This window comes from Apodemus sylvaticus, chromosome 18, assembly GCF_947179515.1.
Source record: "Apodemus sylvaticus chromosome 18, mApoSyl1.1, whole genome shotgun sequence".
Taxonomy (NCBI): Eukaryota; Metazoa; Chordata; class Mammalia; order Rodentia; family Muridae; genus Apodemus; species Apodemus sylvaticus.
In genome coordinates this window covers 62282700-62528348 of record NC_067489.1, presented here as the reverse complement: position 1 = coordinate 62528348, position 245649 = coordinate 62282700, and the positions used below count along the sequence as shown (strand labels likewise).

At 43.8% G+C, this 245649-nt stretch overlaps 2 protein-coding genes across 2 annotated transcripts; both read left to right on the top strand.

Moving 5' to 3' along the window:
• Nucleotides 1–84705: 84705 nt before the first annotated feature.
• Nucleotides 84706–201709, top strand: Klhl2 (kelch like family member 2). Its single transcript, XM_052162702.1, has 15 exons — nt 84706–85059; nt 99292–99417; nt 111730–111836; nt 124660–124781; nt 155733–155895; nt 175720–175829; nt 180353–180469; nt 181744–181893; nt 187328–187445; nt 189070–189267; nt 191849–191950; nt 194227–194355; nt 194866–195006; nt 198727–198870; nt 200590–201709. The coding sequence occupies exons 1-15, from the start codon at nt 85034–85036 to the stop codon at nt 200616–200618; spliced, it is 1782 nt and encodes a 593-aa protein (XP_052018662.1). The 5' UTR covers nt 84706–85033; the 3' UTR covers nt 200619–201709.
• Nucleotides 201710–206816: 5107 nt separating this feature from the next.
• Nucleotides 206817–221656, top strand: Msmo1 (methylsterol monooxygenase 1). The gene is made up of 6 exons (XM_052162477.1): nt 206817–206916; nt 212332–212616; nt 216420–216568; nt 217581–217707; nt 219388–219542; nt 220715–221656. Exons 2-6 carry the CDS (start codon nt 212362–212364, stop codon nt 220908–220910), a joined length of 882 nt encoding a protein of 293 aa, XP_052018437.1. The 5' UTR covers nt 206817–206916; nt 212332–212361; the 3' UTR covers nt 220911–221656.
• Nucleotides 221657–245649: the final 23993 nt, after the last annotated feature.

Here is a 245649-nt window from a genome sequence, read left to right as displayed (position 1 = left end):
AAAATTAATGCTTGAGAGTTCTACATTTCTCTATCCTTACAACCCCCTAGCCAGGAAAAACTAATATACTGACAGCTTTGATTGAAAATGAATGCTGCCGGCCTGATATACAGAGTGAATTTTAAGACAGCCAAGGCTACTCAGAGAAACCCTGGCTTGACCTCCCCTCTCCCTCCAAAAAAGACCAATCAAAATCGCAATATCCAGAGTCTTCTTTCAGTCTTGAAGAAAGCAAAAAGGCTACTCAGTCATAACTAGTAAAAGAAAAGAAGATTTGGTGTGGGTGTGAAGATGCACACCTTTTAATACCACATGACAGGTGATGAGTTCGAAGCCAACCTGGTCTGACTAAATAGAGACTCAGCCTGAAAACAAACAAAAGGATAAGGGTCTATTAGTTGTAGTCTTTGGATGAGCTGACTGGAAAACTGACTAGAGACTAGCACTCAGGATAGCAGAGGCTCTGTTACTGGCCGAGTCTCAGGTGTCCACTAGGGCTTTCCATCCTATCATTTAAATAATGGAGAGCTATCAGGAGCAGAAGCCAAATACCTTTATTATGCAAACATGAGCCGATGGCACTTGGAACAAAGCCCTCTTCTGCAAACAGCATCACTTCCAGGAGTCTAGTTTGTCAGTTTGCCTTAAGAAGGGATTTGAAAAGTTGTGCATGAGGGCCACAGACAGGACTCAGTGTGCAAAGTGTTTGCTGTACAAACATGCGGACCTAAGTTCTGATTTTCCAGCACCCGGCAAAACCTGGGCATGTGTCTGTAACCCCAGTGCTGGAAGACTCACAAGATAGGCAAATCCTAGGCGGTTGTTGGCCAGCTAGCCTAGCTGAGAACATCTTCAGTAAGTTCCCTGCTTAGTGATGGGGCAAGACTCCATCTCAAAAGTAAAGTAGAAGAAAGTAGTCGAAGAAGACATCTAACACCAACCTCTGGATTCCACACCCACAAGCACATGTGTACACAGACACATACACCAAACGCATGCTGTACTGGCTGGTTTCGTGTGTCAACTTGACACAAGCATAGACTTGACTGTCAAGCATAGACAAAGAAGCCTCAGTTGAGGAAATGCCTCCATGAGATCCAGCTATAAGGCACTACATTAGTTAGTGATCAGTAGGGGAAGGCTTCATGGTGGGTGGTGATAGCCTTGGGCTCGTGGTCCTGGTTTCTATAAGAAAGCAAGCTGACAGGCTCTAAGATCAAGAATTGATAAATGGGACCTCATGAAACTGGTTAACTTCTGTAAGGCAAAGGACATAGTCAATAGGACAAATCGGCAACCTACAGATTGGGAAAAAAATCTTCACTAACCCCACATCTGATAGAGGACTAATATCCAATATATATAAAGAACTCAAGAAGCTAACCTCCAAAAAACCAAACTACCCAATCAAAAAACGGGGTATAGAACTAAACAGAGAATTCACAACAGAGGAATATTGAATGGCAGAGAAACACTTGAAATGTTCAAACTCCTTAGTGATCAGGGAAATGCAAATCAACACGACCCTAAGATTCCACCTCACACCAATCAGAATGGTTAAGATCAAAACCTCAGGTGACCACACATGTTGGTGAGGATGTGGAGAAAGGAACACTCCTCCATTGCTGGTGGGATTACACACTGGTACGATCTCTCTGGAAATCAATCTGGGGGTTCCTCAGAAAATTGGAGATAGTTCTACCCAGCTATATCCAGCAATACCATTCTTGGGAATATACCCAAAAGATACCCCACCATTCCACCTGGGCCCTGTTCCATTATGTTCATAGTGGCCTTCTTTGTTATAGCTAGAAGCTGGAAACTACGCAGATGTCCCACGACGGAAGAATGGATACAGAAAATGTGGTTCATTTACACACTCTTTGTCCTTTGCTTTCTTCTCCCTCCCAAGTGTGATTGACGCATCCTTACTTGGGCCCTTTGACTTGTTAATCTTCTTGAGTTCTGTGGTTTGTGTCCTGGATATTCTGTACTCTTTTTTGGGAGGGGGGGCTAATATCCACTTATTAGTGAGTACATACCATGCATGTGCTTTGGGGTCTGAGATACCTTACTCAAGATGATATTTTCTAGTTCCATCCATTTGCCTGCAAAACTCAGGACGTCCTCATTCTTAATAGCTGAGTAGTATTGCGTTGCTTTTGTTACAGCGACAAGAAAATGAACACAGCTACGGAATGACTAGGTTCCCACCACTTGTCCACCCACATTGGTACAGTCTGCTAATAGGCTCCTCCCCCACTTCACGTCCACCCTCACATTTATCTATAATTTGACAAGAATTGACAGTTGTCGTTTCGCGTTTTGTTTTACTTTGCTTGGTTTTGTTGTTGTTGTGTCTGTCTGTTTCTTGAAACAGTAACCCAGGCTGGCCTCAATTTCCATATGTAGCAGAGGATGACCCTGAACCTGATGCTTCTGTCTCTTCCTCCCAAGTGATAGAACTTTTAGTATTTCATATTACATCTGGTGAAACGCAGTGTAAATTAGGGCCTGTCCATTTTCAGTGTGACAGTTGTGTTTGATATGTATCTGCACCACAGATTTAACAGTCCTGTAGCCAACACAAGTCCCCTCATTTACCTCCTCTCTACCTAGTTCTCTAAGCCTTTGTACATCACTTACCATCCCGTGTCTTCTGCTCCTCTACAAACCATCTACTGTCTTTCCCTTACACCACCATACAAATACTATCCGAGGAAATATCAAACACGTTCACTGTCTCTTCCTGGGCAATGGTGACCGATGTGTCTGTCAGCTGACAGATTTACGCCCAGCTCTGCCTTTTGCAATGGAACCTCATGACCCTCCTTCAGGATCTCAGCTCCGCCAGTCATAAACTAAGACCAATAGTAGCAGCTAGGATTGGATCAAGAACCACCTAGGATAATCGTGGGGCAGCATTTTATAAACTGCTAGGTTACAGCAGTAATATGAAAATTCAAACAGACAGATAAAGATCAAGAACAGCTGACTAGAATGTGATATTTATCTGAATTAGCGTGCATCAAACAAAATAGTTGTTGGTTTTTAAATAAATAAATAAATAAACAAACAAATACCAGACTGTAATAGAAACACCCGACTCGTTAATGCGCCACCCTATTAGTCTCAGGCTTTTCCCTGAGAATTCATTCTGTGCCCAGCATCTCCGTTCATCATGACAAGAAAATCCCAGCTCCTTAAAAGTTGGCAGGCAAAAATTCTTGTCTCTGGGGATATTTAAATCTTTCTTGGCTCATGATTGTCCCCTCTTGGGTGTTGAAATGAAACGATGCCTCCCAGCCTCTTGAAATAGAGCCGTAAGAAACACTCTCCGCGCTCAGGCTTTGACAAAACAATCTTCATAAATCACAGATGTAATGAGCTGTGCTCACAGGGCACAACTTCAAGGTCTCTCTAGTTTCCTACTTTGGCTTTAGGTTCTGGCTATTTTGATATTCTCTCTCTCTCTCTCTCTCTCTCTCTCTCTCTCTCTCTCTCTCTCTCTCCTACTTTTAATTAACTGGGGATATTGGCTTGGTATTTTTTTCCTGTGTTTTCCTCCTAATGCCTGTTTCCCTCCCCACTGTTCTGACAGGCCATCTGTCAGAATTTTTTTGGCTTCTTTGAAGCACCATGCTATTTTCCCCCTTATCCGTTATTAAAAAAATATATAGAAATGACACACAAATATGTTATCATTGCTAGTGGTTCACACGGTACTAAATTTATAAGGGATGATGATAATCTACCTCGTTCCCACTCCTAATTTCCCCCCAGAGTTAGCTACCACCGACAGTTTCAGCTATGTCCCTCATTTCGTTTTCTGAATACAGATATCTTAGGCACACACATCTGTTATACATGGCTTGGTGATGTATGCTCATTTTATTGCCTTTTTATTAGGTTAGCATGCACAGTAATGGCTTCATTATAGCATTGGCATACATATGTGTTCTCCTTCACCCCTCTTTCCCACTGTGTCTCCTGCCAAGATGCCTCCCTATCCATTTTTGTTTTTAATTGAGACAGTCTCATGTAGCCCAGGCTAGCCTTTTCACTCTGCAGCTGAAGATAGCCTTGCACTCCCTTTGCCCTGCCTCCGTCCCCTGGGTGCTGGGATTACAGACATGTGCCACCAAGCCCAACTTTTGATCTCAGACTTTGATTGACTCCTTAGCTCCCTATCAGTACCTTATAACTCCATGTTGGTAGTTGTTCTTCGAGATAGAAAATGGCGACAGGACTGTATCTGTGCCTGTGTGGGTTTCAGGAAGTATGGAAAGCTAAGTATGGTCGTTCACACTTATAATCCCAACACTTAAGCACTTGGAAAATGGGGGGCTGAGGGTTATCCTTAGTCAAACAGTAGGTTTAAAGCTAGCCTGTGTTTTATTTCACAACACCCTGTAAAAGAAACTCTGAATACCTAAGACACAACTCACATATCAAATGATTTCCAAGAAGAAGGAAGGAGAGGGCCCTGGTCCTGGAAAGGCTTGATGCAGCAATGTAGGGGATTGCCAGGACAAAGAAGTGGGGGGGGGGGATTGATTGGGGAACGGGCGAAGGGAAGAGGGCTTATGGGACTTATGGGGAGGGGGGAACCTGGAAAGGGGAAATCATTTGGAATGTAAACAAAGAATATAGAAAATAATAAAAAAAAAATTAAAAAAAATAAAATGGAAACAAAATTGAACAAACTCGATACATCACAGAATAACCCCTAGCCTAGAGCAGAAGTGCTAGGTTAAATGGATCTCCACCATATACATTTTTGTCTTTATTGTTGATTTTGAGACAGAGACTCACTGTTGAGCCCAGGCTACCCTCAAACCCATACCTCTCCTGTCTCAGCTAGTCCCAAATGTTAGTATTCTAGGTGTGTGTCCCTGTAGCTGGCTATAATATACAATTAACAAAGACAAATAAGTTGTGTAAAATGTCTTCCACTAGAATACCCAGGGCTTCAGTTAGGAACTGACATATCATCAGCATCCAAATGTCTTTGTTTAATTTGTTTAATTACTTAAAACTATATTAAAACTGTGGTTTTCCAGTGAGAAGGATTAGGCCTGAAGCTTTAGCTTATATTTATATATTATTTTTAAATAATAGATACAAAATTCAGAAAGAGAGTTAATAAGTGATAAAAATGGACTAATCTTAACTCCCAAGCAAGAACTGAGGAACCATTAATACCCTAGGAAGGCAGTCTGAGAAAGAGAACATGACAAAAAAGCATAGCTAAGGTCGTAGTCAACAAAACAGTAGAAATAGTCTTGGTAAAGTCAGGAACCAGAATGCATCTGTGTGCTCTCTAATATGTGATTCAACGGTTTCCTGGGTATTTTAGCTACGACAAGAAGAAGAGAGATAGACGATTAGACGTACTGGGAGAGGGTGGTGAGATGACCCTGCCACTGTTGGTAGGTTGGTAGGTGACAGGATGCTCTCTTTCTCTCTCTCTCTCTCTCTCTCTCTCTCGGATAGTCCAGGACCAATGAGAGAACCAAGGCTGGAGGAAACATCACCCAGTGAGAGGGCTTCCTGTGCAAGCACAAGGCCTGAGTCCTGATCCTAACCTGGCATAGCAGACTGGGTGTGGTCCCAGACATGTTTTCCATTCCATCAAAAGAAGGAGAGGAGAGAGGGAGATCTCTCGACTTGCTAGTCAAAAAAACAGGAGCTCTGGGTTCAGGGAGAGACCCTACCTCAAAGGAATAGGTAGAGAGTGATAGAGGTGGACATCTGATATCCTTTTCTAGTTTCAACAGTGTGTGTGTGTGTGTGTGTGTGTGTGTGTGTGTGTGTGTGTATGTGTGTACACTCCCACATGTGTACACGCGCACGCCTGCACACACACTCATGTTCTTAGATATAAGGCTATTAGATATAAGATACAAATAGAATCAACATTATTACTATAAAATAAAATAATATATTATATTTACCTATTTAGTGTGTGTCCAGGAGGGGTGTTAGCCTGGGCCATGGCACATGTGTGGAGGTCATAGAAGAGTTCTCTTCATCTACCACATGGGCCCTAGGACTGGAGCTCAGGTTAGTCAGATGGATGGCAATGCCTTATGTGCAGTGCCTCCTCTTCCTCTTCATGTAGTTTATTGAAGAAAAAGACTCCTGATCAGAAACGGATAGTCCCAGGGAGTGGAACTATTAGGAGGTGTGCCCTTATGGAATAGGTGTGCCTTCATTGGAATAGGTGTGGTCTTGCTGGAGGAAGTGTGTCACTGTGGGGTTGGACTTTGAGACCCTCCTTCTAACAACCTGGAGGCCAGTCTTCTGTGTGTCTTCAGAACAAGATGCAGAACTCTCAGCTCCTCCAGCACCATGCCTGCCTGGACGCTACCATGCTTCCCACTGTGATGATGATGGACTGAGCCTCAGAACCAGTAAGCCAGCCCCAATTAAATGTTGTCATGTAAGCGTTGCCTTGGCCATGGTGCCTCTTACAGCAGTGGAGACCATAACTAAGACAATGCATTAAGATGTAAGGATGAAGGAGATCCGAGACATCTCTAACGACCTTTTTCCTGCCTGAATTCTGGTAACCATTTCAAATGCTCATATCACAATGCCAGTGTTTAAAAAGGCAAAAGCCTAAGAATTTCATGAATTCATTGTTTCTAATGGATGAATAGTACTCCATTGTGTAGATATACCACATTTTTTGCATCCACTCTTCTGTTGAGGGATACCTGGGTTCTTTCCAGCATCTGGCAATTATAAATAGGGCTGCTATGAACATAGTAGAACATGTATCCTTATTACATGGTGGGGAATCCTCTGGATATATGCCCAGGAGTGGTATAGCAGGATCTTCTGGAAGTGAGGTGCCCAGTTTTCGGAGGAACCGCCAGACTGATTTCCAGAGTGGTTGTACCAATTTGCAACCCCACCAGCAGTGGAGGAGTGTTCCTCTTTCTCCACATCCTCTCCAACACCTGCTGTCTCCTGAATTTTTAATCTTAGCCATTCTGACTGGTGTAAGGTGAAATCTCAGGGTTGTTTTGATTTGCATTTCCCTAATGACTAATGAAGTTGAGCATTTTTTAAGATGCTTCTCCGCCATCCGAAGTTCTTCAGGTGAGAATTCCCTGTTTAACTCTGTACCCCATTTTTAATAGGGTTGTTTGGTTTTCTGGAGTCTAACTTCTTAAGTTCTTTATATATATTGGATATTAGCCCTCTATCTGATGTAGGATTGGTGAAGATCTTTTCCCAATTTGTTGGTTGCCGATTTGTCCTTTTGATGGTGTCCTTTGCCGTACAGAAACTTTGTAATTTTATGAGGTCCCATTTGTCAATTCTTGATCTTAGAGCATACGCTATTGGTATTCTGTTCAGAAATTTTCTCCCTGTACCAATGTCCTCAAGGGTCTTCCCCAGTTTCTTTTCTATTAGCTTCAGAGTGTCTGGCTTTATGTGGAGGTCCTTGATCCATTTGGATTTGAGCTTAGTACAAGGAGATAGAGATGGATCAATTCTCATTCTTCTGCATACTGACCTCCAGTTGAACCAGCACCATTTGTTGAAAAGGCTATCTTTTTTCCATTGGATGTTTTCAGCCCCTTTGTCGAGGATCAAGTGGCCATAGGTGTGTGGGTTCATTTCTGGATCTTCAATCCTGTTCCATTGATCTGCCTGCCTGTCACTGTACCAATACCATGCAGTTTTTAACACTATTGCTCTGTAGTATTGCTTGAGGTCAGGGATACTGATTCCCCCAGAATTTCTTTTGTTGCTGAGAATAGTTTTAGCTATCCTGGGTTTTTTGTTATTCCAGATGAATTTGTTAATTGCTTTTTCTAACTCTGTGAAGAATTGAGTTGGGATTTTGATGGGTATTGCATTGAATCTGTATATTGCTTTTGGCAAAATGGCCATTTTAACTATATTGATTCTGGCGATCCATGAGCATGGGAGGTTTTCCCATTTTTTGAGGTCTTCTTCCATGAATTCATGAAATTCTTAGGCAAATGGATGGAGCTAGAAAACATCATACTAAGTGAGGTAACCCAGACTCAAAAGGTGACTCATGGTATGCACTCACTAATAAGTGGATATTAACCTAGAAAACTGGAATACCCCAAACATAATCCATACATCAAATGAGGTACAAGAAGAAAGGAGGAGTGGCCCCTTGTTCTAGAAAGACTCAGTGAAGAAGTATAGGGCAAAACCAGAACGGGGAAGTGGGAAGGGGTGGGTGGGAGGACAGGGGGAGAAAAGGGGGCTTATGGGACTTTCGGGGAGTGGGGGGCTAGAAAAGGGGAAATCATTTGAAATGTAAATAAAAAATATATCGAATAAAAAAATAAAAATAAAAGGAAAATCTCAAAAAAAAAAAAAAAAAGGCAAAAGCCTTCAACTTTCTGAAATCTTGTTTTCCCAGCTACCCTTTCCTGTATTCTTACCTTAAATACCACCCATTATTGACCTCCAAGGCCATTTAATCTCTTTTTATGTGTTTATCTGTTTTTGAGACAGGGTCTCATTATATGACCCTGGCTAGCCTATACAGATGGATCTGGCCCTAAACTCAAAGATATCTGCCTGCCTCTCCCTCCTGAGTCCTGGGATTAAAGGTATTTTCCCCTCCACCCAGCCCATCCAGTCTCTTGAGATTGCTAATATCAAGCCCCCATTAATAAGCTGATATTCAAATCTACCACCCATTGCCTTCATTTCCCTGTATTCAAACAAGAATTGCAAACAAATTGATAAAGAGAATTTGCTCTTCCAGAGGTCCTGAGTTCAATTCCCAGCAACCACATGGTGGCTCACAATCATCTGTAGTGGGATCCAATGCCCTCTTCTGGTGTGGCTGAAGACAGCTACAGTGTACTCGCATAAATACATCTTAAAAAAAAAAAAACCAAAACAACAACAACAACAAAAAAAAAACAACTCATGATCTTAGTCTCTTGCAGACAAGTCTATTCTGTTCCTCATTATTTTCTGTCCCCCCCCCCCACACACACACACTCCACATCTTTCTTTCTCCTGGTACAGTGTTTGTGTAGCCTTGGCTAAGCTCATTTGGTAGAACAGGCTGGCCTCAAACTCAGATATCCGTCTGCCCCTGCCTCTTGAATGCTGGAATTAAAAGCATGTGCCACCACCACCTGGCTCTTTTTCTTTTTCTTTTTCTCTTTCTCTTTTTTCTTTTTCTTTTTCTTCTTCTTCTTCTTTTTCTTTTTCTTTTTCTTTTTCTTTTTCTTTTTCTTTTTCTTTTTCTTTTTCTGTCACAGGGTTTCATGTAGTCCAGGCTTTCCTCAAACTCATTCTATAGCCCAAGGCTGGCCTCTTGTCCCCAATTTCCCATTTTCTCTCTCCTAAGTGCTGAATGACAGGTGTGCACCACACCCAGATAACTCATTATTCGCTTTGTACTCTTATTCCTCGCATGAACCCCCACCTAACAATTTACCAAACTCTGAGACTTCAGCTTCCTCATCTCCCTGACACCATCTACACAGCTGCCTGGGTGGGTCTTCACCTTTGTTCTTTCTCACTAGTTACAAACAGGAAGCCTCTCTCTGTCATCTTTTTGGTTCATCTTTCTGGTACAGCAGTGCATGTCTGTAGCCCTAGCACTCAGGAGGCATAGACAGGTGGATCATAGAAAGTTCAAGGCTGATCTACAAAGCATGTTCCAGGCCATCTAAGACAGTATTATAAGACACTGCCTCAGCCGCCCCCCCCATCCTCCTCCAGCTCAAAAAAAAAAAAAAAGATGAGCATTTATGATTGAATGATGAAATAAAACCGAAGAAATTGATGCTTCTGAGTTGTAAGATATTCCCCATCTATGCTTTTCACTGAAATGAGACCCTTTGCTTTCTTCCTCATTCATTTTCTTACAAAAAGTTTTTAAGGGGCCAGTGAGATGGCTCAGCAGGTAAGAGTGCTTGCTGCCAAGACTAAGGACCCGAGTTCCATCCCTGGGACCTACATGGTAGAAGGAGAGTACTGATTCTGGCAAATTTCTACCTACGTGTGAGTGTGCGTGTGCGTGTGCGTGTGCGTGTGCGTGTGCGTGTGTGTGTGTGTGTGTGTGTGTGTGTGTGTGTATGTATGAGTGTATACGTATGCATTTGTGTATGAGTGTATGTATGCATGTGTGTGTGTGGTGTATGCATGTGTGTGGTTGGTGTGTGTGTGTGTATGTGTGTGTGCATGTGTGTGTGTGCATATGTGTATGAGTGTATGTATGCATGTGTGTATGAGTATGTATGTATGCATATGTGTATGAGTGTATGTATGCATGTGTGTGTGTGTATGTGTGTGTGTGTGTGTGTGTGGTGTATGCATGTGTGTGTTTGGTGTGTGTGTGTGTGTGTGTGTGCCCCCACATGCTTACAAGTAGTTAAAAAAGGGAGAAAAATGAAAAGATTTTCTTTCTCTCTTCTTTCCTGGTCCTGGGTATCGAACCCAGGGCCTTGGGCCACTTTGCCCCACCGCTGAGATACGTCTCCAGCCCTAAAATGTTTTGAGATTATGGACTGGGAATATGCAGCTCAGTGGGAGAGTGCTGCCCCCAGGCCAGGGGTTGGGAACCAGCAGGGCCAATATTGTGGTGCTCTTTCTTTAAAAACAATCTGAGCATGATTCTCCTAGAGCTGCCTATCTCTGAAAGTCGCTGCGTTAAAAACCAATCTTGCACAAGTCTTTGCAGATGGGCCAAGGTGCCTGGGAATTGCCTGCAATATTGTTAGGGGAATATCTAAAAGTAGCTTGAATCCAGAAACATGATGTAGCTCTGGTCTTATGAAATGGTTCTATGAAATAAAACAGAGACGGCAATAAAAATAGAGATGGTTCGCAATCAATTTTCTAAGGAAAGAACCCTCTCTTCTGCTTAATATAGTTTTCCAATCATTCTGGTTATAACTTAGACTCTTTTTTTTTTTTTTTTTTTTAGAAATAGAGTTTAGTTTTATTTTCTGTTACTTTTGTCTGCTTTAGGCACCAAGTTCTACAACAGTGAGACAGCTCTCTGTGTCTGAGGACTTCTGAAACTGGATCACAGTTCTCAGACAGCTCCAAACAAGTGATTATGCAAATACACAAGCATATTGGTTGTTCAGCACAAACATTAAAAAAAAAAACATAATGGAAAAATCAACTTAAGATAAGGTTTGTGTTGGGTCTGGTGGTGCCTGCCTGCAATCCCAACACTTGGGAGGCTGTGAAGGAAGACCGGGAACTCACAAACAGACATGCTTGGGAGACCAATGATCTGCCTTTAAATATTGGTATCTGCCTTTCATGTCTGTCTGAGAGGCGCACCTGAAGGGTGTTACCTTTCTGAGACACTTGTCTCTTCTGGGAGGGGAGAGAAAGGAACATGCAGTTGGGGTCCCTGAGTTTGGACATCTTAGGAGCAATTCCAGGATACTTGGGCTGAGGATGAAGGAGAAGAAGGGTCTAAATAGATGGTTCAGAGGTTAAGAGCTATTGCTGCTCTTCCAGAGGACCAGAGTTCAGTTCCCGACACCGGTGTTGGGTGGAGTTACTCCAGCTCCAGGGGATCTAATGGGCACTTCTGGCCTCTGCTGGTGTCTGCAAACATGACAAATAATAAATAAATAAATAAATAAATAAATAAATAAATAAAACAAGGAGCAAGTGAAGTCTCAGAGAAAATACACATCAGGAGACATGACTCAGTGTGGCAGTCTCATACTATACTTGTTATGACTAATGTAAAAATAAGATGGATCTGGTGTCACGGGGCCTCTAACCCCAGCTACTCTAGGAGGGTAAGAAAGATCACAGGTTTTAAGGACTGCCTTCACTGCAGAATGAGTTCAAGGCTAGCCTGGGGAACTTGATGAGAGCCTGTCTTAAAATAAAAATCACCAAAATCGCACTAAGGATAAGTCTTAGCATTACTGTGTCGCCTCTGAGCCTTTGGTTCAAAGGTCAGAGTTAAACAAACAAGCAAGCAACTGAGATAGGATGATCTTAACCAAACTAGAAAAATTAGTTTCCTTTTACACAGCAAGACCAAATAGAACCGAGAGACCGAATTTTAAAACCTGGATATGATTTCCCTGTTCCCTGCTCTCCGGTAACCGGAGGAGCGCTTTCTCTGACATCATCCTACCTCCCTGCTTTTGCGGAAAGCTATCTCCTACCTAGTGGCCAGCTTTGATTGCCCTATTCTTTCGTTAATATTGTTCTCAGTTAAAAACAACTAGGACTTTTCAAAATATCTGATCCTACATCTTGGGAAAGGAAAAATCAAGATAAACCCAGACCTTTTCTTTCTCCAGAAAGCAAAGATGCTTTCAAAGGTGCTCTGTATTAAATGGGTAAAGAGGTCAGCCTGAAGAGAAGGGACACTTACTGAAAACCTGAGGCACAAGAGAAGAAGCAACAGGGTGAGGGAGCGGCTCCGATCAGTGACCAGTGCCTGCCTCGTGGGCTCAAAGCCCCTGTCTGATCGCCGGCACCACAAAGTGCCCGGTACCTGTGATCCCAGCACTTCCGGTGTACTGACCGGGAGGACCTGAAGTTGCACGTTATTATTGGATTGCATAAGCAGTTCAAGGCCATCATAGAACACATGAGAATTTATCTGAAAACAAAACCAAAGTTGGAAATAGCAAATGCCATTAGCAACTCTATCTCTGTATCTCTGTAGGTTTCCTCCCTCCCTTCCTCCCTCCCTCCTCAGACAGACTGTCACATAGTCGTGGTCCACCTTGAACTTTCTATGTAGCTGAAATGACATCATATTCCTGATCCCCCTGCCTTCTACCTCCCAAGTGCTGGAATCATGGGCATTGTGTATCTTAAGTACCATGGTATCCTTTAAAACTCTGAATCTTTAGATTGTTATTAAATTAAATTAAATTAAATTGTTTTTTGATCTTCAGCACAGGCATTTTTGGAATTTCCTTCAACATATGCAGGTCCAGATGAACCTGTCTCAGCAGCCAAACTACAAATGTGACATGGACAGCCAGCAAAATAAGTGAGATGAACAGGAAAATATGTTAATATTTAACATAAGCAAATTATTTTTAGGCTGCTTTTTGTTAGTATATATTAATTTTACACATGGGTTTGCACGGCATTTACCTATCTCGATATAATATAATTTGACCATATCTACTTCCATTTCCACTGGGCATGCTCAACCTGGGCATAAAAATGGGGTGCAGGATCACCCCTAGATGTGTTCATTTGTATTCCTTCTAGTTGAAATTATGAGAAGACACTTTAAAGATATGTCAGTAAGGGAGTTGACCCTGAGATGGAGAGATGGCTCAGCAGTTAGGAGCACTGACTGCTCTTCCAGAGGTCCTGAGTTCAATTCCCAGCAACTACATGGTAGCTCACAGCCATCTGTAGTGGGGTCCAATGCACTCTTCTTGTGTGTCTGAAGACAGCTGTGGTGTACCCATATAAATAAAAATAAATAAATCTTTAAAAAAGGTAGGGGGAGCTTGACCCTAAAGGTGCCTGTTTCACTTAACGTCTAACAATTATATCCAGACCTGTCTCAAAAAACTTTTTTTAATGACTTTGACTGTCTGATCCTCCTGTTTGCACATAACTAATGAGAGCTGGAGTTACAGACGTGTGCCATGACGCTCAGCTTCTGAGGCACTGAGGATAAGCCCAGAGGACTGCTCATGTTAATAAGAACTGCAGTGCTTGGATACATCTTCAGCCCTTCAGTGACTCTTTTTATCTCCTGACAGGGTTTCTCTGCATAGCCCTGGCTGTCCTGGAACTCACTCTGAAGATCAGGATGCCCTGGAATCACAGATCTGCCTGCCTCTGCCTCCAAGTGCTGGGACTGAAGGTGTGCACCATCACTCAGCCCTTATATGACTAAAAATTCCATTTAACTTTGAATGGTTTCTATTTGCATGTTGGTACCTATTCAGGTTAGAGGGGGGTGTTGAGTCACTGGGAGATGAAGTCACAGATGGTTGTGAGCTGCCCTACCGAACTAAACTATGGTCCTTGGGAGGAACGCTAGGTGCCTTTTGTCACTGAGACATCTAGCTGACCACACTCATGTATCTTTTTATGTGATGTGGTGTGATTTGTGTATGTGCACATGAGCACCCTTCCAGATTCATGATTTATTATACAAATGAAATATTGCATAAGTTGACTTCAGCTGCTTCTGGCATGGGAGCTTAACAGATGGGGTCAAACCTGCTGGTATCCATTTCTGTTCCTTCTAAGTCTGGAGGATTTTAGACCTTTATACGAAATGGAAGAACACGGAAGTAATATTTCACTTGTGGCCAGTACACAATTCATTATAATTTTGAGGGTGTTTTTTTTATTGATATATTTTTATATACATTTCAAATGATTTCCCCTTTTCTGGGTCCCCACTCCCCACAAGTCCCATAAGCCCCCTTCCCTCCCCCTGTTCTTCCATCCACCCCTTTCCATTTCCCTGTTCTGGAATTCCCCTATACTCTTGCACTGAGTCTTTCCAGAACCAGGGGCCACTCCTCCATTCTTTTTGGACATCATTTAATTTGTGGATTATGTCCTGGGTATTCAAAGTTTCTAGGCTAATATCCACTTATCAGTGAGTGCATACCATGATTGATCTTTTGAGACTGGGTTACCTCACTTAGTATGATGTTCTCCAGCTCCATGAATTCATTGTTTCTAATGGCTGAATAGTACTCCATTGTGTAAATATACCACATTTTGAGGGTGGTTTTAATGCCAGTTCTAATAACTAGACCTGGGTATCAGTTTGTAAACCTGCTATGATGTCAATCTTATTGGAAGTCAGATTCTGACACTAGAGTCCTTCAAAGTACCCAGCACCTCACCTGGTCATATGTCCTCCACGTGTGTCCACAGAGATTCAGCCTTCTCTTCCATATTTTTTCTTAAGGATAGGTCTCCAGGCTGACCTCAAACTCCCCACGTAGTTGAGGATGGCCTCGGATGTCCTGATCCTCCCACTGGTACCCAATAATCCTACTGGGATTCCGGATGTGTACCTCTGGATTATGTGCTGCTGGGGAATCGAACCCAGGGCTTCACACATGTCAGGCAGAGCTCCACCAACTTGAGCTCTGCTGCGGCGCCAGCTTGGTCGCAGTTCTTGTTTTCATTTCTGCAGCTCAGTGTCACATATGCTTTCTCATGACTATTAATCACTTAAGAGAATCAGCTAGCATGGCTGGCCACAGGAGAGCCATCACAACTGTGTGGGGCGGGGGTGGGGAGTAGGAGAATCCAGTCCTGAAGGCCATTTTCCCTTACATACTGAGTTCAAAGTTAACCTGAGCCACAGGGGACCTTGTCCCAAAACATAAACCAAAATGAATCATTGAAGTGGCTCTGTTGGTAAAGGTAGCTGCTGACTGAGACCAGTGCTGTGGAAGGAGAGAACTGACTCCTAAATATTGTCCTCTGACCTGATTGTGGATGTACGCTTGTGCTCAACCCCAACAAAGGCAAGATACATAAATGTCTTTAAAATATGCTTTAAGAACTACAAGAAAAGTTGGGTGTGGTGGCGCACACCTGTAATCCCAGCACTTGGGAGGCAGAGGCAGGTGTATTTCTGAGTTCGAGGCCAGCCTGGTCAACAGAGTGAGTTCCAGGACAACCAGGGCCACACAGAGAAACTCTGTCAAAAAACCAAAAACCAAAACCAACCAAACAAACAAAAAACTATAAGAAACATCAACCAGTGTGAGTTAGAAACCATACTGTACTTTTGAAAGATGTACTTTGTCTTTCAGATTATTCTGGGGGCTTAGTTTACCAGAACAATACCCAATCATTCCATCTTGCCAGAGGAGACTTGAGGCGGACCACTGAAAGCACAAGTGTGGATAATAAATACAACAGGGGAAGGGTGGGCTTTCCTGCCATTAGCAGATCTGTTCTCATTAGAAAAAAGCAAGCCAAATGCAATTGCTTTGATTCTCTGGTAGCTGGCTTGATCTTGTCCATAAAAGACAGTAACCATTGGCAATTAAACAGATGGGCAGACTCTGTCAAAACCTCCTGCATCATCTCTGATGGAAAATAACTCCTAAAATGTCATCCTCATGATTGTGAGGTCTCATAGCTGCCCTGCCATCCAAAGGTGTTTGCAGATAGGGCTGTGAGGGAAAGCTGGCTTAATTTCATAACTACGCTTGAGCCATAGAGACAGAGTATTAATTCCAATAGCAATCTAGCAAATCAAAACGTGTTTTTTTAAATCCTCCCTCATCTTTTGTATTATTCTTTTTTTAAAAAAGGGATTATTTTTAATTATGTGTATTTGCATATTCGTCCATGCATGTGTGTGTGTGTATGTGTGTGTGTACATGCATGAACATGTGGGTATGAGAAAGTTAGTAAAGGGTCTGAGGAAGCCTGAGACATTGGATCCTCTGGAGCTGCAGGTCAAGGCGATTGTGAGCCATCTGGCACGCCATTGGGAATCCACCTCAGGTTCTCTGGAAGAGCAGAGTGACTGTAACCACTGAGCAGTCTCTCCAGCCCAGATTCTGTATAGTATGCAGGAAATTTTGCTGGTTTTTGTTTGTTTGATTGGTTGATCCATGCGTCAATATGTATATGGACACAAACATGTCACAGCACTATTGTGGAGGTTAGGGGACAACTTTTGAGAGCTGGTCCTACTTTTTGGAGACAGGGCCTTTCTTGTTTTTTTTCACACCCCAGGGTAGCTAGCTGTGACATTTGAGCTGAATCTCCTATCTCTACTTCTTATATGATATCCCAGCAACAGAAATAAGTACTACAAACCAGCTAGACTTTTTTAAGTTCTGTGGCTTTTCAAGAGTAAGCTTGGTGGCTGTATTAGTTATGTTCACTGTTTCCATGGCGATAAATACACGGCACAAAGCAGCTTAACAGAGGAAGGCCTTGCTTTAGCTGACAGTCCCAGGGGATATGGTTCCCATGCCTCGGAAGTTGTGGCAGCCAGAACCTAAGGCTTGGTCACATTGCGTCTGCAGTCAGGAAGCAAAGTGTGGTAATGCTTATGTCCAGGGCCCATTCCTCCTTTTATCCAGGCTAGGACAACCCCCACCCCACCTGTGGAATGGGGACACCACCTTTTCATTTCCCTGATCTGGAGGATCGCTCGATGCCACGCCCACAGCTTTGTCTCTGAGAAGAGTCCAGATCCAGTCAAGTTGACAGAGCATCTGAACCTCACACTGACTGCATCTCTCGCTTCCTGTATGCATCTGAAAAGGGAAGAGAGGAGCATGTCTCTATCTTCCAAGGACTCTTATAATGAAGGTTGGCAAACAGCTGTGTAATCTGCGCTGAGTTCCACTGCTGTGGTGTCTACTCTATTAGTTTAGTTTGTACCAAAATTAAAATAATTGGCGCAAAAATACGTGCATATTTTCCTACTACTGGTCTACTCTCTGTGGGCCTAATTTTTTAAATTCCTTGACAGTTTCCTGCATGTACATAATGGATTTTAGTCATTTTTCATGCCCCATTACCCTCTCTCGTCCTGGCTTCTATCTTCCCAGCAAGGCCCCCCACACTTTTATGCCTTCCTTTCTCACGTGTGACCCACAGAGTTTAATTAGAGTTGCTTGCATGCGTGTGGGTGGGAGGTTGCTTGCTGGAGCATGGGCACTCCTTTAACGGGAGTAACCATTGAATGTCAATAGTCCCTCAGGGAGAGACAGAAGCTCATGAGCCCCTGTTTGTACTTCTTTTTATAAAGTTGTTTTACTGAACTGGTACATATCATGAAGAGCTTAAAACATATCTGACTTACTTGGATTATTTGTAGAATAAGGTGTATGCTTCAATGTGATGGTCATGATGATGATCATGATAGCAGTGATGATGATGATGGTAGTGATGATGATGGTAGCAATGATGATGATGATGATGATGATGATGATGGTAGCGATTATGATGATAATGATGATGTAGTAAAGTGCAGTTTGATGGACACAGAGCTTATGCTGAAAAGTTGAGAATATCCTAGACATTGATAGTTTGGGATACAAAGTGATGAATGTACTCAATGTTAAGAACCTATGGCCCGTAAATGATTAATGTGGCTGGGTATGATGGTGGCTTGCTTGAGAGACCATCCAGATTAGATGAATCGAAAGGTAACAGCTCCATCCCATAGGCAGGGGTCCTAGACACACTCTGACCAAGTGGCTTAGGCTCTATCTGCTGTGGCTTCCCAGGCACAAGGGGCCACCCACCCCACTCCCCACCCCACCCCACCCCGCACACGACCATATCCCCTGGGACTGTCAGCCAAAGCAAGGCCTTCCCACCTTAAGCTGCTTTCTGCCACGCATTTATCACCATGGAAACAACGAAGCTTATATTTTAAAAGCAATAGAACGAGAAGAAGGCAACGAGGCAGCGCTCACTTCGGAGGAATACTTCTTTGAATTAGGAATGTTTTCAAAGCGCACTCATTGAAGAAGCCGGCGTCAGCTTGAAGGAATGACGTCAATAGATCATCCCGAGACATCTCATTTGCCAAATCGACGTGATTTCGTTATTTGTCTGAAGCTACTTTCATACTAATACTTAAAAAAAAAATTCTGTCTCCGTGCTCCTTCCTGGTCACCAGATTCTTTTACTTTAGGCACCCACGCGCCCGTTTTGTTATTTTGAACTCTAAAAGACTTCTAGTTTATATTCCACCCTAAGAGTGCATAGAGAATCATATCAAACTTAGGACAAGGGCGAGCTTTTCGTATTGTCTGTGTGTGGTGTTGAGGATTGAACCCACACTCTTGCATGTGCTAGCTAAGTACTCTGCCACTGAACCACGCCCCTGGCTGGCCTCCAGTCCCACTGAGCCTTTTTTTAAAATGATGCAGGTGCCTGTGACCCAGACTCAAGTTCGCACGCCTTCCTAGCGAGCACTCTCGCACCGACCCATCCTCTTAGCTCATGGGGCGACCTTTAGATTCTCTAGGTGACCTTTTGAACTGTAAACCTGTTAAAACTGTGACGTTTTTAGAGCTGTTTTCTAGGTGTGCTTAGCTTTTCTGAGGATGTCAAAATTAGATAAGCTGCTTTTGAGTCCTTGAGCATCACTCTAGCTCTTGCTCTGCAAGGTCATCAGCAACATCACACTTCCGGTTGCGACGTAAGCAGCCAGCTCATCCTCCTGCTGCCCCCATGACGGACTCCCCCCAGCAGCTGCGAGCCACAATAAACCTTAAGTTGCTTGCGTGGGGTACCCTGTCCCAGCATCATGGACAGTAACTAATACAATATGTTGTACAACATAAAAATTGGTGTTGTTGCTGACAGGGTTTCTTTTTCTATTAATCCTGCTTGATCTGGAACTCACAGGGTTCTTCCCGCCTGTCTCCCTAGTGCTGGGATTAAAGGTGCGCCATCACACTCGGCCACTTAACCGTTTACAGGACACAGGTCCTCAACATTGAGTACATTCACCACTTTGTATCCATAACAACCAAACGCTGAAGAGAACATCTCTCCGTCTCCTAGCAACCACTAACTGGTTAGAGATTCTCACAGGTGGGTAGGGACCAGCATCCTTAAGCCTCTCCCCTCCTGTGCAGACCCTGTTCAGGTAGTCACAGTTTCTCTGAGGAAACTCAGAGTGTAACAGCTGGCCAGTTCCCAGCACCCTCATCTGGTAGCTCACAAAAGCCTATTACTCCAGCTCTAGAGGATCTGATACTCTCTTCTGACCTCTACAGTACACAGACATACATGTATGTAGAAATAAAATTAAGTAGACCAAAAATTAAAGAGAACATATCAACTACCTCTTGCCCAGAAATCCGTGTTCCAAACATCCTAGAATTTTCTTTAGCATGCATGCTCTTTCCACGTTCTCTCCCCCGTGCCCTCTGTGCCTTGGAGGGGGTAAGATAGATGTCTCATCTGGGGCTGAGCCTTCAAAAGTGATTTATCTTAATCACCTTGACCAGTCATGAGTCTCTACGGTTATTGCTGATGACTGCAGAAAGAAGTTTCTCTGACAATGATGACCACAACACTAATCTGATTGCTGGAGTCCATTCTTATGTCTCCTGGCGTCCCTCCTTGGCTCCTAAAATCCTGTCTCATCGGGGAGAGCTCCTCTCTGTTCTAATTCCTATCTATATGAATTTGTTCACTCTGGGAACCTTGTGGAAAGAGAATTTTAAGGCATTTCTATTGTCTGCCTTACTTTACTTTGCATAATGTTTTTAAGGTTCAATCATGGATCAGAATTTCATTATTTTTCAGAGGAGCAATATTCCACTGCAAGTAGGACTCCATCACATCCTTTAAAAACACTAATTTTCAATCTGTCTCATGATCCAGCGGTACCACTCCTGGACATATGCCCAAAGGATGCTTCATCCTAATTCAGAGAACCTCCTCATCCATACCCATTGCTGCTTTATTCATAACAACCAGGAACTGTAAGCACCTGGATGTTCGTCAAAGGATGAATGGATTAAAAAAAAAAAGTAGTACATCTACACAGTGGGATACTGCTGCTCCACCATTAAAAAAATCATAAAATTTGCAGATAATAGTGTAACTAGACAATTCATCCTGTGCCAGCTATCCCAGAGCTAGAAAAAAATATGGTATGTGTTGGCTTGTATGTGTATGTCAGGTGTTAAGTCAAAGATAATCCAGTTACAATGCATAGAACCACAGAGGTTACTTATAGAGTAAGGGACTTGGGGTGCGTGGGGCGGTTCTCAGGAAAGGGAAATATAGAATAGATAATTATGAATGGATAGTGGGTGAAGGGGGCAGAGACTGGAATGAGAAGATCAGATGGAGGGGGGGGCAAGCCAGAAAGGACATCTAAAATTAAGAGATATCTGAGGTGTGGTATGAAAACACAACATAATAAAAGTTTCCTAAGACATATATATATATATGAAGTTGATCTAAACAAAATCACTGACCAATAGGAGAAACATTCCCATCTCTCATCACCACATGAAGCTTAAGTACAGGGAATAGGTTACATTTAATCGAGTTGTTGTTCACAATGGTCCCATGGGAGACCCCACACAACTCAGGGCAAAGGCAACAGGCTACTCTCTACAAAGTATTGCTTAAAAATAACACCTGCACAATTCATTGACCATGGAGAAGTGGAACTGGTGCCTACAGGACCTTCACCCCTACTAGCTAGTGTTCTAGGTACTGGAAGGTACTGCATGCTACTGAAGGAAAAAGGTAAACACTAACCCATATAAAAATCCTTCCATCTATAATGCTGTCTTGCCTGCAAGATACACAAATGTAATGGTGGCATAAAGCTTGTGGGAGTAGCCCACAAAGATCTAACACAGATCCATTCCAACAGATGGAAGTCAGGCCCAGCACTAGTTGGTGAACAAGAACGTGAGACTAGACAGCCACAGACCTAGGGGAAGGCCAACTACTACTGTTGTACTAAAGGTTTGCAGCAATAAAATGACTCAGAATGATCATCTACTGTATTCATAGACCAGTGTCTTGCTCAGCTTCCATCAGAGAAGCTTCCTCCTGTGGCAGATGGGAACAATTGCAGAGAGCCACAGCCAGACAATACGCAGAGAAAGAGACCTTGTAATATACTCAGCTCTAAATGGGATATCTCCATCAAATCCTTCCCCCTGAGGCTTATGAAACCTTTCAGAAGAAGAAGAAAGAGTGTAAGAGCCAGAGAGAATGGAGGACACCAAGAAAACAAGGCCTTATAAACAAACACTTAGATATGAGCTCACAGAGTTTGAGGCAGCATGCCCACGGCCTGCACAGGTCTGTACCAGACGGGGTTCTAGAGCTTCGAGGAGAAGTGAGGACATTCTCCCATCTGTAACCCAGAAGTGATCTTCAATTATAACCACCTGCAAATGAAGACTTAGTTTTCTCCAAGGGATTCTCACTGGGGAAGCAAACGACTCTTTAGGCTAGGCTACGTGCCCAGCAATAAATGACCAACAGAGAATGAACTCTGCAGCGTCTTTGGAGGTTCCTTGACACATGACGTCATGTCACGGACCAAATTTACAGGATATGGTCTAGCAAGTTCAACAATAGCTGTCTACAGAATCCAGTAGTTGTGAAGCTAAATATTTCAGCTGATCCTTGGGACACTCCAGAATTCTGAACAAGTAGATTCTAATGCCAGTGATGGAATGGACTTGCTATGATCTTAAAGGTGGAGCTTCTAAGCTCAAAGTTGTGGATTAAAAGTGGGTCTTCCCTGAGCTGTACCACTCCTAGGCACATACCTAAAAGATGCTCCACCATCCCACAAAGACACTTGCTCGACTATGTTCATAGCAGCTTTACTCATATTAGAAACAAGAAACAACCTAGATGTCCCTCAACTGAAAAATGGATAAAGAAAATGTGGTATATCTACACAATGGAATACTATTCAGCTATTAAAAACAAAGATATAAATTTTGCAGGCAAGTGGGTGGAACTTGAGAACATTATCTGGAGTGAGGTAGCTCAGACCCAAAAGGACATGCCTTGTATGTACTCACATGTAAGTGGATATTAGCTGTAAAATACAAGATACCCGTGCTACACTCCACAGACCCAAAGAAGCTAAACAAGAAGGAAGGCACAAGCACGAACATTGGAATCTCACTTAGAAGGGGGAATAAAATAGTCATAAGAGGCAGATGGAGGGAGGGATCTAGGAGGGGGGATGGGGAGAAGAATGAGAGGGGATTCAGAAACAGGTGTGGGGAAAGATAAGGAGAGATGGCCAGGTGGCCATGAGAATGAATGGGAATTGTATTAGTCATGGTTCTCTAGAGTCACAGAAGTTATGGGTAGTCTCTATATGGTAAGGGAGTTTGTTAGCCGAGCGGTGGTGGCGCACGCCTGTAATCCCAGCACTTGGGAGGCAGAGGCAGGTGGATTTCTGAGTTTGAGGCCAGCCTGGTCTACAGCGTGAGTTCCAGGACAGCTAGGGCTACACAGAGAAACCCTGTCTCAAAAAAACAAAAAAACAAAACAAAACAAAAAAAGGGAGTTTGTTATGATGGCATACAGTCTGTAGTCCAACTCCCAACAATGGTCTGCTGTGAATGGGAAGTTCAAGGATCTAGCGGTTGCTCAGTCCCACAAAGCTAGTAGATTCCAACAGATGTGCTGGCAAGTAAATGCAAGCAGGAGAAAAAGCGCAAATTTCCTTCTTTCAATGTAAATATGTAGGTCTCCAGCAGAATGTGTGGTCCAGATTAAAGGTATGTACCACCATGCCTGGATCTGGGACTTTTTTTGTTCCAGGCTGACCTTGAACTCAGAGATCTCGTTGCCTCAGTCTCCTGGGATTCATAGCCACTATGCCTCAAGATCTCCATGCCAAGATCCAAGTCAGAAACTTGTACCTCTCAGCCTCAAGATCTGGATCATAGGTGAGCCTTCCAATTCTGGATTGTAGTTCATTCTAGATATACTCAAGTTGGCATTCAGGAATAGCCACTACAGAAATCTACAACTGATGGGGGTGGGGAGGTGGGGAGACATCTCTAGGAGGGGTGAGAGAAAGATTTCAGATAAGGAAGGCACCCAAGAATCATTGGGGGTGACCTTAGCTGTGACTCACAGCGTTGGGCACACAGAACCTGAAGAAGCCACCTCCTGTAGCCAGGCAGGAACCCCAGTGGAGCCATAGGGACACCAACCCACTCAGTAAACTTTCATCCCAAAATTTATCCTGTCTAGAAGAAATACAGAGATAGAGCAGAGACTGAGGGAATGGCCAACCAATAACCGGCCCAATTTGAGATTCATCCCAAAGGTAAGCTCCATTCTCTGAACTATTATTGATACTCTGTTATGCTTGCAGACAGGAGCATGGTGTCCTCTGAGAAGCTTCACCCAGCAGCTGATTCAGGTAGACACAGACACCCACAGCCAAACAGTGGATGGAGCTTGGAGACTCTTATGGAAAAATAAGAGGAAGGATTGCAGGCCCGGAAAGGGATAGGAACTCCAAAAGAAGACCAACAGAGTCAACTGATGGCTCTCAGGGACTTAACCATCAGCCAAAGAACATACATGGGCTGGACCTTAGGCCTCCAGGAGTATATGTAGCAGATGTGCAGCTTGGTCTTCCTCTGAGTTCCGAACAACTGGAACAGGGGCCATCCCAAAAGCTGTTGCCTGTATGTGGAATACGTTCTTCTAGCTGGGTTGCCTTGTCTGACCTAAGTGGGAGAGGATTGTCTAGCCTTGCAGAGATGGGGGATACACGGTGGGGGGGTGGGGGGGTGGGGAGCCCACCTGCTCAGAGGAGAAGGGGTGAAGGCAAAGGATTGTGGGAGTGTATGACCAGGAAGGGGGCAGTGAGTGAGTGGGATCTAAAGTGAATAAGTTAAAAATAAATAAGTTAAATTTTTTAAAAAGTGGGTCTTCCACTTCAAATGATTTAATAAGAAAAAAAATCCCTCATAGGTGTGCCCAGCCATTTGAGTTTTACGTAATTACAGATGTAGTCAACTTGAAAACCAAGAATAGCCATCACAGGATGGGAAACTGTAATCAGAATTTATTGTATTAAAAACCTATTTTCAATTAAAACAAAATGAAAATTAGTGCTTTGCATATATAATAGATGTCCTATACATAGCTCCTTGGTTATTGGATAACTTTTTTAGTATATTAAAAAATCCCTACCAAACGTTGATGGGCCAGTCATCTTTGGTACTTAGCTTTTGTAATAATACTGATATTGGTGTTACTGTACAACTATTTATTTAAAATATCTGTTCCTAGGTTTATACCTAGAAGTAGACTTGCAGGGTCATGTGGGAATTCTATTTAACTTTTTCTGGACCTGATTATGCTGTCTCAATGCCATCAATTATCCACACCAGCAAAGCACATGGCTTCTAACTTCTGCATACACCAACAAACACTTATTGTGTAATTAAAAATTATAGCCATCAGTTGGTGGCACTGTTTGAGGGGAGAGTGTGGAACCCTGAGGAGGTGAAGCCCTTCTGGAGGAAGTAATCACCACGATCCTATTCTGAGAGTTCATAGCTTTGCTCAACTTCCAGTTTGCTGACTGTGCTTCGTGTTCCTGGTTGAGGATCCATCTCAGCTTCCTGTCACACCTGTCTGCAACTGCACCTCCCATGTTATTTAGTTAGGGTTCCCATTGCTGTGAACAGACACTGTGACCAAGGCAACTCTTATAAAAAAGAAAAACATTTAATGGGGCCTGGGTTACGACTTCAGAAGTTTAGTTCGTTATCATCATGACAGGAAGCATGGCAGTGTGCGGACAGACATGGTGCTGGAGGAGCTGAGAGTTCTACATCCTGATCGAAGGCAGCCAGAAGGAGACTGTCTTCTGCACAGGGTAGAGCTTGAGCACTGGGAGACCTCAATACCCGCCTAAACTGTGACGCACTTCCTCCAACAAGGCCACACCTATTACAAAAAGGCCACGCCTCCTAATAGTGTCGCTTCCTATAGGCCAAGCACATTCAAACCAGCACACATGCCCTTATGGATTCTTTCTTTGGTATATAAGCAAAATAAACTGTTTTTTTTTCTAAAGTCACTGTTGATCATGGTGTTCTATCAACAACAAAATGTGACTAATACAGAAATCCATTCTATTAAATGTGAAGTGGCCATTTTATCTTTTGTGAAATACAGGAGTCAAAAATCTACCAGAATCACTTGTTTTCAGGTTTTGTAATTGTAATCTTCAGGAGGCATGGAGGTCTTCACGTTCACAGATAAGCAACAGGGGAACCCAGAATGCTAGCCGCCTAGGATTGTTCCTTCAAGGGAAGGAATGTAATACTGTTCTCTACTGGGAAGGCTGGGAGCAGACTTTACTAGTTTGGTGACCTTTCTTAGCTTTATCTGTGTGGCTAGAGATTTTCCTGGCACTAGATCATCTGCCAGAGTCTCATCATAAACTTGTTTTTTTCAGTCAATCTATAGAACCCGTCTTTATGGGGTTTCCAAGGAGCTTTGATGTAGTCATGTCTAATCCATGTTTAGCTTACTTTGCTCCTCAAGGATATATATATAATGAGTGCTTTGTTGTACTCAAGAGTTTGGTTAATTATCACCAAAATAATTCTCACCAGTTGTGCTGTGGCTAAATATGTCTAAAATAAACCACTCAGGGTCAGACTCCAAAAGTATAAACCAACACGAGTTACTTAGTTGTGTTAAAATGACCTGCCTTTTTAACCTCCCTGAGATTGTCTCTCTGCAGGCTTGTAATCATTCTAGAGATACTGCTCCCCCCAACACAAACAATATAACTGGTGTAAAATGTATACATACAAAAAAATATTAGAACCCTTTTTCTCTTTTCTTTCCATCTCTTCCCCAGCCCTCTAGAGTCCTGCTATGCATCCTTGACTGACCTGGAATTTGTTATGCAGACTAGAATCAAACTCACAGAAATCTACCTGCCTCTGCCTCTGCCTCTGCCTCTGCCTCTGCCTCTGCCTCTGCCTCTGCCTCTGCCTCTGCCTCTGCCTCTGCCTCTGCCTCTGCCTCGTGAGTTCAGAGGTTAAATTCTTGCGCCCCCACACCAAGCTAGAAACATTTTTTCATCAACATATTGATAGATACAGAATTGCATAAACACAGGTATAAAAATTGTATAAAAAATCCAGCCTCTTGCCGTGCAAGATGATGTTGAGATGAAACTTGACTTTCCAAAGAAATAAACATTTACAAGTTGAGAAGTCATCGCACTTCTCTCCCCAGCTTGGCTTCGTTTTATACAGAGAAAAATCACTCTAGTGAATATGTTTCTATGAATATTCTAGTGAGCATTCTATGAGTAAGTTCCTAGTTAATATTTACATACATTAATGCCCATATGTTTGCTGTAGTCTTAGCAAGAACATGGACCATGAAGTGAAGATATGAATCTTTGTCCTTCTACTTAATACTCATTTCATCATGGGAAAAATTCTTTAACCTCTCTGTACCCCAGTTTTCTTGTCTGTAATGAGAGATTCACAACTGTGTCCTCTAAAAAAAAAAAAGGTTGTAAGATGATGTTTAATAAAAAAAAAAGACTCCTTGGAGAAAACATCTGTGAGGAAAGCAAGCTAGTGGGCTGCACTGGCTACTACAACACAGTCATCTGCCCTAGAATTTAGTGACTGCCATGATATGCACTTAACAATCCCAGATTTCTGTAGATCAGAAAGTTGGGGTTGGCTCAGTTGGCCTCCTCTTCTTCAGTCTCCCACAAGGCTCCATCGAGAGCCTCTTTGCAGATTCTATCAAAGAGCAACAAGCGCATGTCCGCCTTTAACTCTAGAATGATCCTCCCGAGGCGGGAGAGATGGCTTAGGAGTCTGGCTCCCAGCAGCCACACTGGACTGAGGGCTCACGAACCCTTGTAAGTCCCATTCCAGGGTATCTGATGCCCTCTACCAGTTGCTATGGGCACCGGAACTCGTGTGCATGCACGCACAGGTATACACATAACTAAAAACAAAATAAAATCTTAAAATAGAAGTTTCTCTTCTGTGGAAAGGTCTCTCTCTCCTTCCATGCTCAGCTTCAGAAGTGGTACAGGGAGTGGTGATGTAGGAAGGGGACACCTATCCAGTGATCAATGAGTCACGGTTGTTGGAGTTAGGTCAGCCTTATCTTCAAGTTCTCCAAGTCAGACAGAGCTGTGGTCTCTTTTTCTGATCATACTTGACTTGGGGAATACATCCAATTTCACTCATGATTTTCCTATCAGAAGGATAAATTGTAATAAACTGACTATATATCAATTAGAATGCCAGGTTGACCCATGACCCAGATGGCCACCCTATTAGGTTCCTGTGATGTTGATGGTTTCCTTGGGGGACACAAGTTCTGAGATAAGATTCATCTTCAGCTGCCATACCTGCCGAGTCCCCCACCCCCCCAGGAGGAAGAACTTGTGAGAGATGACTGCACTTTGTATTCATGTTCACAGTTCAGACTAGGCCCTGGCATTGGGCAAGACATTGAGGCAGTTAATCCCAGTGGTTAGCACATCACCATCCCTGGGGTGTCCTTTGTGGGTGTCCTTTTCTTCTTGGAGACCTGGGGGGGGGTCAATGCTAGGATTTAAGAGTCTCTGTTATAGTAAATTTAAACATATTAAATGCCCTATTCAGTGGATCTCTAATTGGTTTGAGTGCAGTACCTACCTAGTATATCTGAGTTAAACAATCTTTGTTCTAATTATCAGTTCTAAACTATACCTTGCAAACATAAAACAGGAATCTAAATAAGGCTTTAACTTATAATTAACTGCATCCGTTTTTAGCCTATCAATTCCTGTTTAGTTTGACCCTCCAGCTCCCACCCACCCACCCACTCAAATAGTGGAGCATTTGGGGGGAAATTTCTCTCCCCACTGATAGGTAAGTTGAAAGCGCTCTGTCTGTGTCTGTATTTGTGTCTGTTGTCAATCTGAAGGTCGAGAGAGAGAGAGAGAGAGAGAGAGACAGAGAGGATGTGTATTCTGTCATTCGGCCTGGACCAAAGCTTCCATCTAAGAGAACTTGCTCATCTGATTTCTGAATCAGCTGTGGGTCTGGGCCTTCTGTGAGCAGGGAGGAGGAGTGTCTGAAAACTGTCTTTGGTTTTTGCTTTCCCAGAAACTTCTTTCTGTGTCTGCATGTGTTTTGTGTGCTTACAGACTATTTGTTCTTCCCTCATACCTTGAGAGACACCATGGGCAGACAGCCATCTCTACTCTGCTGGTCCTAGTCCCTGATTACACCTCAAGGACGTCAGACACCAGGCAGAGAACCTAAGCTGAACTGTAGGGTCTGGGAAACAAACCATCTTTTGCAGGAAAGCATGGCCAACAGGTCTGTTGTCTTACAGATACCCGCTAACTACTTTTTCTAAAAAATGGATTTCAATACAATGGCAAATATTTATGTACATCTTTTTGTAAACTAGAGTTCACATAAGCTTCAGGGAATCAAAAGTCCTAACACTTGCATCTGCCTGCCTCAGATCAAATGGACTCCAGATAAGTATACTCACCTGTCCTTAAACTTAGGATGTTTCCCCTTGGTCTTGGCATTTCTTACCTTCCCCCAATTACTAGATAATTTTAACTTCTGTCCTCAGTCTATATTTGTCTCAGCAGATTCTCACCTGGTTCCAGATGACAGACTCCATCAGGGAACACCTGCAGATTGCCAGCCACTAAACTCTGACTTGCTGAAAGCTGATGTCAACCAGTCCAGTCGATATGGCAGTTCCTGTCTTTGAGCTGGATCAACCAATCAGATGCTTCTGATAAATGCCCATTGCACAGCCTTTAACTAGCATTTCAGCCTTCCTGAGCCCCACAGAAGACAATGTCCTAATGTCAGCGGGAAGCAGTTACAGAAGGAAAATATGACATCCATATTTCCCCACTTCACAGGCTGAGGTACTAAGTCAAAAAGGCCTGAATTTTGGCAATAACTTATGATTCTTGGATCTCAATTGATCCAAGGCCGATGACTCGGGCGTTGGGAAAAAGAACTGACAAATTAATATTTTGATTCAGTTACAAATCAGAGTGGGGATTGAGAAGACTGAGTTAGCTAGAGTCAGACTGACTCCACGACAGGCTGCAAACTGGCAGTTTGAGAGACTAGGCCTAAGTTTCTGTTTCCCAGAAGTGGGAACCCAGGTCCAGGAACCTGTGGTCAGCCAACCACAGCCTGAGGCAGACAACCCGGGGACACCTTGTTATCTGGCCTGAAGCAAGAATAGGTAGCTAGAATGAGTAAGTAACCCTCTAGGAAGTCTCTAGGGCCTAAGCAATTGTAGAATCAGTCAGACTCCCAGAGATAGAGCTAACCAATCAAGGTAAAAGGGCACCGCATACCCCTTCCTGGGATTCCCCTAAATGACAGTAAAAGCTGGGCCCTTCAGCCCACTAGGGGTCTCCATTCCCAAATGGGGAGACCCCTGCATGCAGGAAATGTTGCTGAATAAATATTATTGAGTATTTGAGTCTTGGGTATCAGTCTCTGACGATTCTTGGACCCTTACACTAGGGGTTGTTTCTAACATCAACCCACAGTTCCAACCTGTATGTTCCTCCCTGGAGATCATCTTATGATGCAAGAGCTGCATTTCCTCCCAGCAAAGGAGAAAAGATGTTCAAGTTTGGAGTCATGGGGAGGTTTTGTTGTTTGAGAGTTTGAGAGGTGAGAGTTTGTTTTAAACTCTCTGGAGTTTATAGAGGCTAGAACTATGGGTGAAGGATTTTCCACATTCATTGTACATGTAAAATCCTTCTCTAAAAGGGTTCTTTGTGTTTGCAATTGAGGCAGGGTCTCACTTATCCTAAGCTGGCATCAAACTCACTATGTAGCCAAGAATGACCTTCGACTTAGGTTTCTTGCCTCTGATTCCCAAATGCTAGAATCATGGGTATATATACCACCACACTTGATTTATGGATTCTGGAACTGAATCTAGAACTTCATACGTGCTAGGCAAACACTAAACCATTTCAACTATGACTTAGGGTTTCTATTGCTGTGACAAAAATACCATAACCCAAAAGCAAGTTGGGGAGGAAAGAGTTTATTGGCTTACACTTCCATGTCATAGTTCATTACTGGGGGAAGTCAGGACAAAAACTCAAGCAGGACTGGAATCTAGAGGCAGAAGCTGGCGCAGAGGTCTTGGCAGGTGCTGCTTACTGGTTTGCTTTCCATGGTTTGCTCAACCTGCTTTCTTTTTTCTCTTTTTCTCTTTTGCTGTTTCTTTCTTTCTTTCTTTCTTTCTTTCTTTCTTTTTTTTTTTTTTGGTTTTTTTGATTTGTTTTTTTTGAGACATGGTTTCTCTGTGTAGCCCTGGTTGTCCTGGAACTCACTCTGTAGACCAGGCTGGCCTCGAACTCAGAGATCCGCCTGCCTCTGCCTCCCAGAGTGCTGGGATTACAGGTGTGCGCCACCACTGCCGGCTCATTTTTTTAATAGATCCCTAATACCAGATATTTATTAAAGCTATTAAAATATATACATATTCTATGTATATGTATGTATGTACACACAACACTATGCAACTTTTTAAATGTTAACATTTCCAGTTACATTTCTTTTTTTTTTCTTCATTTTTTATTGAATATATTCTTTATTTACATTTCAAATGTTTTGCCCTTTCCCAGTTTCCCCCATCCAGAAAACCCCCAACCCATCCTTTCACCCCCTGTCTCCAAGACGATGCCCCTCCACCCAACCCACTCCCACCTACCTACCCCACTGGATTTCCCCAAGCTGGGGCAACTATTGAGCCTTCATAGGACCAAGGACCTCTCCTCCCACTGATGCCTGACAAGGCATTCCTCTGCCACATTTTTGGCTAGAACGATGTGTACCCCTTGGTTGATGGCTTGGTCCCTAGGAGCCCTGGGCCGTCTGGTTGGCCAACATAGTTGTTCTTCCTATGGGGCTGAAAACCCCTTCAGCTCCTCCAGTCCTCCCTCCGACTCCTCCATTGGGAACCCCACACTCAGTCCAATGGTTGGCTGCTAGCATCTGCCTCTGTATCTGTAAGGCTCTGGCAGGGCCCCTCTGGAGACAAACATAACAGGTTCCTTCGGCACGCACTTCTTGTCATCCATAATAGTGTCAAAGTTTGGTGACTGTTTATAGGATGAATGCCCAGATAGGACAGTTTCTGGGTGACCCAGGTCCAGCAGCCCGGGGATAGCAACACCCACAATGGGGAGGCCCTATCAATCACTAATTGAGAAAATGCCTCACAGCTGGATCTCGTGGCGGCATTTCCTCAACTGAAGCTTCTTCCTCTCTGATGTTCTAGCTTGTGTCAAGTTGACACAGTACCAACCAATACAAACTATAGCCCCAGTCCTTAAGTTGGTTTGTCTGCATGTAATTTGTCAGGTTCTGTTTTTGTAATGTACTCTCAGCAGTGACATCTCTCTTTGTTGGGTTCTATTAGCTGGAAGCCAGTCTCCAGGTCCAGTCAACTTCACAGAGGAGGAGTCATGCAAAGCTATGAGTACCAGATGGTGGCGATCAGTGGATGCCATCTCAGAGGCTGCCAGCTACAAGCTGGCAGATTTGGGAAGAGTTGTGTGTGATCTGGTTAGGTTTCTTCCTGCAAAGGGTGGAGGAAGGAAGAAGAGTTGAACAGACCGGTTTCAGACTACAGCAATTTATGTGTTCTTTATGCCTTGGTTGGGCTGTGCTAGATAAATACAATGCCCTGATGCCACAGCACAGTCTTCAGAATGTTTTAGCAAGGATAACACCGAGTCCTGAAGCCAGCATCACTGTCCTACAGGAAGAAACTTGCCTGCAGACATTGTCTTACTCATCCCTGGCTGAGAACAACAGATGATAACTATGGCTTCAGAGGTGTTCGTTCCAAGTACCACAGCCAGGCTCCATGCCAAGCAGCAGGTGTAAGTGGCACATTCTGCACCGAGTGGAGATAACGTGTTCCTCACACGACCAGAGAACTAAATGAAGGATTATACAAAGAGCACACTGTGCCCTATGTACAATGAGCTCCTCATTATCATCGCCTCAAAAGCACTGTAGCGCTTTGTAGTTATTGTTGACCCAAGACTTCTGTTTTCTTTTAATGAGACAGAACCTCATGTAGTCTCAGGGTGGCCTCAAACTTGCTGTGTCCACAAGCGCAGCCTCGAACTTTGGATCTTCCTGTCTCTAGCTCCCATGGGCTGTGATCTAATGCCTGGTTTGTGTGCTGCTGGGAAGATTGAATGCAGGACTTCATGCAGACTAGGTGTCTCAGTTAGGATTTCTCTTGCTGTGGAGAGACACCATGACCACAAAAACTCTTATAAAGAAAAACATTTAACTGGGGCTGGATTACAGTTTCAGAGGTTTAGTCCATTATCATCATGGTGGGAAGCACGGTGGCACACAGTGGCAAGAAGACATGGTGCTGGAGAAGGAGCTGAGAGTTCTACGTCTTGATTCACAGACAGCAGAAGAGATGCCGCACTAAACCTAACTTGAGAATCTGAGAACTCAAAGCTTGCCCCTACAGTGGCACACTTCCTCCAAGAAGGCCACACCTCCTAATAGTCCCATCCCTGTGGGCCTACAGGGGCCATTTTTATTCCAGCCATCACACTAAGCAAGCACTCTACCGAATGAACTACATTCACAACCTCTTTTTTGCTTGCAGTTTTTTTTCTTTTTTTAAAGCAGGGTCTCACTATGTAATCCAGGCTGTCCTTGAACCTGCCACACTCCTCTTTCCCAAGCTCTCTCATTGCTGGGGTCATCAGCATGCCGGCAGGCCTGGCTCCATTGTTAGTTTTCATTTGTTTATAGAAGTTATACATGTTCCTAATTATTTCCAAGTGCCTTATATATTTATTATAATTATAAATGATATCTTCATTTTTATAACATTTTCTAATGTAGAGAAACAATTTTGATTCATAAAAGTTAATGACACATGGAGCAAGCTAAATCAATTTCTATTTGTTTCTCCAATGATTTTGCTATTTTTTTTCTAAGTGGAAATACACACTATAATAATGACAGGTTTTGTCTCTTAGTTTTTTATTTTCACATTTTTTTTTTGTCTTTTTTCCCCCTTTTCCTTTTTTTAAGTCTCATGTACCCTTGGCTGGTCTTTGAACTCAGTATGTATCTTAGGATGGCCCTGAACTTCTAAGCCTCTGATTTTTACTTCATGAGTGTGGACTTAAGGTATGTGCCATCACACCTAGGTGTATGTGGTCCTGAAGGATCAGACCTAGGGCTGATGCACGCTAATCACGCTTTTCAAACCGACTGAGCCATGACAGCTTTTCTGTCTTATTCCCAGCAGCCTGACCAGGGCAAATAGACTGTGTTAAACACAAAGGAAAATGATTTTTTCCCCAGTGTTTTGATCTTTAAGCACCGCATCCATCAAACATCGCTGTAAGCTGATGTGTGACCTTTATGAGACCTGTCATTTATCCTCTTTACTAATTGCTCAAACGATGAGCGGCTGTTGAAAACCATCAAATGCTTTGTTCTGCATTGATTTCTGTAATTGTGCATTTTCCGTCTTCATTCTTCTTAAGGACACGTTACATGTTTTTCTGATGTTGAATCATTCCTGCTTTGAAAAGATGACTCCAGCCAGCCTGTAATGTAATACTGTTTAATAACCCTCTTGGACAGAAGATCAGTAATATTTAATTTAGGTTGATGAGTAAAGTGACCCATCCCTTTTCCTTTCAATCATGACTGTTTGGTTTTGGACTCAACACTGATGTTTCCCCATGTTTTGTCCTCTCTGCATCAGTTGCCTGTTTGTGATGTTAATCCCACTAGGTGAGATAAATACCCCCACCCAAATTGGTCATACTTATAGCAAGCCTTATTATATATGCACAGCATAGCTGGCCAGCAACTGCCTCTCCAGAAATGTGAGATTTGAGAGGTCATCCTGAATATAGAGGTGGGGTCCTTATAGCCCTAAAACTACAAGGCAAGGGGATTTCCAAAAGATCTTGGCAGGATATCTCAAAGTTATTTGGCAGAACATATCATCTTATGAGGTTGAAGGTTATGCTATAGGGTATGGAGCCTGTCAAATTCCAGAACTTATTTTGACTTTGTAACAAGTTGGCTTATGATCTTAAGATGGAGATAGACTGGTCTATCAGTGGTTAGCTTTATTGATGTTGTACTGAATGGTCTGCCAGGGTCAGGCTCCCAGATGGGACTTAGTATGTGTTGTGTGTGGTTGACGAGGGCTACTATTCAAAGCGGTATCAGAAACGGTGGAGAATCTTCTGGGGTCTCTCTTCCTGCTGCCCCTCCCTGTTCTTGTCTCAGCTGCCACAGATCACTGGTAGGAAGGAGACTCAGGCTCTGCACCTGCCTTTTCACGGTCCCTGTTGACTCAGATCAGAGGTTTTCCAATCATGGTGACACCTAATTCATAATTTTTTTTTTGTTGGCAAGAATTTTTTTATTGATATATTTTTTATTTAAATTTCAAATGATTTCCCCTTTTCTGGGTCCCCACTCCCCGCAAGTCCCATAAGCCCTCTTCCCTCCCCTTTCCCTTCCTCCATCTACCCCTTCCCACTTCCCTGTTCTGGAATTCCCCGATACTCTTGCACTGAGTCTTTCCAGAACCAGGGGCCACTCCTCCATTCTTTTTGGACACCATTTAATTTGTGGATTATGTCTTGGGTATTCAAAGTTTTTAGGCTAATATCCACTTATCAATTAGTGCATACCATGATTGATCTTTTGAGACTGGGTTACCTCACTTAGTATGATGTTCACCAGCTCCATCCATTTGTCTAAGAATTTCATGAATTCATTGTTTCTAATGGCTGAATAGTACTCCATTGTGTAAATATACCACATTATTTGTATCCATTCCTCCGTTGAAGGACACCTAGGTTCTTTCCAGCTTCTGGCTACTACAAATAGGGCTGCTATGAACATAGTGGAGCATGTGTCCTTATTGCATGCTGAAGAATCCTCTGGATATATGCCCAGGAGTGGTATAACAGGGTCCTCAGGAAGTGTCATGCCCAGTTTTCTGAGGAACCGCCAGACTGATTTCCAAAGTGGTTGTACCATCTTGCAATCCCACCAGCAGTGGAGGAGTGTTCCTCTTTCTCCACATCCTCACCAACACCTGCTGTCTCCTGAGTTTTTGACCTTAGCCATGCTGACTGGTGTAAGGTGAAATCTCAGGGTTGTTTTGATTTGCATTTCCCTAATGATTAATGATGTTGAACATTTCTTAAGGTGTTTCTCAGCTCTCCGAAGTTCTTCATGTGAAAATTCTTTGCTTAGCTCCGTACCCCACTTTTTAATGGTGTTATTTGGTTCTCTGGGTTCTACTTTCTTGAGTTCTTTGTATATATTAGATATTAGCCCTCTGTCAGATTTAGGGTTGGTGAAGATCCTTTCCCAATCTGTTGGTTGATGTTTTGTCCTTTTGACAGTGTCCTTTGCCTTACAGAAACTTTGTAGTTTTATGAGGTCCCACTTGTCAATTCTTGATCTTAGAGCATAAGCTATTGGTGTTCTATTCAGGAACTTTTCCCCTGTGCCCATGTCCTCCAGGGTCTTCCCCAGTTTCTTTTCAATTAGTTTCAGTGTGTCAGGTTTTATGTGGAGGTCCTTGATCCATTTGGAGTTGAGCTTAGTACAAGGAGATAAGAATGGATCGATTTGCATTCTTCTGCATGCTGACCTCCAATTGAACCAGCACCATTTGTTGAAAAGACTATCTTTTTTCCACTGGATGCTTTCAGTTCCTTTGTCGAAGATCAAGTTACCATAGGTGTGTTGGTTCATTTCTGGGTCTTCAATCCTATTCCATTGATCTGCTTGCCTGATATTGTGCCAATACCATGCAGTTTTTATCACTATTGCTCTGTAGTAAATTTTAAAGTCTGGGATACTGAATCCCCCTGAAGTTCTTTTACTTTTGAGAATAGTTTTAGCTATCCTAGATTTTTTTGTTATTCCAGATGAATTTGAGAATTGCTCTTTCTAGCTCTATGAAGAACTAACTGGGTTGGGATTTTTGTGGGGATAGCTTTGAAGCTGTAGATTGCCTTTGGCAAGATGGCCATTTTAACTATATTAATCCTGCCAATCCACGAGCATGGAAGGTTTTTCCATTTTCTGAGATCTTCTTTGATTTCCTTCTTCAGAGATCTGAAGTTCTTGTTATATAGGTCTTTCACTTGTTTGGTTAGAGTCACCCCAAGATACTTTATGCTGTTTGTAGCTATTGTGAAGGGAGTCATTTTCCTAATTTCTTTCTCAGTCTGCTTATCCTTTGAATATATAAAGGCTACTGATTTGCTTGCATTGATTTTGTAGCCAGCCACTTTGCTGAAGTTGTTTATCAGCTGTAGGAGTTCTCTAGTAGAGTTTTTAGGGTCACTTAAGTATATGATAATATCATCTGCAAATAGTGATAGTTTGACTTCTTCCTTTCCAATTTGTATCCCTTTGACTTCCTTATGCTGTCTAATTGCTCTAGCTAGGACTTCAAGAACTATATTGAAAAGATATACGGAGAGAGGGGGCAGCCTTGTCTAGTCCCTGATTTTAATGGGATTGCTTCAAGTTTCTCTCCATTTAGTATGATGTTGGCTACCAGTTTGCTGTATATTGCTTTTACTATGTTTAGATATGGGCCTTGAATTCCTGTCCTTTCCAAGACTTTCAGCATGAAAGAATGCTGAATTTTGTCAAATGCTTTTTCAGCATCTAGTGAAATGATCATGTGGTTTTTTTCTTTGAGTTTGTTTATGTAGTGGATAGCATTTATGGATTTCCTTATATTGAACCATCCCTGCATCCCTGGGATGAAGCCTACTTGATCATGGTGGATGATAGTTTTTATATGTTCTTGGATTCGGTGGGCAAGAATTTTATTTAGTATTTTTGCATCGATATTCATAAGGGAAATTGGCCTGAAATTCTCTTTCTTAGTTGGATCTTTGTGTGGTTTTGGTATCAGCGTAATAGTGGCTTCGAAGAAGGAGTTGGGTAGTGTTCCTTCTGTTTCTATTTGGTGGAAAAGTTTGAAGAGTATTGGTGTTAAGTCTTCTTGAAGGTCTGATAGAATTCTGCACTGAAAACCATCTGGTCCTGCGCTTTTTTTAGTCGGAAGCCTATCTATGACCCCTTCTATTTCTTTAGGGGTTATGGGTCTGTTTAGATGGTCTATTTGATCCTGGTTTAATTTTGGTAATTGGTATCTGTCTAAGAAAATGTCCATTTCCTCCAGATTCTCTAGTTGTGTTGAGTACAGGTTTTTGTAGTAGGATCTGATGGTTTTTTTTTTTTTAAATTTCCTCAGTTTCTGTTGTAATATCTCCGTTTTCATTTCTAATTTTGTTCATTTGGATACTTTCTCTGTGCCCTTTGGTCAGTCTGGCTAAGGGTTTATCTATCTTGTTGATTTTTTCCAAGAACCAGATTTTGGTTTTGTTGATTCTTTGTATGGTTCTCTTGGTTTCTACTTGATTGATTTCAGCCCTGAGTTTGATGATTTCCTGTCTTCTTCTCCTCCTGGGTGAATTAGCTTCTTCTTGTTCCAGGGCTTTCAGTTGTTCCGTTAATCTTCTAGTGTATGCTCTCTCGAATTTCTTTTTGGAGGCACTCAAAGCTATGAGTTTTCCTCTTGCACTCCTTTTATTGTGTCCCATAGATTTGTGTATGTTGTGCCTTCATTTTCATTAAATTCTAAGAAATCTTTGATTTCTTTCTTTATTTCTTCCTTGACCAAGGTATCATTGAGTAGAGTATTGTTCAGTTTCCATGTGTATGTGGGCTTTCTGTTGTTTTTACTGTTATTAAAGACCACTTTTACTCCATAGTGATCTGATAGGAGGCATGGGATTATTTAAATCTTCTTATATTTGTTGAGGTCTGTTTTGTGACCAACTATGTGATCTATTTTGGAGAAGGTACCATGAGGTCCTGAGAAAAGGGTATATTCTTTTGCTTTGGGATGAAAAGTTCTATGTATATCTGTTAACTCCAATTGGTTCAAAGCTTCAATTAGTTTCACTGTCTCTCTGTTTAGTTTCTGTTTTCCTGATTGGTCCATTGGTGAGAGTGGAGTGTTGAAGTCACCCACAATTATTGTGTTAGGTGCAATGTGTACTTTGAGATTTAGTAAAGTTTCTTTTATGAATGAGGGCGCCCTTGTATTTGGGGCATAGATGTTCAGGATTGAGAGTTCTTCTTGTTGGATTTTTCCTTTGACCAGCAAGTAGTCATTAGGTTGAAAGTCAATTTTATCTGAAATTAGAATGGCAACTCTGGCTTGTTTCCTGGGACCATTTGCTTGTAGAATTGTCTTCCAGCCTTTTACTCTAAGGCAGTTTTTGTCTTTGACCCTGAGGTGTGTTTCCTGTATGCAGCAAAATGTAGGGTCCTGTTTATGTAACCAGTCTGTTAGTCTATGTCTTTTTATTGGGGAATTGAGTCCATTGATGTTAAGAGATATCAAGGAGTAGTGGTTATTGCTTCCTATCCTTTTTGATTTTAATTTTATACTTGTATGGTTATCTTCTTTGGGTTTGATGAAAGAAGCTTAATATCCTGCTTTTTCCAGGGTATACTTTCCCTCGTTGTAATGGTGTTTTCCTCCTATTATCTTTTGTAGGGCTGGGTTTGTAGAAAGATATTGTGTAAATTTGGTTTTGTCATGGAATATCTTGGTTTCTCCATCTATAGTAATTGAGAGTTTCGCTGGGTATAGTAGTCTCAGCTGGCATTTGTGTTCTCTTAGAGTCTGTATGAGCTCTGCCCAGGATCTTCTAGCTTTCATGGTCTCTGGTGAGAAATCTGGTGTAATTCTGATAGGTCTTCCTTTATATGTTACTTGCCCTTTTTCTCTTACTGCCCTAAGTATTCTTTCTTTGTTTAGTACATTTGGGGTTTTGATTATTATGTGACAGGATGTATTTCTGTTCTGGTCCAGTCTGTTTGGAGTTCTGTAGGCTTCTTGTATATTCATGGGCATCTCTCTCTTTAGGTTAGGGAAGTTTTCTTCCATAATTTTGTTGAAGATATTTGCTGGCCCTTTAAGTTGTAAATCTTCACTCTCATCAATGCCTATAATCCTTAGATTTGGCTTTCTCATTGTGTCCTGGATTTCCTGGATGTTTTGGGTTACAAGCTTTTTGCATTTTGCATTTTCTTTAACTGTTGAGTCCGTGGTTTCTATGGTATCTTTGGCATCTGAGATTCTTTCTTCTATCTCTTGTATTCTGTTGTTGATATTTGCATCTATGGTCCCTGATTTCTTCCCAAGGTTTTCTATCTCCAAAGTTGTCTCCTTTTGTGCTTTCTTTGTTGTTTCTTCTTCTGTTTTTAGATCCTGGATGTTTTTGCTCAGTTCTGTTATTTGCTTGTTTGTGTTTTCCTCTAATTCTTTAAGAGATTTTTGTGTTTCCTCTTTCATGACTTCTGCCTGTTGATCAAAGTTCTCTTGTATTTCTTTAAGTGATTTTTGTGTTTCCTCCTTATTGGCTTTTGTATTCTCCTGAATTTCTTTCAATGATTTTTGTGTTTCCCTTGTAAGGGCTTCTAATTTTTGATCCATTTTCTCCTGAATTTCTTTAAGTATGTCCTTCATGTGTTCCTGTACCAGCATCATGACCAGTGATTTTAAATCCAAATCTTGTTTTTCTGGTGTGTTGGGGTATCCAGGACTTGCTATTGTTGGAGAATTGGGTTCAGATGCTGCTATAATGCCTTGGTTTCTGTTAGTAAGGTTCTTACATTTGCCTTTAGTCATCTAGTTCTCTCAGGTGTTAGATGGTCTTATTGTCACTGGCTGGTGCTTCGACCTACTGTGGATCTTTAAGCCTATCTCTGCAACACTGGATGACTGGGTTTCCTCTGCACAGATTACTGATGTGCTGCCTTCCTCTTTTGTGCCTTTGGAGCCTTTCTCAGTCTTGCCTCAAGCAATGTTATACTTAGGTTGTCAAGGTCAACCAGGTGTTCTCTATCTGCTCTATTATGGAGTGAAGACGTTGTGGTGGGGGTCACTCCCTCTGTTGATTCTCACATAGGACCCAGGTCCTACGATGGACTGGCTTGCAGATGAACCGCCTATGTGCTCAGTTCCTGAGTGCAGGCAGACCGCTGGCGGTTTGCACCACCAGAAATCTAAAGCTCAGGGTGATACAGTACCTAGTGACCCTTTTCTGTCCTGGCAGGCAGCGAGTATGGCCGCGGGGCTTCTCTCCTTCCGCAGTTCACTGGGCAGGACACAGGCCCAGTGCCCAGCGGGCTGGTAAACAAACCTGCCTAGGTGCTCAGTTCCTGAGTGCAGGCAGACCCCTGGCGGTTTGCACCACCAGAGATCTAAAGCTCAGGGTGATACAGTACCTAGTGATCCTTTTGTGTCCCGGCAGGCAGCAAAAATCCATAATGTTTTTAATTTATGGCTTATACTTTGTACTCTGAGAAATCTTTATCTAACCCAAGCTCACAAGTTATTTTCCTACGTTTTCTTCCAGAAATGATAGTCTTGAGATTAAGATTGGCGTGTGATGTGTATGACTGTGTTAGTTTTCAGTTCCTGTCTTAGTTTCTTTTCCTGTAGCTGAGATAATGATCCCACACACACACAGAAGCAACTTAAGACAGGAGGGCTTAGGTGCAGCTCACAGGTGAAGGCTTTAGAGTCCCTGAGAGCAGGAGAGTCAAGTCAGCAGGGATTAGTCAAATTACCTCCTCAACCAGGAAACAGAGGAGTGGATGGGATGATATTGCGCAACGCACTGTCTCCATTTTTAACAGTGTATTTTATTTATTTGTGTGTGCATATGTGCTCAAGATTCAAATAAAGAGGAAGAGGGTGGGGTCCCACTAATACCTCACGAGTATGACCCCAATGACTGGAAGATCTCCCGCAAGGCCCCTTGTAAAGCTCTGTCTTTACCCAATAGCCTCAGGCTGGGGGCTGAGCCTGGAGTCCTTTGGTATAAAAATATAGCAGTGGCTCATTTATTTTTTGTATGAAAGTCAAATCAGATTTTTTTAAACATAAATATATTTATTTATTTATTGCATCGTAGAGTTGAAACACAACTTGCTAGGCAGGTACCTCCTAGGCAGGCACCCAAACTCTGGACCATCTCACGAGTCCTCCTGCACACCATTTGAGAAAGAAAAGAATGAGTTTATCTCTTTTCAGTTCTATGATCTTTGTTGACAATCACTTGACCGTTTATGTGAGTATCAATTTACAAACTTTCTATCTGGTTCTGCCAGTTCTTATCTCTGTAATTGTCTCACAATTTTAACCATACACTCTTTGGTTTCTGGAGCATTATGTTAGGTCTTCAGGCCAGATAATAGATATTTCACTTCATCTTTGAAAGTATCAAGCTTTTACACACAAAACATGATTATTAGATAATTTGTTAAATAAGCTTCTACCTTTCTTGTGCATGTGTGCATGTGTGTATGTGTGAGTATGTGTGTGCATTCGCATGTGCAAGAGATCACATGTGCACATAGGCATGGATACTCCCTGCATGTCCCTGCAGAGCCCAGAGGTTGTGTTGGGTGTCTTCTATGGTACTCTACATTATTTTTTTGAGACAGGGTCTTTTGCTAAACCTGTACCTTGTTGTTTCAGTTAGACTGGCTAGTCAGCAGGCCCTCGGGCTCCTCTCCTGTGTGCACCCCCATCCACAGTACTGATGTTACAGGCATACACACACTACCACAGCCATCATTTTCATGGATTCTGTGGGTCTAAACACCAGTCTTCGTATTCGCACAGAAAACCCATTACTCACCAGGTCATCTCTTCGTACCTATCGTCCTCAAACCATCTCTGTTCACCTCTTACTAAGACTCACAGAGTTTGAGGTTAGGGAAAATTGAGAGAAGGGATGGTATTGTAGAAATTATTTGTTGATTGGCCCCATTGGAACCATAAATCTGACCTTCCCAGTCAATATTCTCAACTCAGCAGCATCTGTGTGACATCTAGGTGACACAGTTCTGGTCCATGAGTTATGACTTCTAGTTACAACACCTATCACACAAATCTTCATCTGGTAAAAAAAAAAAAATCTTGACAAGAAACAAATACAGGTCAGCAGGACTATGTCACCGTTACAGAAAAGAATCCTGAATGTTTAAGCCTCTTAATAATGAATGGGGCAGGTAGGGGTGTGTGGTCTCTTATGTTGTTAGTCCTAGCACTTGAGAGCCTGAGGCAGATAGATCTCCATGAGTTCAAGGCTATCCTGGTCTACATACCAAGTTTTAGGCCAGCCTGAGTTACACAGAGAGATCCTCTAATTCTCAAAAAAAAAAAAAAAGAAGAAGAAGAAGAGGAGAAGAGGGAGGAGGAAGAGGAGTAGGAGAAGAAGGAGGAGGAGAAGGAGGAGGAGGAGAAGAAGGAGAAGGAGAAGAAGGAGAAGGAGAAAGAGAAGGAGAAGGAGGAGAAGGAGAAGGAGAAGGAGAAGGAGAAGAAGAAGAAGAAGAAGAAGAAGAAGAAGAAGAAGAAGAAGAAGAAGAAGAAGAGATACAGGTAGAAGGAAGGAAAGAAGGAAGAGAAGAAGGAAGGAAGGAAGGAAGGAAGAAAGGAAGGAAAGGAGGAAGGAAGGAAGGAAGGAAGGAAGGAAGGAAGGAAGGAAGGAAGGAAGGAAGGACACTGAATAGGATACAGTCATGTAGTTGCCCACCTAAAAACCGGTGTGTGGAGGTAGAGGATCAGGAATTCTAAGTTATCTTCTGCTACATAGTGACCTTAAGGCTAGCCTGGGCTACAGGAGACCCTATTCCCAAACCAAATACAAACAAAAATAGCGAATGGGTAAAGAACAAGTGTCTATCCATGAAACCCAAAGCTTGCAATCAGCACTGGTAGGAAGGTGAATGGTTCCACGCTCAGCCTTAGAAGATGCGTTTCACAATACCTGCCCCTCTGGTGCCCACGGTAATAATAAACAACCCGGGAGCCTTCATTTGATGGCTAGGGATCCTCCTCCTTTAATGCACAGACTGTCAGGTCTGCGAGACACTACCCCGAGTGTGGCAGTAGAGCGGTGGTGGTATGGCACAGACCTGCATTTTTTATTTAACTAAATGAAATATTTTTATTTGTTGTTTCTCAAATCAGATGCAACAGAAAATCAACGCCCACTTTCCTGAAGCCACATGGCCGTGTTCACAGTGCTTGCAGGTGAGGGCAAACACAGAGGCAGATTCTTTTTTTCTATTCAAGAACTGAAATCAAAGCTACTGCACCCTCGGGCACTGTAAGTTCCACATTATCCCAGCTCATTAACATATCCCCCTGAATTGGGAATTTAATATTAAATGAAGATTTGATTACTTCTTCCTAAGAGGTCCCTGGACCAGACTCTGATTACTTGAAATAACTTGATCATAACAACAAAATGGTGAGTTGGGGGTCTTTTTCCCCCTGCTTTGCTTTTTAATTTCTTTTTGGGAGAACGTGTGTGTGGATGACAGAGAGAGGGAGAGAGAGAGAGAGAGGGGGGGGGGGAGAGGGAGAGAGAAAGAGGAGGGAGAGAGAGAGGAGGGAGAGAGATGGAGGAGGGAGAGAGAGAGAGAGAGAGAGAGAGAGAGAGAGAGAGAGAGAGAGAGAGTTAATGCCAAAGGTCAACCCTGAGTGTAGCTCCTCAGGAGCTACCCACATGGGCTTTGAATTTAACCTGTTAACAGTGTTTTGTCTGCCTGTCTGTCTGTGTACTGCACATATGCCTGGCGCTCCTGTAGTCAGAAGAGGACATTGGATCCTGGAACTGGAGTTAGAGGCATTTGTGAGTTTCAGTGAAGGTGCTGGGAACTGAACCTATGTCCTCTACAACAGCAAGAGCTTTTAATCACTGAGCCATCTCTCCAGCCCTTACTTGGCATTCTTTAATACATACATACATACATATGTGTGTGTGTACATGTATAATATAAATATATATCTTTGAGAATTTTATACATGTGTACAATGTATTTTGATTATGTCCTCTGGCTCCACATTCCTTCCCCAATTTCATATTCTCTCTCTCTCTCTCTCTCTCTCTCTCTCTCTCTCTCTCTCTCTGTATGTGTGTGTCTGTTTGTCTCTAACTGTCTCTGTTTCTGTCTGTCGATCTCTCTCTCTCTCTCTCTGTCTTTCTTTCTCTCTTCTCCCATCTGTCTATCCTTTCTCCCTTCTTCCTTCATTCCTCCTTCACCTCCTCCTCCTCCTCCAAAACTACACTCATTTGTTTGGTGCTGCTCATATTCCCATGAGAGCACAGCTGTTCACTGGAGCATGGGAAACTATGAGGGGCCACACTCCTGAAAGAAATGGACTCTCTCCCCAGCCCCCATCAGCTTCGGAGAACTAGCTGGGGGAGTCCTTTCTTCCACCTTGTCTCTAAACACATGGTCCCTCTTTGGTCTGGAGCCTCCTGGTTAGGCTCGGCTGGTTGGCCAGTGAGCGGAGGGATCTGCCTGTCTCATCTGTCCGTGCAGGGATTAGCAACGATGGTTCTCAGAACCAAACTCAGGCCTTCGTGCTTGAAAGGCGAGCTCTTTACTCAGTAAATATTTTTCCAACCCTCTTGTGTCTTTTTTGAGACACAGTCTTGCCATGAATCTCTGGGTAACTGCGTGTTTGCTGTGTAGACCAGGCTGGCCTCAAACTTATGCAATTATCCGGCCTCAGTCTCCCAAGTGCTAAGACTACAGGTATGCAAAACTGTGTCCAGCTGTGACTTGGGTTTCTACGTGAATTAATTTATTAATGTGTGCATTCACAAGGGCATGGTGTGGGGGTGGGGCAGGGACATTCATACGTGACTTGGGTGCAGAGATAAAAGAATAACTTTCTGAAGCTGGCTCTCTTTCCACCTTGATGTAGGTTAATCTCAGGCCCCCAAACTTGTGGGGCGAGGGCCTTTACCCATTGCGCCATCTTGTCTGGTGACTTGCATGAGTTGATATGGTCTTTTAGGAATTGCAGTGAGAACTGGAAATATAAGACTGAGTCTGTGGTCTGACCACAGGGTGGGGAACCCTCATAGGAAGGAGATAAGACCTGGAGAAAATTCACGAATTCGAGAACGTTCTCTGATAATGCACCTGTTGCACAGTCTCCTCTTTGACCTTTGTGGTTCTCCCACGCACTCCCCTAACCATTGGGAGCACTTTGCTCAATACCTCAATAGACAGAGCAAGAAGTCGCAGAGGCCCAACGGGCAGAGGCCATGTCAAAGCTCAGTCTTTTAAAACCTAAAGACCCGTGCTGATAAAACTTGGTAGACCAAGAAAATCATTACTCCTTCTCAAGTATCGATACATAGTTACTATCTGGTAAATCTGTAACTTTGTCAGGCTATATTAGTCAAGGGACATTTAGAATTTCCTTTGTTCTTGCAACATTTCCGCATTCAACAGAAGGCTTAAAAAAAAAAAAAATCCAGAGCTAGCCTTTGAAAACTAGAGCAAAAAAAAATTGCTTTCCACCTGTGACTTAATGCTTTTTCTCACATAATTTTTTTTCTGACATAATAGTTTTACTGCCATGCAGTTTATGCAGAATGCTTTTAACTTTCAAGTTGACCAGCTTGGTGATATTTAGTACATCTGCAGAGTTGTGCAACCAGCATGATTTCCTGATTTTGGAGCATTTTATGCCTCTAAATAGAAACCTGGTGACGTTGGGTAGGCTCTCTCCGCTCCCAGGCTACCGGTGAGCATTAATTTATTTCCTGCCTCTGTGGGCTTGGCTATCATGTATTCGTCATAGAAATGGACTCAGAATTGTATGAGGTCTTCCAGGCCAGAAAATGCAACAATGCTTTATAATAACACTTGATATGATGATGCCACATTTTGTTTGTTTAATCATCAGTGGATGGGCATTTTTTTTTCTAATTTGGGGATATTTTAAATAATGCAGTGAATCAGGGGATGCAGTTCAGTCGGTAGAGTACTTACATAGTGTGCACTGTCCTAGAGCTCACTTTTTAGACCAGGCTAGCCTCCAACTCACAGAGATCCATCTGCCTCTGCCTCCCGAGTGCTGGTGTGTGACATACCCCCACTCCCCCCACCCCGTAAGATATGTTGTTTATGATCAAAGTGCAAATTCAAAGTAATCTTAGGTTATTAAATAAACTTTAGAAGTACATTAAACAATGGATAGCTTTTTGTCCAGGTGGGATTTATTACAGGAACACAAATACATGGCTTTCACATATTAATAAGTCTGAGGAGAAATGGTATGGGCATCTTAACACAAGCCAAAAAAGCATTTTAAAATGTGCAACATCCATTTCCAATGAGAACACTAGGATACGTAGTATTAGATACTCTTAAAAAAAAGAAAAGAAAGAAAAGAAAAACATTAGTTTCTTTATTTAAAGACTTTTGTTTATTTCTTTATTTTTTATTTAGCTTTGTTTTGAGACAGCGTCTCTCTACATATCCCTGGTGGTCTTGGAATTCACTATGTAGACCAGGTTGACCTCAAATTTAAAGACCTGTCTCTGCCTCCTGAGAGCTCGGATTAAAAGCATGCACCATGATGCCCGGCCCTAGATTACTGTTTTGTAATTCATTCCAGTCAGATGTGAAACAGAAGTGCTCTTATATCTTAATCCAAGGAATCAAATAAGAGTCAGGAGGCTGAGATATAATCTTCTCCCCATGCCCCACACCAAGGAGGGAAAGTGGAGGGAAGGGGGAGAAGGGAGCAAGAAAATAGCGTGCTGGAGGTGAACTGAGAACTTCTACACGTTATGGAAATGCTTGACCACTGAAGGACGTTCCCGGGAATCTGATGTAAAAAGTCCTTTTGTTTTCATTGTTGCAAGTTCACACTAGGCAAGCAGTCAACCCCTGAGCTCCACCCTTAGACTTTTATCTTGAGATAAGATCTTATATACACCAAGCTGGATGTAGACTCTTGTCTCTGTAGTCTGCCCTCCCACTCACTGGGATAATAGGCAAACATTAGCCCACCAGCCCTAACTTCTTGAGACATAAAGTCCGTCGTCATGTTTGCTTTAGGTTGGTTATCTTCCAAGTACTACATGACTGAACAGTCAGGAGATGTAAACTCATGGCAGCCACTGTACAATGTGTTGACTACAGAGAGTGATGTGTTATATACTTGAAAATGTCTAGGACGGTGGTGGTGCACACCTTTCATCTGAGCACTTGGGAGGCAGAGGCAGGCAGATTTCTGAGTTCGAGGCCAACCTGGTCTACAGAGTGAGTTCCAGGACAGCCAGGGCTACACAGAGAAACCCTGTCTGGGGGGGGGGGGGAAGAGAGAGAGAGAGAATAGTTTAGAAAATGTCTAGTAGAATAGACTTAAAACATTGTGTCTGATGTGCATATGTAGGTATCTGTGACATGTGCATGTGTATTTGTGTGTGTGTGTGTACACGTGCGTGCATTTGCCACAGGCAAGGAGGTGAATAGACAACCTTGGGTCCTTGTCTTTTACATTCTAAGAGATAAATCTGTTCATTGTTCTCTGCTGCATACGCCAGGAGCCATGAGTGTTGGCCTGAGAGCACCCAGAGACTCTCTTGACTCCATTTCCCATCTCTCCGTAGGAGTGTCTGGATCACAGATGCGTGCTTCCGTGCCTTGTGGGTTCTGGGGATTTGAGCTCATGTGTTTAGGTTTGTGCAGCAAGCACTTCACCCCCTGAGCCTTATCCTCGATCATCAAGAGAGTAGATTTTAAAGTCTTACCACAAATAAAATATATGTGAGGTCATGTTTGTTAGTGAGCTTGATGTAGCCATTCCTAAATGTATACATCCTTCACAACTTCATGTAGCATACCATAAATATGTAATTTTTTTAAACTAAAAAAGACGTCAGGGACTAAGTATGTAGGTCAGTAATAGAACATTTGCTTAGCATGTGTATAGCTCAAGATTGAACCCCAGCATGGAAATACAAAATAAACTCAACTCTTACATATAAATGCATCCCGGATAGACACATCTCAGATGGGTAGATAAAAGTATGATAATTGAAATGTTGGAAGTGTTAGAAGAAAAAATATGAATACATTTCCCTTAGAAAGATGTCAAGCCCTTTAAAAATCCACGTCACCAAAATTTAGAAACTAGAAGAATAATAAAAGAAGATTGATAACTTTGACTTTTAAAACTTCTATGTTGGAAACAAACACAAAAGAAACATTTACAATTTGCACTACAAAAAGGGAGAAAGACAAATTTGGAACGTGTTTGGTAACATAAAATATAACAAGGAGCTAAGATTCTAAAATATTTTTCCCATATAGGGCAAAAATAAAAGCAAGATGATTATAAAATATGAATAGGAAGTTTATAACAGAAAGGTTTGCAAGGGCTGGAGAGACAGCTGGGCCATCAACAGCGCTACAGCAGACCCAAGCTTGGTTCACACCACCATCTCAGGAGCTAATCACCAGAATTCTAACTGTAGGCAATCTAGTGCCCTCTACTGACCTCTTCTGGTACTGCACACACACGCACCACACACACACACACACACACACACACACAATCTTAAGAAAATTAGGCTATCCATGGGTAATATTAATGGTGATGTTCAACCTTGTTAGACTAGAAAATGATAGAAAAGTATTACTGAGTCAAGCCTGGTGGCGCACCTGTAACCCCAGCTGTTCAGGAGGTTGAAGTGAGAGGAATCAAAGTTGAAGGGCAGAGGAGTGACTTAGTGAGACTATGTCTCAAAGTGAAAGTAAAAAGTCAGGAGATAAATGTATGTATCTCAGAGCCTTTGCCTGGCGACAAGCTCAATCCCCATTCCTGAAATAAAGTATATGCATACATAGAATTAAAATATCTTTTCTTGGGGCTGGTAAGATGGCTCAGCAGGTAAGAGTACTGACCACTCTTCCAAAGGCCCTGAGTTCAAATCCCACCAACCACATGGTGGCTCACAATCATCCCTAATAAGATCTGATGCCCTCTTCTGGTGTGTCTGAAGGCAGCTAGTGTACTTACATATAATAATAAATAAATCTTTTTTAAAAAATCTTTTCTTTGTCTAAGTTATATTAAAAAGTTTAATAACATTCAGAGTTGGAGATTTTTTTACGAGACAGATATGTTTATGTTTTATACTACATGTAACACATGTAATGGTGCACGCAACACATGTAATGTGTTGCAGTGGTGCACGCCTTCAAGTCTAGACATAATACCAGAGTCCAGGAGGCAGAAGCCTGCCTGGGAGACATACAAAGATCTGATGCAGAAAAACCAACAATAGGGAAGACAAAAGGTAGAAAAAGAGGAAGAGGAGGAAAAAGAGAAAACACTGCCCACCCACAGAGGCAAATTCCAAAGAAAGAACTAAGTAAGTGAGACCAGATCGGCCATGATGCTCTGCGTGGCTTCAAGGATCACTGGCAGTATTTCAGAAACTGTAGAGATGGTCCAAGCTGAAGGCAGGATTCCCAGCACCCACAGGGGAGCAACCCCAGTTCCCTGGGACCCAGTGCCCTCTTCTGGTCTTCACAGGTACTGCATCTACACAGTACACAGACACATAGGCAGAACACCCATATGCATAAAATAGAAATAAACAGACGTAAATGAATCATTACAAGAGAAAAGATGCAGGCTGCAGAAAGGTGTGATGTCATTAGTGTGCCCGTTGGTGAATGTGCACATTTTCAGGGTCAGCAGTGTCAGGAGAACGTCATTCCAGCGACTTCACCTTTTGTCATGGTGACATTATGCTCCATACGCTCTCTTTCGTCCTCAGCAAGCGTGCCTCGTGTTTTAAGCACAGGAAGCTGCAGGAGGCTGACCTATGTGTTACCCTTTTCATCCTGGCAGGGTACACGGCAGTGTCCTGGTACGGTGATCAAGGGCACACCTGGCCCTATAGCAAAATGTAAAGATGCCCAGTGAACAGAGAGAACACCAGGAAATACTTTGCACACTAGAAATAAGGAGTATCCAATCAGTTAGATTACATTCAACCCCAAACTGGCCCTGTAAACTTAATGCAATCCTTCTAAAACAGTCTACAATCAAACTATCACATTGGCATTGAAAAGCAGCAGTGCTCAAAAACACGACTCTCTGACTCCCTCTCCTTCTCTCTCTCTCACTCACTCTCTCCCCTATTTATCTATATTTATTCATCTATGTATCATATATGCATGTATATATGAATATATGACATTTCCCAAGTCTGGGGAAAGTGTCATTATAAAGCATGATCCACTCCCATGCAGGAAACTAACATCGACACTCAGAGGCCAAAAACATGTCTCATGCAGTGCCAAACACATTACACATCATTTTCAGAAACACATTTCTGGCAGGAAAACATGGGCTGGTAACTGAACTATCAAATGGATTTCAAGAGGTACTATGTTCCAGAGTGAATGGAACAGATTAGAAATAGCTTTGGTCTTCTCCTTTTGGCCTGAAGCATTTCTGCACACCAGTAACTATGAGGCCAGCCCCTCACAGCACTGCAAGCACTTCAGACAGTGGGGAAATCTTTGTATGTCCTTATTCAGGGAGGTGGTTTTTCTGTGTAATGATACAAAGGGGCACATTCTAAGAAACAGTATTTATTAAATGAATTTGAATGAAACCATATAGATACCAGCACATTTTAAAAAACATATATATGTGTGTGTGTATGTGTGTGTGTGAGACCTCCACATCAGGCACACACATAGTGTACCTATACCATGTGTATGTACATAAAATAGCATAAATCTAAAAGAACATATGTGTGTGCACATGTGCATACGTACAAACATTCATAGGTGAGAGGAAGCCAATGCCGCTGTCCTCCTCAGTGTCTTCCCACCTTATTTTTTGAGACTGGGTTTCCAGCTACAGCTCAATGAGACACAAGACTAGCTGGTCAGTGTTCCAGGAATCCTCCTGTCTCTGCTGCCCCAGTGTTAGGATCACAGGAGCAATACTAGGCTCTAACTTTTTATGGAGGTATTGTGATCAAGCTCAGGCTTGCACAGGTGGCACATTACTGACTGAGCTGTCCTCCAAATCCTAATCGCACTGTTAGATTCCTCTAAAATGTGACTAATTAGTCCAGAAGGAGCAATGAGAGTTAATAAGATAATATTGCTAATCTTTTTTTAGGAAAAAAAAACACAAGGAGAAGAAAAAGCTAAACATGTGGTACATCCGGTAATGCTGCAGGCAAAGACAAGCCGGCCTCTGTAAGGTCAAGTCCATCCTGGTGTAAGAGCAAGTTCCAGGCTAGCCAAGGCTACATAGTGAGACCCTGCTTAAAAGAAAAAAAAAATGCTATGGATATGTTTATCTTGCATTGATAACTAAAGGATGAAGTATAGCCCCACAAATAAAAAAGATTCGTAAACTTAAATATGTTCAGTGTTCCACATTCATAGATAGACCCAGCACCTGTTGAAGAAGGAAGAACAAACTATCAGAAAATCCCTTCAGATGTAGAACGCTCCAAACCTCAAGGCCAGAGCAATCCTGTGGCAAGCTTACCTCATTATGTCAATGTGTTCAGCCTCAACCGTTGTCCAATTAAAAGTTCAGAATATTACGTTTTAATAGGAATGCGCATAGGTCAATTTACAACATAAGCTGCAATGCAGATGCACATGTGGGGAGAGGGCTTCGAGAGAAGAATTAAGACTAGACAATGCTTAAATTCTCCTCCGTACAGTTGGCAACCCAGGGTTTCTCATGGACCACTAGATGTTAACTGTTGAAAAAACTACAGTCTTTACTGTAAGGTTCCAGGATCAATTGCGGAACGTGTGAGAAGCGCCAACCTTTCCCAGGGACTCAGGAAGTCCCTACCATAGCGGCAGACTCTAGTCCAAGTCAAGCACGAAAGCCGAAGCCGCATTGGCTGACTGACTCCTTTTCCAGTTAGGTTAGACCACTGAACATGCCATCCTGTCAGCCCAGTGATTCACAAGCAGGTCCCCAGGAAGCGCGGAAAGCCAAATCCTGCTCCTCTCTCCTCCCCAGACAGGGCAGGCGAACCTGCGCGTGCTTGAGAGCAAAACAATTCAATTATGACAATTTTATAATTTGGAGAAAACCTTTTTAATTTCTATGTTTTATTTTATTTTATTGTAATGAAGCCACGGTGGGCAAGGCTCTGAAAAAAAGAAAACTAAATGCATTGAAAGACCCCAAAAAACCACCCCAGAAGGTGACACCCAAATCACTCGTGAGAAACGCTCTTGATGCAATAACATGAGGGTTTCTTTATTCCAGAATTCTGGATTCCACAGCCGTACACTGCACAGGGCTAGAGAACTGTGGACCACAAGTGCCGAATTGCGACAGCTTTTATAAGCTTATGGCAAAGCCCGTGAATCACAAACCAATCATTTCTTAGCATGGAGAGCCCGCGAAATTTGAGCCAATTGATTTGTACCACTCCATAGTTTTTAGGCCAATCAGTTTAAATTATCTTTACAGAAGCAAGATAAGCTTAGCCCATTTCCAGTTACCCTATGGGGCAAGGATCACTTATTCAAGGCCTTTCTGCTAGGTCTAAACAAAGGAGGGGCTCTGGAATGTGACCTTTTACCTAGTTTCTAACAAAGTGAGATAGCACTTTAAACTTCTGACTTCTTGGGGTCCTTAGAGTTAGGCTGTATTATTTTCTATCCTTTCAGCATAACAAGGAAAAGGTAAAGAACAGTCTGGTGGGAAGGTCTGGGGAGATGGCTCATCATCTGCAAGATGCTGTGGTGCGAGCAAAGAACGCAAGCTTGGACTCTAGGGTCCATATTTAACACGGCCCTGTGACCGTGGCAGAGCGCATTCTGGCCTCAGATGGAGAGGATGCACCTAATCCTGTAGAGACTCGATGCCCCTGGGATGCTGGGGTGGGGCACTCTCTCAGAGGCAAAAGGGAAGGGGGGAGCTGGGAGGGGTGGCAACATCTGGAATATAAATAATTGAGAGAGAGACAGAGAGAGAGAGAGGAGCCACGTGCTGTGGTCTGAGATTCAGAGATTCACAGGAAGATTCCTGGGGCCCCCTGGCCAGCCAGCCTAGCCCCAGGACTCAATGAGAGACTCTCTCCAAAATCAAAGTGGGCGGCTCTTGAGGGGTGATGTTCAGGGCTGAGCTCTGGTCTCCACACACATGTATCAGAAGAGCCACCCACGAACCTCCGTTCTCACAGAAAGGACAAGAAGCATTAGTATAAGAATTACTGTAGAGGAAAAGGGGTCGGAAAGATCTGGTCGTTTAGCTGGGAGTGTAAGAAACTGTTCTGGTTAAGGAGGTGACTGGGGACGAGAAGGATCATCAGTACCCAGAGCGTTCTGTCCTGGCTTCCTCCCCCACCCCATACTTGTCTAGTTCAAGAGCTAGCTGCGAATCTGGACCGCTTCATCTGGGGCTTGATGAGCCTCATTAAAGGCCGAGCTGTGCCGAAATATTTGGCAGACACAGATAAACACCGGCCTTGCCAAGGGGCCGTTTCAAAAGTTTAGGAGTTTTCGTGGTTACACAGGTAACTGGGAGAGTGAAGAGGGGAACCGGTAATGAGAAATGAAAAGAGAGGAGGAAGTGGGGAGGGGGAGGAGAGGGGTAGAGAGGAGGAAGAGAGGGGAGGGGTAGAGGAGGAGGGGGGAGGGGTAGAGAGGAGGAAGAGGGGGAGGGGTAGAGAGGAGGAAGAGGGGGGAGGGGTAGAGAGAAGGGGGAGGGGGAGGGGTAGAGGAGGAGGGGGGGAGGGGTAGAGAGGAGGAAGAGGGGGGAGGGGTAGAGAGAAGGGGGAGGGGGAGGGAGGAGAAGGGGGAGGGGTAGAGGAGGAAGAGGGGGAAGGGTAGAGAGGAGGAAGAGGGGGAGGGGTAGAGAGGAGAAGGGGGGAGGGGTAGAGAGGAGGAAGAGGGGGAGGTAGTGAGAAGGAAACGGAGGAGGGTGGGAAGGAAGGAGGCTGAACAAATGAGAACTTGGGGAGACAGAAAATCAAGGAAAAGTTCCTTAATTTTTAAATTTGTAAAGAAACCCATGGGCTCAGTTGGTCGAGGGCTGGTCTAGCAGGCAGGAAGCCCTGACTCCATCCCCAGCACCGCACAGACTGGATAGCGTGCACACAGTGTGATCCCAGCACTGGGGAAACTGGAGATATCGGAGTAGCCAAAGCTTACTGGCCACTCTTGGATGCATACTGAACTCAAGGTCAGTCTGGGACCAACGAGATTGCGTCTCTGAATTAATTAGTTTAAAAGCAAAGAGTAGCCGCAGGTACAGCTTAGTTGTAGAGCATTTTCTAAAGATATCTATGATCCATCCCTTGGAGCATCACCAAAAAGAAAGGGGAGAGAAGGGGGAGAGGCAGAGACAGAGGGAGAGAGAGGCAGAGAGAGGGAGAGAGAGACAGAGACAGACAGAAGGGGAGGGAAGAAGGAAGGGGAAGGGAGGGGAGAGAAAAAGGGGAGGGGGAAGGGGAGGAGTGGAGAGGAAAGAAGGGAGGAGAAATAAGAATACATTTTAAAATAAAGAAGGTTGTTGAGTGGTTGTGGTCACGCCTTTAATCCAGCACTCTGGAGACAAAGGCAGGCAGATCTCAGAGTTCAAGGACAGCCTGGTGTCCAGAGTGAGTTCCAGAACAACCAAGCCTACACAGAGAAACCCTGTCTCTAAAAACCCACCATCACCACCACCACCAATAATAATAATAATAATAAATGATAAGGCAATAAGTTCTCTACAAAGCATAGAGATTTGACATTGCAAAGTAACAAGCTATTGCTATCAGAAGCTGCAAGTATACAATTGTAATTAAAAGCACCTATTGCTGAAGGCAAACTGAATTGCAAGCATATAATGTTCTTATATGCATGTGCATATAAAAATTAGGCTGAATTGGCTAGAGAACTACACTATGAGCAAGCAAAAATGTTCTATAGCCCACTAAGGAACTTGTGTGTGTGTGTGTGTGTGTGTGTATTTGTGCCTATGTGTGTGTATGTGAATATGTGAGTATGTGTGCGTGTGTGTGTGTGTGTGTGTGTGTGTGTGTATATATGTGTGTATGTGTGTGTGTTTGTGTGTATATGTGTATGTGTGTATATGTGTATGGGTATATGTGTGCATGTGTGTGTATGTGTGTATGTTTGTGTGTATATGTGTATGTGTGTGTATATGTGTATGGGTATATGTGTGCATGTGTGTGTATATGTATGTATGTATATATGTGTGTGTATGTGTGTGTTTGTGTGTGTATGTGTGTATATGTGTATGTGTGTATGTATGTGTTTGTGTATTTGTATATGTATGCATGCATATGTGTGTATGTGTGTGCATACATACATGTGTGTGCCTGAGATTGATATCAGTTATCCTCAGCTGCTCTCCCCCCTCTGTGTTGAGGGAGAGTCAAGTTGAGGCTAAAGCTCACTGTGGCTGTTCTGTCCACTTCCCTCGAGGGAGTCCTGCTTCCCTCCGAGAATTTGGGTCACAGCTGGGTCCCCACGCCTGCCTGGTACTTACATGGGTGTTCAAGATCCAAACTCAGGCCCACATGGCGAGGGTTTTACCCACTGAGTTATTTCCCCAGGCCTAGAAAACATATGTTAAGATATAAGCAGAGCAGTTCTAGAAAAATATCTGAGGATTCTGGAAAATATACATGAAAAATATCATATCTGAATTTCTTGTAACTCTTCTTTGTAGGCAGTATGATTGAATTGGGTCCTGTATTTTTGTGTGGCCTGACTTATCTGAGTTAGGTGATGAGGGGTAATTCTTCATTTGTTACCTTCCTAAAATACTTGGTTTAAAGTCATCAGTCAATGAGTAGAATCACTCAGCACTCTAAAAACTCTAATTCTGAATAATTACGCTGAATTGCTTGAAGAACTCAAACGAATTAAAGTTTGGCTTATAAAATTCCTTTGGAGATCTGTAAGTTTGTACTTTAAGGCACTTCTGGAATAAGACACAAATTCTCACAATTTCCAAGAAGGGTATTATTTGGACTGGTTTTGACAAATAGATAAAAAATCATTTTAATTAGCCTATCATTCATATGCAAATAAACGCTGTTGGAGACCACCAGGCATCCTGCAAGAGGCATCTACAGTCAAGTTCCTTGGTGTGTTTTTTTTCCCTTCACAAACAATGTCTGCAGTAAACACTCTCTTCAGAGAAAGCACAGGGGTTGCAACCTTGCAGAGGTAGAATCATCCAGCTCCCTAGGTATCATGATCATTTGATGGGACTTTCGGGAGTGGGGCAGTCTAGAAAAGGGGAAATCATTTGAAATGTAAATAAAAAATATATCGAATAAAAAAATTTAATAAAAAAAAAACCAAGAATAAAAAAAAAAAAGAGAGAAACAGGACACTGCAGTACTAATCATTTATTACTGCAGTGGTAACTGTGCCATGCATTAAAAACCTTCCGGGACAGAAAGCCCAGACGGCATTTCCTTCTGGTTTCATTTAGCTATTTCTACGACATTTATTTCAACACTAACCAGGATTCTTAAAAATATGGGTTGGGGATTGATTTGGTGCTGAATATTTATCTGCATCTTTGTCTTTATGAGCAATGGTGCTGGGAGATAGTGTAGACCATGTAAGAATCCCGCCCCCCAAAAAAGTTGGAAAATGATGAAAACTGACCACAGCCCACCGAGGTGAGGGGTTTAGGAGCAGGCCACCAGCAGCGTCCAGGCTGGATGCGTCAGGGGAGGGGATGAGCCGGGGCCCTCTGGGATCGTCATCGGATATCGGTCCACGATAGCAAAGGGAGCCGGGAAAACTGACAGGGTGCCCAGAAGCTCAGTGAGTACGAATGGTGAAGGAGGCTTACCAGGACTGCTGCAGGAGACTGATCACCTTTAGGTAGGGTGATCCAGGCTTATGTAATTTGGAGAACTCGGGGGGGGGGGGGGGAATCTCGGGGGCTAGCTGAACGGGTTCTAATCAGGAGAAAAGAAGCTGAAACCTGTAACCTAACTAAGGTTGTGTAACATTCCATAGGTAGAGGGTGCGTGTGGTGTGTGTGTGTGGGGGGGGGAGGGTTTGAATTCCCCAGACAGAGTCAGAGAAGGGAAAACCCTGCGATGACCAGAGTCCCCTTTCTGTGTTGAGCTAGGCCGGTATCTGGTTAATGGTAGACTTCAACCTTAGTTAGCAGAGTTTTCCCACAGCAAACCTTCCAGATAGATCCTGAAATGTACATTTTGTAGAGGAAGAGATGGACCTATAGATCACAGCATAGGAGAAAGAGGTTCCTATCTTCGCTCCATCGCCTCTGCCATGGGCATCTTCCATCCACTAAGGCTCTACTCAAAAGCCACTTCTTCTGTTACCTTCCCTACTTTTCCTAACTAAAAATAATCTCTCATTTAGGAATTTCTACAGTGTTCATAAACGTTTTTGTTAAATTTTGGTCACTGGTGTGTATGCTTTTTAAATTACATAGTCTTCAGCCTACTTAACAGAATACTGTATAAATATCAATAAAAATGTTTTGCTAGCCGGGGGGTGGTGGCGCACGCCTGTAATCCCAGCACTCTGGGAGGCAGAGGCAGGCGGATTTCTGAGTTCGAGGCCAGCCTGGTCTACAGAGTGAGTTCCAGGACAGCCAAGGCTATACAGAGAAACCCTGTCTGGAAAAAAAACAAATAAAAAAAACAAAACAAAAAAAACCAAACAAACAAAAATCTTTTGCTGATATGATTATCTTGAGTTGTGGTCTTGCTATGTAGTGTGTGTTGGCCTGGAACTCTTTGTGTATTCCGGGCTAGAATGGGACTCTAATCATCCTGTCTCAGCTTCCCGAGTGCTGGGATTACAGGCACATCAGTCCGTGGTTCTCAGGCGGCAGCTCAGTTGGAGGAATGCTTGTCTAGTGTGTGTGAAGTCCTAGGGTCAGTGGTTCCTGGCCCCACATGTGGTACACACCTGTTAACCCAGCACCAGGCAAGAGGGTCATCCTTGACTATCTAGAAAGTTAGTCTGGACAACCTGAGACCCGAGGGGGACGATAGGGGATATGAATGTTTAATAAATAATTCCCAGGACTTCTTTTTAATGGACAAATTTCCTAACCTTGTCCAGACTTAAAATAGAAACAGTTTTGTTTTGTTTTTCCTGATTTGCTATCTTTTTTTAGATCCAGGTGGCCCACTTGAGCTGTTAGAGAAACACTCTCTCTCTAGCAGGTGCTTCTGATCAGTTCCTTGCAGACTAGACAGGGTGATCTGTAGAGTGTATTCTTGCTGCAGGGGAAGCAAAATAAGAAAGGTATTCTTGCTTCATTACTTTTTTCTTTACTTTCAATAAATGCCATAGATAAACTCCACCTTTTTACCTCTTCTTTTTCTCATAAATATAGGTGGTAGATCATTTAAAGTGCCCATCCAGAGTATTCTGTTAACTCTGTGCTGTGACTCAAATCAGACAGTTGTCATTGTCCACGTCTCTTTTCTCCTTTGAATGAAACTCAACTACGTAGTTTTACACCCAATCCAACATTAATTAGCTTTATGTTGCTAGTTGTCAGAGGGCTAAACAGTTCACTTGATATAAAGTAGCTAAATGGCCAACTCAAAGTAAAAGTTTAAAATGTTTGCAACTGTTATTAGGCTCAAGGAAAACATTAAAAGATGATGTTAAAAGTGAGAAGGTGCTTTACACCTGATGAAAAATTCATAGATCAAAGAAAGATGCTTTCTGCTGTCCATGAGCTCTTGAGAATTTACACTCTAAGGGGAGAGTGACAGATAACATTCCAGTAGATAAAACAGTGTTAATCTGTCATTTCTTCTCCTGGGAAATACACGAGAGACTAGATGATGATGAGGAGGAGGAGGAGGGGGATGGTGATGATGAGGATGGTGATGACGAGAATGGTGATAGTGATGATGAAGAAAGACCACCACCCATCAAGTATAGTGATGACACACTGAATGAGAGAATGGATGAATTAATGAAGAGGAAATAATTGCTCTAATTCAAAGAAGTAGGAATATGTGTTCGAGAGCCTCCTGGAAGGTTGAGGTGAGGGTTGGTCTTCCCTTCCCCAAAGCCCCTGATCCATTCTGGACATCTTGCTGCCATTAGCTCCGAGGCACCCCACACTGAAGCAGGCGCCCTGTATTGTCTCAGCTGGGAGTCTTTGAGACCCTGCCAGTATTTTCTGATCTTTGCACATCTTCACAAGTTGGTGACAGCAAAGCAGAGGTCTGTTCTTCACCAGAACTTTTTTCCTTTCCTTTCATTTGTTGAATGAAGAAAGAAATGATGAGCTCTTCAGTAAATAACATATGTGGGGGCTGGTGAGATGGCTCAGCAGTTAAGAGCACCAACTGCTCTTCCAGAGGTCCTGAGTTCAATTCCCAGCAACCGCACGGTGGCTCACAACCATCTGTAATGGGATCTGATGCTCTGTTCTGGTGTGTCTGAAGATAGTGACAGTGTACTCATCATATATATAAGACAAATAAAATTTTAAAACAATCCAAAAAAAAAACATGGATAACATATGTCACAACTGCCTCTCAAGAGGATAGATGACAACTGGTGAGATGGCTCAGCAGGTAAAGACACTTTCCATAGCTTAATGACCTGAGTTCAGTCCCTAGGACTCACAGGATAGAAGGAGCATCTCCTAAAAGGTGGTCCCTTGACTTCCATAGGCACACCATGGCATGCATGCCCCCCAAACCTCAATCCCCCCTCCCAGAAATAAATACATGTAATAAAAATAAAATAAGAGTAATGAATGCTCCAGGTCTTTTCATGTCTAGACTATTATTGGTCCTGGAGGTCAATGGTGTAACTATCATGGAGTGGCGAGATGGGTCCTTCAGTTGTTAGGAATCCCCCCTTCCTATTCCTTCGTCCTTCTGTATAACATATACAGTCTGTCCAGAGGGTCAATTAAGTGTTTTGAAAATAAAGTCTTCTTAGTTTGTAGGTAGTACTACTCTGAGATGTGGTCCCAGACTGGAGCCCTGCAACAAGCCATTAAGTATTACCCCTCCAGGTTCCTGCCTTGAATTCTGCCCAAATGTCCCCCAACAACAAATTACAAGTTGTAGTGAAAATAAACCATCTCCTCTCCAAGTGGTTTTCGGTCATGGTCTTTATCACAGCAATAGAGAGCAAGTTAATACACCAACACCCTTCAAAAGCCAAAACAGGACATTTATGAGGTCCAGGCTACACAGTAAGGCCTCCCACCCATCAAAACACTCCAGTAAAATAGCCTTATTCTTATTTTAAATTTTGTGTATGTGTGAGTGGTACACAAATAGGAGTATGTGCATTGGAATATGCAGAGACCAGAGCAGGACATCTGGTGGCTTTCTCTTATCACCTTTGGCCTGATTGCCTAGAGACAAGGTCTACCACTAAACTTGAGACTGACTGTTCTGTCTGGGTTGGCTGGCCAGTCAGCTCTTAGAATCTGTCTATCTCTACCCCCGCGTTGGAGCTACAGGTATGCACAGATGCTTGGCATCTCTCTCTCTCTCTCTCTCTCTCTCTCTCTCTCTCTCTCTCTGTCTCGTTTATGTGAGTGCTGAGGGTTTTAAAATTGCATGCACATGGGTGTTTTTCTTGCATGTATACCTGTGAGTCACTTGCATGCACGGTGCCTGCAGAGATCGGAGCAGACATTGGATCCAGGGGCAGACCTGGAATTAGCATTACAGATGGTTGAGTCACTGTGTAGGTGCTGGGAATCAAACCTGAGTCCTTTGGAAGAAGGCTTCGTTGAGTCATCTCCATAGCCCCATAGCTAGGGATTCTAGTTCAGGCCCTGCTGCTTATGGAGCAGTGATCTTACCCACAGACCCACATCCCTAGCTCAATTTTCAGAAAAATCAATATAGTTTTACTGCAAGAAGTGCTATCAGAGAGCTTTATGGGGTAAAAATGATGGGGTCCTACCCACTGCTGTGCTAGGCAGAAGTGGATGGAGGATTGGTGGGCTGGAGTCACAGTCCCATCCCAGAGGATAACCATCTTGGCCTGAGAGATTTCTGACACGTCACCTTAGTTGTAATCTTTGAAAACAGAAAAAAAATCTTACACTCAAAACAGTTCTGTCTGTGTGCCTGCCAATCAGTCAGTTCACAGTTTTGCTAGAACGGTGGTCAGATACTAAAAAGGAAATGTTAAAGAATGATTACGCCCAGCCCATCCTGTGTGTGGTACAGACTGTTAGCCGCACACCTTGTATTATTCCTCATACATCCTGGATTCCTGGGGAGAGGGTGTATGTTGTGGGCGTATTTCGTGTGCTTGATATCTATAAATACACTCAGAGGCTGCTCAAAGCTGCTCACTGTTATTCCGGCACCTTCCCTATTCCGGGTTTCCTCATACACCCTCACAGAAAAGGAGACAGTGACTATCAACTCTGCCACCCTGACCGCAATCCCAGAAAATGGCTCTAACAACAGTTATTGATTTTTAGGTACACCTTCATCCCGGACAGGCGATATGAGAGCTGAGTCCTTCCACAGCTGCAGTCCGCACATCGGTTTCTGCTAGGTTCTCTTGGCCTCCTTCTGGGCTGACTTTGGAGACACCACTTCTATTTCTGGCACCGTCTGCCTTCTGTAGTTTGATTCAGGGTTTTCTCCCAGCCCATGACTCTGATGCTATTTTTTGTTTGAAGCTTTTCTTTCTTTCTTTTCCCAGAAACCCCGGCCCACAGATCCTCCACCCACTGCTGCCCTAAGGCTTACCCATTGCTTGGAGACTGCAGTCAGCCACCTGGAGGGGAGGACTTGCTAGGGCCCAAGGGCCATTGAAGTCATCCCTTCTCACCCCTCTAGTCACACCCTCGGTGGCTTTTCTGTCCTACAGCAAAGCAATTCAGAATGTATTGTGTGTCTTACATCTTGGCTTTGTCCTGTTCTAGCTATGGGTTTTTTATTGCCTTACTAGGCTCAAATTTCTCAACCAAAAGAGGGAATCCCTGACTTCACCTCAACTGGGTCTTCCTTTATATCCCATGCTGGCCCCAAATTCTTGGATTCAACCAACCCTCCCACATCTGCCTCCCTACTAGTTGAGACTACAGACACATACTATCTTGTATTAGTCAGGGTCCTCTAGAGTCACAGGACATATGGGTAGTCTCTATATAGTAAGGGAATTTGGTGATGACTTCCAGTCTATAGTCCAACTCCTAACTATGGTCAGCAGCAGCTGTGTATGGAAGTCCAAGGATCTAGCAGTTGCTCAGTCCCACAAGGCAAGCAGGCAAAGAAGAGAGAGCTAATCTTCCTTCTTCCAAGGAAGGAAGACCTTCCTTATGTAGGTCTCCAGCAGAAAGTGTGGCCAAGATTAAAAGTGTGTGCCACCATGCCTGGGACTTGCTTTGTCCCAGATGACCTTGAGCTCAGAGATCTCCTTGTCTTAATCTTCTGGAATTCATAGCCACTATGCCTCAAGTTCTCCATGCCGAGATCCAGGTCAGAAACTTGTATCTCTGAGCCTCCAGATTAGGATCACAGGTGAGTCTTCCAATTTTGGATTATAGTTCATTCCAGATATAGTCAAGGTGACAACCGGGGAATAGCTACTACACTATCCAAACTATCTAAAAAAGGGGGGATATTAATAGTACCTACATCACAGGATGGGATGTTTAATATTGAATGTTTACTCAGCAGGACCTAGAACCACTTAGGAGACAAATATCTATAAGGCAGTTTCTAGACTGGGTTAACTAAGACAGAAAACTCTCCCTAAATATGGGTGCACATTCTACATGTTATGGTCCTGGATTGAGTAAAAAGGAAAAAGGAGAGATGAATATCAATACTCAGATTCATCTTTCTCAGCATACTGATTGTGGACACAGTGTGACCAGCGGTGGCCATGATGCCCCCACTCTGATGAACGGATACTCTCAAACTGTGAACCAAGATGCACCTCCCTTAAGAAGCTTTTGTTGGGTATTTTGACAGGGCAATGAGACAGTATCTAATGCATGAGGTTTTAATAAAGATGGTAGGGGATTAATGACAAACTTAATGGGCCATGTTTCCCCACCCCAATATATCCCTTACAATGCTAGTTTTAGCTTTGGCCATGAGGCCTGATTTGGCCAACAGCACAGAGAGAGATTTGAAACTTTCTCACACACCATGTTTTGTATTTACTTGCTTACTGCCTTGTAGAACTTGGCCACCACCTGAAAAAGCCTGACTTAGCCTACTGGATTCTGAGATACTTGTTGGCTCTGACTTATCAGCAGACCACTAAGCCAGACAATGGGACACCAGGGACTAGCCAACCCCTGCTGGCTTGCCAAGTGGCGGTAGCCATATGTGCGACTCCTGCTATCACCATATGGAGCAGAGGTAAACTTTCCCAGTTCAACGTGCCAATTCATAGAGTCTAAAACTAATAAGCCATGATTGAGTCATTATATTGGGACCTGTCTGTTTGTAGCAATGATTGAATGATGCAAAAATAATAAGCTTGCTTGCATGGTACATGGACAGTATTTAGGAACGTGTCCAGATTGGGATGTCAGTAGCTATTTATTGCTACTTAGCATTAGTTTGAACCAACCATTTCCTCATTCTGGAAACTCCTGTCTAGGTTGAAGCTTCTTAGACCCTTGTCCTTTCGCAGATATTAAAGCTTGTACATCCATATTTGCCCACCACCTACCTTCTTCCTTGTCTTTCAGACAGGGAATATACAGAATATTTCCTAATTAGCAAGACATGGACATTGACCAACACTATGTCATCCATTTTAATGTCAGGTTCATCTTCAAGATTTAGATTAAGCCTCAATATTGCAAGTCACTTGGCTTATCTCAACAGCACATCAGATTTCTCTGCTGAGGCTTGCACATCACTTAACCCCACCCCACCCTGTTCTTCACACACTATTTCTCTTAAATTATTTTAAGTCAGAGGCTAAGCTGTGTGTAGTTCAGTTGGTAGAGTGCTTGCCTGGTATGCACAAAGTTCTGAGTTCTAGCCTCAGCATAAACCAGGAGTGGCACTATATGTAACCCCAGCTCTTCGGAAGATACAGGCAGGAGGATGAGAAGTTCAAAGTTATCTTTAGCTACATAGCAAGTTCAAGGCCAATATGGGATACATGGCACTTTATAATAAACAAATAAATAAACAAAAGCAGGATGAACTTGTCTCTGAGGCTAGTCTAGGCTACATAAGTAAATGTTGTCTCCCCAAAGTCAGATTATATTATCCTGAGGGAAATCTAATGCTACAACCATTTTCTTGTTCATTCAGTAAGATCTGAAATTTTTCATAGGCGCAGAAATATTACAAATATTGGAACCTGCTCTTGGCCATCATTTTGCCCAAATCTCACTTTTCCAGAAAACCCAAACTGTCTTTCCTGTATAACCTTCCAGCTCCTTAGCTCCTTCTCAGTACCTTGCATCCCCAAACCTTCCTTTGCCCTTTTACTTCAGTGTCACTTGAGGACCTACCAGAGAACCATAACCAGGAGATAGACCCATGGAGAGCATGCACAAAAATACATACATACATACATACATACATACATACATTCACAGAGACAGATGTATACATACACACAGAGACAGATGTACTCTCACACACCTACACAGAGACAAACATACACACTCATACACTGAGACAGATGCACACACACATACACAGATATACTTACACATATATAGAGACAGACATACATACATATACAAAGACAGGTGCACACACACACATGTACATACAAAGAGACAGGTGCATATACATACTCAGAGACAGATGTAAACACATACAGAGAGGTATGACACATATGGACAATATATAGACAGATGTTCTCACACATACATACATGAGACAAATGTATGCATACACACATACATAGAGAAACATATACCTACATATACACAAATGTATTCACATATACATACACAGAGACAGATGTGCATATGCACACATGTCTAGTCTTGCATGGCCATGTGGAAGGGATGGTGTGACATGGTTTCTTGCCCCTGGAGAAGAGACAGCAGGATATAGGCCTCCATGACTATTGGTGGTTGTCATATGTGTATAAAAAATATATTTTTACCATATGTTCATTCTTCAAGGGAATGTTCTCTCTGCCAAGGTTAATGACCCCATGATAATCAGAGACAGGAGGAGGAGGGATGTGAGGGTTTGTCTATGTCCTTAGCAAAAATGGTAAACACTGTGTGACCTTTAGGGACAACCCTTAAGGCTGTGGGAAAGAACTCTGAAAAGAAGAGTTCAAAAATATATAAACAGGATTTCTCAACTATGCAAAATATAAGGATGCAATATGGATTGTATTAGGAGCTTCATGAACCTAAAAGAACAGAGGCAGCTATACTATGAGCCACTTTCTCAGAAAGATACAAAGGCAGGTAGATTCCTGAGTTCAAGGTCAGCATGGAACAGAGATAATTTAGGTTCAGGCAGTCAGAATGGTAATCTCAGGACAGGATCCCACCCAGCTAAATTTATTGTTTGTGCTTCAAAAGGCAGGCAGGAATCTCTAAATTCATTTGCAATGTTCTTGCTGTCTTTTCCTAAGAGTCAAAGGTCATGGAATGCTGATTCATGGGATAGTCAAAAGAGAACCTGGAATAAATGACAGAATTGGTATGTAAATAAGAGACTGGACTTTTGGTCTTCTTGAGATGAGCTAGAAGAGAGCCACACCAGCTTTTTTTTTTTTTTCCTAGAATTTTTTTTTTCTAGAAAAGAGGTAAGCAGTCTCTAGATTTCTGGAAATTGAGCACAACTCTTTTAGAAAAGTTTAAAGCTCTTTTAGAATTTTTTCTAGCAGCTACCCAGAGAGAACTGCTTGGAGAGCAAACACAGCTCTTTAAGAATTTTTTTCTAATATAAGAGAGCTGTCTTGAGAAGGGAGCTGTCTTAAACAGAAAGTTATCTCGAGCAGAATATAAAGGCAAGAGCTATTTGCAGAGAGCTGTCTAGGGAGCCATCTCAAGCAGACTACAAGCCATCAGCTGATACCTACAATTTGACTTTGAGTCATTTTTTCCCCTGCTCCTGAACATCCTGTCCTCAGAACTCCTCTCCAAGCTGATGCTGGTCTTGGCATGAACATGCACATGCATACACATACACACACACACACACACACACACACGCACACACACACACACATTTCACTGTAGTGCTCAGGGTCCAGGGTGGCCTTGGACTCCTAGGTTCAGTGATCTTTTTGTTTCGCCATTCTGAGTAGCTAGGATTATATGTATGCCACATGCCCAGGTACATTCATGTATGATCAAGTATAGAATATATCCTAGGCAATTAGCAAACATAATTGATGAGCATATTAACATAGTATGTGATATCCTAATTTATTATGGCTATTGCCGGTCTCAGACAAAATCAAGTTCCGCAGGTGCTGGGGATATTTGTTTTGTTTGCTGACATATTGCATAGCAAATACTTTGTAGTGCTGGGAGACAATTAACAGGGTACTTGCTTAGCGTGTGTCTTAGTTGCTTTTCTATTGCTGTGATAAAACACAAGGCAACGTATAGAATGAAGGGTCTGAGGGATGAAGAGATGGCTCAGTGGTTAAGAGCAGTGACTGATTTTCCAAAAGACTTCCATTCCCTAAACCCACCAGGTCACCAACAGAATGTAATTCAAATTCCAGGGGGTCTGATGCCCTCTTCTGGTCTCCTAGGGCAGCAGACATGCATGTGGAGAAGGGTTCATTGGGGGCTTATGGTTCCGGGGCGGATGTGTCAATCATCAAGAATCCATGACAAGGACATGTGGCAGCAGGCAATCATGGCCACTGCAACAGCAACGGAGAGCTCACATCTTGAACTACAAACCAGAAGCAGAGAGTATGAACTTGAATGGCACAAATCTTTAAGCCTTCAAAACCCATCACCAGTGACATACTTCTTAGAGCAAGACCATACCTTTTAAGCCACCACAAAGATATTTACCAACAGGGACCAAGCATTAAAATGCCAGAGACTATGGGGTACATCTCATTCAAACCACCATAGCACACATGAAGCCCAGGATTCTATCCCCATCAACCAGATATCATGGAGCACGCTAGCACTCAGTAAGTGCAGGCAGAAAGATCAGGAATTCAGTGTCATTTTAGGTTACATAATAATAAGCTCAAAGCCAGCTTGAGCTCCATTATACCCCGTCTCAAAACAGCAACACCCCACTGGTGTTCATTGGATCACATAGGAGACTTAAAGCCTTAGGAAGTCTCCACTGAAGACACTTTCTCCTCAGCACAGACATCCACTTCCCTTAGTTAGCTGCCACTCACCTACTCTTTATAACATTCTCTCACTTCAATCAGCTCAGTCCAACCTTAGAGCATTTATCAGGACACTGAAACAACTGAACATCTCTGCTTATTCTCTTACACAATTAACTACCTATTTTGTATTAAAACCAGACTTGCACATATAAAAAGCTCTTGCAGAAAGGGTAAATGCTGTTTGATATCTCTCCTCCAAGCAGTCTCCCGATAAGGCAGTTCCATTCATGAATTACACATCCCTTCATGAATAAAATACAGAGGGTAGGGCCAGGTGTGGTGGCACAGTTCTTTGATCCTAGCACTTGGCAGACAGAGGCAGGCAGGTCTTTGTGAGTTCAAGGCCAGCTTGAGAAACATGAGTTCCATAACAGCCTGGGCTGAAAAGTGAGACCATGTTCAAAAAATAATAATAATTAAAAAATAATAATAATAAACAATGAAAGAAAATGTAAGTACCAAGAGTACAGAAGTCAAGGTCACTGCCTTCAGGTATAGTAAAGATTTATAAAGTACTTCCCTGGGGACTAAATGATGCCTGTATTACAGGGTTCTCTAGAGTAGCAGAACTTATAGAATGAATCTCTTTTCTGTATATATAGATGGGAATTTATTAGAATCACTTATAGGCTATGGTCTAATTAATCCAACAACGGCATAAATGGAAAGTCTAATAATGCAGTAGTTGCTCAGTCCACACACTGGATGTCTCATTTGGTCTTCAGTAGACACTGGAATTCTGAAGATGTAGGTTCTAATGCCAGTGAAGGAATGGACTTGCCAGGAAGAGCAAGCAGGAAAAGAGCAAGAGCTTCCTTCTTCCATGTCCTTACATGACAGTGGTTCTCAACACGTGGGTCATGACCCCACATGGGTTGCGTATCGGATATCCAGCATATCAGATATTTACATTATGATTCATAACAATAACAAAATTACAGTTGTGAAGTAGCAATAAAAAGAATTGTACAGTTGGGGGGTCAGCACAACACAAGGAGCTGCTTTAAAGGGTCACAGCGCTAGGAAGGCTGAGAACAAGTGTTAGGCTTCCAGCAGAAGGGTGGTCCAGATTAAAGGTGCATCTTCTGACTTCAAAGGTCCAGACTAGAAGTGGGTTCAAACCAAGCAAAAAGCAAACAAACAAACAAAACAAAGCAAAAACTCTCACACATATGCCCTCCATTCTATTCCAGATGTAGTCAAGTTGACAACCAAGAATACAGCCATCACACTGCCCGTATTTGTGATTATCTCCCTGTTTTAGTTTGACTCGCACTGTGTTGGTCTATGTGGGGCTTGATACTTAAATCAGCAGTCAGCTTGAAAATCACGGTTTCAAGGGCCTCATAAAAAATCAGAAGATCTAGCAGTTCGTACAGTCTAGTTCAGGATGGAGCAGGCAGCTTAGACCCAAGGCAACTCCTTCTCAAGATGGGTGGACTCCAAGGTTACCATTTCAACTATCATTGTCACTCTGTTTTGTCTCTACAACTTTAGGGTCAGATCATATACCCTGGCCTGAGTTAATTATCTAGGTCACTTGTATGGATTCCTATAGGCATTTGTTTGCTGGGTCTAATGTGATACATATACATGTATATGTGTATATGTATATGTACATACACATATTTTATGATTAATTTTCATTTAATGTGTATGGGTGATTACATATACATCTGTCTACCCTGTGTGTGCAGTGCCTGAGAGGGCAAGAAGAGGGCACTAGATCCACCAGAGCTGGAGTTACAAATAGTAGTAAATTGCCATGTGGGCACTGGGAATTGAACCCAGGTCCTCTGGAAGAGCAGCCAGTGCTTTTAACCACGGAACCATCTCTCTAGTCCAAAATGTGATATATGGACATATATTGATAATGTGCCACTAAAACATTTTTAATTCTGTAGACGAATTCTGCATCTATAATATTAACAGGATATTTCCAATAAGCCTAAGAAGTAGGTCAGGCAAGTTTTATGAGCTACATACTCCATACAAGCTAATGAGAAATTAGAACGGTTGATTTATTGCTCCTTGAAGCAAGGAAAAGGTGGTTCTAGATTGCCAGTCTCCTAACCAGTAGCTCTAAGTCTGAAGAGCATTGCAGAAGGATTCCTGGGTGTATCCATTCTCCTTATTTTAAGATTCAGATGGAAGAAGTCAGATATTATAGAAAGAGGCTATTTTCTCCTCCTTTGGAATGCCTCCCAGTCTCAGTAGTTTTGCTCTTCTTTCTCACTTTTTACTAATAAATTTATGTTTGCTTTGCTAAAAATAAAAAAAGAAAGAAAGAAAGAAAGAAATTAGAGAAGAGAAAAAAAACCTCACAGTTACTTTGGGAGTTTTGGCTATTAAGACTGAGTCGTGGCTACATATATGTGTATGTGTGTGTGTGTGTGTGTGTGTGTGTGTGTATGTGTGTGTGTGTGCATATATATATGCACTCACACTATATGTATATATGTGCATACACACACATACACACACACACACACACACACACACATTTCTGTTTTTAGCTTATTTTGACCTGACTGCAGGAAGTTCCAGGGATTGTCCTGTCTCTGCCTCCCCAGCACCAGGACAGCTACACCACCATACCAGCTTTTTTCATGGGTACTAGGGATGCAACTCAGATATGCATGCTTGGGAGGCAACCACTTTAGCAGCTGAGCCACAGAATTAGTCATGCTTTCTGTTTTGGTGTGTTTGGTTGTTGTTCTTGTTGAGAATGTCTCTCTAGGTAGTCAAAGCTAACCTCAGGGTCACAGTCTGTCTTCCTTAGCCTCTTGGGTGCTGGGATTCCAGGTGTGTGCCACCACGCCATAACTCAAATTTTAATAGGATGAAGAAGTTGTCATTTTAATGAGTCACGGTCCTCCTCAATATTTTATATTACTGTAGGATAAGATCACACCAATATCTGAAAGGAAAACAGAAGCCAAAAGCTTCACATTTTCCTTACAACCAAACTGTGTCAGATTTTTTTCAGTTTGCCACATACACATATTGATGTTGTTTTTCTTTTGTTACATATACAGTATCAAGAAACATACAGTGTTTTGTAACTTAATTTGCCTTTAAACAATGCTCTGGCAGCTAAGAACACTTGCTGTTCTTCTAGAAGACCCTCGTTTGGATCCGAGGACACATACTGGAGCAATAAAAACTGCGTGTAACTTCAGCCTTTAAGGAACCAGATACCCTTTCTGGTCTCTGAAGACATCTGCAAACATGCCCCCCCTCTCTCTCCCTCCCTCCCTCCCTCGCTCCCTCCCTCCCTCCCTCCCTCCCTCTCTCCCCCTTCCTCTCTCATACACATACACTTACATACAAATAAATCTCAGAATATGATGCCATCCTTTGTAACATTAAATATCATTACACTTTGTCAATATAATGGCCCCATAGTAGTTATGTGGCACTATTACAATAATATGAATCCCGTCACCTAATGGCCAATTTGGACTTTCAATTTATTATTATGTAAATATGTTCTATTAACATTTTGTGGAAGCTGACTCAAGTGTATCTATAATTAATTCTCTAGAGTGAATTCATAGGAGTGGAATTGGCGTGTTGCAAGGTTCTCCGCTTTTTAAAGTCAGTTGGTGCATGGGCAATGGTCACTTCATCAATACCTTTCCTTTTAAAATCCCCAAAGTCTCTGGAGGGAGGTGGTAGGAAACCCAGGGGTAAGGTCTTGCCTGTCACCCTTGATGCTCCTAGATCAACATCTAAAAAAATGAAATCTCTTGGCCCAGAGAGGTGACTCAGTGGTTGAGAGCACTGACTGCTCTTTCAGAGGACCTGGGTTAGATTCCCAGGACTCACACAGTGGCTGCAGCTGTCTCTCAATGACTCCCTGTTTGGGCCTACATGGGCCCCATACCCGCATGGTGCATAGATATACGTGCAGGTAAAAACATTCTTATATGTAACAACCTTCAAAACACTTATTAAAAGGATAAATGTCCTCAATCCTAAGTAGTACACTGTTCTTACTAAGGACCTCACAAATAATTAATTCCATTATTTCAAAAGGCTGTTTATAAATAGATCAATTTAAAGCCTCCCAGCTTTGGAGGAGCCTTGAGAAAACGCATGGTCTTTGTTGTCCAACCTCATTTTCTACCTCTGTTCTTAAACTAGGACAGACCCTCTGTTTGTTTGGTCTTTTGTTTTACCATCTCTCAATGAATGTGGCTCTTTTCTTCCTTATGAATCTGAGTTGTCTATGTCACCCAACATACAGACCCAATTATATCTCTTGCAGAAAGTGTTGCTGAGATAATCCCACCCCAAATTATCCTCTTTTTTTTTTTTAAAAAAAAAAAAACAACTTGCACATGAATCATATCCCTCTGTACTTTTAGATATATACCTAAAATTTCCTTGGGGTGGGCAGGCTGTTCCTGGCAGGTTAGATGCTTTTTGAATCTGCCTCCACTGCAAACAAGAGGGCTACGTGCTATATCTTCAAAAAGGACTGTGAGACAGGGCAGGGAGTTACTAGAGGAAGTTCAGAATCCAGGATATTCTCTATGTGTATTTTTTTTTTTAAGTTTTCTTTTTTTGAGGCGGGATCACTTGTGGGCTGGCCGGGTCCATCCCTGTCTGTGTAGCTGAGAGCAGAACTTGGAGCCCCTGCTGCTGTCCTTCCCACACTCAGGTGAGAGGCTGTGTTACTCTGCTTGACTCTCAGACGTCCTTTCAGAATTTTTAAAAGTTCATTATTGTGTACGTGTGTATGTGACCACACACATGTGGCACTGGGCATGTATACAGGTTAGAGGACAGTTTACAGGAATCAGTTCTCTCCTTCTTGCCTGTGGGTCCTGGGGACCAACTCAGGTTCATCCAGCTTTGTGTCAGGTGCCTTTGCTCACTAAACCATCATGCCTGCCCTCTGGATATCTTTCTGAAAGGTCAACCTCCCGTGTAAAATTAGATGAATGAACCAGATGAGTCTTTGAGTGCATTTTAGAAAATTTTCTCACAAGGTGAATTTAATTATGTGAATTAATTAGTTATGGTCAAACAAATGGTTTTTAGTGCAAACATACTTCCACTTAAAAAAAATGTTTGACAGTCACTAAGATGCCTCAGCAAGGAAAGGTGTATGGCCAAGTCTGACAGCCTGAACTCTGTTCTTATAGCCCACATCGCTGAAGGAGAGAATCAACTCCCACAAGTTGTCTTCTGACCTCTACAAGTGTGCTGTGGAGCAGGCCTGTGTGAATATACAAACAAATAAATGTGAAAAAACTTGGCATGCAATTCAGAATAAAAGAAAAAAATCTCTCAAAGATAATTTAACCAGAACAATGACAAAAATAGCTAGCGGTGGACACGTGACATGGATATTGCAAATAAGGCTCATTGTATAAAGATATTTTTATTCACGGCTTATAATAAAAAAAAACAACCAATGAATTTTAAAATTATCCTAGACACTGAACATTAAAAAGCTTAGTTCATTTAAAAATACATAAATTATTTTCATTCCGCCCCCCCAAAATATGGTACTTTACTGTTCTAAAAATACTACACATTCAAATAAACCATAATTACGAATACATATAGCTTCTCACAGTTAGAGGTGTAAAAATGGATTGTGCTAAATAAGATGCATGTTGCTGCAATATTTAAGCATGCTTCAAAGTACATCATTATTATAAGTAAGCATGTCATTACTATGGCTTTGGGAAGCTTGCCGAGGAACTCAAACACAAAAATAATAAAATTTCAGGACCATTTGACCAGAAAGATCTCCAGATACCTCATGTCTGCTACACCCTGCCCCCACTCAAGGTCTCCTCTAAAAGACAAGGGGAATGAAAAACACCATGGAAAGAAAGAGCACAGGCTAGAAGAGCTATCTCCAGCTCCAAGGGATCTGATGCCCCCTAACCTCCAAGGGTACCTACACTCATGTGTGCATGTCCACATGCAGACATATTCATAATGAAAAATAATAAAAATAAACCTTTAAAAAGTCATAAAAATACTATTTCCAAGCCAGGCATGGTGCCATACATTTGTAAGCCTAGCTCCTGGGAAGCCGAGGCAGGTTTGCCTTGGCATTCAATGCCAGCCTAGGCTACAGAACAAGACCCCGTCTCAAAAAAATAAATATGGATAAATAAAAAGAGTTCTGGGCCTGGCAAGATGGTTCAGTGGGCAAAGGCACCCGATGCTAGGCCTGAGCTTGATCCCTGGGACCCGTGTGGTGCCCTTCTTGTCAAAGGAGCACAAGAAGGGGGAGTTGGATCCCTAGAACGCACATAAAGCCACCACAGTAGCACATATGTGTAACTCTAGCACTCTTCTATCAGTAGGGATGGGAGGCAGAGATGGGAGAACCCCTGGAAGGCATGTGTAGTAATGACCAAGAAGAGTTCTTCTCTCAAACAATATGGAAGACAAATCTGAGGACTGGTACCTAAGGTTGTCATCTAATCTCTCCCTGTGTGCCCTATGAGGGCACCTGCACTCATACATGCGTGTGCATACACATGTATTCACACATGTAATGATTAAAATGACTGAGAGATTTCTGGGAGAATGTGCATGTGTTGTGGGAGGGGCTGGGACCCTCTGTGGGACCCAGGTGTACAGCTGTGATGGGGCACTGTCACCTGGCCACACGCTATTCAACCCCATGCTTTAGCCTTCTATCTCAAGCTCATCATCTTTTCTCAAGTTTGTGTGAGTTTAAATCCTAGACGCACTGGTAATTGGCAGCTGAGCTCTCCCTGCCTGGGTTCCCTGCAGCTACAGCAAATTGGCAGTAAAGTTTCCTTAGCAGCTGCTAATGGCTGATGGTAGCATACAGCCTGATTTCATTTACCAGAGACAAGCAAATGCAAACCCAGGTAGATCTTTAGGTAACTTCTATGATGCAACTGCATAGAAAGACTCATGAAAAGACCCAGGGAGTATGATTGATATATGCCACATTTGATGAAAGGTTGGGAGAGGAGCTCGCCAAGCCGTAGTTTGGATTTCTACTGTAAAAATATACTCATGCGTTATTTACTTAAATTTTAAAAATGAGCAATTAAAGAAATGTTATGGTTTCAATTCATGCAGAAAAAAAATGCAGAAAACAGGCTGGAAGTGGTTTCAGCCAGTAACAAAGTAGCTCACAGCAGAAAGTTACATTATCAATTTCCGCAGGGGCTAATAACTGGTTATTGTGGTTATTGTGTCTTCGTATCAGGAGTCTTTAGTCTTCTGGTTATTTCATTGGAACATCTTGCTTTGATTAAAAACCCTTAGGTCTTGTCTTTGTCAGTGTTCTATTGCTGCGAAAAGACACCATGACTATCGCAACTCTTATAAAGGACATTTATAAACTCTTATTTAGTTGGGGCTTGCCTACAGTTGCAGAGATTTAGTCCACGATCAGCACAGTGGGAAGTGTGGGGCCGCCGTGCAGGCAGGCATTGTGTTGGAGGAGGTGGGAGTTCTATATCATGATCTGCAGGCAACAGAGAGCAGAGAGAGCCTCAGGGCCTGGCTTGAGCCCTGAAACTTCAAACCCCACCCCTAGTAACAGGCTTTCTCAAACAAGGCCACACCAACTCCAACAAATAATGTCACCCCCTAAAGTACTTAAATATACGAGCCTTTGGGGGGGGGGTGTTCTTATTCAAACCACCACAGGCCTAAAAGACATACACTGTGACTATCATGTACCCTGTGTGGGGTTTTTTTTTTTTTTTTTGGTTTTGTAAGTGGAATCATCTACTTTTCATGCTCAGTATGTTAATCGTTTGTCCATTTTACCTTCCTTGTTTCATATAACAAATCATTGATTGACTCGGGTGTGTGCTATCATTTCCCTTTGGTGTCTCCTTTCCTGTAGAACATACACTTCAAGCTTTCAATATGTCATGAATTTGTGTAATTTTTAAAAACACAAATCTCATTTCCAAATTTTCCTATTTGTACAACCAGGTTTCCAGTCTTATCCCAGTACCTGGACAAACACACTCCCACATGCCTGTATACACACACTGACACAATCATTCAAGATTTACCTACTTGCTCTATAGAAAGTCTGAGATTCATCCAAGATCCCTGAACATTAACAGCTTAGCCTTATGTCTCCATACTGCATCCCTGGGATCATATGTTCAAAGACTTTCTTTCTTGTGACAAAACATACTTTCTTTTCCCACTTCATAGGTATTCAACACAATAGTTTCCAAAGATTTTGATATCCCGTGTTCTTTTCTTTTTTAAAATAGCTGTCTCTTTGTGTGTGTGTGTGTGTGTGTGTGTGTGTAGGCTTAGATTTTTCAAAATCTAATTTAATAGGGGCTCTGAAATGCCTCGAGCCCCCTTCTAGCCCAAAGGTAGGGGAGGAAAGATGGTAAATAGGTCAGGGCAGGGGGATGTAGACCTCTTTAAAAGGAGTTCTTTGCCGGGAGTGGTGGTGCACACCTGTAATCCCAGAAGGATTGGGAGACAGAGGCAGGCGGATTTCTGAGTTCAAGGCCAGCCTGGTCTACAGAGTGAGTTCCAGGACAGTCAGGGCTACACAGAGAAACCCTGTCTCGAAAAACAAAAAAAAGCAAACCAAAACAAAATAAAAGGAGTTCTTTGGGGGTGATTCCAATCTCTGTTTGTCAGTATACCAGCAGTCCAGTTCAGTAGTGTCAGGATACCAACAGCCCTGTTCAAAAGTGTCACCAAACATGAATCAACAACAGTAGCACAGTCCAGCAGAAACCACCAGGTCTCTGCTGAATTGGCACAAGTCAGTGGGAGGGGCCAGTACCAGCTGGAATACCTGGAGTTCTCTGCTGTGCCTCTCTCAATGAAGTATAGATCAGTGAAGACTCAAGACCAAGGAAGAGTAACACAGCTTCCACTTATACTCTCTCCAAACATCATGTGTCCTCCCATGAGTCTTGTCTAGCAAAACATCATGTGAGTCTGCATCACATGACAAAACCAGAAACTTCTACTTCATGTATTATTATGATTATGAGCAAGTGTATGCTACATACTTGTGTAGGGGTCAGAGGATGATCTTGGTGGTCAGTCATCATCTTCCATCTTGTTTGAGATGGGGGGGGGTCTCTTGATGTTTCACCTGCATACATCAAGGCTAGCTGCTCTTTGAGATTCCAGAGACTCTCCTGTCTCCACCTTTCATCTACTCGTAGGTACACTTGGATTACAGATGCTCCTTTGTGTCCTGTCCTGCTGTTTGTGGGTTCTAAGGATCTGATCTCATGTCCTCACCCTTGCATAGCAAGCACTTCCCCCACTGAGCTACGTCCCCAGCACTCCTCGTATCCTTTTATCTACTTATTTAATATATTGGATCTATCTTGTGTATCTGTCTGTTGTTGATTACAATGTGTTAAAGGTAGAATCTTTGCCCTAACCTTCTTGTCAGACTGAATGACTACCTCAGTCTACTCTGTGGTCATAGTGTGATCACTGAAGAAGGCATCTTAAATGGTTGGCTGACAGAAAGGCATGGAACATTTCTCCATTATTATTTATTATTTGTGGGAAGCACTGTGCATGCACTTCCAAGAGTAAAGAAACAAAGGAATCACCTTAATGCACTTAAAAAGTACATTGCATGAGTCTGAGTTGGAATATATACAAAAAGAGGTAGATGTTTTAGTATCAACTCATTCATTCACTAACATCTGTTGAATACGTAATGCATACTTGATATGCTGCTAGACCCTAGGGATATGGCTGTCATTAAATAGACTAAAATCTATGCCTTTATGTGGCTTGTATTCCAAAGGAAAGCATAGACAGTAAATAAAATAAGTTATGCAAATAGTTGGTTGAATTTAATAAACTAGAATAGGTGCTTAGGAAGTGTAGGAGGTATGCTGAGGGGGCAGTAGTTACAACTTAAAATAGAGTGTCCAGTATTTTCCTGTCTGGCATAAAATGTCAGTATCTCTAAGCATAATAGAAATAAGAAAGGCTTGAATCAGTGTGCCTCAGAAATCATGGCTAGAAATATTGTCTTTATGATTTAATTTTAGTTGGTTCTTAACAAAGATTTCAAAATGGCAGCTCATGTTGGTTTTTAGTTCAGTGAGGAATAGTTCTTGTATATATGCAGCTTGGAGTCAATCCTTCTCCAGTTGGACCATTACCGAGATCCCAACAAGAAATACAGATGCTTCAGGGATTGACTAACAACTAACCCTCTGTATCTGGCATACTTCTTCAGAGTTCACCAGCACCAGACTGAGAACTGAGGATTTCTTGGCAAAGGATCCTTATGTGCAGAAAGAATTCTAAGACTTGGGCCAAAATCACATTTTGGGATTTCTGTGGAAATACCAACATATCTTTTTACATTAACATAAGAACAATTTGAAGAAGCATCAGAAACTTCAACAGATTCACTCTCAAAAGGTTTGTGGTTCAAAAAGAATATGTTCCACCCGCTAAGTTCAACATGGCTTCTTAGTAAGCAAAGTACAGTGTTCTTTTCATTGTGTTGTGTAGTAAAACAACTATTAATGAAAACAACGTTTCAACTTTATAATTCCTGCCTATAATGTGATTTAAATAATACAGAAGTCATTAGAATGTATCCTGGAGTAAACAGAAGAGGAAATTGAGATTTATTTAGCTATAATACCAATATGGTGCTAGGGATATGGTTTACTCGGTAGACTGCTTACCTAGAAAACCTGGGTTTGACCAGCCATGCAAACTGGGTTTGGTGATTGTGGTGGTCTGAACGTTCTTGGTCGACAGGAATTGGCACTATTAGGAAGTATGGCCTTGTTGGAATAAGTATGGCCTTGTTGGAGGAGGCATGCCATTGTGTAGGCAGGCTTTGAGGTCTCCTAGTGCCCAAGCTCAGTGTACAAGAGTCTCCTCCTGGTTGCCTTTGGATCAAGATGTAGAACTCTCTGCTCTCTTCAGCACCATGTCCATCTGCAGGCTACCATGCTTCCTGCCGTGATGAAAATGGACTGAACCTCTGAAACTGCAATCCAGCCCTAATTAAATGTTTGCCTTTATGAGAGTTGCCTTGGTCATGGTGTCTTCACAGCAATAGAAACCTTAACTAAGACAGTGGCACACACCTGCAGTCCCAACACTCGGGCAGCAGAAGTAGCAGAATTAGAAATTCAATCTCTTTCTTGGCTACATAATGAGGTTGAAGCTAATCTGGGCTACCTGAGACCCTGTGATAAATCTGTGTGTGTGTGTGTGTGTGTGTGTGTGTTAATACAAAGTTATTATATGTACTGGAACATCACCTCTTAATCATTCTGTTGACTGCTACCACATCTTTGCCCAAGTTCACTGGAATAGGAGAAGAACATGGCGGTCTGTAGACAGTGAGGACTAGCGGAGAGAGCTGTATTAATGCTAACAAGGAAAAGAGAGAATGGGAAGAATGAGAAAGTCTCAACAAACTGATTCAGAACCTGCTTGAGGTCTGTCCTCACATCCCACTGTATGGGCAACCAGAAGCTGTGGTTGGGTGCTCCTGTATGTGTGCAAGCACATGCATGATCTGAGATGAATGGTCACAATCTGAGATGAATGGTCACAAGCACACGCATGATCTGAGATGAATGGTCACAAGCACACGCATGATCTGAGATGAATGGTCACAAGCACACGCATGATCTGAGATGAATGGTCACAAGCACATGCATGATCTGAGATGAATGGTCACTAGCACACGCATGATCTGAGATGGATGGTCACAAGCACACACATGATCTGAGATGAATGGTCACAAGCACACACGCATGGTCTGAGATGAATGGTCATAAGCACACACATGATCTGAGATGAATGGTCACAAGGACATATGCATGATCTGAAATGAATGGTCACAAGCACACACATGATCTGAGATGAATGGTCACAAGCACACGCATGATCTGAGATGAATGGTCACAAGCACACGCATGATCTGAGATGAATGGTCACAAGCACACGCATGATCTGAGATGAATGGTCACAATCTGAGATGAATGGTTACAAGCACATGCATGATCTGAGATGAATAGTCACAAGCACACGCATGATCTGAGATGAATGGTCACAAGCACATGCATGATCTGAGATGAATGGTCACAAGCACATGCATGATCTGAGATGAATGGTCACAAGCACATGCATGATTTGAGATGAATGGTCACAAGCACATGCATGATCTGAGATGAATGGTCACAAGCACACACGCATGATCTGAGATGAATGGTCATAAGCACACACATGATCTGAGATGAATGGTCACAAGCACATGCATGATCTGAGATGAATGGTCACAAGCACATATGCATGATCTGAGATGAATGGTCACAAGCACACACATGATCTGAGATGAATGGTTACAAGCACACGCATGATCTGAGATGAATGGTCACAAGCACACGCATGATCTGAGATGAATGGTCACAAGCACACACATGATCTGAGATGAATGGTCACAAGCACACACATGATCTGAGATGAATGGTCACAAGCACACACATGATCTGAGATGAATGGTCACAAGCACATGCATGATCTGAGATGAATGGTCATAAGCACACGCATGATCTGAGATGAATGGTCACAAGCACATGCATGATCTGAGATGAATGGTCACAAGCACACACACATGATCTGAGATGAATGGTCACAATCTGAGATGAATGGTTACAAGCACATGCATGATCTGAGATGAATAGTCACAAGCACACGCATGATCTGAGATGAATGGTCACAAGCACATGCATGATCTGAGATGAATGGTCACAAGCACACGCATGATCTGAGATGAATGGTCATAAGCACACACATGATCTGAGATGAATGGTCACAAGCACATACGCATGATCTGAAATGAATGGTCACAAGCACACGCATGATCTGAGATGAATGGTCACAAGCACACACACATGATCTGAGATGAATGGTCACAATCTGAGATGAATGGTCACAAGCACATGCATGATCTGAGATGAATGGTCACAAGCACACGCATGATCTGAGATGGTCACAAGCACATGCATGATCTGAGATGAATGAATGGTCACAAGCAAATGGTACTGCCCAGAATTTAACAAGTTTGGTCTTGCTTTTTCCTTCCTCTAGCACTGCTGACTGTGTAGAAAGATGCTTAGTTCTAGATAATTCTATAATGAGCCATTACATCACCAGACCATATAAATAGATACTATATAAATATATATAAGTAAAAATAGATTAAGTCAATTTTTTAAAAAAAGCCACAGAAAATGCTTACCTGATATACATTAGCATGAAACCTTTTTTGGGGGATACTTCCTGGACCAATTCAAATAGATTTTTCAATTAAACTTCACAGCACATGATTTTCTTTCATTTCTCTGGGAACATTGGACACAGGGTAGTGTGCGGGTGTGGCGTGCTGGAGGTACAGTGGGTATCCTCAAGACAGAAATAAGGAAACAGGTGTTTGTAGAGTGAACTGAACTCATAGGTACAAAAGACATCAGAAAATGAGGGCTTTTCTATTAGCCTGCAGCAGAAGAATCACATTACACCATCTGACATAGTAAGGCTTACCACAAATACCTTCATGTATTGTCAGATTCCCTTACTGAACAACACAGACTCATGAGAATGTTTTGAAGTGCCTCCTAAGATTCCATGTACAGTAAGCTCCCAACCCGTAGGTATCCAAGCAAAAATTTCCAGCTTAAAATTAGTGCACTTGTACGTGGTTGCACACATCTTCAATCCCAGGCAGCTTTTGGAGAGGAGGGGGCAGGCAGATCTGAGAGTTCAAGGCCAGGACACTCTACCTATGGAGTTCCAGGCCATCCAGAGCTGTATGGAGCTTAGTGAAACTCTGTCTCAAAAAGAAAAGAAAAAAAAAATAGTGCAGCTATTTAAGTAATGCACTTTAGCTCACTGCAGGATAGAAACTAAGACTTTTCAAAAGATTTCCATTTTCTTTAGCACCTATTTGTCTTTAGTTTAGAGAAATAAAATTGGTCTTTTTCTGCTGCTCAAGCTGTCCCTTCACTTCAGGAGGCAAATGACCCTTGTCCTTCGGCCTCCAAAAACCTGGATGTCTTTTTAAGACAGAGTCTCACATAGTCCAGGCTGTGCTTGACTGCAAAATATAGCTAAGGATGACCCTGAACTCCTGATCACCCTACCTCTTCCTTCAAGTGCTGGGATTATAGGTGTGTATCCCCAGACCCTGCTTCATGAGCTACTGGGACCAACCTGTTAGGAAAACACTCCACCAATTGAACTGTTTCCCCAGGCCCCAGCTTATCTGTGTCTGAATGAGTGTTTTTTTTTTTTTTTTCTTTCTTGCACCTTCTTTGCGGTGGAGGGAGTTTCCAATACATGATCTGTTTGATGTTCTACAGGGGTGTGGAGTCTTTTCCTCACAGTGGCTTTCTCAGCCCCGGGATTCTTGACGTGACACCACGTTTTTGCCTGCCACTAACTCTGCTGAAACATCTGATTTCAATTCAGTGAAGAGATTCCTGACACTGGTACTTGGTCACCGGTGTGTGCCATCTTCTTCGCTAGCAATCCATTCTGGAGATGTCACATTAATTTTAGATTCTAGTGTCTTAGGGACTGTTTTATTTTACAAGTATAACAAATGGATGCAGTTTTGTACAGATTCATCCCATGGTTAGGGGGGAAGGATTCTTGAAGAAAAATCAGAGGTCTGGAAATACAGCTCAACCATTAAGAATGTTTGCTATTCTTATAGGGAGCTGGGGTTTGGTTCTTAGCATCTAAATTGGGTGGCTTACAAATACTTGTAATTCCAGCTCTAGGTAATCCAACCTACTTTTCTGACCTCTTTGGGCACCTGCATGCATGTGTGAACATCACAATGAGGAAATCAATAAAAATGAACACCCTTCCGGGTTTACTTCTGAAGCCTACAAATGGAGTGGTGAGAAAAGAATTAGCCATTTAGAATATTAGCAGAAAATTGTGATGGACAAAGTTGACCCAGAGGAAGATAAAATGGGGGCTGTCACTGAAAGTATGTGCTTAGCACACTGACACACCCTTTAGAAATTATTATTATTATTATTATTATTGCTTTTCAGTGCTGAGATTGACTTCAGAGCTTTGTATATGTCAGGCACTATCACTGAGCTACAGCTCCCTATTTAATTTATGAGACAAGTCTCCCTAGGTTGCTAAGGTAGAGTTTCCGAACTCACTCTGTACCAGGCTTACCTTTCGCTAGTCAGCTCAAATGCGCTTCACACCCACCTTTTCATTCCATTTTTACCTTATAAAGCAGAAAGTTTTCTTATGTCTCAGACAGATCTGTCACTAATACCAAGAAAATAAGTCATCATGCAGGCCCTCCCTCCACATGGTAAATCAGCAATGGTCTCCCGATGCAGAGACATTAGCTCACGGCAAGGCATATTTTCTTTTATTAAAACAGGTCACTGGTGAGCATCCTTTCTTGGCCTCCAGAGTGCTGGGATCATAGGCACACGCCACCACTTTCGGCATTATTTTATTTATGTAGTTACTGGCAGTGCTAGGGATGGAACCTTGTGTGCCCTCAGGCAAGCACTCCATCTGACCCTGAGATGCATCTCAATGCCTCGTTTTAGTTTCTTAAAGTTGGAGTGCCCCAGGGATCACATCTAGGTCTCTGCTGTAGCTACATTACAGAGCTTATTTCAACAAGTCTCGTGACTGTACGTACCATGTACACGGGTCAACCTCCAGATTTAAGCGCACTCCAGACGCTACTTTTTCTGAAGCCTAATCTGTCAGGAATTCTTACTGGGCACTTTATCTTCTAGACTCTGACCATGTCTTTCAATCCCTCCCACTCCAACCAGTCCAGCCATCTTTCTTTTGCATTCTAGCTAGGCTAATCGTACCTGAGGCTCCCTTCCCTCCCCAAGTGTATTACTTACACAACTAACAGTAACCATTTGGCCAGTAATGGTCTCGCACTGCCTCAGTTACAGCAGAGAGACTCAGATCTTAGTGGGCACCAGCACCATCTGGAGCACTTCTTCAAGCCGGGAATCCTAGCTCTATCTGGAGGGTGCCTAGACTGTAAATTTGGAGTGGAGCCGGAGAATTCCCAGCTCTAAGTTTCCAGGTGTTTCTTCCGCTAGCAGGCATTGGTGGAGAATCCGGAAACCCTCCTGCCTTTTCTCAACATGACAGGCATCTTGCTGACAGGGATCTTCACTGATTTTGCCTTAGCCCTGGGCATTCACCCACCCCTTGAGTTAGTCAAGGTTCACGTTAGTTAATTTATCTTTGTTTAACTGATACCTCAAGAGGCCTTCCTGACCATGCCTCATCGTACAGCACACCCTATATCACCGCAATTTCTTCTTCTTCCCAGTGGACATCCTGGGCTCACTGTTTCTCTTATCACGTCTAGATGGGCAGCTTGGTAAGCTAATCGACCCACGTTTGCCCAGTCACGTCCCCAAGCTCAGCCTAAGCCTAAACCTAGCAGGTGCTCCTGTCAGTTGTTTAAGGACCAGATTAGGAACACCCAGGAAAGATGCCTGCTAGCTTCGGGCTTGGGACATTGGTCAGGCCGATCTCTCTCTTCTTGCCTCGGTTTCCCCCTTTGGAAAGGCAGTTAATGGTCTGCCCTCCCCCGCACCCTCGCGGGGGTGGGGAAGGCACCCCGACGCCCAAAGAAGGATGTGAACACAGCGGTGAATCAGAGCAAGCCGTGCACAGGAGAGCACCCCTTCCGTGCGAGCCCTCCCCGCCTCCTATCCCCAGCCTCGGTGCCGGGTCCCCCCCTTCCCCGCACCTCCTCCCGCGCGCTCGCCCGCCCTCCCGCCGGCCGCCTCCTCCACACGCCGCGGAGGAAGGGGCGGCGCCGAGGGAGGGGTCCCTCCGCCGCGGGAGGCCGCAGCGCCCGCCCGTCACGGCGCCGGCGCCGGCCGGGAGAACCCGGAAGTGGCCGAGCAGCGCGCTCGCTCGCCCGCCCGCCTGTCCCGCCGCCGCCGCCGCCGCCGCCGCCGCCCGGTTCTCGGGAGAGCGCGGGAGTCGCGCCAGGCACACGAGCGCGCGGGGCCGACGGGCCATGGCCGCGGGGGCCGCCGCCGCAGGTGGTGGCGCGCGCTGAGGAGCGCTGCGCCCCCTCGGGGCGGATGGAACGCGGCTGGGCGGGCGGACAGTGCCGGCGTCCGCGGCTGGTATGGTGCTGGCGGCGGCGGTCGCTGCCTGCGTTCTGAAGCCCGCGAGGAGCCACAATGGAGACGCCGCCGCTGCCTCCCGCGTGAGTGAGCGGGCGCCCGGGCGCGCGGCGGAGGGCTGTACGGCTGCGGAGGGCGCGCGGCGCTGCGGAGGACACGCCGCGATCGCGGGGGGCGGCGGGCGCGGGGAGGCGCGGGGCGTGACGGGGCGCGGCGCCCGCAGTCGGGAGGGCGACCGCGGGACTGGACTCTGCCTGGCCAGCCGGGCGTGGGTAGGGGCTTCTCGGTCCCGGGGCGAATTGGACGTTCGGGATGGAGCTGTGCGTGGGGCATGGTGGGGTGTGTGCGCGGGGCGGGGGTGGGGTGGGCTACGATCGCCCTGTCGGTACCCCCCTTTTACCCCCCGGAATGCATGGGCTGCTGCTGCCCATCTCGCCTACCCCTTTCTAGTGGGGAGCCAGAGGATGCACAGGAAACTGGAAAGTACCAGACGCCTGGAGTCTAAAACGAATGCAATCTGAGGTTGCTTGCTTCTTGGAATTTCTAATAAAATTAATATCCAAGGCGCTTTTACATCACTCCAAATGAGCTGCAGCCGTTTTAGGGCATGTGATCTCTTACCTGGCACTGCAGAAAATCTTTTATCCAGAAATCAGAGCATCTCTCGTTCCCTTGGTACCCGGGGCACGTTGGTAGTGTTACTGACCTGTTAGGCACAGGTGTCTTTTCCTTGGAGCCCAAGTGCATTCAAGATCACCTGCAACAAAATTACTTTCTAGAAACAAGAGCTTAAAAAAATCGTGTGGAAGATTTTATTCGCTACAAGGTTTTGTTAAAAAAAAAAAAACAAAAACTGGCCTGTAAATCTTCAGGAGTTTGCATGCTTAGTGCTCTCCCCCTTCCCCCACGCCGCCTTCATCAGTTTAACCTTTATGAAGGAGTGAAGAGCCCTTTGGATCTGACTTTTCAAACCGCAGACAAACCTCTCTCTTCAAAAACGGGTGAACCTTTTCATAGGATCTGATTCATGGAACCTTGTCGGTTTTCAATGAGATTTGACCAGCTAGCTTCTCTCTATCACCGTTGGTCCTCACCAGCCTCCTGTGGCCATTTGACAGGATTCCAGCTAAAATAAGGATATTTAGTTTGGGCTGAACATTTTTCTTTCTTTTTTTTTTTCTTTTCTTTCTTTTTTTTTCTTTTTCTTTTTTCTTTTTGTATTATAAGTCTTATGAGATCGAATGGGATGCCCAAGTCACAGTTTCTGTATATACATTACAGGATTTTGAGCTTGAGTGGAACAGGTCGTGGGGCTCTGAAGAGTCTTGGCTTGCCCCTTCTAGGGGAGATGGAAATCATAGAAAAAGCAAGGGATCCGATGCTTGCAGATGGTGGCAGCTTTGAGGCTGTGAACTGCTCACGCTCCCCAGAAGGCTGGGAAAGCCTGCCGAGCACCTGGTGTTGGTAGAAGAAGGCTTCAGCAGCTTGAGGCTAGTGCCAGCACAGGAGGTTTCTAACCAGCCTCAGGAGCACTGACGGCAGACCTTGCTCTCCCTAAAGATAACATGCTGTGTGTGATAAAGGATGTGTGATAAGTTACTTATGGTGAATTGCCCTCCCCACTTTTCTGTCGATTAAATGCAGCATCTTTTTTCTTTTGGGAGCAGAGTGAACTGGAGAGAACAAGGGGACCTTAGGATGAAGGTTCAGAAGAAAAAAAAGGGGTGTGTGTGTGTGGAAAACAGGCCCTAGAGCATGAAGAGGCATAGAAAATGCTTTGAATCGAAACATTGAAGTAGATGACCAGCTCTGCTCTTTGCTATTGATACTTCACGTGTAGTTCTGGAACTAGATCAGAAGCTTGAGGTAGAGGAGGAATCGGGGTGGGGGGTGGTGGTGCTGAGGTGGAGGAGAGAGTTGTTGAAGCCCTGCAGTCCTGGAAAGCTGCTAAGACCTCTTCATTGTTTACATGCACTTAATTAAAGATACAAAGACATTTAATTTGCATTAGGTAGATCCAAGACTCAAGCCCTCTTCTAGAGCCTCCGTCCATGCGGCTTAGGTTTCTATAGATCTGACACAGGTCTTGACTTCCTGCCTTCTGGCTTCTGTTCCCTTTAACCCCCTTTACTTAGGGTCATGTTCTCTGATGTAAGCAATGCAGGTGAGGTCTTTGGGAGGGGCTTTGCTGGACTTCCTGCAAGAGCTAGGTAGGCTAAGAGCACTCACTGGGAGCACTCAGCTTTTTTATTTATTTATTTATTTATTTATTTATTTTTTTAAGCACTGAATGTTAACCTGAGCTTCAAGGCAAAGAGAGATGTTTGGCCTGGACTTAAAGGACCTTAGGTAATATGGTTGGAAGCAGGCTCAGAATTCTCTTTGTGTGTCTGGGTAGTAATTCATTCAGTGTGCAAATTCTTGGATGCCTGTCTCTGCCTGGCACTTTTCATGATGCTTGTCTGGGTTTCTCTTTTAAGAGCCAAGGCTACATTGTTCTCTGGTCCCACCCTTCTCCCTTTAGGCTGCCTTGGAGGGGTACTAGGCATCTCTGCCTACATTCTTAGTTCCTCGTTTTGATTTCTTTTCTGCCTTTTCCAACTTTTTCTCTGCCTCTGAGAAGTCGCAGTGATTGCCACTGTTTGTCATATTTCCAGTTGTCCTTTGGGCATACTTGAGTATATGTGGCATTCAGGTTCTGTTTCATTTGGAGGTCTAGGTCATAGTAAGACGCACAGGACATTTGTTTACCTCTGGTCAAATCTGAAAGATGTGCAACCAAGAAAATTAGGTATCAATGAATGGGCCAGGGAATTGGAGGTTAAGTGGGCTGTGCAGACGGACAGAATGAGACTGGGATGACAGCCTTGACCTCTGGGGTACTCTTCATACTTTAGCCTTTATGGTTATTTGCATAAAGGAGTTTCCTAACTATTAAGCTGACCAAAGCCTGTGTGACTCCTTTTGACGTCCCTTTTGGAACAGTTTTCTCACCTCTTGTTGCTTCCTGGTTCTTTCCCAGGCTGTCTTACCCCTCCTGGCCTCGCCCTCTTGCTTTTTCTCCCACCTTTTAATCACACCTGCCTCCGGTGCAGCTTTATCTGTTCCCAGTGGGCGATTCTGCATCACTGGAGATGCCTGTCACCAGAGGGGTACCAGCCCCACCAGACAACTTGTTAGCCATGCTCTAAGGGTGCTTAGCCCCCCTTCTCCCCCCCCCCCCAAAGATGGGTTGGATCAGAGCAAAGGTTTCAGGTCTTTGGATTTCTTAGATCTGTTTAAAGAAAAAAGTTAAGTCCGGGATAGAATTGCCAAGTTTCCGGTTTTGCCAAGTAAAGAAGTATCGGTTGAAGAATAATTAGCAAGTGTTAATCACTTATCAAAGGCTATTGTAATTCTGTTCTCAAATAGAAGGATTGACTTGAAGGGATAGTACTTTATTGGTATGAATGTAAGTTTGTGAAAACTTGTTTCATTGTCCTCACATTTTGTCACAGAAACAAAGTAATTTGTGGACGCTAGATGCTTTGTAGTGCACCTTGATGCTTTGTAGTGCCCTGTGTGCCTGCAGAACTAGAGCTTTTGGAGATTCAGCCTGGCGAATTGCCACCTGCACAGTGTGGCAGCGTTTTGTCTGCCCGTCTTTCATAAAGCCCATTGGAGTACGATCTTGTTTTCACTTCATTAGTCCTAGATCTCGAAGCAGAGTAATATCATTCCTTTAAACATTTTTTGTTGACTCTTTATTTTATGTGCAGCATACTTGTGTGTGCCCGTTGTGCATATGTGTCCACATGTTGTACACATGTGGAAGTCATAGAACAACTTTCAGGAGTCGGCTCTCTCCTCTCACAATGGTGGGCCCCAGGGATTGAGGCTAGGCGAGTGCTTTTGCCTACTGAACTGGTTCGGTGACTCAGTTCAGATTTTTTGTTCATGTTTATTGAATACCTACAGTGGCAGAATTTGGGGAATTTCTCAGGAAACAGAACAAAATCTTTCATCTCATGGCTGAAACTGGTAGCAACCAGACATAAGATTGTGGGATGTGACAGAGTAGTGAGAGGCCGAGAGAGTATATATAATGTTGTATATGGTAGAGAATAGTGTGTGTGTGTGTGTGTGTGTGTGTGTGTGTGTATGTATGTGTGTGTGTGTGTTTCAGACAATCCCTGGGGTGTCTTTAATGAGGTGAACTGAACAGAGGCCAAAGGGAGGACCTACGTATTGTCGGAACAGGGAAGTGCAGGAACACAAGCAAGCACACAGACACACAAGCACACAGGCACACAGGAACACAAGCAAGCACACAGACACACAGGAACACAAGCAAGCACACAGACACACAAGCACACAGACACACAAGCAAGCACACAGACACCCTTGCACGGTTTTCCACAGAGGTGACGCCGTCCCAGCCGGTGTCCTTGGCATGCTGCGCACCGCACCTTCCTACATTTTAGATTGTTGACATCTGCTCACATATTCTGACTGGATCCTTTCACAGATTCTGTCTCGAGCAACAGCCTTGGCTTTTTATGACACCACTTGTTTTGGCCTCCTCCTTTAGTTTTTCAGTTGCCGAATGTGATTTACATAATTTCATACTTAATCTACTCAACAATCTTACCCCGTAGGTCTCCTATTATTATCTTCTTGGCTGAGGAAATGCAAGTTAAATTGCTTTTCCAAGCTTTTACGTATTTGAAAAGCTGGTGTTCTATCCAGTCCCTCGGGGTTGATCACCTCCTTTTTTTCTTTTTTGGAAACAGGATGTTGCTATGTATACCAGATTGGCCTGGGGCTCTGATCCTCCTGCCTCAGCTTCCTGAGTGCTGGGATCATAGGACTATACCACCAAGCTTTGCTTCGTGGTTTCTACAACTCACAGTCAACACTCGTTCCTCCTGGAAGTGGGTTTTGACCTTATCTGTATTCCTGTCTGTCTCTTTTTATTGATTATTTTTAAAACAGGGTGTCTCACTCTGTAGCCCAGATTGGCATCAGTCTCACAGTATAGCCTAGGTTACCCTTCAATATGCAAGAAAACTTTGTCCTCAGCCTCTGGAGCAGAGAGACATCTGTATCTTAAGTCGACACTTAGATATGTGCTTAAAGGCTCTGGAATCTTGGGTCTTTGGTGGAGTTTCTTAGCTCCTGTGTAAAACTCAGTATTTCTAAGGATAACTTTGTAACCTATTCTCAAACTGGCTTTCCATATAACTTTTCCAAGTAGGAATGCAATAACCACCCTCTGGTTCCTGTCACCAAAAGCACTCACACAGTCTGTGACTCTTCTTCCTTTGACCCTATACCTTGTCTGTCTGCTGGAGCTGGAGAGGCTTTGTGTCCGTAGAGTTCATTACTTCAAACCTGGAAGTTTCCAGTCATCTCCCTTTAATCCTTATGGTTTTGTTTTTTACCTTTTAGTCCATCTGCCAATTTAACCTTTCAGCATCCTAGAATCATGTGACATGGGTAATCAAAGCCACCTATTCAGTCAGGAAGCCATGGCTGCCGCCATTTTGACTTTAAGTCGCTGGTTCTGTGCTGGAGCCTCTGAGGCTAAACTCTTTGTGCCAAAATAAGTCAGAATTCTGCAGTACTGACTATTGTTCACACTCCTGTCTCTGCGTACAATGATCTGGAGTCCTTGCAGGGCCCAGCTGAGTCCCATCTCCTTTACAGTTTTATTTATTATCTATTTAATTCTTGATTTCAGCTCTTTCTGGATCACTGTTAGTTTTCTATGGAATTTCCAGTCTTGCATATGTATACTGACTGGTGCCATTTCTTGGCATTTGGCCTTGCCTTCTCTATTAGATTTGAAACCAGCGCAGGGTCTTGGGTCAGCCCCTCTTATCTTGCTTTAATACAGGTATGCCCAGGGCGTTTCAGCACCAGTTATCTGATTTATTAACAGCTGTAATTGAAGGGGGCTTAAAAAGAGAGAATGGGGTGTTTAGAGAATGTGGCACGGCGGTGTGGGGGGAGGGGGTACCTAGGCGGGCCCATGCCCAGGCACCTCTTCGACCACACGCATACAGACATGGTATAGAATAGAGTTTATTCAGGGCAGAGGATGGGAGTTAGTGGTATAGTGGAAGTAGAGAAAGGCAGAGACAGAGTAGAGAGTGGTTAAGTAGAGAAGTGGAGGCCGGCCGAGACCGCGTGGAGAGAGGAGGGAGGGGAGGAGAGCCCAAGGGGCAGAGAGGTGAGAGTGATGAGAGAGAGAGGGATAAGAGAGAGAGAGGAGGGGCAAGTAGCCCTTTTTATAGTGGGCCAGGTCTATGGGGTGGGGCATACCTGGCTATTGCCAGGTCAGTGTGGGGTGGAGCTTAGACAGAATACCAACAGTAATTATTTATACATTTCAACTTTGAGTGTTGCAGTTAAAATTGAAGGCCACGATAGTGAATACAGACGAATGGTCATATTCAGTTAGGTCCTAGCATCCACCTTCTTCTTCTTGTTCGTATCCAGGTGTTGTTCAGTGCTCAGGCAGATCCCCTGAGACAATCAGATGAGGGGAATTCCCTCTCCTTGGTTCAGGGTCACTTGTTGAGTGTTTGGATTGGTCCTCCCGGATTCCTGTCTTCGAGTGGTCCTTCCCTACCCCCATGCCTCCACGAAGATGAAAGACAATTTAGCCCATCATCTGAACTGCCAGGTTAGGTTGCCACTTTGAAGAGATGACCAATGTAGAAAAAGTAGCAAAGGAAAACAAATTGAAAAACCATGAGCGTTAAAAGACACGGAAATGTTTGAAATGGCTCATTACCCCCCCTTTCTCCATTTCACCATCTGATGGAAGTGTTCCTCTGATCGCGCTTTGTTAATTGTTTATGAAATATTCTTTAAAAGATTGATCTTGCATAAGACATGCTCTTTCCCCATCCCTTTCCTGGTAATAGTCACTGTCAGGGACAAAAAGTGCCTGATTGTGCAGTGTTTGTCGTGTAGGTGGGAGGGAGAGAGGATGATGGCCTGGGTTGAGCTGAAGGGGAGCTTTTTACAGCTCCATTGTTCTACTATCAGAGAGCAATTATGCTCAGCTTCATCCGCCTCTCAACCTCCGACAGCCCATCCACCTCCCCTGCTGCACCTCCCCACACAACCGAGGCCCAGGCCCAAGACCGGCTCCCTGCCCTCCCGGAGGCTCTGGGCTCTGGTTGTTAACTCCTGTTCCTTAATAAAATTGGGCATGCCTGTCTTTTCTAGATGTTTCCTTTCCAGCTCTGAATAATCAGAGCTGTACCTTTTCACAATAAGAAAAACAGCAACAACAACACTACCCCCCTCCCCAAGCTCGTTTTTCAAAGGCGTGAGTATGAGATCGTGAGGTGTTATGCCACACACAGGATAGGAGTTTAATCTCACAGGTGCCTCATATTCAGTTCTAAGGACCTGCACAGTGAAGATACACTGTATGTCTGTATGTATATATGTGTGTGTGTGTGTATGTATGGGTATGTTTGTATGCATGTGTGTATGTGTGTTTATGTATGTATGTGTATGCATACATGTATGTGTGTATGTATGTTTGCATGTATGTATGTGTGTATGTATATGTATGCATACATGTATGTATGTGTGTATGTGTGCTTATGCATGCATGTATGTATGTGTGTATGTATATGTATGCATACATGTATGTATGTGTGTATGTGTGTTTATGCATGCATGTATGTATGTGTATGCATACATGTATGTGTGTATGCATGTATGTATGTGTGTATGTATGTGTATATGTATGTGTGTATGTATGCATGCATGTATGTGTATGTGTGTGTGTATGTGTGTGCATACATGTATGTCTGTGTGTGTGTGTATGTCTGTGTGTGTGTATCTCCCTCCCCCTCAGAGCCTCACATATCCTAAGCATTATCTACTGCCTCAGTAGTATATCCTCAGCCCTTTCTAAGCTCTGGGGATAATAGGGCAGACATTCTCAATTTTTTTTTAAAAAAAAAACAAACATATTGTTAAGTTTATTGATTACAGTTTGTGCAATGGTACAGCTAAAGCCCAAGGAGAGCTTAAATTCCATATACTTGTAGAAAAATTGCCTTTACAACACTGCAGCAACTTTACCCATAACCTTAGCATGAACTAAGTGTCAATGGAGGAAAACCTCTTGCTCTCTCAGTGGTGTGTGGATTACTGGGAGACAGCATGGGGGGAGGGGGGCCCTGATGGAATTTTGTTGGAGAGTTTTACTACAGAGTGGTGTGATAAATATCTGCGAAGGCAGTCATTAGATTCTAGTCCGTATTTCCAATATCTGGTCTTGTTTTAAGTGGTTGGTTGCTAGTCACTTGCCAAGCTTCTGAAAGGACGTTTGGCAGGAAAGAGCGAGAGCACAGGAGAAATGTTATAAAGTACTGGGGAAACTTCAGAGCAGCACGGCACGGATGGTGACTTTGAAAACAACAGCTGCTGACGTGAACTTGGCAGAAGTTTCTGAGTAATGGTGGCTGACTCATTGCAAGCCGGGGAGTCTTGCAGCTTTTGAGGTGAGCAGGCAGAGGGTAGAGCAGAGATAGTGGCCACCCAGGGCCCAGGTATTTACATCCTAAATGCGACATTGTCCTTGGTCCCCTGTGACATTTTGCAGCCATAGCATTCCCATGACTTGTGGCACCAGAAAACACTAAAGTTATAAACAACCCAGCTCCTCTAAAGTGCTTGTTCTCAATCTGGGATGATCAGCCTGGGGTGGGAGGGGAAGTGGGTGGTAAGGCGTGTTACATCACCTGTTGTTGTTGTTTTTAAAAATCATGCATGACTGCTTTCACCCCTGCCCCCCCCCCCCCAGAGACACCACAGTTCTGACATACATATTTCTGAAAAGATCTTGCCTCACTCCTTATAGGAGGACAGATGGATCTGCATGGTTTGAGAAACTGACTGGGAGTTTTTCTTTGTGGGGTATGTGCGTGTGTGTGTGTGTGTGTGTGTGTGTGTGTGGTGTGGAGATCAGAGGTTGACTTGTGGGAGTTGGTTTTGTCCGCCCACTTGGTGGATCCTAGGAATCAAACGCAGAATATCAGAATCCAGCCTGGTTGCCTGGACCTACTGCTGAGCCATCTCAATGGTCTTCCATCTGAGTTTTTTGAGACAGGGTCTCTATTGGGAACAGGAGATTGCTAGTCTTTAGCTGGGCAGCAAGCTCCAGAAATTCTTCCCTTGCCTGCCTACCCAGTGCTAAGATTACAGGTGTGTTTTGCTATGCCCTGCTTTGTTTGTGGGCACTAGAGAATCCGATTCAGCCATCCATATGTTTACAGCCTGAACAGTGCCCTCTGACCTAGCTCTCCACACGTGGATTGGCGTTTTCTGTTAACCTTTGTGTATATGACTTTGTGTATATGTGTGTGTGGTCCCTGGGCCCTGGGCATGGGCATGCATTCTTGTGCCAGAGGAGGATGCTGGGTGTCCTGTGTTAGTTTACTTTCTGTTGCTGTGCTAAACACCATGACCAAAAGCAAGTGGGGGTGGGGGGTGGGGGACTGATTTCATCTTATAGGTTACAGTTTCTGGTCCTTGAAGGAAGTCAAGACAGGAATTTGAAGCAGACCTCATGAAGGAATGCTGCTGGTTGCATGGCTCTAGCTCTCTCTGATAATATTCTGCTCAGGCCCTGGCAGCTTAGGGGTGGTGCCATCAACAGCGGACGGGACTGTCCCGTAATCAAGAAGCGAAACAGCTCCTACGGACAGGCTCGCAAGCCTGTCTCAGGGGAGCAGTCCCTCAAATGAGGGTCCTGCTTTCAGGTGACTAGTTTTTGTCAATTCACTCTCTTCCTGCTTGCTTTGAGACAGGGTTTCTCTCTGAGCTTAGAGCTAGGCTGGTCACCAGCAAGTTCCAGTGTTCACTCTCTGTTCTCCCACAGTGCTTGGATTAGGGGCGTGTGAACAGTCCTGCCCTGCTTTTCGTGTGCGTTCTGAGATCTAAACGCAGATCCTCACGTTTACACAAGTTCTTCTAACCTCTGAGCTATCTCTCCAGCCCTTTTCTCATATTTCTGTTTCCTATGCTATAAAACAAACCCAGACACCACTGTTCTTAATCAAATAGCACAGAAGAGAATATCTGTCCTGTCTGTGTTGTTAGTGTGCCTGGTTTTGAACCCTTTGCCTGGTTTTGAAATTAGAGAATTGTCCAGGTTAGAGAATTTTCCTGAGGTCTGAGAATACACAAAGCAGGGTGGCAAGGTCACCTCAGTTACAGAGCTAGCCTGGGAGTCTAGAGGTCAGGCATTCAGGTAATAACCTGAGGAGTATCACCTATGTAGCCTACCTAGTTAAACTGTATGCTGGAATTTAAACTCTCAGAAATGGCAGCTGATGCTGGGCGGATGGTGGTGGCTCATGTCTTTAATCCCAGCAGAGGCAGGTGAATATGTGAGTTTGAGGCCAGCCTGGTTTATGGATCAAGTTCTAGGACAGCCAGGACTACACAGAGAATCCTTTCTCAAAACAACAACAACAACAGCAACAAAACCAAACTACTCTCCCCCCCCCAAAACCCCCAAATCCAACAACAACAACATCAACAACAAAAATAAAACCAATCAAACACCCCCCCCCCAAAAAAAAAAACAAAAAGTAAGAAAAGAATGGTATCTCTTTCAGATGTGTTTTTGATAACAATAGTCACCTTTTAGATAAGAATGGTTGAGGAGTGTAGAGTTGAAAGGTGATGGGACCTTGAAAAAGGTGCCTTCTGTTAAAGGCAGTGCCCAGGGTGTAGTTTCTAGGGTAAACTTTTACAATCCCCTCAGCGGGATACCTGTAGTAGCTACAGTTTTAAGGTGGTGTGTCCCGTCTTGCTCCATTCTGCCCATGACCAGGACATCTAACACAATGCCATAGAGGAAAGGAGGAAGTGTGGGCAGGACTTCAGTGGTGGGAGAGCCTGTGAGGCAGGGTTTGTCAGTGGCTCTCAGTACAGAGAACATCTAAGAGCAGAAAGCCAGCGGCACCTCGTCCTCATTCTTTTAAGTCTTTGAATAAACAAAACAGAAGCTGAAAATCGCTTTAAGAAAGCACCACTACCGTGTGCCTTGATTATGTGTGGCAGCCTCAGTATCCACTCTGTAGAGCCAGGAGTTTCCTTCTGCTCTGAGCTCATTCTTTTGAGACAGGGCCTGGCAGTGTTGCTAAGGGTTGCCTTGAACTTGTGATCTTCCTCAGTTATGCTGGGATTACAGGTGTGTTACTGCCACGCCCACTCTTAAATCCTAATTTTAAAAGGTTTATTTTTTTCTATGGCTGTTCCGCTTACCTGCATGTACCATGTGCTTGCCTGGGGCCAGCACAGGCCAGAAGAGTCGAATCTCCTGAGGCAGGTAGCTGTGAGCTGCCACGTTGGTTCCAAGAGGCAAACCCTGGTTGTCTACAAGAGCAACAAATGCTCTGAACCTCGAAGTCATCTTTCAAGCCCTTCTTAATTACTAAAAAAAATGTTAAAGTGTCTGTCTGTCTGTGTTGAGGAAGATATGTGCTTTCTTTCTGCATCGTGTGTGTGTGTGTGTGTGTGTGTGTGTGTGTAGGTCAAAGGTCAGGTTGTTTAGCTTAGTGCCAGTGCATTTTCCCACTGAGGCATCTCATAGGCTCCTGATTGGTTTTGTAGGTAAAAAGCTCTTAACTGTTAAATAACGCAGGTTTTTTGTTTGTTTGTTTGTTTGCTTTTTTGAACAGAGTCCATTTGCTTCTGTTCTGAATATTGAACTCTCCTGTGATTATTTCTCTAATAATCACTGTAATATTTTCCACCTGCTGTAGGAATTCCATATTGCATGGCTAGAGAGAGCGTTTACCTGGGTTCCACAGACTTAAAGTTGGAACCCCGCCTTTCCTGTGCTGTGAGACTGGGGATATCTGTCTGCTAGAGTCCTGGGTTTCCCAGTCGTCTCCCTCACCTTCCCCCTCAGACTTAGTGCTTTCCAAGATCTTTTTCCTTTTTAACATTTGTGCACATGTGTAATACACATGTGTTTGGGGGCCACGGGTTGATAAGGCATGCTTCCGTCTACAGCTGTCCATCTTAGATTTTTGAGACAAGGTCTTTTCTCAGAACTGGGAGCCTGCTCATTGGCAGGAAGGCTGGCCAGCCGGCTCTGGGGGTCTTCCATCTGCACTCCCATTGCTAGGGTTGCTGTTGTACATCAGATGCTCGGCTCTTACATGGGCGCTGGAAATCTCAGTCTAGGTCTTCCGCTTGTGCAAGAGGCACTTTTTCAACCGAGCCATCTCCCCAACTCTCTGACACCCTTTCTTTAAAAAGACAAAAACAAAACAAAACAAAAAAAATTCACGTACGTCTGCAATGCTCTCATGGCTGAATCCAGAAGAGGGTGGAGGATGGCCTGGAACTGGAGGTACAAGAAAGGGTTATGAGCTGCCGCGTGGGTGCTTGGGAAGTGAACTCAGGTCTGGAAGACTAGCCAGTATTCTCTAAGCACTTACCCATCTCTCCAGCCCCAGGACCCTTTCTTAAGTCTTTCTACACGCTCGCCCGAATAGCTAATGGATTGTGCCTGCTCCTGTCTCACACCAGCAGTGGAATTTGCCTCTGGAGGCTGTGACCCGTGCTCACCCAGTTGTTCTACAGGGAAGTAGGGTTTTGGTCTGGTTTTGGTGGACAGCCTGTTAAGGAATCAAGGGCTGCACTAGGGCTTCCCAGGGTCTGGGGAAACTGAGCAAATTACACTGAATTTTCTAGGCTTCTTTAATGTTGACCGACCAACTGCGTCGTAGCTTCATATACTGCCATGTAGCCAGCCTGCTTTTTGTCCATTAACTCCGTATTCTCAGAATTCTGCCACCACCTAAATAATAATAATTAAAAGTAAGTGTGTGTGTGTGTGTGAGTGTGTGTGTGTGTGTAAAACTTTTGGGAGTTGGTTCTCTCTTTCTACCATGTGGGTCCTGAGGGTAAAGTTTAGATTGTCAGACATGGTAAATGTCTCTGCCTGCTCAGCCATCTCACCAGTCCACTAGTTAGGTTGTTTTGTTTTTTTTTGTTTTTAATTTTCAACTCCAGGCTACCTTGGTATTCCCCCCCCCCTCCCATTTCCGTGTCCCCACGTCAGTACCAATCTGTGTGAAAATCATCTTCCTGCACCCCAGGTTAGTTCCCTCCATAGCCTTCGTCCTGCTGTTAATGGAAACTCAATCCTTCTCGCTCAGACTTTCTTTGGTGTACACATTCGTTTTGTTAACAAATCTTGTTTCCCCTTCCTTGAAGAAATCAAAAGCCAGCCACTTCTCTTGCCCAAGGCAGACCCTTTAATACAGTTCCTCACACTGTGACCCTGGCCTTGCGGAGGACTGGAGTTGGGGTCCCAGTCTCCACCCTGGTGGCCCGACAGCTTTGTAACTCTCTCTCAAGAAGTGCCAGTGTTCTCTTCATGCTTCCAGAGAGCCTCCCAATACACAGATGCATAATCATATCCGTAAGAGAAAACAGAGCTTTTCTTAGAAGACACCTGACCCATGTGAACATGAGCTTAACTGCTCTGATGCAGGATGTGGTGGTAGAGAGCAGTCAGGTTGGCTGTGCCTCGATGCGTCATGTGTCGCCGCTCATTGCCTCCTCCCCACCTCAGTCTCTTCATCTGTGAAATGGGCTAATTATGGTAATTAGCTTACAGAGTTGTTGTGACGATTATAACTAATGAGAGCGTACTATTATGCGCAGAAGCTGCCGAGTGTCAAAAACTTTAGTTAATATGATTAATCCCTTTCTAGGGTAGGCCCAAAATACATGGGCTGAGTATCTTTGTAAAGAGAGCATGTTTAAATCAGATTCTGTATCTGAAGTTTGCTTAAAGTACAACCCTGTTCTTAGTTTGTAAACAAACACACTTCCTCCCTCTTCCCCTTTCTCTCTCCCTCCCCTTCTCTCTCTCTCTCTCTCTCTCTCTCTCTCTCTCTCTCTCTCACACACACACAAACATGTATGCATATGTATGACTAGTTTGATTGTAAAAGCAAGTTGATTTCCAGCAAGAGATCTTTTGCAGCATCTTTATATTTAGAGACCTCACTCGGTTGAGCCATTTCCCCTGAATCTTCCATGTTTATATTTGACAGGTCTTTGACACTAGGGAGATAATTAGCCACTCTTTTTGTAGAAACCTTAGTGTCCGTCAGGAAAGCACTCAGAACGTGAGGACAGCTGCCTTCTACACAAGCAGGGGAGGGCAGCAGGCATTCTGTTTGTCTAGTAGCTTGACAAGCCGGAACTGAATTATCCTTTAATGAGATCTTTGTCTTCTCTTTTTTTGTTCTTTTCTCTGTGTACAGATGCACAAAGCAGGTTCATCAGAAGCCCCTTGATTCAAAAGAAGAGAATCCTGAGAAACACTGCCCACTGACCGTCAACCCCTGGCACATGAAGAAAGCCTTTAAAGTCATGAATGAACTGAGAAGGTAACCTCACTCTAATGCACATACAACCATTAGCCTTCCTTTCATTTCTCCACGTCTGTAGGAACACCCCCCCCCCTTGTTGCTCGGATACAGGGAACATCAAAAGCTTTTCTGCAAGGTTTTTAGGAGAAGCAAGACCAGAAGTGCAGGTGCTGGAGGGCTCTTCTGTCCAACAGCGTCTCGTCATGCATGGCGAGAGAGTTCAGGCTTTCTCGAAGAAAAGTGTACAGTGGCTTTCCAAGGAAAATAGTTCATTTCTTTTTCTCTTTCTTGCCCTTCCTTTTTGGTGTAGCACCTTTGAGAGAAGGTCTTCTGTATTCCAGGTTGAGGATGACCTTGAACTCCTGACCTTTTCTTTGCCATGCACATGCTGGATGATTGGCATATTCTTCCACTGTGCTCCTGCTTATAAAATATATTTTTAATCTTTAAAATACAGACTGTATGGTTTTTTTTTTTTTGGTTTTTTTGTTTTTTTGTTTTGTTTTGTTTTGTTTTTTTGGTTTCTTAAGACAGGGTTTCTCTGTGTAGCTCTGACTGTTCTAGAACTTACTCTGTAGACCAGGCTGGCCTCAAACTCAGAAATCTGCCTGCCTCTGCCTCTGCCTCCCAAGTGCTGGGATTAAAGGTGTGTGCCGCCACCACCTGGCTACAGACTGTTTGTTAAACATATCAGAATTCTGCTTATTCATTTGCTCACTCCTGTGTGTGTGTGTGTGTGTGTGTGTGTGTGTGTGAGTGACACGCACACGGTGTACATGTGTAGGCAAGTGTAGCAGTTAAGAGGAAAGCCTGTGGGAATCAATTTTCTTCTACCACTGTCTTCCGGTATTTGAACTTAAGTCTTCAGCTTTGATGGCAAACGCTTTTATCCGCTGAGCCTGGGGACTTAGGGATTTAAATGGAATATTTTATTGAAATTAATCTTGTTTGTTTATTTTTACCTTTCAATGTGACTTACTGGAAAAGTCGTTGCTTGCATTGTATTTCCATTCATTAATACTGCGGACAGGCTTCTAATTCCAGCCCTGAAGAATGTGGAGAGCTACTTTTTCGACAGGGAAACATGTAACTTGTTTTGGTGGTGGCAGTTGTGGTCATCAGGGACAGTACCTGCCTGTTGCTAAGGCAATTCTCATGTATGTTAAAGGTCATTGCCACACACTGAGCCTTCCTGCTACACCCTTGAAGTCCTAGTACTCAACCTGCTGTGACTGGAGGAGCTTTCTTTCAAGCCAGAGCCAGAGATATGGTTTGAAGAACTTTGATGATGAGGGGGATTAAAAGCTGATTAGATAGGGTCTGGAGAGACTGATCATCAATTAAAAGCGCTTGATACTCTTGTGGAAGACCCGGGTTTGGTTCCCAGCATGCATACTGTGGCTCGAACAATCCATAACTTCAGTTCCTGGAGCTCCAATGCCGTCTTTCAACCTCTTTGGCTTTCAGACGTGTGGTGCATACACCATCTTGTATAACAGCAAAGAAATCAAAAAACAAACCAGCTAAAAAGACTGCCTTTTGGCGGCCACTCCCCCTCCCCGAGCTCCCACTCTGCCCCTCCCCCTTGCTCCTGTTGGGTCCAGTAGCTTCGCTTCCTTTTTGACCTGGACGTGATTCACTACACCACAGGAACGCAATACCTACTGCTCCTTCCCCTGAGGCAAATGACTGGGCTTTGAGCCACACTTGACTTTGAGCCTTTGCTTTGTCCCAGGATTGTTTAGCCCTGGCCATCCCCAACCTGGTGTGGGTGTGGGCTACGGGGCTGTTCCTTGTGTTGCACTGTTTCTTGAGCCAGAGTCACCAGTCTGAAGATCATGCTGATCTTAAACAAAGGAAAGCCTTGAGTAGTTGAGGTCGGCTACTGCTCTAGAGCCAGGCTTGCTCCAATGATGTCATTAGCCCATAGTATTTTTAAAACGTACTGTCAGGCTGGCTCCGTGGGTAATGTGCTTACTGCGCAAGAATGAGAACCTGTGTTTGGAACCTCAGAACGCACATCAGTAGCCTGGAGCATCAGCACAGGTCTCTCCTCGTCTTGGTGAGACAGGAGGCAGAGACAGGAGCATCCCTGGGGCTCACGGGCCAGCTAGTGTAGCCAGTCAGCAGTTCCATGGAGAGACTCAGCCCGAAAAGATAAGGGAAGAGCAACAGAGGAGGAGGCGGGAGTCAGCCTGTAGCCTCCACACATCTGCACACAGCACACAGGCACACATACCAGCGCACATGCGTGTATACAGCAACACAAAGTGAATTCCCTGCACAGCTGGGAGATGGATAAACTGTGGATAAAGATGGACTGGTGCTTTGGAAATGCCATTCTTGAGCAGTGAGATACTGCATGCTTTTAATTCCTATTCTGGGGAGTCAGAGGCAGGAGGATGTCTGAGTTTAAGGTCCACTTAGTGAGTACTGGGGCTGCGTAGTGGGACTGAGTCTCAAAAAAAAAAATCATCTTTATTTCTTACCTTTTATATAATTCTTTTAAAAATACAAACAAACGAAACTTGAAGAGGTTTTTTTTTTTATTGTACAGCTGAAAGTCACTAATTACTTCCTGTCCTTGCTTCAGCTTCCTGTTGCCAGAAAAGGGTAGCCCAGGGTGGTTTCCTGACTTCTGGGAAGGGAGAACTTCCCTGTTCTCACTACAGTGCTTGGTCTCCATTGGCCCCTGACCCCGTGGCTCCAGCCTCAGAGTGGCAGTGGCAAGAGGAAGGGCCAGGGGACGTCACAGCTGTGCTTTAGGGATGGCTTTGGTCAACATTTTGCTGGTGAGAACAACGTCCCTTTCCTGAATCACTGTGTAAGGCATGGCTGCCCACACACCTATCCCTGGTTAGAGGTAGGAGGGCAGGAGCTCTGGAAGAGAGGTTTAGTTGAAGACATACCACACATCTTGATGTGGGAACCACCATTCCATGGACTGTGGTCCTGGAAAAAGCCATCTGAATGCCATTATCCCTTCTCTTTGCATCCTGACCTACCCAGATGTGAATAAGCCCCTACTACCACCATTCTATCCCACCACGATGGATTGTAACCTTAAACTGTTACTCAATTAAATCCCTTCTCTCTCGAGTCCCAGGATTTGCACATAGGGCCAGAGACAGCAATCTTTTGTGGTTTAACTTAGTTTCACCTCTGGGAAAGGACAGACCTACGATGAGGTGTATACGGCTTTGCTCTGGCACTGTGTGGACGGGGTGAGAAGTCAGAGAAGGACAGCATCCTGCTAGGCTAGAATTGTGTGTGGATTTTGACGGAATCTTCTGGGCAGGGTCAATCACTGATAGTTTCTGAGAACCAAGTAACAAGGTGAGATGAGGGATCTGGGAGGCTGACTCTAGTACAGCACCGATTCTCTGGTAGTTTAATGTCACTTTTCCCAGTTGCAGTTGGGGAGGGGGTTAGTTTAAAATGTGAGTGTTGTCAGAATCAAACAGTGGACCCCTTACCTCCACACTCTGAGAGCTGGCTCAGTGCTTTCTCTCACTGTATCTTTTCAAGGTAAAACTTACCCGAACGGTTTATTTTTTTAAACTTTTATATTTACTGTGTGCCGTACAGGGATGAAATAGGAGGGGACAAAGAAGCAGGGACCATCACAGGTACCTTCTTTATTTTGATTCAGGGCCTTACTTTGTAGCCTTAGCTGGTCTGGGACTTAGGATGATCCAGGTGGTCTCTAACTCAACCAAGCCCCTGCCTCAACTTCAGAACTGTGACTGAGAAATTGAGAAGGCCAGCTTTGTAGACATTAGAGAACAGTAGCAAAAGGACAACATTTTATCTTCAAAAGAAATTAAAGAAACAACAGTTTATTTCTAGGATGTGTGATCCTGTCTGAGCCTGTTTCTGTAATTCTTACTGTGTGGGTGGGTGGTGGGCAGTCTCTTTTTATAAGAAGGAATGTCATTTTTTGGCCCTTAAATCTAGGGGCCAAAAGTGTTCTGTAAGGATGAACTGTGATTCACCTGTGTGTCTTACATAATCCATGCATACTTAGTTATTCACCAGTAGTGGTTTGTACATTGTGGAATAGGAACAAAAGATTGGAATCTTTTTCCTAAAGGAGTGAGTGTCACCCCCATCCCCCACTGTACCCAAGGATTGGCAAAGGGGAACCCTGCTTCCTCCTGAGATTCTGTTTTCTGTCCTGTACCTGCAGAGAGTTGAACCGTGGTGATTCCTATGTGTCTCTTGGTACTTTTTTACTTAGAGGTCAGGGCAAGTGGATTGAACAGTGAGCTCAAGCAAGGCTGCCTTGGTTTTGATCCCTTTCTGTCCGTATTTTTAAAAGAGATTTTAGAAGAATCACACAGGGCGTGACTGTTCCCTATTTTTGATAGGGAAGAATGTTGTCAGGACCTTTTGGTTTTGTGCACTCTGGTGGAATACAAGGTCTTCCTTGAAGGACAGGAAGCCCTTCAGTTCTTCCAGATGTATTTATGTAAGAAAGATTGAGAGACAGCCTGGAGTATGAGCAGAATTAACCAGCAGTAGTCTGCAGGGTCTCATAAGCACTGGTGGTTGATTTCTTTTTAATGGTCTTTATCGAGCAGGGAGAGGATCATTAAACTCTTCTAGAGTGTGGAGAAGGGACAGTTGAAAATGACTTCACTAAAACAAACTTCTCCTTCTCCCTGAGATGCTGCACACCCGAGAGGCATGAATTACCCACTGCTCTACCTCAGTTTACCCTTGGTAGCCTCAAAACCAGAAGTCAGGAGTCTCGCCCCCCCCAATCTCAGCTGTTGCTCCAACTCTCCGTCACACAGATTGTTTTGTTTGCTTTTTTATGGATTTGTATGTGTGCCTGTGTGAATTTATGTGCACCGCATGTGTGGTATTGCCCGTGGAGGCCAGAAGAGGCTGCTAGATCTTTGGGACTGAAGGTAACAAACAGTTGTGAGTGTTTGATGTGGATGTTTGGGATAGAATTCATACCTGTTATAGCAGCAGTGAGCCAGTGACTTAACTGCTGAGCCATCTCTTTAGCATCCCCAACACGCCTTAAAGACAGGGTTTTGCGTTGGTTAGGTTGGTCTGGAAACTCCTGCCTCAGCTTCCCAAGTACTAGAATTACAGGGTTGCAGTGCCACCTTGTAGCAAGGTGTCCTGTGTATGTAGTGGAGGCTCTTCCCTATAGCTAGTCTCCTCCTCATAATCCAGATCCCCCCCCCCCAGCTAGTCTCCCCCTCATAATCCAGATTCCCCCAGCTAGTTTCCCCCTCATAATCCAGATTCCCCCAGCTAGTCTCCCCCTCATAATCCAGATTCCCCTAGCTAGTCTCCCCCTCATAATCCAGATCCCCCCAGCTAGTCTCCCCCTCATAATCCAGATCCCCCCAGCTAGTCTCCCCCTCATAATCCAGATTCCCTCAGCTAGTCTCCCCCTCATAATCCAGATCCTTCCCCAGCTAGTCTCCCCCTCATAATCCAGATTCCCTCAGCTAGTCTCCCCCTCATAATCCAGACCCCCCCGACTATTTCCCCTCGGAGAGGCAGCACCCCCACTTCTCTCTACTCTTCACCTTTCCCATACCTTTTCCTTTCCCTCAGATTTCCTTTTACTTTATTCATAAGTAATTCTCCTTTTTTTTCCCTTAAGAGCAATGAAGTCCCCAGATCTGCAGACGTCCCTTCTCTATGGACAGGGAGTTTGTGCATTCCCCAGGGTCTTCTTGTGGCTCTGTTCTGTCCTTTTCCATTCCCAGTCAGCTGTCTGAAGTCTATCTGAAAGGGATGATAGACTCTCTATCCTGGGACCCATTACTAGTATGAAGCAGTCACTAAATCCTTGGCAATACTGTCTTTCCTCTAAGTTCCTGGTGGACTGTCGCATTGGCTGTAGCTGGCTTTCCTCTAAGTTTATCAGTGGACCATCCCTCTTCCTGTGTGTTTGCAAGTTTGAGGCATTGTAAATCTCCTGAGGGGCTGAGTCTTGTCAAGCCCAGGGCTTGGGTTTTCTTATGTTTAGCTGCCACAGGAATTCACAGATGTCACCCACCAGCATGGCTTTAAGAAGAGGCAAGATAATGGTGACATGCACTGTGCATGCTTCTGTTCTTTGAGATCATTGACATTTTAGCTGGAGTGTATCTGCTTCTCTAGGAAAGGACGTTGTCAGTCTTAGATTTGGCTAAATCTGACTCAGTGAAATCAGCAGGTGGGCGCTCTGTGCCCTGTAGAGCGGCTTAACTGAGGCTGGAGAAATAGTTCAGTCAGCCAAGTGCCTTCCAACCCTAGAACCCAAGCTTGTAAAAAGTTATAAAAGGCTGGCAAGTGGTGGCACACACCTTTGATTCCAGCACTCGAGAAACAGTGGCAAGTGGATCTGAGTTCAAGGCCAGCCTGGTTTATAGATCACGTTCTAGGGCAGCCAGGGCTACACAGAGAAACATTGCCTAAAACCCAAACACCAAACCAAACCAAAAAATCAGGATAGTATTGTGTGCTTGTACTCCCAGTCTGGGGATGGTGTAGACAGGTGGGTCCCTGGGGCCAGCATGACCTAGTCAATTAGCACCAGGCCAGTGAGAGATCCTGTTTCCCAAAACAAAAGTGGACAGCACCAGAATGACACCCAAGGCTGTCACACGAACATATGAACAGATAGACAGGGACATGCAGACACACACATACATATACATACCATACACACTGTGCGCGCGCGCACACACACACAGACACAGACACAGACACACAGACACACATACCACACACACACACACACACAAATGACACACACCACACCACACACGCACTACAAACACACACTGCACACACACCACACACACACACACATACACCACACACATACACACACAAACGATACACACCACACCACACACGCACTACAAACACACACTGCACACACACCACACACACACATACATACACCACACACATACACACACAAACGATACACACCACACCACACACGCACTACAAACACACACACTGCACACACACCACACACACATATACGTACACCACATACACACACACCACACGCACACCACATACACCACACACACACACCACACACCCATCACACACACACACATCACACATCACACACACACACACAAACACACACACACACATCACACACACACACACCAACTGGCCCATGCAGAACTAGGCAAGCAGCTCAACTCCACACTCCAGCTCCCTAGTGCCCTGGGAGCAGTGGGTCACAGGGCCCTATCTTGGTAGGAGCCCACCCTGGCTCACCCTCCGCCTCCCTGATGGCTCTCTTTCCTTGGGCCTGTCTCCCAGCCTCGCGTAACTGCTGCTCTCCAGGTGCTGAAGCTCTCCAGGCTTTAGCTTAGCTCCTGAGCCTGGCACCTCAGGGCTCGAGCTGATGCTTCGAGCTCCGTGAGGCACGAGCTGCCTCCAGACTGTCTTTGGCCCCTTACGGGAGGAGGGGACAGACGCTTGTCCTTTTCCTGCTGCCCCCGCTTCCAGTCACAAGGAAAGTTTTTTCATATGACAACTAATTATCTCTGATGTCTCCAAGTTGGATGGCACATTTACTTTAAGGAGACGCACTGAATTTTAAAAGCAGTGATGGGCTTTTCTTAGGAATTCATTTATTTTTTATCACAAAACCAAACACGGCCTTAATATATTCAGGTCAGTTTCATCATTTTCAAAGTTTTTTGTCTTTTTTTTTTCCCCTAAGAAAGACCAATTTTTATTAAATTGTTTCATTTGGAACAGTGGTTCTGACCTTCCTAATGCTGCAACCCTTTAAAATTATTTTGTTGCTACTTCATAGCTATAATTTTGCTACTGTTATGAATTGTAATGTAAACATATGATATGCAGGATATCTGACATGAGACCGCTGTGGGGTCGAGTTTGAAAAACACCCATTTAGAAGATAAATTCCTCCCTCCCCAGTGTCATTTGTGGTTTACATGAGATCTGTAATCTCCATATTCTCTTTCTAGGGTTGTTTGTTTTCTGAAGCTTTTTCGGAGTTGGGTTTAGGCTCTTTCTTCCTAGACTTCCTAGACTTTCTGTTACAGCTCTGGCTGTGTCTCCTTGCAGCTCTGTATTTTGAAGCAAGGTCTAGCCTTGCGCTGACCTCGGGATCCTCCCGCCTCCGCCTCCCAAGTGCTGGGCTCACAGGTGTGAGTCACCCTGCTGCCTGCCACTCATGGCTTCTTCTAGTATGATCCATTTCCTGGTGCGCCTCCCCACTCGCCTGTAAAGCCCTTGCTGTCACGACGCTGTCCTCCTTGTGGTAAGCTGTCAGCTCTTGGCACCTAGTAGGCACCCTGGGAGTGGCTGAGGAACATGTGGATGCGGTTTTGCTCACTAACAACTTTATTTCATTATTTTGAAGTCCCTTTCTGTCTATAGTCTATTTTCTTATTAGATTTCAAGAAATAGGAACACAAGCCCTGCCGCTCACTGTAAAAGACAGGGTGTGAGCTACTTAAGAAGTCTTACTGTTATCACCAGTCTTTTCCTTCTCAGTTCTGTACACCCTGGGACTGGAGAGCCGGATGGCTCAGTGTTAGGAGTGCTTGTGGGTCTCACGCAAGAGCCCTTTGGTTCCCAGCAACCACACAGGCAGTTCACAACTGCTCTAACTCCTGATGCAGGGCATCCCACCCTCTTCTGGCCTCCATCGGCACCTGCACACCTGTGGCATACATTCACACAGATACATACACACATATGTACATAAAAGTACAGTAGTCATACACTCACACAGACGTGTATATACACACCTGCACATATAGACATAGGCGTACACTCACACAGATTACACACACACACACACAAACACAGACACACACACAAGCATAGACATAGGAGGCATACCTTCACATAGATACATACACATATATGCACATATAGATATAGGAGGCATACACTCACATATGTTTGCACACACGAGGCATACCTTCACACAGTTATACAGACAAATATTTACATTCACACACACATGCACATACAAATATTTAAAATTGAACAAAAGAAAGGGGTGACCAGCTGTGAATGCTGATGTATATTTAGTGCACACTCAACAGTTATGAGCAAGGGGTTGATTGGGTCTTTGGGGTTTTTTTTGTTTTTTTTTTTTTTGGTTTTTTTGGATTTGCTTTTTTCAAGACAGGGTTTCTCTGTATAGTCCTGGCTGTCCTGGAACTCACTCTGTAGACCAGGCTGGCCTTGAACTCAGAAATCCGCCTGCCTCTGCCTCCCAGAGTGCTGGGATTACAGGCGTGCGCCACCACCGCCCGGCTAAAGATTTATTTATTTATTATATGTAAGTACACTGTAGCTGTCTTCAGACACACCAGAAGAGGGCATCAGATCTCATTACAGATGGTTGTGAGCCACCATGTGGGTGCTGGGATTTGAACTCAGGACCTTCGAAAGAGCAGTCGGTGCTCTTACCTGCTGAGCCATCTCTCCAGCCCCGGGTCTTTGTTTTAAAATAACTCTTGCTTGACCCAAAAGGATGAAACACAGGTCTAAAAGCAAGCATGTCCATGATTTCTAATGAGACTCTCAGACTTCCCGCAACCTCACCCAGAGTGTGCCTGTGCAATATTTTGTTAATGTTTTAGCCTTATTAGTTAGCTGACATCAACTAATAAGCCAGTGAGGCCAAGCTAATTATGCAGCAAGCAGCAGGTGTTATGCTAGAAGGTTTGGATCAATGAGTAATTGTAATTGAAGCGGAGTGTAATTAATTACGTGATTTTTGAGGTGTTCAAGTGTAATGCTACTTAAGATCCATCTTTAAATGAGAGCGGTATGAGGGATTGCTGACACCAGGAAAACAACGGCGAGGTTGGCTTTGACTGGAGTCCACACTCCCACTCACCGTGGGAGAGCCTGCTCCGATGGCTTATGAAGAGATGTGTCATTCTGCTGACCCCGGCTCCCTCATCGTCACCCTCTGCCCATTCTCCGTGGGCATGGTTCCCCACTGTCCTTTCTGTTTCCGATCGCCTCGCTCCTTCCTGATGGAGCCAGCTCTTGCTAGCTTATTCATCTGCAGTCTCACTCTGTTGCCAAGAGGCTGGGCTGGAGCTTGAGTCTTGCCTCTTGGGTCAGGTTGGGGTTACAGATGTGAGCTACCCCGTCTCCCATGACAGCTCTGTGGTGGTGCTTTGCTCTGTCTGATGACGCCAGTCCTTTGTTAGTTGCCGTAAGGGCAGAGATGGTCTTGGAGTGCTTTTCTGAACGAGTGTACAAACTTAATTTAATTTAATTTATTTAATTTTGGTCAATAGTTTGTAGAGATAGTCCAGTTGACTATCATATCATAGTCAGCTGACTACATATCAGCTATATGTAATGTAACACTTACTAATTTCTTTCTTTCTTTTTTTTTTTTTTTTTTTTTTTGGTTTTTTGGATTTGCTTTTTTCAAGACAGGGTTTCTCTGTATAGCCCTGGCTGTCCTGGAACTCACTCTGTAGACCAGGCTGGTCTCGAACTCAGAAATCCGCCTGCCTCTGCCTCCCAGAGTGCTGGGATTACAGGCATGCACCACCACCACCCGGCTCACTTACTAATTTCTTGACTGGGGTGTAGTGATGCACATCGATAACTCCAGCACTGGGGAAGGCAAAGCAGGGTCACTAAGACTCTAAGGCCAGGCTGGGCTAAGCACTGATTTTGGTTCTAGCCTGGGATATATAAGAGTTCAAAACCAGTTTGTTCGACCGTTAAGAAAATTTGTCATTTCCCTGCTTAGGTGATCGTGTAATGGGGAGGAGGTGCTGGGTTTGAATATGGATATCATTACTTGGGGAGGGGGTTGTAGGCAGGTTAGCCCTATGTGTGTGGTGCTGAGGATAGACGTGTAAGTCTCATACACACTAGGTAGTCCTTCAGCACTGAGCTATACACCCTTTGCCTGGGCTCTTCACTTTTAGCCTTGGTTTCTCCAAGCGTTCATTTTGGGGAATCGAAGTAATATGTACCTTGCTGACTGAAATGGGCCATGCAGGAGAAGGGCTTCCCCGGGCCTCTGCCCTGGTTACACTGGCTCACTTGTGAGCCCTGCTGTTCATGGAGTGTAAAGTCTTTTCATCCTCTGTGCTCATGGTAGCCTTTGTCACTGTGCACCCGAGCTGGAGGAATTCCAAATGAGTATCTCCTTTAATGACTCTAACCTGGGACCTTCCTGATGCCTCACTCGGTATCACGAGCCCTTAAGTCAGCGCCACCCACAAGCACACTTCAGTAAATGGCACAGCAGGCTTGTCGGGAATGAGGCCACTGAACACTGTCATGTCTAGAGCTGGGCTTCTCCTTTTACTCATAGGTTTTCCTCAGCTAAGGAGAGAAGACGTGATGGTAGACTTCCCAGAAAGCTTTGATGTGAGCACCCGGGAACTAGTTCATAAACAAGTGAGAAACTGCAGGGGCCTGGCTAAGTTCCCAAGAACATGCTGCTTGTGAGATGACAACAGGCTCTCCTTGAAGGAGAGAGGCAGGGCACTGAGGGCGAAGTGTGTACCCTATACACACATGAGCTCGGGGCTTAGGTATTTATGGATAGGAGGCGTGCCTGTACAATGTGTGTCTGTCTTTCCCAAGATGACTGCCTGCAAACATTTGGGCTTTGAAACCTTCCTGCTAGTTCCAGAATAACTGTCAGGAACTTACTAATTACCCAGAGAATGTAGTATCATGTAAGCACCTCAAAAGTACTCTCCACACATTTTAAATAGAATTAAATTAGGTGTTTTAGAATTATAAGGATAATTGTAGATTGAAGAAAGTTTACTGTAAAGGTTACAGGATGCTTTTAAGTTTTGTTACTGGTAGTTTGGCCCCAAGGAATAATACATGTTATGTTGGTAAAGTGGTCTAGGTCATGGTTTTCATGACCAAATGCTTGATCTTTGTGTGGGAACCCAGGGTCATTTTGAATATCTTATCTAATTTGGCAGGAGGGGTGATTTTGGCTCAGTTTGCTTGTCTGCATCACCACATCAGAGCACTGTGTGCGTTTCTGCTGACGCTGTTCTTACTGAGCTGTCTTCTTTTGAGAGTCATTGCTAGTCTCCCTGCCTGACTAGCTGTAGGGCCAGTGATCAAGTGTGGGTAGATTGCTGTGACAAGGACAGGCCGTGGTGAGGTGGACTTTTATTTGGCTTATCGTTTTATATGCCTTATATCTAGGCATCCCGTTAGAAGGGAAGGGATTTCCTTAAAGAAGACAAGACTTCAAATGGGTTTTGACAGTAACTGTTTTGCATAGAATGTTGAATACTTTTATTATTGAAGGCATTTACATTTTCCTTTTCTCCCTGGGAACAGTCAAAATCTGCTGTGTGACGTCACGATTGTGGCAGAAGACACGGAGATCCCGGCTCACCGAGTGGTGCTGGCGGCCTGCAGCCCTTACTTCCACGCCATGTTTACAGGTAGGAGAGGTGTCCGTTTCTAAGGTGTACTCAGACCTGAGGCTTTTCCGTGTTAACCTTTGTTTTTAGCGTTTCAGTTTTAAGAAATGAAGAACTATAAAGGGAGAGCCTCAAGAGTCGGTCAACTATCCCCAGCATTTTTTTTCTCCCAGAGAGTCTCTCTACATTAGGCCTGACTATCCTAGAGCTCGCCTTGTCAATAGGGCTAGAGTCTGCCAACTGTCCCCAACATCCATGCACCTTTGCCTTGCTTTGTTGTTTTTAGTAAATGTGTTAGATACTGTGGCCTTGGTATCAGCTCAGCATTGCCACTGCAGGGTACATTCCCATATATCCCCACTGCAGGGGTACATTCCCATATACCCCACTTCAGGATACATTCCTATATATCCCACTGCAGAGTATATTCCCATATACCCCCACTGCAGGGTCCATTCCCATATACCCCCCACTGCAGGGTACATTCCCATATATCCCACTTCAGGATACATTCCTATATATCCCACTGCAGAGTATATTCCCATATCCCCCACTGCAGGGTCCATTCCCATATACCCCCTACTGCAGGGTACATTCCCATATATCCCACTTCAGGATACATTCCTATATATCCCACCGCAGAGTATATTCCCATATACCCCCACTGCAGGGTCCATTCCCATATACCCCCCACTGCAGGGTACATTCCCATATATCCCACTTCAGGATACATTCCTATATATCCCACTGCAGAGTATATTCCCATATCCCCCACTACAGGGTCCATTCTCATATATCCCTACTGCAGAGTGCTTTCCCATATATCCCACAGCAGGGTGCATTCCCATATACCCCACTGCAGGGCACATTCCCATATATCCCCACTGCAGGGGTACATTCCCATACCTCACTTCAGGATACATTCCCATATATCCCACTTCAGGATACATTCCTATATATCCCACTGCAGAGTATATTCACATATACCCCCACTGCAGGGTCCATTCCCATATATCCCACTTCAGGATACATTCCTATATATCCCACTGCAGAGTATATTCCCATATCCCCTACTACAGGGTCCATTCCCATATATCCCCACTGCAGGGTGCTTTCCCATATATCCCACTGCAGGGTACATTCCCATATATCCCACTGCAGGGTATATTCCTATATATCCCCTCAGTTTGCAGCATTTTGGGCTCTTAAATTATTATTGGTTTGTTTTTGTGTATGTGAAAAGAAAGACATCTTTTAGATGTCTTAGAAAGAAATGTTTTACATTTTTCTCCAAATAGGTTTTCCCATTTGCTTTTCCCAGCGTCTATAGTAAACTAAAGTGTTGCCTTGGATGATTTGTTTTGGAAATCTGAGAGGAAGGCTGATGTATCCGTAAGGTTAGGTTTTGTTTTGGCATGTGTGAACATGTGTAGCGTGCTCTTAGCACTTTTGAAAAAGAATGACTGTATGCCAGTGATGCCTCAAGCCTCACCAAAACCAATACAAAAACCAGCCTAGAGCCGGTGGTGGAGCCCAGTGGTGCGACACATGGCTAGTTCACACAGGCCCTGGGTTCAGTCCTCAGCATGGCCAGAAGGATGAAGAGAAGAGGGGAAAGGAGAAGAGAGAAGGGGAGAGGAGGGGAGGGAAGGAGTGAGACACAGATAGTTCTCTTACAGTGACGCCCAAAACTGCGGACAGGTCCAAACCCTATGTAAACTAACTCAATATTTTTATATACACATATGTACCTATACAGTTTTACTTATAAATTAGGCCAAGAGTAGCAACCTTGTCTAAGAGTAAAATGGGATCATAAAAATATGCTATGGTAAATAGCCAGTGTCACTATTTTCGTGCTTCGGTATTATTTAATAAAATAAGTGTCACGGGGCATACTCTTGGCAATATAATACCGTGAAAGTCGATTGATATTCCAGCTAGCTACTGGTGACTGCCAGGTAGCACATGCTGTGTAGCTATGCTGACCAGAGAGATGGTTTAGTATAGTTACACAGCATAGTTAATATAAAATAATAATGTTGCTCATATTTGGGATGTTTGTAAGGATTGGATGAGGTCATGTTTGTGAATGTCTTAGCATTTAGCACATGAGTGCTTCTCTCTCTTTCTCTCTCTCTGTGTGTGTGTGTTTAAAGTAATTCAAGGAGTGGTCATTGATTTGAGAAGGAATGAGGAAACAGAGGAGGATGGAGAGTTCAGAGTAAGAAGGGAAATGCTGAAAATATAAGTTGTGTATGAAATTCTCTGAAATAATTTTTTATTCGATAATACTTTTTATTTACATTTCAAATGATTTCCCCTTTTCTGGCCCTCCACTCCCTGAAAGTCATATAAGCCCCCTTCCCTCCCCCTGTTCTCCCACCCACCCCTTCCCACTTCCCTGTTCTGGTTTTGCCCTATACTGCTACACTGAGTCTTTCCAGAACAAGGGGCCACTCCTCCGTTCTTCTTGTACCTCATTTGATGTGTGGATTATCTTTTGGGTATTCCAATTTTCTAGACTAATATCCACTTATTAGTGAGTGCATACCATGATTGATCTTTTGAGACTGGGTTACCTCACTTAGTATGATGTTCTCCAGCTCCATCCATTTGTCTAAGAATTTCATGAATTAATTGTTTCTAATGGCTGAATAGTACTCCATTGTCTATATATATCACATTTTTTGCATCCATTCTTCTGTTGAGGGATACCTGGGTTCTTTCCAGCTTCTGGCTATTTTAAATAGGGCTGCTATGAACATAATGGAGCATGTATCCTATTACATGCTGGAGAATCCTCTGGGTATATGCCCAGGAGTGGTGTAGCAGGATCTTTCGGAAGTGACGTGCCCAGTTTTCTGAGGAACCGCCAGACTGATTTCCAGAGTGGTTGTACCAATTTGCAACCCCACTAGCAGTGGAGGAGTGTTCCCCTTTCTCCACATCCTCGCCAACACCTGCTGTCTCCTGACTTTTTAATCTTAGCCATTCTGACTGGTGTAAGGTGAAATCTCAGGGTTGTTTTGATTTGCATTTCCCTAATGACTAATGAAGTTGAGCATTTTTAAGATGCTTCTCAGCCATCCAAAGTTCTTCAGGTGAAAATTCTTTGTTTAGTCTGTACCCCATTTTTTAATAGGGTTGTTTGGTTTTCTGGGCTCTAACTTCTTGAGTTCTTTGTATATATTGGATATTAGCCCTCTATCTGATGTAGGGTTGGTGAAGATCTTTTCCCAATTTGTTTGTTGCTGATTTGTCCTTTTGATGGTGTCCTTTGCCTTACAGAAACTTTTTAATTTTATGAGGTCCCATTTGTCAATTCTTGATCTTAGAGCATACGCTATTAGTGTTCTGTTCAGGAACTTTCCCTCTGTACCAATGTCCTCAAGGGTCTTCCCCAGTTTCTTTTCTATTAGCTTCAGAGTGTCTGTCTGACTTTATGTGGAGGTCCTTGATCCATTTGGAGTTGAGTTTAGTACAAGGAGATAAGGATGGATCAATTCGTATTCTTCTGCATGCTGACCTCCAGTTGAACCAGCACCATTTGTTGAAAAGGCTATCTTTTTTCCCATTGGATGTTTTCAGCTCCTTTGTCGAGGATCAAGTGGCCATAGGTGTGTGGATTCATTTCTGGATCTTCAATCCTGTTCCATTGATCCTCCTGCCTGTCACTGTACCAGTACCATGCAGTTTTTAACCCTATTGCTCTGTAGTATTGTTTGATGTCAGGGATACTGATTCCCTCAGAATTTCTTTTGTTGTTGAGAATAGTTTTAGCTATCCTGGGTTTGTGACCCAAAAATCTCCACTAGAGAACTCCTGCAGCTGATAAACAACTTCAGCAAAGTGGCAGGTTATAAAATCAACTCAAGCAAACCAGTAGCCTTCCTATACTCAAAGGATAAGCAGACTGAGAAAGAAATTAGGGAAATGACACCCTTCACAATAGCAACAAACAGTATAAAGTACCTTGGGGGTGACTCTTACCAAACATGTGAAAGATCTTTATGACAAGAACTTCAAGACTCTGAAGAAGGAAATAGAGGAAGACTTCAAAAAATGGAAAAATCTCCCATACTCATGGATCGGCAGGGTTAATATAGTTAAAATGGCCATTTTGCCAAAAGCAATATACAGATTCAACGCAATACGAATCAAAATCCCAGCTCAGTTCTTCATAGAGTTAGAAAGAGCAATTCTCAAATTCATCTGGAAATAATCTTTTAAAAGCTGAAGGCAAACTAAAAACGAAGAGAAACTGCTCCATTAGTTGCAGCAGTAAATATCATGGTCATCTCAACCTGAATTTCGTTATATTGTATAATAGGGGATTGAGCAAGCCATAGGCTAGACATCTACAGTTTTTTTTCCACTTACAAAGTTCTTAGTATGTATTATTTTTACAAAATAACTTGTCTCACTGCGACATTTCCCACACGCGTGTGACATACATGATCGTATGCACCCTCTGATGCCTCCTCTTATCTCCCCTCCCCTTGGCTCTCCTGCTTTCATAGCCCCCTTCCTCTCTTCTCCCCTCCCTGCTCCTTTCTCTCCCCTCCCCCACCACCCCTTCCCTTTCCTCCCCTCTCCCATCCTTTCCTTTCTTTTGAGACTTTGTTTCCCATAGCACAATCTGGCTTTGAACATACCATGTAGCTGAGGATTCACAGATAATTTCTTTGCAACATTTTTTTATTCCCCACAGAGTAACAAAAAAAAATGTAGTTATTAACAACTTAGCTTTAGCAGCAGTGCACAGTGGTATGGGCTTTTAGTTCTAGCTACATGGGAGCCTGTGCCTAGGGGTTTGAGATAGTATGGCTGACATAGTAAGGCTCTGCTGTAAGGGATAAAGTTATATTTATTAAGTTTTGAATTTATGTATGTATGTGTGTGAGCCTGTGTGAGTTTCTGTACATGATATGTATATAGGAGTTGGCAGAAGCCCAAAGAACAGGTTATATCTTCTGGATCTAGAGTTAGGGGTGACTCTGAAGGAACTGACATACAGGTCCTAGGACCTGCATCTGGTCCTGTGCAGGAGCAGTGAGCACTTTTAACTGCTAAGCCCACTCTCAAGCCCAGCCTCTTATTTTATTTATTTTATCTATCTATCTATCTATCTATCTATCTATCTATCTATCTATCTATCTAATCTATCTATCTGTCTGAGACAGGGTTTCTCTGTATAGCCCTGGTTGTCCTGGAACTCAATATGAAGACCAGGTTGGCCTCAAACTCAGAAATCCACCTGCCTCTGACTCCCAAGTGCTGGGATTAAAGGCATGTGCCACTACTGCCTGGCAATTTATTTATTTATTTTTTTTTATGAATGTGAGTATACTGTCACTCTCTTCAGACAAACCAGAAGAGAACATTGGAGCCCATTACAGATGGTTGTGAGCCACCATGTGGTTGCTGGGAATTGAACTCAGGACCTCTAGAAGAGCAGACAGTGCTCTTAACCGCTGAGCCATCTCTCCAGCCCCCCCAGCTCCTTATTTTAATCTCCCATAAATTGTATGTGAAAAATCCATTCAAACTTAATGATGTAAAAAAGCTTTCTGTTACTCCATGCAGTTTCAAGTATTGAATAGAGAAAGAAGGTGATAAATAATTCCATGGTGTAGTTGCAGGTTTTCATCTTGTGAAATCTGAGACTATTTAGAGTCAGGCCAGGTGGTTAACTATGACTTGAAAAAGACAGCAAATTGGGTTCTTGTGATTTTTTAGACTGTTTGTTAAAAAACGTAGCCTTTGAAACACGTTTACTTAACAAAATCACTTAGTTTTATTTGGTGGTATAGGCTAAAATTCTTTTTAAGTTTTATTTTTGTTTTTTGATTATGTGTATGTGTGTGTATGTGCACATGAGTGAAGCTACCCTTGGAGGTCAGAGGAGATTGGTGTTGGAAGCATCTAGAGCTAAAGTCACAGGCGTGTTAGGATTTGCACTCCAACCCTCTGGAAGAACGGCAAGTGTACGTATCCAGTGAGCCATCCTGCTAGCCCCACAGATTAAAATTCTTAAACTCTAGTCAGAAATACTGAGCACTAGGTACTTTTTTGGGGAGTAAATACTTTTTGATAACTTCCTGTGCCATAGTAAATATAAAGTAGCAAGAAAATAAAAAAAAAGAAGCCAACAGATTATTAGTTGACAGATTAAAGAATGTAAATGTTGAAAGTTATGTGCACGGCTCTATTTGTCTACGGCTCATGCTTCCGTGCCTCAGGAAACGGGAGCCTCTTTCATTTGCTGGATGTGACGGGCTTTGGGGACCTTGCCAGTGATGGAGCCCATGAGCTTGTTCTTCAGACGGGGAGAGGAGGCTAGGTTCAGAAGTGGCTAAAGAGGAGCTCCAGCTGTTCATGGTTGCTGTGAAGAAAGTGAACTAGGATGCTGCCGGCAGTGAGGCTGAGTTAGGAGGCCCGAGGCCTCGAGGGATAGAAAATGCCACTGGAGCTGGGCCCTGTAGTGAGGAGGAGGCACCAGGCACACTGGGCGGCACCCTGAGAGCATATGAGGAACCTGCTTCTTTCTGCCTCTGCCTCTTACCATCAACACACACCTCCAGGTGGGTCCTCTGGGTGGAGGATGTCTACAAGGGGGGGGACGCAGCTTCTGAGAGATGGGGGTGGGGGGGGGACAGGGTCTCCTTTTTCTCCTCCTTTAGGAACTAAGAAGTTTTTGCCACAAGTTGTCCAAATGGGACTAAAGCCAAAAGTCCATGAGTTTGCCACGTTTGCCTTAGGGTGCTGAAGAACCAGGGCCCCGCGGTGGCCCGTGACTCCTGCAGTGTGTGACTGATGGTGGCCTGTGGAGTCGCATTGCCAGACTGACATTGCAGACAGCTTCTTTGTAGCCCAAACTAATCAGGAACAGGTGTCAGTGATGAAGAGTGGAACTTGAAAAGCAATGGGACAAAACTAATTAAATACGATTTTTCAGTCTCTAATTAATTTGCTTTCTGTCATTGATTTCTTAGGTTCTCTGTGACGTCAAGGTTGTGGTGTGAAGTGTTTGTTTTTAAAGTACCCCTTGATTATAAATAAAATAGAAATTAGAATAATGGGCTTTTTAATGGACTAGGTTTAAACCCTGTTCACCTCTAACCCCTCCCTCTAACCCCTCCCAGGTTTTAGGGTTGACCACTGTTTTGGATGACAGAAAAGGGGGCTCATCCCCGGGAGAGGCTAACCCTCCTTCTCTCAGCATTCACTGGTTGCCTTCAGCTCTTTGTCTAGGGGTGGGACCCCACAGAAATTCCCCTTCCGTGCTAACATGTTCATTGCTGTTTATATTGTTCCGGCCATATTTGTGCGGCTGTTTCTAGGAGAGACCTTTTCACGTCTCTTGGCTATCTAGCTTTTCCATGGCGTTCTGTGAGCCATGGATGCAGGAGCTGTGATAGGCATGGGTCTGCTGGATGCCTCAGGGTCCGTTGAGCTCTGCGTTGTGCCCTGTTGTGGTTTTCTGGAATGGTCTCCATTTGTTATAATGAGAGGTTTTGGTGAAGGGAAGTAGCCACACACATCCAGGAAAGGTAATTTCCCACATGTAGCCTTTTTTTCATTTTCGTTATGTGTACATAGATATCTATGTGTGGGTTTGTGCATGGGTGCGGTACCCTCGGATGGCAGAATGGGGCATTTGCCGCATGCCGCCTCCCCCTCCCTCCCGCCCCCCTAGCAAACTGACTGTTGAAAGCTGACGAAGTGAGTGCTGGGAACTGAAGCCCAAGTCATTTGTCAAACTAGTAGGTGCTCTTAACCTCTGAGCCATCTCTTCAGGGCCCCCATTCACTTTGAAATATCTCATTCAGAATGGATGCATTAAGCAACCCTGTGGTGCAGGGCCTCAAGAGTCCTGGTTGAAAGTTCTTATGGGAACATTTTTAGCCACAGGTACATCTTTGAGGTTTTAAGACTTGGATGACTTAATTTTTTTTTTTTAAATCAAGTAGATGATGTGCTATTTGCTGATGAATTTACTTAACTCAGCTTGCAGTGAGAGTGCATGCTCAGTGTCAGATGACGGAAATCCTTCATGTCATATCAAGGAAATCCTTCCTTGATAATGGATCATGGAAATCCATCCGTGATCAAGGTAAACATGACACCATTATGCTAAGTAGAGATGCTTCCTTTTATATCTGCATGCTTTTTTATTTTTCATTTAGTTATTAATTCATGCAACCAATGTTGGGTTTCTATTGGGCATTGTGGGCTATAGAACTAAGAAAGCTGTTAACTGTGCCACTTAGGAAGCCCCAAAAAGCAAGGGAGAAAGTTGATTATGATGGAGTGGACATGCGTGAGGTCCCAACTACATCTAGGGTGAGAGCCCAACCCAGCTGTGGACCACCAGCAGACGATGCATCCTGGAGCAGTTCTAGAGAGATCCTGAAGACTGTGTGTAGATTGGCCTGGGGAGTAGGGGTATGGTGTCTAGTGTAGGTCAAAGTTCAGCTCAGGTAGCAAGGTAAGAGATTGTTCGGTCTGTGTGGAAATCAACAGTGTTTTCTCCTGGTATATTTTATGTCTGGGAGCAAAAGGGAGCACATATGAGGTTAGGCAGTGAATTAGAGGCAGGCTATGGAAGGGTTTGCATATTTGGTCAAGGAGCAACAGGCTGATTTAGAACATAGTCATCCAGTGTGTCAGGCTAGCACCCGAGAGAGGGTAGGCATTGGAGGGGTGTTGAGTTTGGTCCCCAGTGTCTAGGTTTGGTGACACTCCACTACCCATAACTTCAGCTCTAGGAAATCCAAAATCCTCTAAGACACTTGTATTTATGTGCACATACCAATAATAGACACATGCATATTCAGTTGGGAAAAAAACATGGGGGGGGGATTGCTCCATAGGTCTCCTAAAGATGGTCGGACAGTGATGAGAGGGAGGAGAGGTGGGAGGGTGAATTGTAATCAAGCCTTGGTTCATTCTGCAGCCTGTGGTGAGTGATGGATTGGTGGACAAGGAAAAGAACAGTGCAAGGTGACCGTTCCTCGGGGCTTTAGCACAGCGCCTGTGTGGAGAACTTCATTCAGCTAATCTTACGTAACTTGGTTCACTGAGAGTGTGGGAAGTTCTAAGTGGCCTGGGAAGGCTGCACAGGCTCTTTAGGTAGCGCCCCTGCCCGTGAAGATCTATCTGTTTTCTGTGTGAGTACTTGCATTACACACATGCCTGGTGCTGGAGGAGGCCAGAAGGGAGTGCCGGGTTCTTTGGAGCTGGAGTTATAGGTGGCTGTGAGCTCCCACATGAGAGCTAGGAACTGAAGGCAGGTCTCTGTCAGAGCAGTGAGTGTACCCAGCCTGAGAGTGCAAGTGTGTCAAGCTGTGTGTGTGTGTGAAGTCAGGAGCCATGCAGTTCCTGGGTACGCACCTCAGGTGGTGAGCAAGCAATTTCACCAGTGAACCGTCTTGGCTGCCTGTGATAGCTTTGAAAAATTCGTTATCAAATATAAATCTCAGGAAGCCATACTGGTTAAATCTGTGTTCTATAAATGCAGCAGAGGGCAGTAACTAAGATACCGTGGACCACCTAGGATTGGATAGAAATAGCTCTCGCTTCTTCCCTGAGCTTTGATTGTTGGAATTTTTAATCTATTAATACATTGGGTGGCAAGCTTTTGGGTTTTGCCACTTTTTTTGTAAGTTAAGATGAAGAAATAACGATCAAATCACTTTAAGAGCAGCATATAATTGAGGTTGACTTTGTTGGAAGTAGATGAATTTTCTGGGGAGATAATCTTTTAAAAATGACATATAAGGAAAAGATGTGATTTAGCAAAGTGCCTCTTTATAAAACATAATAGTGAAAATTGCCTGGTGCAGGGCTATTTTTTTCCCAGTTATATAAATAAATTAAGAGATTTGGTTTTGTGTGAGGCTCTGTCTATACCAACCGATGTTGCAATCTGGGGACTAGGTACCTGGCTCCGCCCTTACACTGCCCTAAGCTCTGAAGGACTTCACAGATTTTAGGGGCGCTGTGGTGAAGCAAGGTAAGTTGTTTATTTGAAATCTAATTTGGAGGGGCAGTGTGGAGATTGCTTAGTTGGTAAAGTGCTTGGTCCATTCCCCATGTAAAAGGGCAAAGGGCAGGCTGTCGGTAAGAGACTGGGAGGACCGGAGCAGAAGCGTGTCTTCTGGACATCACCGGAAGGACCGACGCCCTCAGGAGCACACCAGCAGCTGCCTTTGCTCACACCGACTCCATAGTCACTCGCGTTAGATGGAGGCAGTCAGCATCCCGTCATGAAGTGGGAAGGGGTTCATGGGCCCTCACTTCTAACCGGGAGCTGTGGACAGTCAGTGAATTCTGAGGGAGAACCAGACACGGACATGGTTCCTGATGGGTCCACCATGCCCAGTGTGTGGACCTATACATGGAGGTCTGTGGACCGCACAAATCGGAATTCATAAAATTTAAGAAAAAAAGGAGAAGAAAAGAAAAGAAGGCAGTTGGTTAGGAGTAGGGAGGTCAGGGTAGATCTGGGAATAGTTAATGGGAAGAGTTGGGCATGAATATAATTAAAATAAATGAGGATTGGAGAGACGGTTTAGTGGTTAATACTCTAGAGGACTAACTCTAGAGTTAACGCTAGAGGTTAACTCTTCTAGAGGACCCAGGTTCAATTCCCAGCATGCACATGGCCGCTCACAACCACTGCCTGGCTGGCCTCCAATATTATCAGGCATGCACTGGGTACAAAGACTTACATACAGGCAAAACATCAATATTCATAAAATAAATAAGTAAATAAAGTAAAAATTAAAATACAGTATATGAAAAACTCCAAGAATTATTATTATTATAATATATAATATTATAACAACACAATATTTTTATCATATCTATTATATTATATATTTATTAATATGTAATATTAATAAATAAAACATGTTTATTGTTATATCTATATTATATGCTCACTGGACAGCCAGATTAGTCTAATGGGCGAGCTGTAGGCCAGCAACATACCCTGTTTAAAAGATGATGACATTCAAAAGACACTCAGGAATGATACTGGAGATTGTCCTATCTCCCCCGTAATCTCTGTCTCACACACACACACACACACACACACACACACACACACACACACACACACCACTTCTTTATCTCTCCCCTTCTCTCTGTCTCACACACACACACACACACACACACACACACACACACCACCTCTTTATCTTCCCCTTCTCTCTCTTTCACACACACACACACACACACACACACACACACAAACTATACACAGGACTGAGTGCCTTAACTTTGGCATTCTAAAGGCCTTCAGATTGTACCGACCCCAGGGAGAGGAGGGGTGCATAGGGGAAGGCACCATATATGCAGGTGAATTGATTTTCTGTATTCATCCATTCTTTTAAAAGGGGAGAGTACAGAAACAATGAGATTCCCTTTCTTCTCACAGAATGCTCTCTTTTGTACCCCAGATGAATGTTTTCTCCTTGGGCAATGGCAGGACACAGTTTGACGTAGTTCAGCCCTGAGAAGAAGAGCTTCTTTCCGAGTTCTTGTCAGGCCCTCTCCAGGGGAACACAGCGAAGTGTCTATTGCTGTGATTAGCACCCGCAATCCCACTCAGGGCTTTTCTTTGTAAAGTCATCTTGTGAAATTATGGATTCCTGTAGGCCTTCTGATAGTTTATGGTACAGACACCATAGTATGGACAACCATACCATGTCTGAAACAGAAATCTTGGGTCCACTGTTATTTTGGGGAGAGGCAGGAGAGGTTGTGGCACGCTTCCCACACTTTGCAGAGTTTTATCCCTACACCCTAGTGAATTCTAGAACAAAACCTTTCTGCTGTGGGTTGGTCCTTCTTGGGGGTAGCCTTTTAGTTTATAACTGAGTGTGTGTGTGTGTGTATGTATGTGTGTGTGTGTGTGTGTGTGTGTGTGTGTGTGTGTGTATGTCCGTCTGTGTCTTTCAATACTGGAAACTGAGGCTGGAGTCGGGCACTTGCCAGCTGAGCTGTTCCTCCAGTCCCCTTTATTGTCTGAGACGTTGGAATGACTTGAGCGTTCGGAGACTGCAGGGCAGGGAAGAGCTGAGCTCTGTCGTAACCTTTGCCACGGTTAACCCCTGCAGTTTGTGCACTTAGCTTTTGACTATGTCCCTCCACGAGAATTGTGAGAATTGTGACTTCTCACTAACATCCAGAGAGCTTGTGTCCGGCCAGGGCCTGGGCAGGTGACTTGTGTGCTTTTTGCAGGAATGATGCTAAGTAATAAGTCCTTTCAACACGCAGTCTTTGCCATCAGCTAACGAGGGTGGCGTTGCTACTCTTACAGATGTGATTACATCTACAAAGGGGCGCTGGAGAGATGGCAGAGCAATAAAAGTTCATAGAAAAAATTTAAAAATAAAACCATAGCCAGATTATGGTGGTATACAGATTCCTTTAATTCCAGCACATGGGAGGTAGAGGCAGGCAGATCTCTGAGATAGAGGGTACCCTGGTCAACAAGTGAGTTCCAGGCTAGCCAGGGCTACACAGAAGAACCCTGCCTGTGAAACAAGCAACCGACCAGAGAGGAACTCATGAAGGGACCCTGCTGGGCATGGGCAGCATTGGCTGCAGTTTTTAGAGCTGGGCGCAGGGCGCCTTCGTTCTTGCCACGTCATCTTCAGGGTCAGGTGCCTAACAGATGCTCAAGACAGCCTTGAGGGGAGTGGCGTCCTGCTGCCTACCTGCCTGCCTGCCTGAGTGAGTGAGTGGCGGGAAGATGGACCAGCCTCTCGAGCTGGCCTTTCTGCAGCAGCCTCCTGTGGTGGCTTCACCTCACTCTTCGCTGTTTTAGGTGAGATGAGCGAGAGTCGAGCAAAGAGAGTTCGAATCAAAGAGGTGGACGGCTGGACCCTGCGGATGCTGATCGATTACGTCTACACGGCCGAGATCCAGGTCACAGAGGAGAACGTGCAGGTAAGGGCCCACACCGGACGGACAGACGGACGCCGCTTGGCTCTTTCTAATCCAAAACCACATTCCCACACAGCGTGCAGTGTGTGCCAAGGTGAAAAGATTCATTGTCGAAACTGTATTTCTGAGAGGCGCTTGGGATGATTGCGTCTTTTTTAATGGTTTTTCTGGTTTCGGTGCCTTTTATATCTTTGCAGATCCGAGTCACATCCTTCCTCTGAGTAATGCTTCTCCTTTGGCGACAGCACTGTCATTCTCTGTAATTCCTGCTTCACGCAGCCCACAGTTTTTCTTTATTCCTTTGAAGGATAAAGTCTACAAAGGATGTTTTTGACTCCCAACATTCTTTAATTCTTTATTATTTGGGTATCATCTTTAAGTAAGTCTGGACTTTAGTCAAAATTTGATGTAGCCTCTTATTTTCTGTAGAGAACAAATGCTTTGTAGATGCTTGTTAAACGTTTAAAGGTGGCATAGAAGGATGTTGCAGACAAACAAACAAACGGAAAGTCTCTTCTTAAATTGGCCCGTGCTGGCTGAGTGAGAAAGGTCCCCAGAGGCTCCTACAGGTGAATGCTTAGTCTCTGGAGGGTAGAGCTGTCTGAGAAGATGAGGAGGAGGTGTGGCCTTGATGGAGGAAGTATGTCATTAAGATTTCAAAAACCCAAGCCAGGCCCAGTGGCATCCTCTCTGCCTGGGGATCAGGATGTAGGTCTCGGCTGTGTCTCCAGCACTGTGTCATCCCCATCGAGACAATGATGGACCAAACCGCCCAACCTGGGCGCAAGCCCCGGTTAAATGCTTTCTTTTTGAAGAGTTGGCGTGCTCATGGTGTCTCTTCACAGCAACAGAACAGAGACTAGGACAGGCCCTTCTCTGTGATGCCCCCTCCCTCATCATCATCTTCTCCTTCCTAAGAAGGACAGCTGCTGTTCTTTGATTGAGGCAGGTCCTTTCAGCCCGTTACCCATTCATTGATTCAAGTAAATGAGCACAGCACAGGCATGTGCAGAATTGAAATTTTGAGTATGTGTTTTTTTTTCCTATATTTGTTCGGAAACTTTGCTTTTTTTTTTTTTTTTTTTTTTTTTCCTCACTGAACAGAATGCTTGTTCTTTTGTGTGGTGTCTCCTATGGTGATGGGTGTGCATAATGCTCCAGTCTTGTGGATTGCTGTAGTGAATGGGCATCTCAATCTTTGTATGCAACAGTGCTGCAGGCTGGACTCCTGAAAGTGGAATTGGTTGGGCAAAGAATACATGCATCTTTTAATCCTGGGTGGCGATGCCCTGTCAACATTTAAACGTTGGTATCTATTTATAGTCCTTTCTGTAAGGGTGCTGTGTTTTAAGAGATGTCATTCATCTGTCAGCGTTTGTGTGAGTCTGTGCCACGAGTGTCAGTTGGAGTGCCTGTGATCCCTGGAGCTGGACTTCCAGATGCTTGTGAGGCACTCAGCACGGGTGTCAAGAACCAAGCTCTGGTTTTCTGGAAGGATAAGCAAGCACTCTTGACTGCCGAGCTATCTCTCCAGCCCCTAGAACCAAACCCTTAAGAAACAGCTTCTAAATTCTACTTGTACACATAAGGTACGAGTTTCATGTTTTATGCCTCTGAGCAGCTGAGATGTGCTGCCTCACATCCACTCTCACGAGTGGAGACTGAAGAGCGGCTGTGGTAGCGTGCCACAGGCTATCTGCTTACTGTGAAATGTCAGTTGGAGGATGCTAAGCCTCCTGGGGGTGGGCCCTTTTATGCCGGAGCTTTTCATTTATGGGGTAGACTGTTAGAAAAACCCACCAGCAGTTTTAGAGTTGTGGATAAGGGTGATTGGATCATATGCTTAATGAACATTGTCTGTCTGTCTGTCTGTCTGTTCGTCTGTCCATCTGTGGGGAGCATACATGCTGTAGTAAACATGTAGAGATAAGACCACGACCTTGAGCATCCTTCCTTGCCTTCCATTTTGTTCAACATTATGTCAGGTTAACTGGCCCACAAATTTCTAGGGAGTCTCCTGTCTCTGCCGTAGGGACTCAGAGATTACAAAAGCATACTACTGTGCCTGGCTTTATGTGGGTTCTGAGGATTTGAACCCGAGTCTTTATGCTTGCCTAGCCACCACCTTACCCACGAAGCTGTCCTCAAAAGCTCACATGAATCTTCATTTAGTGTGAAGGAATGTCAGGAGATGAGAGAAGGTCGCAGCATGTCATCTCCTTTTAGACTTTTCTGTACACTTAAGCTGTGGTCGGACTCTGAAGGGGTTGTTTCCAGTAAGAAAGTACCTTGTGTTATTGTTGTCGTGCCTTTTTCTTTACTGTTGCGCATGATGTCATAATACTCTATACCTAGCATATAGATTACAGATTTCTAAGACACATAATGGCCACCTAGAGGGAAACTGCTGAAGATGAACAGGCCTGAGTCTAAACATGAGCCCAGTCCTTCCTGTTGTTTGTAGCAGTCCTTACAGTGGGAACTTTGCCTGTTAGAGTGAGGACACCTCTAAGGTTCCTTTGAATAACTGTCACATCCCGCTGGGCAGTGGTGGTGGCACACACCTTTAATCCTAGCACTTGGGAGGCAGAGGCAGGCGGATTTCTGAGTTCGAGGCTAGCCTGGTCTACAGAGTGAGTTCCAGGACAGCCAGGACTATACAGAGAAACCCTGTCTCGGAAAAACCAAAAAACCAAAACCAAAAACAACAACACCAACAACAAAACCTTCACATCCCAGTCTTAATACTTGTCATGATGGCTGGCCTTTTGTGTGTGTTGCTTGGTGGCTGCAGTACTTAAGGGTCGCACTGGGAGGCCTGGTTCCGTTCTGTAAAGCTCTCCTTTAGAGGGGAAGGGGTATCTCTTTAGCTCAGGGGTACCCTGGTTTATAAAATCCTTATAGCCAACTGGAAAGGCTGTGTTTTGGAAGGACATTTGGAAATAAAACTCAGGAAAGCGAGCCTCCCTTTTGCAACAAGTAGTTTTCAGTGAACCCTGGAATAAAGCTTTATAGATGAATGTGTATCAAACTTCTCTTTACTGTGTTTTGATTATTTTTGTCTGTCCAGTTCAGTGTGTTCTAAGGAGAGGGGCAGTGCGGTGGGGGTGTCTGGTGGCCTCAGGATGGTTACACTGAAGGAGAAGTGGTTACTTGGTGAGACTGATCTGAGCACTGTGTTCTTCTGGTGGGGAGAATCCTTGTGCCTCTGGGATTGTGTGTTTCACTGAAGACTCTCAGTGCTTTAGGATGCTGCGGGCCAGCGGTCATCCTGTCAGCTGGGGACTGAACGAGACGTTTTACCCTGTTTCTTCTGACTTCTAGCTTGAGTTCCCTCTTCCCCACTGTCTCCTTATTGTACACACTTGAGGCCCTATGATAGCTATTTGAGGTGAAGGTTGTTAACTGAGTCAGAATGAGGGAATGAGTAATTTGAAGATTTCACTCCAAAGAAGGAAGTCTCTTCTGTATTATATAAGCAATAGGGCTATTTCAAGTTTCCTTGATTTTGATTCCCCCCCCCCCCCCCCCCCGCCCCCTTGGTATTACTGTGGGTTTTTTTTGCTTTTTGTTGTTGTTTTTTTTGTTTTTTGTTTTTGTTTTGTTTTGTTTTGTTTTGTTTTGTTTGTTAGATATTTTAAAACTTTAGTTTGGCTGTTTTGTTTCTTATATTTCAAAGTTGGTGAAAAATTTGAGCTAGACAACTTGAATTTTTAAAGAGAGCTAAAAGGGAAGTGATTTTTCATCCTTCTTTAGTTTCTGCCTTTCTTCTAACTGGCTGAAATGTGCTGCCACATGTCTGGATTTCTTTAGCTGACTTTGTAAATATTATAAATATAGAGAACAGAGAAAACAAACCTGCAGCCTACAGTTCGGTGGCTTTTAAACATCTGCAAGTCACAGACACCTTGGAGCCGCCAAGCTTCTCCTAAGGGCAGGCACAGAAGACTGTGGGAACTTTTTATACTTGCAGAAGGTCTGTGGAGGTTTTGCTCCTTCCTCTCTGCTTTAAGAACTCCTAGCAAGCCAAGCGTTGCGGAGCATGCCTGTGACTTCACGTAGGATTCGTGGGTGTGGTACTAGTGGGCGGTTCTCAACCTTCCTAATGCTGGGACCCTTTGAGACAGTTCCTGATGTTGTGGGACCCCCCCAACCATAAGATTATTTTGTTACTACTTCATAACTGGAATTTTGTTACTGTTATGAACTGCAGGGTAAATGTCTGATATGCAAGATAGATATCTAATATGCAACCTACAGGTTGAGACCTGTTCCACGAGGGAGGCTAAATGGGAGGATCATGAGTTCAAGGCTTCCGAGGGGTGAGGGGGACCCTGCAGGTAGGTGTCAATGTGCACGGTGATCTGAGAAGAGATGAGAAGGAAAACCTTGTTCAGATTGACTTCGTCAGCTTGAATCAGACTTCAACGAGTCTGATGCTCCTTGAAGTTCATTGTTAGCATATTTAATCCAGAGTATAACATGGGAGAAAGATTCCAGGCAACAGTCATTCCTATTCCAGGGATACAGAAAAGCTTAAGGTGTGCCGACTTAGAAACTCCTGGACAAAGTGCATGTGACCATGCGGGCGGGCTCTATAGCTAAAAGGTGCAGACTCTGATGTGGCCCTTGACCAGGACAGCATAGAGGTCAGCAGGCCATAAAGTACGTGTGACATCTCCCCTCAGGGTGGGGTTAACTGGGAGCTAAAGATAATGATGCAGGAAGTGTTGGGGTTCTGGAGTTGCCCACAAACCACATAAGACATGAATCTCAGTCAGACAGGGATGATTTAGAGAACTCGCACCCTAAGACCAACGAGCAAGGCCGAAGCTCAGAATTTGGGGGCTGAAGCTACGGCCCCAAGCATTTCTCAGGGCTGGCTTATAAGGGAGAAAACCACAGTGAGCTCCTGTGCGGGTGCAGGAAGTGCTGCCGGGTGGTCAGCTCTGACTCAGCCTACTCGGGCTAGCTAGACAAAACAGCTCTGACCCTTATTCTGATTGGCTCTTGGTGGAGCTTTCGGTCGTTGAATTTCTCAAGCTTAACAAACCTCAGCATACAGAATATAAGAGGGTGTGTAGTCAGCTCAGAACAGAAGACCCTGCTCTGAGCCAAGTAATGTTTCGGTGTCAGTGTCTGGCAGGCGTGTTACAGCAACAATATGAAATAGCTGGTAGGCATTGCCACAAAATGGCTGCGGCTGTGGTGGGGGGCAGGGCTCAACAGGAAGGAGAGTCAGGGCCAAGCATTCTAGGGAATTTAGGTCTGCCTCCACAGATGCCGAAAAGGTCACCAGGTCCGAAACAATATCCACTTGCAGCCTTCTGGGTGGGAAAACAGGTATTTCAGCTCCTCTACCGAGGAGAGGAACCCCTATCCCCCCAACTCCCCACCCTGGTGTTTAATCTTGCTGGTTGGTTTCCTTAGTGATCTGTTGGCATGAGGGACATTTGTGCTTCCAGTGGGGAGGGGCATAGTGAAACCCTATCTCAAAATTTAGAAAAAAATAAGTATATGATTGTGTACATGTGCTGGTATATGCACCATCCTGCATATCAAGAGATTTTATTTGTGTGTGTATACATGTGTATATACACGTGTGTGTGTGTGTGTGTGTGTGTGTGTGTGTGTGTGTACACGGGCCAGAGGCAGGCATTGAACAGCTTGTGTGTCACTCTCCACCTTATTCTTTGGAGGCATAGTCTCTCCCTGAACCTGGAACCTGCATTTTTTTTTGTTTAATCTGGGATCCAGCAATCCACTCACAGACCCTTCTCAGCGCTGGTGCTGTAGAAATGCATGAGGCATTCCCGGCCTCCTTGGGAATGGGCCTTGGGGTCCAAGCTCTGTTAATCATGCTTTCACACCAAGAATCTCCCATGGAGCCTGGAGCTTACTGATTCCACTGGTTTGAGTGGCCAGCAAGCCTCAGAGGTCGGCCCTTCTGGTATTGTTGCTCTAGCGCTGGAATTATGCGTGGACTGTGCTATTCCCCACATCTAGATGGCTTGCCCTTCCTCAGATATTGACTAGGGATATATAGTCCCATTGTAGAACTCTTGCCTTTAATGTGCAAGACCCTGGATTAGATCTGGGTATCACCAAAGGGAAAAGAAACTATCTTTATAACAGAAACGAAAATTTCTCATATATTTCACAGATATTAGCATATTTTGGAGACTAAAACATTTCAAGTTCTTTCACCATTTCTTCCTTTGTTAAATTTATAATTTTGTTCCATACATTTTGACTTTTCAGCTTCAGGGTATGTTTGGCTTGCTAAAAGTAGGTGTTTTTCACCTAATGTAAGTGTGAAAATCAAAAATAAAAATGAAGTGTGAAAAACAAAAGATGATAATAAATAGTGCCGGTATAAACAAGTGCTCATTCACACACCGATGCGGCGAGCATTCATCTCCAGGTCTCACTGCGTTACAGTGCTCTCAATGTGAGGGGGACTTAAAGTGCTGTCTGATAGCTTCAGATGGAGGAATCGTAAGCAATTCATGAAGCTTACATGTTGCATCAGCAGGAGTTGTCTCCGATGAGAATATCTCATTTCTTCAGGAAATGGAACAGAATTGAAAACGAGCATTTTTCACGAGAGCTTTAATATCAGTTCTTGGTAATAAACACATTAATGTTCAGGGGGATCACAGTGCTGTGGAAGTCCACCATGATGTGCCCATGTCACTGGTATAAACTAGATTGTATTTGAAGTGCTGCAAAATTGTTTTCCGTGTGTGTGTGTGTGTGTGTGTGTGTGTGTGTGTGGTGTGGTGCGGATGGAGACGGAAGGACTCATGTTCTACCAGGTCTGCTGGCCACTGAAGCATTGAAGGGAATGGAATAGTAGCTCAGCAGGTTCCAGGGCGTCTCATAGTCTCTTCGGTCTCTGTAGGCATCAGATAGGCCTATGGTGCCTACATACACATGCCAGCAGACATGCAAAATAAAAATAAATTTTTAAAAATATTTTTTAAAAATGTTAAGTAAGTTGCTTACATCAATGAAAGGCCATTAAAGTCAAGGCATCACTGATCAGATATTTTATTTTAAGCAAAAATGTATAGCTATAAGATTGTATATCAGTCTTTTGTTTTTAAACTAAAAGTCTTTTGTTTTTGTGATCACCGGATGGAGACCTCCATGTTTCGCTGCATAGCCATGGCATAAACGGCATCAACTGTAATTTTCCAGTTTAAATATTTTCCTTACTCTTGAGAATTCTTCTCATGTGTACAATGAAATATGATCATATCCGCTCCTACTGCCTGCCTCTAACTCTGCTCCTGTCCCCTCAGGGCAGTCCCCTCCTGACTCCAGGTCTCTTGTGGTCACTGTGAGAATGGAGGCACTTAGAAAGAAAGCGCAGTGCAGTCTCTGAGTTATTCAGTTCCTGTGGCTGGGGCATCTGACTCGATTCTTTTCTTCATCCTCACACACTGATGTAGTCACTCTGAGTCAATCGAGATTGTTTTCGTAGAAACTGCTTTTTATGTTTGCGCGTCTTTTGGTTATATGTATATATTTAAATTATGTTATTTCAGTTGTTGTAAACAGGGGAGTAAACCCAACATGTATGAGCTGGCAAAGTGCATCTTAGCTGGAGGAACAGAGTGTGTAACCATGTACAGGGTGCACTTTACCGAGGGCCCGGGAAGTCTTGGTGAATAGGTGGATAGATCACTTGAGGTTTGGTAAGGGTGCTTTTGGTTTTTAAGTTTCTTATATGCATAGACATTGAAATAAAATTCTCATTAGGTGAATGTTTTAAAAATGAACTTTTTTTTTTTTGAGACGGAATCACATTATGTAGCCTTTGCTGTCCTTAAACTCAGAGATCCACCTGAGTCTCCCTTCAGAGTGCAGGATTAAGACAGGCTTCCCCATGCCCAGTCATTAAAAATGGACATTGGCGACAGCCCTGCGACAGGCTGGAGAGGTGGCTCAGAGGTTAGGAGCGCTGACTGTTCCTTCAGAGGACTGGGTTCTGTTCTTGACACCCACGTGGCAGTAGAGCCATCTGTCGCTCCAGTCCCGGGGGATCTGACACTTTCTTCTGGCCGCCACGGGCACTGCCCACACACGCTCCCAGGCATATGCGCAGACAGAATACCCATACACATATGTTTTTTTTTTTAATCGTAAAAATTCTAAACAGGAACAAAATGTCAGCAGACATTGATGGACATGCTAAGCACACAGTCCTGGGCTAGAGAAATGAACAGAGAACAAATCACGGCAGTGTTTATGTCCCTTTGGACGGGACTTAACTGTCCTGAGGCCAGTTTCCTTAACTTTCTAGGCCTTATTTTTGCGGGGGATAATGCTATTCTCCCCACTGTAAGAGCTTGTGAAACTTGTTGATGACTTGCTTATGTCACTAGGAGACTAGCGAAAATCTGTTGAGATATTTGAGACATAAATGACTAGGGGGGAGTAGGAACACTGACTTATGGGACTTCTGTTTAAACTTGCAACAACATGTGGTCTAAAGTTAAAATAAGGAGTAATGGCAAATTCAGACTTGAAAGACTTTACAGGGGCCATGGTATTATGAGTCTTGTGGTAATGATGATGGTAGAAAAACTGGTGGTGCTGATGATGGTGATGATGGTGGAGGTGATGGTAGGGTGGTGATGATGATAGTGGTGGTGGTGTTGATAGTGGTGATGGTGGTGGTGGTAGAGGTGATAGTGGTGGTAGTAGAGGTAATGGTGGTGGAGGAGGTGGTGGTGTTGGTAGAGGTGGTGGTGTTGATGGTGGTGGTGATGGTGGTAAAGATGATGGTGGTGATGGTGGTGATGGTGATGGTGTTGGTGTTGGTGATGGTAGTAGAGGTGGTGGTGGTGATGGTGTTATGGTGGTGATGGTGGTGGTGGTAGAGGTGAGGGTGGTGATGGTGGTAATAGTGGCGATGGTGTTGGTGTTGGTGATAGTGGTGGTGATGGTGGTGATGGTAACTGTGGTGATGGTGGTGGTGATTGTGGTGATGGTGATGATGGTAGTGATGATAGTGGTGGTAGATGATTATTGAAATGGCAGAGGAGATGATTATGGTAGTGGTGGAGGAGGTGTTATTTGTGATGATGATGGAGGAGGTAATACTGATAATGGTGTTGCTAGAGGAGGTGATGTTTGTGATGGTGGTGGTGGAGGTGGTGGTGATGTTGCTAATAGTGTTGGTGATGATGGGGGAGGTGATATTGATAATGGTGTTAGTAGAAGAGGTAGTGTTGATGGTGATGGTGATAGTGAAAAAGATTATGTTGGTAGTGATAGAGAAAACTATGGTGGTGGTGGTGATGATGATGGTGGTGGTGGTGGCGATGCTGCTGCTGGTGGTGCCCTTTGTAGTAATGGTAGAAATGGAAGTAGTGGTTTAGGAGGTGAGCATGGTGGAGGTGGTGGTGATGGTAGACATGATGGCGGATGTGGAAATGGGAGAAGTGGTAGTGAGGATGTGGTGATAATGATTGTACCTCCCGGTCCTTGACGGGTTACTGTTGTGTGAATGTGGCTTCAATCCTATAGTGTCTATATTCTAGATTATCTATAAAGAGATTTGGTTAAGGATAGGAGATTTCCGTGAAATGCCAAGCATGTTGGGATTGTGGAGTGCCTATTCCTATAGGGGACGTGGAGGTCAAGCCCAAGATCTGGGATGTAGCTGGTGATGCTTAGGTGTGGTAAGTACAGTGTGCTTAGGGGAGCACACTCAGCTATAGGCTGAGTTTATCACAGTCCAGTCCGGACACACTGATTTGGAGTTTCGTTAACTTGGCCATCTTGGGCAGGATTGGTCTCTGGCTAAATAGGACTTCAGTTCCCTGGAAGACGAGTGTTCTAGGATTTGAATGTGGACTGGTATACTGGCTAGTTTTGTGTGTCAACTTGACACAGGCTGGAGTTATCACAGAGAAAGGAGCTTCAGTTGGGGAAGTGCCTCCATGAGATCCAGCTGTGGGGCATTTTCTCGATTAGTGATCAAGTCGGGAGGGCCCCTTGTGGGTGGTGCCACCTTTGGGCTGGTGCTCTTGGGTTCTATAAGAGAGCAGGCTGAGCAAGCCAGGGGAAGCAAGCCAGTAAGAAACATCCCTCTATGGACTCTGCATCAGCTCCTGCTTCCTGACCTGCTTGAGTTCCAGTCCTGACTTCCTTTAGTGATGAACATCAATGCAGAAGTGTAAGCTCAATAACCCCTTTCCTCCCCAACTTGCTTCTTGGTCATGATGTTTGTGCAGGAAGAGAAACCCTGACTAAGACAACTGGGCTGGTTATCCGTTGGGTTAGGGTTGCTAACTACCACAGCTAACTATCCTGCATATGGCTTGCACCTTGTCTTTCTGAAGTCTGAGCTGTTGACCTCGAACAGTTGTTTTTCCACAGCCAGTATTGATTTGAGGAATCTCAGTTTTCAGTCAATCATTTATTAAACATTTTTGGAGTATTTGTTGTGTGCTAAACAGTTTTCTCTCTACAGACAACTCAGTGTCAGGGAGATAAAGTCCCAGTCTGGAAAGCCTTTATGTCGTTGTAGAGGAAGGGAGAGGCGAAACAAGCAAGAAGCCCTCAGATGAGCCAGGTAGTTTTATGTTGTTACCGAGCTCTGAGGAGGGCTCGCTTGAGGAGGGCTCGCTTGAACGACAGCAGAATGGAGAGAGGTAAGGAGTTACGCAGAGGTGAGGGCAGAGGCTGTCTGACCACCAGGGACAGCGATGGCTGAGAGGAGGAAGCTTGGCAGGTCCAAGGCCCGGGAAGTAAAAGGTGATTAATTTTTTGTTTGTTTGCTTGTCTGTTTTGCGCTTTTGGGACAGAGTCTCTCCACATAGCCGTTGGCTGGCTCAGAACTCACTGTGTAAGCCAGGCTGGCCTCTGCCTCTGAGTGCTGGGATTAAAGGCGTGTGCCACCATGCCCAACATAAGGAGATTATTGTCTGAGGAGAATATATTATAGAAAGAGTGGAGAAAGATGATATTGGGAAGGTCAATAGATCCAGATGAAGCGATTCCACTTTAGTGAGGAGGGAGGACTTATTTCATTTGTAGGACATTAGACATTACTGCCTCCTTCCAGTTGCTATGTGGAAGATGGATTGTAGATGTAGTCGTGAAAGGTGGGAGGTAATTTATTTTTATTTATGTATTTAAGCGCTTGTGTGCATGTATATCTGTGCACTACATGCATGCCTGTTACCCAAGGAGGTCAGAAGGGAGTGTCCGATCCCCTGGGTCGAGTCATGGGCAGTTGCAGTCCACCTCGTGGGAAGAGTGCCATCTCCAGTTCAGGAGGTCATTTACGTATCTGCTGAGCTAGGCCAACTGCATGAAGTGCTGAGTCAGGGTTAGATTTGGGAGGTGCTTGGAGGTAGGGCCAGTGCTGTTGGTGTTTGTCTCCAGGCTGATAAAGATTTACCAGGAATAGCGTGAGCAGTGGAGCAGACCATCAGATGGTCAAGTCATGAGATGGGGCTACATTTTGGGGTAGTGGAGACTGGAGATAGTAGTCCATTTTTGGTAACGCTGAGTTTGACTGCTGAAGCGCTGTTGAGGGACATTGATGGGGTTTGATTCTGTCCTGGGAAAGGATCGTATTTCACATCCTGAGCCCCCAGGTGCTGTGTAAGTCACTGCATAGGGAACAGAAGAACAGAAAAGAATGAAAGACAACCAGCGGCCACCGTCTGGAGTAGGCTATAGTTTGCATGAGCAGAGCCAGAGTATGAGCCAGGTGTATAGCGGGACGCTAGGTGTGTGCTAGCTTTAGAGCAGCGAGTCCTCTGAGGAGGGACACGGGGTGTTTGTGACAGGTCAGGAGCGTGGACAGCGAGCTGACGTTGAGTGGGGCAGCATGCTCGGCGTGAGTGTGATTACCCAGCGGTTTAGCTCAGCCTCAGGTCATGCTGATTATCTGGTGTCTTGTCTGATTAGTGCTTTCTGCCCTCAGAATGATCTGGGGGGCGGGGGAGGGGATGGTGCGCGGCAGGGTCATACGAGTGGATAATGACCCTGAAAAGCTCTTTGGGTGTGATGTTAAGAATGAGAACTTGATTGGCGTGGGTTGGGGAGCTTGCGGAGATCACAGACTGCCCATCTGAAGCGTTTTGCTCTGAGATCTAAGAGAAGTGTGCCGGTTGAAGGGATGAGGAGGGCAATGGAGGGGATGTTTCTCGTTTATTTCTTTTCTTTTCTTTTCTCTTCTCTTCTCTTCTCTTCTCTTCTCTTCTCTTCTCTTCTCTTCTCTTCTTTTTCTTTTCTTTCTTTTTTTTCAAGACAGGGTTTCTCTGTGTAGCCCTGGCTGTCCTGGAACTCACTCTGTAGACCAGGCTGGCCTCGAACTCAGAAATCCACCTGACTCTGCCTCCCAAGTGCTGGGATTAAAGGCGTGTGTCACCACTGCTCCATGAGGAACTGTTTCTTGATGTCAGTGTTGAAGAGCAAGTTTCTCCAACAGAGTAACTGGTAGAAAAGCCGAGGCTGGTGCTAACAGAGAGAGAGAGAGAGAGAGAGAGAGAGAGAGAGAGGGAGGGAGAGAGAGGGAGAGAGAGAGAAGACAGAGAGAGAGAGAGAGAGAGAGGAGAGAGACAGAGAGAGACAGAGAGAGACAGAGAGAGAAGGAGAGAAGAGGGGGGAGAGAGACAGAGGGGGGGAGAGGGAGAGGGAGACAGAGAGACAGATAGACAGGTGGGGGAGAGGGAGGGAGGGAGAGAGAAGGGAATGACTGGGAAGCTTTGACAAAGCTAACAAAAGTTAAGACCTGAAACCATTTACACGGATTTACCTGGAACAGCACAGAGAGCGTTGTTCTGCCGTTGAACCAGAGGGAGTCCAGACGTGCCTACAGGTTTAATTGGCTGGTGGTTAGATCCAAGGCTAGATGTCCTGTCAGCCTGCCTGCGTTTGTGAAGATGGGGATGGTGGGAAGTTACCAGCAGAGATGAAGACAGGGAAAGTGGCAGAGACTAGCAGTGCTCAGTCATCGACATGGAAAGGACAAAGGTGAATTTGCTTACGAAGCACAGTAAGTAGACGTCCCCTGTTGTGAGCTCACTGGAGATTTGCAGTCACGAGATGATGTGATTCGCTTTAGTCACAGTCAGCCATTTTCATGTAGAGATGGAGCTTGTAGCTATTGCCATGAACGGCTGTAGAAGAAACCACAGCAGATGGGGACAGGGTTGCGTCACCTAGGCTGGGCTGAGTGATGAGGTGTGTCCCATGTTTCTGTCATCCTTCCAGATTATTGCAGTCTAGGAGATAGTTAATGGAGAGGAAATGGAGAGAAACAGGGAGGACTTGGTTGTCCGATCTCCGGTTACAGCGGCCCGCTTCAGAAATGTTTGATTATGTTTTTGCTCTCTCTGGAACTGTATACCTTCAGACCCCGTCAGAAGTTGTGTGGTAGAGGAGAATCATGATTTAGGTTTTATAACCTATGGCAGATGAGTAGCAGTGACTTATGTCACTGGATAATTCCACAAGGAGCGTGAGAGGATGTGAGAGTCAAGGAAACTGGGTTCAGAAGGAAGGAAATACCGATGGGGATTGACAGCTGATGGGGATTGACAGCTGCCCGTCATGAAACACTGCTGTCTCTTATGTATGGATGGTAATCAGTTAGCGAGATAATTTCTGTAAGTCATCATAAGAAATGAGAAAGTTCTATTCACCTCTAAAGACTATTAAGTAGATTGGGAAATAGTTTCTAGAAAGTTTCCATGTTCTGTGAACCTTTTGAGTTGTAAATTGCAATGTAAAAGTCCTCCGTGGAATGCGAACTTACCTGGGCTATGGGCGGAAAACTTTAATAAATAGGAGTAGGTCTGTGACTGAATTTTTACTAACTCTGCATAAACACATTATTCTTTGGGTGTGTTTTCTGTTAACATTTTTTTTTTTAATCCCAGACTGCGGTATCGCATTATTGTTTATTGTGTATGTGTATATGTATGAGGTCATGCCACAGTGCACATGTGGTCAGAGGACAGGATTTGAGAGTCTGTTTCCACCTTTCACCGTGTGGGGCCCAGGGAATGAATCTCCAGGCTTGGTAGCAATGTCTTCAGGTCTGTCTCCCCAGCCCCTCCATACTGCATTCTTCTGGGTACATTTCTAACATGGAGGTGTTCAATATGGGGTTGCTTGACCACCAGGGTAGCGTGAGCACTCGGTAGTGATCCAGGGAGGACGTTTTCTTTCAGGGAACAGACATGCAGGTGGACCCTTGCGAAATGGGTAGCACTGAAGAGGACATCAGAGCAACAGCTGGACCTGTCTCAGGAGTCCTCAGTCTGATTCTTGGCTTTTGGGGTTAGAAATGGTTTCATTAGCTCCTTTGGGGTCCATTGGGTTCTTGGAAAGTAGATCGACTAAGGCTTAGTGAGAATTAAAAGATTAATACATGAGCTTTGGTAACCTTATTTTCAGTGCACCCACAGGTATTTCTGTGAAGTGTAATATATGTTTGTATTATGTAACGTGCACCATTATAGTTAGTTTCATGGTGGGATTTGTAATGAGAGAATTAGGTGGGGAGCATAGATCCCAGGGAGAAGAGGTACTTGTCAGAGATGAAGAGGAGATGGGGAGAGCCCTGGTGAACCCATGTGCTTCACACAGTATGTGCTTCACACAGTGTGTATGTGTACTGAGCGCTCACCGTGAGACCCAGAGCCCCGACCTTTCCCAGGCTGACCATGGAAGACCTTAAACAGTTGCTCTTCACATAATTGCTTACTTAATTACTTAGTTTACCAAGTTGGTAGCTATGCTTTTCCCCTCTGGGCATCGGTGGATATAGATTGCTAGCTCTACCTATCAGCTACGGTGGGTCATTAAGGTAGTGATTCTCAACTAGGGGGCCCTTGAATTTTGAGTTCTTCTGATATTCCTAGCGGAGATTTAATACTGTGGAGATTTAAACTGTTAAAAATGCCATATATTGATTATGGGCTGGCCTCCCCCTTATCACTTATGCTGAGGATTGAACCCTTAACCTCAGGAGCATATCAGGCAAGCAATTAGGATCGAACTGTGTCTCCAACTGCTTGGTTATGTTTTGGGCGTACTGAAAAGTCCCTGCCCAGGTCTGCCCCCTACCAGGACCCTTTGGTCGTCTCAGTAGGGTGACCTTCCTTCCTTCACAGTGGGGTTAAGTTTAGAAGTTGCTCAAGTACCACGGGAGTGGGAAGTTCATTAGGAGACTTAGCTTCTAGGTGAACAGGAGCATCTGCTGAGTGGTTTTGTTAAGTGTCCTTAGTGGCCTCTTAGGGCATTATCACTTAAGAGTATAATGCTGCGTGTTTAAACGACAGCTGAACAACTCAGAAAAATAATAATAAGCCCTTAGAGCAACTCTCTGCAAGAAAACTCCATGGGCCAATGGACCCTGCTAATTATCATATGATCATTCACAGCTTAAGTCCTGAATTACCATTAGCTTCAAGAATAGATTTGAGTAGGGCATTAACCTTTTTGTCTTCTCAGCCATTAAGTGAAGCCAATAATGTCTTGCCACATCACGGGAATACTGTAAAAATACACTAGTTAAAGCTTACAAAAATATTTTTAAAGCTTCATGAATATTGAGCAGAAATAAGAAATGGCCATCAATACAAAGACAAGACTGAGGAAGATGAGGAACTCATTGTGATTGTCCGGCATCACTGGGTGCCTTTTTGACACCTTATATTCTGAATAATTTATTGTTTTTGATGCATTTATTGTGGGTGTTCTTGTTAATTTGAGTTTGACTTAGAGTTGAGATAAAACTCTTTGAGTGGTTGCTGTACCAGGATGTATATTTGATTTATAACAACCTATTCCTTTGATTTGATGCATAATGACTGGAGAAAAGTATTATTTCTCCCAGCACTGCATGTGATGGGCTATTGCCTTCCACTTATGTTCTGTTTTACTGTGTGATAGAAGATAACCTCCCTTATTAGATGATGTGTCTAGAAAGCATAATTGAAAACTTGAAAAAAAAATACATAAAAATCCCTTGGACAGTCCCTCAGAGCTAAAGCTCTCCGCTGCAGCTGCTCATCAATGAGGTTGTGTCAGTGATAGGGGTTACCCTATATTCCAGTATTCAGTAATCTCCTAACATATTTTGTCCATTGTATCAAGATAGAACACAAGTAGTTTTAGTATTATCCAAAGGCAGAAAAGCTTAAATTATTTATAATTAAGTAGTTTTGATGTTGTGTCTTACTCTGGGGATGTTTGATTTTGGTTGAATGTTTGTGCAGCTAGACCATTCCAGGTAAGTTGTGTTTTATTCCATATAAATTAGGAGTATAGAGCACATAAAAATATTGTTTAAGTTTGGTCTGGAAAGGCTGTTGTCATCAACTAGTTGGAGGAACTTGAAACTTTGGCATAATAACATCTTATAGAACTAGGTGAGTTTAAGCCTTGATGTATGCTAGGTGTTTGTCAGGGGCACAGATGGATATTTTGGAAGCTTTGGTAATTAACTTTCTTGTGGCTTTGTGTCATTAAAGCACACAGTCTTTCAAGGTGTCTATGTGACTGAATCATTGTGAGACTAATGTTTTCAATAGCTTCATGTGGTACATAAAAGACATTTATCTCAGGGAACAAAGTGGCTTAACCCTGATTAAGACATTGCAACAATATAACAAAATTGCAAAAATGATAACAATCTCGTAATCGTTTGAACAATGTTGAAAATATAGCAATAAAATGCCTCAGCAGACAGAGCCTTTCACAGTCTTTGATATTTGCTTCCTGTTGTCTAGGTATGGAGCCTGTAGATAGCAACATTTGCACTAATGTAGGTGCGTTTACCCACAGTTTGTCTCTCCAATCAGGCTTAGTGGCTAAGAGGGCCTGAAATTCAATTATTTGTGGACCTGGCATGTTAAGTTTGAGATCAGACAAATTTTTGTAAAGCCTAGCATTATTGCTGTACGTGTTTTAAAACTAGTCTGACCTTTCAAACCTTGATATCTTAGACCCATTAGGAAGTTAAGAAAATTCCTATGCTTTAGATAATCTGTTTGATTCTGGAATCTGTATTGTGAAAACCCGAATACATCACTAACTAACATGTATTCGTGATGTTGGTGGTCTGGTGTGTGTGTGTGTGTGTGTGTGTGCGTGTGTGTGTGTGCGCGCGCGCGTGCACATGTGCTCACAGTATGTGTTTGTGTGGCGTGTGTGTAGACATCAGAGGTTGACACTGAGGTCTTCCTTTATGGTTTTTATAGGACAGGGTTTCTTATTGAACCTGGAGTTTACCAATTGGCCAGACTGTGCAGCTCACCCCTAAGATCTCTCTGACTCCACTTCCCAAGGCTTAGATTTTAGGCGTGTGCCCAGCTTCTTACTGTGGGTGCTGTGGGTCCGAGTTCTGCTCTTCATGTTTGCGCAGTAAGCATTTTACCCAGTGAGTCAATTTTCCAACCCCAATTAGTGTTTTAAGTGACTGTTTGTGAATGCTAGGGTGAAAATTTTTTTTTTGTTACATAACTACATTTGATGTTTTTGTTTTGATTTGTTATAAATTTTGGGTTCTACGAGACAGGATCACGATTTTCCATTATAAACAAATTGGATAGTACAGCTTATGAAAGCCATCCATTAACTTTTGGCTACTGTCCAGTGTGTGCTTTGTTTTGTCTTTTGATGGTGATAAAGGGCCTATGGACACAGCTAACCACTGAGCTACCTCCTTAGATCTCAGTGTTGATTTTCAGGACTGATGGATGGCCTTTTCCTTAGTGAGGTATGATTCAGAGTTTAACCATATAGTTTGCAGAGTTTTAGTAAGGGCAGATACTTAGGACCCATGTGACACTGAGAACTTGAACTTGCATCTTTCTAATAAAGGTTGCACCTGTTCCCAGCCCACAGATGTGATTTCTATGAGAATTGTTTCAGCTGCTTTGAACTTTATATAAGCAGAAGCATCCACTGTGTGCCTGAGGGGGGTGTGCCCGAGGGGTATGCCTTCTACCCAACACTGGAGTACTGTGAGCTTCATCTAGGTGGTCTTTCCAGTCTGTTTCTTCTTTTCTGCTAAGTGCACCTTTATATGCATTGACTATGATATGGTGTGTTGATAAGCACGCAGTTTAAGAGTTTGCGGTGTTATAAAAAGACTTAAAGAGCTTTGATGGGACACGTGGAGCCTAACAAATACACGCTGCAATTAATTGCATGTCCGGGGTCAGCCAAGCTTTCAGTAAGATGGGTGGATTTAATTTCCTATAAAGTACAGTCTTATTTGATGTTTTTTCCTCCTTAGGTGGTTTGCTATGTATTCTATTTTTTCTCTAGCAATAATTTGATCTTACTGTCTTTTTTTTATGTCTCACATTAGCTTTGAGACACCAAGTTGGGAGGTGGTTGTCTGAATATTTAATGCAGAGAGGGTTCAGAGGACAGATGTAGTTTCTTATGAAAAATACCCTGCAGCTGTCAAGTAGCTGTTTCCCCTCCTTTTCAAAAATAAAAAAAGTGTGTGTGTATGTGTGTGTGTGTGTGTGTGTGTGTGTGTGTGTGTGTGTGTGTGTGTGTGTGTGAGAGAGAGAGAGAGAGAGAGAGAGAGAGAGAGAGAGAGAGAAAGCTCTGGAGCATGAATGTGGAGGCCAACAGACTACCTCATATGTCAGTCACCCTTAGGAACACCATCTGCCTCCTGAGTGACACAGGTGTCTCATTGGCCTGCAGCTCATCAGCTAGAATAGACCGGCCAGGAGAGTTGGCTGCTGAGTCCCAGGCATCCTCCTGTCTCAGCCTTCCCATCAGCTCTGGGATAACAAGAGCGTGTACTGAGCCTGGTGTTTTTTTGTTTGTTTTGTTTTGCTCTTTTGAGACAGGATCTCTCTATGTGGACCTGGTTGTCCTTGAACTCACTCTGTAGACCAGGCTGACCTCATCACAGCAATCCGCCTTGTCACTGCCTTGAGTGCAGGCCTCACAAGCATGCCCCACCATTCCTGCCTCTGGCATTTTTCTGTGGGATTGGGGGATGAACTCAGTCCTCATGTTTATAAGGCAAGAACTTGACCAACTGATCGATCTCACCAGCCCCTAAAATAGTTCAAGGGTTGAGATTATATTGTTTATATATATCTATGTCCCTGTTTTGATTTAGTGTTGTTTCTAAGGATATAAAACAACAAAGATTAGCCCTGTCTAAAACTTCCAAGATTTCCATTAGAAAAGAAAACAAAACTGTGTGTGATTTAGACAGGAGAGCACTCGGAGAGCATGAGCAGGCAGATCCCTGGGTGTGAGGCCAGCCCACACTTAGCATGGGCTGAGTAGACACCGAGTTCCAGGCAATCCAGGACCACATGTGGAACTTGGGTGTTACAAAAAAAAGAAAAGAAGAGAAGAGAATAGAAGAGAAGAAAAGAAAAGAAAAAGAAAGGAAGGAAAAGAGGAGGGGGAGGGGAGGGGATGATGGGAGGGGGAAAAGAATGCAGGTGTAGAAGAAAGGTCAAGGAGAAGGAGGGAGGAGAGAAGGAAGATCAGGAAGAGGAGAAAAGGGCGAATGTAATAAAGCAATCACTGCCCACGAGGAACTCTCTGAATTACTTCCCCCAGTGTAGGGAATGATTGCCAAGGCAGCGAGGCCATGGAGATAAATTATTCTGACAATTATATTTGGCATTTAATTTGGCAGTTGTTATCCACGGTTGTAAAGGTGCCCGTGCTCCACCTTTGAGAGGCAAGAGAGTCCTTAGTTCTTCATCTGAAGACACCTCTTGTACCAGTGTCCTTTGAGTAACTTAAACATGCCTTGTAAGATTTTAATGTTTTCGAGGCAGCTTTCGCGGTCTCCTGGGGGCACATCTGCTTTCTGCTTCCCTTCTTAGACACTGAAGTGGTTCCTCAGCCTGCCACTGTCACTGAGCAGGTCTCACTCTGTTGGTTTATTGGTGACAGGCTGGCTTTGAACTCACAGCGTGGTTTATGATAATCCTTTTTTTTTCTTTTGGTTGTTCTTCCAGAGGACCTGGGTTCAATTTTTTTAAATTTTTTTTCATTTATTGAAAAGGGAAGTAAAGGAAAGTAAAAAACACTTTATGATAAAATTAAAGATTTACATGGAAAATATTTCAGATAAACACATTAAAATTGACAATTTTCATGGAAAATTAAAGAGTAAAGTGGTAGACATGTAAAACATTACTAAATTAATTGGAATATGGGATAGAAACATTTTCTTATAGGATTGAAGATTTATGTGGAAAATATTTTTCTACGATAACCTTTAACCGCTCACCCTCTTTCTCCCCCTCCTAAGTGATGTGCACTGCCTCACCTGCCCAGCTTTATGCGGTGCTGGGGATTGAACTCCGAGCCTCTACAGACAGCCGCATTTATCGCCCTAAATTATGTTCTTGGAAAGGTGGATAGGAACTTTGTGGTAGTCTATTTTTCAGTTATTTGAGAGATTCTAAAGGTATGGAAAGGAAGAATTTCAAAGGAGCTAATGTAGACCCAGAAGGCGGATTTGATTGTGGGGCACACGGCTGTGTTTTCTGTGTGCTGGAAGCAGAGGCCAGAGGCAGAGGCTCAGTGTGACCAGACAGCATGACCCTGTCCCCAAGCCAAAAGCAATGGAAACAAACACACCCAAGCACAGCACATGCAACTTTAGAGGCTTTTTCCATGTTTGTTTTCAGGTAAGCTCTCTTGTTACTCAGGTCGATCTCAAACGTGTGATCCTCCTGTCTCAGCTCCTGAGTGTCAGGATTATCCATGTTTATGTTTTCTCATTTGTAGTGACAACGTATGGAGGCAGTGCTGATGTCAATGAGACAAAAGTATAGCGGTTTCTAGACGGGGGTAATAGGATCAAAGACTGGTTCTAAAGCAAGGGGCCGCTGGGTTTCCGTATCTCAGCTGCTTGGTCAAGCACGGACCGAGTTGAGTTTTTACAACATCCTGGACAGTGGAATATTTTACAAACGAGAAAATTGTGGCACAGGAGAGCTCAGGTTTTCCAGGACCACATATCTACTGTGGAATGATTCTAGATTCAAGGCCAGAGTGCTCTGGGTAAACTGTGGCATGGTGTCCATCCGATATTCTTCTCAGTTCCTGTTCCTGATGCTCTTCGGAGCACAGTGACTGTCTGGTTAATATCTGCAACTCCTCACTCCCAGCCACAGTCTGTCCATGGCTGTGGAGTTTGGGGTTTGAAGACCTCTTAAAGGCAGTAGTTCTGGGGTGAAGGGAGCTGTGAGTGTCCCCACTAAATAGATGGAAGACAGTAAAATAACACAGTCCCAGTTAGCATTTAAGCTTCAGGGTGGCTGGTGGGTTTGTCTCATTTATTCATGTCTGTATCTCTGGGATCTAGCTTACGAATTATTACAGAGCTGGGTGTCTGTTACAAATTTGTTAAGTGAATAATAAGTCATTATTAAATGAATAAATGCTCACGAGTTCTTGAGAATGAATAGAAGTTAAGTCACCAAGTCATCCTCACCACATGAGAAGGAAGCCTGAAGGGCAGGGTCCCTGAGTCTCAGGCTATGAGCCTGGGCAGGACGCTGCCGAGAGTGAGGCGGTGGGACAGGAGAAGGATCCTGGCGGAGATTGTGGCAGGAGCGGGCTTGTTACTAACATATATTAATTAGGGCTAATGGTGGTTTCGTTTTAAGGATATTTGATCAGAAAGTCTAAATGACATGAAACAATCTCTTCTTGTGAATGAAGAGAACGGATCCTAGTGCTTCTCTGTCATGAGATTGAATCCATGTCTTGGATCCATGTCTTGGATTAGAGACAGTGGTAGTGATCATGGGTCAGGCTCTGTGTAGAGTGCTGGGTATGTTTTCAGCGATGCTGCAAGCAGGTAAGTGTTGTCTGCATGGTGTGACTGGGCCACTCAGGGAAGCCTTAGGTTGCAAAAGATGGACTTAGCAGCTATAAAAAGGACACGTGGGCTGGGTGGGGCGGAACTTTGAGACTGCCTGGAGACAACACTGCCCCTCAGGTTTTCTTCCCAGCTCCTGATTATACCACAGGAAAGTCCATCAACCACTGGCCTATTCTGTTAAAGAGTCTTTCTCTCTCTTTCTTAAAATTTTAAATGTCTCTGGCAAAACTTGTTTGTAATATTAGCTATGATGTGAACTAATTGAAAAAGGGGTTTGAACCCTGCTACTGGTAAATATCTCAAGTGATGGAGCTTGGGTTAAGGGCGTGTTGGATAGAGGGAGTCAAGGTAGGTGTGTTTTAGGGGTGGCAAGTTACGGGTGGGTGCTTAGAGCAGAGGGCTGTTTCCTGGTTGCTGGGCTGCATGCAGTTCTGAGAGGAAGAAATGTGACTAAGATGCTGGCAGGGTGCCAGAGACACACACTTCCTGATTGTAAACTGCAAGGTAGGTGTAAGTCCTGCGTCCCCCACAAGAGGAAGGGCAGGCTTCCTGTTTCTTTCCTGTACCCACCATGGTCTCAGGAGTCAGGTGGTAGTGCTGCACAGTGGTGCTGTGGTTTAAAACCATCTCAAGTCTGTAAATGAGCATTGAGTTGAGAAAACAGCCCTGTAGAGTATTAGAGTCTGGTAACTGGGTACGGATTTCAGAATGCTCCTGGAAAGTGCTGATTTTTATCTCACAATGAGGTGTGTGTGTGTGTGTCCATGTATGCGCATCTATGAGCACATGTATAGAAATCAAAACTCAACATGTTGGGTGTCTTTCTCAAGTCACTTTTCATCTTATTTATTTATCTAGTTGTTAATTTGAGACAAAGTCTTTCCCGGAGCCTGAGCTCACCCACCCAGCTAAACCAGCCAACTGTAGGAGCCTCCTGCCTCCCTCCCCAGGGCTGAGATGGGAGGTGCATGTGCTCTAGGGGATTAAACTCCAGTCCTCATGCTTAGCAAATTTTTTTGTCCACTGAATTATTTTTCCAAATGCCCACAATGAGAGTCTTACAATTTCTTCACGTGTGGTGATGATGTCATCTCTCTGTTCGTGCCCTTGGGCAGCTATTTCCATGTTCGCTTCCAGGTTTCTGAGATAAACATAAGAGTGTTGGCACATTAATCAAGGCCTGCACTTTGGTAGTACATTTGTGAGTTTACAGTGGCCGAGCTGAGCTGACAATTTCACATTCAAGTTTTCTTAGGTATTGGACTATCTATAGCTGTATCTAAAACTATACTCTATATCATATAGATACTACACACACACACACACACACACACATATATATATTATATGTATAGTATAATATGATATATACTACATGTATATACTACTACATATAGTATGTATAATATATACTATATGTATAGTATATATATAGATACTACATATATACTACATGTATGTAGTCATGTATGTAGTATCTATAGATAGATATAAATATATGTATATTTATATAGATACTATATAAAAGGTACCGAGAACCTTTTGTAGTCTCTTCTTCATAAACAGACTGCCAGTGGCTAAGGATCTGAAAGGCATACTGTATACATTATTTCCCCCTGGGTGGAGTGAATGCCCAAACTGAAAATACACTACAGAGTCTAATAGCCAGCCAGAAGAAGTGTGCTTGTCTGAGCAAAGCGACGTGCATGTAATTTGTTGGCGTGTCACCGTGAGCTGGGCTGGAAGCAGCTGACTTGAAAGTCTGCCGCTGGTGAAAGGGGTGCTCATTGTTTGGCTTGGCCGCCTTCTTGTCTAGTGTTGTACTTGTCTTTGCTAATCAGTGCTTCTTTATTCATTGTGGAATTCTTCTCCTGAACTATAGCCGACTATAGCCTTTAATTTGTCTTGCCGAGTTTGAAATTAGCATATGTAAGTGAAAATTTTTTATTTCTAAAATGATAGCATTTGAAGTCAGGCTTGCTTAATTAGCTGCCCAGATCTTCTACTTCATCTGACCGAAGAGGATCCTAAGAGTGCTGCCTGTGGAGAATTGAATATAAATGCCTCCCTCAAGCCCCTAGGGAGTGGCGTTGTTAGGAGGTGTGGCCTCGGGGAAGGTGTAGCTTGTTGGAGAAGGTGTGTGACTCCTGATGGACTTTGAAGGCTCCAATCCCGATGTAGAACTCTCAGCTCTTCTGCTTGCATGCAGAAGTTCTACATCAAGTTCTTACCAATTGATGATAATTGACTAAACCTCTGAAATGCTAAGATACTGCCCAGTGATGGAAGGCCTTGGACACCTGTGATACTTGGAAATCAGGCCAAAGTTGGGTAGTCAGATGAGGGTGTGGCCAAGGTTCACGGGGGGGGGGGGGGGGGGAAGCTCACTTCTTCAGGGCTCCCCACTTACTGCTTGTTGGCTAGAGTTCTCAAGGTCGAGAAAGGTGTTCTTCCACTTGCACAGTAGTGGAAGTATTATTACTTTTTTAAAAAGTAATAATACGTGACCATTCAAATGCATAGCTATTAGAACAGGAAGAAAACTTTACAAATAAATAGAAAACTTTTATACTGCTACTAACTGAAGATAGTCCCCAAAAATAGTTGTGGTAATTCTTTCTAGATCCATCTTTGTGTTTAAACACACACACACACACACACACACACACACACACACACACGGAGGGAAAAGACAGAACCCAGAGAAATGGGTCAGTGGCATTTGTTGCTTTTCCAGAGGACACAGTTCAATTCCCAGTACTGCTGTAATTTGGCTAACACCCTCTTCTGAACGCCACACACCTGCTATTACATGTGTATACCCCACATAGACATGCATAATTAAAAAAAAATAGAATTCCAAGCAGTAAGCCAATATGAGTCCATTTTCTCTTAGTTTAAGGCCAGCCTGGTCTAAATTGTGAGCTCTAGGCAGCCAGTAAAACCCTGTCTCAAAAAATAAGGATACCATACAGTATATTCTGCTTAGAAATTAGTTATTGTGATATGTTAGGTAGGAGCGTGGCAGGTCAGGGTAGGGTGCTCTGTGGTCTCTTCAATGAAGGGAACCAGTGAGCTCCGGAGCTGGTCACTATGGTGATGGTCACTATGGTGATGGCCACTATAGGGGTGGCTTAAGTACAAGGTCAGGCCCAGGCTGAAAGGATTTTGAGGTGGGACCAAAGAAATGTCACGTGCAAATACATTCCCCCAAATAGTGAGCACAGTCCTGATTAAGAAGCAGTTCAAGTTGCATTATCTTAACACACAGTAACAAACTGATCCATTCCAGTGGATGGCTTTCTGTGGCATGTGGGGGTATTCATTCATTCATTCATTCATTCATTCATTCATATAGATCCAGCATGGATAAAACCGATCGAATCTTACAGCTATAGAATTTACACTCCCTAGCGAGATAGACAGCCAACACAGGGACTGAGGCATAAGAACAATTTGGCTCACGTTGTATAAATGCTCTTTGTAACTGTGAAGGACCGAGCCAGCAGTGACAGTACCAGGGCGCAGTACTGCCAGGACCGAGCAGAAGGCGAGGCCGTAGGAAGGGGCAGTCCTTGCTCACTCCACACACCCAGGGGGAATGTCTCTGCTTAGAGAGCGTGGCTTTCCTCTGGATACACACCCCATGAGATGTAGTCACTCTCTGTCCTGTCACTCAGATCTGCGGGAAGTCACAGCTGCTCTCTTTGATGTTGCAGAGTATACTGAGGATCTTACGATGCTTTCTGCTTTTGGGTTATTTTTCTCAGTTTCAGGACTGATACCACCGAAGTGGGAGTAAATGGAAATTTTCTATTAGATAAACGAGAGACATCTGAGAGGTTATTGTATCCGTGTATTTCCACTTTTGTATGAGGTACAACTGGGGCTGGTGATCTGGCTCAGTAGAGCATTTCCTTTCTTGGATGAGGTTTTCCATTTGAGCCCAATTCTCCCTCCCCAACCAAACCAAAATGAAACAAAAAAATAAAGCAAAACAAAACCCAAAAACCCACCCTCAAAACGATGTTCTACTGCCTCTTAACTCTAGGACAGTGGTGTTCAACCTGTGGGTTACAGCCTCTTTGAGGGTCAAATATCAGCTCTGATGCTTATCAGATACTTATGATTCGTTAACAGTAGCAAAGTTAGTTACAAAGTAGCAACAAAATAATTTTATGGTTGTGGGGGAGTCAGCAAAACATGAGAAACTGTATTAAAGGGTCGAAGTATTAGGAAGGTTGAGAACCACTTGTCTAGAAAGTTAAAAACATATTTTAGAAACATAAATCTACTTGTTGGATCTTTTAGTAAGTTCTGTGCATTGTCTTAGAGATAGTGTCTCACTGTGAAGCGCTGGCTGGCCTGGAAATCAGAGATCTGCCAGCTTCTGTCTCCTCAGTGTTGGGGTTAAAGGTATCTGTGCCACTCCTGACCATGACTAGATATTTTTATCTGAAATGACTTCTTAGGTGTTGAAGGTGCCACACCCTTGGGATCTTACCTCTAAGACAGAAGGAAGACAAGCTCGAAGCTGATGGTGCAGTGAGATCCTGCCTCAAAAGAAACTTTTTTTTTTATACTTCTGGGTACTTTCTGTCTTGAAACTATTAATACAGTTTACCTAACACAGAAGAAGATAAGCCCTGGTGTTATGATAGCCCACGTACCCTTTCATTGACATGTAAAATCACACTGAGTATTGCAAAATGAGACAGTAAATGTGATCTCAGAAATCAGTCTTTTCCAAAAGACAACCCCTTGCATGTTATCCTCAGGATTCTGCCATGTTCAGTATTATAAATCCTAATAAATTTTTTAATTTCTTTCTGTACAGTGGCTTAATCTTGCTTAAATGGACTTATGTAAGAGTACTTATATAATTCAAATAAATAGAAGTGACCTTTAAATGCACTCCTGTTAGTTTATATTTTTTAATATAATATCTTATTGATTCTTTGAAAATTTCATGCAGTGTAGCTTGACCATATTCCCTGTATTGCCCCTAACTACTCCTAGGTCCGTCCCCACGGCTGAGACCTCCCAGCTTTGTATCCAGTTTTTTAATTCAGTAACCCATTGAGCCACAATGGTCCACAGCATTGTTTTAAAGATGTGTGTGTGTGTCTGTGTGTGTGTGTCTTTGCCTGTGTGGGTGTCCACAGAGGCCAGCAGAGTGTTGGATTCCTGGAACCATTGTGAGCTCCCCACCACGGGTACTGGAGACTGAATTCTAGTCATTAGAAGAGCAAGCGTTTTTAACCACTGAACACGGAATGTCTATGTGCTATCTGGAATAGTTACTCACCCCACCTTGGTTGATACTATTCGCACATCAGGCTTGTCTTGTCTCTGTATCCTATGTATGGCCTTAGGTGAGTTACACAGCTTCTCCAGGGCTCTGTATTAACATTATCTCTGTATTGTCATTCTGTATAATGAGGATAATGAGGTGTTATTGCCCCCCCCCCCCCCGCCAGCTCTCTGCCTGTCCTGGTACTCATGAAATGGAAGCTGCTCTGAGAGTGCGCTTATTGAGTGGTTGTGTTTAGCACTGTGATGAAAAGGATAGTGTGGGATATTCAGAAATTACGCACACATTTCCATTCTGTACCTAGAGACGGGACTGAAAGTCTTGGAATGGGAAACCAAAGAGTTGGCCAGCTATATTCTATCTCCCTTGTCCCAGGGCGTGGCCACATGACTTAGACATCTTCTTTAACCCCTCTTGACTTTGGACTCTGTGAGGCAGATCAGAAGCCTGGGTGATTGGAGCCTAGGGTACAGGGCCCCAAGCTTTCTGCTAACTGAATGGTTCTGGTAACAGGGTGTGGTTCATTTGATATCTTAAATTTTGTTATGTTTTAGCCAGTTGTTTAAGTGATTCAAAGGTGGTATGTCTTGATGTGGCTATAGCTACTTTTACTGCTGATATCATGAGTGACTCGTTGGCACCAGATGCCATGTTGACAAGCTGGGATAGTAATTTTTTGTTTGTTTTGAGGCTGCATGTAATTAATTACATAGTTATGAGTGGTCATAAGTAGACGTCCATCACAAAACTAAGTATGGATTTACTAGCAAGATAAAAATAGTAACCGGGTGTGGTGGCGCACGCTTGTAATCCCAGCACTTGGGAGGCAGAGGCAGGTGGATTTGAGTTCGAGGCCGGCCTGGTCCACAGAGTGAGTTCCAGGATAGCCAGGGCTACACAGAGAAACTCTGTCTTGAAAAATCAAAAAAAAAATTAATAAACATGTTTTATACAGTTGATACACATGTTCAACACGTTTTTCAAGCCTATAAAAATAATGAACTCATATATAAAAAATATCCAGGTAGACTGTCCTCTGCTTTCAGACACTTGTATAGACTTACACTTTATAATTTTAATGATTTTTCAATCTTCTAATGGGTTAGCGCTGCACTTCTTAATGAATTACATTAAAACCAGTAAAGCAGATAAATAAAAATCAAACTGGAGAGAGGGCTCAGCACAAGGTTTGTTGTGTGTCCAGGCGCATGGGAGGACAGATTCCAAAACCATGCAACAAACAGACATCTGGTGTCTGACTGTGACCCTGGCCGGGAGGGGGGTGGCAGAGAGAGGAGTTGAGACCGATAGCTTCTAGGGTAGCCAAGAAAGTGAGAATCTCAGATTTAGGAAGAGACCCTGACCCAAAATAACAAGCTAAGAAAGATAAAGGGGAGTACCTGGACCCTCTTGTGGCCACTGTGTGCAAGCATGCGCGCGTGTGCAAACACACACACACACACACACACACACACACACACACGAAAGGAATGTAGGCTTTAAAAGTTTTAAAGGTGTGTGTGTGTGTGTGTGTAAAATGCCTATGAAAATAGATAAACTGCTTACTGATTTTTTTCACTTGAGAATATATTGTAGACACTCTCCATTTGTATAGTTTTGTTGTGCAGGGTGTTCCATTGAAGGGTGGGAACAGTTATTATTTAAGTAGTCTCTGTGTGACTCAGGCCCCCGCCCCCCACTTCCACTTTTACCCACGATCACACTGAAGTGGGCCTCTTCTCCTGAGGAGCCTGTGAGAAGCCAGTGAACCGGTGGGCCCAGATGCTGAGTCAGAGGATATATGTGCCTTGGCAGTTTGGGCTGAACTAAACAAACTGTTCTTCGAGTCCGTTCCCCAGGCCTGTACCCCCACCAGTGTGTAAGCAAGTTGGTTTCTTTCTTCTCAGCCACTTTCTCCTCCCGCCGGCTGTGTTATCAGTATCAGTATGGAACCTACTGAAAAGCACCGTGTCATTGCTGGGAAAAACGGTCAGATGGGTGATTGTTACAGTTTATTTGTATAAATTCCAGAGAATGAATATTACACTGAAGGCCGCTTTCTAAACCGTGTATGTTTGCTAAATTAAATAGTTGTGTTGCTAAGTGTCTTGGAAGGTATTTTATGTTGCTTCAGAGCACAATTATACCAAGCATAGAAAATCCTTTCAGTGTGAACACGATCAGCCAATTAAAGCCTTCTGTGGAGAGTCATTCTCTCAATGCAGCAAACTACACTCTGTACACGATGCAGAAGGTTTGCCTATAACCACCTCATCTATGTGTCCTTCACATGTTGGTTTACTTCTGTTATCTTTACATGTTCTTTCTGTGTTTTCAGAGAAAATGGAAGTTAATAGACTGGGGCTCAATCACAATGAGGCATCTTAGTCTTTAATTTTGATAGTTGCTACTGTTCCTGTATAGCACCAGTGTACACATGCACACACACAGCCTCCACATCCCGGAGTGGAGTGGAACCCTCAATACTTTGTGTAGGGAAGTAGGGTAGTTGGTGATCACCCCCACCCCACCCCGCCCCAAAGAAACCTGTTCTTTTTCTCCACATTGGTCTTATTACCTAGACATGGAAAATCACAAGAGATATCGTCAGTTGTTTTTGTCTTGAGCTGCAGTGTAATGCATATTAAAGTAATACTGCTTTCTTCCCACACATCCTACATTGATCTGCATCCCAGCCTTTCCAAAGCTCCTCAAGGAACTGAGAAGGTTGTTTTTCATGCTAATGTACTCGTCTCTAAAAATGTTTATTCTAATAGTTGATTTGGGTGGCAGGGGGGTGGCCTTCATAAGAACAGCAGGAATTTCATGACTTTTTAAATAAGTTTTTCTCCTTATTTTGACTTTCAAATATGGTGACAGCATCCTAGTTCCTTTGCAGAGAAAAACATTTGCGATTTTGACCTATTTGTTAGGTACAGAAGGGATGGTGGTCGTATTACAACAATTGAAGTTAACTTGTGACTTAACACAAATACACGTTTTAACACTGTCAGGCCATTACCTTGTATGTATTACTTCTTAGCATACGTATTACATTCTAGAGAGATTGTCTGCTTGTAGCTTGAGACTTATGCTGAATTTGAAATTGTTTGGTGTGTGTCCACCCCCCACCCCCCGCCCCTCCTCTGTCTCCCAGGCAAAGTAGGTTGTTACGTTAGTCAGTAGGACTTCGTGCCTTCTATGAATGTATTTTCTTGTTTATGTGTCTCTGGGCCCGTCGCTTTGCCAGTCCTGAAGTCAGTGACTCTGTACACTAAGGGAAGAAAGCTGAAACACAGCACTCCCTGGCATCCTAATAATTTGTGTTGTAAGAATTAGAGGAGGGCTGGAGAGATGGGTCAGCATGTAAAGATGCTTGCCTGGCCAGCCAGGCTGCCGGATTCCATCCCTGGAATCCATACAAAGGCCGTGGCACACACGAGCCTCACGCATACCACACGTGCACACTCCCAAGTACAAACTTAAAAATTCAAGTGAGCGGTCTGTGTTTATACAATGAACCATTCAGAGAATCTGTGTGACGTCCGTACGTGACTGGGGAGACCTGTGAAAGACTGTGGAAATTACGGAGAACGGGAAGACTCACCACCATTTTCGTGATAATTAATTTCACCCATTTGTGTGGAGTCTGCGGCTGTAGGTGTGAGCTGTCGTCTGTGGCTGGACCTACTGTGTGTAGATCTGACCAGGGGAGGGTGCCTGCCCATTGATGCCTAAGTGTCGTCTTCCTTGTGTGTTGCAGGTCCTTCTCCCGGCAGCCGGCCTGCTACAGTTACAGGATGTGAAGAAGACATGCTGTGAATTTTTAGAATCCCAGCTTCACCCTGTCAACTGCTTAGGGATCCGGGCTTTTGCTGATATGCATGCATGCACAGACCTCCTGAATAAGGCCAACACGTATGCAGGCAAGTGTACCAGGTCGTGACGGACCTTGAGACCGTGGGGAATCGAGGCTCTGAGATCTCCGTGGCTCCGTGGGGGACGGTGGAAAGTCAAGTCGGGCGTCTGGAGCTGGGTGTTTTAAAACGATGCTTAAAATTTCAGAATCATAGACCTGCAAAATTGAAACATAGACTTAAAATTCTGAATTTAGAAGCAGCTGTGGGGCAGGGGACGTAGGTGGTAAGACGCTTGCTCACTCAGTAGGTGTGGAGCCCAGGGTTCGATTCTCCAGCATTACATAAACTGGGACTGGGAATGGACATCTGTAACCCCGACACTTGCAAGGCTGTAGAGGGAGGATCACTAGTTAAAGGCCACTTTGTATGTATAGTCTGAGGCCTGCTTGGCATACTTGAGACCTAGTCTCAAAAAAAGAAAATAAAATTCAAGTTATTGGGGCTGAATGATAAAGTAGCTTCTTTATATAAATATTGGATCCCTAAGTATTCTTTGAAATGCATAAGCATAAAAGAGAATGTATGCATGTAGAATTAAATTAGTTTGCCTTTGTGATGTTTTGTACCTTTTCTACTGTATCCATGGAAACAATTTTAGGGCCTAAAAAAAATCTTCAAAGTAATGAAACCTTGGTGTGCGGGGATAGGCTGGAAAGGGGGGACTTAGATGCGGGGTGCCACGACCACCTCTGGGATCAGCAGAGGGACACCTGTGGCTGCTGGGTGGTCTGCTCAGACCAATCATCTGCATACAGAGAGGAGAGATTGGTGTTAGGCCTTTGGGCAGAGCTAAGGGTCACAGAGGGAGCCTGTGTTCTTTCTTTGAGTTTATAAACCTTTTAAAATGCATGTTAATGTGGCCATCAGGAAGCATCATATTGTTTTAGACCGTCTTTCTGGAAACGCGCCTGACAGAAACTGTAATTCACTGTACTCACAGCTTCCGCAGACTGGCCCCTCTTGTTTGTTTGAGATTGGGTCTGTCTTCAAACTGCAGCCACTCTCCTGCTGAGTGCTGGGCTTATGAGTGTTTGGCACCACTCCTAGGTGACAATGCCTTTCATTTATTTTGTTTTGCTGTGTGGTGTCTTGCCTGCACGTACTTCTGTGTACCGTACGCATGCAGTGCCAGTAAAGGCCGGCAGAAGACATCAGATGCCCTGGAACTGGAGTCACGATCAATCGCTTGTGAGCTGCAACCTGCAGCGTGTAGCGTGCATGCGTGTGTGCGTGCGTGCGTGCCTGCGTGCGTGCATGCGTGCGTGCTGGGAATCGCCCTGGAAGAACAGCTAATGTGACTTACAGCACGTCCACCTTTCTAGCCCCGCCCCCCTCTTTAGCCCCGCCCCCTCTTTCTCCAGGTATGGGGAACTGAACTCAAGACCTTGCGCTAGGCAAGTTGCCTCATCCGGTTATTTTCACTTGTCCTGAGGCGGTCTCACTGAGTCCAATATGGACACCTTGTGCCCCTGTAGCTCAAACCTGGATGTCCGGCTTAGGATGCTTCTGCCTCAGCTTCTACAGCAGCTGAGGTTGCAGGCAGGTGCTTGGTCACCATTGCTTTACCGACGACACCGCCTCCCCCCCTTAATTTAATGTCACCCAGACTCCCTTACCCCGCTCTACCACTACTTTTCAAAGCAGGCCCGACAGAGTAGAGTCATGTGGGGACACCTGCTGGCCTAACTGCTCTATAAAATCAGAGTTCCAGGAAGCTGATTTGGGGATAGGCTTTTAAAACCCATGTTTAAATAAATGGAAGATGGTCCCTAACAGACTGATGGCCAGGAAACCTTTTTCATAATGTGAATTCACCGATGCGTTCCTCATGCCAGTGGTGTTGGTCTCCAGCCAACTAGAGAATACTCCCTAGAAACGCAGCCTCCATTAGCTAGCTAGATGCGGTGCGTATGTTTTAAGTGATTTACATTAGGACTGCTGGGGCAGGGTTTGTTTTTTTTTTTTAATGTGTATAAAGCGATCATTACTTACCGTGTCTCCCCCGAGTTGCTTCTTGTTGACACTGCGCTTGATAAATGTTGGTTCTTAACATGGAGGAGGAAAACAAAGGGGGAGTAAAGTAAGATGAATGCAAAAGATAAAAAATGGGGTAGAGACAGAGCCTGTGCTGCACTGGAGCGGCTGTGCCTTCTCCGAGGGTGGAGGCCAGCGCCCCGTTAGCCTTGCTCTCGGGAGGCTAGTGAGTTTTGTATGTCTTCTTATTGAAAGTCATAGATTTCTTTTGGCATACTATGGAATCTGAAAAATGTTCTCTCAGACTTGAAACATCTGTGTCTTTACTCTGTAGAGTCCTTCACGATAGTATAGTTTTTTTTTTTTTAATTTTTGTATAGGAAAAAAATTTTCTGTAAAAGTACACAGAAGCCCCAGCTCTTCATTTTCAGTGTGCTATATTTTAATTTCCCAGTCTAGTCTTAAATACTATGTTGCTTTTATGTTTGCCTCTGAAGTTTATATTTGCTTGAGTATTTTAGGTTTATAGGTAACATTTTAAAACATCTGTTACTATGAAAAGATACAAATATACAAAAAAAAAAAAAAAAAAAAAGAACAGTGCTTATAATCCAACCGGAAAAGCTCTCAACTCATAGCGAATCTTTCAGCTGTAATCTTATTTTCTCTCCTTTTATGCAAACTCTGTAGAGAGGTTTCTACACATAGAAAGTCAGGTTGTTTTGAAATAGTTATCATAGTTTATCCTTAACTACGTAGGGAAGTTCAAGGCCAGCCTTAACGCCACACAAGATCCTGTCTCAAAAGACAAGGAAAAGAAAGGGGTAAGTGGTGAGATGGTTCAGTGGGTAAGGGCACTCACCATCATGGCTGACGGGATCTAAGCCCCATGTGATAGACGTCGAGAGTTGACTTCCCCAAGCTGTCCTCTGATGTCCATGTGTGTGCTACGACACCCCATCCAATCAATCAATCAATCAATCAATATTTTTAAAAGAGGTTACAGTAAAACCCACTAATTGATATAATTGATAAGGATTAATCATAATAATAAAAAATTTAAGCGAGGAATTTACCATGACCTCCAACTACCCGCACATGGTGTTCTTACTCAGATTGTGTCGGCTAGGGGCGGTTTTCTCTTGCTTTTTAGTTGTTATGTATATTTTAAACATTTCCCAAATCAATGAGACCTTTTTTTTCTTAAAGCTGCTTTTGAAAGCAAGTCAGAGATACAAAGAAGCTAAAAATGCTTCTTTGGACTTGAAACATTTGGACTAAGCTCATCAGCTTAGATGCATTTTAATAATTTTAGTGAAAAAGACACTTTAGAAATTGGATTTTAATTATAAGTTGAACTTTTTAAAGCCCTTCTTGCCTGCCTGTAGTTGAATTTCGTGATTTCACACAAAAACAAGGGGAGAAAGTCTTGGAGTCCTCATCACATATACACCCCGCCTGGCTCACCACTCTGAAGGCAAGCAAGTACTTGGTTCCACTTGTAACTGAACCTGGGAGGGGAGGGGCAGGGGAGGGGACTGAAAGTGTCATTGTAGGTCTCCTGCCGCAGCGGCCACCATTCGCAGGCTGGGGCACACTCAGCAGTGCTGCCCGTCCGTCCGTGCTCCTTCGCCCCAGAGGCAGTGCTCCCCCTTCCCCAGGCATCGTGTCAGCGCCTCCCCATGCCTCCACTAGGCCTGGCTGATGGCTATTGTTTGAGATGTCTCAATGTTTTATATGCATTTCACATTGTCTTAAAGTGGCATTGGTCTACGACTGCATGTCACAGGCAGAGGTCTGTGAGGCCACTCGCTCCAGCTCATTGGGAAGTAAGTCATTCAACCTCTTGACCATTGCTCTGTCTTATCACCAACTTTGGTTCTGCACCCTGTCAGAAGGAGAAGGGTGAGTACTAGAAATGGCGGTGACGGCCCTACTGTCTCTCTTGCATTTTCTTTGCAGCACATGTTCCCCTCGTGCCTATGTGGATGATCTATTTCTTCCATACTTTGTCGCTGAGTGTACTGTTGGCACAGCTGAGGCCCCTCTTCATGGTCTCTACAGTCCCATCTTTCCTGCGTGAATTGGCTTTCTTTCCTCAGACTCCCCTTTCAGCACATTACAGGCCGTGTGATACTCGGGGCATTGGCGCCGACCAGCTTTCTCCTCTTTTCCCTCATATGTCTTCAGAAGTCTGTCATCACTGATCCCATTTTCCCTGTAAGACTCATGAATGCTGAGCTTACACTGATGATGTAGTTCAGAATCGGCCTCTGTTCTGGGTCCACTCCTGCCCAGGCTGCTGTGGGTGGTGATAGCAATAGGTTCCATGTGTTTTGCTCCTGCTCAGAGCGCTCAGAAGGTAACTTGTATTTGAAGTATGCCTTTCTCTACATACAAGTGGCTCTCCCATTGCCTTTCTGTTTACTTTCTTCAAGACAAAGGTCTCTCTATGTAGACGAGGATGGGTCTCAAACTTGCAGCTGTCCTCCTGCCTCAGCTTCCCGAGGGCTGGAATTACAAGTATGCACCCCCAGACCTGACCAAAAGCAGTTCTACAAGATGTTATTCTACAAAAAGGTTAACTTAATTAAATTTTTTGCTTGACTCTCCCATAATTAGGCAAGCAGTCCCTGCTTGGTGTAAATGTGTGTCAGAATAAAGTATGATTCAAATGCTGCTCTCTCAGAAGAAACACCTTGCTGCGTAGGTGATTTAAATAATGGTGTCCGGCTTGCCTGTGTCATGTGGGTCCTGGAGCTGAGCTTGCGAGGGTCTGTGCAGTGTGCATTTATCAATATGGAAGTCTTCTGGAAAACACCGAACACTTAGCTGACACTTCTCAACCAAGTTCATTCGACTCTGAATGATGCTTCTTAAGAATCAAGAAAAAAAAAGAATCATTGTTAGCGTCCTTGCACCCTAGCTACGTTTTACTAAATCACACGCAAGCCCTGCTTTGCTGGCAGTTTTTCTAGCGGAGATGACTTAGCTGTTTTCAACCCTCTGTGTTATTGGAACTCGTGGCAGTAAGTGTGTGAGGGTTTTTTTTTCCTCCTAGAGAGTGAGAATCAAAGCCTCAGTGTTACCATGTGTAGGAACTGTGGCAGCTATGCAGTTATTTTATGAATTAGGAGTATGAAGATGAAGTAAGTACTTATTTTCCCCAGAATTCTCCGGCTAACAGACTGGGCTGTTTCTAGATCCAGGTGCTAGCAAATCCTCACGCACTTGCTGTCTTGCCTGCCTTATTTCCACGTATTGATAAGCTCGTGCCCATGGCTGGAGAGACACAAGAGGAAATATCGACTGCTTTAGTGAGGGCAAGCTCTCTCACATGCAGGCACTCAAGAAGATTGCATATACATGTTGTGTAATGTGTAGTGCAGTATATATATCTAATATGTATCATATACTAATGGCACGATCCATATGGTTGGGAATTTTCGCTCTGGCCATGATCTTATTGGCTCAGAGAGAGAAGGAAAAGCAGCTTCATTATTAGATGCCCATGGGCTTTATTCAGTGGCCGGGGTAAACTCTCCAGGCAGAGGAAATACTAGTGTCACAGTAAAGCTGTGTTTGAGTGAAAGGATCCGAAGTGATGGGCGACAGCTTACGTTGGTAGCAGAGTTAACGAACGAGGGCCCAGAACCCCAGAGTGACAACCAAAACCCAGAGCTTTAAGAAAACATAGCATTTTAAGAAATAATTTATTATTTTTTAAAAGTAGATGTCTTAGTCAGGGTTTCTATTCCTGCACAAACATCATGACCAAGAAGCAAGTTGGGGAGGAAAAGGTTTATTGAGCTTACACTTCCAAGTTGCAGTTTATCCCCAAAGGAAGTCAGGACTGGAACTCAAGCAGGCCAGGAAGCAGGAGCTGATGCAGAGGCCATGGAGGGATGTTCCTTACTGGCTTGCTCCCCTGGCTTGCTCAGCCTGCTCTCTTATAGAACTCAAGACTACCAGCCCAGGGATGGCACCACCCACAAGGGGCCCTCCCCACTTGATCACTAATTGAGAAAATGCCCCACAGCTGGATCTCATGGAGGCACTTCCCCAACTGAAGCTCCCTTCTCTGTGATAACTCCAGCCTGTGTCAAGTTGACACACAAAACTAGCGAGTACAGTAGATGTAGGTGCTTGTGTGCATGTGGGTGTGTGCACATGGCCGCAGGCGCCTCCAGAGGCCAGCAGGGCAGAGGCTTTTGGGGAACTGGAATGGGTGTTGGGAACCGAGCATGGGTCCCTGGAGGGGCAGCAGGTGTTCCTAACCACTGAGCATTCTCTCCAGTCCAAAACAAATTGTGCTTGAGCAAAGCAAGACTGTGAGGAGTAGCTCATAGTAGAGGAGCTCCAACTCCGAAGGACCTTGTGGGTGTTTGTCCTGCATTCGTGGTGGCTGCTTGAGTGTGCACGGTTACTGTTGTTGTACAGCGGCTGCCAGTTTTTCCTCTTCCCTCAGGAGGAATGTGAAGCATGTCTTCTTCCCTTTGTGATAGCTACTGTGTTAGTGTGCTTGAGTTAGTCGCATGGATCCGGTCATGTTTGGCCCTTAGTTGACAGTGTGTACTAAGCTCCAGTAATTTAACCGTGTCTACAGATGTGTTGAATGGTTACCTCTTTCTGTTCTGCCCACATCTGATCATAGCCATTGTGTCAAATCGGTTCTTCATTGCTGTGACAAAATACTTGAGAAGCTTTAAAGGAAGGCTTTGTTTTGGCTGAGAGTCAGAGGCCCATTGTCACCAGGCACATGTGTGCTGGACAAGGAAAGCTGCTCTTTATTTTAGACAAAAGCTGAGAGTCAGAGAGGAAGGGCCTCGGGACAAGATCACACCCTTTGGGGGCTGGAGAGATGTCTCAGTGTGGAGTACACTGTTCTTCCAGAGAGCCCATATTTAAAATCCAGAATTCACCTGGTGGTTCACACCCATTGCTACCTCCCTCCTCTGTCTTTCCTGGGCACCAGGAGTACATGTACATAAACATACGTGTAGGCAAAACAGACAACCCCCTCCGCAGGACCTCTTTCCTCCAGCTAAACCCTGCATCCTGAGGGTACTTTGCACTGATACAAATAATCCATTTATGACGTTAGCACCGCCATCGTCTATTCTTGTCTCAACAGCATCCTCAGAAGCAGAAACTTTATCACATGAGCTTTTAAGAACAAGTTTAGGTAGAAACTGTAACAATTGTAAAATCCAAGTTTCATGTTCCAAGAAAGGCTGGTAATTGAGGCCTAAACTCATAGCCATTGTAGCACTGAAGACCTCTGGCCTATTGTACAGGGAGATCCCCCAAATTGGGAAACCTTAGACCAAGGAAAGAACATTTGGGAAAATGCAGCACTCTCTGTGAGCTTTTGAAGAGGTTTGTAGGAGTTGCATTAACCTTGTTCTGTTGCACATGGCAGACAGAAGTAATGTTGGTGTTATAAGAGGCAGAAATATAGAATACCAAGAATTAATGGTTGAGGGTGGAGAAATCACTCAGCAGTTAAGAATGCTTGCTGTGCCCTTCCAAGGGCCCAGAGTCTGATTCCTCGCACCCATGTGGCTTAGCTCACAACTGCTTGTGTGTCTAGCCCCAGGGTATCTGACCGCCTCTTCCTGCCTCCACAGGCATCAGCACACATTTGGGCATGTTCACACACCTGCACATAAATAAAAATATGTTTGGCTGAGTATGGTAGTGTACACTTTTAATCCCAATATTTTGTAAGAAGAGGCAGGTTCGAGGCCTGGGAGTTCGAGGCCATCCTGGTCTACAATGACAATTTTTTAGGCAAGCCAGGGCTAGTTTTCATATCATCAAAGAGGAGAGAGCCTCAATTGAGAAAATGCCTCCTTAAGATCAGGCTGTAGGTAAGTCTGTAGGGCATTTTCTTAGTTAGTAACTGATTGGGGAAGCCCAGCGCATTGCAGATTGTACCATCTCTAGGCTGGTGGCCCTGGGTTTTATCGGAAAGTGGGCTGATCCAGTCATGTTGAACAAGCAGTAAGCAGCACCCCTCCACGGCCTCTGCATCAGCTCCTGCCTCCAGGTTTTTTTGCTTTGTGTGAGTTACTGACTGCCGTAGATGAACTAGGAAATGGAAGTATAACAAACTGCATCCTTTTCTCTGGCAGGTTGCATCGGTCACAGTGCTTCATCGCAGCAATAGGAATCCTAAGACGGGGTGGGGATGGGGGGTAATTGAAGGACTTGAGCGGTTAGCACCCAAGGTGTGTGTGTGTGTGTGTGTGTGTGTGTGTGTGTGACATGCCTGTCTTTGTTCATAGCCTAATAGTGATTGATTATGAAAAACTTGGAGATTATTTATATGTGTTAGTGCAACTTGTTTCTCAGAAATGGCTTTTTAAAAATTCCTTGTACCAGTCAACATTATGTTTCCTATAGCCCTGCTGAGGGAAAAAAAAAAAAATCAAGAACCAAAAAGATTTGTAAATTCAAGCTAGGAGCTGGAGAGAAGGTGGGATGGGAGAGACACGCTGGCTCGTTCATATATCTGCAGGAAGAGAAAGGTCTAGGATATGTTTTGCTGTGAGCTTGTGACATTACTGACCAGAGCCTTAGAAGATAGTTAAAGTGGGACATTTCATCACAATTAATAGTAAGGGGGGAGGCAGGGACGTGACCCGCCAGATAAATGTGACAGCCTGAGTGATCCCTGGGACACGTGTAGAGGTTGTAGAGAGAATTGGCTCCATAAAGTTGTGTGCTCAGTGGTGTGCACACATGCACACACACACACACACACAGTAATAATATTTTTTAAAAGAAAGAAAAGGGTAGTCAACTCATTTAGACTTAGCATCAGTGACATGAAGGGAACAGAGGATATTGAACAGCTGTCTGTGGTTTGATTTCCAGTTCTCTGCTGATGAGTTATGCTATTGGCTTTTTGTAATTTTATTGGATGTTTGTGTATGGTCTTTGGAAATGTCTATTAACCCTTATTTTTAAATCGTGTTATATGATGTTTAGGTTGTTGTTCCTAGATGCAGACTCATTGCATATGTGATTTGCACATACTGTTTCCCATTACTTGCAAGATTTTATTAGTTACGTTTATATCTTATGCATATTATCATATACATATGTCTCCCTTCTGTATGTTACTAGCATATATGCCATGTGTAACTTTGTAGCTAGCATGGTATATATACTGAGCTATGTCTTATATTGCCTTATTTAGTTGTATTTCCTAAGGCTGTTTTTATATTGTGAGCTTCCCTTTTAACATGTATAGAATATTCCATTGCATGGCTACAGTGCTTCCTGGTAAACTTTTAAATAATTATGTTCAAGTCTCCAGATTTGAGCCCAGTTCTGTCATCTTCCACATACACTGCCAGTGTTGTGTGGCAGTTGATAACTTGGAGAATGTCATTTCCCAAGTGGCCAACCAAGTATGTTTATGGGAGATTTGAGAGCTGCTCTCTGTAGAGCTTTCTGTGTGCCCTCTAACCTGCAGTGTGATACACACACACATGCATGCACGCACACACATACACACATGCATGAATGCATACACATATACTCACACACATGAACACACATTCACACACTAACAATACAGTCATATTCACATGCTCGAACACACACACATACATACTCACATACACTCACAACATACACACACAGGCTCACAGCAGAGGTGTGTAAGACATTTTGGGCTCCATGGTTTTGTGGATTGAAGCTGGAGAGGTTCAGTCGTATCATTTTTATTTTACTAGTAGTAGTTGTAATATGAGAGTCCTTCATGTCCTGAGCTAAGCACCAGACAAATCATTTGGATCAAGAACACGTAAAATAACAGATAGGCATCATTTAATATGTGAATTGTTTCTTGGTTATTTCGAGCTTCTGGGCTACATATCAAATGATGCCCACGAAGAAGGAAGGAGAGGCCCCTGGTCCTAGAAAGGCTCGATGCAGCAGTGTAGGGGAATACCAGGACAGGGAAGCAGGAGGGGGTTGATTGGGGAACAGAGGGAAGAGGAAGAGGGCTTATGGGACTTTCAGGGAAGGAGGATCCAGGAAAGGGGAAATATTTGAAATGTAAGTAAAGAATATATCTAATAAAAAATAAATCAAATATCTCAAAAAAAAAAAACAGACAATAACAGGAAAAAGACCTTCCTGTCTTCCTATGGTTTCTATTCAGATGTGTTTTTATATAATGGAATTGAGAAATTGCTACTATTAGATACATTGTATAGATAGATAGATAGATAGATAGATAGATAGATAGATAGATAGATATAGAGATGCATGCATGTCAGTGTAAATATATATGGCAAGAGGCTTGCTCTTTTGAGGTTTCACATAAACTTTAAGTGTGGTTTCATTTCAACCAAAGCTGAGAAAGCCAAGCAGTTCCCTCAGAGATGTTTTAGATGCTGCCTGGGCTTGCACAGCCCCTTTTGCCCTTATGTGTTTGATATCCCTTGTTTTTCTTTAACAAATATGAAATCAAACTTTTGTCCCTAGAAGTGGTAAGCTTGGCTTTATTTAAAATGTTCCCTTTGTTGTTGTTCTGCATGTGTGATGTCTGTAGGTAGGGGTGCGTGTGTGCCATGGTGTGCTTGTGGAGGTCAGAGGATGACTCTGGAATAGTTTCTCCCGTTCACATATGTGCAGGTTCTGGCAATTGGAAGCAGGCCTTCCGATTTGTGTAAGAACACCTTTACCCATAGAGCTACCCTCTGGCCCCTACCTCTGAATTTTATTTATTTGTGTGTGCACGTGTGTAAGTGTCTGTGCCCATGTCTGTGGGAGTGGGTGTGGGTATGGTGCATACGGACATTCGTGGTCACAGACAGCTTTGTGCCTCCTCTCTTGCGCCTTTGAAGAATCTGTCAGTGAACTCCGGGCTTTTATTTTCTTGGCTGGACAGGAAGCCTGCTAACCCCAGCAATCCACCTGCTTTCCCCCCTCCCCTTGAACCTGGGGTTAGGCATTCATACTCTGCATGGCTTGTTATGTGGGCCATTGGGCCTTGAGTTTTGTTCTCACTGTTGTACAGCAAGCACTCTTAACTGAAAAGCCCTCTCTCTAGCCTCTTGCTTCACTTTCAAAGAGATTATGCACAGGTGCTTTCACACAAATAGTTTTTTTCTCTTACCCCAAGATGTGTCCTACCTGTCCACAGGCTGTGTGCACCCAGGGATAACTATGGTGGAGTCCCAGCTCAAACATCATAAACTTACTTAAAACATGAGATTGTGTGTGCGCATGTATGATTTGTTAAGCATTTTACTCCTCTGTGAACTTTGTAGATACAACATCGTGTAGCAATGTCAAGAGGTTGGACACTCCTCAGGGATCCTGTGGCCCACACATGCATTGTGTAATATGGCTTACAAGTCCACATGGCTGTCTATGTGATTGTGTGACTGTATATGCAGTGTGTAACGATTCCTGATAATGGATCTTATCCGTCGTGGGACACTGGTCTGTTTTTCTCAGGATTCTAACTCGGAGGTTTGTTTTGTTTTATTATTAGGTTTTAGACAGGTTCTCAGGATGGTAGTCATGACATCATACTCACCATCCTCCTTCTACCGTCTTAGTGTCAGGATCGAATGTGCTTCTCAGCACGCCTGGCACAAGTTGAGCTGTCCCACTCCGCTTAAAGTTGGAGGATCACCACTGTGATCCTAGCAAATCCACTCATGAGTACACTGTCCAGACATGTTTTGCATCAGCCATTAATTGGGAATATTTCATCAATTTTCAGGTGTTGTGGTATATGCCAGGAATCCCAGAACATAGAGGGGTATAGAAAAGGAGACCCTGCCAGAGCCTTACATATACAGAGGCAGATGCTAGCAGCCAACCAATAGACTGGGTATGGGGTCCCCAATGGAGGAGTTGGAAGGTGGTCTGGAGGAGCTGAAGGGGTTTACAGCCCCATGGGAAGAACAACAATGTTGGCCACCCAGACGCCCCAGGACTCTCAGGGACTAAACCATCAACTAAGGGGTACACATGGTTCTAGCCAAAAATGTGGCAGAGGAATGCCTTGTCAGGCATCAGTGGGAGGAGTGGTCCTTGGTCCTGTGAAGGCTCTATAGATGCCCCAACAAAGGGGAATGGGGGTGGATGGGAGTGGGTCAGGTGGAGGGGCAAATACTTGGAGGCAGGGGGTGGGAGGAGAGGTTCTGGGTTTTCAGGGAGGGGGGAAACTGGGAAAGGTTTTAGCATTTGAAATGTAAATGAAGATTATATTCAATTAAAAAAAGAAAGAAAGAAAACCATGGTGGCTTATTTCAAGGTCGTCCTTGGCTGTGTAGTGGGTCTGAGGTGAGACCCTGCCTCAAACAAACACAGAGCAAAGAGGCGTCCCATCACCAAGCAGTTAATGGTGGACTCCTTTATTTCCAGTTTCCAGCAGTGCTTAGCAGAAGGTCATTCCAAGAACTTGTTCTTCATCAAACATTACTATACACAGGTTGTAAAAGACAAAAAGAGAGACAGAGCCAGGCCTAGTGGCTAGTGTAGGCCCCAGCACCCAGCAGGCTAAGGCCATTGGTTCCTGTGAGTTCGAGGCAGCCTGGGCTATGAGAGACAGTCTCAGTTGAGACAGTCTCTCAAAAAAACAAACAAAGTTGATGGAAGGAGGAAGGGGAGAAGGAAGGGAGGAGGCTAGACCCAAGTGTCACGAGCACATAGCTGGCCCAGCAGAAAGCCACTGTGGGCTGGGTCAGGGATGGTGGCCCTAGGATATGCAGGAGCCACATTGCTCTGTGTGGTCGAGTCAGCTCACATAAACTGGTTTGTAGGTCAGTGTGCAGAACCATGTTGTGCTGATAACATCAGTAACTAATAGGATAACTTCTAATTTATATAATTGCTGAGGTGTTGTTTTTGTTCTTTTTAACTTACCAAGATTGTTTTTGAGTGAGTACATATTTTTCTTGCTCATGAAGCAGACATAAGGAAAAAAATGTATGTGTGTGTGTGTGTGTGTGTATGAGTGTGTGTGTGTGACTGCTGGTGAACTTTTTTCCTATTTGAGAACAAGGAGTCTAGCAATCTCTTACTTTGATTCAGTTTTAAGCTTGTGGAAGAAACTTAGCAAAAAGTGGTTGTAGACATAACTTGTAGAAGAATATTGTGTGAGTTTGTTGTGAATTTGGTAGCTGCTGTCTATTTTTCTATTCGAATTTGCACATAAATATTTTTCAACATGTATACCCTTTTTCCATATTTTCCACTAAGTGAATTTGCTAGTCAGTGTTCCAGAACTTTCGGTATAAAGAATCTCATTATCGGGGCTGGAGATGTGAGGGTACTTGCCTAGCTTGCAGGAAGCCCGCCCTGTGCCTGCACCACTGGGGACAGGGGTGGTGGTGGGATGGTGCAGTGGGGGGGATGGGGATGGGAGGTGGGGGTGGTGTTGGGAGTGGTGGGGGGGGGTTGGATGCGGATGGTACATGCCTGCAGTCTGAAGTAGAAGGGGTAGGGCCTAGTGGTCTAAAACCTGAAGGTCATTTGTGACTGTCTATCAAGTTCTAGGACAGGAAGCAGGATACATGAGAACCTGCCTCAAAAATTTAAAAGGGAGAAGTGCCATCTTGCTTTAAAACTGTTTTATGTATGTCAGTGTTTTGTCTGCATACATGTGTCTGTACCTCATCGATGCAGCACCCATGGAGGCCAGAAGCACAAATGATATTTCCGTGAACTAGAGTTAGAAACAGCGGTGTGCCACCATGGGCTGAGGAGCCAAAGCCGGGTCCTCCGCCAGCGGGTCCAGGGCTCTGGGTCTCTGAGCCATCCCTTCAGCCCCCGTTAATGCTCTTTTGACAGAGTCTTGCCATGTTGCCTAGGGTTCTGTGGAACCCATTGTGGCCTTGGGTTCTTCACACAACTGTCTCAGCCCCTCAAGTGTGTGCCACCACACCAGCTGGTTCCTCTTTCCTCTGTTCTGTTCCTTTTTGACATTTCCTTATCTATTTTGCATGAGGTGGAGACATATCACAGCAAGAGTGTGAGATCGGAGGACAGCTTGTGGGCAGTGAGCTCTCAAATATGTGCAAGCTTGTGCACACACACACACACACACACACTCAGCTCAGCAGGCTGGATAGCAAAAGCCTTTCTCCCTGTGCTGCCTGTATTTACCCTTTATTAAGTCCCACTATGAATATGTCTTTCTTAATATTCAAGAAAGTATCTTCGTTGCTGCTGCTTTGTGGTTTATGTTTTATTTCTCCCTGCACCGTGAGACTGTAGCTCAGGCCGGCCTGGGACCCACAGAGATTGTCCTGCCTCACTCAGTCTTTAAATGCTTGGATTGTAGGTGCAAGCCTTATACCTGGCTAAGGAGAAACTGATGTCCAGTGAGATGGCTTAGCAGGCAAGGATGCTGACCCCAGTCTCATCCCTTGTACCCACACATGAAAGGGCAGAAGCAACTCATGCAAGTTCATAGCCCCTCAGCTGCACACTTTCGTGTGTGGACACACACACAATGCATGTACACACCATATGTACACCCACATACATATCATATATACACATAGCATACATTCATATGCCACACACACACACACACATGCACACACATACATACACACACACTTATACATGCACGAGCACACACACACAATTTTTTTTTTTTTTTGGATTTGGTTTTTTCGAGACAGGGTTTCTCTGTGTAGCCCTGGCTGTCTTGGAACTCACTCTGTAGACCAGGCTGGCCTCGAACTCAGAAATCCGCCTGCCTCTGCCTCCCAGAGTGCTGGGATTACAGGCGTGCACCACCAGCATATTTTTTTTTAAAAAGAAAAACCTTCAGATTGATTGATTGATTGATTGATTGATTGCATGTCTGGTGAGGTCAGAGAACTGGAGGATGGTGTTTTTAGATATAGAAGAGATCCTGGTCTATTCTTGAACCCCAGACCCCACTGCGTGAGTGTTCCATACAACCATTTCCTAAACCAAGACACCTACCTACCCACCATTACAGGATACCTCTTGATTCTCATTTTTTTATTTTTCCAATTCTGATTTGATACTTTTTTTTTTTTTTTGCAGTTAACTTTTGGTCAACTTCAAACTTAACCACAGATTCATCATTCACTTTGTTTATTAATACATTCTTTTAAACATGATTTTAGTTTTAGAAAAATTTTAGGTTTATGGAAAATACTAGAACAAAATACATTTACCATATATTTCCTTAGTTCCTCTGTTCCACTTGGTTTCCCCTGTTATAAACACCTCAGGATACTTCTTACAACTGACAGGCCAGTATGGACATTATTTAAAGTCTGTAGTCTGTCATGCTAAAGTGGACAGAGAAAAATCTGTAGGGCCTCAGCTGTACACAAAGAACTATAGGCAACCTAGGAAAGCCAGGAACAGGAGTGGTGGCCTTCCCCAGGGAAGAGCACATCGATTGATTGTGCATTGTCAATAGTCAGTCCAGAAGATGTATATGCAAGTAGCATTATGGACCAAATAGATAATATTCCAGAATACACAAATATATGTGTATGCAGTAACAGCTAACGAGAGCAGAGGCTGTGAATTTGAAGGACAGTGGAGAGAGATATCTGGGAGAGTCTGGAGAGAGGAAAGGGAAGGGGGGAAATAAAAAAAAAAATGTCTGTAGTGCATGCTAGTGTTCATTCTTTGTGTTGTACATCCTGTAGGTTCTGACAACTGTGGAACACACATACCTACCCACCCTTACAGCAGAGTTGCCCTGTCCTGAAAATCTTTCATTCACCGCCACTGTTCCTGTGTCATGGGCACTACTGATCTCTTACTCTGTCTCCACTTTTACCATTTCTAGAGGATCTTCTTGTAATTGTACAGCTTTCCAGCCGTTCAGATTGTCTTCCTTTGCTTAGTAACACACACTTAAGAGTCTTTTTATTTTCTTTTGGTTTGCTAGCTGAGTGGTAGTCTTTTGAATAAGCCAGGCCTGGTGACGCATGCCTGTGATTGCAGCTATGTGGGAATTGCAATCTCAAGACTAGCCTGGGCTACAAAGTGAATTCAGGGCCATTCTGGGCAACTTAGTGAGAGACTGTCTCAAAATAAAAAAAGTGGAAAGAGGGTGGGGCTATGGCTCAGTAGTGCTTGCCTGCATGAGCCCGGCCCTTAGTTCAGTACCCACCCCAAACACTAATTGTGTTATACAGTTTTAGCTGTAGTTAGTGTACCCAAGGTGTCCCTGGTTACCTCAGAGGGGTTTTGTTGTTGTTGTTGTTGTTGGTTTTTTTTTTTTTTTTTTTTTTTGCTTATTTTTTTGCAGTTGTAAATAAGTATGTCCACACAAAATTTGTGAGGATGAAACTCCTGGTGAGTTCACTTGGAATATAAAAAGAAAAAAAAAAAACAACTGAAACAATCTCCTATGTTGCTGAAGAAAGAAAAGGTTGGATGGGTGAGCGTGCGTGTGTGTGTGTGTGTGTGTGTGTGTGTGTGTGTGTGCACATGAGCATGCATGCGTGTGTGGAGCCTCATCTGTTATTCTTCAGGTGCCCTGGATCTCCTCTTGTCTCCATTTCTCTAGCTCTAGGAATCACAGCTCACACCACCCCTGACTTTCCTTTTCCCCCATGGCTTCTGGGGGATTGAACTCATGTTTAAGTCTTTATCAACTGAGCTCTCTCTCTCTGTCTGTCTGTCTGTCTGTCTGTCTGTCTGTCTGTGGGTTTTTACTAGGAAAGCGAACATTATGTAAGTAGTTTGGCAGGAGGGCAGCATCTTGCAAGGTCTGTCCTGTTCTCTCTGCCCTAACTGGCCGCCTGCCATGGTTTGTAGGTAAGAGTTAGGATCTTGTAGTTCAGTCTGGGTCATGTAGTTCCGAGTTGGGCTTGGTTTGGCGAAGACATTGTAGCTTGAGTGGTTTTCCCCTGAGCCACCTTGGTTTCATTTTGGTTCACTGTGATAGAAATGGCTCCATTTTGTGTAATGCACTTTTTATAACTGCTGTGAATCTTCTTTTTTTTTTTAAGTTTAAAAATTTTAATCAGCGAACAATGTAGCCCATTCTGTTGTCATTCTCGTGGGTCTAGCTCCGCCAGACTCCTCCCGCTGCCGCCACCTTTGCCCGTTTCTCTCCCCAACGCTGCTGTATCCATCTACCTGGAGGACACCCACCTCTTCCAGTGTCATAGCACATGTGTTTAATTACTCTCCCTTCTGCCTCGTTCCTGGCCCCTTGCAGTTTATTGCTGTTTACTCGTATTGTGTGTGTGTGTGTGCGCGCGCGCGCGCGCGCGTGTGTGTGTGTGTGTGTGTGTGTAAAAATTGGAAGCAATGATCTGCATATGAGAGAGGACACACACTATTTGTCTTTCTGATCCTGGGTTATTGCACTTAATAGAGTGCGACAATTTCACTTTTCTTTATGGCTAAATACAAAGGTGTAGGGAAAAGGAGCCCTCGTTCACTGTTAGTGGGCCTATTTACTAGCAGCCACTGTGCAGAGAGTATAGGGGCTTCTCAGGAAGCTGCTAATAGATCTACCGCAGGCCCGCTATACCAACCACTCCTGGGTGTGTTCTCAAAGACTCCATACCTTACCAGAGGTGCTGCTCGTCTGTTTAACGCTGCTCTTTTCATAATAGCCAGGAAAGGAATCAGCCTAGATACCCATCAGCAGGTGAATTATAACTATTGGAAATGTGGTTCGTATACACAGTGGAAGTTTATTCAGCTGCTATAAATCACTGTGCCATGGTACCTATGGAGGCCAGAGGAGTCAGTTCCCTCCTTCTACCTTATATTTGAGGCAAGATGTTCTGTTCTGCTGGATGCCTGCTTCAGCTAGCTGGTCCGGGAGCCTTTGGGTGACTCTCCTGTCTCCACTTCCCATGGTGTTCTGCTGTCACAGATGTGGGTTCTGGAGACCAATGTCTGACTTCAGACTTGAGTGACCAAGGCATGATGTCCTATGGGTTTGTTTTTGGGGTTTCCTTTTCCCTTTCTGAAGGCAGAGTAACAAGAGTTTCTGTCACCTGTTTTTCATGTTGACAGTGTTTTGGGGTTTTTGTTTGGAGACCAGGTCTCACTATGTAGCCTCTGTGGCCTGAATTTCAGTTGTTCTAACAGATGTGTGGTTCTGTAGGATGCTGTAGTTCGTGATGGGGCAAGATGATAGGTGTCTTTTGATGTGCTTGTTTTCCACCCTTATGTAATCTTTGAGGACGTACTTATTCATATCTCTTGCCCATTTGAAAAATGAGACATTTTTTCTTGTTGAGTTTTAAGAGTTCCATGTTTTACATAACAGCCTTTTGTAAGATAAATGTTTTATAGAATTTTCTCTTGAAAATTATGGCATCTTTTTATTTCATAACACAGTTGTTCAGGGTTAACGATTTAGCATCAGTGAAGTCCAGAGCACTGATTGTTTATTTCATCCATCTTGCTTCCTGAGCTGTGTAAGGGAAGTCATCACAGGGCTGGAATGCTTTACATTTTTCTCCTGACATTTTGAGCTTCTAAGGCAGTTGTGTGATCCGTTTTGGGTTAATTTTTTTTTTCATTTACAAAGGAAATTCTGTCTTCATGTTTATTTCAGTGTGATATCTTGCTTGCCTAACACAGACACTGACTTTGAAAAGAACTGTGTCTGTTGGATTTTTGTAAATGCAATCATTTTGTAATTACCCCACGAGCTGCTCATTATGTTTGAAGTCATCTGGCGAGCAGCCTTTTATAAAGTGAATAGGTATTCAGGAGGTTTGTGAAAGTACACATTTTATTTTTTAAATTTTCTAAAGAGGACGCTAATAATTTTCTTTAGGGTATCTTGAAATACGTACTGAAAGGAACCTTTTATTTCACCATAGAAAAGTCTTTCAAACACACTGTTGGAGTACAGGCAACTGTGAAGGCCAAGTAGGAGATCATGTACAGACTTTCTAGCACACATTTAGAATTTGGAGGTCATAGGACTGACTAACAGGCCCTGTTAGAGTTCTCCGCCTCCTCCTCCACACATAGTTCCTTATGCTTTGTAAAACATTATCATACCATTATGTTAGGTAGCTTTCTGAGCCTCTACAGGTGTGGAAGCCATGGTTTAGGGGATTATATAATCACCCCATATCATACAAGCCAGCACATGGTAGAGCTGAGATTCAAACTTGGTATGCCTAAGTGCAAAGACCGGTCCACAGTCTTCTATTTCTAGCTCACACTTTGTGAGCGAGAGGTAGACTTGCAGAAAAAGTTGTTTTGTACTGGATACATCCTTGATAAGCTTTTAAATCATTAATTGTGTTATAAAGTCATGCCATTATGTTGCTCCCTGACACCCTCAAAAATAAACATAATCAAGGAGAGGATTTGAGTGGATTTTACCCATTTCCTGGGAAAGACTTGAGGTATAAAATCAATCATTTTGTTCCCAAATAAATTACTTATATAGAATTTGGATCTATTGTAAGCCTTTGCTTTTGTTTCATTGTATGAGCTAATTTTTTAAATGTTGCCCATTTAATCATATTGAACAGTATTTAAGGCTTTTTGTTTAGTTTTCAGTTTTCTCCTATTGTAATCTTCTAATGTTTTACATACTACATTCAAGGATGTGGATTTACCCCACCATATGCTTTATGTGACTGAAGGTTTTATAGATCTAAATATAGAATGTGCCCTGCTACAACATAGCTGTTTGATGTGTAAGCCCTAATGCATCGCGGTTCTGTCCAGTGAGCGTCCATGAGGGCAGCCTTGGTATTGATCGGTTCTTGCCCAGAAGAGATGCCATTGGTTTCCTTCCTTTTGGGTCAATTAAGAGATGTTTCCTGTTGCCTTGTGTGACGGTAGAATGATTGATGACTTCTCTCTCTGGCTCTCCAACAGAACAACATTTTGCAGATGTCGTGCTTAGTGAAGAGTTTCTCAACCTCGGCATCGAGCAAGTGTGCAGCTTAATCTCAAGTGATAAACTCACCATTTCCTCAGAGGAGAAGGCAAGTGACACCTTTTCTTTCCCTTTGCCTCTTCTCTTTTCTTCTTCTCTTCCCTGCATCCTCTTCTCTCCACTTCCTTCTGTGGTGCTGGGGAGTTTCCTGAATTTCTTTTTCTTTGGGGGCGGTGGTGGGGTGTCAGGGAACGTGTGTAGATCAGAGGACATGGAGTTGTCATTGAGTTAGCGTCTCTCACTGGCCTGGAATTCTCCAGTAGGCTGGGCCGGCCGGCTGACCAGGGATCTCCATCTGCTGAGATTACAATGACGTGCCACCATGTCTGACTATTTTGACCTGGGTTCCAAGGATCCAAGTCTGGTCCTGGTGCTTGCAAAGAGTACATGACTGTATATACATGACTATATATGCATGGCTGATATATACATGACTGATAATATACATGACTGTATATATACATGACTATATATATACATGACTATATATATATATATATACACATGACTGTATATATATATACATGACTGTATATACACGACTGTATATATACACACACGACTGTATATACATGACTGATATACACATGACTATATGTATACATGACTGTATATATACATGACTATATATACATGACTATATATATATACATGACTGTATATACACGACTGTATATATACACACGACTGTATATACATGACTATATGTATACATGACTGTATATACATAACTGATATATTTCCCCAGCCCAGTATTTCCTTACTTTATTTCATTTTTTTCATAAGTTGTACTCCTGTGTAAATAGAAGTCTCACAGATCTAGAGGAAATGTATTTGACCCCTACAGCAAAAGCTTGTACACATCAAAGTCTATGAACCAAGTACCTTTGGGAGACTGGGTTCTTTCTACAGCTGGACACCTATTAGTATTTGACACAAATAACAAAAACTCATTAGCTTTCCTGTCTTGAGAGTTACAAGATCTTTCCTTAGATTTTTAGAAATTATTATTTTTATGTATGTATATGTGTGTCTATGTGAATGAATGCTATGTGTGTGTACAGAGGGAGACCAGAAGTGGGAGTTGGATCCCCTGAGCTGACGTTATAGGGAGTTGTCCACCTAAGTTGGTGCTAGGAACTGGTCTCAGATCTTCTATGACAAAAACTGCTCCCGACTGCAGAGCCCCTTCTCTAGTCCCTAAGAGAACTCTCTCACTGCACTGAGTTCAGTAGTTCTAGGTTGACCGCCATTGAATGTTATCATCCTTTTATGTCAGTATGCCTGCCTCCCTCCCTCCCTCCCTCCCTCCCTCCCTCCCTCCCTCCCTCCCTCTTTCCCTCCCTCCCTCCGTTCCTCCCTCCACACACTTACTTTATCTGACGACACATTCCTGAACCTTTCCTATGGTTGAAGACACAAGCTTCTCCCAGCTGTTTTCTCTGGGCAGTTTATAGCTCATGGGAATTGGGAGCCAGATGCTTACAGAGCTGGGTGTGATGGGATGCAGCTCGAGTCCCCGCATTTGGGAGCAGAGGCAGGAGGATCTTTGTGGGTTCAAAGCCAGCCTGGTCTGCCTAGCCCCAGCACAGTCATGGCCACCTGGCTGTCGAGAGACCCAGTCTTAAATCAACAAAACCAAGCAGCAATGAATAGAAGCTCACAGGAATGGTACCTGTAATTCGAATTTAAAGTTGTAGAGGCTCTGGTTCTACTTCTTGAGTTCTCATGTGAGAATAAAAAGAAGCATTCTCTCTGTAACTTACAACGTGACAAAAACATGCAGAACTGTGACATGTACAGTCTTAGCTGTTTACAGAAGGGTGACACTCCTGCCGATGTAATAGATGAGGACCAACCATACCCATCACTGTCTCAGGGCCCTGGATTTGAGACTCACCAAGTAGACTCCTCTAGTTACAGACTGGTGGGCATGGGACACTGTAGGAGCGGTTTGTTTTGGGCCGAGAGGTGGTACTTCAACTTGGTTTACATATAGGATCCACACCTTTAAAACTGAGCTAGAGTTCATTGGAGAAATTGAAATGGATTGGGATGGGAAAAGCCTTTCAGGGCACACAGCAGAAGACACAGATGTAAAGGCTGCGAGTTGCCCAGGAGTGGCTGGAGTTAGACATGTCGGCGAGAGTAGTAGGGAACCAAGTGGGAAGAGAACACCAGGGACATCTCCAGCTGCATTAAACACCTTGACCTTGAAGAGCTGCTTCCAGGCTTTAATCAGGAGATGGATGCCATTAGAGAAAGATCATGAGGACTGCTTTGGTTTTGTTCTGATACCTAGTGAGCCACCCTGGAATGTAATGGGTGTACAATTTATCATGTGTACAGTTCAGTGGTTGAACTCCATGGAAGATATAGCCGGGCAGCCTGTTTTTGTGCCATAGCACCCAAGGCTTCATTCAGACGGGTCCAGATGACGGTGTCTAGCCTGATTCTATTGGAGCAGAGATGCAGGGCTTCCCTTCTTCATCATGTAGTGTCCTGTGAGTCTGGAACATCTAGAGTAACTCCTTCATAGACATGTCAGGCTTGGAGATCTTCTCCAAACCCCTGTCTGTCTTCTTCCTCTTTTGTCACTTGCTGGAGGTTTCCATGATGTGGTCATCATTGCAGGTAACCATACTTCTTATGTGACAGACATGGCGGCAATTCAAGGCGCCAAGGTGAAAGTTGCTTGCCTCTTCTGATCCTCCCACCTTCAGAAGTCAGAGTGGCTTCTTCTGTCCATGCTCTGTTTGTTGTTGACTTAGGGACGGTTTAGATGAATTGTGGAACGTTATTGAACAATGGTGTGAGTCCTCGGAGACAGGACTTAGGGAGGGAGCAGCTTTCGAGCTAGCTTTCATGGTGGTGGTGAGCTGGAGCCCTCCTGTGGCATGCAGTCCACATAGGAGAACCGGACGTAGGGCAGTGGAAGCAGGGATGTGGAGAGGCTGGCAGAATAGAGCTGCGGCGGATAGAATCCATAGACTGCCAGCTCCTCACTCTATCGTTGGCACCTGGCGTACAGAAGAACGTAATAAGTCCTGTCGACAGGATAAATTAAAGGTGATAATTAGAATGCACGCTATTTTTAGTTTCGTGCTGTATCAAAATAACCTGTTTTTGTTTCCAGTAACCCATTTGCATATTGCCATACCTTTATTGCCTCGACCTTTTAAAGATTATCTGGAAGTGTCTCCATCAGTCTGGGAGCAGGTTAGGGTAGAAAGACACTGCCTCTTTCTTAGCGTATCAGTTTTCTTGGAGGAATATGTTGTATGGTGATATTCTTTCTGTTAAGTTTGTAAAGATGTTCAGAATGCGACATTTAAACGTGCTCTGCTGGGATAAAGGAGGGTTAACCCATTTTGTAGGCCACTGATTTATAAGTATATTATCCAAAATTTGTTCGTAAAACTAAAGAGAATTTCAAAGATGGGTTATTTTATAAGGGTGCATTTCTTTGTTAGTTCTGTGTTGCTATGACCACAACACTTGACAGAAACAACATAAAGGAGAAAAGATTTGTTTCAGATAATGGCTTCAGAGCAATCAGGTTCTCATGACGGGAGAACATGGTGGAGCAACAATTTCCTGTCACGGAGGCTAGGAAGCAGAGAAAAGGAGACACTGGCACCCTGCTGGATTTCTCTTTACTGCAGCTGGGTCCCTAGTCTATGCAAAGGCATCACCTGCATGTAAGATGGGTGCTTCCCCCTATACTCAGGTTGGCTTGTTGTTGTTGTTGTTGTTGTTGTTTGTCTGTTTGTGAAAACACCTTCATAGGCACACCCAGGAAAGATTCTAAAGCCAGACACATATACGGTGATTAATCAGTACATGATTCCGTGGTTTGAATAACTATGGCCCCCATAGACCTGTGTATTTGAATACTTGCTCCCCAGTTGTTGGAAACATCTGGGGACGACTAGGAGGTGTGGCCTTGTTAGAGGAGGCGTGTCCCTGGAGGTGGGCTTTGAGGCTTCAAGAGCCATTCCCAGTTAGTCCTCTCTGCCTCTTGCTTAGGGATGGAGATGTGATCTCTTGACTGACGACTGCTCCAGCACCATGCCTCCTTGGCCTGCCTGCTGCCATGCACCCTGAACCCTAACCCTCTGGAGCAGTGAGCCTCAAGCTAAATGTTTGCCTCGGCCGTGGTGTTTTGTCATGGCAGTAGAAAAGAAACTAAGGCACATGGTTTGGGGTGTCCCTGTGCTTTTTTATCGTGGGCGGTTTATTCTAAAGGAGCGTAAGTCTGTAATGAGAACTGAGTGCACAGCCAGGGCAGTTGTGGGTATCACTGCTACCATCCAAGTTCAGTAAGATTTATGACGAGCTCAGTGAAATGCTTAGGAAATACAAAATGAAAAGCCAAGGTACTTCTTGGAGTACTTACTAAACTTCATATAGCAAAAGGAAGAGAGGAGAGTGGAGTTAAATACCTTTGTGTGTTGCAAGTCAGGTTTGCTCCATAGAGTTTGGTGTTAGCCATGCTGTCTGATCAGTGTGTTCCTAGACGTACGGAACACATCCGTTTGGCATAGGGCTCATTTCCCTTTCTCCTCTAAGGTATTTGAAGCAGTGATAGCCTGGGTAAATCACGATAAGGACGTCAGGCAGGAGTTCATGGCTCGGCTCATGGAACACGTGCGGCTGCCTCTGCTTCCGCGGGAGTACTTGGTGCAGGTAAGTGCACATAGGCGTCATAGGGATGTGCACAGCCTCTGCTTGTCCGCCTGCCGGCGCGCGTGCAAACCCATCCCAGTGCGAGGGGCTGCAGGAGACAGGTCGCTGGGTGTAGGAACAAGGACCGTTAAGGCACCTGGCACTGTGGCAGCTGTCCTCAGCTCCCTAAGCCCATCTCTGTTCCTAGACGTTGGCTTCCACCCCTGTCGGATTCAGCAAAGTACTAGAGCTTCCTGAGATAGCATTTGTGCCCCTCTGAATGTATGTAAATAAATGTGCCTGAGTTTACCTCCCACTAACATCTTCCTTTCTTCCTTCCTGTTATACAACGGGAAAGGACTTGAGATCTGACCCAATTGCTATTTAATTCTACCTCATCATTTCACTGGGACATCTATGGTTTCCTTATTTCTAAGGTGAAGAAAAGCAGGGTATTTGAAGTAAACGGGAATGAATGGTTCTTAGTTATCCTTAGAGTATTTCAAATTTACTCTCTGTTGTTTATTAACAATCTTTCAGGACCATCTCAGCATTAGTTTCTGACACTGAAACCATTTATAAGGAGACATTTTTGATTAGCAGATTAGGTTTCAGCATGTTAAGGTTTATTGGAACCTCATTATTTAGCATGGTCTATATGGTCTCTGGATATTATAGTATTTAAAAAGGAAAAAGAACAGAATATTCAGTACCAAGGTCAAACATTGCCAGGGTTAAAAAAAAAATTACATAGGTATAATGTTTTAAAGTGTTTGGGTCTCTCCATTTACCCTTCTGTGTTGGAAGAGAGGATGGTGAACTCATAGCCTTACCTGGTTCATCACCAAGCTCATCAGCCTAGTTAAGACCCAGATATCAGAAACTCTGAATAGCCCAGGTCATATTCTCTGTGTCTACACAATCACTTAGGTTAGTGGGGACATCGTGGAGGTGTCCCCACCATTGGGAACAAGGTGAAGTCCCCAAATCCCATGCCTCACCGTTCCCCCAAGTTTCCCTTTTTGTTTTTTTGTTTTTTTTTCCCTTTCTTGTCAACTGTTTGGATTCTTTAAATGTAAGGAATGGGTGGACGTGACTGTTGTCCACAGAGTTCATTTTTCTCTTGAGATCGAAGTTCACAGCTTCATTGCTGTTTTTCTCTGTAGGCAGATGCGTGAGCAGAAGTTGGTATGGACAGGGTAGTTACTGCTGTATTTCTTTCCCCCGTTTCCGTAGCTGTCTTCTTCCTCACTGGCTGCTACCCCTCACAGGGCTTGTCTGTTCTCTTCCCACAGAGGGTTGAAGAGGAAGCGTTGGTGAAGAACAGCAGTGCATGCAAAGATTACCTCATTGAAGCCATGAAGTACCACTTACTGCCCACAGAGCAGCGCATGTTAATGAAGAGCGTGCGGACCCGGCTGAGGACACCCATGAACCTTCCCAAAGTAGGACCTATTGTTCACAGTTGTGCTTGCGCCATCTGAAGGCCCACAGTGAGCTGCTTATGTGTCTGGTCATCTGAATTTCCATGCTCTTATTCAGTTTTTCCTCAAGGGAGATGTGCCTAAGGATGCATGGTAGAGTTTGTGATCTAGTCTCCATTCGCTACATGTTGAGGATCGTGCCCAAGAATGCATCATAGAATATACGACTTAATTTCTCTTGCCCTCATGTTCAGACATGGATTGGTCAATTCATTTAACCTTTTATAAAACATTTTCCAATTATTTTTAAGATTGATTTTATGATTTTATTTGTGTGGCAGATGTGCAGACATGGAGGTCAGAAGGTGTATTAGTGTTCTTGGAGTTACATGCATTTGGGAGACAGCCAGGGTGGGCGCTGGGATCTGAATGGTGCACCTGTGAAAGGGCAGTAAGTGCTCTTAATTGCTGAGCTACCTTTCCAGGCTAATTTATTTAATCGTGTGTGTGTGTGTGTGTGTGTGTGTGTATGTCCTGGAACTGGTGTCACAGATGGTTATAAACTGCCATGCGAGTGCTGGGAACCTAACTTGGGGTTTCTAGAAAAGTATCTAGTGTTCTTACCCACTGAGTGATCGCCTGAGCCCAAAGTTATCATTTCATTCATATCCATTGGTCGTGTGTGTGTGTGTGTGTGTGTGTGTGTGTGTATGTACATGTATATGCATGTGCATGTGTGTGCACATGTGAATATCAGAGGATGACTCGGGAATTGTTCTCTTCTTTCCCTGTGGGGTCCTGGAGTTTGAACCCACATCATCAGACTTGGTGGCAAGCCCCTCTCCTTGCTCAGCCACCTCAACACCCCCCGCTTAACTTAAATACTTCATAAATATTTCATGTCTGTGAGGAGAAAAATAAAAGCCTTCTTAGCTCACGTTCTATCTTCTGGCATTTTTAGCTATACTGCAGAGAGGCCTTTCGAATAAAGATGAATTCAACTTAATTTCACCTATAATTTCCCAGGCTAAACATGGTACTTTTGCATCGCTAAGGGACTCTTGGTAAAATCCTGTCAAGTGTTTTATTTTCTCTTTGTACGGTGTAAGCCATCTCTTCAGTTAAGTTGTCTCCTGGGCCTCTTTGGTACAGCCTACCTTTTCCACGGTTACCGTCTTCCAGAGCTTTTCCATGCTTTAGCTTGTGATTGTGGTGTGTGTGTGTATTCAGGGAGGGTCTCTGGTGTTTAGCTTCCTTGGGGTTCCGTCGTGGAGGAGTCCCAAATGTAGCCAGCAGTTTGAGCACCGCCACAGCTTTGAGTGTGCACCTTTTATATGCGCCATCCCTTCTTGGATGTTTGCTTGTGCACACCGGTTTTAGTAAAGGCGCTGGTGTGGGCAGTTTTCCTATGATATCATTTATCATTTGCAGTGGTTATGTTCAGGATTTATTCTAAGGAAGCAGGTTAAAATGAAGTTGTATATATATGTATCTCATAGTCATGGGTCTTTATCATAATCTCCTAGGGTCAAATAGAATAAAGCACAGTCCCAATGCTGAGGAAATTACCATAAGTAGTTCATATGTTCCCACTGCAAGTGGGTTTTCTTATGTTACCGACTATACACACTAATTGCACACTGACTCTTTAGTCTCACACATGACTTGTATTCTAGGTAAACTATGCTGAGATTCTGCGAGGCATCTGCATATCATAACAAGAAACTATGCTTTTTAGTTTTTTTTTTTTTTATCTTTTTAGATTTATTTATTTTATTTATATGAGTACACTGTAGCTGTCTTCAGACACACCAGAAGAGGGCATCAGGTCCCGTTATAGATTGTTGTGAGTCACCATGTGGTTGTTGGGAATGGAATTCAGGACCTCTGGAAGAGCAGTGCTCTTAACCACTGAGCCCTCTCTCCAGCCCTTTAGGTTTATTTTTTATTTTTATGTATGTGCCTGTGTGTACGAGTGTGGGTGTGCATGTGGGTACACAGGAAATCCAGAGGAGAGCACTGGGTCCTCTGGAGCTGGAGTGACAGGCACTTGTGACGCCCGCATGCAGAGGACTGAGGTAAAGAAGTCTGTGTTCATCATCACTGAGCCATCCTCCAACCCCACGTGTGTGCTCTGCGGGCCTTTGTTACCTGTCAGCCCCTCGCTTTTGGTAAGGAAGTCCAAGCAACCTGATACATTTACTTCTCTTTCTGCCTCTTGGCGTGTGTTCCCCGCCACGGCCGGCGGTCTGTGGAAGGACAGTCCCCTTTGCCGATTGTCTTCCGATCTCCCCTGCTCCACGCCTCTCCTGCAGCCTTCCCGCTTGTGGCCCTGTTGGAGTACACTTTTTTTTTCACCCCACTTTGTCTTTCTGGGGGCAGTAAAATGGGTATGTTACCTTGTCCTCTGTCGTGGCATGCTTTCTCCTCTGTTTTCGTTTCAGTGTGGAAATTATGAATTTCAGTTTGAAAATTGAGAAATCTATCAGTTGGCATGTCGGCTGAGGATTTTTAAATATTCTGGGGCTGGCTGGATGGCTCAGTGGTCAAGACTGTACACTGCACTCGCAGAGGACCTGAGCTTGCTTCCCAGTACTCCCACCCTTTGGCTTCCACAGGCCCTGAACTCAGTGTGCACAAACCCACACAACCCCACACGTAAACACACACGTATGCACATAATTAAAGTTAAAAACACGATCTTGGGGGCTGGAGAGATGGCTCAGCAGTTAAGAGCACTGACTGCTCTTCCTAAAGTTCAAATCCCAGCAACCACATGGTGGCTCACAACCATCCGTAACGAGATCTGACGCCCTCTTCTGGAGTGTTTGAAGACAGCGACAGTGTACTCACATAATAATAATAATAATAATAATAATAATAATAATAATAATAATAATAAATAATAATACCACCACAATCTTTAAGGTAACTAACTGCCTTCTGTCCCGAGGTTTGATATTTGAATTGATCTTCACTAGATACATCATTGAGAACCCTTTCCACACTGTTATCATTGTCAGATCGAGCTTTGAGGTGCGAGCACAGGTCTGTATGTACAGGGCTAAGCTTGATATACATTTAAGACTAGCTTTACAGTCTTTCTCCTGCTGTCCTTACTGTTGTTTTGACCTTCTCATAATAGGGTGCAATGATCTTCTTTAATTCTTATTTATTTGAAGTCAGAGCTAGAGGAATAGCATGAAATATTCACACCATTGGTCTATGCTAAGCCTTAACATGTCTAAGTACTTAGACATGTCTCCGATTTACCCGATCACTAATGCACGCTACGTTTTCTTGAGACTTGGGGTTTGTTGTGAATCACATACTATGTGCGTGCCTTCCTGTAGTTTTCGGTACAGGTAGGTGATCATGCTGCCGGAACCACAGACCACGTGCGTGTGAGCATCTCCACATTGGGTGTGTTTTGAGTTTTTATTTCCAGTGTTCATTTCCCTTGTCATTGTCCCATCCTCCCCTCAAAGCCCTGCCCGTTCTTTACAGTTTCCCATTCAAGACCTCATTAAGTGTGACCTCAGCCTGTTGTCACCATTTTTAGTCCCCATTGCTGGAAAGTGCCCGAGCGGTTGGTAAAAGACAAGCATATGAGTTTCTAAGTCCTGTCTGTCTCACAAGGTCTTCCCTCCAGTTCCCTAGGAAGCTCTTGCTGAACTGTGGTCTCCTTTCTCTGGTCAATAGCAGTTACTGTCATGTCGCTTTTCAACTGTATAGAAGTGCATATTGGTCTTGAATTCCATCCTGGGAGTTCGTTCCTTAGTGAGGTTTATAAGCTCTTGGTGGATAGAAACCGCATCCTGTGTAGGCCTTAACATACTTCTAGGCAGACGAAGATGTGGAGGTACTTAGTTGATGAGCTGTCAGGTTGACCTGGGCTACTGCACAGCCCTTGTGTATTTCCGGCAGTAGACTGATATCATGTGGTCGTTATGAGCTTGATGTCTCCGTTATGTTCCGATGATAGCTTATTTATGGGGCACCAAGGGAGTTTGTGATTCTGTATTCTCATCTACTCAGACCCTCTTTTTCTTTATTTTATTTCTGGGTCTTCAGTTCTATTCCATTGGTCCACTTGCCTGTCACTGTGCCAATACCATGCAGATATATATATATATATATATATATATATATATATATATATATATATATATATATATATATATATATATATATTTTATTTTCTATATTCTTTGTTTACAATCCAAAAGCTTTCCCCTTTCCAAGTTCCCTCCTCCCCATATGACCCATAAGTCCTCTTCTCTCCATCCATTCTCCTATCTTTCCCCCTCCCTTTTCTCTGTCCTGGTACTCTCCTACAATGCTGGATCAAGCCTTTCCAGGATTAGGGCCCTCTTCTTCCTTCTTCATGGGAATCATTTGATATGCTAATTGTATCTTCAGTATTCAGAGCTTCAGGGCTAATGAATATCCACTTATCAATGATTGCATTCCATGTGTATTCTTTTGTGATTGCATTACCTTGCTTAGGATGATATTTTCCAGTTCCATCCATTTGCCTAAAAAACTCATGAATTCATTGTTTTTAATTGCTGAATAGTACTCCATTGTATAAATATACCACATTTTCTGTATCCATTCCTCCTTTGAGGGACATCTGGGTTCTTTCCAGCTTCTGGCTCTTATAAATAAAGCTGCTATGAACATAGTGGAGCATGTGTCCTTCTTGCATGCTGGGGGAATCCTCTGGGTATATGTCCAGGAGAGGTATAGCAGGGCCCTCCAGAAGTGTCATGTCCAGTTTTCTTAGGAACCGCCAGACTGATTTCCATAGTGGTTATACCATCTTACAATCCCACCAGCAGTGGAGGAGTGTTCCTCTTTCTCCACATCCTCACCAACACCTGCTGTCTCCTGAGTTTTTAACCTTAGCCATTCTGACTGGTGTGAGGTGAAATCTCAGGGTTGTTTTGATCTGCATTTTCCTAATGGCTAATGATGTTGAGTATTTCTTAGGTGCTTCTCGGCCATCCTCTTTTTAAACTGATGTCTCCATCCACGAATCCATTACTGTCCTTTTACCCACCGCCTGGTATCACACTTTACTTCTCTCTCCTACGCCCTGGCAGCCTTGTCTCTGATCAGTGCAGAACCAGGATCTTCAAGCCCATGACCCTCTGCAGTCCTGCCAGTGCTGGCTCCCTGATGTTTTGCCTTAAATACTGCTTTTGCTTGAGTGGCCAGAAGCCTCTTTACATTTCAGAAAGCTGTATTTTTTAACCAAGCGTGCTACATGATAGAATTGCGGTTCTTACGTGCACCCCTTGCTGGTGTCACTGTCTTCGTTGGTTAGGTAGGCATTTTCTTCTAGCCTGCTGTGCCTGGCACATCTGTGGTCTGTGTCTCTGTAGGATATGGTCAGTCTCTTGAACAGGTGATATCATTGGTTCAAGCACCTACGTTTGTTCCCTTTTAGTTGATGGTGGTAGTCGGGGGCCAGGCACCAAAGGCTATCCGAAGCGTGGAATGCTACGACTTCAAAGAGGAACGGTGGCACCAGGTGGCGGAGCTGCCTTCCAGGAGGTGCCGGGCAGGTAAGCCTGGGGTTTGACACCAGGAGGTGCCAGGCTTGTAAGCATGGGGTTTCCCAGCCAACTCTCTGTTGCTGCATCTTAGGAGATCTCAAGTCTTATTTCAGTCATTAGGAAAAATGTCTCTTAAGAAGCCAGGCATGATAGTCTGTGCTTTTAATGCCAGTTCTCCAGAGGTAGAGGCAGGAGGATGAGGAGCTCAAGGTCATCCTTTACTTGGTAAGTTCAAGGCTAGCCTGAACTACATGAGAGGACCTTGTTTAAAGAAAACAAAAAACAAAAAACATGAGGAGAAGGATATTGTTTAGAAGCCCAATTGAACCTATTCTATGGAAAGGATAGCAACTCTTTTTAATTTAATTTAATTTAATTTTATGTTATTTTATTTTATTTTTTGAAGACAGGATCTATCTCTGTGTCTCTGTAGCCCAGGCTGGCCTTGAATTTCCTGTTCCATCTGCCTCTGCTTCCCAAGCTCTGGGATTACCTATGTCTTCCGTTCTGCCTGGCTGTGGCTCTGTCCTTACCTTCAGGCAGTGTTCTGATTTTGTAGGATAAACCGACAATGGGCCGGCAATTGGCTGCCTGATTTCCTAGTTACTTTAATGAAGTATCAAGAGAGAGAACTCTTTAAGGTTGGGCCTTTACTTCTAGGAAATGTCCAACTAAGCTAGAAGCAGCAGTTGCTTCTGTTCTGACACTTGTTTTACAGGCATGTTGAAGCAGGTATTATGTAGCCAGAACTACTCAAAGGAAGCAGTTGCCGATCTTGACTCCCCACTGGAGCTAAACTATGGGCCTATTGTTCTCATCTTTGCTTATAAGGGAGCTCTCAGTGTAGGTCTCTCCAAGACAGCAGCACCCCAGCGGCACATCCTGGGGATTGTTCCCTGCCAGCATACCTGAGATAACTTCATTCTGTACGAGTGAAGGGCTAGGAGGGCAATCCTGTTATAAAGCACCTGCCTAGCATTTATGAGGGGCAGGATTTAATTTCTAGGAACATGTGCATGCACACACACACACACACACACACACACACACACACACACGCATACAGTCTCTCTCTCTCTCTCTCTCTCTCTCTCTCTCTCTCACACACACACACACTCACATATACTCTCACACACATGAACTCTCAGACACACTTACACACTTACTCTTTCTTACACACATACAGAGTCTCACACCCATATACATATACACTCAATACACGCTCCTTCTTCCTTCTCCCTCCTCCTTCCTTCCCTCCCTCCCCCCCCCCCCCTGTCTGTCTGTCTTTCTCCTCTCCTCCCCCTGCACTGCTACTCATTTGACATATTAGTTTTGTTTCTGAGGTGCAAAGCCAGGCAAACACTTTACCACCGAAAACTACTCCACTAGTTTTCAATTAATTTATTAATTAAACTTATTAATCATATCTTACAAGAATCTGTGCCACAGTGGATTCCTAGTACACACCCTGTGGTCCACTTCTAATTTTATGTTCCTTTATATTTTAAGACTGATGCAGTATTGAAAGCTCTTACCAGTTTTGTGTTCCAACAAACACTGAGGGCAGCCTGCTTTGAGATCAGGGTAGCTGGTGGACGGCAGAGTCACCCTGAATTGATTTCCTCCCTTGCAGGGATGGTGTATATGGCTGGACTCGTCTTTGCTGTTGGAGGCTTCAATGGCTCGCTGAGAGTTCGCACTGTCGATTCCTATGACCCCGTGAAAGACCAGTGGACCAGCGTGGCCAACATGCGAGACCGGAGAAGCACGCTGGGAGCAGCTGTGCTGAATGGACTGCTCTATGCAGTGGGGGGCTTTGACGGCAGCACAGGTAATGTCCTCCTTCCTGTGCTGCTGTAATGTCAGCGACACGGTAGTCACATTTGTGGTACAAATTGCAGTGTCTTTAACAGTTTTTTTAGAGAAGTTTTAAAATGGCACCAGGAATTTCCTTAAAGTCCAGTGAGGTGAAATTTTGTAAGTTTGAGGGTAGTGTTGGCTCGAGGGTGAGAACTTCTCGAAAAACCTTAAATTCAGATTTCTCCCTAAGAGGAATGAGTGGAAGCTGGGTAGATGCGGTTAAGAGAGTTTGCTGCCCTTTCTTTGAAAGCACCAGAGCTTGCTTCCCAGCACTGAGGCGAAGCAGATCACAGCCCACACCAGCTCCAGCTCTGGGATACCTAGCACCCTCTTCTGGCCTGAAGAGGCACTGCAGTTATGTGTGCAACTCTATACACACACACACACACACACACACACACACATATAAATAACTTTTATGTAGAGCCCTAGAAACACCTAAATAACTTTTTAAAAAGGGGGTGACAGTAGCAGATTATATACATTTTGTTTCTGATGCATTAATATCTGTCACTCTTCCATGCTTAAAAAGCTTGTAAGTGGCAACAGCCTGAGTAGAAGCTTCTAGTAGAGAAGCCACTCCTACCATGTAATCAGCATGTTCCCTCATGTTCTTCTAGTAGAGAAGCCACTCCTACCATGTAATCAGCATGTTCCCTCATGTTCTTCTAGTAGAGAAGCCACTCCTACCATGTAATCGGCATGTTCCCTCATGTTCTTCTAGTAGAGAAGCCACTCCTACCATGTAATAAGCATGTTCCCTCATGTTCTTCTAGTAGAGAAGCCACTCCTACCATGTAATAAGCATGTTCCCTCATGTTCTTCTAGTAGAGAAGCCACTCCTACCATGTAATCGGCATGTTCCCTCATGTTCTTCTAGTAGAGAAGCCACTCCTACCATGTAATCAGCATGTTCCCTCATGTTCTTCTAGTAGAGAAGCCACTCCTACCATGTAATAAGCATGTTCCCTCATGTTCTTCTAGTAGAGAAGCCACTCCTACCATGTAATCGGCATGTTCCCTCATGTTCTTCTAGTAGAGAAGCCACTCCTACCATGTAATCGGCGTGTTCCCTCATGTTCTTCTAGTAGAGAACCCACTCCTACCATGTAATCGGCGTGTTCCCTCATGTTCTTCTAGTAGAGAAGCCACTCCTACCATGTAATCGGCATGTTCCCTCATGTTCTTCTAGTAGAGAAGCCACTCCTACCATGTAATAAGCGTGTTCCCTCATGTTCTTCTAGTAGAGAAGCCACTCCTACAATGTAATCGGCATGTTCCCTCATGTTCTTCTAGTAGAGAAGCCACTCCTACCATGTAATCGGCGTGTTCCCTCATGTTCTTCTAGTAGAGAACCCACTCCTACCATGTAATCGGCGTGTTCCCTCATGTTCTTCTAGTAGAGAACCCACTCCTACCATGTAATCGGCATGTTCCCTCATGTTCTTCTAGTAGAGAAGCCACTCCTACCATGTAATCGGCGTGTTCCCTCATGTTCTTCTAGTAGAGAACCCACTCCTACCATGTAATCGGCGTGTTCCCTCATGTTCTTCTAGTAGAGAACCCACTCCTACCATGTAATCGGCATGTTCCCTCATGTTCTTCTAGTAGAGAAGCCACTCCTACCATGTAATCGGCATGTTCCCTCATGTTCTTCTAGTAGAGAAGCCACTCCTACCATGTAATCGGCATGTTCCCTCATGTTCTTCTAGTAGAGAACCCACTCCTACCATGTAATTGGCGTGTTCCCTCATGTTCTTCTAGTAGAGAACCCACTCCTACCATGTAATCGGCGTGTTCCCTCATGTTCTTTTAGTAGAGAAGCCACTCCTACCATGTAATCGGCATGTTCCCTCATGTTCTTCTAGTAGAGAAGCCACTCCTACCATGTAATCAGCATGTTCCCTCATGTTCTTCTAGTAGAGAAGCCACTCCTACCATGTAATCGGTGTGTTCCCTCATGTTCTTCTAGTAGAGAAGCCACTCCTACCATGTAATCGGCGTGTTCCCTCATGTTCTTCTAGTAGAGAAGCCACTCCTACCATGTAATTGGCATGTTCCCTCATGTTCTTCTAGTAGAGAAGCCACTCCTACCATGTAATTGGCATGTTCCCTCATGTTCTTCTAGTAGAGAAGCCACTCCTACCATGTAATCGGCATGTTCCCTCATGTTCTTCTAGTAGAGAAGCCACTCCTACCATGTAATCGGCGTGTTCCCTCATGTTCTTCTAGTAGAGAAGCCACTCCTACCATGTAATCGGCGTGTTCCCTCATGTTCTTCTAGTAGAGAAGCCACTCCTACAATGTAATCGGCGTGTTCCCTCATGTTCTTCTAGTAGAGAAGCCACTCCTACCATGTAATCAGCATGTTCTCTCATGTTCTTCTAATAAGGCAGCCACTCCTATCTGTAATTAGCACGCTCCCTCATTTTCTTCTTTTAATTTTAGCCCACTGTAAAATGCTTGGCATTATTTCCCCTAGTGATATTTATATAAAAGAACAACTGTGTCTTTTTGGAAGAGGAAATGAAGGGTATTATCCTCTGTCACAGGTTTATCGTCTGTGGAAGCGTACAACATAAAATCTAATGAGTGGTTTCATGTTGCTCCGATGAACACCAGGAGGAGCAGTGTGGGTGTTGGCGTCGTTGGAGGTAGGTCTGGCAATTCCCACAGGTGAACACATGCAGGAACACTTGGCTGCCGGGTTCCAGCGAGTGGTTCATCTGGAGATCTGGGCGCTGGTTTATGGTTATGGGCGGAAGAAAAACAATGGTTATATATTTTAATTGTTCTCTTTTTTAATGAGCTTATTTATATAAATTAAACAAGAAAGGTCTGCCTATTTCCCCCCACCCCATTTTTCCTCCCTCCCTCTATGTGTATGACTTTATAAGACTATCAAATAATTTTTTTTCTAACCTTACTGGGAATTGAACTCAGACACTAGACAAGTGGCACCCAACCTTTTCACCTGTTCTTACGACAATTGTTGGGAAAACAATTCAGGTCATTACACAAGAGCCCTTTAACACGCAGGAGGCAGTTAGTGGCTTTAGTTAGTTTCTATCTTTTTGTTTCCAGCTGAAGAAAGCTGTGTATTCTTTTCCCCTCAAATTCTAGCTTAGGCAAACTTATGTTTTTCCGTTTCTTCCTTACTGGTGGTAAAATTCTGTATGCCTTCTTTTTTTTTTTTTTTTTTTTTTTTTAAGACAGAGTCTCACTCTGTAACCCTGGCTGGCTGCCCTGGAACTCACTATATAGACAAGGTTACACTCAAACTCAAAGTTTCATCTGCTTTGTAATGCCAGAGTGCCAGGGTTAAAGGCTACCAGATCTAGCTTTCTACATACTTTGAAAAGTAGTTTTGAGGGGCTAGAGACATGTCTTAGCAGTTAACACCATATACTGTTCTTCCAGAGGACCAGAGTTAGATTCGCAGCATTCATAGTAGGCTGCTCACAACTGCCTGGATCTACAGCTATAGGGGCCTCCAGTGTCTCTGCCTTCTGTGGGCATCTGCATTCACAAATATATATTAATAAAAATAAACACTCACAGCCAACCATTGCACTGAGTGTGGGGTCCCCAATGGAGGAGTTAGAGAAAGGACTGAAGGAGCTGAAGGGGTTTCCAACCCCATAGGAAGAACAACAATATCAACCAACCAGACGCCCCAGAGCTTCCAGGGACTCAGCCACCAACCAAGTACACATGGCTCCAGCTGTGTCAGAGGACAGCTGTGTCAAACATCAATAGGAAGAGAGGTCCTTGGTCCTTTGAAGGTTTGATAGATGCCCCAGTGTAGGGAAATCAAGGGTGGGGAGGAGGGAGTGGGTGGGTGGGTGGAACATAGAAGCAGGGGAAGGGAAGAATGAGATAGGGAGTTTCCAGGGGGAGAGCCAGGTAAGGGGATAACATTTGAAATGTAAATAAATTAAAAATAAATAAATAAATATTAAAAAGAATACTTTCATTAACAAAAAAAGAAAAAAATGTCTTTAAAAAAGTGGCTTTCATAAAACATAATTGAAATGTCATAAAAACTTCCTGTCTGACTCAATAATTCCATACGTATCTATCACCATGAATCATTAAGGAACATTTTTGTTACCCAGTAAAACCATTCCTGCTTCCCTAGCTGTTCCCTCTCCTCCGCAGTTCCCAGGAAGCACTACTTCCTGTCACTACGTATATTCCCCTCTTGTAGACATTTTATGTAAACTAGATCATACAGCATATTTATGACTGGCTTGTCTCCTGTAGCATGTTGTTTTTAATGTCATTCATGTTGTATATTAATACTTCATTATGTTATACATCATAGCTTTTTCTCATCAGATATTTCATTGAATTCTGTATTACATTTTGCTACTGATTTTTTTTTAAATGTATATGGGTGTTTTGCCTTTATATATGTTTTCTGTACTGTGTGCGTATATGTGACCATGGATGCCAGAAGAGGGCATCATATCCCCTAGAACTGAAGTCGGACATGGTTGTGAGCTGCCCTGTGTGTGCTAGGAATTAAATAAGCCCTTTAGAAGAACTCTAAGAGTTGGGCCATTTGTCTAGCCCGTCTGTTACGGACCCTTGGTTTAACTCCCTTCCCCAACTGGTATTTCTGTTTTCTGAGATGTTGTTCATGAATCAGCTAGTGTTATCTGAAGTCACAAGAGTACGTCTCCTGTACATGGTCAGATCATTGATGGAAGTATAAGAAATGTAAAAAGCACATCCTCTCTTCCATGCACTCTTTGTAAGAGGACTTAATCATTGCACATACTAGCCCTTGTCAAGACTAACGCATATCATGAAAATTAGAAATACTTTAAGGGGAAGCACCATTACTACAGAGCAACACACGCTACTATCTTATGACGGGGAAAATGGGTTGTTTATTTGGCTTTCCTTGTGGTTCCATGTCCAGGTTTGCTCTACGCCGTGGGGGGTTACGACGGAGCTTCGCGCCAGTGTCTTAGCACAGTAGAATGCTATAATGCTACTGCAAATGAGTGGACTTACATAGCAGAAATGAGCACCAGACGGAGCGGAGCAGGTAACTAGGAGCCCCGTCCAGCATCTGAGGTAGACTGACCGATGGACATCTGCATACGGGGTGTGAAAATGTGTGCTGCTTCTCCTGGTTCTATTAAGTGGGCTAAGCAGAGTGTGGCGTAGCGCTTGTGTTCGTTTTCACAGAGTCAAAGCTACGCTGCCTTCCTTATGTCTTATCATTCATTCAGTGAGGAAGATTTCTTGGGGCCCTTCCTTTCCTATCGGATGGATGTCTTCCCAGACTGAATGCGTCAGAGAATGTTGTGAAAGGAGTTTATTAAAGGGCTTGGCATCTGTTGCTTTTCCTTGGCTCTCTCTCTCCTGTTAGGATAGGGCTCCTTACCGAGGCCTTGCCAGTCCATTCCCTTCCACTTCTGCAGAGCTGAGCCTCCCTGTCAGTCCCATTTAGTGAGAGTTAGGACTTGAGGTTTGCATCCGCATCAACTGCGCTGCCCTGCAAGTTTCTTGCCTACCTTGCTCTACTATTAATTTCCTTGGTTGTATTTTCTAGGTGTTGGCGTGTTAAACAACTTATTATATGCTGTAGGAGGTCATGATGGTCCTTTAGTACGAAAAAGTGTTGAAGTATATGACCCCACCACAAACGCCTGGAGACAGGTTGCAGATATGAACATGTGCAGAAGAAATGCAGGTATCTATCTATTCAGCCCAAGATTATGCCATCCATACTGCATTTAACTGATGTTTTTCTAGTTTGTGTATTTCTGTTGGGTTTCTTTTGTTTTGTTTTTTTGTTTTTGTTATTTAGCTCATTTCTTTGAGCCTTTGGCTTAATTAGGGTTTCTATTGCTACAGCAAAACACCTTGACCAAAAAGCAAGTTGGGGAGGAAAGGGTTTATTCAGCTTACACACCAATATTGCTGTTCATAACTGAAGGAAGTCAGGACAGGAACTCAAAAAGACAGGCTGCTGGAGGCAGGAGCTGAGGCAGAGCCACGGAGGGGTGCTGTTTACTGGCTTGCTTCCCATGGCTTGCTTGGCCTGCTTTCTTATAGAACCCAGGACCATCAACCCAGGAATGGCCCCTCCTACCACGGGCTGGGCCCTCACCCACTGATCACTAGTTGAGAAAATGCCTTAAGGCTGGGTCTCATGGAAGCATTTTCTCAACTGAGGCTCCTTCCTCTCTAATGACTCTTTGTCAAGTTGACACACAAAACTAGTCAGTACAAGTGCTCAAAAGTAAATGAATTCAAGTGCCAAATAAAGAGGGTTCCACCCACAGTCAGTCGACAAACCATCACCAAATGCTGGTCGGCAGCTATACGGTCTCTAAAGTATCTCTCTCTCTCACACACACACATAGACACACAGAGCTAAAGATGACCTCGGACTTCCGAGCCTCCTGCTTCCACTTCCATAAATAAAACACTTAGACTAACAGCATTTACCACTATGCCTGACTTAGATGGCCCTACGGATTGAACCCTGGGCCTCACAAATGCGAGGCAAGCGTTCTATCAGACTCTTAGATGTGTCTGTCTGTTTTGAGATGAGGGTCTTATTCTGTAGTCAAGGCTGTTTTGGAACTCTCTGTGGAGCTTCAAACTCATTAAAATCTTCCTGCCTCAGAACCCCAAATGCTAAGATTGCAGGAATCCTCATATCTGGTTTGTTTAACTCATAAAAAGCCATCATATCTGGTTTGTTTAACTCATAAAAAAATTATGTTGGTGGGGCTTGGGGTCAAACCCCAGGTCTGACGCACGTGAGGCGAGCACTCTGCCCCCATTACTGAGCTGTGCTCCCCCCTAAGTATTTATGTTAATGGCTTCTTTTTTTTTTTAAACACCTTTTTTTTTAAAGATTTATTTATTTATTTTTATGTATATGAGTACACTGTGTACAGATGGTTGTGAGCCACCACCATGTGGTTGCTGGGATTTGAACTCAGGACTTTTAGAAGAGCAGTCAGTGCTCTTAACCGCTGAGCCATCTCTCCAGCCCCCCGTTAATGGCTTCTTAAATAAGGTTTGCACTGGAAGTGCTCAAAGTCCTCCGTGGCTCTGCCTCAGCTCCTGCCTCCAGCATCCTGTCTTTTTGAGTTCCTGCCCTGACTTCTTTCAATTATGAATAGCAATAATGGTGTGTAAGCTGAATAAACCCTTTCCTCCCCAATTTGCTTTTTGGTCATGGTGTTTTGTTGTAGCAATAGAAACCCCCAGTAAGTCAAATGCCTACCATATAGCACATACGAGTGAGTTCAGTTTAAAGTGAATTTGCCCAGTTGGGTAAATATCAACAACAGGTAAAGAAAGGTGCTTGAGCCAGGTATGATGACGCACACCTGCACCAACACTGGCAAGTTAGAGGCAAGAGGATCTTGGGTACCAGCCATTCTGAATTACATAACAAGACTTTTTATAAACGCAACAAATTATTGTCTGAAGGGAAAATCTGAAGAGCTTGCCCTGATTTAATGTAGTTCAAGATTCATAAAACAAAACAAAAAAAATGGCAGCCCCAACAAAAAATAATTTTAAGAATACAGGTCTCTTCAAGGTCAAAGAACTGCAGCGACATATTTCCTACAGACAAGATGCACATTTCGAGAAAGTTTTTAGGCACAAGTGTGTTTCACAATGTGAACATCACATGTACACAATCCAATATGTTATAGGCCAATTACCACATGTGGTCCCTTGATGCAATAAAATTCACAGTAGGCATAAACAGGGATGCTGCCTGAGTAACAGCACATTGCTTTACAGTAAATGTTTCTCTGAGAAGTGGAAGGATATTCTTCCAAATAACTAAAGTACATGAGACAAGTAGCATGGTTATTTACCGTGATGTGCCATGTGTCATATGTAACCGTGCTTGCAGTGTTTCTACCCGGAGTTCCATAGGTGTGTTTACCTCAGCATTGCCTGAAACCCATGCAACAGAGTCAGGTGAGCTGTCCCAGGCTGCGGCAACTCTAGACGATAGGAATTTCCCATCTCTGTTATTCTCTCACGGAATCAGCACTTCTATTCCAGTTATGTGATGGATGACTGTACTCGAACGATTTGTGGGAGGGGAATGCCAGCCTTCTCTGCCTGTCCCTACCATCTGAGTTCTTAGGGGTCAAACGGGCTCCCTAAACATGTTTTCTTGGTTTCTCTTTGTGGCCAGAGGGGAACACAAAGTACAGTACAGGAAGGGCCGTCCGTAGCTGAGCGGAATTTATTATTAACTAGTCAGCCATGTACTTTACCCGATCAATTGCGTTTGTAAGATATTAAAAGTCTTTCAGCAAGAGATAATCTAGAAGCCTTGTAGGACCTATAAGTCCTTGGGTAAGTAAGTGCTTGATCAAGGGTATGAGGACTCAGCACTCAGCACCAGAAATGCGGTAACCTGCATTCTGTGTTGACGTGCTTAGCACACATGCTGCTACCGAACTGCAAGCCCAGCTTCCTTCAAAGGAAACCAAACAGTTTAACCATCCAGTATAAAACCTGAAACTATGAGTAGTTTTTTACCTTCCAGGCAACTGGTCTACCACTGTGCTAGGTAGCTCCAGCCCTCATTTCAACCTTCTGTTAATAAATGTTTTCTCATAATTCCCTAAAAAGCTAATGTGGAAAATATTACCACTTTAACCTTTTTTCTTTTTTCTTTTCTCCTTCCTACCTCCACCCCCCCCCTTTTTTTAAATGAAGGTGGAAATACTCTCTAACCTTTATGTAAAGTTGTAGTGACTTAGTGACTTAGTCATCTCTAAAGCAGCTACTGCAGTTGTGGCACACAGTAGGAGCTTTGTTCTACTACTGCTATTTACAGAGGAGGTCTTGCATACTCCCATCCCCTCCTCTGCCTCTGTTGAGGCACAGCTGTAGCCATTTTGTTCCATGCCTGCCAGTTATTTCATATTGTTGCTGTAATATGCCTGCCAGTCATTGACACAGAAGGATAACTTGGCTCAAAACAAGGTCGTGCTGACCACATACCCTGTTATGTTTTGTTTGTTAAGAGGTTTGTTAATCTGAAGAAACCCCACAACCACGAGCTTCACTCAGGGCCCATCAAATTAAAGGTCAAAACGAACTGTTATGTCTAAAATGGCTTGAGTCGGGGCTGACCACCGGGCAGCACGTCTGGCACCCATGTATGAGTTCATTGTGGTGTTGGCCCTTGTAAGCTGGTCCTGAGAAATGTCCAGCTCACAGCTTTCCACTGTTGCCCTGGTCAGTCAGTTTCTAGGTGTCTGACTGACTGAGGTCAGCGTTTGTGTGGTCTGTGGAGAGACCTCAGCGGCGACTTCCATGAAGTATCTCTCATGTCATCTGAGTGAGCATGTGTGGGTTGTTTTGTACTCACTTGGAGGTTGTAAGTAATTGTTTTCTCTATGCGTAACTTTTAAAGGAGTCTGCGCAGTTAATGGTCTGTTGTATGTTGTCGGAGGAGATGACGGTTCCTGTAACTTGGCGTCGGTAGAGTATTATAACCCCACCACAGATAAATGGACAGTTGTGTCCTCTTGCATGAGCACGGGGAGAAGCTATGCAGGTAAGGCTGCTTCATTCTCTGTCTCCTGACATAAGGCCGACATCAGTTTTCCTGTAAGAACTTCTTCTTCTATGCCGTATGCTTACACAGTGTGCCGTGGGTGTGTGTGTGTATTCACACGAAGCCCTGGCATTCTCATTGTGGAATACCCTAGTCTACAGCTCAAACGTACTTCATACATTTTAATGACTAAGTACCATATATGATGGCGAGCTGTTCACTGTGCCGTGCATTGTGACACTTATGCCTGCTTTTTACACCATTAAAAAGAACAAGTATGACCAGCTCCAGGAACTGTCTTGACTCATGGGAGAATGCCTTACTTTAGTATATCATTGCTTGAATTATGTGATTCCTGGACCATTCTCTCAATAAGAGAAATTATAATAACTTTTAATATAATGATGTCTTTAAGACGTCTTATAGGCTGGGTGTGATGGTATATACCTTTAATCCCAGTAGTCAGGAGGCAGAGACAGGCGGCTCTCTGTGAGTTCAAGGCCAGACTGGTCTACAGAGAGCTCCAAGACAGCCAGAGCTATACAGAGAAACCTGTCTTGAAAAGCCAAAACCTAAAACAAAAACAAACAATAAAAACCCTACATTTATATGTTAGTTAACTAATTCTGATAATGCTTTAAGTATTAAATTGTTAGTACAATTAATATAATATTCGGGGGGGAGTTAATTTTTACTAATTAATTGTCACTGCTGTTTATCCATCTTCCAAAATGACAATTCCAGAAAACTGTATCGCAGGATCACAGAATAAAATGATGTAGATTTAGGGAAGAATTTTCTACTAACTACCTTGAGTTATAACTGACTTGGAACAGCTCCCCGTATATTTTACTGTATCTTTCTATTGATACTCATCCATGCCCACAAAATGGTCACCACGACCAAGATAATGGATATATCCTCCCTCCTGCGTGTTTGCTGACCCTGCCAGTGTCAGGTGCAAGTCTTTATTTTCTGACTGAATCAAATTCTCTCCAACAATAACTTTATAGGGAAAAAGAAAGTTCTAGGCCAGGTAGCCTGATGAAGAGTTTATTCAGGCCTAAGTGGAACTTTCACAGCTGTGTATGTTAAAATGGTGCTAGGGGCAGGAGAGATGGCTCATTACAGCTGTGTATGTTAAAATGGTTGTGGCAGCAGGGATGGTTCAGGGTTAAGAGTACTAACCACTTTTACAGAGAACCTCTGGCTCCAGAATTGTGGGCACCTCTACGCACACGTGCACCCATACTCAGGCACACACATATTCACAGAGTTAAATGACAAAAATAAGGTGGGATTGGTTGTTTTGTTTTGTTTTGTTTTGTTTTAAGAAAAGGCTTTTTTTGAAAAGAAAGAAAGCAAACATTGAAGGCTGGAAGACGGTGCAGCCGTTGAGCGCGCTTGTTGGTCCTTCGTGGGACCCAGGCCCCATCCCCGGCAACCATTTTGTGCTTCACCATTACCTCTAACCAGTACCCAGAGGCCCATGCCCTTCTCTGACTTCGGAGTTCAGTAGGCACACATATGGTGCGCAATCATACATGCAGGCAAAACACACAGTGAAGTAAAATAATCTAAGTTTTAACACACGGTGCTGCTTGCTTGGAGGAAAGGCACTCGGATGCTGCCGGTGGCTTCAGCAGTGCAGAGGTCTGGATTTTCTCAAAGGCACAGTGCCGTCTGTGACGCGTTTTACCTCTTCGTTCCTTCATGCAGGGGTCACAGTTATTGATAAACCATTATGAGCCTGAAGGACATTTTCTGCGTATCATTCCATGAGAACCAGGCGTCAGCAAGTGTTTCTGAAGGGACTGAGAGCCTAGCGCCTCTCCAATTGTAGCCGCACTTTACGTCTCATCAGAAGACGAGAGCATCTGCCTTCAGAGGCCTCGGATACTGAAGATTATTTTCGGTAGAAGCACTGTGTAGGCTTTCTCTGCGCCGAGCAGCGGCTGACTGACTTCACACAAGACCTAGACTGCAGTCCCTCCACTGTGGTCTTTAGGCGACAGTCGCTTTCATAAAAACTAGTTCTTATCAGCCTCGAGTGACTACGGATTATTTTGTGAAAGAGAATAAAGTTAACGTGTGTTCTTGTAAAATTAAGTTTTATCTTTATTCTTTCTCCTGAAAAATCTCCTGGGAACAGAGAATCTTTGGGGCAGATTAAAATTAAATCTATGTAAGTATACGACACTGTTGAGGGGTGGAACTGTTTGCTTTTATAAATATCTTTGATTACATGACTATAATAAATTGTGTGCATATAAATGTGTGTCTGTATGCTTTCCTTTACATATGTTGGAAAAAGATGTTTGATTATCTATTTATAATTGGCACAGTACTTTGAATTATGCCAGTACTACATTGTAAAACAGAGTTGTATTTTTTGATATTTAACAATGCTTAACACTTTAAAAAACGCCACTTCTGAGGAATGAATGAACATGGCGTAACACACTTTAATATGTGTGATGCCAAACTTTTTTAAATAAAATATAAATTATGCTTATTTATTATTTTTCTTTAGTTTAATCTTGATCATGTTTTGGTGTGTGTTTTTAATTTTTTTTTCTTAAAGTGACACTTCTGGCATGAACATACCTGCAGGTTTTTTGATGAATATAATGAATGTGTGGAATTCAACTGAATTTGCATGGTCTTAAGAATTTTTTCTGTGTGTATAAATTTAGCTGCTATTAATGGAAGAGAAAGCTTTCTGTGACTAATCATGTGTATTGAACAGATAGTTTTTCTGAGATCTTCGATTAATCTCTTTAAAGATGACCAACATGTGTCTTTCTTGAATTATCTTTGAATAAAAGTTTGTATATTATTTGTTTCACAATGTCCTTGGTTTTTACCAGTGTGACTTTTTGCCTGTTCCTTTTGCAGACCTTGGGTTCTCAACTTCATAAATTGATACAGTTCTTTCTCATGTTTGGAACAAATTTGTATTTTTAAGTTTTTGCTAAAGTAACTTGTACGCTAAAGCTATTAAATCAATAACCGATACCACTGGGAGTTGTTCTTGGGGGAAAAAAAATTGACCTCAGCCATCAAAGTAGCGGATTGGCTAAATTTAAACGTTTTTGTATTTCTGTACTCTTTAGGATCAGTAGCAAACAGATTAAAAAAAAAAAAAAAACAGCAAGTAGCCTTGATAGAAGGGGGAACAGATGAGAAGCAGCTGAGTATCTATGGCTTTGATAATAATACAAGGAGCTGGAGCATGGGCGTTGGGAGTGGGTGGAGTGCTGGACACAGCAGAAAGGGTGCTGGAGGGAAGGAATCAGCTCGTGATGATCAGCACCGGAATCTAAAGGGTTAACCCAGGCGGTCAGCAAAAGTTATACTCATCAGGAAAGAAGCAAGTGCTAAGATTTCTCTGTAGTTGATACAAACTCTTCGCATTTAAACAGAACCACATTACACAGTTGAAGTCTCCATTACAAATGAAGATAGAATTTGCTCAGAAAGGGCCTGTGTTCACTTGATGAACCATGAATTTACACATTAGTGCAGCCTTCCAGTGTAGCCGTTATTAGCAAACATGTCGGGGGTCTAATGAATCTGGAATCCAGCCGTGTCAAACAGCAGCACCAAGAGGAAGTAGGCATTCTCTTTCCTAGAACGACCAAGGAATGGTTCTTTCTTTTTATCGTGACACAAAATGTAGTCCTGTGACGACATGTGTGTGAAGGGCCCCACACACAGCAGTTCTCCAAAGATTATTGCCTGGGTAGCCAGTAGTTCAGGTTTACCCAATCAGGAGACAGGGTCAGATCCCGTCTTGTCCCCACAGCCTCCCCACCTCAGCTTCAGATGCCAATCACTGGTACTTCTTCCCAGCTGACTAGAAGCAGACAGCAGTTGACACTCCCTCCTTGGGTGACCCCTATTTGCTAAAATAGCTCACAACTTAGGAAGATGCATTCTGGTTTGCTTCATGGTTTTTCTTGTTTTTGTTTTTTCATCAGACAGGGTTTCAAATGTAGCCCTGGCTATCCTATGTAGACCAAGATGTCCTTAAACTTAAGAGATCCACCTACCTCTGCTTCCTGAGTGCTAGAATTAAAAGTTTGCGTTAGCACCCACATTTTATATTCTGGTTTGGCTTCAGATATTGCAAAGCATACAGATTGAGATGTTTCTGAGGCAAGACAGGGAGCTGTCATATCCTTAAGGACTGCCTCAACCACTCTAACTGGGCTTGCCTAATAGTGTCCTTCCCTGTGTGGGTGGAATTAAGAAGATACTTTAATCATCCCATCAATCTGGTGATTGCTGTCTTCCTGGGCATTGAAAATACCACACCCTAAGTCATCTCATTGGCATAAATTGAGGCATGAGCAACCTTTGCTCCCTGGGGTAATCAGACTTTATTGAGAACAGCTTTAGGAACAGTGACAGGGACAGGACCAAGACCAAGCACATTTCATGTGCTATGCTTCTAAACTCTAAGGCTATCAAAGTTACCCCTACATTTTTAATGCATTTCCTAATTTAATCTCATTCTGTTAATATAATAGATTAAGAAAGCTCAGAGGTTGGGGCAGAGAAACTCATAGAAATTTTACTAAGAAAGCAGCCCCCTACTTGAAGTAAGTGGTTTTTACCCCTCGGCAAAGAAACCTTGCTTCCCAGCTGACAGAGACCATTACTGAAAACCACAACTGATCAAAATCCAGAAAGTAAGATCATGTGGTACTTAGTCCCAACAGATGCTTCTACAGCAGGATTCCTGCAGCTGAGGCGCGGGGTTCATCGCAGAAGCGGGTGGAAAGATTGTATGGGTTGGAAGAACAGGGAGTTTCCTGTGACATTATGTCGCTTAGATTCAGGAAAGACCCATGAAGTCTCATCCCCGGGACTGCCTACACAAGACCTCAGCAATAAAGGCGACACTAACAGACATGCTGATGTGACACAGGGAAAACTTAGGAGGCTTCAACTTAAGACCAAGAGCTATAGGCAAGTAAGGAATGTGGAGAGTTAGTATTCCTCAAAGAATCCCCACCCCCACCCTATTGGGTTACACAATACCAGATGCTTATCCCTAAAGACGCCCATGCAAGCAACATCATACAGACTGAATGGGTTGTATTTTTATATTTATGAATATCTAACAACAGTCTTTTAAAGGCTATGAACTTGAGAGAAAACAAGAGGGAGTCTATGGGAGAGGCTGGGAGAAAGAGAAGAAGAGGTAAATGAGGTAATTTCAAGAAAATATAAAAGAAATAGAAGTAGTCTGGGCTTGAGTAGAGTGCCAGGGCAGATCTTCATGCTCGTTTCTCAAGGGAACTGTACTGCCTGCTTATCTTGACTCTACTCATTGGCTGAGAGCAGAGAGGTCGAAGGTTGAGGGTAGGAATGTCTATGCTTCCAGACGATTTGGTTCTTTATTGTAAGGCTTGACCCTCTGCTGTGCATTGTGTAACACTGTACTACCTGACTGTGTGTAAAGAATGCCTTCTTTCTATTTGCTCTTAAGCACGTGGTCTTCTATAGACTTCCATGACTGCTGGCACTTCGTTTTGGAGCGAAGGGTTACATCACTGAATAGAAGCATACATTGGAGTCAGGTTTCTTAGACTCTAAGCCTAGGCTTCTCAACTGTGTAAAGGTGAGTCTCCAGTGTGCTGAACCCACAGACACAGAAACCAGGTCTGCGTCCTGTACTGTGTGTGCGCCATTGTGAGCCTTAAGAAATTTCTTAGACTTTGTCACTTTATTATGACAAAAATTAAGATGGTGAGTAGTGTTATTTCACAGAATTCCATAGGATTTGAGAAAAAAAAGAGTGCTTGTTTTGTGCCTGAACCCCTAGGTAGGTTGCATTTCACTGTGTCCATCCTTTGCTGCTCTCTGTGAGACAGAATTTACCTGACTGAGGTCTAAGGACTGAGCTTTGACCTTAGCCTCACGAGAGACACAGTCTTTTTCTTTGACCGACCTTCTTGCTTCTACACTTTATAAAGAATATGTGTGCTTAGGGTGTAGAATATTTAGCCATGAGTACAAGGCACACTGGATTCACCAGAAACACCTATCAATGGAATTTGTTCAGAAGATGAAACCAGAATTGTAGGGAAACGAAGACTGTCAGTTCCAGTCAGGAAGGAAGGAACAATGGCATCTTTAGAAACTCCAGGATAGCCTTCACGCAGTGTGCACTTCAAAGAAAATGTTTATTCTTCAAGTAGATAGGAGCAGGGCCAGCCTAAATGATGCCCTTGTGCAATTTTTTATTAAATGATTAGCAGACGCAGGTGGATTTCTGTTCCAGGCTGGCATTTTTTAAAGATAAAAATCATGTTATATACCCCAGGCTAGCCTCATACTCAAAACAATCCACCTGCTTCAAGCATCCCAAACACTGGTATTGCAGGCATATGCCACCATTTCTGTTTTATTTAGTTAGTTTTGCTTGGACCAGGGGGTTCTTGTTTTGAGACAGAGCCTCCTCATGTTGCCTGATTGGCCTTGAACACATTATGCAGACAAAGCTGATCTTGAATTTCTGATCCTTCTGGACCTACCTACCAAGTGGCTGGGTTACACCACCACAGTGGATATGGCATTTTATTGTTTTGTTTTGTTTGTTTTAAGACACTTTTTTAAAGAAGTTTTTTTAAAGAGATTTATTTATTATTACATGTAAATACGCTCTTGCTCTCTACAGACACACCAGAAGAGGGGGTCAGATCTCATTATGGATGGTTGTGAGCCACCATGTGTTTGCTGGGATTTGAACTCAGAACCTCTGGAAGAGCAGTCAGTGCACTTAACCACTGAGCCATCTCAGCAGCCCAAGATTTTCTTTCTGTTATCACATCATTTCAAGACAGGCTTTCACAAGTGGTGTAGTCTAAGCTCTCCTGTCCTTGGGCACTCACACAACAACTAGAGTTACACAGGTTCGGGTATTCGTAGCCCATTTGCTGGTTTAGGTACAGGTCTTGACACCCCAGGGAACAGATAACTCCCTTGACTTAGAACCAATTACAGTGTATGGAACCCCAGCCTCCTTGAATGCTAAGCATAAACTCTACCCCTGAGCTGCCTTGCCAGGGCCTCAGCAGAATCATGCCCTCCCCCAAGCCTCTCTGAGCTTTGTTCTCAACCTGCAACATAGAAACGCTGGCAACTACCCCTCAGCTATTGCAGGATCTACATTGCACTAGTACCCTATGGTCCATATGCAGAGATTTATTAAAAGATAGTTACCAGGCTCAGTGAGCGTAAGCCTGAGTATCTGAGGTTAACCCTCAGAGCCACAAACTAGAAGGGGAGAACTAACTCCCCTTGTGAACATACACACACACACACACACACACACACACACTAAATGTAATAAAAAGAATAAAACTTAAAAAGCTTCACTTATTAAAGGGCGTGGGAAACAAGATGGATGACACAGGGCGGGAGGATTAGCAGTCAAGACCATCCTTAGGTTACATATCTAGTTCAAAGGCCAGACCAGACATGAGACCTGTCTTAAGAAAGATCGAAATCCAGAATAAACCACATGAAAGCAAGACCAAAACCTCAAATCAGTCTTTAAAATATTTATACTACTTTCTCTCTCGGGTTCTGAATGAAGCCAAGCTAAGGTGAGTAGCAAGATGCTCCCCAGCGCACGCAGCCTAAGAACCCACAGATTGGTTGCCAAGGCGACGCCGGGCGCGCGGCTGCCCCGCCCCGTCACGCCGTCACGCGCTCCCGCGGCGCCCCGCCTCCAGCTGCGCTGCGGCGCGGACGACTGGCTGGCCGCGCGGGTCTCACTATCCTCACTCCATCGGCGCAGCCAATGGCCGGCGCCGCCAGGGATTCGTTGACGTGAGTCACACGCTGCCGGCTTCAGTACGGACCAATCGCTGCACGGCGAGGGCAAGGCGGGAGTAGGGCGGACCAATCACGGCAGGAGGGGGCCGGGCACGGCCTCCGGGCCCCGCCTCTGAGCCGGCAGAGGTAGTGAGAAGGCCGCTGCACCTGCCCGGTCTTGCGCGGAGACCTCTGTCAATCGCGGGACGCCAGGTAAGGAGCTCTCTAGCCCGAGCCGGATGGAAGGCGGCCGAGACCGAGACTGGCAGGGTCGGGTCCGGCTGAGCCCGGTTAGGATGCCGTGGGTAGGAACCGGGCTGTGCAAGACTCCGGGCGAGAGGCTAGGTTCTCAAGTGATGGAACTGGAATGCTAACACTTCCTGTCCTTTAAAGAGTTCGCAATCCATTGACTTAAGTCTTACAAACTTTTTACAAAAACACCATCACCGCGTGGAGGACGCAGGGTGCGCTACGTGTCTGTGGTTCTGGGAAGGTGGCCCAGAGGTACTGAAGGATGTGGTTTCATCTGAGAGAGGGATGCATGGCCGAGAGTTCTAGTCTTCACCTGTAGAACTACCCGCGCTTGAGCCGTGAAGGTTTAACTTAGGTTTAAATGGATCCTGACTCTCTGCCTAAGTCTTCTCTGAGCTGCATTGCTAAAAGAGGGACTGGGATTGTCAGCCAGGCTTTAAGTTATCATAGAATACATTTCTTTCATTTTTTTTTTTTTTTTAAATCCGAGGATCTGTCTTGTCTACCTGATTCAGATTTCCAGGCAAGCAGGCTGCTCAAAGCTGAGGAGGCAGGCTGTTCATTTCAACAAAGCCTGCTTTCTCCTGTCCCGCCTGATCACTTTCTCTGTCTGACACTTTGTTTAATGACATGCTTGTTTTCCTCTCCTCATTACAGATGGTGAACTCGGGGTAACTGAACTCTGTCTCAGCATTGTGTGGAAGTTGGGGGACTTAGTCGAGGATGCCGAGGTAGAGACTAGAACACCTCTTTTGGAGGTGATGAAGTTCCTCGAGTTAGGCATTAAAGCGTGTTTGGGAGGGGCACCTGATGCACTTTAGGAGGCGGTCAGCAGCCTTTTGGATAGTCAGAACCTAGATCAGGATAGGAGTTACAGGTGATCGATCGGTATCATCAAGTTCTTAAAGCAGGGCATCTCTGTTGTAAGCTGGGCTCTTAAGTTCCAAAGAGTATTGGATTTGACAGCAGGGGCATTTTGTGATTGTTTTTTAAGAATAAGTTGAGCATAGTGATGGAAATAGAAAGCAATGGGAAGTGAGAACGTGGAGTCAGCGTGAGTAGACCAGCAGGAGGCCTGGGCTGGCTCTACTCCTCCACTCAGCATCTGTGCGCTTTGGACAGGTTACTTTCTCATCCTAAACCTCAGCTCATCATTCGAAAACCGAAGATCATGGGTGTTCCTCTGTTTCACAGTGAGGCAAGGGTTTAGCTTAAAATGACAGCATATACCGGGCATGCAGAAGGTGCTCAATAATTGTTAGCTTATTTTAGGTGCAGTGTGCCAGGTCTTATGTTCAGTGTTTAACAGGTGATATTTATTGAGGTTTCTTGACAAAACATTTTTTTAAGTTTTATTTATATGAATGCACAGTTGCTGTCTTCAGACACACCAAAAGGGGGCATCAGATCCCATCACAGATGGTTGTGAGCCACCATGTGGTTGCTGGGAATTGAACTCAGAACCTCTGGAAGAGCAGTTAGTGCTCTTAACCGCTCCAGCCCCCCCTCTTGACGAATTATTGTTGAGGTTTTTTTTGGGGGGGGTTGCAATAAAATTAGGGCTCACAAGATCTGGGGCATGTACTGAGGAAGTGGGTATTCATTTGGTCGTTGTCAAATTTGGTAATGACCTTGGGAAAAATGGAGATTGGAATGATAGTCTTGTAACAGTTGACAAGATCTTCCATGTGGGTGAGGAGCTCAGTGGTAAAAGACCTGTGTGGGTAGAGGGTGGCACTTTTAATCTGGACTTTGATTGTAAGAAGGGTGAGGTGGCTTGGAAGAGATGACAGAGATTAGGAATTCTCCCCCTCCTCTTCCCTTCCCTCCCCTCCTTTCCCTCCCTTTACTCTCCCCTCTCCTCTCTTTTCCTAGACAGTGTCTCACTCCAGCCAAGTTGAAACTCACCATCTTTCTATTTCAGCCCCGTGAATGATGAGGTAGGGAGGTTTTTCTTTCGAAAAGCAGATTTGAATATGTATACCGAGGGTTTTCCCTACATCTCTGTCAGTGAAAGCTTGGCACCCTTGGTGTGAGAAGAAGGTGTCACATCCCTTGGAATTGGATGTAAGTGCTGGGAACTGAACCTGGGTCCTTTGCAAGAGCAGCAAGTGCCCTTCACTGCTGACCCGGTCACCAGTCCCATGTATGTATTTTTAGAATGAAGAAAGTGGGCTTCTTGTGAGCGTGAAGGACATGAAATGAAATAGGATAAAGGAGAGTCATGTCCTTGGTAAGATACGAACTTAGGAAGTAGAGAGGCAGAGGCAAGTGGACCTCTGTGAGTTCAAAGCTAGCCTGTTCCACTGAGTGGGTTCCAGGACAGCCAAGGCTACACAGAGAAACCCTGTCTAGAAAAGCAAAACAACACAGCACGGCACAAAGCAAAGCCAAAAGAACATAGGAAGACTTATTCTTGAAAAGGATGAGGACAGTTTGTGAGGCCAGCAGGTGCAGGAGGATAATGAGTGGGACTGGTGTGAGTTTGGAGGTCTGAGAGAGGGTGATTTACATTCGTAGCATCTGTCACATAGACTAAGATAAGAGATCTGGCATAGAAGTGGTAGAACATTCTAAAAGTGCCTATTGTTAATCCTTCTAAGACTGTTGTTTTTTGAGATTATATATCCTTTACCTTGGCTGGCATTGAACTTGATGTGTTAAAGGCAAGAATCACCCTGTACTTCTGATGCTCCTGCCTCTACTTCCCGAGTGCTGGGATTACACATATACTTAGTCCGTGTGATGTTAGAAATGGAGCCCAGGGCTTTGTGCATGCTAGCCATGCATTTTACCAACAGAGCTCTAAAATACATTTCTTGTTTTGTTTTGTGTTTTTATGGAATGGTCAATGTCAATTCATAAATGACAAACAGCAGAGATATTTTCACAGAAGTGAGATTCATGATGAAATTCATCACGTTTGATTGGTGGCTGGTTAGGCTAGCTAACATTTATTAGATAGGTACCATATATTCTCCTTTAAGAGATTAAAATTATTAAAAAAATGAGCTGGGTATGGTACCTTTAATCCAAGAACTCAGTAGACAGAGGCAGGTGGATCTGTGTGTTCAAGGCCACGGTGATCTTCAAAGTGAGTTCCAAGATAGCCAGGGCTACACAGAGAAACTGTCTCAAAACGGAATGAAAAGAAAACAAAAGAAAAGAGAAACTAAAGTTGTATAGAAAATGTAACAGGGAAAAGTTGCTCCTGTCTCTTCACAGACCACCTCTATGAGTTTTATCCAGTACATTTTCTGTGTGTGTCTTATGTGCACATGCATGAGATGAGCATGTTCAGAGGAAGTACATGACTTATATAAAAACCAGGGGCTTGCGCTTTCCAGAGTCATAGTTGGCTCCTGCTCTACATGCTATTCTGTAAGTGTGTCTTGGGTTTTGATTGAATTTTGATTACTTGTATATAGGGTGGGCAGTTGGGAGGACTGACGTCATACATGGAACTGCGGGTTCCTGGAGGTCCAGAAGAGGGAATCTGACCCCTTAGAGCTGGAGTTAGAGGCAGTTGTGAGCCACCCAGCGTGGGTGCTCAGAGTCAGGCTCAGGTATAGTCAGATCCTAGGAGTCACCACCAACCCATCCTCCACCCCTCCTTTTATTTTTTTTTTTTTTTGCCCCCCTTTTCAGAATAAAAGTATGGAGCTGGAGAGATGGCTCAGTGGTTAAGAGCACTGACTACTCTTCTAGAGGACCTGGGTTCAATTCCCAGAATGCACATGGCTGCTCACAACTGTCTGTAACTTAAAGTCTACTCAGATACATACATGCAGGTGGAACACCAGTGCACATAAAATAAGAATACTTTAAAAAAAAAAAAAAAGAATGAAAGTGTAGCCGCTTGCATTTTTGAAGGAAGAGCGTGAGGTTTCGGTGACAGACGGTGTGCGTGGATCATTGCTGAAGTTGCGGTAGGGCAGGGGTGTGTTTAAACAGTATCTTACGTGGTGGTCAGAGCTTTCATCGTTATCAGTTTATTTATTTGCTTGTTATTTGGGGCGTCTTGAGGACATCTTCCTATGTACATCAGCCTTACCTTGAACTCTCAGCGATCTCCTGCTGCAGGCTCTCGGCACTGGCATTACAGGTGTGAGCCCCATGCATAGCTCCCTAGTTCTTTTAGACAGTTGTATTACTGCCTGTGGAAGGATGCAGTAACGTTTATTTAACTCATCTCTTGCTTATGGACTTGAATACTCTGTTGCCAGGTAAGTGTCACTTGTTTCTCTTCCACATGTGAGTTGAAGGATAGAATTATTTCTGGATTATATCGACACTGCTGGGTTTGTTTTTTTATTTATTTATTTTTTTAATTTAAAAAATTTTTCTTTGCAAATGATAACCTGATTTGTCCGAAGCCAACAGTGTAGATAATGCCCCTTTGCACACCAGGCCTGAGCACTGAGTATTGTTGAATATTAAAAGGTTTGCCATTTTGGCAAAAGTATCTCTCTGGTGTTCCTCCTTTGAGGAAAGAAAGTTTCTTGGTTTGTGTAGGCTTGACTGCCTTTGAGTGCCTGAGGGGAAGGAGACAGAGGTCAGCATAGGCTGTTTCTTTCAGTTGCTCCATACCTTATTTTTTCCAGATGGCTCCCTCACTGAACCTGGAGCCCCTCAGTTTGAGTGCTGGGGCTGCGACTGTCTGCTGCTGTACCTTAGCTTTGTGAGGGAGCAGTGAGCCTGAAGCCGGTGTTGTGCTCATACAGGCGCCCTCTCCCCAGCCTCTCACAGCCTGTGGGCTGTGGGCACCATGTAGCTTTCTTGTTGTGTGAACTGCCTGCCTATGGATGCTTTGATACTTTTCCCACTAGGTTTTTCTAAAGCACACTGTGTCCCTTTTCATCACGTGTTGGGATGAGTTTTGTCGTTTCACGGTTGGGCTATGCCTTGTTTACGAGTACTGCTTTGTTCTTGCCAGAACTTTGACGCAGTCACTTTTGGCAAACTTCTTGGTTTAAGTTGTGTGTGTGTGCACACAGCACATGTGTGTGGGTGCCTATGTGCACGCATGTGTGTGTAAATCAGAGGACAGTTTTGTGGAGTGAGTTCTCTCTATCTTTACTTGGGTTCCAGGATTAAACTCAGTAACTTGAGTGGCAAGTTGCCTACTGAGCCATCTTGACAGCCCAAGCCTAATGCTTGCTTGATGAAATTAAGGTTTCCCACAGAGACTACATATTGAATATCTCTTTAAAGTTAGCTTGGAATTCTCTTCCCACTGTTCTTGGAGATATTGTGGTAGAAAGAAACATTTAGTTTTTAGTGCAGTGTTTATGGAGATGGTGGTATTATTCAGCAGATTTTTTAATGCTGTTTTTCAGAATTTCAGTGCTCTGTGTATCTGTTTGCTTACTATAGGAATAAAAGGCCCCTCGCAGAGGACTGAAAATGGCTACAAACAAAAGTGTTGGCATCTTCAGCTCCGCATCCCTGGCTGTGGAGTACGTGGATTCCCTGCTGCCTGAGAATCCTCTGCAGGAGCCCTTTAAGAATGCTTGGGTCTACATGTTGGATAACTATACAAAGTTCCAGATCGCAACCTGGGGCTCCCTGATAGTTCATGAAGTTATCTATTTCTTGTTCTCTTTACCTGGGTTTCTATTCCAGTTTATACCTTACATGAGAAAGTACAAGATTCAAAAGGTGAGTATGATGGGCTTCTGATCAAATACTGTAACTGATGGTTTTCAAGATGTTTTTCGAGAACATTGAGCTTTGAGAGACACAACAGTACTGTCTGGTAGAAGTATAACGAAGCCACTTACATAGCTTAAGAAGGTAATAAGGGAATGGGGAAGCTAATTTTCATAGTATGTTTTATTTAAGCCAATAATGCTTGGCTATTATTTCACCAACTAGCCCAAATTAAGCTGCTTCATGAGACATTCTGGTATTTTTATTTTCATGGTTGTGTGAGCCTCAGTGTGTATTTATGCTAATTTTGAAAGTTGTGGTCTGTTACACAAAATAACTGTAGATCATAACTGATGGTGTTTCAAAGAATTGTCTGTAAAAGTGGACTTTAAGAAGCTGTAAGGCGCTGGGCGGTGGTGGCGCATGCCTGTAATCCCAGTACTCTGGGAGGCAGAGGCAGGTGGATTTCTGAGTTCGAGGCCAGCCTGGTCTACAGAGTGAGTTCCAGGACAGCCAGGGCTACACAGAGAAACCCTATCTCGAAAAAACCAAATCCAAAAAACCAAAAAAAAAAACAACCAAAAAAAAAAAAAAAAAAAAAAAAAACCAAAAAAGATACTGTAAGGCTTATCTGATTGGGGTTTATAAATTTTAATTTTCAAACCAGCTGGCAGGTATTGTTTATGTATTTAAACATGCTCAAGGCCCTGGATTTAATCATCAGCACACCTATAATTTTTATCTAGCCCCACCTGTGCACCCCAGTCCTGATAAGAGAACCTATCTGGGGAAAGAACTTGTGCACAGGACGGTGGCTGCTCTGCCGCAGTCCTCCCTCCCCCCACACTCTCAGCAGATCTAATTGGATGTTAATAGGCAAAGATTCCATATATATATATATGATAGGAATGCCTGCAGCTTTCGTATGGTCCCACATTAGGGATTAATGCCCCTTGTGTCTTGCAAGACTGTCATGTGTGCATGCCAAGATACTCAGGTATGCACAGCACTTTATCTTCATTTTAAACAAAGATCTCAGAATGTACTCTTACTAATATTTGGCTGTTTGCTTAGCATGGTTTCTGAGATGAATTTGGGCAAGTATTAAGACAGAAAGGACTTATCAGCATTTGGTACTCCAATATTAGTTCTTGTTTTGAGATAACATCTTGTATATATCCCAGGATGGCCTTCAACTTGTACTTCCTGAGTGCTCAGAGGCATGGGCCATCACCAGCAACCAAGAATTGTTTTTTAATGCCACTATTGGCTAATCTAAATGATCGTGACCAGCTAAACTCCAGGGCACACAGCAGTGGCACAAAGGACATGCTGAGTACTCGTCTGCTTTTTGGGTGTGCAGGCCATGTTGTCAGTCCCTTGTCTTTGGAGCCTCTTCCAGTGAGTCACTAGATGGAAGGGCTCACACAGGTGCCTCTGCAGCTAGCCTAGGTGTCAGGGTACCTTGGACTCTAGGCCAAGAGGAGAAAAGGGAAAGGGAATAAAAAGGAGAGGCAGCCCAGAAACTTCTGTCAGCCTTTGTTAAAGTCAGAACACTTCCAAGGTGCTTTTAATGAAAAGACCAGACCTGAGAAACTAGTCAGAATGCCATGAATTCTGAGTCACTGAAGTGACTGGCCATTGTGTCACCACTGATTCATTGAGAAGTAAGGCTGAGTCACCATGTCGCCCAAGCTGAAGCACCCTTTCTTCCTCCGCTGCCCTCTACAGATGACTGCTTGGTCATAGGTGGTGTTCCCTTTCCAGAGAAGAGCTGTTTTAGCTCAGGGTGTGTGGGTGGCCTTAAAAAAAAGCGTGTCAGGAAGAAGAATAAACAGGCCGGAGGATGGCGTCCATGTGGGAGTGCTAGCCTAGCACACACAGGCTGTGGGTTTCAGTCAGTGCAGGCCCACAGAAACACCATGAATCCCACATCCTAATCTGCTACAGCTAATGAAGGGCTAAATAGAAAGAATGGCCGCAAGTCGGTGCTCCGTGTCATCTTTTTAAGTCACGGCCATCAAAATCCAGGCTGGGAATTTTTTCAGTACTTAAATAGTGGTGTCAAATCAATACAAACTTGTAACATAAAGGGGCTGAGAAGGAAAGAAAGCCTAGAGCTTGTAGCTTCATAGTAGAGCACTTGTCTAGCCTGAGCAAGATCTGGAGCCCAGTAGAGGCAAGAGAATCTTGATGAGTTTGAGGCCAGTCTGGTCTGCATAGTAAGTGCTAGGTCAGTCAAGGCTACGTAGTGAGACCTTGTATCAAAAACAACAACAATACAGAATAAACCAAAATAAAATAAAATAAAGCAAAATAAAAAGAAAGGCAGACAGACCCTGGGCTGTATCCTCCCATTCAACAGCACAATTAATTAAATGAAAAAAACAAAACCAAATAAATTAAAAATAGTGACGGCCGCTTCTGTTTTTGAGTTGTGAACCGCACGCTGTGATTGAAACGTATACAAAATGATTCATGTCTTTTCTTCAGTGCTTTAGAAAGTCCAAGATAACACAGTCAAGAATTATATTGACACATAGAACACTATGTTTTAACTTAAAAAATTGCCCTTGTCTCCACAACAGGTGCGGCATACACTGGGATCCTAGTGCTTGGGTGGAGGCAGGAGGATCAGGTTCAAGGCTATTCTCTGCTACTTATAGGAAGTGTGAGGCCATAAGATACATGAGGGCTGACTCAAAAAATATTACACACTTCCCTCCTTACCAAAATGTGCGCGTGTGCACATACACACACACACACACACACACACACACACACACACACACACGAGCTAGGGGCTAGAAAGATGGATTAGTGGTTAAGAGCACTGGCTGCTTTTCCAGGTGACCTGGGTTTGGTTCCAGCACCCACATGGCAGCTCACAAAGGTCTGTAGCTTCAGTTCCAGGGGATCTAATGCCCTCTTCTGGCCTCCAGGCACACCAGGTATATACATGGTACACATACATGCAGGCCAAAGACCATGCACATAAAGCATGGTGCTTACACAGCACAAAGCTCTTTCCACTTCAGAGTGACTACACAACTGGACACTTACTTCATGTGTTTGTGAGTTAGAGGAAGTTTTATGTGTGTGGTAAGTAAAGCAGACTTGGCCAGGATTGTTTCTTAAACAAAAATATGAGCAAAAAAGATCACATTTTGATATTTTTCCTCAGAAGAAAAGCATAAGTAAAATATCTCTGAGGTCCACAACCCCAATAGGGGTGTCCTTTCATACTGGGGTACAGATGTGCATATTAAGTAAGAACCAGTAAGCTCTGGTATTTTACTAGGTATACATTTAAGTGTCAGCCAGCTTGCACATACCATATAAACAACAGCCTGTGGTTTTATTCATTATAACAGTAGAACAATAGTAGTTGATTATTCTAGTCTCATGCTAAGGAAGCCCAGGGTCTCAGTCACGCGTGCTAGGTGCCATTTTCTACCATCTCCCCCCCCCCCCCCCCAAGCTGTATTGGTTTTCTGCGTAGAGCTGCCTGAGTTTCAGAGTCTAGGCAGGAAACCGAAGGCACCATCACAGATAAGCCTGAGTTTCAGGTTACTCTGTCTTTGGTCCTAGTCTTGAGGTCTGGAGTGGGGTCAAAGATTCCTTAGAGTAGAGATGCAGATGCACTCTAAGTTACTGTGTGTAACTTCTTCTATTGCTAAGGAAACTGATGTCACTGCGAACGCAGGGATTATATATATTAGAGAAAATTTTAAGGATTTACTTCTACCTGCTCACCTGAACTATTGATAGCTGACTACTTTTAAATATTGTGATTTTTTTTTCCTTTATAGGATAAACCAGAAACCTTCGAAGGCCAATGGAAGTGTTTGAAAAAAATTCTATTTAATCATTTTTTTATCCAATTGCCTCTGATTTGTGGAACATACTATTTTACAGAGTATTTCAGTATTCCATATGATTGGGAAAGAATGCCAAGATGGTATGTCATTGATAATTTGATGTTCATATTCATTCATGGTTTATTTTTTTAATTACATTTTGCTTAATGTTTATCGTTTTCATTTAGTTAATACCCTGAAATGTATTATGTCCTGTTATAACTGGATATCCATGTACCAGAACTTAGATACACTTTTTAAAATGAATCTTTCAGTTAGGATGTGCTAGCACGCACCTCCTCTCCTCCTCCTCAGGAAGTGAGGGTGGGTGGGCCGAGGCAGCAACGTCCTCCTGGGCTGCACAGCTAGTCCACAGCCTGCTGGGAGACGAGGACACCTTGTCTCCACAAAATAAAAATACATTAAAGAAAAAAGTTGAATCTTTTCTAAACCATGTACATGTTTTTTTCTGTTATTCGCTGAACAACAGTACAGCAATTACACTTCATGCACGTTGTTAGATATTGTAAGTAATCTAGAGATAATTACATGAGGGATGCGTTCAGGTTCTCATCTTCCTACTACTAAATATTTCAGTATTTAAAGAAGATGGTTGAGCATATTAGTATAATAAATTATTTTTTCATTATCTTATTTAAATTAAGTATTTCTCTGATAGAAAAAACAATGACTTTACTGTTAACTTCAGACTGGTTTTTAAACTGATTTTGTACCCAGGTCTTTGGCAACATAAATATAATGTAAATAGGGTCACACTCCTTAAACCCAACCCCCCTTTTCCTATTGTAACATGTAGCCCTATCTACCAGCATTGTTTCTTTGAAAGCAAGTCTCACTGTGTAGCACTGGCTGGCTTGGAGCCCAGTATATAGGCCAGGCTGGCCTCAAACTCAGAGGTCTACCTGCCTCTGCCTTCAAGGGCTGGATTGATTTAAAGGTGTGAGGCAGCACACCCAGCTCAGCTCTCTCGAAGCAGGGAGAATTTGATGGCTCACATGCAGTTCGATCAGGCTGGGTATTGGGTTTATTTAATATCTGAGCAGCAGCTCAAGTCATGGTTACTGTGTACTCAGTGCTGTTTGCCTCTCACAGGTATTTAACTCTGGCAAGGTGTCTGGGCTGCGCAGTCATTGAGGATACCTGGCACTACTTCCTGCACAGACTCCTTCACCACAAGAGGATTTATAAATACATTCATAAAATCCACCATGAGTTTCAGGTATGTTAGGGTCACAGCCACACAGCTCAGGCTTTTTCTACTAAAGTGGAAAAACCTGGGGGGGGTTTTGTTGGGTTTTTTTTTTTTTTTGAGTTTTAGTGTGTGTGTGTGTGTATCTGAGTGCATGTGTACATGCACATATGTGATATAGTGGGTAGGATATATGTAGGGTCAGAGGACAACTTTGTGGAGTCAACTCTCCCTAAAATGAATATATATACCCACACATACACACATTTATATAATATATTTAATTAATATCATATTTGATTAATATATTAAATATATAGAAACTATCTTTATGCACCTGAGTATATGTGTCCACCCCATGTTCAAATGCCCTGAGAGCCAGAAGAGGGTGTTCGTGATCCTGGGAACTGAACTTGTTCTCTGTCCTCTTGTGAGCAGCAAGTTCTTTAAATCACCAGCCTCTCTGCAGCCCTCTCCCATGCAGAGAGAAACCAAAACCACCTGCAGGTTTAAATAGCAGGCATCTTCACCCACTGAGCCAGCTTTTGGTTCCCTTTATTTTACTTCCTGTTGGCATAACAGGATGTTCTTGTACATACAGAACCCTGCCAAACAGTTTTCTTCGGTGTCAAACTGTCATGGTGGGTCCTGGAGAGATAACTGAATGATTAAGAGCCCATACTGCCCATGTAGAAGATCAGAGCTCAGTTCCTAGCACCTGTATTATTAGGCCACTCATAGTCACAGGCACCTGTACTCATGTGCACACATACCTGTAATTGTGTACATTCATGGTAAATCGAGATTTAAAGACTTACACAGAATAGTTCAGGTTCTCATCCTCCCATCACATCAGGACGTTCAGGTGGCCATCCTGATATAGCTAGGTGCCTGGCAGATTAGTAGTCAGTATAGTAATATTAGGTTTAAATAAACGAGATTAATAAACAAGCGCTTATTATTTAAACTAAAGCAAGTACAATGACTCGCAAGGGTTGTCCTGTGACCTCAGTGCACAAGCACATGAACACACACACATGTAAATAAGTGTTTAATTAAAGTTTAAGCTAGATAAGAGACTATAAGAGAATATAAGACATTCATATCTCTAGACCTTCTGGTTGATAAGAACTTTGCTGAGAACTGTTATTATTTGTATATGTATAGCTAGATTACTATCATTACTTACACAAACAATATAATTTTATAAAACTGTGTGTATAAATTGAATATGTTAGGCTTCTCCCGGGAACATCAACACAAAACTAATACGAACCTTGGTTCATTTGAAGTCTGGACGTATGTACCTGTAATTCTAACACTTAGGCTAAGGCAGGGACATCATGAGTTCCAGGCCAACTCCAGCTATAGAGATCCTGTCTCAAAAAGAAAAAAAAAACTGATTTTTTTTTTCAGTATGAGGCCCAAGTGTAGCAGGGAAAAAGCTGAAAAGGGAGGTGTGGTCTCTGTAGCCATCACGTGAATCCCTTCTTCCTTGGAAGCCTCTTTCTTGCTCATAAGTCCCCAGACTCAATGGAGAATATAAGACATTGCCCATGGTTCAAACATCAGCACAGCACAGCACAGTTGGAGGCCAGCAAGCTGACACACGAGTCACCCATCACAGTACAGTAAGGAATTCTCACTCAGCAAGCTGACACACGAGTCACCCATCACAGTACAGTAAGGAATTCTCACTCTCCGTTTTAGGCCCCATTTGGAATCGAAGCAGAGTACGCACATCCTTTGGAAACCCTGATTCTTGGGACTGGATTTTTCATTGGAATTGTGCTTTTGTGTGATCACGTAATTCTTCTGTGGGCATGGGTGACCTTGCGTTTGCTAGAGACCATCGACGTGCACAGGTGAGTGATGCTTTTGTTCAGGTAAAAGACATGATTTTTCTATTTTGTGTGTTGGTGTGCCTGTGTGTGTGAATGCATGTTTTTATGTGTGGGCGGTATATGTAAACATGATCACTCTTCCAAGGCAGGGTTTCTCAGTCAAACCCAGAAGGCGACAGCCTTGGGTCTGTGGCTATCCCATCCCCATGCCTTTTGGGACTTAAATTACAGGCAGGCTGCCCAGCTTTGATGTGGGTCTCTGGAGATCTCAGCCCTAGTCCTGAGGCCTGCACCACAAGCACTTCAAGCAGTAGCCATCTCTCATGCTATTTTTAAAAGAGGATAATAATCACTGAATAAACGTTCACGTAATAGATGTTTTATAGACTGACCTGTTACCTACCATTCACTGCGTGACAACAGCACACAGCACGCGTCTTGTCAGGCAAAGTGCCGACTGCTGCATTGAGCCTCAGTCCCAAGAGTGCTGAAGCCTGGAGCCTCTGCCACGCGAGGTTGTTGCTTGTCTCCGGGTAGGGTTGATGAAAGCCTGCACTTAGGGAAGCCACTGCTTGTAATATGTTCATGCTTTAGATGCTTCCTTTCCACAGACTGGAGACGGGATAAAGAATTATAGCCGGTTTTAGATACCAAGATTAAAGAGAGTAGACCAAACCAGAAGAGGCATCAGCTCTCATTGTAGCTGGTTGAGAGCCACCATGTGGTTGCTGGGATTTATACGTTAGAAGAGCAGTCAGTGCTCTTAACCACTGAGCCATCTCTCCAACCCCACATACAACCTTTTCTTAACACAAGTAGCATTATGGACTTCACCTTGTAATTTCCTGGTGTCAGATTTGCATGTATCTTTTAAGGTTGTCAAATTTCCCTACCATTTACTTGTTCCTGTGAGTTTGTTGTTGTTTTGTTGTTGGCTTCCCTGCTGGGGCTGCAAAGCCCGTGCTGATCTGGAATTCACTTGTAACTCAGGCTGGCCACATGCTGACCGTCCGTCCCTCTGCTCATCTCCCAACCACTGGGGTGGAGGTTTTATCTTTTGTAAGCTTTTGAGGAATTAAATGATTTGGGTAAAGAAGAATGCTTCTTGTTAATGAGCATGTAATTGTTAATTAAAAAAAAAGAACCATTCGTACAACACGTCTCGTGAATACCCTGTATCCTTCTCGTTTCAGCGGCTACTATATTCCGATCAACCCCCTGAACTTCATCCCTTTTTATACGGGTGCTCGACACCACGATTTCCACCACATGAACTTCATTGGGAATTACGCCTCCACCTTCACGTGGTGGGATAGGCTCTTTGGGACAGATGCCCAGTATCACGCCTACATTGAAAAAACGAAGAAGCTCGGGAAGAAGTCAGAGTGAATACCCCCACTCTCCACCTTCCTCTACTGCAGCTGGCAACTAACATTGCTTCTGGGGAGCGGAAATGAGCGCCGGACTTGGCTGCTGAGTGATAAGGACCTTAACGACCTTCAAGTACTCTTCCAGATGAGAACTTTCTACTCTACATCCAAGATCTGTATATGTGGGAACAAATAAGTATATATATTTAAGTAGTTTTCGTGAGGAGGTTTTAAAGGCCGTATTGCTAGCCTCACCGAAAGGTTTCAGGAACTGGAAGAAGTATTAGTGTACAACTCGCCACTTCATGCCACCCAAGGCTGAAGTTGACATTGCCTTTTAAGCCTTTTACATGCACTGATCAGTTCAGAAATTCTCAACAATAATGTTTGCCTTCTAGTTTAAGACATGGTGTTTTTCAGAATTTACCAGAAGTGAAAATATCACAAAGTGAATATATCATCTGGTGAGCGAGTGACCGAAACCCCATTCTGGTCTGGGGTTGGGACTATTCTTTCTGTGAAGGATTGTTTGATTGTAGTAACTTTATTGGCATCTTGTAAATTAGCTCATTTCCTACGTGATGTACATAGAATATTATAGCCTAAAGATTTTCAAGTTCTTGTTTGTAATTGAGGAGCCCCATGTCTGCTGTCCACCCTGCGTCTTTGTGTATCAGGTGGTCACTGAAGTAGTATCTTGAGCTTTGTGGATTCACTTCTCTATCTGCACCTGGAGCTGGTGAAATAAATGTGATTTTTGTCCAATCCTCTGGTTTTCAGCATTGAAGATTAACTGCCATGATTTATTCTTATAAGGAAAAGCACAGAAATCATTAAATTAAGTTTTACAGTAAAGGAATGGTTCCATTTTTTTTCCTTGCCGAGCTTTGCTGGTGGTTGCACTGTGTCCTTAGGTGGCTGATCTGTAGGGAAACGCCATTGACCTCGGGAACAGCTTGCTGGCCTTAAATGGTTTTCCACACAGGCATAAGGATATACGTTCTAGGCTACTCACCGTGTCTCAGTCTTTAGGTTGTGTTGGTTTTTGTCCTTTTGCATACAGGTTCTATCTTAGGCTGACCTTGAATCTGTAATCCTGCTTCAGCTTTCCAATGCTGGAGTTACAGGCTAACTGACCACGACTGGCTAGGCATGGTTTTGAAGAGGTTCTTACTATGTGGCCAAGGATGGCTTTGCTAGTAATCCTCCTGTCTCAGCCTCCCAGATGCTGAAGTGGTAACCATGAACTACCACTCTGCCTGGCCACGTTTGTTTCAAACTTCTATTGCATATCGCCATGTGCTTGTGTGTGCACTTCTTTATTTTTTTTTAATTCTTCGAAGCAGTTTAATTCTTCTGTCGGACAGGACAGAAAATTGTTCTGTGCTGTTTGGTTATATGAGATTGCCCGTAAAGTTTCTTTGCCTTTTACTTTAACTAATTTACTTTGTGTATATGAGTAGAGTACGCGTTGCTGTCCTCAGACACACCAGAAGAGGGCATCAGATCCCATTACTGATGGTTGTGAGCCACCATGTGTTTCCTGGGAATTGAACTCAGGACCTTTGAAAAGAGCAGTCAGTGCTCTTAACCGCTGAGCCATCTCTCCAGCTGCCTTTTACTTCAATGCCTGTGAAATATACACAACTGGGAGTTAAGCAACTTTTGTCAGAAGTGCTGATAAACGCACTTAAATAAGTTGGTGTATGCCAAAAGCATTCACTTTCCCCCTCTTCTCAGTGCTTGGGGGTCAAAGCTCGGCCCTTGTGCATGCTAGATGAGCAGTTCCACCAACCTACATGATAGGAGTTAGTATTCTCTGAGCACTTCCCATACCCTGAATTATGGTGTGGCTTTTAAAAAGGCATGCTCTTATTTCTTAACTGCAATTCTCTGTACTAGATGTCCTGCTTCAGACTCATAAGTAGCTGGGATTATAGGTTTGCATACAACAGCCCATCTTAGCAGCTAAGTTTTAGGAAGTGTGATGTTTGAAAAAGAACATTCTAAGATAGCTAACCAGCAAGTGACAAACTCATAATTCTGCTCTTTCAGAGGACCCATATTTAGTTCCAGGTACCCACGCACTGGACAGCTCAAACTGCAACTCCGGGTTCATGAGCCTCTGCCTTTCTTCTGGCCTCCAAGGGAACCCCTGCATATAACATACACGCTATTCTAGTTGGCCTCAGTTGTCAACCTGATAACAGCCTACTGCTCAGAGGGCATCATGTCCGAGGGATTCCACGGATCAGATTGGCCTGCTGCTGTGATTATAAAGGATTGTCTTGATTGGATTGGGAGGAGCCAGTCTCGGGCAGCACTATCCCTAGGAAGGTGGACCTGGCCTGTAGAGAGCTAGCTGATGGTGAACCACTAAGAGGCAAGCAGTGCTCTTTTTTTTTTTTTTTTTTTTTTTTTTTTACCTTGGGGTTCCTGCCTTAAGCTCTTCCTCTGACTTCCTCAGTGATTGTAATCAGGAAGTAAAAGCCAAATCAAGCATTTTTCCCCCAGGTTCCCAGAGTGTTTTAAACAGCAACAGAAAGAAAACTAGGACACACATAAATAAAAACATCTTCAAAAGATTCATATTCCCAAGTATGTTAGTACAGAATAGACATTACTCAGTCAGCTAAAACTTCATCCAAGTTACATGAATTAAGAATAAATTAGTAAGAAGGCTAACATACAGAAGCTAACATACAATATACAGCTTTGATTCTACCCTGAAGAATAGTTGATAGAAGCTGGGTATTGTGATAGATGCCTGTAGTTCCAGCACTCATGAGGCCGAGGCAGGTGGATGACAAATTCTAGGCCTACACTATATAGCAACACCCTTTTCCTCTCAAGGCCAGGACTTTTTTCTTTTTTTTTTTCTCTTTCTTTCTTTCTTTCTTTTTTTTTTTTTTCCTTTTTAAAGATTTGCTTATGTGTATAGAAGTTTGCTGGCATGAATGTTTGTACACCATTTGTCCTCTTATTCACCCAGCCCCTGGTGTATGAAATATTGCCAATCACATTCAGGGATAGCCTCGCCACTCCCTCAGTTAAACATACCAGAGTCATACCTGGTTCATCCAGAATAGGCTATGTCACCCATATAATCCCTAATCCAACCAAGGCAACAGTCAACATTCATCATTATTTTCTATGTTGGATTGTTTATTTTTCTTTTCAGAGAGTCTTACTATGTAGTTCATGTTGACTTAAGATTTGGGGTTTTTGAGATGACTCAATGGCACTTCCAGTACCCATTTGGTAAAAGGGGAGAACCAATCCCTTGCAGATTATTCTCTGATCTCAACAGGCATGCTGTGACACTGATGTGTGTATGTATATGCACGCGCGCGCGCGCGCGCGCACACACACACACACACTCGCCCCCCCACCCTAACAAGGGGTAGTTTGAATTAGAGTGGCCTCCATGGGCTCATGTCTGAATGTTTGGTTCTGTAAGTGGAACTGTTTGGGAAGAATTAAGAGGTGGGACTTTTGGGAGAAGGCATGTCACTGAGGGCTGGGCTTTGAGGTTTCAAAAGCCCATGCTAGGCCCATGGCCTCCCCCGCCCCCTTCCTGCTGACCAGGATATAAAGCCTCTCAGCAAGGGCTCTAATACCATGCCTGTCTGCTTCCTGCCTAAATGGTGAGTGATCATAGACTAACCCTATAAAACTGCAACTAAGCCTGCAGTTAAATGACTTCTTTGTAAGACTTGTCTTGGTTATGGTGTCTCTTCACAGCACGGGAACAGTAGCTAAGACACACACGAGTAAACAAAAAAAAAAAAAGGAAAGGAAGGAAGGAAGGAAGGAAGGAAGGAAGGAAGGAAGGAAGGAAGGAAGGGAGAAAGAGGAGCAATTCCAGGCCAATTTGTGCTACTCTGTTGTATTCCGTAGCTGCCTGCAGCTACTATGAACTGGGTTGCTAGAACAGAAGCTGAGGGATAGATGGGGAAGGGTTCAAAAGAAAGAAGGCCAGGACTATTCTTTTACTGATCGAGGCCCCAACTTTAAAGGCGGTCAGACCTTTTAATAGTTTGGGCAAGCCCTTCCCCTCCAGACTCCAGCCAAAGTCAGCTAGCTTTGCCTGGCGGTCCTTGGCTTGACTGCTCAGGCAGCTGGGTGGGTCACCTGCTTAATTCAGGAATTCATAGACCTGGAGGAACAATGAGCTTAACCTTCACTCTGAGCTTCTCCACCCTAGGATAAAAATTCCTGCTGTAACCTACTTCCCATTCCTGCAAGAAGCCAAGGACTGTCCTTGGCTAATGTCAAGTTCCTACCATGTGGCATGACACCCAATATGGCTCTGTACACTACTTGGAGATTCTATCTCAAAAATTAATTACTCAGTGGCTTGATGTAATTATCAAATACACATTTAGATTCAAGATATACACAGTACATGCAGCAGTTTTGTTAAGAAGAAAAACTTTTCAGTTTTGCTTTTAATTTCATTGGAAACTTCACACTAAAATAGTTATCATTTTATAATTCTTTTTTTTTTTCTTTTGTTTTTGTTTTTGTTTTTGTTTTTTTCTTGAAACAGCATTTCTCTGTGTAGCCGTGGTTGTCCTGGAACTTGCTCTATAGACTAGGCTGGCCTCAGATTTAGAGATCAGCCTGCCTCTGCCTCTGCCTCTGCCTCTGCCTCTCTGCCTCTGCCTCTCTGCCTCTGCCTCTCTGCCTCTGCCTCTCTGCCTCTGCCTCTCTGCCTCTGCCTCTGCCTCTAGAACGCTGGGATTAATGCCATGAACCACCACCATCTTTCTTATTCTAGTTCATAAGAATCTTGTCCCCTCTCTGCTCCCATTCCTCTCTCCTCTCTTGCTCTCCTCTTCCCAAAACAAAAGTGATTTTTGTTGTTGTTGTTGTAAGGAGTATAAGGAGTACTATACTGGATTGAAAAAGTCAAATAATTATGGAATTAGACAGCCTAGGTGACAATTTCCCCAGAGAATTTAATTTACCAACAGATAACCTTTTGATCTTTACAAATTATTATTTATTTATTTTACTATTCAGATAGGAATTTTTCCCTGGTCATGTGTGATTGCTCCGCTAACTCAAGCATTAGAGAGAATGTCTGTGCGGATTGAGACTTTCTCTGGACCCTGAGATAAAAAGGATTGATTGGCTCAGGACCCCAAAACCAAGTTCAAAGTGTAAAGGAGATTTATTTGCTGCAGAGGAACAGAGAACAGAGATAAGGGACAAAGACAGGAGAGATAGTGGGAGTGTGTGTGTGTGTGTGGGGGGGGCATTTGTCCTGGAGAGGAGGAAAACAAAGGGGACAAAAAACTCTCTCTGGATAGAGAGAAGACAGACATGGCACATAGGCAAATGGTGGTTTATGAAGGTAAAAGGGGGCCTCAGCAATCAGCCTAGGGAAGAGGAGGAGGAGGAGGGTGAGGAGCAAGAGGAGGAGGGCGAGGAGGAGGAGGAGGAAGAGGAGGGGTTGGCCAAAAGAGGGAATACACCTTGGTGACTAGCTTTAAGAATGCAAGGCAGAGGGCATAGGAGAAAAGGGCAAGGTCTGCCAGAGCCGTGCTCACTGTGCTCCCCGTGCTCCCCATGCTCGCCGTGCTCACACTGGCCAGAAGCCATGAGTTCGGCTGCCATGGCAACAAGATGGTGCCCAAGCTGAGACCACGCTTGTAGATCCAGTTCCCTTTGATGGGTCAGCGAGCCTGACCTGCAGCTCTGTTTACAACCTGAAAAGTCCCAGGCTGAGAACCAGCAGATTACCAGCTAATCCTGGCCGAGGGATGTGAGGAGAAGTTCGACATATAAAGGTTCCGGCGTCATAATCAAGATAACAACTTAAATCTTTCTTCCCACTCTTCTTTCATCCCTTCTTAGTGTGTAAGTCATTTCTATTTATTTTGGTTGCAGAAGAGCAAGATCTGACTGGTTCACTCACATAGGATTTTGAAGCCGAGGACTTGCGGGTTTCCCTAGGTTACAGAATGTGTTTCTGCGTGAAAGGGCAGCGGTAAGGAGGTGGTAGAGCTCAGAACAATGCTCCTCTAGATTTGCCTATGTCCATTAATTGCCTGTGTTCTCATTAATTAATGAAATGATGACAGCCTAAAGAATCTGGACAAACATTCCACCTTAAAACCAAACACCCTACCCCACCACATCAGCCCACCCTGCAACAAATCTTTCGGCAACCTTCGAGGGTTAGTTTAAAGGACAGAGGATCAGATTTCAGCTAAGGAACAGGGCTTGAGTTCTTTAAGAATTTAGATATTTATTCAGTGCAGAAACATCTCCTAATGTGTCTGGATAGCCTCACACAAGTGACAGGGAGAGGAAGGCTATAGCTAATTAAGTAGAGAATTATTAAAATCTCTGAGAGATAGAGACTCCGAGAGCCCCAGAACTGCCTAGTAGTGGGAGGCTGTTAGGGACAGTTTCCATAGGTAACTTGTGAGAAGAATGACAACCAAGAGGGTCTGAGAAGTTAGTGGGCCAGTTGGGAAGAGACATGCAGGAATCTAGTGGTAATAAAAAGCATGGATTATATTTGATTCCCAAAGAGGCTTGCCACAGGGATAGGGAGATGGTGGGCAGGGAGTGTAAAATGAACCAAGCTAGGCCAAGACGTTCTTGGGAGTTTGCTTCTGAAGCCTTGCGACAGTGGAGCCTACTCTGGTCCGAGGTTCTGCAAAAGAGGCAATCTGAGTTGGGAAGATGACTCTGGGACTCTGTGGCCTGGTTTCCATCAGGACCGTTTGTCGTTTAGGCCCCAGATGCTCTCTGTTTCCTGTTCTGCGTTGTGTGAGCTGTCCAAGGCACCCTAGAGGCTTTCTAAGGCGCTGTTAACCCAATTTTTGCTGGCTGTGTAGTCATGCCAGCTCTTCAAAGGCATCGCGAGGCAGGCCGTGGAGTGGCTGTCAGATGGTGGAGGTGTTAGAGGCAGTATGCACGGCATGAAAAGCCAGTTCCTAGCAAACCTAGAAAATCGATGAAAGAAGGAACAGGGTGGGTTGTAAGGATTTCTGTCACAACTAAGTAAAACATAAGCAAAGCCAAATAATAATAATAAAAAAATCAACGTGTGCTGGAAAGGATCTACAAAAACAAAGAATTGAAACTTGGAAACTCTTCTATGAATTATTATTCATTTTTTAATCTGCGTATCATAATTGTACATTTACAGGGTTCAGTGTGACATGTCAATCCATATATACAATGTGTAAACCAGAGTCCATTGGAGTGCATCACCTCAACAGGTATATCTGGGTTGGGAACATTCAAAATCCTTTTTAGAAGCTATTTGAAATATTAAATTCATTGCTGTCAACCATAATTATTCTACTGTGCTACAGAACATTACAAGACATTCTTTGAAGGGAAAACTGTGGGCTCAGGACTCCCAAGACCAAGTCCTAAGCACAAACAAGATTTATTTGCCCCAGAGGGAACAAGAGACAAAGACAGGAGATAGAGGGAGAGGAAGAAGGAGAAAGGAAGAACACTAAGTGGTGTTTGTCTGGAGGACGGGACAATGGACTACCTCTGGATAGAGAGGAGACAGATGTGGCCCATAGGAAAATGGTGGCTTGTAAAGATAAAACAAAAAAAGCCTGTTAGGATGAGGTGCTTAATTTTAATCGGCGTGTTAATTAGGTGACTGTACAGAGCCAATATTGGGAGTCATGCCACTTGGTAGGAACTTGACATTAGCCAAGGACAATCCCTGGCTTCGGGCAGGAATCTGAGAAAGGACTATAGGGAAGTAGGTTACAGCAGGATTTTTTAATCCTAGGGTGGAGAAGCTCCGAGAGAAGGTTAAGCTCTATGTTCTCCAGGTCTACGAATTCCTGAATTAAGCAGGTGACCCACCCAGCTGCCTGAGCAGTCGAGACAAGGACCACCAGGCGAAGCTAGCCAACTTCGGCCAGAACTCAGTCCGGAGTCTGGGGGGAAGGGCTTGCCCAAACTGTTAAAAGGTCTGACCACCATTAAACTTGGGGCCTCGATCCGTAAAATATTGTCCTGACCTTCTTTCTTTTCGCCCCTTCCCCATCTATCCCTCAGCTTCCGTTCCAGCAACCCAGTTCGTAGTAACTGCAGGCAGCTACGGAATACAACAGGTGACTAAAAGGGATTTTTGATTCCTGGACTTCAATACTTTGATTGCTGGACCTTGGTAGTCCAAGAGAAGTCCTTGGAGAAGGATTGGCCAAATAAGGGCATGGACCTTGGTGACTAGCTTTAGGAATGTAAGCTAATGATTTTTAGCAAGGCAGAAGGGCGTGGCAAAGAAGGGCAGGGCCTGCCAGAGCCACGTTTGCCACTCTCGGGCTGGCCAGAGTCATTTTAGGTTTTCCTAAGCAAAGGAAACCCTGTCGTAGTTACCTATTCTTTCTTTCTTTCCAGGATCTGGTAATCGCCATTCAACTATGTATTTATGTGAGTTCAATTTTTGACATTTTTTTTTTTATTTGTGAGCAAGCAGGCATGCTGTGTGTGTGTGTGTGCTCAGATTTTCTGAGCTGAGGTACAGGCAGTTGTGAGCTGCTTGGCATGGGTGCTGGGAACTGGACTTAGGTCCTCTACGTGAGCTGCTCGTGCTCCTCCAGGAGCCTCCTCCCCAGCTGCAAGAGCAACTTTAAACTTCTGCAATAAGTGAGAACTTGTAGTCCTCTATACGTCCACACTTTCACTTACAACAGCATCTCCCAAGTTCATCTTTGTGGCTGCTCCTTATTGTTATGAGCGATTCCATTGTGTATGCATCCCAGTTTCTTTATCCAGTCGTTTTTGTATACATAGCTGGTATAATCAACAATTTTTTGTTGGCTATTATTATTTTTTAATTATTTTATTATGTGTCAGTTTGGTACAAGTCAGGGTCGTCTGGGAAGAGGAAACCTCAGCTGAGGCAAAGGCCTCCACAGATTGGCCTGGGGTCAGTTTTACAGGCCAGCCGTTTTCTTGATCAATGATTAATGTGGGAGGGGCCAGCCCACTGTGTGTGATGCCACCCACTCCTCGGCAAATGTCCTGCCTTGTATGAAAAAGGCACCTAGGCAAGCACGAGGCATTAAGTAACACCCTCCACGGCCTCTGCTTCGGTTTCTGGGTCCAGGTTCCTGCCCTGACTTTTCTCAGTGTTGGATTGTGACTTGGAAATGGAAGCTGAGATGAACTCTGCCTCCCCTACGGTACTTTTGGTCACTGTGGTTTATCATGGCAATAGGAAACTAACTGGGGCACCTGGCTTGGCTACGAAGGGACGAGGCACAAGAAGCACACCATGACTTTGAGTTATCCTTAGGGGAATGTTTAGTCTGAGGGTGGAGCTCTCTCTTCGCTGTGTTGCTTTGACTGTTCGGATGACTAGGGAATGTGGACGTAGACTTTTGTACCCTTGGACATTTGTGTGTCCTATTTCAAGAAATGTCAATTCAGGTCATTTCCAAATAGTAGCGCCTGGCAATTGTGCCAAGAAGGCAAGTTGAAAATGAACAACTGTGTGTGTCTTTTATCTGTGGATTCAAGGGAAGCCAGAGCTAAGGCTGAGTAGCATACAACTGCACACAACACAAAAAGCCCTTGGGATGCATTTCAAGGGTGGGGTGTTTGCTAAGCATACACAAAGCTCAGAGTTTAACCCCTGGCACCAGAAAAACAAAAAAGGCAGGTTAAAGATTTAAGTGTAAGACCTGGAACTGCAATTTCTGGAAAGTAACAGACAAAACCTTCATGACATTTGACCAGGTAGTTTCTTCGGTATGACTCCAAAAGCACAAAGAACAAAGGAAAAGATCAGATCCCTGAGTCAGAATCAAAGGAAAAGTTTCCACATAGCAAAGAAAAACAGTTAACAGGACAGAGACATAATCTACAAAATGGGAGAAAATGTTTGGAACCACTGACGAAAGAGTGATATTCAGAATTAATTTGGGGCTGTCTTATAAAACAACCATCCAACTGCTTCCCCAGTACTGTTTGTTGAAGAGAATGTGCTTCCATCATAGTATATTCTTAATTAAGACCATTTAGAGGATCAGTTAGCTGTATATGTGGATCCGCTCTGGGATTTTTATTTCGTTCCAGTGGTTTCTGTGTTTGAGGGTTTTGCTGCTGTGCAGTTTGTCTTGTTTTACTTTTGTTTTTTCAGGAGGTGCGGTGGTCAGAGATGTTTAGCAGGGACTAGATTCATCTGACCAACTAAAGTTAGGGCAGGTGGGAGGAGCAGAGCTAACACAGGCACGTTTCCAGGCAGGAGATAGTAGCACCTCCGGAGACCTCACATGGCTGCCTGGTTCTTCTCTAAGTCCCGCCTATCCCTTCCACCCAGCAATTGGTCTATGGTTTTCTTTACTGACAGATTAAGAACCAATTGGGGAACAGGACCTTAGCATCAGCCCTGCCTCTACTCTTTTGTTTTAGTTGCTGCTGTTTTAGTGTTTCAGGCTGCACTTTAAATGTAAATTTAATATGTTATTAGTATTATTATAAACTATTCCCTCCTGATCTTCCTTTTCCCTACTCTGTAAGCACCTGTAATGGAGCACAAGTAAAAGCTAAAGGTCGTTCTTGAAGAGCCTGTTCTCTTCTTCTACCTTTCCTGGGGTCTGAGGATTTAATTTACTTTATCAGGCTTATGTAGTGAGGTAGCAAGCTCCTTTGCCCTCAGAGACATCTCACCGAGCCTTAATGGCTTTAATATTTCACTTTTTATAGATTTTGGAATCAAGAAGTGGTGCTTTTAGAACAATTTCTTGCTCAGACACACTTTGGCTACTGCAGGTCTCTTGTGATTCCTGATGAATGTTAGACCTTTTTTCCTGATTTCTATAAAATGCCATTGAGCATTGATACCCCTTGCATTTGATCTGTATGTAGGTTGCTTTATTTAAGCAACACTTTGTCATGAGAGATCGGCACGCGATACCTATTTTATTTGTGTCTTCAATTTCTTTCACCAGTGACTTGTGATTTTCGGTGTGTTAGCCTTTTAGTCCTCTGAATAAATGGAGTCCTTCATATTTTATTCTTTTTGAAGCTATTTTAAATAGGACTATGCTCTTCACATCTCTTTTGGTCGCTTGCTGCTTATATTCAGAAGCACGGGGTTGCTAGTGTTTCCTGTAACCTGACTGTACTCACTTAGTAGACTAGCCGTTTGTTTTTTTTAAAATTATTTACTTATTTTATGTATATATAAGTACACTGTCACTGTCTTCAGACACACCAGAAGAGGGCATTAGATCTAATTGCATATGGTTGTGAGCCACCATGTGGTTGCTGTGATTTGAAACAATGACCTTTGGAAGAGCAGCCCGTGCTCTTAACCGCTGAGCCATCTCTCCAGCCTAGACTAGCAGTTTTTATTTTAAGTTTTTAAGTTTTAAGATTTTCTATGTATCAGGTCACGTCCTCTGCACAGACTTCCTTCCCTTTCAGACGCTGTTGGTTTCTTTCTCTCCATGTCAGCCAGCACTCTGGCTTTCAGCTCTTGGGCATTCTAGCCTTGTTTTAGATCTTAGAGGAAAGACTTTTGTCTGTTTTCTTGCTGAGTATAATATAAGCTATGAACTTTTCATATATAGCATTATTATGGGGTGAATTCGTCTCTCGTTTGCTGAAAGTTTGTTTTTTTTTTTAACCATAAATAGCACTGAATTTTGTCAATTTTTTTTTCACGGGATGTAGCTCAGATGGGAGAGTGCTCTGTACGTATGAAGCCCTGGCTTTGATCCGCAGACCATGCAAATCAGGCAGGGTTGTCTTCGTTGGCCCACTTGTTTACAAGTGTTGTATAGGTTTTACATATTTGTGAGATTTCCTGGTTTCTTTCTATTTATTTTAGCTACATTCCATTGTGGTTAGAAAAGTTATGCGGCATGATTTTAATCTTCCTAGATTTACTGAGACTTCTTTAGTGAGCTAATAAGCAAGCAATCCTTGAAAATGTTCCATGTACTCTTGAAAAAAAATGTGTATTCTCTTGCTGTTGGATAGTCTCTCTCTCTCTCTGTCTCTCTCTCCCCCTCCTGTGTGTGTGTGTGTCTATATGTGTATGCGTTATTTGCGTGTGTGTAAGTACATGGGAATATGTGTTTGAGCGTGTGTGTGTGTGTGTGTGTGTGTGTGTGTGTATGTGTGTGTGTGTGTGTTTTACTGGGGAACAGGAGTTTGCTTTTGTGGGTCTTTAGCCTTGTCAACAGAATCTAAAAGCAGCCTCAGGAAGGACCATTCCATTGAAGTATAAAAAACAAACAAACAAACAAACAAACAAACAAACAAACAAAACCAACAGAGCAGACAAGCTAAACTTGGTGACTTCTGGAAGACGGTAGATGGATTTGAGGAAAACACATAGTCATGCCTTGAGGTAAAACAGGCACATATGGCACTGATGGTTGGGAAGCACCTGCATGGGGTGGAGGCTTCAGAGAAGCAGGAGAACCTGACTGCTTGGCTGCATTCATCTACTAGACTAACTCGATGTGGGCCAGTATTCAAAGAACAGAACCAAAGTGGGGAAAAGGACGCCTTGCACTGTTTGCCTTGGAATTCAGAGGAGCAGGCAAGTTCAGGAGGGGTAATCTGCCAGTAACCATGTCAAAGGACTTCTGGACTGGGGGGGGGGCAGGGATTAAGTCCCTCACCTCATTAAGGGGTTAATTATTCCTTCCATCCCCCTGGTATGTTTCCAGATGATTCAGCTTCCCTGAGAAGCAGGATCCTGGCCAGGTGACTGACAGGCTTTGTTGGATTAACTCTCAACAGAAGTGCTAATAGTTGGACAATGTTTTGGGAGCACAGAATGTCAGATCTCCACTTAGTGCCTGTGGTGGAACTCAGATTCATTCTTTTGACCAGGGTAAAGTAATTTTTTTCTTTAATGGGTATTCATACAGCCCTGATACCTTTATCTTCCTTTTCAAATTTTAAGAAGGGATATAAGAGGATAGAAGGGATATAAGAGGATATATGAGGGAAGGGACACACACACACAAACACACACACACACACACAGTTTTATCTACAGTGTTGTTCAAGTGCATCTTCTGCATCCATTTTATGTCTGGGTGTTTCATAAACTGTGGAGAGTGGAATGTTGAAATATCCTATTACTATTGAGTTCCTATCTATTTCTTCTTAGATCTCGAAGTGCTTGCTTGATTTTAAGGCTTGGGCATTGGGCTCATGTGTAAATGTATGTGTGTATATATTGCATATATTCATAATCATTTCATCTTTCTAAGAATTTTTAATGTATTATTTTTAATGGCTCATTAGATGTAGATATTGAATTTTGGTCATAGTCCCCCATTATGTTTTCTTACCCCTCGTTCCCCCAAAGAAACTCTTCTCATCAAGTTCCCATCTTACGTTCATGACTTTTTCTTTCTTTTCATCCTTCCTTCTTTCTTTATGACTAACTGACTTTAGTTAGGGATGCTTGCACGAGCACCTTTACTAGAGATGGAAAACTTGTTGCTGGTTATATCACTACAAGAAACGTCATCCTCATTCCCGAGCAGCCAGTGGCTCCCAGGGGTGGGGCTGCGCCCACGGTGATGTGCTGACAGGTCTTGTGCAGGAAGCACTGTGAGTTCATATGCGCAGCAGCCAGAAGACTGTGTTTCCCAGCCCAGCTCCCCAGCCCGTGTGCCCACATCCTTTCCACCCTTGTTTCTTTCCATAGTTCCTGAGCCTTGGAAGGGATGACATCAGTGACCAATGTCCCACTCAACAGTCACTTGTTCTTGATACTTTGACCAATTGTAGACCTCGATGTTAATTAGCTCTTGCCCACTACCAAGACAAGCTTCTCTTATTAGATGGCTAGAAAAGGACAATAACCTTTAGAACTGGTGAGGACGGACTTCTCCACAGACCAGCTTGGAACCCCGCATCCCTCGTTGCTAACACTAGAGAGGAAAACAACCGCCCCCTCCGTAGGTCTTCTGGTTAAAAGAATGAAGTACTTCCGATACATCCGGCTCTGTTTCAAAGACTGGAACATTACCTAAGATGGTCTATTCCTTTCACAGTTACTTCAGCTAGGCTGGTCAACTATCTAGCCGGGAGTTCCCTCTACCTAAGAAAGCTGGTATACTTGAAGGCATGCTAAGAAGATGGAAAGAATAATTACCTCTTAGTGAAGATAATATATTTATGTTTTCCAGAAGGCCTCTTCCCATGCAGCCACTTATAATGCTTCTGCCAAGCAGCCTGATGGCTTTCATGAGTTCTTACTCCAAGTGTAACCCTTCCACTTCCCTACCGACCCGCCCCCCGCCCTTGCCCCGCCCCGCCCCCGCCCTTGCCCCGCCCCGCCCTTGCCCCGCCCCTCCCCGCCCCGCCCCTCCCCGCCCCCTCCCACCCTCGCCCCGCCCCACCTTCCTACCCCCACCCCCACCCAGTTTTGGTAGTGGTTAAAAGCCTGAACATGCTGTTCTGGATGCTTCAGGCTCCCTCACTCTTTCCCCTCCCCTTTTACCGTGAATCGTCTTGCCAACCTCCATTGCTAAACATGCTGGCTTTCTTGGACCATCACAACAGAAACAAAAAGCCTAACTTTCTCTCTTCCTCTTGTTCGTCTTCCTCCTTTCAGCAGCTTCCAAGACTGACAGCTTTCCAGACCTTCTTGCTTTCCTCCCAAACTCTGATAAAAGTGATTACGAGTTTCTTTCTGAGCCCATTTTTAAAATATTTTATTGGGTGCTGGATAAGTAAGTGGGTCCCCTGCCCCTGAGGGGCCACTGTGTATATGGTCTCAGGATTCAGAGGAGCAGGGGGACAGGACCTCAGACAGTTGGCGATGGTGAGTACCAGATGTAAGAACACCCCGGGAGACTGATTCAGAGGACAGGAACTAGCAGGGCTGTCTTATACAGTGGGGGTCGTGGAGGACAAGGGAAGAGGTCTCCCAATCCTTCCAATCATATCAGCTAGATTAGCAGACTGCCAGTCACATGATTTCCAAAAGTCAGTTGTCTGGTAGAGAAGCAGAAGTCTCGCTGGTTTTGTTTCTATGGAGTTGAGTAGGCCGAAGCCTGATTTGGGTAGGGAGCGGCCCTACTCCGCCATATTCTTTGATAGATATCCAGGGTACAGGCAACGCTTTACTGTCCCTCATCGGTCTTAGGAACTTACATCGAGTAATCAATCAGCTATTCAGAGCACTGTCTGCTCTTCCAGAGGACCTGGTTTCACTTCCCAACTTCTTTTTTTTTTTTAATTTATTGATATATTTATTTACATTTCAAATGATTTCCCCTTTTCTGGACCCCCACTCCCCGAAAATCCCATCAGTCCCCTTCCCTTCCCCTGTTTTCCCACCCAACCCTTCCCACTTCCCTGTTCTGATTTTGCTCTATACTGCTTCACTGAGTCTTTCCAGAACAAGGGGCCACTCCTCCATTCTTCTTGTACCTCATTTGATGTGTGGATTATGTTTTGGGTATTCCAGTTTTCTAGGTTAATAACCACTTATTAGTAAGTGCATACTATGAGTCACATTTGAGTCTGGGTTACCTCACTTAGTATGATGTTCTCCAGCTCCATCCATTTGTCTAAGAATTTCATGAATTCATTGTTTCTAATGGCTGAATAGTACTCCATTGTGTAGATATACCACATTTTTTGCATCCACTCTTCTGTTGAGGGATACCTGGGTTCTTTCCAACTTCTGGCAATTATAAATAGGGCTGCGATGAACATAGTGGAACATGTATCCTTATTACATGCTGGGGAATCTTTTGGGTATATGCCCAGGAGTGGTATAGCAGGATCTTCTGGAAGTGAGGTGCCACTTCCCAACCTCTACACAGAGCTCACTGGCATCTACAACTCTATTCCCAGGGTATCTGATGCCCTCTGCTTACCTCCCAGGGCATCAGGCACACATATGGTGCACAGACCTATTGCAAACAAAGCACTCATACACATTAAACAAATACAAATTTCTTTTGTTAATGTGGCTAAAACCCTACAGGGGAAACCCCAGTTTTCATGGTTACACTCTGGCAAAGGCTGAGAGCAGAGCTAACCTATGGCAAAACATCAGTAGTCATTCAGTACGTCTCTCAGCAGGGGATGGTATTGTGGGACTATTGTGTAAAAATATGTATCTCTTATAGACATCATAGCCATTCAGTTCTTCCTTCCTTCCCTTCTTTTTTTCTTTCTTTGCATCAATCTAATCCATTTACATTTGATTTAGTCACTGTTCTATCTCTGTTAAGAGACACTGTGACCAAGGCAACTATATCATAAGAGAAAACACGTAATTGGGAACTTGCTTACAGTTTCAGAGGTTTAGTCTATTGTCATCATAGCGGGAGCATGCTGTCACACAGGCAGACACTGGAGCAGCAGCTGAGATCTATGTCCTGATCCATAGGCAGAGAGACTATAGTCTACATAGTGAGTCATGGGCTTTAGAAATCACAAAGTATACTCCCAGTGACATACTACCTCCAATAAGGCCACACCTCCGAATTCTTCTAATCCACTCAAACAGTGCCACTCTCTGGTAACTAAGCATTCAAATACAGGAGCCTGTGGAGGCCAATCTTATTCAAACCATGAGACTATTTTATTTGAATGGTCAGTGGGTAAGGATTTCTTTGCTACTTGTTTCTGTCTTCTTCTTCCTGTAGTCTGCATGTTCTTCTTTTTCCTACTGTCCTTTGTTGGTTTTTATAATTATATGATTATTTCTCTTTTGCTCTTAATGTATCTATTGTGGGTCTTTGTCTTTTTTTTATTTGTTCCATTTGTTTTGGTTTTTCGAGACAGGGTTTCTCTGTAGAGTCCTGGCTGTCCTGGAACTCACTCTGTAGACCAGGCTGGCCTCGAACTCATTTCTTATCTTCTTTATCTTTGTTTTTTTAATAGTGGGATTAATGTATATAGTGAAAACTTCTTATGATTCATCCTATTTGGAATCTTCTTAGTGTTGTTAATTAGATGTGTATTCCCCTAGAGTTGAAAAATTTTCAGCCATTATTTCTTTTTTGAAAAGTCTTTTCTGGTGCTGGAGAGATGGACCAGTGGTTAAGAACACATACTGTTTTGTAGAGGGCCCAAGTTCAGGTCCCATCACCCACACTGGGTGTCTCACAGCCACCTGGAATCCCAGCCTCAGAAGGGCCTGATGCCTTGGGGTGTTTTCAGACACCTGTACTCACATGTACATACCCACATGCAGACATATACATACAATTAAAAATAATAATTAAAGACAATAAATCTTGCCGGGCGGTGGTGGCGCATGCCTTTAATCCCAGCACTTGGGAGGCAGAGGCAGGCAGATTTCTGAGTTCGAGGCCAGCCTGGTCTACAAAGTGAGTTCCAGGACAGCCAGGGCTATACAGAGAAACCCTGTCTCGAAAAACAGACAAACAAACAAACAAACAAACAAGACAATAAATCTTTGGGGCTGGAGAGATGGATTCCAACTGTGTGTAACTCCAGCTCCTGAGGACCCAGTGCCCTCTCCTTGTCTCTACAGGTATGCCTAAATATGGCATACACTCCAGGCATACACACATCTACAACAATAAAAGCAAATCTTGCCAGATTTCCAGGTGGTGCATGCCTTTAATCCTAGCACCCAGTCAGCGGATGCAGACAGATCTCTGTGAGTTCAACGGCAGCCTGGTCTACATAACAAATTGCAGAACAGCTAGAACTAAACAGAGAGACCCTGTCCCCCAACAAAACAAAACAAAACAAAACAAAACAAAACACTTTTTTTCACCCTTTGCTTTTCCTTTTTTTTTTTTTTTAATACCCACAACGGTTATTTTGGCTTGCAAAATGATGTCTAATGACTTCCTTAGACTATAGCATCCTCTTTTCTTCTTTTCATTTTGATGGGATACCTTCAAATAAACATCCTTTGAGCTCACTAATTCTTCAGTTTGATCAAGTTTATTGCTGAACCCTTCTGATAAGTAGTTTTGGTCAAGTTACTACTGTACTATTTAGCTTTAGGATTTGTTTGTTTCTTTTAAATTATTTGTCTCATTTCATTTATGTATTTTTTTTTGGTTCTGTTTTTCTTATAAGATACCAAACTAGGCTGGAGATAGCTCAGCAGTTAAGAGCACCTTCTTCTAAAGGTCCTGAGTTCAATTCCCAGCAACCACATGATGGCTCACAACCATCTGTGATGAGATCTGATGCCCTCTTCTGGTGTATGTGAAGACAGCTACAGTGTACTTACATATAATAAATAAATCTTTTTTGTAAAAAAGTTACCAAACTTGATTAACATCATCACTTGGAATTCTGTTAAAGAACTCACAGTTTTCCATTTGTATAGGGTTAGTTAGTGAAAATTTAATCTCATTCTTTTAAATGTGTCTTGATTCCTTGACTCTTCAAATTTCTAGCATCTTTGCAGTGAAGTGTACACATCTGAAGAAACAGGCTTGGATATATCTCAGGTGGTAGATTGCTTATCTAGCCCTGGACTCAATCCCCAGAACTGTGTGTGTGTGTGTGTGTGTGTGTGTGTGTGTGTGTCCCTCCTTAAAAGCTCTACTGCTGGAAGAGAAGTAACCACGAGAGGCAAGAAGGAAATTCAGTTCAACATAACTTAGTTAGCCAGTACTGATTCAAGCTTCTATAGTCTAACCCTGAGCTGTTTATTTTTGGCATATTTAAGCACAGTGCAACTTTAAATAAAGACTTCCTTGTGACAATTATCACAATAGAGCTTACTATATATAACTACATTGAAACTCGTTATAAAGTACATGTCTTTTGCAAAGTACCTGTGACCTCTTCCACAAGAATGGGTTCTACTGACTGACTGAGAAACAGTGCTCAAGATTCTGGGGGGTTTGGTTGAGGTCTGGCTTTACTGAATAGCAAAGCTTACCAGGCTATTAACAGCATCCACTCTAGAATTCTGGGTGGAAAATAGATGTAAATTTATCTACTGAAGAGAGAAACCTGCAAGTTTAGCATTCCTGGTTTCTCTGATTCTGTTTTTGACCATGAGGACGCCCTGCCCTTCTGCACAGCATCATAGTGTATATGCCTGCTATCTTGTATCTCAGGAAGTAGAGGCAGGAGTTCATGGTCATTTCCAGCCATATAGAGGAGTTGAGTCTAATCTGGGGTGTTACATATCGATAAAAACATCCCTTTGAAGAAGCAATCTCCTCTCTGGAGCTGCAAGGCGTGTCTTGAGTAGGAAAGAACTTCAGAAGTCGGCCATGGTAAAAATATGATTCTGGGCCTTTAATCTTACCTGTGTTTTATTTGTTATTTTTGTTGTTGTTGTTTATTTGTTTTTGCTTTCTGTTTCGTTAAAGTCAGTTATCACTTGTTCACTCTGGGGTCTGATTAGAAGAGTTTTGTCAGTGCTTTAAAGAGGTGATATAGGAAGCAGTGTTCTACAAGAAGCGAGATAGGAGCCAACACCTTGAGGATGCCCCAGGGAAGGCTGGGACACCACAGCCACGATCCCCTTCTGCTCTCTTAGAGAACTAGCCTCTAGTCTGTGTCTTCTTCAAATGTTACAGACACAGGAAGGTCCTCACTTCCTTTAGTTTTCCTGTGCATATGACCTGTACCTTTTCTGATACCACTTTGTGTGAAGCGAGACAGGACTTGCCTCCCTGTCCCTGAATATTTTGTCCTCTTCCCATCCTAGGGAGAAATTGTAATGTTTTAGGAGTCTAAACTTTGAGGGTTTGGGGTCAGAATTTAAAAAATAGGTCAAGCTCTGGTCTGTTTCAGTGTCGCTATCCTTGGCTTCATGCTTGCCTGGGCTACCTTAGCCTCTTAACTCGCTCCTAGACTGGTAATGTAGTTAAATATATGTTTCTGTGGGAAAAAAGGACATAGGAGTTCTTACTCTGCCTTCTTAGGACAACACCATAACGGATGTCAGAGATGGAGAGTTTGGAAGCCGGGCTGAGGAATTCACAGCAAAGCCTAATTACATGGTTTGTTGTTGGTTGTCCTCCATTATTCCCTGACCGTGGGACAGAGGATGCCAGTTGTTTTCAGAGTGCCCTCTGCAGACTTCCTGTCATGGTTTGAATATCAAGTTTCCTACAAAAGAAGGCTTGGCCTCTGCTGTATGCAGGCTGTGTGTGTGTGGGCGTCTTTTAAGTATTGGACAAGGAGAACACTAATGTCGTGAGTAGACTAATCTATTGATGACTTCACAGCTTTGTGGGTATGGGAAGTGGATTCTAGTTGTAAGAAGTGGCTTGAGTCCTTGGTCTTTCTGCTTCTTGACCACCTTGGATGAACAAACAGCTTTCCTTCAGCACGCTTGCCCAACATCATGCTGCTGCCCTGCCCTGGACCAAAGCAAGGGATGCAGATGACCTAGTACCGTATCCCTGAAATGGCAAGTTAGTGCACATAGTTTTCTTTTGAATTGTTAATCTCAGGTATTTTGTTACAGGGACAAAACAACTGATTACATATCTCGGTTTTGTTTTGGTGTTTCCAGTATGGAGCTCTCTACAATATGAAGCCAGTTCCCCTAGAATATGTGATATATGAGCACACACGGGGTGTGGGGAAGGGAGGGGAGGGAGGAAAAGAGAGGGGACAAATATGATGGAAGCTGCAGTCTTCTTGTAATAATTTCGAAGATATGTGCCGTCATGTCTTCTTGGAGTTCTTGAGAGCAAACTCGGGGCTTTGTGTATGATAGATAAATAATTAACCACTGAGCTAAATCCTCAGTGCTAATTCTCACCATTTCTGCTTTATGGTGTTCGTTTGAGTGAGTTACTACGTCCTGCCTACATTCTGATGGAAGGAAATTAAGCCTCTTCTCTTTGAATGGAGAAGTGGGTAGACTCTGCCCATCACTGCTCTGAACAGTCGTTTGCTCTAGCATATCTTTTTAAACAGGGTTTTTGATAATTTCAGATTGGTGCTTTTCAGATTTTCCATGGTGGAAATATTTACACTGTGCAGCACAGCCCAAGCTCGGAAATCAAGTTGTTTCCCACCAGATAACTGTGACTCTTTCCCCAGCACACAGCTGGACAGATGCAGAGCTTCAGGCTCACAGGATTTCTGTGACAGGCAAGAAGAGACTAGAAGTTACACACACAGAAAGAAATAGTTTCTGTCCTTGATGAGAATAGAAGGGAACTTGAAAGTCGGGGTTGTGAGAATTTCACTGTGTGACATCGGATGTCTAGAAGTGACGTCACACCACTGTCTCTTTTAACTTCCTGTTCGTACAGACATTTTAAAGTAGGGTTGAATTTAACTATGGGTATACAAACACATTGAAGACTTGGCATGCAAGATAGTTTAGAATTCCCTAGCCAAGATGACTAGGTACATATGTGAAACCACAAAGGACTGATGTCTACTCCGGTAGAACTGTTGCAGCTCACCCATTTGTAAAAGAGCCCAGAAGCACAAAGACAGACCGAAGTCTGATTCCTTTGAGTCAATGCCTTAGTCTATGTCATGGGCCATCTCTTAGGTTTGTGGGAAATTATTTCAGACTGAAACCTTCCAGAACCATAAAAGTTTGGATTTGAAATAGGCCTTAGCAAATGTTAACACGTGCATCGTTATTTCTTAGAGCACATATTGTGGTTTGAAGGGTAAATGCCTCCACAGCCTCAAGCCTTTGGACATTTGGTCCCCAGGAGGAGGTTCTGTTTGGGAAGGCTATGGAACCTTTGGGTGGTAGAACCTGGCCAGGGGAAGTACGTCTCTGCGAGGCAGGCTTTGAAAGCTCATAGTGTCTGTTGCCTCTGTTCTGGTTTCTTTCTGCTTCTTGCATATGGATGGACATGTGATGATCTCTCTGCTCCCTGCTCTGTCCACCTCACCTCGGTTGGTCGCCTGCAGCGTGCCTCTGCTATGACGGACTCTCACCGTGGGACTCACCGTGGAACAGTAAGGTGGAATAGACTCTTTCTTCTGTAAGCCTCTTTCGGATATAGTACTTTATCAGAGTAATAAGAAAATTAACCAATTTGGCAATAAAACATTAAAATTAGAAATCTCTGCCCCACCTTGCTTGTTTTTGACAGGGTCTCAGGCAGCCCAGGTTGGTGTCTAACTTGTTATAACACAACCTAGGCTGTAGCTCCCGGCTCTCTGCCTTCACTCTCATGTGCTAGACTAACAGGCACATGCTACCATACTTGGTTGATTTTCTGGTTAAAATATAGAACATTAAAAAAAATTTTTTAAAAACATTGAATTTTTTTATGTGTGTGTCTGCTATGTGAGTGTGAGTGCCCAGGGTGGCCAGGAGACACTGTCACATTCCCTGGATCTGAAGTGATAAGTGATCATATGCTGACTGACATAGGTGCTGGGAATCAAACTCAGGTCCTCTGGAGGAACAGGAAACAACACCCTTAACCTCTGTGCCATCTTTCCAGCCCCTAATCCAGGAATGAATATTCTTAGTACCTGAAACTCACCCCGGGCTCTGAGAATTGTAAAAGCATGAAAATACCCGTGTTTAAAATATAATTTATTAATTTTTTGATGTTCCAAAGAATGATTTAAAATTATTATTGTTATTATTGTTGTTGTTGTTATCGTATATATATATATATCCTGCCTACATGTACGTCTGTACACCATGTACCTGTCTGGTACCAGCAGAGACCAGAAGAGATTGTTGGAATCCCCTTAAACTATTCCTTCAGACAGTTGTGAGCAATCCTGTGGATGCTGGGAATTGATTTGGGTCCTGTGGAAGAGCAGCACATGCTTTTAACTGGTGGACCAATGGTCCAGCCCTAAGACATACACTTTCTAAGTTACTATATGGTTCTCTTATACTCAAATACTAGAGGATCTAACCAACTTCTTTTTTTCCCTTTTACAGGTGAGGTCCACAAACATCTAAGATGTCAGAGAACTCTTCAAGTAATAGTACATAGCTAGTATAATACAACTTTTTTTTCCCTTTAAAGTAAAATACAAAATAAAAAGTACCTCATGACCTTTAAAGGTGACATTTTAAAAGAACAGTCAGCCAAGGAACAAGTTAGGACTTCAGTGAGAGACGATTGTTTGCGTAGTTACTAGTCAGTATGCCCCAACCCAGCCACAAATTAGTGAGGTTGCTTTAAATTACTAACATGAAAATCTCAACGCTGTGTTTTTGAAGTCATTGGTTTTAGCCACTCTGTTTTCTTTTCTCTGGTTTTCCAAGGTTATTCTTTTGGAAATGCTTTTAGAAACCTAATTATAACTCTGCATTCAGACTTCTGAACTAAGTAATCAAACACAGGCTGGTTTGAGTGGAAAGCATTGGGGTATTTGTTGCTGTTTATCATAAAGTTCTGTCTACTTTAAGGAGGAAGTTAGATGATGGCTATCCCCCCGACCCCCGCAATAAAACCTACCCCCTACCCAAATCTGTGGAAACTTGTTAAAGCAGCACCTAACTATAATACAAGCCAGCACTTGGGAGGTTCAAGACAAGAGATCAGGAGTGCAAGGCTAGTCCCAGATATATAGTGAGTTTGAGGTCAGCCTGGGCTACATGAGACCCTGTCTTAAAAAAAAAAACATCTATGTTGCTGTGGGAGATGTAGACACATGGATTCAAAGCTAACCTCTCTGCCAGCACCAACCAGTCTATTTACACACTTCGATTTACTTGCTGGAGGGAGAGTCACACTATTTAGCTCAGGCTAGCCTCAAGCTCAATATCCTCCCACTTTAGGCTCTTGAATTCTGGGACTATAGGTGTGTACTACCATGCCTTGGTTCATGCTCCTTTAAAATTGTATTTAGATGTGTCTGCCCCCCATTTATTACTGTATATGTGAGGGTGTCCAAGGAGGCCACATATCAGATCCCCTGGCGCTGGAGATGCAGATAGCTGTGATCCCCTGGTTCTGAGTGTTGAAAATTGAGTTTAGGTACTTGCAAGAGTACTCTGTGCCCTTTACTGTGACGCCATGTCTCCAGTCCCCGAAACAGTAATATTTATTTTATTTTTGAAATTCTCAAGATGAGCTGGATGCCTAGAGTTGCTGCCCTTGTTGGTTGACGTTTGTTCCCTGAATGTGTGACAGACAATTTTTAGATGCCTTCTTCACCAGTGCCAGTAATATTTTGTGCCTTAGCTACAGCACTCTGGTTAGCTATGGTTTCTCAGGGGGGTGAATGGGGTGGGTGGGGTGTGGGCGGCCATGTCTGCTACAGGTCAGCTTTTGTAGACAGTGGTCCTTTGGAGAGCCACAAAGGCCACACAACCTGTTGTCCTGCTCACACCACTTTCTAAGCAAATGGGCTCCGTTTGTCTTCTAGCCGCTTCTGAGACCAAGGAGTCAAGAGAAGGTGCTTCTGCTGTTTCAAACTTCAGGTTTTTTTTTAAACTAATGAAATTATTTATAGATCTGGATTCCTTTCCAGGTGACAGGTTCTATTCAGGACAGGGTATTATTAGACAGTGGAGAAAGACGTGTCTGAGGAAAAATGTCCCACATGAAACATTCCGGCAGCTGGTATGCAGTCTTTCTATCTAGTGGCCATACTCAGTGGATTATGTATTCAGATCCGCGCTGGTGTTACATCCAAATGGCAACCTTTGTAGAGTAACATCTGCTGCAGATGTTGCCCCCAAAATACAAGCCCTGTCCAAGGGTGGTCACTTAAGCCCCTGATTTTATACGTTTGCAGTCACTTTGTGAAGGGGATGGCAATATCATTTGTCTGTATCCGGTTTTCCCCCATTACAGGATTGAATCATAATGCCGAACGAAATCCTTTATCTAACTCATGGGCAGAGTCTT

Bases quoted from the DNA above. Each gene is read 5' to 3' on its own strand.
- Klhl2 (XM_052162702.1), top strand. From the start codon at position 85,034: ATGGAGACGCCGCCGCTGCCTCCCGC. The intron at 194,356-194,865 runs GTAACTAGGAGC...TGTATTTTCTAG, and splicing joins CACCAGACGGAGCGGAGCAG to GTGTTGGCGTGTTAAACAAC. The intron at 195,007-198,726 runs GTATCTATCTAT...TAACTTTTAAAG, and splicing joins CATGTGCAGAAGAAATGCAG to GAGTCTGCGCAGTTAATGGT.
- Msmo1 (XM_052162477.1), top strand. From the start codon at position 212,362: ATGGCTACAAACAAAAGTGTTGGCATCTTCAGCTCCGCATCCCTGGCT. The intron at 212,617-216,419 runs GTGAGTATGATG...TTTCCTTTATAG, and splicing joins GAAAGTACAAGATTCAAAAG to GATAAACCAGAAACCTTCGA. The intron at 217,708-219,387 runs GTATGTTAGGGT...TCTCCGTTTTAG, and splicing joins AAATCCACCATGAGTTTCAG to GCCCCATTTGGAATCGAAGC.